This window comes from Oncorhynchus nerka, linkage group LG11, assembly GCF_034236695.1.
Source record: "Oncorhynchus nerka isolate Pitt River linkage group LG11, Oner_Uvic_2.0, whole genome shotgun sequence".
Lineage (NCBI taxonomy): Eukaryota > Metazoa > Chordata > Actinopteri > Salmoniformes > Salmonidae > Oncorhynchus > Oncorhynchus nerka.
In genome coordinates this window covers 66,463,515-66,727,468 of record NC_088406.1, presented here as the reverse complement: position 1 = coordinate 66,727,468, position 263,954 = coordinate 66,463,515, and the positions used below count along the sequence as shown (strand labels likewise).

The 263,954-nt window shown below is 43.1% G+C and overlaps 13 protein-coding genes, 3 long non-coding RNA genes, 1 other non-coding gene and 1 pseudogene across 30 annotated transcripts; 4 read left to right on the top strand and 14 right to left on the bottom strand.

Moving 5' to 3' along the window:
- Positions 1–4,456: 4,456 nt before the first annotated feature.
- On the bottom strand, positions 4,457–18,159 carry LOC115137451 (zinc finger and SCAN domain-containing protein 2-like). The gene is made up of 8 exons (XM_065024824.1): positions 17,670–18,159; positions 16,478–16,608; positions 16,117–16,290; positions 9,644–9,808; positions 9,156–9,267; positions 8,826–8,953; positions 6,233–7,254; positions 4,457–5,558 (listed from the first exon to the last, which is right to left on the bottom strand). Exons 1-8 carry the CDS (start codon positions 17,944–17,946, stop codon positions 5,543–5,545), a joined length of 2,025 nt encoding a protein of 674 aa, XP_064880896.1. The 5' UTR covers positions 17,947–18,159; the 3' UTR covers positions 4,457–5,542.
- Positions 18,160–21,653: 3,494 nt separating this feature from the next.
- LOC135574042 (zinc finger protein 316-like) lies at positions 21,654–25,381 on the bottom strand. The gene is made up of 3 exons (XM_065024823.1): positions 24,901–25,381; positions 24,396–24,526; positions 21,654–24,196 (listed from the first exon to the last, which is right to left on the bottom strand). Exons 1-3 carry the CDS (start codon positions 25,187–25,189, stop codon positions 23,006–23,008), a joined length of 1,611 nt encoding a protein of 536 aa, XP_064880895.1. The 5' UTR covers positions 25,190–25,381; the 3' UTR covers positions 21,654–23,005.
- Positions 25,382–31,056: 5,675 nt separating this feature from the next.
- Positions 31,057–39,002, bottom strand: LOC115137452 (zinc finger and SCAN domain-containing protein 12-like). Of its 2 annotated transcripts, XM_065024822.1 has the most exons (6): positions 38,384–39,002; positions 37,888–38,018; positions 33,109–37,686; positions 32,319–32,673; positions 32,039–32,166; positions 31,057–31,927 (listed from the first exon to the last, which is right to left on the bottom strand). In XM_065024822.1, exons 1-3 carry the CDS (start codon positions 38,640–38,642, stop codon positions 36,511–36,513), a joined length of 1,566 nt encoding a protein of 521 aa, XP_064880894.1. In that variant the 5' UTR covers positions 38,643–39,002; the 3' UTR covers positions 31,057–31,927; positions 32,039–32,166; positions 32,319–32,673; positions 33,109–36,510. The 2 variants fall into 2 exon arrangements, with proteins under 2 accessions (XP_064880894.1, XP_064880893.1); XM_065024821.1 differs by having other exon boundaries at positions 31,057–32,166.
- A 1,985-nt stretch (positions 39,003–40,987) lies between these two features.
- Positions 40,988–59,270, bottom strand: LOC115137406 (uncharacterized; annotated as a pseudogene).
- LOC115137413 (protein krueppel-like) lies at positions 55,187–57,762 on the bottom strand. The gene has a single exon (XM_029673732.2). It carries the CDS (start codon positions 57,730–57,732, stop codon positions 56,674–56,676), a length of 1,059 nt encoding a protein of 352 aa, XP_029529592.1. The 5' UTR covers positions 57,733–57,762; the 3' UTR covers positions 55,187–56,673.
- A 3,457-nt stretch (positions 59,271–62,727) lies between the features above and the next one.
- On the bottom strand, positions 62,728–69,963 carry LOC115137552 (zinc finger protein 823-like). 2 transcript variants are annotated; one of them, XM_065024835.1, is made up of 4 exons: positions 69,214–69,963; positions 68,692–68,822; positions 63,468–64,678; positions 62,728–62,811 (listed from the first exon to the last, which is right to left on the bottom strand). In XM_065024835.1, exons 1-3 carry the CDS (start codon positions 69,473–69,475, stop codon positions 63,476–63,478), a joined length of 1,596 nt encoding a protein of 531 aa, XP_064880907.1. In that variant the 5' UTR covers positions 69,476–69,963; the 3' UTR covers positions 62,728–62,811; positions 63,468–63,475. The 2 variants fall into 2 exon arrangements, with proteins under 2 accessions (XP_064880907.1, XP_064880906.1); XM_065024834.1 differs by lacking the exon at positions 62,728–62,811 and having other exon boundaries at positions 63,162–64,678; positions 69,214–69,962.
- A 4,516-nt stretch (positions 69,964–74,479) lies between these two features.
- LOC135574043 (zinc finger protein 212-like) lies at positions 74,480–80,607 on the bottom strand. The gene is given in 7 exon segments (XM_065024830.1): positions 74,480–75,098; positions 75,101–75,958; positions 76,211–76,322; positions 76,694–76,843; positions 78,296–78,454; positions 78,651–78,745; positions 80,325–80,607. Coding segments are annotated over 7 exon segments (1,821 nt in total). The 3' UTR covers positions 74,480–74,934.
- LOC135574046 (uncharacterized) lies at positions 80,592–88,778 on the top strand. The gene is made up of 2 exons (XR_010465151.1): positions 80,592–80,680; positions 82,107–88,778. It is a non-coding gene; the product is annotated as an uncharacterized LOC135574046 (long non-coding RNA).
- On the bottom strand, positions 84,341–86,563 carry LOC115137457 (uncharacterized). The gene is made up of 3 exons (XM_065024838.1): positions 86,308–86,563; positions 85,982–86,091; positions 84,341–85,813 (listed from the first exon to the last, which is right to left on the bottom strand). The coding sequence occupies exons 1-3, from the start codon at positions 86,561–86,563 to the stop codon at positions 85,274–85,276; spliced, it is 906 nt and encodes a 301-aa protein (XP_064880910.1). The 3' UTR covers positions 84,341–85,273.
- A 1,236-nt stretch (positions 88,779–90,014) lies between the features above and the next one.
- LOC115137403 (uncharacterized) lies at positions 90,015–109,564 on the bottom strand. Of its 2 annotated transcripts, XM_029673718.2 has the most exons (7): positions 109,093–109,564; positions 108,583–108,713; positions 104,746–104,904; positions 100,107–100,274; positions 92,648–92,759; positions 91,463–92,420; positions 90,015–91,364 (listed from the first exon to the last, which is right to left on the bottom strand). In XM_029673718.2, coding segments are annotated over exons 1-7 (1,788 nt in total). In that variant the 5' UTR covers positions 109,352–109,564; the 3' UTR covers positions 90,015–91,363. The 2 variants fall into 2 exon arrangements, with proteins under 2 accessions (XP_029529578.2, XP_064880905.1); XM_065024833.1 differs by having other exon boundaries at positions 90,015–92,420.
- A 595-nt stretch (positions 109,565–110,159) lies between these two features.
- Positions 110,160–110,233, top strand: trnaa-ugc (transfer RNA alanine (anticodon UGC)). Its single transcript has one exon. It is a non-coding gene; the product is annotated as a tRNA-Ala (tRNA).
- Positions 110,234–123,456: 13,223 nt separating this feature from the next.
- On the bottom strand, positions 123,457–126,251 carry LOC135574044 (zinc finger protein 460-like). The gene is made up of 3 exons (XM_065024836.1): positions 125,748–126,251; positions 125,159–125,289; positions 123,457–124,962 (listed from the first exon to the last, which is right to left on the bottom strand). Exons 1-3 carry the CDS (start codon positions 126,019–126,021, stop codon positions 123,778–123,780), a joined length of 1,590 nt encoding a protein of 529 aa, XP_064880908.1. The 5' UTR covers positions 126,022–126,251; the 3' UTR covers positions 123,457–123,777.
- A 3,069-nt stretch (positions 126,252–129,320) lies between these two features.
- LOC115137551 (early growth response protein 1-like) lies at positions 129,321–153,314 on the bottom strand. Of its 5 annotated transcripts, XM_065024820.1 has the most exons (9): positions 152,707–153,143; positions 145,294–145,360; positions 138,526–138,656; positions 138,180–138,326; positions 136,275–136,287; positions 132,630–132,781; positions 132,194–132,305; positions 131,846–131,973; positions 129,321–130,634 (listed from the first exon to the last, which is right to left on the bottom strand). In XM_065024820.1, exons 1-9 carry the CDS (start codon positions 152,917–152,919, stop codon positions 129,702–129,704), a joined length of 1,896 nt encoding a protein of 631 aa, XP_064880892.1. In that variant the 5' UTR covers positions 152,920–153,143; the 3' UTR covers positions 129,321–129,701. The 5 variants fall into 5 exon arrangements, with proteins under 5 accessions (XP_064880892.1, XP_064880888.1, XP_064880889.1 ...); XM_065024816.1 differs by lacking the exons at positions 136,275–136,287; positions 152,707–153,143 and having other exon boundaries at positions 132,630–132,836; positions 145,294–145,873; XM_065024817.1 differs by lacking the exons at positions 132,630–132,781; positions 136,275–136,287; positions 152,707–153,143 and having other exon boundaries at positions 145,294–145,869.
- Positions 153,315–153,379: 65 nt separating this feature from the next.
- LOC135574041 (uncharacterized) lies at positions 153,380–155,458 on the top strand. Its single transcript, XR_010465150.1, has 2 exons — positions 153,380–154,715; positions 155,248–155,458. It is a non-coding gene; the product is annotated as an uncharacterized LOC135574041 (long non-coding RNA).
- Positions 155,459–171,565: 16,107 nt separating this feature from the next.
- On the bottom strand, positions 171,566–220,319 carry LOC115137415 (zinc finger protein 69 homolog). Of its 4 annotated transcripts, XM_065024815.1 has the most exons (8): positions 218,407–220,319; positions 217,916–218,046; positions 217,544–217,708; positions 205,721–205,885; positions 205,351–205,462; positions 205,059–205,156; positions 190,770–191,582; positions 171,566–172,839 (listed from the first exon to the last, which is right to left on the bottom strand). In XM_065024815.1, exons 1-8 carry the CDS (start codon positions 218,693–218,695, stop codon positions 172,480–172,482), a joined length of 2,133 nt encoding a protein of 710 aa, XP_064880887.1. In that variant the 5' UTR covers positions 218,696–220,319; the 3' UTR covers positions 171,566–172,479. The 4 variants fall into 4 exon arrangements, with proteins under 4 accessions (XP_064880887.1, XP_064880885.1, XP_064880886.1 ...); XM_029673734.2 differs by lacking the exons at positions 171,566–172,839; positions 217,544–217,708; positions 217,916–218,046; positions 218,407–220,319 and adding exons at positions 210,147–210,277; positions 210,714–211,232 and having other exon boundaries at positions 190,410–191,582; XM_065024813.1 differs by lacking the exons at positions 190,770–191,582; positions 205,059–205,156; positions 205,351–205,462; ... (2 more) ...; positions 217,916–218,046; positions 218,407–220,319 and adding exons at positions 173,880–174,016; positions 174,389–174,888 and having other exon boundaries at positions 171,566–173,790.
- Positions 220,320–229,155: 8,836 nt separating this feature from the next.
- Positions 229,156–235,219, top strand: LOC135574040 (uncharacterized). Its single transcript, XR_010465149.1, has 2 exons — positions 229,156–229,254; positions 232,515–235,219. It is a non-coding gene; the product is annotated as an uncharacterized LOC135574040 (long non-coding RNA).
- On the bottom strand, positions 229,651–243,159 carry LOC135574039 (uncharacterized). Its single transcript, XM_065024807.1, has 7 exons — positions 242,362–243,159; positions 241,431–241,561; positions 238,489–238,665; positions 233,257–233,421; positions 232,899–233,010; positions 232,549–232,676; positions 229,651–231,892 (listed from the first exon to the last, which is right to left on the bottom strand). The coding sequence occupies exons 1-7, from the start codon at positions 242,627–242,629 to the stop codon at positions 230,951–230,953; spliced, it is 1,923 nt and encodes a 640-aa protein (XP_064880879.1). The 5' UTR covers positions 242,630–243,159; the 3' UTR covers positions 229,651–230,950.
- A 2,570-nt stretch (positions 243,160–245,729) lies between these two features.
- Positions 245,730–262,844, bottom strand: LOC115137550 (neurotrophin receptor-interacting factor homolog). 4 transcript variants are annotated; one of them, XR_010465148.1, is made up of 7 exons: positions 262,349–262,844; positions 253,629–253,759; positions 253,278–253,454; positions 250,214–250,378; positions 249,785–249,896; positions 248,634–249,627; positions 245,730–246,521 (listed from the first exon to the last, which is right to left on the bottom strand). XR_010465148.1 is itself a non-coding variant. In XM_065024811.1 (7 exons), exons 1-7 carry the CDS (start codon positions 262,593–262,595, stop codon positions 246,462–246,464), a joined length of 1,020 nt encoding a protein of 339 aa, XP_064880883.1. In that variant the 5' UTR covers positions 262,596–262,844; the 3' UTR covers positions 245,730–246,461. The 4 variants fall into 4 exon arrangements, 3 of the variants coding, with proteins under 3 accessions (XP_064880883.1, XP_064880882.1, XP_064880881.1); XM_065024811.1 differs by having other exon boundaries at positions 249,500–249,627; XM_065024810.1 differs by adding an exon at positions 258,547–258,721 and having other exon boundaries at positions 245,730–249,627; positions 262,349–262,438.
- Positions 262,845–263,954: the final 1,110 nt, after the last annotated feature.

The window sequence follows — 263,954 nt, the reverse complement described above, 5'->3', positions numbered from 1 at the left end:
GGGCATATCTAACACAGCACATCACTGAGTACCACCTCTTCATATTTTCAAGCATGGTGGTGGCTGCATCATGCTATGGATATGCTTGTCATCGGCAAGGACTAGGGATAAAAATAAATGGAATAGAGCAATACAGGTATGCAATGCTCTGAGACTTACCCATAAAGACTCACATTTCCCATTCCCATTACAAACATTTATTAATTGCTTTTTTTCTGGCTACTCTTCCATAAAGTCCAGCTCTTTGGAGTGTATGGCTTAAAGTGGTCCTATGGACAGATACTCCAATCTCCGCTGTGGAGCTATGCAGCTCCTTCAGGGTTATCTTTGGTCTCTTTGTTGCCTCTCTGATTAATGCCTTCCTTGCCTGGTCCGTGAATTTTGTTGGGTGGCCCTCTCTTGGCAGGTTTGTTTTTAATAATGGATTTAATGGTGATGTTCAAAGTTTCTGATATTTTTTTATAACCCAACCCTGATCTGTACTTCTCCACAACTTTGTCCCTGACCTGTTTGGAGAGATCCTTGGTCTTTATGGTGCTTAGTGGTGTTGCAGACTCTGGGGCCTTTCAGAACAGTTGTGTATACATACTGAGATCATGTGACAGATCATGTGACAGTTAGATTGCACACAGGTGGACTTTATTTAACTCATTATGTGACTTCTGAAGGTAATTGGTTGCACCAGATCTTATTTAGGGACTTCATAGCAAAGGAGGTGAATACATATGCACAAACCACTTTTCCATTTTTTTTTCTTCGATTGATCGCCCTAACATTTGTCACCTCAATCTCCATGACCCTTATAGGACACTCCAGGAACTCGGGATCATGATTCCCACCACAATTGCAACACCGTCATCCTTCTACATACCGTTCTTCAGTATACTCCATCTGTCTGCACACACTTGAAACATGGCCAAATCCTTTACAATTCTTGCACTGCAAAGGTTTGGGGACGAAAGCTCTTACAGCGTGTCCTACATAACCGAGCTTCACGTGCGTCGGTATTTGCTCTGAATCAAAAAACAACAGGACCGACAGACGATGTTTCTACATTCACCCAGTGGGTCAGACGCCAGGCACCATGTACTGCCATGTTGTGTTGTCATGTTGTGTTGCTACCATGCTGTGTTGTTGTCTTAGGTCTTTCTTTGTGTAGTGTTGTGGTTGCTCTCTTGTCATGTGTTTTTTTTCCTACATTTTGTCCACACAGAAGACCTTTTTGCCTTTTGGTAGGCCGTCATTGTAAATAAGAATTTGTTCTTAACAGACTTTCCTAGTTAAACAAATAAAATATGACTCCTTTGACAGGTGCTCTACTCCGAAGTTCAAAACAAAAAAAACTTGTGTCCGGATTCTTGTGAGGCTCACTGCAATCTTCCTCTGTTCTTCAGATATTCAATTAATCAAAGTAAGACCACTCCTGCTTGCTCTGACAGACTTTTCCCAAGAGCATACTTCAACATTTTCGACACCTTAGATGGGTCTCCCACATATACTGTACATCCTTACTCAACAAATGCATCCCAACAAGAAGCGATTCATTATCATTCATACACGTATCCTCCACTCCAATTTTAGACAATTCACTTTTTGTTCCAGTTTTCAATACTACTTGTCTATTTAGAACATTAGTCTTCACCAACTTCGCTTGACGCTCTGCTTGATTTCAACTCAGCATCCACTTACACCATCTTTCGTGCCCAACAAAAAACATCCCACCATTTTCTCCCACTGTTTACTTCCGTTTACACTGAAGAGAAGGATGTTATTGGTTGGCATCATAGCTCAAAGTGTGAAATGAAAAAGGTATGCTGTTCTTTGAAATACATTACTGCTTACTACATTACACATCAAATCTCCTATGATCAGTATCTTTCAAGTTGAGAGCAGATTTGTTTAGAAAGAACATTGTGTTAGCAAGAATAGAGTAGAAAATAATAAAATGGCTTTATTCCATCTACATCACCTCAGTAAGGTAAATATTAAACTGTCCTTGTGTTAGCCTAGGTTTACTGTCTCTCTAAAAACATGTATTTACTCAAGTCTGTTTCAAATGACAAGTTAATGAGGAGTATGTGGTTAAAAACATTCTTACCCCAAGGTACTAAACATAACTAAACTAAACTCAGCAAAAAAAGAAACGTCCTCTCACTGTCAATTGCGTTTATTTTCAGCAAACTTACAAATATTTACACATGTTACGAACATGACAGGATTCAACAACTGAGACATAAACTGAACCAGTTCCACAGACATGTGACTAATAGAAATGGAATAATGTGTCTCTGAACAAAGGGGGGGTCAAAATCAAAAGTAACAGTCAGTATCTGGTGTGGCCACCAGCTGCATTAAGTACTGCAGTGCATCTCCTCTTCATGGACTGCACCAGATTTGCCCGTTCTTGCTGTGAGATGTTACCCCACTCTTCCACCAAGGCACCTGCAAGTTCCCAGACATTTCTGGGGGGAATGGCCCTAGCCCTCACCCTCCGATCTAACAGGTCCCAGATGTGCTCAATGGGATTGTGTTAAGGGGTTTTTATGAATAATGACTAAATGATGTATACATTTAAATCAGAACTATAACTAAACATAATACTAATATGTTACTGTATGGATGTATGAGTCTTATTATAATCATAATACTGACTGTAATGTGTGTAGTTTTCGTCAAGAATTAGAACAAGGACTTTCTGTTCCTTGTTAGAAACGAATGGAGCTATCGTCAGACTGGTTGGAATGCTGTGTTCCTTACATGACATCCTGTCTCTACCCAGGGAGGGGAGAGACCTTGGGCTAGTAGTAGATTGTTTAACAGGTGGCAGACAATGTGGGAAGGCTTGTGAACTATATTGCCATTGTATCGGAGAGAAGGAGGAGCAGCATTCAAAACGCTATAACGAAATGTGATGTATATAAACCAATGTACATTGTATTATATTCAGTACTCTCGAGAATAAACGCTATTGATTGATTTTGAGACTGGTCTCTGTCCATTTTATGCAAATGAGTATCTTACAAATTCTTAGAAATGGGCAGAGTGTTTTAATGGAATTGGTTGATGAACATATAGGAATGAAATTCCTTTAAAAGATTGAGATCCGGGCTCTTCGCTGGCCATGGCAGAACACTGACATTCCTGTCTTGCAGGAAATCACACACAGAACGAGCAGTATGGCTGATGGCATTGTCATGCTGGAGGGTCATGTCAGGATGAGCCTGCAGGAAGGGTACCAGATGAGGGAGAAGGATGTCTTCCTTGTAACGCACAGCGTTGAGATTGCCTGCAATGACAACAAGCTCAGTCCGATGATGCTGTGACACACCGTTCCAGACCATGACGGACCCTCCACCTCCAAATCGATCTCGCTTCAGAGTACAGGCCTCAGTGTAATGCTCATTCCTTCGACGATAAACGTGAATCCGACCATCACCCCTGGTGAGACATCGTTAAAAGAGCATTTTTTTGCCAGTCCTGTCTGGTCCAGCGGGTTTGTGCCCATAGGCGACGTTGTTGCCGGTGATGTCTGATGAGAACCAGCCTTACAACAGGCCTACAAGTCCTCAGTCCAGCCTCTCTCAGCCTATTGTGGAGAGTCTGAGCACTGATGGGGGGGATTGTGCGTTCCTGGTGTAACTCAGGCAGTTGCTGTTGCCATCCTGTACCTGTCCCGCAGGTGTGATGTTTGGATGTACTGATCCTGTGCAGGTGTTGTTACACGTGGTCTGCCACTGTGAGGACGATCAGCCAGCTGTCCGTCCTGTCTCCCTGTAGCGCCGTCTTAGGCGTCTCACAGTATGGACATCGCAATTTATTGCCCTGGTCACATCTGCAATCCTCATGCCTCCTTGCAGCATGCCCAAGGCATGTTCACACAGATGAGTAGGGACACTGGGCATCTTTCTTTTGGTGTTTTTCAGAGTCAGTAGAAAGGCCTCTTTAGTGTCCCAAGTTTTCATAACTGTGACCTTAATTGCCTACCGTGTAAGCAGTTAGTGTCCTAATGACCGTTCCACAGGTGCATGTTCATTAATTGTTTATGGTTCATTTGAACAAGCATGGGAAACAGTGTTTAAACCCTTCACAATGATCTGTGAGGTTATTTGGATTTTTACAAATGATCTTTGAAAGACATGGTCCTGAAAAAGGGACATTTCTTTTTTTGAGGAGTTGATAATATGTCAGCTAAAGAATGGTTCTCAGATATTCCCAGTGTGCATCTCAAGCTACACTGCTAACATTTCTCCCCGTTGTGGACACTCCTATGTCAGGTAAGGTTACTCTGGAAAGAGAAGATATTGTAACATAGTTTGCACTTAAGTGCCTCTCCTTAGTGTGAATGGTCTGGTGCTCCTTCAAATAGTTTGCCCTAGCAAAGCGCTTCCTACATGTGGGGCAGGAGTACCGCTTGATGCTCGGCCTCCCACGTAGATAAACTGCATTTATTTTCTCATTAAAAGTCTCTTGGGATTTTTTTTTATTTGATTGGAAGTAATGAAACAGGCATTTGTAAACATCATATAACCTACACAGTACAAACACAAAATGCAACATACTTTTTTTGTTACAGCCTGAATTTAAAATAGTTCAATTCAGATTTTGTCACCGGCCTACACACAATAACCCATAATGTCAAAGTGGAATTATGTTTTTCGACATGTTTACAAATGAATGAAAAATGAAAATCAAATGTCTTGAGTCTGTATTCAACCCATTTGCTATGGAAAGCCTAAATAAGTTCAGGAGTGAAAATGTGCTTAATAAGTCACATAAGCTGCATGGACTCATCACTCTGTGTGCAATAATAGTGTTTAACATGATTTTTGAATGACTACCTCATCTCTGTACCCCAAAAATATCTAATTATCTTTAAGCACCCTCAGTCGAGCAGTGAATTTCAAACACAGATTCAAACACAAAGACCAGGGAGGTTTTCCAATGCCTCGCAAAGAAGGGAACCTTTTGGTAGATGGGGGGGGGGGAAAAAGCAGACATTAAATGCCCCTTTGAACATGAAGTTAATAATTACACTTTGGCTGGTGTAGCAATACACCCAGTCACTACAAAAATACAGACATCTTTCCTAACTCAGTTGCCAGAGAGGAAGGAAACCGCTCAGGGAGTTTAATGGCTCTGATAGGATGAATCAACAACATTGTAATTACTCCACAATAACCTAATTGACAGAGTGAAAAGAAGGAAGCCTGTACAGAATACAAATATTTCAAAACATGCATCATGTTTGCAATAAGGTACCAAAGTAAAACTGCAAAAAATGTGCCGATGAAATTAACTTTTTGTCCTGAATACAAAGCGTTATATTTGGGCCAAATCCAACAACACATCACTGAGTACCACTCTTCATATTTTCAAGCATGGTGGTGGCTGCATCATGTTATGAGTATTATTGTCATCAGCAAGGACTAAGGATACGTTTTAGGATAAACAGAAACGGAATAGAGCTACGCACAGGCAAAATCCTAGCAGAAAACCTGGTTCAGTCTGCTTTCCATCAGACACTGGGAGACAACTTCACCTTTCAGCAGGACAATAACCTAAAACACAAGGCAAAAATTATAATGGAGTTGCTTACCAAGACAAAATTGAATGTTCCTGAGTGGCCTAGATACAGTTTTGACTTAAATATGGCAAGACTTAAATGTCTATCTAGCAATGATCAACAACCAACTTGACAGAGCTTGAAGAATTTGTAAAATAATGTGCAAATATTGTACATTCCAGGTGTCATGCTCTTAGAGACATACTCAGAAAGACTCACAGCTGTAATCACTGCCTAAGGTGATTCTAACATGTATTGAGTCAGGGGTGTGAATACTGAAGTAAATTTGGCTAGTTATATATTTAATCTTTAATACATTTCTAAAAACATGTTCACTTTGTCTTTATGGGGTATTGTGTGTAGACTGAGATTTAAAAAAAATATTTAATACATTTTTAATTCAGGCTGTATTAAACTAAATGTGGAATAAGTAAAGGGGTATGAATAGTTTATGAAGGCACTGTATGCGCCTTATACCGTGTATATCAAATGTCTGGATGCAATATTCAACACTGAAATCTGTTACTCAGGGTTTGATCTAAACATCAGAAGCTATCGAGTAGAATTGTAATTTTCTATGTTATAGAATGGAATGTTTTTTCTGCTGGTGTATGCTGGGATAGCTCCTCTCTGAGAACCTCTTCTCGCAGTGCGTGCAGGCGAACAAACCGCTTTTCTCCCACGTGGACCTTCAGGTGCACATTTAGCTGGTACTGGCGTGAGAACCTCTTCTCACACTGGGGACAGCTGTAGGGTTTCTCCCCTGTGTGGACCCTCATGTGCCTCCTCAGGTCACCAGCCTGGGCGAAGCGCATGTGACACTGGGTACAGCTGAACGGTTTCACCCCTGTGTGGACCCTCTGGTGTTTCTTCACATAGTTCACCTCAGCAAAGCGCTTCCCACACGTGGGGCAGGCATATAGCTTGTCTGGGTCCGTCCTCATGCTCGGCCTCCCACATTGTGATCCAATGACAGCAGAGGAGGTAGAGGCAGGCGCCACCACCATCAGGTGGTTAGTCTTTGAGCTCCTTCCTTGACCTCTAGCCATTGTTTGGCTGTTGTTGGAATTGTGTGCTGTGTTATAGCATAAGTACCTCTTGTGGAGAACACCCATCCTGACCCGGTCTGTATTGGTGGGGTAACCATGAGGTAACTGAGGAAGGCTAGACCCAGGTCCAGGCTTTCTATGAACCCATTCACCAGTCATTAGACAAGACCCTGAAGGAGAAGACCGACTTGCTGATAGACTACCACCAGGGAGGGCTCCTGTCACTCTCTGTGAAGGCTGAAGCCCAGGGTGACCTGCTCTGTTCATCATGGATGCTGTGCTGTTTGTATCATAGGAACAGGAGGGTCTCTCTCTATCAGCCGCAGGCCCTGCTTCATCCCTGCACTGAGACTGTGAAGAGAAGGGTCTGGGCTGCAGACTGGATCCCTGACTGGAGCCTCTGTCTCTCTGATGACCACCAGGACTAAAGTTGTTCAGTCCACATGTCCACTGGTTGTGTTCTACGTGATGGTTGAGTCTTTGTTCCTCGTGGTTCCGTCTTGAATCTGAATCAGGAAGGAATAGTGACGGCTCTTGATCCACTGTCCTGATCCGGGGCCAGGGTTTGTGACCAGCCGCCTCAGAGGTCCAGTCTCTCCTACCAGCAACACCTGATATCAGCAGGTCCTCATGGACTGCAGACTGTAAACACAAATTGAACAGAAGATAATATAAAGGTTTATATAAGGAACGCTTTGCTGTACACACAGAAACATGACATTATAAAATGTTAACCAGTCAACCCTCTCTCTAACACTGTGATTAACATACTTAACAATACAGACCCCTTGGAGTTTATTATAAATAACAAATGTCCATATCTGTTGACTCAAGAATGAAGTATAATGTTTTGGTTCCACTGAGATAAGGGAAACTCAGACCCTGCAATGATACAAAAATAACCAAATCAGTCAGTACAGTTTTTATTTACTTTCAACAAAATGGTCATACAGTCATAACATGAAGTACAGTACTTTTATTGCACAAAACGATACATGACAAGTAGAATAACTTTTCTCACTATGGTAACACTTGACCTTTTCTGTAAATATGGTACCCTCGCTTTGATAAAATTACATTTTAGAATACTTTGGAAAAGGTTCAACATTACGTTACACGGATCTAATCTATTTTGTCAAGTAAATTAAGGCACTATCATTATCCCACTATAAAACACCAGTATCAACCTATAGGGACATAGTTGTCACTTCAACGGTGAAGCATTTTTACAGACACAATCACACCAACCATCACCATATCATATATTTTGCCTTATCACACTCATTCCCTCAATTCACCTCATCCAGTTCCCTGCTACATCCCAAACCAACAGAGTGAACTACAAACACACTAACTAGTAATTTATGATATGTTACAATACTCTATACATGGGCTGTGTGTATTTTCTGTTGGTGTATCCTGAGGTTGCTCCTCTCTGAGAACCTCTTCCCGCAATGCGTACAGGCGAATGGCCTCTCTCCCGTGTGGACCTTCAGGTGCCTCTTCAGCTGGTGCTGGTGGGAGAACCTCCTCTCACACTGGGGACAGCTGTAGGGTTTCTCCCCTGTGTGGACCATATGGTGCCTCTTTAGGTTGAACGAGTGTGAGAAACTGGCCTGGCACAGATGGCAGCTGAATGATTTCTCTCCCGTGTGCATCCTCTGGTGGATCTCCACCTCTATGGGGAAACTGAAGGACTTCTCACAGAACGAGCACGGGAAGCGCTTCTCTTTGGCGCTGTCACCTTTACTGATTCCGTCTCTACTACTGGCATTTGTCAATGGGCTTGTGTAGGTATTTAGTGTTGAGGCACTGGCATTGTCTGAGGTCTGGTTTAACAGGAGAGTGTGAGGAGGATGAAGGCCAGGGAGTGTCTGAGTTGTCGCAGGGTCCATGTTCCAGTTGATAGATCCTATAGAAGGCAGGCTGAAGGCTGCACCTGTTAGGGGGTTAACCTGAGGCGCCATCAGTCTCTCTGAATCACAACTATAGGAGCAGGATGGAGCATCGCTAGCCGAGTCTGTTCTCTCCCTCCACATACGGTCACCTCCCTGTCCCTGCAGAACAAATCTACGCCTCGGCCTGGTCTCAGACAGTTTGCGGTCATGGAGACTAAGATCGGATGTTGTTTTGTGTTTGACTGTCTGTTTCTGTTTGTGGTTAACAGTATTGTACCGCAGCTCAGAGTTGAGGACGCTGTCCCATCCACTGACCTCCACTATGTCGCCTATGGTCCTGGCTTGCTCAGTGATGTCGTCCCCAGGGCCTTTGGCTGCACCTGTCTGGGTCTGGGAATCCAAGTTGACCACCCAGTCTCCTCTGTTAGCCTCCAGCCAACCACCTGCAGGAAGAGGTTAGAAAATAGACTTTACAAACATGGCAGAGAACTCTAGTTTCAAGTTTATACATTATAATGTGTGTTTTTGGATGGAAACATAGGTTGTATTAATTTCATTTTATGAATGATAAAAATTCAGACACCAATTCCCAGGTGAAACACTATTCCCATTGAAGATCTATTACTTTATGTATTTCTTCCTTACCTTGCTCCCCCATCGTTAGTCCACTCAGCAGATCAATGCTCTCTGGTCCGTCCTCTATTGTCTCCTCTTTGACTAGCAGCAGATCAGGCTTCCATTCCTCCATGTCAACTGACTTTAAGAGATAGAGAGAGAGCATGTTGCATCCAGAAATCTGATATGAGCACCCTGCTATGAAGCATCTTCTGATTGGGCAATGAGTGATTGCTATGAATACTATGCAACTGTATTAGTTTATTTGATTCCTTGACAGTCTTTAATGGTTTGATAATTCAAAAGTTATGGTCCCACACAAATTTAATCAAGACCTGGGCCCGTATCTATAAAGAGTCTCAGAGTAGGATTGCTGATCTAGGATCTTTCCAAATAATTATATTCGTTATGATCTAAAAGGCAAAACTGATCCTAGATCAGCACTCCTACTCTGAGAGGCTTTGTGGATACAGATCCTGACCTAATATCATTCAGACAGTAGTTCACAGTGGGCTCACCTCAGTGAGACTGTGTGTGGTCCTGTGCTGCTCAGCTGGTTCCTCTGCGGGTTCAGGAGGAGGTGTAGTCTGGTTGTCCTCCATGACCATGTTCCCCTCAGGCTTCCACAGACCTTCCTCACACCCCTCCCCCTTCACCAGCAGCACCTCTGGACCCTCCTCCTCCTGGAAGAGACAGGTGATACAGATTACACAGACATACACTCCCTCAGGTACATACACACATGTAATAAATACACTTTCAACATGTGAGGAGCCATACTTGTGAACATGGATTATTTCCTGTAACAATTTCCGTATCAGCCTAATAAAAATCATAAAGAGCAACTGCCAATAAAAAGCAACTAATCCCATTGAAAATGGACTATGTGGCATTTAAGTCACAAACATGTACTATTGTGTCAAAATTAACTACAAAGTGAAAATAGGACAATCAGCCTAGTCAAAAACGGAGTTTGGAACCCAGTGCTTCACAACGAGTGAATGAAGTTTGGTTTTGGATTACAATTATGTCAACAAATCATCCCCAATTTTGCCAAGCACCACGTGCAAATCGCCGTTTCTGACTGAAAAGCCCTAACGTTATATGGGTTGACCATGGCTCCACACAGTTATACGGTTTACATGGCCTGTCGAAGGAACCTAGTATGCGGAAAGGCGGTTGGAGTTCGCCAGTCCCCTCTGCACCACCAGTATAGTAACGCTAGATTGGTGTGCAACGTTCGGTGGTGGTGATTATAACCAGATACTGTAATATGACCTCTGGCATAATTTCGCTAACGCCGTTATTGGTTAGCTATCTTTTGATAAAGCGAAGTAGTCTAGTTAGCGTTTTAGCATAGCTAGCTAGATAACTATTCTCATTTCAATGTAGTTAGGTGGTAGCTCATACTGCTGGTTATATAACGTTATCATTTGACAAATCGGATTTGTAAGTTAGTTAGTAGCTCATACAAGTGTATTCTGTACGTTATTTAAGGGCAAAACAAAATAATGAATGCAACTATGGTGGTCGTTAACTCATGCCTGAGTCTAATACGATTAACTTGGAGCAACAACCCGCAATGGCGTCCCTGGCCTGAATCCAATATAGAGATACAGTCAGTCTACATCTATACAGCATATCATTAGGGTTTCCACAGCCACAATCGATTATATCGTTATTAAAAAAGGTCGTTATTAATTTAAGGTGACGTTTAAAATCACATCTTAATAAGTTAAATTGTAGAAATCGGCATGGTTTATGACTTTGTGGCAACTAGTGACGACCTAGAATTAGCTTGACCATAGTTACTGCCCTGATGACAGACGGCTTCATCGACAACGGTAATGTGTGTTATATGAAAAGTTGTATAAAAATTTAAAAACACGGTTTGTTAAACTAGTAGGTGAATTACACAGTCAAGTAGTACAGTCATTTTGGTTGTGAAGTGCATTATCAAAAATATTTGTACTTTCTTTATAAAAAAATGCAATTTACCACTTGGCTTTCTATTGTATAACGCTGTCACAGGCCCTCCCAGTCAACACCACCTCATAAAATAAGGAAGTCCATTTTTTGAGGATCGCTTGCAGCAGTTGTTACAGAGATGTTCCGTTTGCTGCCAAACATGCAACATAGAGAAGACCAACAAGGGGACCCTTAACATCACGCAGACATGCCCTCGCTGTGAGCATTCCTATAAATTGAACAGGGAGGACGCTTGAATCAGGTTGGTGACATTTGACCTGGTCAAAGGTCTAAACAGATGAGTTTTGTTCCAATTCACCTTCATAACCAAGCCTGGTGGAACCAGCCTGATCGCTGCGTTGCCATTCTATTGCAGCGAGCAGTTTGGTTCCACCATGCAAGTCATAACCATAATGTGATCAGTGCTTTGTGTGTGTGTGTTACCGGCCAAACACAAACAGGGTCCATTCCCATCAACACCATACAACACCACCATACACGCAGTCTATCACAGTGCCATCCATTTTGTCACCAAAGCCCCATATACTACCCACCACTGTGACCTGTATGCTCTCGTTGGCTGGCCCTTGCTACATATTCGTCGCCTAACCCACGGGCTCCAGGTCATCTATAAGTCTTTGCTAGGTAAAGCTCCGCCTTATCTCAGCTCACTGGTCACCAAAGCAACACCCAACCATAGCACGCGCTCCAGCAGGTACAGTTGAAGTCGGAAGTTTACATACACCATAGCCAAATACATTTAAACTCAGTTTCACAATTCCTGACATTTAATCCTAGTAAAAATTCCCTGTCTTAGGTCAGTTAGAATCACCACTTTATTTTATAAATGTGAAATGTCAGAATAATAGTGATTTATTTCAGCTTTTATTTATTTCATCACATTCCCAGTGGGTCAGAAGTTTACATACACTCAATTAGTATTTGGTAGCATTTCCTTTAAATTGTTTAACTTGGGTCAAACGTTTTGAGTAGCCTTCCACAAGCTTCCTACAATAAGTTGGGTGAATTTTGGCCCATTCCTCCTGACAGAGCTGGTGTAACTGAGTCAGGTTTGTAGGCCTCCTTGCTCGCACGTGCTTTTTCAGTTCTGCCCACAAATTTTCTATGGGATTGAGGTCAGGGCTTTGTGATGGCCACTCTAATGCCTTGACTTTGTTGTCCTTAAGCCATTTTGCCACAACATTGGAAGTATGCTTGGTGTCATTGTCCATTTGGAAGACCCATTTGCGACCAAGCTTTAACTTCCTGACTGATGTCTTGATGTTGCTTCAATATATCCACATAATTTCCTGACTCATGATGCCATCTATTTTGTGAAGTGCACCAGTCCCTCATGCAGCAAAGCACCCCCACAACATGATGCTGCCACCCCCGTGATTCACGGTTGGGATGGTGTTCTTCGGTTTGCAAGCCTCCCCATCTTTCCTCCAAACATAACGATGGTCAAACAGTTCCATTTTTGTTTCATCAGACCAGAGGACATTTCTCCAACAAGTACGATCTTTGTCCCCATGTGCAGTTGCAAACCGTAGTCTGGCTTTTTTATGGTGGGTATGGAGCAGTGGCTTCTTCCTTGCTGAGCGGCCTTTCAGGTTATGTCGATTATAGGACTTGTTTTTACTGTGGATATAGATCCTTTCGTACCTGTTCCTTCCAGCATCTTCACAAGGTTATTTGCTGCTGTTCTGGGATTGATTTGCACTTTTCGCACCAAAGTACGTTCATCTGTAGGAGACAGAACGCTTCTCCTTCCTGAGCGGTATGACGACTGCGTGGTCCCAAGTATACTTGCATACTATTTGTTTGTACAGATGAACGTAGTACCTTCAGGCGTTTGGAAATTCCTCCCAAGGATGAACCAGAGTTGTGAAGGTCCACAATTTGTTTTCTGAGGTCTTGGCTGATTTCATTTGATTTTCCCATGATGTCAAGCAAAGAGGCACTGAGTTTGAAGGTAGGCCTTGAAATACATCCACAGGTACAAATGTCAATTAGCCTATCAGAAGCTTCTAAAGCCAAGACATAATTTTCTGGAATTTTCCAAGCTGTTTAAAGGCACAGTCAACTTCTGACCCACTGGAATTGTGTCTGTAAACAATTGTTGAAAAAATGACTTGTGTCATGCACAAAGTAGATTTCCTAACCGACTTGCCAAAACTATAGTTTGTTAACAAGACATTTGTGGAGTGGTTGAAAAACGAGTTTTAATGACTCCAACCTAAGTGTATGTAAACTTCCGACTTCAACTGTATATTTCACTGGCCATCCCCAAAGCCAACACCTCCTTTGGCTGCCTTTCCTTCCAGTTCTCTGAAGCCAATGACTGGAACAAATTCCAAAAATCACTGAAGTTGGAGACTTATATCCCTCTCACTAACTTTTAAGCGTCAGCTGTCAGAGCAGCTTACCGATCGCTGCAGCTGTACACAGCCCAATCAACTACCTACCTAATCCCCATATTTGTTTTTGTTTTTCTGCTCTTTTGCACATCCTCATCTGCACATATCACTCCAGTGTAAATTGATCAATTGTAATTACTTCGCCACTATTGGCCTATTTATTGCATTACCTCCTTACTTCATTTGCACACACTGTATACAGACTTTTATATTGTGTTACTGACTGTACATTTGTTTATCCCATGTGTAACTCTTTTGTCGCACTGCTTTGCTTTATCTTGGCCAGGTTACAGTTGTAAATGAGAACTTGTTCTCAACTGGCCTACCTAGTTAAATAAAGGTGAAATAAAAAATTCCAGGGTTTTTTAAGCTATGAAAAAACACATGGAATTGTGTAGTAACCCCCCCCCGCTCCACAAAAACCCACAAAAAAAAAACCAACAAGTGTTAAACAAATCAAAACCGATATTATATTTGAGATTCTTCAAAGTAGCCACCCTTTGCCTTGACAACTTTGCACACTCTTGGCATTCTCTCAACCATTCTCTCATGAGGTAGCCACCTGGAATGCTTTTCAATTAACAGGTGTGTCTTGTTCAAAGGTAATGTGTGGAATTTCAATCCTTCTTAATGAATTTGAGAATATCAGTTGTATTGTGACAAGGTAGGGGTGGTATACAGAAGATAGCGCTATTTGGTAAAAGACCTTAAGAACGTTTCTTCATATGCAGTCGCAAAACCCATCAGGCGCTATGATGAAACTGGCTCTCATGTGGACCGCCATAGGAAAGGAAGACCGATAGTTACCTCTGCTGCAGAGGATAAATTCATTAGAATTAACTGCACCTCAAATAAATGCTTCATACAGTTAAAGTAACAGACACATCTCAACACATCAACTGTTCAGAGGAGACTGTGTGAATCAGGCCATCATGAACTCTGCATGTGTAGTTCCCACCGTGAAGTATGGAGGAGATTTGATGGTGTGGGGGTGCTTTGCTGGTGAAACTGTCTGATTTATTTAGAATTCAAAGCACACTTAACCAGCATGGCTACCACAGCATTCTGCAGCGATATGCTATCCCATCTGGTTTGCGCTTAGTCCCACCATCATTTGTTTTTTAACAGGACAATGACCCAACACACCTCCAGGCTGTGTAAGGGCTATTTGAACAAGGAGGAGAGTGGATGGAGTGCTGCATCAGATGACATGGCATCCACAATCACCCGACCTCAACCCAATTGAGATGGTTTGGGATGAGTTGGATGGCAGAGTGAAGGAAAAGCAGCCAACAAGTGCTCAGCATATGTGGGAACTCCTTCCAGACTGTTGGAAAAGCATTCTCATGAAGCTGGTTGAGAGAATGCCAAGAGTGTGCAAAGCTGTCATCAAGGCTACTTTGAGGTTAAACACAAAATGGGACTTTTCATTCTATTGAACATAAAAACGTTTTAAATACACCATTAAAAATGAAATGGGCATTTGTTATCATGTAGCCTACTCAGTACAAACACTATGTAACAACAGACTTTTTAGGCTTATATGTGACATACTGTATCATGCAATATTCTAACCAGGAAAATTCAACACTGAAATCTGTTCATCTCATTATTCCAAATGCATCTGTGGACAACAATGAAAATTAATCTGTCTTTTTAACGCAGGGTTTGATCTAAACGTAATAAGCTATAAAGTAGAATGGTTTCCATTTTATAGAGTGGAATGTTTTTTCTGCTGGTGTATCCCGAGGTAGGTCCTCTCTGAGAACCTCTTCCCACAATACATATAGGCAAACGGCCTTTCTCCCGTGTGGACCTTCAGGTGCCTCTTCAGGCTGCCAATCTGGGTGAAGCACATGTGACACTGTAGGGTTTCTCCCCTGTGTGGAACCTCTGGTGGATCTCCACCTTCTGGGAGCAGCTGAAGCCTTTGTTACAGAACATGCAGAGGAACCGTTTCTCTCTACTATTGCCTGATGTGGCTCCCCCTCCAGGAGGCTGGCCTCTAGCCCTTTCGTTTGAGTTTAATACTTGATTGAAAAGGATGCTGCCTTTTGAATCGGAAGGCCCCATTGACGTGGACTCTGGGTCGTGATCCCTAAACAAGTGTAAAGGGGAGTGGGTTGCGACAATTGGATTTGTCTCTAAGCTTCCCCTGTAATCTAAGAAATCTCTTCCCTGTGAGTGTCCGTCTCCTAGGTGACTATCTGGATTCCATGTGGGAGGAACGTCGCCCTCCACTTTCACATCTACGACCAGACCCTCCCCTTTCTTATCTAGGCACCCTTCAGAGTATACACTACTACTGTACTGGTTCCAGTCCCCTCTGTGGACAGATCAGTCTTTCTCTCTAAACCCATGGGCATGTTGCCAGGGTCCATCTCTGTAGTGTAAGAACAAGACGGATCATCACCACCAGTGTCTAACACGTCACTATCACCATGGAAATTAACCATCCTCTGGCTATGGTGAAATAGCGGTATATACTCTGAGCAGGAGGACAGCCCTGGGTCTGACCTGTCATCAGATCCTGTGTGTAAAAGCCTGTGTGTTACAGTTAGTCTTGGTGTCTGTCTCTGACTTGAGGATGGCGTTCCACTGACCTCCGTGATACTGCATTGGGTCCTGAGCTGCGCTGGGGTGTTGGTGGGGTCCTCCGTGGCTACAAGGGGCGCTCCATCTGCCCCAGTCTGGATGTCTCTGCTGTGTCGTTGGTCCTCCTCTCCTTCAGACCTCTCCTGTTTGACCCCAGGACCTGCAGGCTCTGCATCTGCAGACTGACAAGACGAGGTTATTACCGGTCCATTAGTTGAGTTGTCGTAGGGTCTCTCAAGCTCCCCTAAGGCAGATAAATTAGGATGTACATGTAAGCAAGTGAATAGCTGAGGGGAGCCTTTCTGAAATAAACTGGCCACATTTGATTTACAAAAGGAACTGTAATTCAATGTTAAACTTAACACTAACCTCTATCATGATAACGTGCTGGGTTGAGGTTCCACTCCCCTCATCAACAGTGATTGGTTGGTCATCTCTCCATGTATTGTGTCCTGCTGGTTTCACAGAGATCCTGTGGCCTCCAGTGAGATGTCCTTCACCTGAGAGTGATTGAGGGTTAAAGAGGTGGTTAGGTTAACTACTGTCAATGCTCAACGGTATATTGTACATTATTTACACTGTCTAGAATTGGCCAGGAAGTAAGGTAACACTTCTCATAACTTCTTGAATACTATTTATTGATTGATGTATTATGTTCCATGCATCACATTGTTTTCATTTAGCAAATAATAAGAAATGCAGTAAATCAAGAATTGGGTTAGAATATGATAGTGTCTTTGTGCTAGATAGCTAAGTAATTAGGGGAATTATTGCATACTATCCAAAAACTGACCAAGATCCAATTTTGGATAAAACACCTGAACACATGTGCAGGGGAGCTACAGACTAACACCGGATAATGTGATTTAACCAAAACATTTAGCTATCTATTGTACTAGTAGTTACAGGTGTGGCTAAACAAACTAGTATCTGCCAATACCTATCTTCATCCTCAATTTGTGGAAACATGAGTCTCATAAAATGTCTGTCCAGTTGCAGGGGGTCTGTTTGAATTTAGAAAATGCTCTGTTTAGTAATATCATTTTTGGGGTCCATAAAATAATCCAACAATGTTCAATCCTGTCTTTTTCAAATATTCTCACTGGTCAGTTTGTTTTGAATGACCCAGCGGAGTTTGGGACCTTTCCATTGGTCCTTAAATTAATCTCCACATACCAGGGGCACCTGCCAAGTAAAATTAACTCCACCATTGATTGAGACAGATGAGTCTACCCCAAACGGTCTATCATAATGACAGACACCGGTCTCGGTTACTTAATGGACCAAACATTTGATTGAATTTGGAAAATGTAGAGTTTTTAAAATAAAACGGACCCCCTTCAACTGGACACATTTTATTACTCATTTTTCCCCAAATCGAGGACGAAGATAACCTCACCTGGTATTGGCGATTCTAATGGTCCTAAAATCTTTGGTCAAATCACATTCATTATCTGGTGTTACAATCTGTAGCTAGTGCAGATGGTGAACGGGGAGCTAGGCACTGTGCTATATACTAGGGGCGACAGGCAGCGCACCTTCGTCCTCCTTCAAAATGTACCTCTTGTTATTCCTCTGTATCGATCGAGGATCTTGACACCACTGGGACGACTGGCGAGGGCGCGCTCTCGGATTGTCCTCTCTGCGCGCTCCCGTGCCACCTTCAGTTCCAGTAGTTTCCTCCGCAATGACCTGTTTTCTTTCTGGCTTTGAGTTATTTCCAAACGAAACACTGCATAGTCATCGTCTACGAGTTTACAGATCTCTGCCACGGCTGCATTCGCTAGCACCTCCATGACGGAGGCTATTTGAGTGTGAAAAACCATACAGTTAGCCATTGTTAGCAGCTAGCTAGCGTTATCTAGATAACATCTATCAACCACTCCGTCGCCAACGCGAATTAAAGATGACCTGGGATACGTATGTGATGCGGTGCAGTTAAATATGTCATATTTTGAGTTCCAGGGTGTTAACAATCGTCTAAATCACAACAATAAAAACGTTAATGTGGACGTTATTTTTACCACTGTGAAGCAGGCAATAAGAACTAGCTAAATACTTCCAGGTCACAGATTTTTGGAATCCTTCAGAATAAGAGTATTTTCCTGTTACTTTGTAAATTAATAATTAGGGCGAAAATAACATTGTGCAGAAATGTTCATATTTTATACTAGTTATCATACAACCTGATTGTATTTTTTATGTTTTCAATCTTAAATGGGCACCAATGTTTTTTGTGTGTGTACTCCTATATTTTATTGCACCTTACATCATTTTCTGTATGCATTTAAAGGGGGATCATTTTGGCACTTTAGTTTCAAATCCACGGGAGTTTACACCCAGAGGAATTTGCTGCTCATTTTGAGGCCAATCAGCTTAAATCCATTTTTTTTTCCCGTATTGGACATATTACACAATTGTTGGTCCCGCTTTAAATGATCGGCTTCTTAAAGCCCTACATGTTAAAAAAGCATCTATAACCATATGCCATTCTTTATAAAGGGTTCAAAAATGTGGCATAACCGTGTGATAATCACCAATGTCAAATATGATATAAACATGTGCTTTATGAAGGGTGACATGTTGTGCTGAAGGAGGGCATATGCTCTAATGTGATGTCATGTTACACCTAATCTCGTTCCAGGCACTTCTGCCCTAATGTGTGGAAGGTCTGGTGGACCAACGCATCAAACTTGACCTTCATTAGTTAGGGTTAGGTTTAAAATCACATTTTAAGAAAATCTATTCTGGAAATGGGTAGGGTTTAGCCATAATTATGACTGACTGTTTAGTGATGATGACAAACTTTATACTCAGGTCACTCCTATAGAATTCTATGGTCACGCCCACTAAGGCGAACTTTGAATGGTTGATATAGTACGTGCAATAGCCTGGGGACAACGTTACACCAAGAAACACTTACCTTGACAAAAGCCCCCAGCATAAAGACATTAAGTGTCTTTCTTCTGGAACCAAGTTACATGTTCCTCAATACAGAAATCTGCACACAACAAAAACGAGCCATACAGCGCGGTGCTGGGCCCAGTCAGGTCTTTGACACATTCACCCACTCCCCCACTGAAAGATCAGTCACAAAATGTTGGCAACATTGTAACAGGTTGTAATCAAGCCCTGGTCTCCAGCATGGGAACAGAAAATGAATACATGGTGCAGTAGTCTCAGGTTGGACTACTCCAAATCTTCTTGGTTCTGACACGCACACAAACTTTGCAGGTCCATCAACCCATTTTAAATTCCTCTCACACTATACAATAACCCGTGGCTCATGAGAGAACCTTCGTAAAATCAGCAGAGTGTAAATAACCTACTTCCTGACACTTACAGTGCCTTGCGAAAGTATTCGGCCCCCTTGAACTTTGCGACCTTTTGCCACATTTCAGGCTTCAAACATAAAGATATAAAACTATTTTTTTGTGAAGAATCAACAACAAGTGGGACACAATCATGAAGTGGAACGACATTTATTGGATATTTCAAACTTTTTTAACAAATCAAAAACTGAAAAATTGGGCGTGCAAAATTATTCAGCCCCCTTAAGTTAATACTTTGTAGCGCCACCTTTTGCTGCGATTACAGCTGTAAGTCGCTTGGGGTATGTCTCTATCCGTTTTGCACATCGAGAGACTGACATTTTTTCAGACAAAGCAAAAACAGCTTTAGCATATTTTATTTTAAATAAACTGATCACATTTACATAAGTATTCAGACCCTTTACTCAGTACTTTGTTGAAGCACCTTTGGCAGCGATTACAGCCTCGAGTCTTCTTGGCTATGACACTACAAGCTTGGCACACCTGTATTTGGGGAGTTTCTCCCATTCTCTGCATATCCTCTCAAGCTCTCAGGTTGGATGGGGAGTGTTGCCGCACAGCTATTTTCAGGTTTCCAGAGATGTTCGAACGGGTTCAAATCTGTGCTCTTGCTTGGCCACTCAAGGACATTCAGAGACTTGTCCCGAAGCCACTCATGTGTTGTCTTGGCTGTGGGCTTAGGGTCATTGTCCTGTTGGAAGGTAAACCTTTTCCCAAATCTGAGGTCCTGAGAGCTCTGGAGCAGGGTTTCATCAAGGAACTCTCTGTACTTTGCTCCGTTTATTTTTCCCTTGATCCTGACTACTCTCCCAGTCCCTGAAGCTGAAAAACATCTCCACAGGATGATGCTGCCACCACCATTCTTCACCGTAGAGATGGTGCCAGGTTTCCTCCAGACACAACGCTTGGCATTCAGGCCAAAGAGTTCAATCTTGGTTTCATCAGACCAGAGAATTTTCTTACTCATGGTTTGAGAGTCCTTTAGGTGTCTTTTGGCAAAATACAAGTGGGCTGTCATGTGCTTCTTTACTGGGGCGTGTCTTCCGTCTGGCCACTCTACCATAAAAGCCTGACTGGTGGAGGGCTGCAGAGATGGTTGTCTTTCTGGAAGGTTCTCCCATCTCCACAGAGGAATTCTGGAGCTCTGTCAGAGTGACTATCAGGGTTCTTGGTCACCTCCCTGACCAAGGCCCTTCTCCACCGATTTCTCAGTTTGGCTGAACGGCCAGCTCTAGGAAGAGCCTTGGTGGTTCCATACTTCTTCCATTTAAGAATGATGGAGGCCACCTTCAATGATGTAGACATTTTTGGTACCCTTCTCCAGATCTGTGCCTTGACATAATCCTGTCTAGTAGCTCTACGGACAATTCCTTCGACCTCATGGCTTGGTTTTTGCTCTGACATGTATTGTCAACTGTGGGATCTTATATAGACAGGTGTGTGCCCTTTTCAAATCCTGAACAATCAATTGAATTTGCCACAGGTGGACTCCAAGTTGAAGAAGCATCTCAAAGATGTTCAATGGAAACAGGATAAACCTGAGCTCATAGCAAAGGGGCTGAATACTTTTGTAAATAAGGTATCTGGTTTATATTTGTAATAACTTAGCAAAAATGTATTAACCTGTTTTTGCTTTGTCATTATGGGGTATTGTGTGTAGATTGAGGAAACATTTATTTAATCCATTTTAGAATAAGGCTGTAACGTAGCAAAATGTGGGAAAAGTCTCAAGAAAGAGGTTGGGCCATCCTAGAAAAGTTTTAGTGTAATATAGTGTGTCAAATTTAGCAGATACTTTTATCCAAAGCGACTTAGTCATGCATGAATACATTTCTACATATGGGTGGTGCCAGGAATCGAACCCAATATCCTGCCGTTGCAGTGCACTAGCAAGATGCATGACAGGGTTATAAATGCTTTGTGAAGCCTCTATGATTTAAGGCATTTATTAAGCACATGTTAGTGGGTTATGTCAAATTTATAAAGCATGACATAGGGTAATAGATTTGTAGTACATTTATGTAGGCTTTATAAGCTGAAAGTCATTTAAAGCGGGGGCCAATTTTCTGTACGTGTTGTCAGAGTATTTTATTTAACCTTTTTTTGCATGGAGGACATAGAGACCTAGGTCTCCTTTTCAAATGCGCCCTGTATAATACAACAAATATACACATTTATTTATTTACAGGACCAGTCAAAAGTTTGGACACACCTTCTCATTCCAGGGTTTTTCTTTATTTTTACTACTTTCTACATTGTAGAATAGTGAAGACAAACTATGGAATCATTTAGTAACCAAAAAAAAGTGTTAAACAAATCAAAATATATTTTGTATTTGAGATTCTTCAAAGTAGCCACCCTTTGCCTTGACAGCTTTTCACACTCTTGGCATTCTCTCGACCAGCTTCATGATGTAGTCACCTGGAATGCATTTAAATTAACAGGTATGCCTTGTTAAAAGTTCATTTGTGACATTTCTTTCCTTAATGCGTTTGAGCTAATCAGTTGTGTTGTGACAAGGTAGGGGTGGTATACAGAAGATGGACTTGGTATTTTACCAAATAGGGCTATCTCAAATAAGCAAAGAGAAACAGTCTGTCATTACTTTAAAATAAAGGTCAGTCAAACCTGGAAAATTTCAAGAACTTTGAACGTTTTCAAGACCCAGTGTTACCTCTGTTGCAGAGTGTGCTGCCATCCTGTTAGAAGGTAACTCAAGGGCAGAATACAGAGGATAAGTTCATTAGTTACCAGCCTCAGAAATTCCAGCCCAAATAAATGCTTCAGAGTTCAAGTAACAGACACCTTTCAACATCAACTGTTCAGAGGAGACTGTGTGAATCAGGCCTTCATGGTCGAATTGCTGAAAATAAACCACTACTAAAGGACACCAATAAGAAGACTTGCATGGGCCAAGAAACACGAGCAATGGACATTAGACTGGTGGTCCAAATTTGAGATTATTGGCTCCTACCGCCGTGTCTGTGAACGGATGATCTCTGCATGTGTAGTTCCCACTGGAGCATGGAGGAAGTGGTGTGATTTATTTAGAATTCAAACCACCCTTAACCAGCATGGCTACCACAGCATTCTGCTACGATACGCCATCCCATCTGGTTTGTGCTTAGGAGGGACTATCATTTATTTTTCAACAGGACAATGACCCAACACACCTCCAGGCTGTGTAAGGGCTATTTGACCAAGGAGGAGAGTGGATGGAGTACTGCATCAGATGACCTGGCCTCCACAATCACCTGACCTCTAACCAATTGAGATGGTTTGGGATGAGCTGGACCGTAGAGTGAAGGAAAAGCAGCCAACAAGTGCTCAGCTTATGTGGGAAGTCCTTCAAGACTGTTGGAAAAGCATTCTAGGTGAAGCTGGTTGAAAGAATGCCAAAGCTGTCATCAAGGCAGAGGGCAGCTACTTTGATTTGTTTACCACTTTCTGGGTTACTGTGTGTGTGTGTGTGTGTGTGTGTGTGTGTGTGTGTGCCTTATATCACACAATGTCTGGATGAATTATTCTACCCAGCAATATTCAACACGGAAATCTATATATGCCTTCAGGAGAATGGCCTCTCTCCCGTGTGGATCTTCAGGTGCATCTTCAGCTGGTGCTGGCGGGAGAACCTCTTCTCACACAGCTGGCAGCAGAAGGGTTTCTCCCCTGTGTGGACCCTCTGGTGCCTCTTCAAGTCACCAGCCTGGGCAAAGCGCATTTGACACTGGGTACAGCTGAAGGGTTTCACCCCTGTGTGGACCCTCTGGTGCCTCTTCAGGTGGCCAGCCTGGGCAAAGCGCATGTGACACTGGGTACAGCTAAAGGGTTTCACCCCTGTGTGGATCCTCTGGTGGATCTCTACCTTCTGGGAGCAACTGAAGCCTTTGTTACAGAACATGCAGAGGAACCGTTTCTCTTTACTACTGCCTGATGTGGCTCCCTTTCCCTGAGTCTGGACTCTAGCCCTGTCGTTTGAGTTCAATACCTGATCGAAAAGGACGCGGCCTTGTAAATCGGAAGGCGCCATCGACGTGGACACTGGGCCACGATCCCTGAGCGCGTGTAAAGGGGAGTGGGTCGGGACATTTAGATTGGTCTTTAAACTGTAATCTAAGAAATCTCTGCCCTGTGAGAATCCATCTCCTAGGTGACAAGCTGCATTCCATGTGGGAGGAAAGTCGCCCTCCACTTTTACAGTCACTTCATCTTCGACCAGACCTTCCCCTTTCTTATCTAGGCACCCCTCAGAGTATACACTACTACTGTATCGGTTCCAGTCCCCTCTAGACGGATCAGCCTGTCTCTCTAAACCCATGGATATGTTGCCAGGATCCATCTCTGTAGGGTAAGAGAAAGATAGATAATTGCCAGTTTCTAACGCGTCACCTGAGACCCGATGGGAATGAACCAGGCTTCGGTTACCATAAAGTAAATACTCTGAGCCGGGAGCAGGAGGACAGCCCAGTCTCCCCAGTCCCAGACTCTCTGGGTCTGACCTGTCGTCAGATCCTGTGTGTAAAGGCCTGTGTGTTACAGTTAAAGTCTTGGTGTCCGTCTCTGACTTGAGGACGGCGTTCAGCGTTCCACTGACCTCCGTCATGCTGCGTCGGGAGCTGGGCTGCACTAGGGTGGTGGCGGGGTCCTCCATGGCTACAGCTGCACCCGACTGAATGTCTCTGCTGTGCCGTGGGTCCTCCTCTCCTTCAGTCCTCTCCTGCTTGACCCCAGGACCTGCAGCCGTGGCATCTGCAGACTGACACAAGAAGAGAGGAAGTTATTACCGGCACAGGAGTTGAATTGGATAACAATGGAAGGAAGTCTCACAAGCTCAACTATGGCAGAATAATATGTATGTACACGTAAGCAAGTGAGTAGCTGAGGGGAGCCTTTCTGAAATAAACAGTCCACATTTGATGTACTGTAATACTGTAATACTGTAATACTACACTAACCTCTATCACGATAACATGCTCAGTTGAGGTTCCACTCCCCTCATCAACAGTGATTGGTTGATCATCGCTCCATGTATTGTGTCCTGCTGGCTTCACAAAGCTCCTGTGGCCTCCAGTGAGATGTCCTTCACCTGAAAGAGCGATTGGGGGGGAAAGAGGTGGTTAGGTACTGTCAAGTCTCAATGCTATATATTGCACACACTATTGACAGTTTTGATACTGTCTAGAATTGGCAAGGATGGAAGGTAACACTTTGCATAACTTATTGATATACTATGTATTGATCGATTTATATTGCATGCATCATTATTTTCAATTAGTAAATAATAGTAAATGCAGTAAATCAATATGTTTAGAATATGATTGTGTTTTTGTGCAAGATGGCTAAGTAATTAGGGGAATTATTGCATACTATCCAAAAACAGACCAAGACCCATTTCTGGTTAACGCCTTTAAAGTCACACATGCGCAGAGGAGAGTAGTCTCGGCCTAATGCTAAATGTACCTCTTGCCATTCCTCTATATCGGTCGAGGATCTTGACACTTCTGGGACGACTGGCGACGACGCGCTGTTGCATTGTCCTCTCTGCGCGCTCCCGTGCCACCTTCAGTTCCAGTAGCTGTAGTTTTCTCCTCAATGTCCTGTTTTCTTTTCGGCTTTGAGTTATTTCCAAACGAAACACTGCATAGTCGTCGTCTACAAGTTTACATATATCTGCCACGGCTGCACTCGCTAACACCTCCATAATGGAGGCTATTTGAGTGTGAAAAACCATAACGTTACAGTTAGCCATTGTTAGCTAACGTTAGCAGCTAGCTATCGTTTCCTAGATAGGTCCTGACTCCAACGCGAATTATGTGATTATGTGCCTTTAAATTAGTCATATTTTGATTTCCAGTGTGTTAATAAACGACTAAAAACACTAACGTGGAAACTGTCCTTTGTCACGTCCGTTTACGTCTTATTCTTTGGTGTCATGGCGTTCACACATTTTGTTTGTGCATCCCGCCACCTACTGTGCGGTAGTGTGTTGTCGATCACCTAACATTTTGTGATACAAAAATAAAAAGGAAAACATTGCACCACCAACTAATCCTACACCTATATACCAATATTTAATTTTAAAAATCCCATTCCACTATTTTGACCCTAACTGATCCTACACTAGGCCAGCGGCCTGGGAGGACAGGAGGGATTCTCATTCAACACACCTAACTCTTCTGCTGTAAAACAGTACAACCAAGTATTTCAATGCAGCTGCCACCACAGCATCTATTCTTTTATGTTCCAATTCTGCGGTACAGTTGATAACCGTGGCAATGAATGCTAAGAAGCCAACCTCATTGAAGCACATTCATATCACTCTGTATTGGCCAAGGCCTACTACTCACCCTTGACCCATCATCCTCGACTCTCTTCCCTGCCTCAACATATGACACTTTCTGTCCTACTTTGACCCTGGCAACCTCAACCGGTCTTTCTTGCACCAGGCACTTCTGATTTACAGCAACATGGGCACCCCCACAATTGACCGCTTCTTTTCCCACCAATACTACATATTTGTTTCGCCCATGACCACCTGCACACTTCACATCTCGGTATCTCCATTCTACACACCGCTGCAACCATAAGCTTAGCATCTGAAACACCTTAGTGGGTTCCAGTGGTGCTACCCTACAGAGTGCTGTTGAGGCTACTGTAACATTCATTGCAAAACAGCATTTGAATCAGTTCTTTGGTGATATGAATATATTTAGTATAGTTTAATCTAAAAACTTTTTAAATGTTTCAATATTTACATTTTTAAGAATTTCACTGAATTTAATTAGGACATTCACAGCCCTGATGGACATTCCTGCAGTAAGCATGCCAATTGCACGCTCCCTCAAAACATGACATTATTGTGTTGTGTGACAAAACACATTTTATTGTCCCTAGCACAATGTACACTTGTGTAATTGATCACGCTTTTTAATCAGCTTCTTGATCTGCCACACCTGTCAGGTGGCTGGATTACGTTGGCAAATGAGTTGTAAACACATTTGTTCGTCAACATGTTGCGTTTAGATTTTTGTTCAGTATACAGTACCAGTCAAAAGTTTGGACACACATACTCATTCGATTTTCTACATTGTATAATAATAGTTGAGACATCAAAACTATGAAATAACACATGGAATCATGTAGTAACCAAAAAGTGTTTAACAAATCAAAATATATTATATTTTTGAGTTTCTTCAAAGTAGTCACCCTTTGCCTTGATGACAGCTTTGCACACTCTTGGCGTTCTCTCAACCAGCTTCACCTGAAATGCTTTTCCAACCGTCTTTGAAGGAGTTCCCACATATGCTGAGCACTTGTTGGCTGCTTTTCCTTAACTCTGCGCTCGAACTCATCCCAAACCATCTCAATTGGGTTGAGGTCGGGTGATTGTGGAGGCCAGTTCATCTGATGCAGCACTCCATCAATCTCCTCCTTGGTCAAATAGCCCTTACACAGCCTGGAGGTGGTGTGTCATTGTCCTGTTGGGGGGTAAAAAATTATAGTCCCACTAAGCACAAACCAGATGGGATGGCGTATCGCTGCAGAATGCTGAGGTAGCCATGCTGGTTAAGTGTGCCTTGAATTCTAAATAAATCACTGACCGTACCACCAGCAAAGCACCCCCACACATGATTCCATACGTGTTATTTCATAGTTTTGAGGTCTTCACTGTTCATCTACAATGAGGAAAATAGTAAAAATAAAGAAAAACCCTGGAATGATTAGGTGTCCAAACTTTTGACATACATATACAGTTGAAGTCAGAAGTTTACATACACTTAGATTGGAGTCATTAAAACTTGTTTTTCAACCACTCCACAAAATTGTTAACAAACTATAGTTTTGGCAAGTCGGTTAGGCCATCTACTTTGTGCATGACAAGTAATTTTTCCAACAATTGTTCACAGACAAATTATTTTATGGATTGTAAACTGACTCAAATGATGTCAATTAGCCCATCAGAAGCTTCTGAAGCCATGACATAATTTTCTGGAATTTTCCAAGCTGTTTAAAGGCACAGTCAACTTAGTGTATGTAAACTTCTGACCCACTTGAATTGTGAAACAATTGTTGGAAAAATTACTTGTGTCATGCACAAAGTAGATGTCCTAACCAACTTGCCAAAACTATAGTTAGTTATCAAGAAATGGTTGAAAAAGTGGTTTTAATGACTCCAACCTAAGTGGATGTCAATTCCAACTTCAACTGTATTATACATGAAGTGTGAAACATTACGTGAGGATTATATAGAGATGCAATCAATGTGATGTGAGGGGAGATTCTCCATATAATCAATAAAAGGTTGCAAAATTCTGTAAAATGTCTCCAAATTATTCCTCAAGCATTAAGTCATTTTCTTCAGTGGGATACAACTGTTAACTTCCGATAGCCACATTGCAACTGGTTTCTTGGCATTCGCTAGCAATTTTTCTGTTAGCTTTATAGTATGGCTTTGCCTAAGATTGGTGTTAGTAAAGTTACCCAGTAGACAGACCTCAGGGTCTAAAGGGAATACAGTCCTATGAATTGAGGATATGGTATCGCATAGCCCCTGCCAGAAACTGTGTAGTTTTGAACACTGCCAAGTGGAATGGAGGAATGTTCCTTCATCTGAGCCACATCTAAAACACAGGGAGGAGCTATCAGGGAGCTGATGGAGGAAATTCAACTGGATCAGTCTGTACCTGGAGTTCAATGTGGATGTAACACCACCCCTGCATAGGTCACTCCATTGTCCCTCACCAAGATTAATATCCAGATCTTTTTCCCATCTAAAATCGCGGTTTATCTAGGTCAGGCAGTGGTAGTCCTGACATAAGAGCATCGTAAACACGGGAAATGGTCTTAAACAATGGTTGGTCTGCTTGGCAGAGTAGTTCAATAGGTAGTTGTCGGTAACTAAAGAAGTCCTTGTTAGACAGGTGGTATATCTGTTTCAGCTGTTCGAAGGACATAAGAATTCCCTCCTCATAACAATGTTCCAGAAGAGTGATACCCTTATCAGACCATGGTCTAAAGTTACTATTCTGTAAAAACATAGGAATCTATCGATTGCTCCATAGAGAGGTTTTAGGGGAAAGAAATCCCTTGTCTGAATGTGTATTTAAAGGGTTGTCTGTGATAATCTTTACAAACTATGTCCCATTTGTAAAACAATCCTGCCCCAGTGTCCTCGTGTCCTCAAACTGTTCAACGTTCAACCATGAGGGAGAAGGACCATTGTCAAACCTCTGAGCCAGAAATCTAGACTGCGCAGCCCAGTAATATATTCTGAAATTGGGGAGGTTTAAGCCCCCCTTGACCGTAATCAAGGGCCAGTTTGTCCAGGCTAACCCTCTGGGTTTTGCCGTGCCAGATAAACCATCTGGTCAGCTTGTCGAGAGAGGAAAATAATGCTGCGGGCACAGGGATAGGGAGAGATTGAAACAAGTATAGAAATCTGGGCAGGACATTCATTTTAATTACATTAATTCTACCCAGTAGAGTGAGAGGTAAATCCATCCATTTACACAGGTCACCCTCCACCTTTTGCAACAAGCTGGCCAGATTGAGTTTATATAGGTTGTTCAGGTTACCATCCACCATTATGCACAAATATATGAAGCCCATAGGCGAGCATCTAAAAGGAAACTTATGCTTGATGGTATGGAGATCAAAGACAGACAACGGTAAGATTTCGCTTTTATCAAAATTGACCTTATATCCAGAGAAATAACTATAAAGGGTTCTGTAAGTGAGAGAGGGAATGTTCTGGGTTTGTTAGAAATAAGATGAGGTCGTCCGCAAAAAGTGATAATTTATGGGTATGGGGGCCCACCTCAAAGTCATGTATGTCAGGGCACGTTCTAATGGCCTCAGCCAACGGTTCGATGGCGAGGGTGAAGAGGTGGGGGCTAATTGGGCAATCTTGTCTGTTCCCCCTATAGAGAGGTAAAGAGGAGGAAGTAATCCCATTGATGCAATCCTGGCTTTAGGATATTTGTAGAGTGATTTGATCAAATTTACAAACACGGTGCCGAAACCAAACTTTTCCAAGACGCGAAAGAGATATGGCCATTCGACCCGATCAAAAGCCTTTTCCGGCGTCAAGGAAGACTGCGACAGTAGGTATTTTTGTTTTTGTCAGCAGGGTGAATTATATTTTAAAAACAGGATCATCTTAATTATGAAGCCAGTCTGATCTGGGTTGACCAACAGGGGGAGACATGACTCCCATCTCTTAGATATCATCTTGGTGACCAGGTTACAATCTGTATTAAAGGAGAGAGATTGGTCTTTAGGAGGCGTACTTTAGCAGGTTTTTCCTATTTCTTGTGAATTACTGTAATCACAGATTGAGAGAAAGTTGTCCTCCCAGGCTTTTATAAGTACCTCCATAAGGTAGGGTACCAACAGCTCCCTAAATTCGTTATATAACTCTGGAGGGAAGCCATCCTCCCCAGGAGATTTATTAGAAGGTAAATATTTAATGGCCTCCAACAATTCAGACTGAGAACTGTTCACTCAGGCTCTCTCGGTCTTCCTCTGACAGGCATGTGAGGTTGAGAGAGGAGAGAAGAGAGTTGATCTCTGAAAGATCATAGCTTGATTGGGACGTGTCGAGGTCCTCGTCATATTTCTTAAGTATCATTAATTTCAGTAGGGTCGAATGATATCTCATTAGTAAGAGTTTCTATTGCATTAATTGTCCTCTTACTTTCCTCTGCTCTCAGTTGCCATGCCAATACTTGGTGTGCTTTCTCTCCAAACTCGTAGTAATGCTGTTTTGATTTAGTGATGGCCCTCTCAGCTTGATATGTGTTCAGAGTATTATATCTAAATTTTTAATTGACCAAAAGCCTGTATAGATCTTTAGTCGGGCCTCTTTGGTAGGTTCTCTCTAGCGCAGAGATTTCAGATAAAAGGACATTCAGTTCCGCACCGTGTTTTCTCTTCGACCCTTTAGTATAGGAAATGATTTGTCCCCTCAGATAGGCTTTCAATGCATCCCAAAGACTGAAACTGTCAGGAGTGGAGGGTTTGTTTTTCAAAGTAAAAATATTGATCTGCTCTTTGCTGAATGCACAAACTTCAGGAGTGTAGAATATAGTCTCCATCTATATGCTCCATTTACCTTGGTGGGAATGGAGATTGATAATACCAGAGGAGAAGGGTCACGAAGCAATCTAGGGAGATAATCGGTATCTAACACTATGAAACAGTTGGGTTGATAGCGAAAAGTTGTGTGTGTGTGTGAATAAAAACAATAGTCCCTATCCTGTGGGTGCATCGGTCTCCAGATGACTAGTAAATTGAGATCCTTCATGAATGACCAGGTGAGCTTGGTGGCTTTGATAAGAGGTGAGGGTTTATCAGATGACCTGTCAAGAACTGTATCTAAACAAAAATGTAAATCTCCTCCAGCCAGTAGCCATCCTGGTGGTGCTTGAGCAACCTGAAGGAAGACATTCTGAATAAACATATGGTCATCGAAGTCAGGAGCATAAATATTCAATAGACTGAATACATATGCACCAAAACAAACCTGCCTGAGGGATCAGATATGGTGTTGCTGCGTTTACTTATCAAAATTGCAGTTCCTCTTCCTGCTTTGGAGTTAAAAGACGACGCAAAAACTTGTCCTACCCAATCCCTCTTTCATTTATTGTGTAAAAGCAGCAGACTCAAACTAACATTGAAAAACAAGTCACATTATTAAACAAAACAATGTAAATAACCAAGAAACACAAGGAAAAAGTCTCACTTTGTAGACTTTATGTAAATTAGACAAACTTTTATGCCTGTGCGCAGCGCCTCCAAAAATGAATCTATCAGAGTAGTGCACAAAGCTCCCCAGCCAGGCAGTGTTGCATCGCGAGGTGGGATATAGATTCGCATTTCTTTTAGCAGATATGAAACAAAACGACAAAAGTACTTTGAAAACAGCCACCGCAGCATTTTTCTGCTATAAAGCAACTCACATTTGCTCATACTTGACTTTTGACCTATTTTTATTTGCAAATGAGAATGTAATGCTGAATGTAGAGCCCTGCAGATTGACCACCCGCCCAAGTGGCTAGTGAAATAGACATTCGGCTGGTATTAATTGTATGCCCTGCCCAAGACACTTCACGTGATAACTAATAATATGTCAGATAAAGAATGGTTGCAAGATATCCCCTGTGTACATCTCAAGTCACACTGCTATGATTTCTCCCAATTGGGGACAATCCTGTCTGATAAGGTTAGTCAGGAAGTAAAAGCTCTTGTAACATAGTTTGCACATGAAGGGCTTCTCCTTGGTGTGAACGGTCTGGTGCATCTTTACATACAGTGGGGCAAAAAAATATTTAGTCAGCCACCAATTGTGCAAGTTCTACCACTTAAAAAGATGAGGCCTGTAATTTATCATCCGTAGCCGAATCTGTGTCTGTTCTCTCCTGCCGCATCTGGACACCTCCCCGTCCCCCGCAGACCAAATCTATGCCTCTCCCAGGTCTCAGCCAGTCTGTTGTCATAGAGACCAGTCCAGGTGTTGATTCTTGCACAACTGTGTTTCTGGTTATTTAAAATTGTTGTTCCCTAGCCCAGTGTTGAGGACGCTGTCCCATCAACTGACCTCCACTATGTCGCCTCTGATCCTGGCCTGCTCAGTGATGATGTCCAGTGGGACCTTGGCTCCACTGGTTTGGGTCTGGGAATCCAAGATGGCCGCCCAGTCTCCTCTGTTAGCCTCCAGCCAACCACCTGTAGGAGGAGGTTACAAAATAGACTTTACAAACATGGCAGAGAAAACTCTACATATGGAACTTGTGAGTCAATTACCTGGTCAAGTTCATACATTATAAATTGAGGGACTACTATGAGTACTATGCAAACTTGTTAGTTGATTTGATTACCTGACACTTTTTAATGGTTTGAAAATTCAAAAGGCATGGTCCCACACTTCAGACAAAATGAATAAAGACCAGGCGCCGTATCCACAAAGAGTCTCAAAGTAGGAAATTGCCAGCAGCCCTGCATAGGGCTACCAGCCATAACATCATCTGGCTCAGAGGATCTTCCCTTGGCGACGAGACCATTCCCCAAACAATTTAATGAAATGTCATATTGCATTCTGTCGCTGTTGTTCATTCAGCCTGTACTTGATTGAAGTCTTGTTGACCTCCATGACCATGTTCCCCAAGACCCTCCTCACACCCGCATCTGCTCTGGACCCTCCTTCACCAGCAGCACCTCTGGACCCTCCTCCTCCTGGAAGAGAGGTGACACAGATTACACAGACATACACTCCCTCAGATAATAAAACACACTTTCAACATGGAGTGTTTACCCATCCCCACTACTTTTCAGTCCTATACTGTTACAGAACTTTGTTGTTGTTAAACCCATCATGATGGACATAAATATATATATATATATATATATATTTATCTGCTATGATGTCATCATCAGACAAACCTGGCTAAACTATTTTGACGTGTACAGTGGGTGTTTGTTAGTGTGTGGGTATGTGTAGGTATATTTAGTAAGTGTATATTGGTTATGAAGAGCTGTTGTATGTATGCAGAACAGGGTGAGATCAGATGTGATGTATACTAAAGTCTTAGAATAAAAATTACCATTTTGTTTTTAAACATAAACAAGAGTTAATTGCACCATATGAAAACCACATGTCTCTCTGCGTACCTGGCAAACATCTCAGCTTGTATGTTGGCCCACAACCTCGACAAGACGGAGCTGCTCTTCCTCTCTGGGAAAGCCTGCCTGCTCCAAGACCTCTCCATCATGGATGATAACTCCACGGTGTCCCCTCCCAGAGTGCAAAGAACCTTGGCGTGACCCTGGACAACACCCTGTCATTCTCTGCAAACATCAAAGCAGTGACTCGCTCCTACAGGTTCATGCTCTACAACAACCCTACCTCACACAGGAAGTGTCGCAGGTCCTAATCCAGGCTCTTTTCATCTCCCATCTAGACTACTGCAACTCTCTGTTGGGGCGGCAGGGTAGCCTAAAGGTTAGAGCGTTGGACTAGTAACCGGAAGGTTGCAAGTTCAAATCCCCGAGCTGACAAAGTACAAATTAAAGCTGACGGCTGTTCCTAGGCAGTCAATGAAAATAAGAATTGGTTCTTAATTGACTTGCCTAGTTAAATAAAGGTAAAATAAAAAAAATATTAAAAAAGCCCTGCAACTTATCTAGAACGCTGCCCGTTTGGTGTTCAACCTTCCTAAATTCTCCCATTTCACCCCCTCCTCCACACACTCCACTGGCTTCAAATCAAAGCTCACATCCACTATAAGACCAAGGTGCTTGCCTACGGAGCAGCACGGGGATTTGCCCCTCCCTACCTTCAGGCTATGCTCAAACCCTACACCCCAACCAGAGTACTGCCACCTTTGGCCTCTTGGCAGTCCCACGCCTACAGGTAGGTCAACTCTAGCTCAGCCCAGTGAAAGCTCTTCTCGGTCCTGGCAACCCAGGACTTAAATGTATCCCACGTCTTTTCTTACTAGCACTGACTTTGCGGATACCTACTTTATTGAGGGAAAATGTACCCATTACAATGAGTGTCTACTAAATTACTAAAATGTCAAATGTACTATCTCAACTAAACATCTGGATGAATTTGATTAACTATAAAATATTTTTCAGTTTATCAGAAGTAATGAAATAGGAATTTGTGAACATTATATAACCTACACAGTTAAGCATAATATGTAACATACTTTTTAGGCTTAAATATGCCTTATACACGGAGTATTACAAACATTAGGAACACCTTCCTAATATTGAGTTGCAACTAGAGGTCGACCGATTAATCGGAATGGCCGATTAATTAGGGCCGATTTCAAGTTTTCATAACAATCGGAAATCGGTATTCGGTGGGTTAACTGCCTCGTTCAGAGGCAGAACGACAGATTTTTACCTTGGCAGCTCGGGGGATTCAATCTTGCAACCTTACAGTTAACTAGTCCAACGCTCAAACCACCTGCCTCTCACTGCACTCCACGAGGAGACTGCCTATTACGCGAATGCAGTAAGCCAAGGTAAGTTGCTAGCTAGCATTAAACTTATCTTATAAAAAACAATCAATCAATCATAATCACTAGTTAACTACACATGGTTGATGATATTACTAGTTTATCTAGCGTGTCCTGCGTTGCATATAATCAATGCGGTGTGTATCGTTGCTTCAATGTGTACCTAACCATAAACATCAATACCTTTCTTAAAATTAATACACAGAAGTATATATTTTTAAACGTGCATATTTAGCTAAAAGAACACCAGGTTAGCAGGCAATATAAACCAGGTGAAATTGTGTCAATTCTCTTGCATTCATTGCACGCAGAGTCAGTGTATATGCAACAGTTTGGGCCGCCTAATTTGCCAGAATTTTGCGAAATTATGACATAACATTATTTAGATTTATGGATGCCACCCGTTAGATAAAATACAGAACGGTTCCGCATTTCAATAAACGTCTTGTTTTCGAGATGATAGTTTCCGGATTCGACCATATTAATGACCTAAGGCTCGTATTTCTGTGTGTTATCATGTTATAACTAAGTCTATGATTTGATAGAGCAGTCTGACTGAGCGATGGTAGGCACCAGCAGGCTCGTAAGCATTCATTCAAACAGCACTTTAGTGCATTTGCCAGCAGCTGTTTATGACTTCAAGCCTATCAACTCCCGAGATTAGGCTGGTGTAACCGATGTGAAATGGCTAGCTAGTTAGCGGGGTGCGCGCTAATAGCGTTTCAAACGTCACTCGCTCTGAGACTTGGAGTGGTTGTTCCCCTTGCTCTGCATGGGCCGCGGCTTTTGTGGAGCGATGGGTAACGCTGCTTCGGGGGTGGCTGTTGTCATTGTGTTCCTGGTTCCTCGAGCCCAGGTAGGAGCGAGGAGAGGGACGGAAGCTATACTGTTACACTGGCAATACTGAAGTGCCTATAAGAACATCCAATAGTCAAAGGTTAATGAAATACAAATGGTATAGAGAGAAATAGTCCTATAATTCCTATAATAACTACAACCTAAAACTTCTTACCTGGGAATATTGAAGACTCATGTTAAAAGGAACCACCAGCTTTCATTTGTTCTCATGTTCTGCGCAAGGAACTTAAACGTTAGCTTTTTTACATGGCACATATTGCACTTTTACTTTCTTCTCCAACACTTTGTTTTTGCATTATTTAAACCAAATTGAACATGTTTCATTATTTTGTTGAGGCTAAATAGATTTTATTGATGTATTATATTAAGTTAAAATAAGTGTTCATTCAGTATTGTTGTAATTCATTATTACAAATACATTTTTTTATTTTTTTTATTTTAAATCGTCCGATTAATTGGTATTGGCTTTTTTTGGTCCTCCAATAATCGGTATCGGTGTTGAAAAATCATAATCGGTCGACCTCTAGTTGCAACCCCCCCTTTGCCTTCAGAACAGCCTCAATTAATCAGGGCATGGACACTACAAGGTATCAATATTATTTAAAAGGGATGCTGGCCCATGTTGACTACAATGCTTCCCACAGTTGTGTCAAGTTGGTTGGATGTCCTTTTGGTGTCTGACCATTATTAATACGCACTGGAAATTGTTGATCGTGAAAAACCCAACAGTGGTGCAATTCTCAACATAAACCGGTGCGCCTGTCACCTACTACCATAACCCGTTCAAAGGCTCTTAAATGTTGCCCATTCACCCTCTGAATGGCCCACATACACAATCCATGTCTCAATTGTCCCAAGGTTTAAAAATCCTTGTTTAACCCGTCTCCTCCCCTTCATCTACACTGATTGAAGTGGATTTAATAAGTGACATCAATAAGGGATCAAAGTCTTCAGCTAGTCAGTCTGTCACGGAAGAGCAGAGGTTCTTAATGTTTTGTATACTCCGTGTATATCACACTGGATGCAATATTCTACCCAGGAATATTGAACACTGAAATCGGTTACTCTCGTTATTCCAAATGAATCTGTGGGTCTTTTCTGTTGACAACAATTACAATTCATCTGTATTTAATGCAGGGTTTGATCTAAAGTCAGATGGTATCGAGTGGAATGGTGACTTTCTATGTTATAGAGTAGAATGGTTTTTCTCCTGGTGTATCCTGAGGTAGCTTCTCTCTGAGAACCTCTTCCTGCAGTGTGCACAGGCGAACGGCCTTTCTCCCGTGTGGACCTTCAGGTGCCTCTTCAGCTGGTGCTGGCGGGAGAACCTCTTCTCACACTGGGGGCAGCTGTATGGTTTCTCCCCTGTGTGGACCATCTGGTGCCTCTTCAGATCACCAGCCTGGGCGAAGCACATGTAACACTGGGTACAGCTGAAGGGTTTCTCCCCTGTGTGGACCCTCTGGTGGATCTCCACCTTCTGGGGGCAGCTGAAGCCTTTGTTACAGAACATGCAGAGGAACCGTTTCTCTTTACTATTGCCTGATGTTGCTCCCCCTCCCTGAGCCTGGCCTCTAACCCTGTCGATTGAGTTCAAAACCTGATCGAAAAGGACGTGGCCATGTGAATCAGGAGGCCCCATCGACGTAGATACTGGGTCGCGATCCCTGAGCGTGTGTAAAGGTGAGTGGGTGACAAAATGTTGATTTGTCTCTGAACTTCCCCTGTAATCTAAGAAATCTCTGCCCTGTGAGTGTCCGACTCCTAGGCGACTATCTGCATTCCATGTGGGAGGAGCGTGGCCCTCCACTTTCACCTCATCTACCACTATAACCTCCCCTTTCTTATCTAGGCACCCTTCAGAGTATACAGTACTACTGTACTGGTTCCAGTCCCCTCTAGACAGATCAGTCTGTGTCTCTAAACCCAAGGTCATGTCGTCAGGGTCCATCTCTGTAGCGTAAGAACAAGACAGATCAACCCCAGTGTCTAAAGCGTCATCATCACCATGGGAATGAACCGTCCTCTGGCTCTGATGAAATACCGGTAAGTACTCTGAGCCGGGAGCGGGAGCAGGAGGACAGATCAGTGGCACCAGTCTCTCTGGGTCAGATCCTGGGTGTAAGAGCCTGTGTGTTACAGTTGAAGTCTCTGTGTCTGTTTCTGACTTCAGGGTGGCTTTCGGCGGTCCACTGACCTCTGTGATGCTGCGTCGTGTCCTGGGCGGCGCTGGGGCGATGGTGGGGTCCTTTGTGGCTACAGGATGAGCTCCAGTCTGGATGTCGCTTCTTTGCCGTGTTTCCACCTCTCCTTCAGTCTTCTCCAGCTTGACCCCAGGACCTGTAGCCTCTGCATCTGCAGACTGACCAAAATATAGGAGGTTATTACCGTTACATGAGTAGAATTGGATAACAATGTCGTAGGGAAGTCTCACAACACAAGCTCCCCTATGTCAGATAAATTAGGATGCAAGTGAATAGCTGAGTGGAGCCTTTCTGAATTAAACAGGAAACATTTGATTACAAAGTAACTGTAATTTTTTATGCAACACTATTAAACTAACCTCTATCACGATAACGTGCTGGGTTGAGGTTCCACTACCCTCATCAACAGTGATCGGTTGGTCATCTCTCCATGTATGGTGTACCGCTGGCTTCACAAAGCTCCTGTGGCCTCCAGTGAGATTTCCTTCACCTGAGAGTGTGATTGGGGGAAAATAGGTCTTTAGCTACTGTCAATGCTCAACTGTATATTATACACTATTTACAGTTTTAATACTGTCTAGAATTGGCATGGATGTAAGGTAACACTTCTCATTACTTATTGATATACTATTTACAGGTCACTAGATTGTGCCATGCATCACATTGTTTTCACTACGTGAACAGGAAATGCAGCAAAAAAAAAGTTGTTAGAATAAGATAACTAAGTAATCAGGGGAATTATTGTATACTATTCAAAAACTGACCAAGACCCAGTTCTGGGTAACATCTGAACAAATGTGCAGAGGTGAACGGGGCGACAGGCACTGAGCTACATATTTGAATGGAAAAATGTACCTCTTGACATTCCTCTGTATCCGTCGACGATCTTGACACTACTGGGACGACTGACGAGGACGCGCTCTCGTGCCACCTTCAGTTCCAAAAGATGCAGTTTCCTCCGCAATGCCCCGTTTTCTTTCTGGCTTTGAGAAATTTCCAAACGAAACACTGCATAGTCGTCTTCTACGAGTTTACAGATATCTGCCACGGCTGCATTCGCTAGCACCTCCAAGATCGAGGCAATTTGAGTGTGAAAAACCATACAGTTATCCATTGTTAGCACCTAGCTAGCTAGGGTTACCTAGATAACATCTGTCAACCAAGTCCTGTCTCCAACGCGAATTAAACAATACCCGGGGTACGTATGCGATGCTGTGCAGTTAAACGTCATATTTTGAGTCCTATGATGTTAAGAAAAGGTCTAAATAAAAACCGTAAAAACGCTAACGTGGAAATTGTTGTTGGCCACTGTTCATTTCCGTTTAAACTATGATGCCAACCAATAACACCCTCTCTCTTCAGTGTAAAGGGTGTGGCTAAATGAAAAGTTTGTGCGCGCTGCTCTTTGAAATACGGTACTGTTTATGTAAACTACCAGTGTTTCCCAAACCTGGTCCTCGAGTACCCCAACTGTACACATTTTTATTGTAGCCCCGGACAAACACACCCCGTTCAATTTATTGAGGGTTTGATGATTAGTTGACAAGTTGAATCAGGTGTGCTTGTCCAGGGGTACTCGAGGAACAGGGTTGGGAAACACTGCAACAGTAGGAGATACATAACAATAACAGATATAGATGAACGTTTATAGAGGAGCACAAACAAATATCTGATTAGCGGTAACTCCCTACTTACTACCCAGTGACATTGGAAGGGCTATAGGGAAAAGGGCCACAGTAGGGGTTGTTGACAGTTACTGTAGGTCCAACAGAGGAAAGTGGAGGGTGCAATTTGTTTATCATAAAACAAGCAGTCTTTTTTTTTTTAAAGTTGACGTTCCTAAACAGACTTCCCACAGTCACTGACACCTGTCATTCAATGGGCATCACACGTAATGAGTCCAAACTTTTCACAGAAACGGGACATAACTTCCAATATATACAGAAAACGGGAGAACGTCTTAACAGTTTCGCTGCTCTCAAAAGTGATATTTCATAAAACATTATATGCCGCTGGCGAAATCGATACCATAGCCAACATGAGTTACCACTGCTGGGCGATTTTGGAAGTTTGGCGCACATTATTATTCTTTATAATTCATCCACTTGACAGGTGTGGCATATCAAGAAGCGGAGTAGTATTTCTTCCTTCTACGAACTGTCACTCAGTAAAAATCTTAGACATTTTTGCATGTTGCGTTTATATTTTTAGGATATACTGAACAAAAACATAAACGCAACATGCAACAATTTCAAATATTCTACTGAGTTACAGTTTATATTAAATAGATTCATTAGGTCATGTGAAATCTATGGATTTCACATGATATATATATTGGTGACATATTGGTGAATGCCGAATCCTTAAAGACAAACTTATTTAAAAACTTCGTTGGGCCTTATGAAAAGCCTACATTATTTAATAATTTACTTAGGCATTTTTGGCAATAGGATAAGCTTTCAAATGATGCCCACCTGACCCAGATTGCGATCTATAATGAACTGTTTTTGGATTGCGTAAACAGTGATGTGGTAGTGGGGATTTAGGGGATGTGTTCCAAGCTTCAGTTACTCAATGGCAAAGCAAAAATAAATAAATGCATTTAATAATTGAAAGCTCTTTCCTTTAGTCATAAGATTTCATTAGACAGATGCTGCAGAAAGTACAGTCAATGTAAAATGCACATAAAATCCAGTGTAATGTTTGGATTCAGTCAGGTATACCGCGGTGTCCTCACCTTTGGTCTGCATTTCCCCATAATCTTCAGTGTTCCCTTTCAATTACTACCATGGTTATGCATATGCGTCTAATATATCTTCTGCTAGAAATAGTTCCATTTATCGCCAAACATTTACATGCGCACTACTATCCCGTTATTTTTCGAAGATACTCAATTATTCTGTTTTTGAGTTGAGGCATATAAATATCACGTCCCGTTTACAATATCCCGGATAAACTCGTATCCCGATTATGAGAAATCCGGCTATGGTTTATGTTGATGCTAGACGGGATACAGTGGCATGTAAAATCTTATGCCGTTTAATGTTTTTTTTCGCGGTCTGCCAGGCCGAGTTTCACATAGTAGGCTGTCATGGGTGTTGTGTGATTTTTTCATCTGCTTGTCTACAGTTAGATACATGAAGCTTCCCTTGCCATGACTTGTTACCTTAGAAGACTAAATAAAACTATACTCACCAGAATAATGGCATAAATCGAATGAATGCATCACTGTTAGCCTAGGTTAATATAGTTGACACCGGTAAAGTTGTCTTTTCGACTTCAGCTTCGCTCGCGGAGCAAGGGGGTTTAGGGACCTGTGGAGAAAACTCAATTCCAAAATAGTGGAAAGATTGTGCCTGTGCAAAATGTCATCAGTAAAGTGGTTTTGTTTTGAGCCCCACATTTTTTTGCTAAAAATAAACAGGGTTGAATGTTATTTTGGCATTAATTCATGTCACATATCAGTTCATTTTTTATTTTACATTGTTTGCAAGAAGAAAAAAAAAGAGTTAATAAAGCCCACATACAAACATGGTCTCTTTTTTTTGCTTTCTTGAGCAAGGCAGCTCCAAAATGCAGGTGTTTCAGCCTAGCTCAGTACTTTCTGTGGTGGTGGGGCAGCCAGCTGAAAATATGGAGCGTAGGGGTTGGTAATGTTCTCTAGTTGCGCCATGATTGGCTCGTGTTCTGTCACTCATGGACACTACATCACGGGCAAATCTTAGGGTGGAGCTCGAAAATTCAATCCCCTTAGGTGCTGCCATAGAGTTACATTAGAAGTGCCCAGTTACATGACAATGCCCCTCTGCTTTGTGCAGAGGGGCATTGTCATGCTGAAACAGGAATGGGCCTTCCCCAAACTGTTGCCACAAAGTTGGAAGCACAGAATCATCAGCACCAGACAATTATTCCTCCTCCACCAAACTTTACAGTTTGAACTATGCATTTGGGCAGGTAGCATTCTCCCTGCATCCACCAAACCCAGATTCATCCATTGGACTGCCAAGCGTTTCCACTGCTCCAAGAGTCCAATGGCGGCGAGCTTTACACCACTCCAGCTGACGCTTGGCATTGCGCATAGTGATCTTAGGCTTGTGTGCAGCTGCTCAGCCATGGAATCTCATTTCATGGCGCTCCCGATGAACAGTATTTGTGCTGACATTCCTTCCAGAGGCAGTTTGGAACTCGTGGTGATTGTTGCAACCAAGGACTGACAATTTAAGCGCTACGGGCTTCAGCACTCGCCGCTCCTGTTTTCTGAGCTTGTGTGGCCTACCACGTCGTGGCTGAGCCGTTGTTGCTCGTGGCTGAAATTTGATGAACTGACTTGTTGGAAAGGCATCCTATGATGGTGCCACGTTGAAAGTTCCTGAGCTCTTCAGTACGGGCCATTCTACTGCCAATGTTTGTCTATGGAGATTGCATGGCTGTGTGCTCGATTGTATACAATTGGCTGAAATAGCTGAATCCACTAGTTTGAAGGGGTGTCCACATAGCTTTGGTCATGTAGTGTTTGTCAACTAAAGAATGGTTCCCAGATATCCCCTGCGTACATCTCACACACTTCTATGATTTCTTCCCATTGTGGACACTCCTATGTCTGATAAGGTTATTCTGGAAGGAGAAGCTCTTGTAACACAGCTTACACTTGAAGGGCCTCTCCTTAGTGTGAACAGTCTGGTGCTTCTTCACATAGTTCGCCTCAGCAAAGCGCTTCCCACACGTGAGGCAGGCGTACGGCTTGTCGGCGTCTGTCCTAATGCTCGGCCTTACACGTTGTGACCCAATGACACCAGAGGAGGTAGAAGCAGGAGCCACCACCCTCAGGTGGTTAGTCTTTGAGCTCCCTCCTTGACCTCTAGCCATTGTTTGGGTGTTGTTGGGATTGTGTGCTGTGTTATAGGCTAGGTACTTCTCGTGGTGAACGTCCATCCTGACCCTGTCTGTATTGGTGGGGTAACCATGAGGTAACTGAGGAAGGCTAGACCCAGATCCAGAACTTCTATGAACCCAGTCACCAGGCATTAGACGAGACTCTGAAGACAGACTTCCTGAAAGACTACCACAAGGAGCATCTCCCACCACGCTCTGAGAAGGCTGAAGCCCAGGGTGACCGGATCTTTTCATCATGGATACTGTGGTGTTTGTATCATAGGAACAGGAGGGTCTATCTCTATCAGCACCAGGCCCTGCTCCATCCCTGCACTGAGACTGTGAAGAGAAGGGTCTGGGCTGCAGACTGGAGTCTCTGCCTCTCTGATGACCACCAGGACTGGGGTTGTTCAGTCCACCTGTCCACTGGTTGTGTTCTGTGTGGTGGTGGAGTCTCTGTCCCTCACGGTTGGGTCCTAGTTGCGACTCGGGAAGGAAGAGCAACGGCTCCTGATCCAGGGTTCTGATCCGTGGCCAGGGTTTGTGACCAGCCGCTGCAGAGGTCCAGCCTTCCCGTCAGCAACATCGGACATCAGCTGGTCTTCATGGAATGCAGACTGTGAAGACAAATTGAACAGAAAAGCATAAAGGTTTATATAAGAAACTATTTGCTGTACACACAAACATGACATGATATTATAAAATGTTAACCACAGTCAAGCCCATCTCGAACACTGTGATTCAAGTACCTAACAATATGGAGTCATTGGAGTAAAAAAAAAAAAAAAAAAAAAAATTTTTTAAAATGTAATGTCAACGTGTTGATTCAATAATTAAGTATAATGTTTTGGTTCGATTGAGATAAGGGAAACTCAGCCCCTGCAATGATACAAAAATAACCAAGTCAGTCAGTACAGAGTCCATTTTGTATTTAACTTCAACAAAATGGTCATACACAAAAAATGTTACAGCACTTTTATTACACAAAACGATATGTGAAGTAGAATAACTATTCTCACTATGGCAACACTTCTGTAAATCTGCTACCTTCACTTTGATAAAGTTAATTTTAGAATACCTTGGAAAAGGTTCAACATGACATTACCCACAGCTTCACTACTTTATGTAAAGTAAACATGAATTAAAGAGCCAATGCAGCTGTTTTTATCTCCGTATCTAATCATTTCTGAGTAACAATTAAGCACCTTACTGACTTTTTTCAATTCAACTGGTAAAAAGAAACAAAAATAGCTTCTTAGCAAAGAGCAATTTCTCAAGGAAGAATTTAGCTGGGACTGTCTGGGAGTGGTCTGAGTGGGGACAAACTAACTGTTATTGGCAGAGAGGTTTGGAACTATCTTATTGGTCTATTAACTAGTTTGCCACCAGGCAGGGACAAAACTCTACCCCAACAAAACAGGCAGAAATTTCAGGTGGGCTTTTCAAACAGCTCTTACACTAAAAGGGTATTATAATTTTTACAATTTCACAGTATTGTTCTAACATCAATGAGAAAATACATCTACATCTCTCATGTTTTTGATTGCACTGAGCCTTTAAGGCAGGATCATTTCCCCATTATAAAATATAAACCTATAGGGACACAGATTGTCACCTTTCATCAGTGAAGCATTTTTACAGGCATCACACCAACCATCACCATACCTTCTACTCTGCTTCATGATACTAATTCTTTCCTCAGTTCACCTCATCCAGTTCCCCACTACATCTAAAACAACAGAATTAACTACAAACAAACGAGTACTACATTACATGTCACTATACTCTAGGCCGTGTTAATTTTCTTGTGGTGTATCCTGAGTAGGGTTGCAAAGGGTCGGGAAACTTTCCGTTAAATTTCCTGAAATTTTCCATGGATAGTTAAGCCCTGGAATTTGGGAAATGTTGCTTAAATTCATCAAATAAGTTAGCTTATAACAGTGAACCTTTTGTTGTGGGATACACAAGGTAATTCTAGGTCTTGTGGCATATTTTGGTTAAACAATCCCCAATTCAATGGAATTGCAACCCTCTGCATGCCCAGTGCATTCTTCCATCACATGTACAGCTGATTCTCAAGATCTTGCACACTAATGAGACACTATTGAGTCCACTCTACTACACTGTCTGAGCCAAGGACTACATGCTTTCTGGTAAGTTTCGAATACAATACTGGGTGGAGTGAAATATATTTTACATGACATACATGACCTTTTGTTAACTAGTAAATAGTAGCCTACAGCAAAGTGTGTTTAAATCATTTCTAACTTGTTAACAATTTCTGCTAGTTATTGGGGTGGTGTTGTCATCATGTTTGACAGTCTCCTGGAGGGGAAGGAGTCTCTTCAAGAAATGTCCATATCACAGTCTGCCGATATTGGACATGGTTCACTGACTTTTGGGTTCGGAAACCGACTTCCTATTATCAAAGATGGCAAATGGACATAACATCCTGATTTGGTACTTTCAATACTTATGTATGGCAGTTGGACATTTCTTATGCCATTTGGACATGGTTTACTGACTTTTGACTTCCTATGATTATATAATGCAAATGGACAAAACATAGGCGTTATGGATAAACTCAATAAAATAAGACAAAGGTATGTTTCACACGGTTGTTATATATGTATAATTGACAAAAGAATTTAACATTTTTCTGAAAAAAGGTCCAGAAAGGAATTATTATTTTTTTTTTTTAGAGGTGGTTGTACTTTAGATTTTTTGCTTACATTTTCAAAATTTGACCTGTGGGTCTTGACTTTGTGTCCATTTTCAATTTGAAAATCTACGGTGGAGCGCACTCGCCATCTTTGGGATTTTTGTTGTATAACACTAGGCATTTGCCATATGCCACTTGCCATAAGGTTTGGATGATCTGCCGTCTATTTCAGTGGTATTTGCGATTGTGTATATGTTTCGTCCATTACCAATATGTTGCCATTCATTTTTGTCCATTTCATGGGGGGTTTCCCTTACTATAGTAAAATAACTGTAGTATATACTATAGTAATGAATGTAGTGCTTTTGCAGACTGTAGTATGCTGTAGTATTTACGGAAGTGTTTTTGCGGATATTACTGTAGCATTTACTATAGTGTTTTTGTTTTATTATCTTTGACATAAACCTGTCGGTAGGTAGAACTGGGGTCTGAACTGATAGTTAAACGCTTCTGCTCTTTTCGATAACCTTTAGGGAACACAGTGCCTTCGGAAAGTAGTCATATCCCTTGACTTTTTTCAATTTTTTTTCAGGTTACAGCCTTTTTCTGACATTTATTAAATAGTTTTTTCCTCCTCATCAATCTACACAACAATTCCCCATAATGAGAAAGCAAAAACTGTTTTTTTACATTCTCTATTTTTTTTGCATATGCTTAGCTCGATTCTGTTTATTTTTATCCCAAAAAACTCCCTAGTCTTTGCGGATGACAAGCAAATCTATAACATGATGCAGCTACCACCATGCTTGAAAATATTTAGAGTGATACTCAGTAATGTGTTGTGTTACATTTGCATCAAACATAACACTTTGTATTGAGGACATAAAATGAATTTCTTTGCCACATTTTTTGCAGTTTTACTTTAGTGCCTTATTGCAAACAGGATGCATGTTTTGGAATATTTTTTATTCTGTACAGGGTTCCTTCTTTTCACTCTGTCATTTAAGTTAGTATTGTGGAGTAACTACAATCTTGTTGATACATCCTCAGTTTTCTCCTATCATAGCCATTAAAATCATTAACTGTTTTGAAGTCACCATTGGCCTAATGGTGAAATCCCTAAGCAGTTTCCTTCCTATCCTGCAACTGAGTCTGTATCTTTGTCGTGACTGGGTGTATTGATACACCATCCAAAGGGATATTAATTGTCTGCTTTTGTTATTTTTTACCCATCTACCAATAGGAGCCCTTCTTTGCAAGGCATTGGAAAACCTCCCTGGTCTTTGTGGATGACTTTGTGTTTGAAATCCACTGCTCGACTAAGGGACCTTACAGATAATTGTATGTGTGGAGTACAGATGAAGTAGTCATTCAAAAATCATGTTAAACACTATTATTGCACACAGAGTGAGTCCATGCAACTTATTATGTGACTTGTTAAGCAAATGTTTACTCCTGAACTTATTTAGACTTGCCATAACAAAGGGGTTGAATACATACTGATTTAAAACATTTCAGCTTTTAAATTAGATTTCTTTTGTGTGTGGGGGGGGTACTTTTTACCCCTTTTCTCCCTAATTTTCATCATATCCAATTGATAGTTACAGTGTTGTCCCATCGCTGCAACTCCCGTGTGGAGTCTGGAGAGGCAAAAGTAGAGAGCCACGTGTCCGCGAAACACGACCCCGCCAAGCCGCACTGCTTCTTGACACACTGCTCGCTAATTCCAGAAGCCAGCTGCACCAATGTGTCGGAGGAAACACCATACAGCTGGCGACCGAGGTGACTGTGAATGCACCCGGCCGCCACATGGAGGAGTCGCTTGAGCGTGATTGGACAAAGACATCCCAGCCGGCCAAACCCTCCCCTTACCCAGACGACGCTGGGCCGGGATCGATCCTGGATCTGCAGTGCCTTAGACTGCTGCGCCACTCGGGAGGCCCTTTAATTTTGTATCAATTTCTAAACATTTCTAAAAACATAATTCCACTTTGACATTATGGGGTATTGTGGGTAGATCAGTGAATGAATCTAAATGAATCAATTTTAAATTCAAGCTATAACAACAAAATATGGAAAATGTCAAGGGGTGTGAATACTTTCTGAAGGCACTCTACTAGAATTATAAAACTGTAGTGTTTTTGCAGGCATTAGTGGTTTTTGGGTGGGAAAGTATGTACTACAGTATACTACAACATTCTATAGTAAAGCACCTCACGATTGAGGAAACTACAGTGTGTAGTATAGTATTCTACAGTATACTACAGTTTAATACAGAAATCTATACTAAGTATTTTAGTATTCTATAACTGTAGTCTTTTTTCATTTGGGGCTCAGTCAGTCTGTTGACTAAATTCAGTTGTTGTTTTGTGTTCGACTGTCTGTTTCTGATTGTGGCTAACAGTGTTGTTCTCCAGCCCAGAGTTGAGGAATCTGTCCCATCCACTGACCTCCACTATCTCGCCCTGCTCAGTGATATGGTCCCCTGAGCCTTTGGCTGCGCCCGGCTGGGAATCCAAGATGTCCGCCCAGTCTCCCTTGTTAGGCTCCAGCCAACCAACTGCAGGAAGAGGTTACAAAATAGACATTTACAAACATGGCAGAGAACTCTAAATATGGCGTTTAAGTCGATTACCTGTACAACTCTGGTTCATCCTTGGGAGCAATTTTCAAAAGCCTGAAGGTACCACATTAATCTGTACAAACAATATTATGCAAGTATAAACACCATGCTCCAAAACCAGCGTAAAAAAGCCAGACTACGGTTTGCAACTGCACATGGGGACAAAGATTGTACTTTTTGGAGAAATGTCCTCTGGTCTGATGAAACAATAATAGAACTGTATGGCCATAATGACCATCGTTTTGTTTCGAGGAAAAAGAGTAAGGCTTGCAAGCCGAAGAACACCATCCTAACCGTGAAGCATGGGTGTAGCAGCATCATGTTGTGGGGGTGCTGGGATGCAGGAGGGACTGGTGCAATTCACAAAATGGATGGCATCAAGAGGAAGGAAAATGATGTGGATATATTGAAGCAAAATCTCAAGATATCAGTCAGGAAGTTAAAACTTGGTCACAAATGGGTCTTCCAAATGGACAATGACCCCAAGCATACTTCCAAAGTTGTGGCAAAATGGCTTAAGGAAAACAAGGTCAAGGTATTGGAGTGGCCATCCCAAAGCCCTGACCTCAATCCTATAGAACATTTGTGGGCAAAACTGAAAAAGCATGTGCGAGCAAGGAGGCCTACAAACCTGACTCAGTTACACCAGCTCTGTCAGGAGGAATGGGCCAAAATTCACCCAACTTATTGTGGGAAGCTTGTGGAAGGCTACCCAAAATGTTTGTCCCAAGTGAAACAATTTAAAGGCAATGCTACCAAATACGAATTGAGTGTATGTAAACTTCTGACCCACTGGGAATGTGATGAAAGAAATAAAAGCTGAAATGAATCACTCTCTCCACTATTATTCTGACATTTCAGATTCTTAAAATAAAGTGGTGATCCTAACTGACCTAAAACAGGGAATTAGGATTAAATGTCAGGAATTGTAAAAAACTGAGTTTAAATGCATTTGGCTAATGTGTATGTAAACTTCCGACTTCAACTTTATGTGTGTTTTGTATGTAAACATAAGATGTATTGATTTTATTTTATGAATGAAGAAAACATAGCCAGGCGCATCACTATTTCCACTCAAGATCTATTACTGTATGTAGGCTATATGTAGAGAGGCGAGTGTAGAGAGTATAGAGATATTGTTATCCACGTAGGCACCAACAATGTTAGGATGAAACAGTCAGAGGTCACCAAGTGCAACATAGCTTCAGCGTGTAAATCAGCTTTAAAGATGTGTCGGCATCGAGTAATTGTCTCTGGCCCCCTCCCAGTTAGGGGGAGTGATGAGCTCTACAGCAGTCTCACAACTCAATCGCTGGTTGAAAACTGTTTTCTGCCCCTCCCAAAAGATAGAATTTGTAGATAATTGGCCCTCTTTCTGGGACTCGCCCACAAACAGGACCAAGCCCGACCTGCTGAGGAGTGACGGACTCCATCCTAGCTGGAGGGGTGCTCTCATCTTATCTACCAACATAGACAGGGCTCTAACTCCTCTAGCTCCACAATGAAATAGGGTGCAGGCCAGGCAGCAGGCTGTTAGCCAGCCTGCCAGCTTAGTGGAGTCTGCCACTAGCACAGTCAGTGTAGTCAGCTCAGCTATCCCCATTGAGACTGTGTCTGTGCCTCGACCTGGGGTGGGCAAAACTAAACATGGCGGTGTTCGCTTCAGCAATCTCACTAGGATAAAGACCTCCTCCATTCCTGCCATTATTGAAAGAGATCGTGATACCTCACATCTCAAAATAGGGCTACTTAATGTTAGATCCCTTACTTCAAAGGCAATTATAATCAATGAACTAATCACTGATCATAATCTTGATGTGATTGGCCTGACTGAAACATGGCTTAAGCCTGATGAATTTACTGTGTTAAATGAGGCCTCGCCTCCTGGTTACATTAGTGACCATCTCCCCCGTGCATCCCGCAAAGGCGGAGGTGTTGCTAACATTTACCATAGCAAATTTCAATTTACAAAAAAAAAAAGAAGAAATTTTCGTCTTTTGAGCTTCTAGTCATGAAATCCATGCAGCCTACTCAATCACTTTTTATAGCTACTGGTTAAAGGCCTCCTGGGCCATATACAGCATTCCTCATTGAGTTCCCTGAATTCCTATCGGACCTTGTAGTCATAGCAGATAATATTCTAATTTTTGGTGACTTTAATATTCACATGGAAAAGTCCACAGACCCACTCCAAAAGGCTTTCGGAGCCATCATCGACTTGGGTTTTCAACATGTCTCTGGACCTACTCACTGTCACAGTCATACTCTGGACCTAGTTTTGTCCCATGGAATAAATGTTGTGGATCTGAATGTTTTTTCTCATAATCCTGGACTATCGGACCACCATTTTATTACGTTTGCAATTGTAACAAATAATCTACTCAGACCCCAACCAAGGAGCATCAAAAGTAGTGCTATAAATTCACAGACAACACAAAGATTCCTTGATGCCCTTCCAGACTCCCTCTGCCTACCCAAGGCAGTCAGATGACAAAAATCAGTTAACCACCTAACTGAGGAACTCAATTTAACCTTGCGCAATACCCTAGATGCAGTTGCACCCTAAAAACTAGAAACATTTGTCATAAGAAACTAGCTCCCTGGTATATAGAAAATACCCGAGCTCTGAAGCAAGCTTCCAGAAAATTGTAACGGAAATGGCGCCACACCAAACTGGAAGTCTTCCGACTAGCTTGGAAAGACAGTACCGTGCAGTATCGAAGAGCCCTTACTGTTGCTCAATCATCCTATTTTTCCAACTTAATTGAGGAAAATAAGAACAATCCGAAATGTATTTTTGATACGGTCGCAAAGCTAACTAAAATGCAGCATTCCCCAAGTGAGGATGGCTTTCACTTCAGCAGTAATAAACTCATGAACTTCTTTGAGGAAAAGATTATTAGAAAGAAAATTACGGACTCCTCTTTAAACCTGCGTATTCCTTTAAAGCTCAGTTGTTCTGAGTTTGCACAACTCTGCCAGGACCTAGGATCAAGAGAGACACTCAAGTGTTTTAGTACTATATCTCTTGACACAATGATGAAAAAAATAATGGCCTCTAAACCTTCAAGCTGCATACTGGACTCTATTCCAAATAAACTACTGAAAGAGCTGCTTCCTGTGCTTGGCCCTCCTATGTTGAACATAATAAACGTCTCTCCATCCACCGGATGTGAACCAAACGCACTAAAAGTGGCAGTAATAAAGCCTCTCTTGAAAAAGCCAAACCTTGACCCAGAAAATATAAAAAACTATTGGCCTATATCAATTCTTCCATTCCTCTCAAAAATTTTAGAAAAGGCTGTTGCGCAGCAACTCACTGCCTTCCTGAAGAAAAACAATGTATACGAAATGCTTCAGTCTGGTTTTAGACCCCATCATAGCACTGAGACTGCACTTGTGAAGGTAGTCAATGACCTTTTAATGGCATCAGACCGAGGCTCTGCATCTGTCCTCGTGCTCCTAGACCTTAGTGCTGCTTTGGATACCATCGATCACCACATTCTTTTGGAGAGATTGGAAACCCAAATTGGTCTCCACGGACAAGTTCTGGTCTGGTTTAGATCTTATCTGTCGGAAAGATATCAGTTTGTCTCTGAATGGTTTGTCCTCTGACAAATCAACTGTAAATTTCGGTGTTCCTCAAGGTTCCGTTTTAGGACCACTATTGTTTTCACTATATATTTTACCTCTTGGGGATGTCATTCGAGAACATAATGTTAACTTTCACTGCTATGCGGATGACACACAGCTGTACATATCAATGAAACATTGTGAAGCCCCAAAATTGCCCTCGCTAGAAGCCTGTGTTTCAGACATAAGGAAGTGGATGACTGCAAACTTTCTACTTTTAAACTCGGACAAAACAGAGATGCTTGTTCTAGGTCCCAAGAAACAAAGAGATCTTCTGTTGAATCTGACAATTACTCTTAATGGTTGTACAGTTGTCTCAAATAAAACTGTGAAGGAACTCGGCGTTACTCTGGTCCCTGATCTATAATTTTGACGAACATATCAAGACTGTTTCAAGGACAGCTTTTTTCCATCTACGTAACATTGCAAAAATCTGAAACTTTCTGTCCAAAAATTAATCCATGCTTTTGTTACTTCTTGGTTAGACTACTGCAATGCTCTACTTTCCGGCTACACGATAAAGCACTAAATAAACTTCAGTTAGTGCTAAATACGGCTGCTAGAATCCTGACTAGAACCAAACAAAATGGATCATATTACTCCAGTGCTAGCCTCTCTACACTGGTCGGTCACACGCTACGGTCACAAGACGCAGGCCTCCTAATTGTCCCTAGAATTTCTAAGCAAACAGCTGGAGGAAGGTTTTTATCATACAGAGCTCCATTTTTATGGTATGGTCTGCCTACCCATGTGAGAGATGCAGACTCGGTCTCAACCTTTAAGTCTTTACTGAAGACTCATCTCTTCAAATAAACTACTCTCATTGGGTCATATGATTTGAGTGTAGTCTGGCCCAGGAGTGTGAAAGTGAACGGAAAGGCTCTGGAGCAACGAACCGCCCTTGCCCTCTCTGCCTGGCCGGTTCCCCTCTTTCCACTGGGATTCTCTGCCTCAAACCCTATTACAGGGGCTGAGTCACTGGCTTACTGGTGCTCTTTCATGCCGTCCCTAGGAGGGGTGCGTCACTTGAGTGGGTTGAGTCACTGATGTGATCTTCCTGTCTGGGTTGGCGACCCCCCTTGGGTTGTGCCGTGGCGGAGATCTTTGTGGGCCATACTCGGCCTTGCCTCAGGATGGTAAGTTGGTGGTTGAAGATATCCCTCTAGTGGTGTGGGGGCTGTGCTTTGGCAAAGTGGGTGGGGTTATAACCTTCCTGTTTGGCCCTGTCCGGCAGTATCATCGGATGGGGCCACATTGTCTCCTGACCCCTCCTGTCTCAACCTCCAGTATTTATGCTGCATTAGTTTATGTGTCGGGGGGCTAGGGTCAGTTTGTTATATCTGGAGTACTTCTGTCTTCTCCGGTGTCCTGTGTGAATTTAAGTATGCTCTCTCTAATTCTCTCTTTCTCTCTCGGAGGACCTGAGCCGTAGGACCATGCCTCAGGACTACCTGGCATGATGACTCCTTGCTGTCCCCAGTCCACCTGGCCGTGCTGCTGCTCCAGTTTCAACTGTTCTGCCTGCGGCTATGGCATCCTGACCTGTTCACCGGACGTGCTACCTGTCCCAGACCTATTATTTGACCATGCTGGTCATTTACGAACATTTGAACATCTTGGCCATGTTCTGTTATAATCTCCACCCGGCACAGCCAGAAGAGGACTGTCCACCCCTCATAGCCTGGTTCCTCTCTAGGTTTCTTCCTAGGTTTTGGCCTTTCTAGGGAGTTTTTACTAGCCAACGTACTTCAACACCTGCATTGCTTGCTGTTTGGGGTTTTAGGCTGAGTTTCTGTACAGCACTTTGAGATATCAGCTGATGTACGATGGGCTATATAAGTAAATTTGATTTGGATATGCATTTCTCCCTTACCTTGCTCCCCCATTTTTAGTCCACTCAGCAGGTCAATGCTCTCTGGTTCATCTTCTATTGTCTCCACTTTGACTATCAGCAGATCAGGCTTCCCATCCTCCATGTCTACTGACTGTAAGAGATACAGAGTGAGAGGATGTTGGATCAAGAAATCTGATATGAGCACCCTGCTATAGAGCATCTTCTGAATGGGCAATGAGGGACTGCTATGAGTACAATGCAAACATGTTAGTTGATTTGATAATGTGACACTCTTTAAAGAGATGAATCAGATGAACTTGTGGATACCATTATTGTCTCTGTGTCCAGTATGCAGGCAGTTAAGAGGTCATTTGGCGAACCAAAGCTAACTAGCTTGCTAGCTGTGCCCGAAGACTTCCAGTGTTTGCCTTTAATTAAGCTAGTTAGCACTCGTTCACAAAATTACCTCTGATTTATCAAAACCTTAAAGGGAAGTTAAAGGCATGGTCCCACACTTAAAACAAAATGAATCAAGACCTGGGCCCTTATTCACAAATAGTAGGAGTGTTGATCTAGGATCTTTCCAAATAGTCTTATTCATTATGATCTAAAAGGCTAAACGGATCCTAGATCAGCACTCCTACTCTGAGGTTTTGTGGATACAGGCCCTGACATAATACCATTCAGACAGTAGTTCATAGTGGACTCACCTCAGTGAGACTGTGTGTGGTCCTGTGCTGCTCAGTTGGTTCCTCTGTGGGTTCAGGGGGAGGTGTAGTCTGGTTGTCCTCCATGACCATGGTCCTCTCAGGGTTCACCAGACCCTCCTCCTTCACCAGAAGCACTTCCTCCTCCTGGAAGAGACAGGTGATACAGATTACACAGACATACACTCCCTCAGGTATGTACACACAGATAACAAACACACTTTCAACATGGAGTGTTTACCCATCCCCACTACGTTTGAGTCCTATACTGTAGTTACAGAATGACTTTGTTGTTAACCCCATCATGGTGGACATAAATATGATGTGGGTAAATATGAGTCAGCTATGATAAGTCAAGTCAGATAGACCTGACTAAACCATTTTGACGTGTACAGTAGAGGTTTGTTAGTGTGTGAGTACATAGTAATATTTAGTAAGTCTATAATGGTTATAAAGCACTGTTTGGTGTATGCAGAATAGGGTGAGATCAGATGTGATGTACACTAAAGAGTCCAACTTGTCTCCTCCATCTACACTGATTGAAGTGTATTTAACATGTGACGTCAATAAGGGATCATAGCTTTCACCTGGTCAAGTCTGATCCCTTATTGATGTCACTTGTTTCAATCAGTGTAGATGAAGGGGAGGAGACAGCATAGGCAGCATTTTATGCTCTGAGACAACTGACATATGGATTGTGTTTATGTGCCATTCAGAAGGTGAATGGGCAAGACAAAAGATTGAAGTGCCTTTGAACAGGGTATGATAATAGGTGGCAGGCGCACCAGTTTGTGTGAAGAACTGCAACGCTGCTCGGTTTGTCACGCTCCAGTTTCCCGTATGAATAAAAAAATGCAGGTACGTACACACAGAAACACTTTCAACATGGAGTGTTTACCCATCCCCACTACGTTTGAGTCCTGTACTGTAGTTACAGATTGACTTCATTGTTGTTAAACCAATCATGGTGGACATAAATATGTTGTGGGTAAAAATAAGTCAGCTATGATAAGTCAAACAAACTTGACTAAACTATTTTGACATGTACAGTAGGTGTTAGTGTAGGTATATTTAGTAAGTGTATATTGGTAGCCAAGAGTTAAGTCACAATTGCCCATAAAAATTTATGAAAAATAAACTTTAAATAAATAAATTTAACGTTAGCATTAGGTTTAAAATCACATTTTAAGAGAAATTGTAGAAATAGGTGGGGTTTAGCCATAACTCTGACTTTGACTTAACCAAAAATAAACATTTCATCACCAGTTATGAAGCAGAATAGGGTGATATCAGATCTGATGTATATTAAAGAGTCTCATTGACAGTCTTAGAATGAAAAGTCCCATTTTGTGTTTATTAAACAAACAAGTTTTAAATACACCATGTGAAAACCACATATACCTCAACTAAAAATCTGCATGAACTTGATGAACTGCATCCATTTTCTCATTCAAAGAGTCTTGGGATAAAAATTAAGCAGTTGAATTTAAGTAATGAAATATGCATTTGTGAACATCATATAGCCTATACAGTACAAACACAATTTGTAACAGACTTTAGGCTTACAGTGCATTCAAAAAGTATTCAGACCCCTTTACTTTTTCCACTTTGTTACAGCCTTCTAAAATTAATGAAATAGTTTAGTTTCTCATCAATCTACACACAATACCCTATAACAACAAATAAAAAAAACAGAAATGTTTGCAAATGTATATTTAAAAAACAAAATCACATTTACATTAGTATTCAGACCCTTTACTCAGTAGATTGTTGAAGCACCTTTGGCAGTGATTACAGCCTCGAGTCTTCTTGGGTATGACGATACAAGCCTGGCACACGTGTATTTGAGGAGTTTCTCCCATTCTTCTCTGCTGATCCTCTCAAGCTCTGTCAGGTTGGATGGGGATTGTTGCTGCACAGCTATTTTCAGGTCTCTCCAGAGATGTTAGATCAGATTCAAGTCCGGGCTCTGGCTGTTCCACTCCGATACATTCAGACTTGTCCCGAAGCCACTGCATTGTCTTGGCTGTGGGCTTAGGATCCTTGTCCTGTTGGAAGGTGCACCTTCGCCTGAGTCTAAGCACTCTGTAGCAGGTTTTCATCAAGGATCTCTCTGTACTCGGCTCCGTTCATCTTTCCCACAATCCTGACTAGTCTCCCAGTTTCTGCCGCTGAAAAACTACCCCACACCACCAGGCTTCACCATAGGGGTGGTGCCAGGTTTCCTCCAGACGTGACGCTTGGCATTCAGGCCAGAGTTCAATCTTGGTTTCATCGGACCGGAGAATCTTGTTTCTCATGGTCAGAGTCCTTTAGGTGCCTTTTTGGCAAACTCCAAACGGGTTGTCATGTGCCTTTTTTACTGAGGAGTGGCTTCGGTCTGGCCACTCAACCATAAAGGCCTGATGGGTGGAGAGCTCAATTTCGAGTCTCATTGCAAAGGGTCTGAATACTTTTGTAAATAAGGTTTCTGTTATTTATTTTTAATACATTTGCTAAAAATTCTTAACCTGTTTTTGCTTTGTCATTATGCGTTTGTGTGTAGATTGATTTGTTCTTATTTAATCAATTTTAGGAAAAGCTGTAAAGTAACAAAATGTAGAAAAAGTCAAGGGTCTGAATACTTTCCGAATGCACTGTATATGCCTTTTATTTTACAATGTCTGGAAGCAATATATACTGAAATCTGTTACCCTTGTTATTACAAATGCATCTGTGGGTCTTTTTAGCTGACAATGAAAACTAATCTTTGTGTTTAATGCTTGGTTTGACATAAACATCAGAAGCTGTTGAATGGAATGGTTACTTTCTATGTCATTGAGTGGAATGTTTTTTCTGGTGGTGTATCCGGAGGTAGCTCCTCTCTGAGAAACTCTTCCTGCAGTGCGTACAGGCGAACAACCTCTCTCCCGTGTGGACCTTCAGGTGAATCTTCAGCTGGTGCTGGCGTGAGAACCTCTTCTCACACTGGGGGCAGCTGAAGGGTTTCTCCCCTGTGTGGACCCTCTGGTGCCTCTTCAGGTCACCAGCCTGAGCGAAGTGCATTTGACAATGCGTACAGCTGAAGGGTTTCACCCCTGTGTGGACCCTCTGGTGCCTCTTCAGGTTGCCAGCCACGGAAAAGTGCATATGACACTGGGTACAGCTGAAGGGTTTTACCCCTGTATGGACCCTCTGGTGGATCTCCACCTTCTGGAGGCAGCTGAAGCCTTTGTTACAGAACATGCAGAGGAACCGTTTCTCTTTAACATTGCCGGATGAGGCTCCCCCTCCCTGAGCCTGGGCTCTAGCCCGGTCATTTGAGTTCAACAGCTGATTGGAAAGGACATGGCTGTGTGATGCGGAAGGTGCCATCGACGTGGACCATGGATTGCGATCCCTGAACGTGTGTAAAGGGGAGAGGGTGGCAACATTTACAGTTGTCTCTAAGCTTCCCCTATAATCTAAGAAATCTCTGCCATGTGAGTGTCCGTCTCCTAGGTGACTATCTGCATTCAATAGGGGAGAAGCGTAGCCCTCCACTTTTACAGTCACCTCATCTACCACTATGACCTCCCCTTTCTTATCTAGGCACCCTTCAGAGTATACACTACTAGTGTACTGGTTCCAGTCCCCTCTAGACAGATCAGTTTGTGTCTCTAAACCCAAGGATATGTTGCCAGGGTCCATCTCTGTTGCGTAAGAACAACATGGAACATCCCTGTCAGTGTCTAACGAGTCACCATCACCACGAGAATTAATCTGGCACTGGTGAAATACCGGTAAATAGTCTGAGCCGGGAGCAGGAGGACAGCCCAGTCTCTCTGGGTCTGATCTGTGGTCAGATCCTTTGTGTAAGAACCTTTGTGTTACTGTTAATATCTCGGTGTCCATCTCTGACTTGAGGATGGGCTTCGGCGTTCCACTGACCTCTGTGATGCTGCGTTGGGTCCAGGCCTGGGGTGAGGCAGTGGTGGCGAGGTCCTCGGTGGCTACAAGGTGCTTTCCAGCCGCACCAGTCTGGATGTCTCTGCTGTGCCTTGGGTCCTCCTCTCCTTCAGACCTCTCCTGCTTGACCCCAGGACCTGCAGCCTCTGCAGACTGACATAAAAAGAAGGGAGGTTATTACACAAGTAGAATTGGATAACAATGTCATTGGGAAGTCTCCAAGCTCCCCTATGACAGATAAATATGGATGTACATGTAAGCAAGTGAATAGATGAGGGGTGCCTTTCTGAAATAAACTGGCCACATTTGATGTACTGTAATGTTGATGTAATACTATTACACTAACCTCTATCACGATAACGTGCTGGGTTGAGGTTCCACTCCCCTCATCAACAGTGATTGGTTGGTCATCGCTCCATGTATTGTGTCCCACTTGCTTCACAAAGCTCCTGTGGCCTCCAGTGAGATCTGAGAGAGTGATTGGGGGGGAAAAATGTGGTTAGTGTAGGTACTGTCAATGCTCATCTGTATATTGTACATTATTGACAATTTTGTCTAGAAAATGGAGGATCTCAAGGATGTAAGGTAAGACTTCACATAACTACTTGATATACTATTTATAGAATGATTTTGTTCCATGCATTATATCGTTTAGAATATGATAGTGTCTATCTGCAAGTTACCTATGTAATCAGAATGATTGCCTACTATCCAAATAATGATCAAGACCGAATTCCGGTTAACACATTTTGGGGCTCCCGAGTGGCGCACAGGTCGAAGGCACTGCATCTCAGTGCATGAAGCGTCACTGCAGACACCCTGGTTAGAGCATTTGTTCATAACTGACTTGCCTAGCTAAATAAAGGTAAAAAAAAAAATTAAACATCGAAAGTTACACATGCCCAGATGTGAACGATGAGACCGGTCCACAGCCCCCGCCTTCTACAAAATGTACCTCTTGCCATTCCTCTGTATCGGTCGAGGATCTTGGGACGACTCGTGAGGACGCGGTCCCGTGCCACCTTAAGTTCCAGTAGCTGTAGTTTTCTCCTCAATGTCCTGTTTTCTTTCTGGCTTTGAGTTATTTCCAAACGAAACACTGCATAGTCGTCGTCTACGAGTTTACAGACCTCTGCCACGGCTGCATTCGCTAGCACCTCCATGATGGAGGCTATTTGAGTGTGAACAGCAATACAGTTAGCCATTGTTACCAGCTAGCTAGTTAACGTCCGCGTTACCTAGATAACATCTGTCAACCAAGTCCTGTCTCAAACGCGAATTAAACACTATATGCGGTAAGTGGGTGATGCCGTGGAGTTCAATGGGGCATATTGAGTTCCAGGGTGTTAATAAACGTCTAAATAACAACAAAAACCGCTAACGTGTACATTTTTCCTGTTCACTTCCGTTTACGCTTCTTCTTCAGTGGTCTTTAAATGTCGGTTGGCAACCAACTTTACAGATGCATCTCCGCCACCGACTGGAGTGTTGACAGGGAAGGTCTGAAGTTTAACCCCACCCAATTAAACCCTTCTACCTAAGGAAACGGAATATATAATTTAATACAATATATCACCTTAAGGTTCTTAAATTCAATTAAACTTGACTCCTCAATACCATTATTCCGGGGCGGCAGCGTAGCCTAGTGGTTAGAGCGTTGGACTAGTAACCGGAAGGTTGCAAGTTCAAACCCCCGAGCTGACAAGGTACAAATCTGTCGTTCTGCCCCTGAACAGGCAGTTAACCCACTGTTCCTAGGCCGCCATTGAAAATAAGAATTTGTTCTTAACTGACTTGCCTAGTTAAATAAAGGTAAAAAATATATATATTTTAAAAAAATACTAATAACAAACTGTCCATTTCCCTCTCATTTCGCTGGCTTTGAAATAGAACGTGTTCTACTGTCTCCATCTCCCTCTGCCTGTGAACTAACTTCCCAGTTGGATGTTTCCCGACTAATTTCAAAGTGCTGTTGAGCCTGATGAGTCTCAGCCTTGTGATTACATCTTCATCCCTTCTCTCTGGACCTGAGGACCTCCCTGCCTCCACCTTTTCCTGGATCCTGACAGGTGTCTTTCCCTTCCTTTTCCACAACCCTTACCATGTATCTATTTATTTTTACCACTGTTATTATTAATCCCTTAGTCTCTGTTTTACTTAAGAGAGCAGATCTTATTGGTTGGTGTCATAGCTCAAAGGGTGTGGTTAAATTAAAAAGGTATGCACAATGTTTTTTTTTTTTAAATATAGTACTACTTATAGTATTACATTACACATCAAATCTCCTATGATCAGTATCTTTCAAACTGACAGCAGATTTGTTTAAAAAGAAGTGTGTTAGCAAGAATAGAGTAGAAAATAATACAATGATTTTATTCCATCAACATCACATCAGTAAGGTAAATATTAAACTGTCCTTGTTCTAGCCAAGATACGGACTCTCTAAAAACAGGTACTTACACAAGCCTGTTTTAAATGACAAGTTAATGAGTGTGTGGGTAATTACCATACTATAAATGATAGGCCTTCTGTGCTCTTTTTCTACATGCCTCTAGTGCGCATCCCTCATTTCTGAAGGGATTACCGTTCACACAATTTCTGAGACTGAAGTGCATTCGTACTAGTAAAACATATGTTGAAAATTAGGCTATGAAAATGTAGACGGCTTGAGGCCTGTCCATACCCTAAAGAATGGCTTGATGATGCTCTCAGTAGAGTACATATCCTTGATGAGACCTCAACCAGAAGGGATAAAAGATAGATGCATTTAAAAAAATCTTTACCACTACATATTATCCTTTTAATGACATCACATCGAGGGAGCCATTAAGTAACATTGGAATGTCCTCATGTCTGATCCTGTTTGCCAAAAGATTTTCTCTGATCCTCTCTTCTCACTGGACTATCAGGGACTTCATTGTTCGGGCTGACACTTAGGCACTCTTTTATTTATTTCCTCTTTTTTGACAGGGTTCCACTGGTGTACAGCAATCTTTAAGTCATACCACAGATTCTCAATTGGATTGAGTTCTGGGCTTCGACTAGGCCATTCTAAGACATTTAAATGTTTCCCCTTAAACCACTCGAGTGTTGCTTTAGCAGTATGCTTAGAGTCATTGTCCTGCTAGAAGGTGAACCTCGGTCCCAGTCTCAAATCTCTGGAACATTTAAAACAGGTTTCCCTCAAGAATGTCCCTGTATTTAGCGCCATACTTCAATTCTGACCAGTTTCCCAGTCCCTGCCGATGGAAAAACATCCCCACAGCATGATGCTGCCACCTCCATGCTTCCCTGGGATGGTGTTCTCGGGGTGATGAGAAGTGTTGGGACATAGCGTTTTCCTTGCTGGCCAAAAAGCTACATTTTAGTCTCATCTGACCAGAGTACCTTCGTCCATATGTTTGGGGAGTCTCCCACATGCCTTTTGGCGAACGCCAAACGTTTGCTTATTTTCTTCTGGCCACTCTCCGGTAGCTCTGTGGAGTGTACGGATTAAAGTGGTCCTATGGACAGATACTCCAATCTCAGCTGTGGAGCTATGCAGTTCCTTCAGGGTTATCTTTGGTCTCTTTGTTGCCTCTCTGATTAATGCCCTCCTTGCCTGGTCTGTGGGTTTTGGTGGGCGGCCCTCTCTTGGCAGGTTTGTTGTGGTGCCCTATTCTTTCCATTTTTTAATAATGGATTTAATGGTGCTCTGTGGGATGTTCAAAGTTTCTGATATTTTTTTATAACCCAAGAGCTCCTTGGTCTTCATAGTACCGCTTGCTTGGTGTTGCCCCTTGCTGAGTGGTGTTGCAGACTCTGGGGCCTTTCAGAACAGGTGTATGCATGTATGTATGTATGTATGTATGTATGTATGTATATATATATACACATACATACAGATATTGCACAGAGGTGGACTTTATTTAACTTATGTTAAATAAATTATGTGACTTCTGAAGGTAAATTGGTTGCACCAGATCTTAATTAGGGATAGATAGCAAAGGGGGTGAATACATATGCACGCACCACTTTTCAGTTTTCATTTTTCAGATAAAAAAAAAAAAAAGTTATTTTTTAAATTTCACTTCACCAATTTGGCCTATTTTGTGTATGTCCATTACATGAAATCCAAATAAAAATACATTTAAATTACAGGTTGTAATGCAACAAAATAGGAAAAACACCAAGGGGGTTGAATACTTTTGCAAGGCACTGTATAGTCTCGCTATTGTTAATTTACTGCTGCTCTTTAATTATTTGTTACTTTTAATTCAAACTGCATTGTTGGTTAGTTGCTCGTAAGTAAGCGTTTAACTGTAAGGTCTACACCGGTTGTATTCGGCACATGCCGTTTTTCGTCTACAGATGAAATAAGTAATGATGAACTTCACAGGGTGGTGAAAGTGCACGGTGATGAGCTCGACGCTCCTTCCAATTAAATATCGACGTCGTATTCTAGTGAAATGCTGATCGACGCTTGGCTTCTGTTTGAAAAATAAAAAGAATCTCCCTATTATGCATAATAATCCTACCTGCACTGTATCTGCCAGCTGTTGGCTAGAGCTCATGTGCCAAGAGCACAGTGGGGACATTCGCAATAACGCTACATTTGTTGTGATAAAACCATCATTAGAGTTGAACATGCAATAAGAAACCCATTTAATTGAAGACAAAATTAATCAAGTCCTGGTTCTGTATCCACAAAGCGATTCAGAGTAAGAGTGCTGATTGAGGACCAGGTCCCCACCTGTCTACATAGTCTTATTCGTGATTATCTAAAAGGCAAAACTGATCCAAGAACAGCACTCCTACTCTGAGAGGCTTTGTAGATACGGGCCCTGAAATAATACCATTCAGACAGTAGTTTAGTGGGCTCACCTCAGTGAGACTGTGTGTGGTCCTGTGCTGCTCAGTTGGTTCCTCTGTGGGTTCAGGAGGAGGTGTAGTCTGGTTGTCCTCCATGACCATGGTCCTCTCAGGGTTCCCCAGACCCTCCTCACACCCCTCCTCATTCACCAGCAGCACCTCCTGACCCTCCTCCTGGAAGAGACAGGTGATACAGATTACACAGACATGCACTCACTCAGGTACATACACAGACAATAATCACACTTTCAACATGGAGTGTTTACCCATCCCCACTATGTTTGAGTCCTATACTGTAGTTACAGAATTACTTCATTGTTGTTAAACCCATTGTGGTGGACATAAATATGATTCAGCTATGAGTCAAAAGTCAAAAGTTAGACAAACCTGACAACTATTTTAACGTGTACAATAGGTGTTAGTGTGTGGGTAGGTGTAGGTATATTTAGTAAGTGTATATTGATTCGAAAGCGTGAGATCAGATGTGATGTGTACTAAAGAGAGTCTCAATGAAAGCCTTAGAATGAAAATTCCCATTTTGTGTTTATACACCATATGAAAACCAGACATACACATATCTCAACTACAAATCTGCATTAAGTGTCTTGGGAAAATGTGTGAACATCATATAGCCTACACAGTACAAACACTATGTTACGCCATAGATATATTATGCAATAATCTACCCAGAAATATTCAACACAAATCTGTTACTCTCTTATGCTCAGATGTATCTGTTGATCTTTTCTGCTGACAACAATGAACATTCATCTTAGTCTTTAATGCAGAGTTTGATCTAAACGTCAGAAGCTATTGAGTGGAATGGTTACTTTCTATGTTATAGAGTGGCATGGTGTTTCTGCTGGTGCATCCTGAGGTAGGTCCTCTCTGAAAACCTCTTCCCACAGTGAGTACAGGCAAATGGCTTCTCTCCCGTGTGGACCTTCAGGTGCATCTTCAGCTGATCCTGACGGGAGAACCTCTTCTCACACTGGGGACAGCTGTAGGGTTTCTCCCCTGTGTGGACCCTCTCGTGCCTCTTCAGGTCACCAGCCTGGGTGAAGCGCATGTGACACTGGGTACATTTGAAGGGTTTTACACCTGTGTGGAACCGCTGGTGCCTCTTCAGGTTGCCAGCATGGGCGAAGCGCATGTGACACTGGGTACAGATGAAGGGTTTCACCCCTGTGTGGACCCTCTGATGGATCTCCACCTTCTGTGGGCAGCTAAAGCCTTTGTTACAGAACATGCAGAAGAACTGCTTCTCTTTACCGCCCGTTGTTGCTCCCTCTCCCCACGGCTTGGCCCTTTGGTCGTTTGAGTTCAATACCGGATCGAAAAGGATGCAGCCTTGTGAATCGGAAGGTGCCATCGACATGGACACTGGGTGTAAAGGGGAGTGGGTTGGGACATTTAGATTTGTCTCTAAGCTTTCCCTGTAGTCTAAGAAATCACTGGAGTTGCCCTGCGAGTGTCCTTCTCTGAAGTGAGTCTCGTCTGCATTCCATGTCAGAGGAGCCTCGCCCTCCACTTTCACAGTCATCTCATCTATGACCAGACCCTCTCCTTTCTTATCTAGGCACCCTTCAGAGTGTGCACTACTACTGTACCGGTTCCAGGCCCCTCTCATTGGATTAGTCTGTGTATCTAAGCCAACTGGCATGTCACCAGGTATCTCTGTAGTGTATGAACAGGACGGATCATTGCCAGTCTGTAACGTGTCACCCGAGTTCTGATGGGACAGAACAGTCCTCGGGTTACCGTAATGGAAATATTCTGAGCGGGGAGCAGGACAGCCCAGCCCTGTTTTAGTCTTGGTGTCCGTCTCGGACTTGAGGACGGCGTTCGGCGTTCCACTGACCTCCGTGATGCTGCGTCTAGTCATGGGTAGCACTGTGGCAGTGGTGGGGTACTCCATGGCTACAGGGTGAGCTCCAGTCTGGATGTCTCTGCTGTGCCATGGTTCCTCCTCTGCTTCAGTCTTCTCCTGCTTGACCCCAGGACTTGCAGCCTCTGCATCTGCAGACTCTGCATCTGCTGACTGACAAGAGAGGTTATTAACGGTACAGGAGTAGAATTGGATAACAATGTCATAGGGAAGTACATTTTTTTTTTACCAAGTTTGTATTTGCTTTGTCTTTTTTTTGGAGGGGGGGGTACAATATTCATTTAAATTTACACAGTTTATACAACATGTATCTGTAGGCAAAAACAGAGAAATTATCATATTGATCACACAGATTTTGTAATAATAAAATTGGTGTAAAGAAGAGAGTAAGAGTAACATAAGAGAGTAAGAGTAACATAAGAGGTGGTCCTACACCCCCAACTCATCATCCCATTTAGACATCTTCACGGGTCCAAAATGTTATGAAATGGACCTGGGACTTTCTTGCTGAGCAGCCTTCCAGGTTATTTTTCTATTTCACCTTTATTTAACCAGGTAGGCAAGTTGAGAACAAGTTCTCATTTACAATTGCCACCTGGCAAAGATAAAGCAAAACAGTTCGACACATACAACAACACAGAGTTTACACATGGAGTAAAACAAACACACAGTTAATAATACAGTAGAAAAATAAGTCTATATACAATGTGAGCAAATGAGGTGAGATAAGGGAGGTAAAGGCAAAAAAAAAGGCCATGGTGGAGAAGTAAATACAATATAGCAAGTAAAACACTGGAATGGTAGATATGCAGTGGAAGAATGTGCAAAGTAGAGATAGAAACAATGGGGTGAAAAGGAACTAAATAAATAAATACAGTAGAGGAAGAGGTAGCTGTTTGGGATAAATTATAGATGGGCTATATACAGGTGCAGTAATATGTGAGCTGCTCTGACAGCTGGTGCTTAAAGCTAGTGAGGGAGATAAGTGTTTCCAGTTTCAGAGATTTGTGTAGTTCGTTCCAGTCATTGGCAGCAGAGAACTGGAAGGAGAGGCGGCCAAAGGAGGAATTGGTTTTGGGGGTGACCAGAGAGATATACCTGCTGGAGCGCGTGCTAAAGGTGGGTGCTGCTATGGTGACCAGCGAGCTCAGATAAGGGGGGACTTTACCTAGCAGGGTCTTGTAGAAGACCTGGAGCCAGTGGGTTTGTGACGAGTATGAAGCAAGGGCAGGTCGCAGTGGTGGGTAGTATATGGGGCTTTGGTGACAAAACGGATGGCACTGTGACAGACTGCATCCAATTTATTGAGTAGGGTATTGGAGGCTATTTTGTAAATGACATCGCTGAAGTCGAGGATCGGTAGGATGGTCAGTTTTACAAGGGTATGTTTGGCAGCATGAGTGAAGGATGCTTTGTTGTGAAATAGGAAGCCAATTCTAGATTGAACTTTGGATTGGAGATGTTTGATGTGAGTCTGGAAGGAGAGTTTACAGTCTAACCAGACTGTCAAACCAGACCAGATGTTGGACGGGTGGGTAGGTTGTCGATATAGGACTCGTTTTTACTGTGGATATAGATACTTTTGTACCTGTTTCCTCCAGCATCTTCAAAAGGTCCTTTGCTGTTGTTCTGGGATTGCTTTGCAATTTTCACACCAAGTTATGTTAATCTCTAGGAGACAGAACGCGTCTCCTTCCTGAGCGGTATGACGGCCGCATGGTCCGATGGTGTTGAAACTTGCGTGATATTGTTTGTACAGATGACCGTGGTACCTTCAGGCGTTTGAAAATTGCTCCCAAGGATGAACCAGAGTTGTGGAGGTCTACAATTTGTTCCTGAGGTCTTGGCTGATTTCATTTGATTTTCCCATAACTTCAAGCAAAGAGGCACTGCGTTTGAAGGTAGGCCTTGAAATACATCCACAAGCACACCTCCAATTGACTCAAATGATGTCAATAAGCCCATCAGAAGCTTCCATGACATCATTTGTGGAATTTTCCAAGCTGTTTAAAGGCACAGTCAGCGTAGTGTGTGTAATCTTCTGACCCACTGTAATTGTGATACAGTGAATTAATTATGTACAAGTGAAATAATTTATGTAAATAATTGTTGGAAAAATTACTTGTGTCATGCACAAAGTAGATGTCCTAACCGACTTGCCAAAACTATAGTTTGTTAACAAGAAATTTGTGGAGTGGTTGAAAAACAAGTTAATGACTCCAACCTATTCTGACTTCAACTAAACATACAACTGTACAAATTACCCCAAACATTTGAACAGCAGTTCTATATATACATACACACACACACACACATACATATATACACTGCTCAAAAAAATAAAGGGAACACTAAAATAACACATCCTAGATCTGAATGAATGAAATATTCTTATTAAATACTTTTTTCTTTACATAGTTGAATGTGATGACAACAAAATCACACAAAAATTATCAATGGAAATCAAATTTATCAACCCATGGAGGTCTGGATTTGGAGTCACACTCAAAATTAAAGTGGAAGACCACACTACAGGCTGATCCAACTGATGTAATGTCCTTAAAACAAGTCAAAATGAGGCTCAGTAGTGTGTGTGGCCTCCACGTGCCTGTATGACCTCCCTACAACGCCTGGGCATGCTCCTGATGAGGTGGTGGATGGTCTCCTGAGGGATCTCCTCCCAGACCTGGACTAAAGCATCCGCCAACTCCTGGACAGTCTGTGGTGCAACGTTGGTGGATGGAGCGAGACATGATGTCCCAGATGTGCTCAATTGGATTCAGGTCTGGGGAAAGGGCGGGCCAGTCCATAGCATCAATGCCTTCCTCTTCCAGGAACTGCTGACACACTCCAGCCACATGAGGTCTAGCATTGTCTTGCATTAGGAGGAACCCAGGGCCAACCGCACCAGCATATGGTCTCACAAGGGGTCTGAGGATCTCATCTCGGTACCTAATGGCAGTCAGGCTATCTCTGGCGAGCACATGGAGGGCTGTGCGGCCCCCCAAAGAAATGCCACCCAACACCATGACTGACTGACCCACCGCCAAACCGGTCATGCTGGAGGATGTTGCAGGCAGCAGAACGTTCTCCACGGCGTCTCCAGACTCTGTCACGTCTGTCATGTGCTCAGTGTGAACCTGCTTTCATCTGTGAAGAGCACAGGGCGCCAGTGGCGAATTTGCCAATCTTGGTGTTCTCTGGCAAATGCCAAATGTCTTGCACGGTGTTGGGCTGTAAGCACAACCCCCACCTGTGGACGTCGGGCCCTCATGCCACCCTCATGGAGTCTGTTTCTGACCGTTTGAGCAGACACATGCACATTTGTGGCCTGCTGGAGGTCATTTTGCAGGGCTCTGGCAGTGCTCCTCCTCCTGCTCCTCCTTGCACAAAGGCAGAGGTAGCGGTCCTGCTGCTGGGTTGTTGCCCTCCTACGGCCTCCTCCACGTCTCCTGATGTACTGGCCTTTCTCCTGGTATCGCCTCCATGCTCTGGACACTACGCTGACAGACACAGCATTGATGTGCCATCCTGGATGAGCTGCACTACCTGAGTCACTTGTGTGGGTTGTAGACTCCGTCTCATGCTACCACTAGAGTGAAAGCACCGCCAGCATTCAAAAGTGACCAAAACATCAGCCAGGAAGCATAGGAACTGAGAAGTGGTCACCCCCTGCAGAACCACTCCTTTATTGGGGGTGTCTTGCTAATTGCCTATAATTTCCACCGGTTGTCTATTCCATTTGCACAACAGCATGTGAAATTTGTCAATCAGTGTTGCTTCCTAAGTGGACAGTTTGATTTCACAGAAGTATGATTGACTTGGGAGTTATATTGTGTTGTTTAAGTGTTCCCTTTATTTTTTTGAGCAGTGTATATATAAAATGTGTTTTTTAATACATTTTCCTTTATTCTATTTTGCAGCAGCACTGCCTGCCAGCAGTAATAGTCTCTTATTGATTGAGAGATTCAAGGAGCTATCATCGTTAAGTAATATAGTAGATTCAACGCATTTAATATTTACATTCATGAACTTTATCCCAGAAGCATTTAACTGCAGGGTACTCCCACATCATATGGAGGATGAGGGGAGCCTTTCTGAAATAAACAGGCAACATTTGATTTACAAAGTAACTGTAATGTGTTATGCAACACTATTAAACTAACCTTGATCACAATAACTTGCTGGGTTGAGGTTCCACTCCCCTCATCAACAGTGATTGGTTGGTCTTCTCTCCATGTATTGTGACCTGTTAGCTTCACAAAGCTCCTGTGGCCTGCAGTGAGATGTCCTTCACCTGAGAGAGTGGTTAGGGGTAAAGAGGTGGTTAGGTTAAGTACTGTCAATGTTCAACACTATATTATACACTATTGACACGGTCTAGAATTGGCTAGGGTGTAAGGTAACACTTTTCATCACGTCATACTATTTATTGATTGACATGTTATATGCATCAAATTGTTTTCATTGAGTAAATAATATGAAATGCAGTACATCAAGGATCTGATATTGTGTCTTTATGCAAGATAGCTAAGTAATCAGGGGAATTATTGCAAACTATCAATCTGACCAAGGCTCAATTCTGGGTAACACATCTCAACACATGTGCAGAACGGAACGGGTGACAGGTACTGAACTATACATGAAAACCAACAAACCGCGCAGCATCGGCCTTCTCCAAACTGTACCTCTTTCCACTCCTCTGTATCGGTCGAGGATCTTTACACTACTGGGACTAGCGAGGCCGCGCTCCCGTGACACTTTCAGTTCCAGCAGCTGTAGTTTCCTCCGCAATGCCCTGTTTTCTCTCTGGCTTTGAGTTATTTCCAAACGAAACACTGCATAGTCGTCGTCTACGACTTTACAGATCTCTGCCACGGCTGCATTCGCTAGAACCTCCACGATGGAGGCTATCTGAGTGTGAAAAACCATACTGTTCACGTTAGCCATTTTCAGCGAACCTTAGTTAGCAGCTAACTTAGCTAGCTATCAACCAAGGCCCGTCTCCAACGTGAATTAAACACTACCTTAGGCAAGTATGTGATACTGTCCAGGTAAATGAGTCATATTGAGTTCCACGGTGTTAATAAAAGTATAAATAACAACAATAAAAACGCCAACGGGGAAATCGTCACTGTTCGCTTCCGTTTACACTGAAGAGAAAGGATCTTATTTGTTGGCGTCATACTGTATTTCAAAGGGTTTGGTTAAATGGAAAGGAATGCGCGCTGTTGTTTGAAACACGGTAATTCTTATTACATTATATTACACATAACATATCCTATGAACATTATCTTTCAAGCTGAGAGCAGACGTGTTTATAAAGAACACTACAGTGTCCGAATACCCGTACGTAGTATACGAAAAAAACAACGTTTAATAGTATGTGAAATTTCGAAAATATACCGCGTTCATATTCTATTCGGAACAAGGAAAATCTTGTTCCGAATGTCCGATCTTCTGATTTGATGAACGCCTAGAAAAACAACCGGTTAGCAATTCGGAAATATCCGAGATTTGTAGTTCCGACTAAGACATGAACGCAGCATTAGTAAACTAAACGTTTCACCTAATGCGTGATTTAACTCCCGCAAATCGTTCATTTTGGTACAGGTGTCAATTTATCTGATTATCAGTTGTTGTCAAACACGTGAGTGAAAAATATCAGTGAATTATACTAGATCAAACGCTGAAATTGGTATGCAGTAGAAGTATTTTATACTAGTATGGGTATTCGTACAACGCCACTGTGTTAGCATTAATAATAGAGTACAGAAGAATAGAATGACTGACTTAATTCCATTTATACTGAACAAAAATATAAACGCAACATGTAAAGTATTGGTTTCATGAGCATATATATTGTATATTGTATATATAAGTATTTGTTTCATGAGCATGAGGTTTCATGAGATAAAAGATCCCAGAAATGTTCTTTCTGCACAAAAAGCTTAATTTGAGAGACATTTGTGCACAAATGTGTTTACATCCCTGTTAGTAAGCATGTCGCCTTTTCCAAGATAATCCATCCATTTTACAGGTGTGGCATATCAAGAAGCTGATTAAACAGCATGATCATTACACAGTTTCACCTTGTGCTGGGGACAATAAAGGACCACTCTAAATTGTACAGTTTTGTCACACAACACAATGCCACAGATGTCTCAAGTTTTGAAGGAGCATGCAATTGGCATGCTGACTGCAGGAAGGTCCACCAGAGCTGTTGCCAGAAAATGTCATGTTAATTTCTCTACCATTAGCCACCTCCAACGGAGTTTTAGAGAATTTGGCAGTACGTCCAACCCCACCTCACAACCGCAGACCATGTGTAAACGTGACGGTGCAGCCAGCTGGTTTCTTCATGCATCATGCCGACAGAAACAAGCATCTTTCTGGTAAGAAAGGGTATGGGTATGAGGGTATGCCTTATGATTAACGAGATGTGGTGTGATCATAACAACATACAGAACCTCAAGTCCTTCTGTTCACCTGACTTAGAATTCCTCACAATTTTTTTGTTGACCGCATTATCTACCAAGGGAATTCTCTTCGATTATAATCACAGCCGTATATATTCCCCCCCAAGCAGACACATCGATGAATGAACTTTATTTGACTGTATGTAAACTGGAAACCACATATCCTGAGGCTGCATTCATTGTAGCTGGGGATTTTAACAAGGCTAATCTGAAAACAAGACTCCCTAAATTCTATCAGCATATCGATTGCGCAACCAGGGCTGGTAAAACCCTGGATCATTGTTATTTTAACTTCCGCGACGCAAAAAAGGCCCTCCCCCGCCCTCCTTTCAGAAAAGCTGACCACGACTCCATTTGGTTGCCTCCAGCCTACAGACAGAGACTAAAACAAGAAGTTCCCGCGCTCAGGTCTGTTCAACGCTGGTCCGACCAATCTGATTCCACGCTTCAAGACTGCTTCGATCACGTGGATTGGGATATGTTCCGCATTGCGTCCAACAACAACATTGACGAAAACGCTGATTCGGTGAGCGAGTTCATTAGAAAGTGCATTGAAGATGTTATACCCACAGCAACTATTAAAACATTCCCAAACCAGAAACCGTGGATTGATGGCAGCATTCGCTCGAAAATGAAAGCGCAAACCACTGCTTTTAACCATGGCAAGGTGACCAGAAACATGACCGAAACAAGCTAAGGTAACTGAGCTAAACGACTACCGCCCGACTTCCGTCATCATGAAGTGCCTTGAGAGGTGTTAGGGAGGTGTTCAGTCCCAGCAACACTGGATATCAGCAGTTCCTCATCAACTGCAGTCCGTGAACACAAATTTAAAGAAGAGCATATAAAGGTTTATTTAATCAAATCTAAGTTTAATGGTGGCTGACACAGTTTATTGGATGTTATAGTTACTAGCTAAATGCTTGTTACCAGCTCCTAACAGCTCAGTACAATGTCAAACAGATCATCTGTACAAACAATAGTACACAAGTATAAACACCATGGGACCATGCAGCCGTCATACCGCTCAGGAAGGAGACGCGTTCTGTCTCCTAGAGATGAAAATACTTTGGATCGAAAAGTGCAAATCAATCTCAGAACAACAACAAAGGACCATGTGAAGATGCTGGAGGAAACAGGTACAAAAGTATCTATATCCACAGTAAAACGAGTCCTATAGCGACATAACCTGAAAGGCCGCTCAGCAAGGAAGAAGCAACTGCTCCAAAACCGCCATTAAAAAAAGCCAGACTATGGTTTGCAACTGCACATGGGGACAAATATTGTACTTTTTGGAGAAATGTCCTCTGGTCTGATGAAATAAAAATGGAACTGTATGGCCATAATGACCATCGTTATGTTTGGAGGAAAAAGGGGGCGGCTTGCAAGCCGAAGAACACCATCCCAACCGTGAATCACGGGGGTGGCAGCATCATGTTGTGGGGCGCTTTGCTGCAGGAGGGACTGGTGCACTTCACAATATAGATGGCATCACGAGGAGGTAAAGTAATGTGGATATATTGAAGCAACATCCCAAGGCATCAGTCAGGAAGTTAAAGCTTGGTCGCAAATGGGTTTTCCAAATGGACAATGACCCCAAGCATACTTCCAAAGTTGTGGCAAAATGGCTTAAGGCCAACAAAGTCAAGGTATTGGAGTGGCCATCACAAAGCCCTGACCTCAATCCTCTAGAAAATGTATGGGCAGAACTGAAAATGTCTGTGCGAGCAAGGAGGCCTACAAACCTGACTCAGTTACACCAGCTCTGTCAGGAGGAATGGGCCAAAATTCACCCAAATTATTGTGGAAAGCTTCTGGAAGGCTACCCAAAACATTTGACCCAAGTGAAACAATTTAAAAACAATGCTACCAAATGCTAATTGAGTGTATGTAAACTACTGACCCACTGGGAATGTGATGAAAGAAATAAAAGCTTACATAAATCATTCTCTCCACTATTATTCTGACATTTCACATTCTTAAAATAAAGTGGTGATCCTAACTGACCTAAGACAGGGAATGTTTACAAGGATTAAATGTCAGGAATTGTGAAAAACTGAGTTTAAATGTATTTGGCTAAGGTGTATGTAAACCTCCGACTTCAACTGTACATGGGACAACAGCGTTGACTGTGTTTGTGAGTATGGGTGTATGAATGTGTGCAGAGTCTGTGTGTGTGTGTGTGTGTGTGAGAGAGAAAAAGAGCTTGTGTGTGTGTATTTTATGTGAGTGATTGGGAGTATGTGTGCAAAAAAGTTTATTCGGTGCAGGACAGAGTACTGGACAGGCAGACTGCTAGTGACGGCTGTTCAACAGCTTGGTGTTAGAAGCCATCACGGAGCCTATTGGTTCTGGCTCTGATGCCCCTGTACCATCTGCCAGACGGTAGTAGAGTGAACAGTCCATGGCTCGGTTGGCTGAGGTCCCTAATGATCTTCTTGGCCTTCCATCGACACAGAGTGGTATAAATGACCTGGAGGGCCAGAGGCGTGCGTTGGGCTGACCACACCACTCTCTGAAGAGTCATGTGGTTGAGGGTGGTGCAGTTACTGTACCAGGTGGTCCTCACCAACTGCGGTCAGCCTGTCAGGAAGTCCAGGACCAAGTTACACAGGGATGAGTTCAAGGTGACGAGCTTTGAGGGCACTACAGTGTTGAAAGCTGAGCTGTAGTCAGTATTCCTCTTGTTCAGGTGGGATAGGGCAGTTTTTCTAGTGCGATGGCGATTGCGTCATCTGTGAATCTGTTGGGGCAGTAAGGTTGTGGTGATATGGCCCTTGACTAGCCTCTCTAAGCACTTCATGGTGACAGAAGTGAATGCTATGGGGCGATAGTCATTTAGTTCAGTTACCTTGGCTTGCTTGGGTACAAGAATAATGGTGGAATAATTGAAGCATGTGGGGACGGCAGACAAGGATAGAGACAGATTGAATATGTCTGTTAAACTCCAGCCAGCTGGTCTGCACATGCTCTGAGGACGCGGCTTGGGATGCCGTCTGGCTGTCAGCCATTTAAGAGTTAACAGTCCCTGCCACGTGCTTCTTGTGTCCTAGCCGATGAATTGCAACTACACTTTGTCCCTGTTCTGACTTTTTGCTTCTTTGATTGCTATACGGAGTTTGAAGCTGGTCTGTTTGTACTCATCCATGTTCCGGGTCACCTTACTGGGGTTGAATGTGGTGGTTCGCGGTTTCAGTTTTGCGCAAATACTGCCATCTATCCCTGGTTTTTGGTATGTTAGAAACTCTTTGCTGTACACACAGAAACATGACATGATATTAAAAAAAATGTTAACAACGGTCAAGCTATCTCTAACACTGAATCAAGTACCTAACATTTTAGCACCATCTGAGTTTATTATTTAAAAAATTAGCATATGTGTTGATTCAATAATTACGTATTACGTTTTTTGTTCGACTGAGACAAGGGAAACTCAGTCCCTGCAATGATACAAAAATAACTAAGTCAGTCAGCACAGAGTCAATTTTGTATTTAATGTCAACAAGATGGTCATACACTCACATAACGTGACGTTCAGTACTTGTATTGCACAAAACGATACATGATACGTTTCACTAACACTTGACCTTAATGTAAATCTGGTAGCCTCACTTTAATAGAATACATGTTTGAATACTTTGGAAAAGGTTCAACATTACACACATCTTCACTACTTTATGTCAAGTAAATGTGAATTAAGGCACTCATTATCTCGCAATAAAACACAAGTATCAACCTAATGGGACATGCAGTCAGGGTTGGACCCATCAATTAAGCAATTTTACAGACACCAAAACACCAACCATCACCATATCTACTCTGCCTCATCACACTCATTCTTTCCTCAGTTCACCTCATCCAGTTCCCTATACATCCAAAACCAACAGAATTAACTACAAACTAGCTAGTACTACTACATGTTACTATAAACTATTCATAGGCCGTGTGCATTTCCTGTTGGTGTATCCTGAGGTAGCTTCTCTCTGAGAACCTCTTCCCACAGTGCGTACAGGCGAATGGTCTTTCTCCCATGTGGACCTTCAGGTACATCTTCAGCTGGTGCTGGTGGGAGAACCTCTTCTCACACTGGGGAAGCTGTAGGATTTCTCCCCTGTGTGGACCCTCTGGTGCCTTTTCAGGTTGAATGAGTGTGAGAAACTAGCCTGGCACACATGGCAGCTGAACGGTTTCTCCCCCGTGTGCATCCTCTGGTGCCTCTTCAGGTTGGAAGAGTCGGAGAAACTAGCCTGGCACAGGTGGCAGCTGAATGGTTTCTCCCCCGTGTGCATCCTCTGGTGGATTTCCACCTGTTTGGGGAAACTGAAGGCTTTCCCACAGAATGAGCACGGAAAGCGCTTCTCTTTTCCACCGGATCTACTGATAGAGTTACTACTGCTGTCATTTGTCAATGGGCTTCTGTAGCCATTTAGTGTTGAGGCACTGGCATTGTCTGAGGTCTGGTTTAACATTAGGAGAGTGTGAGGAGGATGAAGGCCAGGAAGTGTCTCTGTTGTCGGAGGGTCCATGTTCCAGTTGATAGATCCTATAGAAGGCAGGCTGAAGGTAGCACCTGGCGCCATCGGTATCTCTGAATCACAACTATAGGAGCAGGACGGAGCATCGCTAGCCGAGTCTGTTCTCTCCCGCCGCATACTGACACCTCCCCGTCCCTGCGGACCAAATCTACGCCTCGCCCTTGTCTCAACCAGTCTGTTGTCATGGAGATTAAGTTTGTTTGTTGTTTTGTGTTCAACTGTCTGTTTCTGGTTGTGGTTAACAGCGTTGTTCCCCAGCCCAGAGTTGAAGACGCTGTCCCATCCACTGACCTCCACTATGTCGCCTCTGGTCCTGGCCTGCTCAGTGATGTCGTCCCCTGGGCCTTTGGCTGCACCAGTCTGGGTCTGGAAATCTAAGATGGTTGCCCAGTCTCCTCTGTTAGCCTCCAGCCAACCACCTGCAGGAAGAGGTTACAAAATAGACTTCACAAACAGGGCAGAGAATTCTACCATTCTCCATATCTAGAGTTTTGAGTCAATTACCTGGTGAAGTTCATACATTATAATGTGTGTGTTTTGGTAACTAAAAATACATTGTATTGATTTAATTTTATGAATGAAGAAAAAAAAGAAAGAATAGTAACCAGGTGCATCACTATTCCCATTGAAGCTCTATTACTGTATGTAGGTTATATGTATTTCTCCCTTACCTTGATCCCCCATCTTTAGTCCACTCAGCAGATCAATACTCACTGGTCCGTCTTCTATTGTCTCCTCTTTGACTATCAGCAGATCAGGCTTCCCATCCTCCATGTCTACTGACTGTAAGAGATACAGAGTGAGAGGATGTTGGATCAAGAAATCTGATATGAGAACCCTGCTATGGAGCATCTTCTGATTGGGCAATGATGGATTGCTATGAGTATTATGCAAACATGTTAGTTGATTTTATTACTTGACACTCTAATGATTTGATCATTCAAGAGGCATGGTCCCGCACTTAAGACAACGAATCAAGACCTGGGCCAGTATCCACAAAGAGTCTGAGTAGAAGTGCTGATCTAGGATCAGTTTAGCCTTTTAGATCATAATGAATAAAATTATATCTTAGATCAGCACTCCTGCTCCGAGACACTTTGTGGATACAGGCTCTGACCTAATACCATTCGGACAGTAGTTCACAGTGGGCTCACCTCATTGAGACTCTGTGTGGTCCTGTGCTGCTCAGCTGGTTCCTCTGTGGGTTCAGGAGGTGTAGTCTGGTTGTCCTCCATGACCATGGTCCTCTCAGGGTTCCCCAGACCCTCCTCCTTCACCAGCAGCACCTCTAGACCCTCCTCCTCCTGGAAGAGACAGGTGATACAGTTTACACAGACTTACACTCCCTCAGCTACGTACACACAGATAATAAACAGACTTTCAACATGGAGTGTTTACCCATCCCCACTATGTTTGAGTCCTATACAATTTCACAAAGTCAAATTCCTGTACATGCAAATGTAACTGCAAAATTATTGGCACCCTTGATAAATATCAGGGAAAATACTATAGTTTATCAAGAGTGTCAATAATTTAGGACCCCATTCTATATGCCTTATATACAGTATATATAATGAAGTAGTTGAATGGAAGTAATGAAACACATCATACACAGTACAAACTCAATATGTAACAGACTTTTTAGGCTTATATATCACACAATGTCTGGATGCAATATTCTACCCAGGAACATTCAACACTGATTCTGTTACTGTCTTTATTACAAATGAATGTCAATTTTTTTCTGCTGACACCAATTAACATTTATCTTTGTCTTTAATGCAGGGTTTGATCTAAACGTCAGAAGCTATCGAGTGGAATGGTTACTTTCTATAGCTAGGTATCCATTCAATTGATGACAGATTTTCAAGAAAATATGTGGATGTTCCCACCAATGGTATGTTTCCAGACTTGTTGCAGATAAAATTCAGTGCTTGATGACGTAGTGCACACAAAACATACTTTTTCGCTTAAGTTTTCATGTACAGAATAAACATCAAAAGTTCAATATTTCCATTCAATGTTTCCATCACCTTTTCAACTCTACCGTTTTGTCACAAACTATTGCGTTAAATAGCAAATGTACCTACTCTGGTCTTGGTACCTGCGCTCTAGCCAACAGCTCGCAGATACAGTGGAGGTAGGCTATCCACATTATGAGATTATTATGGCAACGAACAAGAATATTTATATTTGTCCATCACAGCTGCCATGATTTTCATCTGTGGATGGAAACGTGTTTAATGCTATAGAGTGGAATGGTTTTTATGGTGGTGTATCCTGAGGTAACACCTCTCTGAGAACCTCTTCCCGCAGTGCGTACCACCGAATGGCCTTTCTCCTGTGTGGACCATCTGGTGCCTCTTCAGGTGGTGCTGGTGGGAGAACATCTTCTCACACTGGGGGCAGCTGTAGGATTTCTCCTGTGTGGACCATCTGGTGCCTCTTCAGATGGCCAGCTTGGGTAAAGCGCATATGACACTGGGTACAGATGAAGGATTTCACCACTGTTTGGTTCCTATACACTACCAGTCCTCTCTTGACAGGTCAGTCTGTGTCTCTAAACCCAAGGGCATGTTGTCAGGGTCCCAATGGGATTGAATCGTCCTCATGCTCGGGTTACCGTAAAGTAAATACTCTGAGCCAGGAACAGGAAAGCCCAGTCTCTGTGGTCAGACCCTGTGTGCAAGAGCCTTTGTGTTTAAAGTCTCTGTGTCTGTCTCTGACTTGAAGACTGTGTTCTGAATTCTACTGACCTCTGTGATGCTGCGGCAGGGCCTGGGTTGGGGCGTGGCGGCGCGGTTCTCCGTGGCAACAGGGGGCACTCCAATCTCGATGTCTCTTCTGTGTTGTGGGACCTCTCCTTCAGACCTCTCCTGCTTGACCCCAGGACCTGCAGCTTCTCCATCTGCAGACTGAGACAAGAGAGGAGGTTAATATCGTTACATGAGGTGAATTGGATAACAATGTCATAGGGAAGTCTCACAAACTCCCCTATGGCAGATAAATGAGGATGTACATGACTGAATAGCTGAGGGGAGCTTTTCTGAAATTAATTAATGGGCCACATTTGACGTACTGTAATTTTTCATGTTACACTATGCCACTAACCTCTATCATGATAACATGCTGGGTGGAGGTTCCACTTCCCTCATCTATAGCTGGCTTCACAAAGCTCCTGTGGCCTCTAGTGAGATGTCCTTCACCTGAGAGAGTGATTGGGGGAAAAGAGATGGTTAGGTTAGGTACTGTCAATGCTCAACTCTATATTGTACACTATTGACATTCTCTACAACTATGTAAAGTTCATGATGCCGTTGACCTTAAAGGGCTCCAGGACCAAAGATCCACCACCATACTTTACAGTAGGGCATGGGGTTATTTTCTGCTCATGCATTCTCATTTCAATGACAAACCCACCACATTCTCATTTCAATGACAAACCCACCACATTCTCATTTCGATGACAAACCCACCACATTCTCATTTCAATGACAAACCCACCACATTCTCATTTCAATGACAAACCCACCACATTCTCATTTCGATGACAAACCCACCACATTCTCATTTCAATGACAAACCCACCACATTCTCATTTCAATGACAAACCCACCACATTCTAATTTCAATGACAAACCCACCACATTCTCATTTCGATGACAAACCCGCCACTGGTGTGCGTGGCCATAGAACTCTATTTCATGTTATTCAACAAATGATTCTGATTAATAATCCTGTAATACACAATTAATTGGCATTTACAGCCTGAAACAAATTCTTGCAAAATTGTGTAAATGTACCTACTATACATTTAAACTTACTCTAGCAGCTGTGAAATTTGAGACAAAATATAGACTGGAAAGTATTGTTTACCCAACTTTTCAGAGAGCTGGTAGGTATATGGTTCAGTTTGGCACTGAGGTAAAATTAGTTTTATACTGGATATTTGTTTTTCATCGTCAATAGCTATTGAACCAAGCATGCCAGGACAATGAAAATGGTATATTCTGAATCAGGGGAGGATTGAGAACAATCCAGTTACTACCAGTTGATATTACAGTTTCAATAAATGAATCTTAAATGGAGCTTGCTTTTTAAATGACTGAATATATACGGGGCAATTTAGCAATTCGGACTTCATCTCTAATGGTTATGATAAATTAGGCATTGTTGCAATCTGTTGGCATATAGATAAATGCACACATTTTTTCCAGTGCGGGCCTTGTGTCCCCCATTGGACTACTCTGAAAAAAAGCATGCGAGTACTCCAACAGTCAAAAAATGTCAATGCCCATCCCATTTAGTTTCAGGCTGTATATATCAATTCATTGTGTATTACAGCCTGAGTAAAATGACAAGCAACAAATGTAAATGCCTGGAGTTTGCTACATTGCATTGGCACTTGGAATGGAACCGGTGCTTTGGTCAGGTGAAATTAAAATAGAGCCTATTAATGCCTATTCGGTAATCTGGCCCTGGATGTAAGGTAACACTTCGCATAACTTGTTAATACACTATTTATTGATTGATTGATTATGTTCCATGCATCACTTTTTAAAAATCGAGTATGAGGAAATTCAATAAAGAATCTTTGTGCAATTAGAATTTGTTCTTAATTGACCTGGCTGGTTAAATAAAAATATATGTGAAAGATAGCCTTGTAATCAGGGGAAGTATGGTATACTATCCAAAAACTGATAAAGACCCAATTCTGTAACACATCTGAACACATGCGCAGAGGGGAATGGGGCGACAGGGCCCGCAGCCTTCTGCAGAATGTACCTCTTGTCATTCCTCTGTATCGGTCGAGGATCTTGACACTACTGGGACGACTGGCGAGGACGCGCTCTCTCGTTGTCATCTCTTCCCGCTCCCGTGCCACCTTCAGATCCAGTAGCTCTAGTTTCCTCCGCAATGCCCTGTTTTCCTTCTGGCTTTGAGTTATTTCCAAACGAAACACTGCATAGTCGTCGTCTACGAGTTTACAGATATCTGCCACGGCTGCATTGGCTAGCTCCTCCATGATGGAGGCTATTTGAGTGTGAAAAACCATATAGTCAGCCATTGTTAGCAGTTAGCTAGATAACACCATATATGAACCAATTCCTGTCTCCAGCGCGAATTAAAGACTACCTGGGGTAAGTGTGTGATGCTGTAAAGTTAATTAATCATATTTTGTGTTCCAGGGTGTTAATAAACGTCTAGATCACAATAACAACGATAACAACGAAATCGTTCTAGGTCCTTGTTCCCTTCCGTTTACTTAAGAGAAATGATCTTATTGGTTGGCGTCATAGCTAGAAGGGTGTAGTTAAATGAAAAAGGCATGCGTGCTGTTCTTTGAAATACGGTATTGCTTATTACATTACATCAAATCTCCTATGATCAGTTTAAAAAAAAGCTGTGAGCAGACGTGTTTATAAAGAACATTATTGTGTTAGCAAGAATAGAGTAGAAAATAAGTAAAACATATGTTGAAAAACACATGTTGAAAATTAGGCTATGAAAATGTAGACAGCTTGAGGCCCGTCCATACCCTAAAGAATGGCTTGATGATGCTCTCAGTAGAGTACATATCCTTGATGAGACCTCAACCAGAAGGGATAAAAGATAAAGATGTTTAAAAATGCATCTTTACACTACATATCACATCAAGGGAGCCATTAAGTAACATTGGAATGTCCTCATGTCTGATCCTGTTTGCCAAAATATTTCCTCTGACCTACCTCTCTTCTCACTGCAGGGCAGGGACTATCAGGGACTTCATTGTTCGGGCTGACACTTAGGGGGCCCCCCCCATTAAAAAAATAATAAAATAACGAACGACTGAACAAGGTTAACCGTTTCTACCACTGCCGTAGGTGTGCGACATATAGGGACTGTCCTTGTTATAGTCTGATCAACTCAGTGGCCTTATGGTTAGTGTCTGCCCTGAGATTGGAAGGTTGTGAGTTCAATCCCTGGCCGAGTCATACCAAAGACTGTAAAACGGGCCCTGATGCGTCTCCGCTTGGCACTCAGCATTAAGGAGCTAGATTTGGGCTAGGGCCCTGCAATAGGGGGTGTACTTGTACATCAGAAACAGGAGATGAGCCAAGGTTTGTGAAAGGCTACTTACTTGTTATAGCCTGTGTTTACCATCTCTCTAAAAGTATTCACAGTATTCAGACCCTTAGCTCAGGTATATCCCGTTTCCATTTATTACGGATCCCCATTAGTTCCTGCCAAGACAGCAGCTACTCTTCCTGGGGTCTGGAAAAATTAAGGAGGTTATATAATTTTACATTACAATACATTCATTACAGAATTCACAATACACTGTGTGTCCTCGGGCCCGTGTAGCTATTACTCTGTAGTACTGTGCGCCTCCCAGTCTGTTCTGGACTTGGGGACTGTGAAGAGACCTCTGGTGGCATGTCTTGTGGGGTATGCATGGGTGTCCGAGCTGTGCACTTGTATTTTAAAACAGACAAAAACAAGGAAGGAAGTCAATCTCTCTTTCACTTTGAGCCCTGAAAGATTGACATGCATGTCATTAATGTTAGCTCTCTGTGTACTTTTAAGGGCCAGCCGTGCTGCCCTGTTCTGAGCCAACTGCAAAAGTCATTCTGTGGAACCTGATTGGCTGTTTTTTGGAGTCTTTTAAATGCTAAAATCAGTTTTCAGATGTTCCAAGCTAGCCCTCCTGATGTCGTTTGACCCCACATGGACTACGACAGTGTCAGCTACCGGCATCTGTAGTAGAACATTCGGAAGCAGCCTTGTGATGTTCTGTACTCGTGCTCCTGGGTTGCACAGGGTTTTTGCCTTGGGAACCGAGATGTTTCCCATCATAGAGCTGCTTATGATGACAGCTGGCGATGTCAAATGGGCAGGTCTCTCAGGCATCCTCACGGTTTGATGAGGGTGGGAGCCCCCGAGGATCTGAACCCGAGGTAGATGCCACCGGAGAGGGAGACAGAACAGAGGACAAAGACATAGGTACCTCCGGATCCGATCTTGAATGGCAAACCCCCAAAGAAGGCGTCGCTGGAACCTCTGGATCCAGGGCGGCAAAGCTGTGTCGTGTCCGGGATCAACATCTCAAAGGAGACCCATTTCTAGAGGATGCTGTCTTTGACTTCCACGGCAAGTAACGTATCTCCATGGCTGGTTGGTTGGGTCGAGAACAGTTCCGTTCTCCAGGGAAGGGGGAGAACCCTTCAGGATGGAACCCCGCTGAGCACCGGCCAGTCGGTTGGGGAGAGCCAACAGGAATTGTCCGTAGTGCTCCGAGACAGGATTGTGTCGAGGCACAGATCTGGGAAGGGTACCAAAAAATGTCTGCAGCATTGAAGGTCCCCAAGAACAGTGGCCTCCATAATTCTTAAATGGGAGAAGTTTGGAACCACCAAGACTCTTCCTAGAGCTGGCCACCTGGCCAAACAGAGTAATCAGTGGAGAACCTGAGGTGACCAAGAACCTGATGGTCACTCTGACAGAGCTCCAGAGTTCCTCTGTGGAGATGGGAGAAACTTCCAGAAGGACAACCATCTCTGCAGCACTCCACCAATCAGGCCTTTATGGTAGAGTGGCCAGACGGATGCCACTCCTCAGTAAAAGTCACAGAACAGCCCGCTTGGAGTTTACCAAAAAACACCTAAGACCATGAGAAACAAGATTCTCTGGTCAGATGAAACCAAGATTGAACTCTTTGACCTGAATGCCAAGCGTCACGTCTGGGCGAAACCTGGCACCATCCCCACTGTGAAGAATGGTGGCGGCAGCATCATGCTGTGGGAATGTGTTTCAGGGACTGGGAGACTAGTCAGGAGAGGGAAAGATGAACGGAGCAAAGTACAGAGATCCTTGATGAAAACCTGCTCCAGAGCGCTCAGGACCTCCGACTGGGGCGAAGGTTCACCTTCCAGCAGGACAACGATCCTAAGTACACAGCCAAGACAACGCAGGAGTGGCTTCGGGACAAGTTTCTGAATGTCCTTGTGGCCCAGCCAGAGCCCAGATTTGAACCCGATCGAACATCTCTGGTGAGACCTGAAAATAGCTGTGCAGCGACGCTCCCCATCCAACCTGACAGCGCTTGAGAGGATCTACAGAGAAGAATGGGAGAGACTCCCCAAATACAGATGTGCCAAGCTTGCAGCGTCATACCCAAGAAGACTCGAGGCTGTAATCGCTGCCAAAGATGCTTCAACAAAGTACTGAGTAAAGGGTCTGAATACTTATCACATTTACATATTTCTGTTTTTTATTCTTAATAAACGTGCAAAAATGCAAAAACCTGTTTTTGCTTTGTCATTATGGGGTATTGTGTGTAGATTGAGAGGGAAAAAACATTTAATCAATTTTAGAATAAAGCTGTAACTCAACAAAATGTGTAAAGTCAAGGGGTCTGAATATTTTCTGAATGCACTGTAAATGTAAATCAATTATAATTTTTACAGTTTCGATTTGGTTTGTCATTTTAATGTATTTGGAATTTGTTTACCCTCCACCCCCAAAAAAATATATAGAAGAAAGTGATATAACAAATGACAACTCTTTCCTCCTGATCTCTTCTCTCTTACGGGGCAGGTCCCAGCTGGGGAGGGTGGTCACTATCTGACCAATCGTTGACTGTGTGATGAGAGAGGTGTGTAAGGCCTCGCTGCTCATTTTCTGGGACTCGACAGCTTCGTCCGTGTGTTGTGGGTGGTGACAACAGCCTCATATGGCTTAGGAGGGCAGGGTAACTCATCTGAGCAACATTTGAGCAGATGTGATATATACTAAAGAGTCTCAATTAATGAAAAGCCGCATTTTGTGAATATTAAACATACATTTTAAATACACCATATAAAACCACACATACGTCTCAACTAAAAATCAGAATGAACATGATAAACTGCATTCATTTTCTCATTAAAAGTGTCTTGGGAAAAACATTAGGTAGTTGAACATCATATCCTACACAGTACAAACACCATGAAACCGACTTTTTAGGCTTATATCATGTCTGGATGCAATGTTCTACCCAGGAGTATTCAACACTGAAATCTGTTATTCCAAATGTATGTGTGGAGCTTTTCTGCTGACACCAATTAACATTTCTCTTTGTCTTTAATGCAGGGTTTGATCTAAACGTCAGAAGCTATCGAGTGGAATGGTTCATTTCTAGGTCAATCCGTGGAATGTTTTTTCTGCTGGTGTATCCTCGGAGTACCTCTTCCCGTAGTGCATACAGGCAAATGGCCTTTCCCCCGTGTGGACTTAAGTGCATGTTCAGTTGGTGCTGGTGGGAGAACCTCTTCTCACACTTGAGGGTTGCTGTAGGATTTCTCCCCTGTGTGGACCCTCTGGTGCCTCTTCAGGTTGCCAGCCTGGGTGAAGCGCATATGACACTGGGTACAGCTGCATGATTTCTCCCCTGTGTGGACCCTCTGGTGGATCTCCACCTTCTGGGAGCTGTTGAAGCCTTTGTTACAGAACATGCAGAGGAACCGTTTCTCTTTGCTATTGCCTGATGTGGCTCCCCATCCCCGAGCCTGGACTCTAGCCCTGTCGTTTGAGTTCAATACCTGATCGAAAAGGTATTGTGAATCGGAAGGTGACATCGGCGTGGACAGTGGGTCGTGATCCCTGAGCGTGTGTAAAGGGGAGTGGGTTGCAACAGTTAGATTTGTCTCTAAGCTTTCCCTGCAGTCTAAGAAGTCACTGGTGTTGCCCTGTGAATGGCCTTCTCCTAAGTGAGTCTAGTCTGCATTCCATGTCAGAGGAGGGTCGCTCTCCACTTTCACAGTCACCTCATCTATCACTATAACCTCCCCTTTCTTATCTAGGCACCCTTCAGGGTATACACTACTACTGTACCGGTTCCAGTCCCCTCTCATTGGATTAGTCTGTGTATCTAAGATGACTGGCATGTCACCAGGTATCATCTCTGTAGCGTATGAACAGGACGGATCATTGCCAGTCTGTAATGTGTCACTTAAGTCCTGATGGGACAGATCCATCCTCGGGCTTAGGTTACCATCAAGTAAATATTCTGAGCGGAGAGCAGGAGGACAGCCCAATCGCCCCAGACCTGTTAAATTCTTGGTGTCTGTCTCTGACTTGAGGGTGGCATCCAGTGTTCCACCAACCTCCGTGATGCTGCGTCGGGTCCTGGGTGCGGCTGGGGAAGTGGTGGGGTCCTCCATGGCTACAGGAGGCACTCCAGTTTGGATGTGCCGTGGGTCATCCTTTCCTTCAGAACTCTCCTGCTTGACCCCAGGACCTGCAGCATCTGCAGCCTAACACAAGAGGGGAGGTTATTGACAGTATTGAGTAGAATTGGGTGACAATGCCGTAGAGAAGTCACACAAGCTCCGCTATGGCAGATAAATGATGTACATGTAAGCAAGTGAATAGCTGAGTGGAGCCTTTCTGAAATGTACTGTTATTTTGACTATTACACTAACCTCTATCACAATAACATGCTGGGTTGAGGTTCCACTCCCCTCATCAACAGTGATTGGTTGGTCATCTCTCCATGTATTGTGTCCTGCTGGCTTCACAAAGCTCACGTGGCCTCCAGTGAGATGTAAGTCACCCGAGAGAGTTATTGGTGGAAAAGAAGTGGTTAGGTTAGCTACTGTCAATGCTCAACGTTATATTGCAAGACAGATAAGTAATCAGGTGAATTAGGCTATCCAAAAACTAACCAAGACCCAATTCTGGCTAACACAAAGGCACATGTGCAGAGGGTAACGGGGCAACAGGCCACGCAGCCTCATGCAAAATGTACCTCTTGTCACTCCTCTGTATCGGTCGAGGATCTTGACACTACTGGGACGACTGGCGAGGACGCGCTCTCGCGCCACCTTCTTCAGTTCCAGTAACTGTAGTTTCCTCCGTAATGCCCCGTTTTCTTTCTGGCTTTGAGTTATTTCCAAACGAAACACTGCATAGTCGTCGTCTACGAGTTTACAAATCTCTGCCACGGCTGCATTCGCTAGCACCTCCATAATGGAGGCTATTTGAGTGTGAAAAACCACAGCCATCGTTAGGTTAACTTTCGCAACTAGCTAGCGTTACCTAGATAACATATCAACCAAGTCCTGTCTCCAATGCGAATAAAATAATATCTGGGGGTAAGTGTGCGATGCTGTGTAGATAAATTAATAATATTTTGAGTTACAGGGTGTTAATAAAACGTCTAAATGACAACAAAATCGCAAACGTGGAAATAGTTTTTGGTCACGGCTCGCTTCGGTTTACGTTTGAGGTTTTTGTCGGCGAACTACACCAAAATCGTGTATTACGGCCACCTACTGTGTGGGGTCATAACTGGGAGTTAAAGGAATAGTATATGCAAATTATATTTGGTTCAAATTACCCTTAGCTATCTTGAGTTGTGTCTTAAGGCTCATGGTGACAGAATCCACAATAATCACATGTTTTACATATGGCTAGAGCCTGGAGTTAGCATATTATAGGGTGTACACCCACTAAACGCTCTCTGGTTTTGAAATTTCACTTATGTTATAAAATACGTTTTACCAATACTTATGATTCTTCATGTTCTAACTTGCTCAGTGGGGTCTCTAACGTATCATTAACATTATATCCAAAAAGTAATATTTCGTAACCTAATTACGTCCAATAATAAGCAGCGCGCTCTGTTGATAGAGCAGTGCAGCTTATTTTTACCGCGGGTCGTAAAAAACTAAATTAACATGACACGAGCTGAATTAAATGTAAAACGCTTTGAAAATAAAATGCTTGCGGTATGCTCAGTGCTCTGTTGACATTTCAGAGTAATGCTGGTTGTTCTGAGCAATCTTTCAAAATTACACACTTCACAATAAGAAAAGCGTATACTAAAATATGAAAATACTACATGTCATGTCTCAAAATCAATCTATCTTACCTCTATATTATTTTATGTCCTCCGGATTCGAAAAGAAAGATAAGTTCGACAGGTGAGCCTGTCAGTTTGTCACAATTCTCGCACAGCATCATAGCTGGCACAATACTATTTCAAATATATTTTTAGCACTTTTTTCTCTGGCCGCAAAACACTTCAAGTTGGTGGAGTTAGCAGGGATTTTTTTGTAACGTGCATACTGTTGGAATTTGGTTAATCAGAACTGGAGCTATTTCCTTATCGAGCCACAGCACAGAGCTTCTCGATCTACCAGTGAGGACGTCATCTACCTTGGGCAGGCACTCCGGCGCGGACTACTTTCCAGATGTCACAAAACTGACAGGTAAACGCAGGAAGTATCAGGGCATTCTACAATTATACTTTTATTGCATAAAATAACTACCTTACGGTTTTATCGCTATCAAACCCTATTTTGAAGTGTTAGAAATTGCGACTTGCAGTGTAGCTTTGCGAACATCGGTTTGGCTGTTTCTAAACTGAAATGTGTGTGTGTGTGCATCATCGTAAGAGGTCTGCCTACGGGTCCCGACAGAGATCATTGCGGCGCGGTCGGCATTTTTCATACTGCGGGTGGGAGCCGGTGGTCATAAAACAACTTTGGGATGAAAATATTTCTGTCGTATTTCTGCTTTGCAATGCGTTAGCCTAGTCCTACCTATTGTATTAAAAGTACATATTTGTCACATTATTCACACTCGGAATTCGCTGCTTCAATTTCAATAGCCTACCTGTCCTAGTTGGGCTTGCCTCGTATACTGGACACAAATATGCACGCAACATGTCGGTCCCATGTTTAATGAGCTGAAATAAAACGTCCCAGACATTTTCCATATGCTAAAATGTAGTGCACAAATTTGTTTACATCCCTATTTGTAAGCATTTCTCCTTTGCCACGCACCTGACTGTGGCATATCAATAAACTGATTAAACAGCGTGATCATTACACAGGTGCAACTTGTGCTGGGGAAAATAAAAGTCGACCTTAAAATGTGCAGTTGTCACTCCACACAATGCCACTGATTTATCAAGTTTTGAGGGAGTGTGCAATTGGTATGCTGACTGCAGGAATGTCCAACAGAGCTGTTGCCAGAGAATGTAATGTTAATTTCTCGAGCATAAGCCGCCTCCAACATCATTTTAGAGAATTCGGCCGTATGCCCAACCGGCCTCACAACCGCAGACCACGTGTATCCAGGCTCCCCAGTGGGTGGGCCAAAGCCCGCCCATGGCTGCGCCAATGTAAAATCCATAGATTAAGGCATAATTCATTTATTTCAATCGACTGATTTTCTTCTATGAACTGTAACTCAATAAAATATTTGAAATTGTTGCATGTTGCGTTTATATTTTTGTGTGGTCTCATTGACATAGAGTAGGCTGCCTATGCATAGAGGGAGAATCACGTGGTATTTATATTTCCAAGGAAAGTAATTTAAATATGATTAGACTATAGTTTACTACAGTGTCTGTAAATAAATATTGATCATGGAAAGCCCTCAACCAACGTGAGTCGAGGTGCAATCAAAAAATGTGATAACAATTGAAAAGGAAAAGGCGCGCACAGGCTACCATGGGGAGTGAGCGTTGTACCTTTTCGTTTTCAATAAATATTGATTAGGCTACCAATGTATCTGTCTGCCTGCACATCGTCGTCCTAAAATGTAGACTATATGCAAAACCTAGCTCAAGAGAAAGTGCAAGTGTCCGCTGCCATCATTCTTGCTGCTGCTTCAAGTTCAGTAGCCATACGTGTGAGATCAGGTACACGTGTAATACAATAGAGCAGATGTACTTTTTAAATATGATTAGGCTATAGTTTACTACATTGCGTATAAATCAATATTGATTACCCATATTTGTCTCCGACTGAAATCCGTCCCACTCCTAAAAAGTATGCTATAAAACGTATCTCAAGAGAAATTGCAAGTCTCTCCAACTCTGCTCTCTTAAAAACTACGTTTGGATGGAAGTTTAATAAGTAGGGTAATGTTAACTAGCTGGCCTAGTGCATCGTCTCCCATGAAAGGAAGTTAGGCTAGTTAGCAAGTATTTTAGCCAGGTAGCCTAGGACAACAGAAACGTAAAGTGTGTACTGTATAACAGTCATAGACCGTTTAGGCAACATTAAAGAAGATGGCGGCATTGGCGATTCTTTTCAAGTAGGGTGAGTCAAGGCACGCACGCACAGAAAACGGTAATTTTCCGTGATTCTAAATCAATAGTTGTTTAGAAGTCCGACAATGTCGGAAACATTTACTTGCTTGACCAGCATGGTCATGTGTTTTAACTTCACCGGATATATGTTACTCTCCAGTTTTGTGATGAAACAAAGGTGTGGTTGAATTTATTCTGCCACTGTGTCTTCTTATTGTCTCGGCCTTATGCCTTGACACTGTGATATATAGGCCTATGAACTAACAGGTTATAGAGCAGACAACGCAATCATCACACGGGTTGTAATATGGCTCCCCCCCCCTGGATTGGCTTCCCTGTTGATTTTACCCAAGCACAGCTACTGCAATTCAGGAAGTGATTCGATTTTGAAAAAAACATTTAACTTTGACTTAACTTATCCATTTGAGTTTATTAAGAAGTATATAAAAGGCTCTCACAGAATAGTACACATATCCCAGCTGCACTCGGGTAGGGAGACACTCCACATAAAAATCCCAATAACAGACTAAATCTTCTCCTTCATGCCATTTACCACAAGATTCATTCTTCAGTAGAGCAATGTCGACTTCTTCCAAGACTCCAAAAATGACTCCTTTGACAGGTAACACATCAATGCAAGATAGACTATATTCATATTTTCTGATCAGTAGAAACACACTAAATGGAAACGGATTCACCAAGTCTGGCATATATTGTTTTTCCAAAAACCGCAGTCTTACCAGATACAATGGGGATATGATCAAAACTAGACATTTTCAAACAAAAGTTTTTCTCCTAATCCAATTCTTTTGGACAAAAGTCCAGTCATCTTTTTCTCCACCGCCATTCGATTTCAGTTCCACATCTGCTTCCGCCATGTCGCCTAGCCACACCCACTTCCGTTACACCGAAGAGAAAGTATCTTATTGGTTGGCGTCATAGCTCAAAGGGTGTGGTTAAATGAAAGTGATGTATGCTGTTCTTTGAAATGCGGTACTGCTTATTACGCTACACATCAAATCTCCTATGATCAGTATCTTTCAAGCAGAGAGCAGACTAGTTTAGAAAAAAGTGTGTGAGAATATATAATAATATCACTTTATTCCATCTACATCACCTCAGTAAGGTAAAAATTAAACTGTCCTTATTCTAACCTAGTCTCTCTAAAAACAGGCACACAAGCCTATTTTAAATGACAAGTTAACAAAGTGTAATGAATGTTATATGGTTAATTACCCTCTTAGCCCAAGACACTTCACATGATGACTATAATATAACAGCTAAAGAATAGTTTCAAGATATCCCTTGTATATATCTCAAGCCACACTGCTACAATTTCTCCCCATAATAAGGCTACTCAGGAATGAGAAGATCTTGTAATATAGCTTGCACTTGAAAGGCCTCCTTAGTGTGAATGTTCTGGTGCTGCTTCATATATTTAGTCTTAGCGAAGTGCTTCCCACACCTGGGGCAGGCGTATGTCTTGTCAGCATCTGTCCTCATGCTCGGCCTCGCGCGTTGTAATCCAATGACACCAGAGGAGGCACGAGCCACCACCCTCAGATGGTTAGTCTTTGAGCTCCCTCCTTGACCTCTAGCCATTGTTTGGGTATTGTTGGGATTGTGTGCTGTGTTACAGGCTAGGTACCTCTTGTGAACACCAATCCTGACCCAGTCTATTAGTGGGGTAACCATGAGGTAACTGAGGAAGGCTAGACCCAGGTCCAGGCTTTCTATGAGCCCAGGCATTAGACAGGACCCTGAAGGAGAAGACACACTTTTTGTTTTTGTCTGTTTTTTAAAAGTGAGATATTGTATGAAAAGCGCTAAATAAAATAATTATTCCTTTAACACTCACTATATGTTGTCCGTGTGCATTTTCTGCTGGTGTATCCTGAGATAACTCCTCTCCGAGAACACTCTTTCCCCAGTGCGTACAGACCTTTCTCCCATGTGGACCTTCAGGTGTATCTTCAGATGGTGCTGGTGGGAGAACCTCTTCTCACACTGGGGGCAGCTGTAAGGCTTCTCCCCAGTGTGAACCCTCTGGTGCCTCTTCAGGTTGGACAACTGGGAGAAACTGGCCCGGCAAAGATGACAGCTGAATGGTTTCTCCCCCGTGTGCCTCCTCTGGTGGATCTCCACCTGTTTGGGGAAACTGAAGGCTTTCCCACAGAATGAACACGGGAAGCGCTTCTCTTTGCCACCAGATCTGCTGATAGCGTTACTACTACTGTCATTTGTCAATGGGCTTGTGTAGCCATTTAGTGTTGAGCCACTGGCATTGTCTGAGGTCTGGTTTAACATTAGGAGACTGTGAGGAGGACAAATGCCAGGGAGTGTCTGTGTTGTCGCAAGGTCCATGTTCCAGTTGATAGATCCTACAGAAGGCAGACTGAAGGCTGCACCTGTTAGGGGGTTAACCTGAGGCACCATTAGTCTCTCTGAATCACAACTATAGGAGCAGGACGGAGCATCGCTAGCCGAGTCTGTGTCTGTTCTGTCCCGCCGCATAAGGACACCTCCCGGTCCCTCCAGACCAAATCTACACCTTGCCCTGGTCTCAGCCAGTCTATTGTCATGGAGACTGAGTTTGGTTGTTGTTTTGTGTTCGACTGTCTGTTTCTGGTTTTGGTTCAAGGTGTTGTTCCCCACTCCAGAGTTGAGGACACTGTCCCATCCACTGATCTCCACTATGTCGCCTCTGGTCCTGGCCTGCTCAGTGATGTTGTCCCCTGAGCCCTTGGGTGCACCAGTCTGGGTCTGGGAATCCAAGATGGCAGCCCAGTCTCCTCTGTTAGCCTCCAGCCAACCACCTGCAGGAAGAGGTTACAAAATAGACTTTACAAACATGGCAGAGAGAACTCTACATTTTGTCAATTACCTGGTGAAGTTCATACATTATAATGTGTGTTTTTGTATGTAAACATAAGTTGTATTGATTTCATTTTATGAATGAAGAAAAATCTAAAATAGGCAGGTGCATAACTATTCCCATTGAAGATCTATTACTGTATGTAGGTTTTATGTATTTCTCCCTTACCTTGCGCCCCCATCTTTAGTCCACTCAGCAGATCAATGATCTCTGGTCCTTCTTCTATTGTCTCCTCTTTGACCAGCAGCAGGTCAGGCTTCCCATCCTCCATGTCTACTGACTGTAAGAGATACAGAGTGAGAGGATGTTGGATCAAGAAATCTGATATGAGCACCCTGCTATGAAGCATCTTCTGATTGGGCAATGAGGGATTACTATGAGTACTATGCAAGCATGTTAGTTGATGTGACTACCTGACACTCTTTAATGGTTTGATACTTCAAAGGCATGATCCCTCACTTAAAACAAAATTAATAAAGACCAGGGGCCATATCAACAAAGTCTCAGAGTAAAAAATTGGTCATAAGTGCTGAGAATAGATACATTTTACTCTTATGGGTAAAAATAAAAGCTATGCTTGAAGCCTCTTTAGTCATCTAGATGCCCGATATTTAGGAAACCTCTTGAGCTGTCCTAACCAGTTAAGAGTTACCAGCAGGTGTCTTGATTATAGAAAAAGGCAGCGAGTCAGTGGTTCTGGTGCCATAGACAGGAAATTGCTTTAGAGTTGTTGAAATAATGTTTTGATATTTCTAAATGATCAATCCAGAAATAATCTAGACCTACATGCATAGTATTTCTTACGCGTTTGACAATGATTTCACAAGGTCTAAATCACATATGTCTAAATACTAACACTTGCTCTTTCCATGACAGACTGACCAAGTGAAAGATATGACCGTTATTGACGTCACTTCTTAAATCCACTTCAATCATTGTAGTTGAAGGGGAGGAGACAGGTAAAACAAAAATTAAGCCATGGATTGTGTGCCATTCAGAGGGTGAATGGGCAAGACAAAATATTGAAGTGCCTTTTGAAGGGGTATAATTTGATAAATACAGTTTCCTGTCTGTATCAAGAATGGTCCACCACCAAAAGGACATCCAGCCAACTTGACACAACTGAGGGAAGCATTGGAGTCAACATGGGCCAGCATCCCTATGGAACACTTTTGATACCTTGTAGTCCAGGCCCTAACAAATTGAGGATGTTCTGAAGGAAAAACTCAATATTAGGGAGTTGTTCTTAATGTTTTGTACACTCAGTGTATTTTTTTTACATTCGATTATTTCATGAATCGACTTCATGTTATTTCAAGGGAATAACACATTGTTGTTAAAATGCCTAAATTGGTCATGCCTATAAATTGAGCAATTGAAAGCATCTAGGGGCTATGTTAACTTTTTAATTGTGTAAAGATTAAACCTTTCAACGTTTTATGCAACATCGGCAAGTATCTTGATGCCTATTCCTTTGCGGTAACTCAAACTTTCGTGATTTCCACCTGAGAAACTTTTATGAGTTGATTTTACTCCTGGCCCAGAGTTTGTCTGAGCAGTGTCATCCTAAAACCTTCTCTGAGCTGGGAGCTTTTTATTGTCTGAAAACAGGTTGACAGAGGAATCCTAAGACCCTTTCTGAGACACTTTGTGGATAAGGGTCCAGAGTCTCAGAGTGGAAGTGCTAATCGAGGATCAGGGGCCGTAGTTATCAAGCGTCTCAGAATTACTCATAGGAATCGACTGTGACCTAATTTACACACTGCTCAGAATAGGACCTAAAAAGGTAGTTATTACGTCTCTCCCCTCCCCTCTCAGCGATGAGTAGGGGTTAATTTTATGAGTTGATCTCAGCACGTTTTTACGACATGAGAAGAGCCGTTAAGTGAAAGTGTGATGACGTTTTGTATTTTTGGGGTTCGAAAAAGGGCACACTGAGGATATTCCACATTTCCAAAAACAAGACTGATACAATTAAGCAACATTAATATCAAACCAATTGCAGGGCTAGCAACATTGTTTGTTTTGTAGGCTATTAGATATCTTGTTATTGCCAAACGTAAATACTCATAAAATATAATCATAATGGTGTCGGCTAATTGTAACATTGGCTATTAGTCCTATTTAGGTTAAATATTACGCACAGGCACACCGACGCATGACATTTTGCCACTGTGGTGAGAGAAAGAGGCTCATCTAACTCATCCAATTAGTTTGATAGAAAATGATTAACATCTGTCTCACATTACCCTCTTTACATAGAACTACCAATCCCTTTGACATTTTCTAGCTTTTTTTCTAGCATGTTTTTAAACATGTCATTATGCGGCATGCGATCATGGAAATAAAACTGGCGGGATGAGGAAAGTATTTTACTTGCAGAGCAAGATGAGAAATACAAAATTATTATCAAGGGCCATATCTGAAACAAACAGCACATTTCATTTTTCTATAAGGACTCCTGACGAATGTGAACAAGGCTGGTATACCATCCTATCAAAATGTAGGTTGGAGATTTCCATTTCCCTTCACCTAAATTCAGTTGCTATGTTATGCACGCTGTAAAGTAGACTATTTTGTTGTCTAATGGGTATTGTCTGCATTCAGGAGGTGGCCCTCCACGTAAACACCTCAGTGCCCTAGCGGAATGTGTTTAACTACCTGAAGGGCTCAAAAGTGAACATCTCGAGCATTGGCGATTAGCAAAACGCTGCGCTGTTGAGGGTCACCGATCAGCACAATAGGATTTAAGCTTACTGTTGAATTTCAAAACACTTTTCACATTTATATTTTGAACAAATTGTTTGCGGAAAAACTTATCACACACTAAATGTGTTTGATGGATCGATCGCAGGAAAAGCGCAGTGTAACGAGTGCGCTGAGAATCGGAACGCAAGTTCAGGGAGTGAGTGTTTTAATAAATAAAACCAACACAAACAACGCACGGACATGAAAACAGAGTCAATAACACCCGAAGAAAGAACCAAGGGAGGTGATAGATATAGGGAAGATAATCAAGGAGGTGATGGAGTCCAGGTGAGTGTCATGAGCCGCAGGTGCGCGAGACGATTGTGACAGGTGTGCGGAATAATCAGCAGCCTGATGACCTAGAGGCCGGAGAGGGAGTATATGTGACAAGCAGGAATAGGCATTTTGTAGGCTACAGTCCAAGCTATAGCTTGTAATGGTGCGACTGCTGTCGCCACCCAAAGATGATCCAATTTGAATAAACGCTTGCGCATTGATGTGAATCTCATTTAGCTATTTGCCACTTATGGATTGTGGTTGTTGTGGATGGCTGTTCACAGATCTGTGTATTTGAACCCAATAATGGTTGAATTCAAGACGTTTAAGCTGCCTATCAATCATTGTTTTTGAAACCAGTAGACAGCCAGTGAGAAAATGCGCTCTTGCAACAGCTGCAAAGTGTGGATCCCAGCCTATGGAATACAATTGGGGCATATATTGCTCAATCTAATTCATGCTGATGAAATAAATAAATCCATAGGCCTAATGGACATATGCTCAAACTTGCACACTTTTGATAGACTTAAAGGGGCAATCTGTAGTTGCTACGTCATTTTTTGAACTTTCAATTGATATATATAGATATCCATTTATTCTTAAAGATTATCACTTATAAATGCCTCATGAGCTTGGTTCAACTGTCAGACTCCATGAAAAGCCCAAATATAAGCTTGTTTTTCTCCAATGTTTGCAAACATTGTAAATGTAAACAAACACTATAGCCTCATAACATGGTTAAAACAATTTTGATATCATCGATGGTCAGTCCTTGCATCTGTAGCTCTGTCTATTATTCTGACAGTGGTTATATTTCTCCAGGCCCATCCCGCAGCTTTTTTTTTTACCAAACCAGAGGCGGGGCACCCATTTTGTCATTGTTCTGTGGATTTGCCCTTTAAACAGCTGCATATTATCAAGGAATCAAAGTGTCACCAACAAAAATTTAAACAATAGGCCAATAGCAAATGCAGCATAAGGCATTAATTTTTCACATGTAAATATAACTTTTCAGTAGGGCTCAAAGCATAACATTCCATGAGCACAGCTTTTAATTTTTCAACTCAAATCAATGAGCCCAATCAGTCCTCCATGACAACAAAATCAAACATAGTAGGGCTGGCTAATAAGTCCTTATTTTTGGGGTTATGCTCAGGTAAAACAATTTGGCAAATCTATACTTCCATATTTCAAGTCCTATTCTTGAAGATTAAGGGGTATAACATTTATTGGAATGACTGTAATTCTGATAGACTTTGGTTTTTAATGTAAAGATATCATTTAATTGTATTATTATATGTAGTAGTAGAAAGCGGTGGGTTAGAAGAAGCCTACATAACCAATCCGTAAAGTAAAATTTCACATCCATATATGGCCAGATATGTAAACTTTAACATTGATTTATCCTGCAATAGATGTGGTTCAATTGCTAACATACATTGTTGTCTTCATCTATTAACTCTTAAGGGGAAAGTAATCTAAAAGTAACTGTGTGTAATCAGATTACGTTACTGAGTTTGGGTAATCCAAAAATTACGTTACTGATTACAATTTTGGACAGGTAACTAGTAACTAACGGATTACATTTAGAAAGTAACCTACCCAACCCTGCATATCTGTATGATGCTCTCCCATTCCAATAGCTTAATGTTCTGTAGCTAGATATTGGGTTCTACGAGACCATTCTCCTGCGCTGACAAAACGGCAAAACGAAGTGTGGAGATTGTTATGCGAGCCTACTTAAAGTGAAGGTTGGTAAAGTGCTGGTGGAAAAGCGTTCCCTGTCCACCTATGGCACTGGGGCTTGCATCATCATCGCCATAGTCACTGTTGTCATCGTCAGTTTCAGATTGTCCATCGTTGGGAGGTAGATGGATGAGCCGTAGTTTGCAGATGTCGTGACGGCCGGCCGCCCTACAACCTGCCCGCTTGACCCTATCCCCTCCTCTCTTCTCCAGACCATTTCCGGAGACCTCCTCCCTTACCTCACCTCGCTCATCAACTCATCCCTGACCGCTGGCTACGTCCCTTCCGTCTTCAAGAGAGCGAGAGTTGCACCCCTTCTGAAAAAACCTACACTCGATCCCTCCGATGTCAACAACTACAGACCAGTATCCCTTCTTTCTTTTCTCTCCAAAACTCTTGAACGTGCCGTCCTTGGCCAGCTCTCCCGCTATCTCTCTCAGAATGACCTTCTTGATCCAAATCAGTCAGGTTTCAAGACTAGTCATTCAACTGAGACTGCTCTTCTCTTCACGGAGGCGCTCCGCACTGCTAAAGCTAACTCTCTCTCCTCTGCTCTCATCCTTCTAGACCTATCGGCTGCCTTCGATACTGTGAACCATCAGATCCTCCTCTCCACCCTCTCCGAGTTGGGCATCTCCCGGCGCGGCCCACGCTTGGATTGCGTCCTACCTGACAGGTCGCTCCTACCAGGTGGCGTGGCGAGAATCCGTCTCCACACCACGTGCTCTCACCACTGGTGTCCCCCAGGGCTCTGTTCTAGGCCCTCTCCTATTCTCGCTATACACCAAGTCACTTGGCTCTGTCATAACCTCATGGTCTCTCCTATCATTGCTATGCAGACGACACACAATTAATCTTCTCCTTTCCCCCTTCTGATGACCAGGTGGCGAATCGCATCTCTGCATGTCTGGCAGACATATCCGTGTGGATGACGGATCACCACCTCAAGCTGAACCTCGGCAAGACGGAGCTGCTCTTCCTCCCGGGGAAGGACTGCCCGTTCCATGATCTCGCCATCACGGTTGACAACTCCATTGTGTCCTCCTCCCAGAGCGCTAAGAACCTTGGCGTGATCCTGGACAACACCCTGTCGTTCTCAACTAACATCAAGGCGGTGGCCCGTTCCTGTAGGTTCATGCTCTACAACATCCGCAGAGTACGACCCTGCCTCACACAGGAAGCGGCGCAGGTCCTAATCCAGGCACTTGTCATCTCCCGTCTGGATTACTGCAACTCGCTGTTGGCTGGGCTCCCTGCCTGTGCCATTAAACCCCTACAACTCATCCAGAACGCCGCAGCCCGTCTGGTGTTCAACCTTCCCAAGTTCTCTCACGTCACCCCGCTCCTCCGCTCCCTCCACTGGCTTCCAGTTGAAGCTCGCATCCGCTAAAGACCATGGTGCTTGCCTACGGAGCTGTGAGGGGAACGGCACCTCAGTACCTCCAGGCTCTGATCAGGCCCTACACCCAAACAAGGGCACTGCGTTCATCCACCTCTGGCCTGCTCGCCTCCCTACCACTGAGGAAGTACAGTTCCCGCTCAGCCCAGTCAAAACTGTTCGCTGCTCTGGCCCCCCAATGGTGGAACAAACTCCCTCACGACGCCAGGACAGCGGAGTCAATCACCACCTTCCGGAGACACCTGAAACCCCACCTCTTTAAGGAATACCTAGGATAGGATAAAGTAATCCCTCTCACCCCCCCTCCCCCTGAAAAGATTTAGATGCACTACTGTTCCACTGGAGGTCATAAGGTGAATGCACCAATTTGTAAGTCGCTCTGGATAAGAGCGTCTGCTAAATGACTTAAATGTAAATGTAAATGTAAGAAGACATTATTATGCGACAGACCATCCTTGCTTGGGCTGTGACGCACCTCTCCATGCAGAACATGAAATCTCCTCTTCCACTGGCCTATTCCCCTTTCTACCAGGCTCCGTGTGATCCCTCAGATAAAACAATATTTACATGTCATTTTAGGTGGATTAATATTTTAATTACACTGAGATAAAGCCCACTGTATTATGTAGCCCATAAATTAAATGTTTGGCCTATTGCCTCACCTGTTATAATTGAGCTGAGCCCCGGGGAGAGGACGTAGAAAAGGGGTTTAGCAGCCACCTTATCTGGGGGTACCCCTTGTCACCAAGAAAGTGACATCCAAGGGAACAACATTGCGCTCAAACAGCATGTTGAGGCCGCTCTCACTGAGCACTCTGGAGTCGTGAAGACCCAGGCCAGTTGGCTACAACATCAAGAATCTTATAGTCTGCATTAAAAAAAACACTTTGGTGTTAATACTGTGGTACCGCTTTCGATTGATGAATGTGTCCTCATCCATGGAGGGCAATGGTTTTGATGTGGGCATAATCAATGACGCCAAAAACTCCCGGGAAACCAGTGAATTGGATGACGGCAGCATGTTTTTTTTAATAATCTGGCGTAGAGTGGTGGGAAAATGAACCTTTGATTTGAGGTGCTTTAAGTGCCATCTGGGTTTGACGGTCTGTGATGGACCCAAATCATCACTGTTACACTGTTGCCAAGAAGGGTAAGGTGGCAACTTCTGGCAACTCCTAACCGGTTAAGACCCCTATTGAGCTCTCTTAAATACACCCTGAGATATGAGTACTTTTAAGTCATAGGAATGTTGATAACATGCGTAAAAGTAGGACCAAATTTGTGTCACAGAATTTTCAGGCAGTTAGATAACTACGGGCCCTTGTCCCCACCTGTCTACATAGTGTTATTATGATCTCAAAGGCAAAACTGATCCTAGATCGGCACTCCTACTCAGAGGCTTTGTGGATACGGGCCCTGACCTAACACCATTCAGACAGTAGTTTACAGTTGGCTCACCTCAGTGAGACTGTATGTGGTCCTGTGCTGCTCAGTTGGTTCCTCTGTGGTTTCAGGAGGAGGTGTAGTCTGGTTGTCCTCCATGACCATGGTCCCCTCAGGGTTCCCCAGACTCTCCTCACACCCCTCCTCCTTCACCAGCTGCACCTCTGGACCCTCCTCCTCCTCCTGGAAGTGACAGGTGATACAGATTACACCGACAAAGTCTCCCTCAGGAGACACACAGTCGCACACACGTATAATAAACACACACACTTTCAACATGTTGGGGCCATACTTACGAACATTAGAAAAGGTTTAAGTTCAAGGTTAAGTTTAAGCAACAGCCAATTAAAATCATTGACGTAGTGGCACGTGAGCAAAGGCTACATGTTATCTGTTCCCATTACAGTGGGGCAAAAAAGTATTTAGTCAGCCACCAATTGTGCAAGTTCTCCCACTTAAAAAGATGAGAGAGACCTGTAATTTTCATCATAGGTACACTTCAACTATGACAGACAAAATGAGAGAAAAAATCCAGAAAATCACATTGTAGGATGTTTTATGAATTTATGGTGGAAAATAAGTATTTTGGTCAATAACAAAAGTTTCTCAATACTTTGTTATATACCCTTTGTTGGCAATGACAGAGGTCAAACATTTTCTGTAAGTCTTCACAAGGTTTTCACACACTGCTGCTGGTATTTTGGCCCATTCCTCCATGCAGATCTCCTCTAGAGCAGTGATGTTTTGGGGCTGTTGCTGGGCAACACGGACTTTCAACTCCCTCCAAAGATTTTCTATGGGGTTGAGATCTGGAGACTGGCTAGGCCACTCCAGGACCTTGAAATGCTTCTTACGAAACCACTCCTTCATTGCCCGTGTGGTGTGTTTGGGATCATTGTCATGCTGAAAGACCCAGCCACGTTTCATCTTCAATGCCCTTGCTGATGGAAGGAGGTTTTCACTCAAAATCTCACGATACATGGCCCTTCATTCATTCTTCAGATCAGTTGTCCTGGTCCCTTTGCAGAAAAACAGCCCCAAAGCATGATGTTTCCACCCCCATGCTTCACAGTAGGTATGGTGTTCTTTGGATGCAACTCAGCATTCTTTGTCCTCCAAACACGACGAGTTGAGTTTTTACCAAAAAGTTATTTGGTTTCATCTGACCATATGACATTCTCCCAATCTTCTTCTGGGCCATCCAAATGCTCTCTAGCAAACTTCAGACGGGCCTGGACATGTACTGGCTTAAGCAGGGGGACACGTCTGGCACTGCAGGATTTGAGTCCCTGGCGCCATAGTGTGTTACTGATGGTAGGCTTTTTTACTTTGGTCCCAGCTCTCTGCAGGTCATTCACTAGGTCCCCCCGTGTGGTTCTGGGATTTTTGCTAACCATTCTTGTGATCATTTTGACCCCACGGGGTGAGATCTTGCGTGGAGCCCCAGATCGAGGGAGATTGTCAGTGGTCTTGTGTGGTTCTGGGATTTTTGCTAACCATTCTTGTGATCATTTTGACCCCACGGGGTGAGATCTTGCGTGGAGCCCCAGATCGAGGGAGATTGTCAGTGGTCTTGTAGGTCTTCCATTTCCTAATAATTGCTCCCACAGTTGATTTCTTCAAACCAAGCTGCTTACCTATTGCAGATTCAGTCTTCCCAGCCTGGTGCAGGTCTACAATTTTTTTTTCTGGTGTCCTTTGACAGCTCTTTGGTCTTGGCCATAGTGGAGTTTGGAGTGTGACTGTTTGAGGTTGTGGACAGGTGTCTTTTATACTGATAACAAGTTCAAACAGGTGCCATTAATACACGTAACGAGTGGAGGACAGAGGAGCCTCTTAAAGAAGAAGTTACAGGTCTGTGAGAGCCAGAAATCTTGCTTGTTTGTAGGTGACCAAATACTTATTTTCCACAATAATTTGCTAATTTTGTCTGTCATAGTTGAAGTGTATCTATGATGAAAATTACAGGCCTCTCGTCTTTTTAAGTGGGAGAACTTGCACAATTGGTGGCTGACTAAATGCTTTTTTGCCCCACTGTACATAAGCTTGCAGATTTAGCCCTATGATAACCTACTAACCTCATCAGGTGGTCGTTTAAACTTAACCTTGAACTTTTCTCATTTTTGAAAGTATGGCCCGGAGAGTTACCCATCCCAACTACGTTTGAGTCCTATACTGTAGTTACAGAATGACTTCATTGTTGTTACAGAATGACTTCATTGTTGTTAAACCCATCATGGTGGACATAAATAGGATAATGTGGGTAAAATAATAAGTCAACTATGATTAGTTAAGTCAGCATCAGTAGGTGTTTGTTAGTGTAATAGACTACAGGGTGTTTGTTGTTTAATAGACTACAGATCGTTTGTTAGACTAACAAACATCCTGAAGTCTGTTACACTAACAGACTACATGGTGTGTTAGTCTAATAGATTACAGGGTGTTTGTTAGTCTAATAGACTGCAGGGTGTTTGTTGGTCTAATAGACTACAGGGTGTTTGTTGGTCTAATAGACTGCAGGGTGTTTGTTGGTCTAATAGACTACAGGGTGTTTGTTGGTCTAATAGACTATGGGGTGTTTGTTGGTCTAATAGACTACGGGGTGTTGGTTGGTCTATTAGACTACGGGGTGTTTGTTGGTCTAATAGACTACGGGGTGTTTGTTGGTCTAATAGACTACGGGGTGTTTGTTGGTCTAATAGACTACGGGGTGTTTGTTGGTCTAATAGACTACGGGGTGTTTGTTGGTCTAATAGATTACAGGGTGTTTGTTGGTCTAATAGACTGCAGGATGTTTGTTGGTCTAATAGACTACGGAGTGTTTGTTGGTCTAATAGACTACGGAGTGTTTGTTGGTCTAATAGACTGCAGGGTGTTTGTTGGTCTAATAGACTGCAGGATGTTTGTTGGTCTAATAGACTACAGGGTGTTTGTTGGTCTAATAGACTGCAGGATGTTTGTTGGTCTAATAGACTACGGAGTGTTTGTTGGTCTAATAGACTACGGGGTGTTTGTTGGTCTAATGGACTACGGGGTGTTTGTTGGTCTAATGGACTACGGGGTGTTTGTTGGTCTAATGGACTACGGGGTGTTTGTTGGTCTAATGGACTACGGGGTGTTTGTTAGTGTGTAGGTATATTTAGTAAGTGTATAATGGTTATAAAGCACTGTTGGGTGTATGCAGAATAGGGTGTGATCAGATGTGATGTATATTAAAGAGAGTCTCAATGAAAGTCTTAGAATGAAAAGTCCCATTTTGTGTTTACTAAATATAAACAAGGTTTAAATACACCATATGAAAACCACACGCCTCAACAAAAGATCTGCATGAAGTTGATAAACTGCATACATTTTTCTAATTAATTACTTTTTAAAAAAGTAGTTGAATGGAAGTAATGAAATGGGCATTTGTGAACATCATATAGCCTACAAAGTACAAACACAATATGTTACAGACTTTTTAGGCTCATATCACACAATGTCTGGATGCAATATTCTATTCAGGAATATTCAACACTGAAATCTGTTACTCTCATTCTTCCAAATACATCAGTGGATATTTTCTGCGGACAATACATCTTTGTCTTTAATGCAGGGTTTGATCTAAACTTAAACTATACATTGGAATGGTTTATTTTGTGGAATGGTTTTTCTGCTGGTGTATCCTGAGGATGCTCCTCTCTGAGAACCTCTTCCCGCAGTGTGTACAGGTGAACAGCCTTTCTCCTGTGTGGACCTTCAGGTGCCTCTTCAGGCTGCTAGCCTGGGTGAAGTGGATGTGACACTGTGGGCAGCTGTAGGGTTTCTCCCCTGTGTGGACCCTGTGGTGCCTCTTCAGGTCACCAGCCTGTGTGAAGCGCATGGGACACTGGGTACAGCTGTAGGGTTTCTCCCCTGTGTGGACCCTCTGGTGGATCTCCACTGTCTGGGGGCAGCTGAAGCCTTTCTTACAGAACATGCAGAGGAACCGTTTCTCTTTACTACTGCCTGATGTGGCTTCCCCTCTCTGAGCCTGAGCTCTAGCCTTGTCGTTTGAGTTCAATACCTGATCGAAAAGGATGCGGCTGTGTAAATCAGAATGCCCCATCAACGTGGACACTGGGTTGTGATCCCTAAACGCAGGTAAAGGGGAGTGGGTTGTGACATTTGGATTTGTCTCTAAGCTTTCTCTGTAATCTATGAAACCTCTCCCCTGTGAGTTTTTGTCTCCTAGGTGACTATCTGCATTCCATGTGGGAGGAATGTCGCCCTCCACTTTCACAGTCACTTCATCTACGACCAGACCCTCCCCTTTTTTATCTAGGCACCCTTCAGAAAATACACTATTACTGTACCGGTTCCAGTCCCCTGTAGACAGATCAGTCTGTGTCTCTAAACCCAAGGATATGTTGCCAGGGTCCATCTCTGTAGTGTAAGAACAAGATGGATCATTACCAGTCTCTAACACGTCACCTGAGTCCGGATGGGAATGAACCATCCTCATGCTCGAGTTACCGTGAAGTAAATACTCTGAGCCGGGAGCAGGACAGCCCAGTGGCCCCAGTCTCTCTGGGTCTGATCTGTGGTCAGATCCTGTGTGTAAGAGCCTTTGTGTTACAGTTAAAGTCTCTGTGTCGGTCTCTGACTTGAGGACGGCGTTCGGCGTTCCACTGACCTCCGTGATGCTGCATCGGGTCCTGGGCTGGGGCACGGCAGTGGTAAGGCCCTCAGTGTCTACAGGGGGCGTCACTCCAACCGCTGCTACAGTCTGGATGTCTCTGCTGTGTTGTGGCTCTCGTTCAGACCTCTCATGCTTGACCCCAGGACCTGCAGACTGATACAAGAACAGAGGTTATAATTCATGAGTAGAATCGGTAGGGATGTAACTATTCAACCAAAATGCATCGGTCCCAATTAAAATGTTTCAGATACAATTGCATTGGTCCGCACCCATTGGTCGGTCAACGCGTCGGTCAGAAAGTCCATTCAAACATTACAAATCGCAGATTCACTAACATGTTACTGTCTTTCTACCTTACCATACCTCCTCTTTTGTCACAACCGATGCGTCCTCTCTTCAGTGTCGAACTAAGAATGTACCCGTGTTGGCAGTCATTGGTCTACAAGTCAGCTTGCATGCCGAACAACCCCAGGAAATATCAGTAGCCTAGTTAAGCTGCTGAACGGGGGCTTACAATAGATCTGCGTTTCGATTGTTCAGGTTCACCATCAGCAATAGTTTTGGTAGTTTTGCTTCAAACAATCAGTGTATATGGTCATTTTTAGATATACTGGGTGAAGTTAACCATTTCAGAACGAGGACAGCAATCTGGCACACTGCATTTGTTTTTGAGATGGGGGGTGAAAGCCAATTAATTTATAGCACAACTTTGGATATGTCATAGCTAATTTGTAAACGATCAATATTGATACATTACGAGCTCAAACACTTAATCTGCAAACATGACAAGTTCATTAGTGGGTGATGGTAATTTCAGAACCAAAGTGGGGAGACAAAAACAGGCTACATTGACCCCCCCCCAATCTGATAGTGGTAAATACCTAGTCTCCCTTATGGCTCAGATCAGGTGCCTAGGACATAGATAATAGACATACATCCTTTACATACACTAGTGATGCAGGGGTTGGCTCATTACCCGTAGTCCCCACGGGTGTATCCGTGTGGATGAAGAGAGGGTGGGTGGTGGTCGGGTTAAATACTTTTATATCTGTAGGCTGCATCAGCCTGGTCTCACAGACTAGACGAAACATGGTAAACGTAAATCCGGGACACTCAAATTAGAATGGTATGTTACGTTTGGTATGGTTACATGAGAGACTGCAAATGCACAGTTAGGGACCGTCAGCATCATAAAAGCTGATAGTATTTCAACCACATAAAATATGCATCCAAGCCAAACTGAAATCTTATCAGAAACATGTTGGATCGTTTTCACAGCTTTCTATTTCCTTACAAACTGTCATATGAAAGATTGTGCAAAATTTCCATTTTTATTTTATACATTGCACTTTCTCCCAGAAAGCAGCAGAGATGACAGAAAGCAGTCCACATTCTATTATTTATTGACATTATGCTGGTGAGCAAGGGTTTATTCAGTCTTCTAGGGTAGCATATGTTGACAGAAGAGAAGCTGCATGTATCTAATTATAGACAAGTTGATTAACAAAATAGCCAAAATGTCGGAAATTATAAGCAGAAACATATTTAAATGAGTCAAAAGATTCCTGCACCACCTGTCCAAAAATCTTTTTAAATATATTTTTTTTACCTCTTTCTCCCCCAATTTCGTGGTATCCAATTGTTAGAAGCTACTATCTTGTCTCATCGCTACAACTCCCGTACGGGCTCGGGAGAGACGAAGGTTGAAAGTCATGCGTCCTCCAATACTTAACCCAACCTACCCACACTGCTTCTTAACACAGCGCACATGCAACCTGGACGCCAGCCTCACCAATGTGTCGGAGGAAACACTGTGCACCTGGCTACCCCGGTTAGCGAGCCACAGGAGTCGCTGGTGCGCGATGAGACAAGGACATCCCTACCGGCCAAGCCCTCCCTAACTCGGACGACGCTAGGCCAATTGTGCGTCACCCCACGGACCTCCAGGTCGCGGGCGGTTACGACAGAGCCTGGGCGCGAACCCAGAGTCTCTGGTGGCACAGCTGGCGCTGCAGTACAGCGCCCTTAACCACTGCGCCACCCGGGAGGCCCCTGTCCAAAAATCTTCCCGCCATCTTTGACTGTAGACTACAGCGCATTTTCTATATTAGCGGGTTAGGGTCGGGTCTCAGAATTGAACTTTATCACATATAGTTGGGCAGTTGCAGATGGGTTATTAGCAATTGTGGATGGGTGAACCACTAACACACCATAGACATACATAATGTAGACACACACACAGTCAGCTCCAGCTCATGAGCTCCATCAGCAGCAGATTTGAATTTAGAATGGAAAATGAATGTGTTTATGCAACAAATGTTTGTGCATCGAACCGAATCACATCGAATTGTTCTCTAATCAAACCGATTCGCATCGATTATTTTTAAGCTAAAACTAGGGCCGGGACAATACTGGAATCGCGATACTCGTTAGTATCATGGCAAGGAAACAAAACATGAAGCGGATTTAACTTCTTTAGGAAGACAGACCTAATGTTGGAAACGAACCTCATTATGTTGTCATCCAGAGTCACATGTATTGATTTGCCAAGTTATAGCACATAAAATGTTATATAAAACAGGTTTTTAAAGGACAATTTATTTGCCTAATTCGTGTTTTCATTTTTGTCCGTCCCAGCTCTAAAACATATCTTTCCTGTATCGTAACAGAGCGTGTATTTACAGTGCCTTTGAAAAATGATTTGCCCCTTTGTGATACTCTATTTTTGCATATTTTTGATACTTAATTATCAGATCTTCAACCAAAACCTAATATTAGATAAAGGGAACCTGAGTTTATAAATAAATATTTTTTTATTAAACCTATTTTATTGCTTTTAAAATGTTATGCAACACCCAATTCCCCTATGTGAAACAGTTATTGCCTCCTTACATTCAATAACTGGTTGTGCCACCTTTAGCTGCAATGACCAACCAAATTCTTCCTGTAGTTGTTGATCAACCTCTCACTCGCTGTGGAGGAATTTTGGCCAACTCTTGTACGCTTTAACTCAGCGACATTTGTGGGTTTTCAAGCATGAACTGCTCGTTTCAAGTCCTGCCACCACATCTCAATTGGGATTAGGTCTGGACTTTGACTAGGCCATTCCAAAACTTTAAATGTGTTGCTTTTTAACCATTTTCATGTAGACTTTATTGTGTGTTTTGGATCATTGTCTTGCTGCATGACCCAGCTGCACTTCAGCTTCAGCTCACAGACGGCTGGCCTGACATTCTCCTGTAGAATTCTCTGATACAGATCAGAATTCATGGTTCCTTCTATTAAGGCATGTCGTCCAGGTCCTGAGGCAGCAAAGTATCCCCACCTCACAAGGCTTTCTCTCTCTCCAAATTGAGACCTTGAAACTGAGATACCTCGGTGGTTCCCATATTCTGGGCGTATTGCCAAGTTGAGGAACAGTGATAGTGATGATTCCTCCATACATGATCAGCCAGTCATCTGCATGAACCTTTCCAATTAGTTAGTAGAAAGTAGCCTTGATTCGATACTTTGTAGCATTGATTTGATGCATAAACATAACACTTCCCTCACAGTGTAATGACCTGTCCCAAAATTAATATAGTTGGTTCACTTTGATATTTCAAACTGCATGTCCTGATCGCGTCTGGTGTGGATGGACAAAATCAACATGCGCGCGAAGGCTCACACGTGTGGCCGGTGTAGTCAGCATGTAAGAATTGGATAACAATGTCATAGGGAAGTCTCACAAACTCTGCATTGGCAGATAAATAAGGATGTACATGCAAGTGAATAGCTGAGGGGAGCCTTTCTGAAATAAACGGGACACATTTGCAAGACTATTACACTAACCTCTATCATGATAGGGTGCTGGGTTGAGATTCCACTCCCCTCATCAACAGTGATTGATTGGTCATCTCTCCATGTATTGTGTCCCGCTGGTTTAACAAAGCTCCTGTGGCCTCCAGTGAGATGTCCTTCACCTGAGAGAGTGATTGGAGGAAAAGAGGTGGTTAGGTTAGTGGTATATTGTACACTATTGATGCTGTCAACAATTGGCAAGGATGTACGGTAACACTTCTTATAACTTCTTGATATACTATGTATTGATTATGTTCCATGCATCACATTGTTTTCAATGAGTATATAACAGGAAATGTAGTACATTAAGAATCTGGTTAGGATATGATAGTGTCTTTGCGTAAGATATCTAGTTAAGTAATCTGGGGAATTATTATATACTATCCAACACCCAATTCTGGTTAACCATATACAGTATGTGGTTAACAAATCTAAAGTCACACATGCGTAGAGCGGAACCGGGCGACAGGCCTCGCAGCTTCGGCATTCTGCAAAATGTACCTCTTCCCATTCCTCTGTATCGGTCGAGGATCTTGACACTTCTGGGACGACTTGCGAGGATGCGCTCCCGTGACCCCTTTAGTTCCAGTAGCTGTAGTTTCCTCCGCAGAGCCCGGTTTTCTTTCTGGCTTTGAGTTATTTCCAAACGAAACACTGTATAGTCGTCGTCTACGAGTTTACAGATCTCTGACACGGCTGCATTCGCTAGCACCTCCATAATGGAGGCTATTTGAGTGTGAAAAACCATACAGTTAGCCATTGTTAGCTAAGCAGCTAGCTAGCGTTACCTTGATAACATATCAAGCAAGTCCTGTCTCAAACGCGAATTAAACACTACATGGGGTATATATATACTGTTATACAGTTAAATTATTCATATTTTGAATTCCAGGGTGTCAATAAACGTCTAAAGTAAAACTCTAACGATGAAATTGATATTGGTAACTGTTTACACCAGCACCTTGTCGCAACACCAAAAAGTACTTCCGGGTCACAGGTTTTCGGCAAATTTCCCAAATAAATTTTCCCCATGTAATAGAAAAGTATCAATAACCTATATTTATTCATGATATGTGAAACGTAATTGTCTAAACATTAACAATGATTCATATTTGATCATATTTAAGTGATATTTGAATGTTTTATTGGGGTTTTAAACATGTTCCAAGGTCAAATAAGTCCCCCCAATGCAATACAATATACATTAAATACATATTGGCTTTTAGAGAGAACTATTCTAGGTGCTGAAGTAAAAGTGGGGTTGAGATTACTCACCAGGGTCTGTAGAAGCTATATGGTGTTATTTCATGTCCAGCAACACTTTCTACTCCACCCACACAATTGGTCCCAATGCAATGCACTATAGGCCTTCAATTACATATTGGCATAAAGAGACAACTTCTAGGTGTTGAAGTAAAAGTGGGGTTGGGATTACTCACTAAAGTCTGTAGAGTCTATATATGGTGTTATTTCATGGAGGGCTGAGGTCTATATGCCAGCAACACTCTACTCCACCCACTCCATTGGTCCCAATGCAATACAATATAGGCACACACTTTCAACATGGCGTCCCGTGTGGCTCAGTTGGTAGAGCATGGTGCTTGCAACGCCAGGGTTGTGGGTTCGATTCCCACGGGGGACCAGTATAAAAAAGGTATGAAAATGTATGCACTCACTACTGTAAGTCACTCTGGATAAGAGCGTCTGCCAAATGGCTACAAAAAAACACTGTTTACCCATCCCCACCTTGTTTCAAATCAAGTTGTATTTGATGCTCACTTACAAGTCCTTAACCAACAATGAAAAGTTAAGAAATATATTTTCCAAGTAAAAAAGAAAAGAGCAAAAACAAGAGAGGCTATATACAAGGGGTACTGGTACCAAGTCAATGTGCATGGGTACAGTTTTGTCACGGTAATTGAGGTAAATATGTACTTGTAGGTAGGTGTATATTGACTGCATAAATAATAACCACTGAGTATCAGCAGAATCGTAAAAAGGGGGGCGGGGTCAATGCAAATAGTCCGAGTAGCCATTTTGATTAGCTGTTCAGCAGGCTTATGGCTTGGGGGTAGAAGCTGTTAAGAAGCCTTTTGGACTGAGACTTGGCACTCCGGTACCGCTTGCTGTGTGTTAGCATAGAGAACAGTCTATGACTAGGGTGGCTGGAGTACTTTGAATTTTTTAGGGCCTTCATCTGACACCGCCTGGTATAGAGGTCCTGGCCCCAGTGATGTACTGGGCTGTACGCAATCCCCTCTGTAGAGCCTTGCAGTTGCCATACCAGGCGGTGATGCAACCAGTTAGGACGCTTTCGATGGTACAGCTTGTAACTCCCTTCAGTAACCACGAGCACAACCGTTCCTTGATTTTAACTGGCGGCTTTATTCTGTAGTTTTAGTCAGAATTATCACCTTCCGTGAGAACTATAAAGTAAATGAAAAATACAGTTAAGCACACTCTTACAACCTTATCTTACGAGTGACTTATTAGCTTGGTATAACTCTGAAGTGCTTACATACATAACAGTTTAACCGGCGTTATAACGGGTTCAGATTAAACACATGAATAAAGGAACAAATACCTCATTGGCTGCTTATTACAGAAGGGAGGAAATCAAACTTCACACTTATTATTCCTGGCATGAATTCACACTTCATCCTAACATACACTCTTCAACCTTTATGAACTACACCCGATGACATGAAAACTTAGCTAACGCAGCGCAGGATTGCCTTCCCTCCAAAAGTGCGTTGCTACAATAAGGATCCCCGTTACAACAGTATTAGCTACGTAGTTCCGCTTGTATTATCATTTCCCCCGCACAGCGGAAACATAAACAATTCAAACAAAAGACAACGACATAACCTGTAAGTCTAACTGTCAGTTACACTCCCACCAATCACCGGTGATTTCTGTGAAAGGTGTCTGCAGGTTTCTTGATCGGCTTCCAGGAGGGTGACTGTCTTATGGATGGGCCTCTCCAGATAGGTGGGTTTGGTGATGCGTTTACCTCTCTCATCTAGGGTTGAGTCGCTGATCAGTAACTTGAATCTTCTCACCCGGCCATCCTGTCCCGGGTACACTTCTGTAACCTTTGCCAATTTCCACTGGTTGCGTGGTGCAGTATCATCTTGCAAAATGACAATGTCATTAATCCTTGCGTTTCTTCTGTCTTTACTCCATTTCTGTCTGTGTTGGAGGTTTAATTCGTTGAATATGGTTAGCTACAAAGACGTGGAATCTTCTGGCTTCATTGTTGATGTAGCCAAGAACTACCTTCGAGTCTGTCCAGAAGTATTCCTGTAGACCTTGTATCTCTAGCTCCTTTTGAGCATGTCACTTGTTCGAACAGCTACCACCGCTGCTGAAAGTTCCAGTCGTGGTATGATCGTAACCTTGGAAGGGGCGACTCTCGACTTCGCCATAACTAGGGAGCAATGAACTTCTCCTGTGGTGCTGATTGTTCTGAGGTATGAGCACTCTCCATAACCTGAGGTACTAGCGTCGGAGAAGTGATGGAGCTCATAACTCTGCACCTCCTTGAAACTTGATGGCAAATAGCTTCGTTGGATCCTTACTTCAGACAAGTTGTGTAGACCTTGGAGCCAGAATTCCCACTGGGAACGTAGGTCATCTGGAAGGGGGTCATCCCAGTCGATTTTGTCACGACACATCCGCTGCAAGATCTGCTTCCCCGCCAGGACAAAGGGTGCCACAAACCCAAGCGGATCATATACAGAGGCTACTGTAGACAACACTCCTCTTCTTGTGAGTGGGCGTTCCTTGACAACTACTCTAAACTGGAACTCGTCTGATGCGACACACCACAGTACACCAAGCGCTCTCTCCATGTGTGGTTCACCCAGAGCCATATCCAGGTCTTTGGCACCCTTGGCACGTTCTTCCTTGGGAATTGTGGCTATAACTTCCTTGCTGTTAGAGATAAACTTGTGCAACCGAAGTTTGCCGATGCTGCAAAGCTCTCTTGCTTCTTTCACCAGCTGGGCCGCTTCAGCTTCAGACGATACGCTCGTCAACCCATCATCAACATAAAAGTTCCTTTCTATGAACTGGATAGACTTCTCGCTGAAGCTTCCTCGTCCTTCGGCAGCAAGATGCCAGCTAGCCTACCTCAGCAGTACTGTATCATTTTAATCATTTTAGTCAATTAGATTCTTGCTACGTAAGCTTAACTTTCTGAACATTCGAGACGTGTAGTCCACTTGTCATTCCAATCTCCTTTGCATTAGCGTAGCCTCTTCTCTAGCCTGTCAACTATGTGTCTGTCTATCCCTGTTCTCTCCTCTCTGCACAGACCATACAAACGCTCCACACCGCGTGGCCGCGGCCACCCTAATCTGGTGGTCCCAGCGCGCACGACCCACGTGGAGTTCCAGGTCTCCGGTAGCCTCTGGAACTGCCGATCTGCGGCCAACAAGGCAGAGTTCATCTCAGCCTATGCCTCCCTCCAGTCCCTCGACTTCTTGGCACTGACGGAAACATGGATCACCACAGACAACACCGCTACTCCTACTGCTCTCTCTTCGTCCGCCCACGTGTTCTCGCACACCCCGAGAGCTTCTGGTCAGCGGGGTGGTGGCACCGGGATCCTCATCTCTCCCAAGTGGTCATTCTCTCTTTCTCCCCTTACCCATCTGTCTATCGCCTCCTTTGAAATCCATGCTGTCACAGTTACCAGCCCTTTCAAGCTTAACATCCTTATCATTTATCGCCCTCCAGGTTCCCTCGGAGAGTTCATCAATGAGCTTGATGCCTTGATAAGCTCCTTTCCTGAGGACGGCTCACCTCTCACAGTTCTGGGCGACTTTAACCTCCCCACGTCTACCTTTGACTCATTCCTCTCTGCCTCCTTCTTTCCACTCCTCTCCTCTTTTGACCTCACCCTCTCACCTTCCCCCCCTACTCACAAGGCAGGCAATACGCTCGACCTCATCTTTACTAGATGCTGTTCTTCCACTAACCTCATTGCAACTCCCCTCCAAGTCTCCGACCACTACCTTGTATCCTTTTCAAATCAAATCAAATCAAATTTATTTATATAGCCCTTCGTACATCAGCTGATATCTCAAAGTGCTGTACAGAAACCCAGCCTAAAACCCCAAACAGCAAACAATGCAGGTGTAAAAGCACGGTGGCTAGGAAAAACTCCCTAGAAAGGCCAAAACCTAGGAAGAAACCTAGAGAGGAACCAGGCTATGTGGGGTGGCCAGTCCTCTTCTGGCTGTGCCGGGTAGAGATTATAACAGAACATGACCAAGATGTTCATAAATGACCAGCATGGTCGAATAATAATAAGGCAGAACAGTTGAAACTGGAGCAGCAGCACAGTCAGGTGGACTGGGGACAGCAAGGAGTCATCATGTCAGGTAGTCCTGGGGCACGGTCCTAGGGCTCAGGTCCTCCGAGAGAGAGAGAAAGAAAGAGAGAATTAGAGAGAGCATATGTGGGGTGGCCAGTCCTCTTCTGGCTGTGCCGGGTGGAGATTATAACAGAACGTGGCCAAGATGTTCAAATGTTCATAAATGACCAGCATGGTTGAATAATAGTAAGGCAGAACAGTTTAAACTGGAGCAGCAGCATGGCCAGGTGGACTGGGGACAGCAAGGAGTCATCATGTCAGGTAGTCCTGGGGCATGGTCCTAGGGCTCAGGTCCTCCGAGAGAGAGAAAGAAAGAGAGAAGGAGAGAATTAGAGAACGCACACTTAGATTCACACAGGACACCGAATAGGACAGGAGAAGTACTCCAGATATAACAAACTGACCCTAGCCCCGACACATAAACTAATGCAGCATAAATACTGGAGGCTGAGACAGGAGGGGTCAGGAGACACTGTGGCCCCATCCGAGGACACCCCACTGGACAGGGCCAAACAGGAAGGATATAACCCCACCCACTTTGCCAAAGCACAGCCCCCACACCACTAGAGGGATATCTTCAACCACCAACTTACCATCCTGAGACAAGGCCGAGTATAGCCCACAAAGATCTCCGCCACGGCACAACCCAAGGGGGGCGCCAACCCAGACAGGCCGACCACAACAGTGAATCAACCCACCCAGGTGACCTGAGAGAGCCCCAGTAAGCCAGTGACTCAGCCCCCGTAACAGGGTAGAGGCAGAGAATCCCAGTGGAAAGAGGGGAATCGGCCAGGCAGAGACAGCAAGGGCGGTTCTTGCTCCAGAGCCTTTCCGTTCACCTTCCCACTCCTGGGCCAGACTACACTCAATCATATGACCCACTGAAGAGATGAGTCTTCAGTAAAGACTTAAAGGTTGAGACCGAGTTTGCGTCTCTGACATGGGTAGGCAGACCGTTCCATAAAAATGGAGCTCTATCCCTGCCTCCAGCTGTTTGCTTAGAAATTCTAGGACAATTAGGAGGCCTCTCTTGTGACCCGTACGTGTAGGTATGTACCTCAGAGAGATAGGTAGGAGCAAGCCCATGTAATGCTTTGTAGGTTAGCAGTAAAACCTTGAAATCAGCCCTTGCTTTGACAGGAAGCCAGTGTAGAGAGGCTAGCACTGGAGTAATATGATCAAATTTTTGGTTCTAGTCAGGATTCTAGCAGCCTATTCAGCACTAACTGAAGTTTATTTAGTGCTTTATCCGGGGTAGCCGGAAAATAGAGCATTGCTGTCTAACCTAGAAGTGACAAAAGCATGGATTAATTTTTCTCCATCATTTTTGGACAGAAAGTTTCTGATTTTTGCAATGTTACGTAGATGGAAAAAAAGCTGTCCTCGAAATGGTCTTGATATGTTCTTCAAAAGAGAGATCAGGGTCCAGAGTAACCAAGGTCCTTCACAGTTTTATTTGAGACGACTGTACAACCATTAAGATTAATTGTCAGATTCAACAGAAGATCTCTTTGTTTCTTGGGACCTAGAACAAGCATCTCTGTTTTGTCCGAGTTTAATAGTAGAAAGTTTGCAGCCATCCACTTCCTTATGTCTGAAACACATGCTCTAGCGAGGGCAATTTTGGGGCACCATGTTTCATTGAAATGTACTGTGTGTCATCACATAGCAGTGAAAGTTTACATTATGTTTTCGAATAACATCCCCAAGAGGTAAAATATATAGTGAAAACAATAGTGGTCCTAAAACAGAACCTTGAGGAACACCGAAATTTACAGTTGATTTGTCAGAGGACAAACCATTCACAGAGACAAACTGATATCTTTCCGACAGATATCTTTCCGATTTTCCCTCTCGCTCTCATCCAACACTTCCCACACTGCCCTTACTCGGATGGTATCGCGCCGTCCCAACCTTCGCTCTCTCTCCCCCGCTACTCTCTCCTCTTCCATCCTATCATCTCTTCCCTCTGCTCAAACCTTCTCCAACCTATCTCCTGATTCTGCCTCCTCAACCCTCCTCTCCTCCCTTTCTGCATCCTTTGACTCTCTATGTCCCCTATCCTCCAGGCCGGCTCGGTCCTCCCTCCCGCTCCGTAGGCTCGACGACTCATTGCGAGCTCACAGAACAGGGCTCCGGGCAGCCGAGCGGAAATGGAGAAAACTTCGCCTCCCTGCGGACCTGGCATCCTTTCACTCCCTCCTCTCTACATTTTCCTCCTCTGTCTCTGCTGCTAAAGCCACTTTCTACCACTCTAAATTCCAAGCATCTGCCTCTAACCCTAGGAAGCTCTTTGCCACCTTCTCCTCCCTCCTGAATCCTCCTCCCCCTCCCCCTCCTCCCTCTCTGCAGATGACTTCGTCAACCATTTTGAAAAGAAGGTCAACGACATCCGATCCTCGTTTGCTAAGTCAAACGACACCGCTGGTTCTGCTCACTGCCCTACCCTGTGCTCTGACCTCTTTCTCCCCTCTCTCTCCAGATGACATCTCGCGTCTTGTGACGGCCGGCCGCCCAACAACCTGCCCGCTTGACCCTATCCCTCCTCTCTTCTCAGACCATTTCCGGTGACCTTCTCCCTTACCTCACCTCGCTCATCAACTCATCCCTGACCGCTGGCTACGTCCCTCCCGTCTTCAAGAGAGCGAGAGTTGCACCCCTTCTGAAAAAAACCTACACTCGATCCCTCCGATGTCAACAACTACAGACCAGTATCCCTTCTTTCTTTTCTCTCCAAAACTCTTGAACGTGCCGTCCTTGGCCAGCTCTCCCGCTATCTCTCTCAGAATGACCTTCTTGATCCAAATCAGTCAGGTTTCAAGACTAGTCATTCAACTGAGACTGCTCTTCTCTGTATCACGGAGGCACTCCGCACTGCTAAAGCTAACTCTCTCTCCTCTGCTCTCATCCTTCTAGACCTATCGGCTGCCTTCGATACTGTGAACCAGCAGATCATCCTCTCCACCCTCTCTGAGTTGGGCATCTCCGGCGCGGCCCATGCTTGGATTGCGTCCTACCTGACAGGTCGCTCCTACCAGGTGGCGTGGCGAGAATCTGTCTCCTCACCACGCGCTCTCACCACTGGTGTCCCCCAGGGCTCTGTTCTAGGCCCTCTCCTATTCTCGCTATACACCAAGTCACTTGGCTCTGTCATAACCTCACATGGTCTCTCCTATCATTGCTATGCAGACGACACACAATTAATCTTCTCCTTTCCCCCCTCAGATGACCAGGTGGCGAATCGCATCTCTGCATGTCTGGCAGACATATCAGTGTGGATGACGGATCACCACCTCAAGCTGAACCTCGGCAAGACGGAGCTGCTCTTCCTCCCGGGGAAGGACTGCCCGTTCCATGATCTCGCCATCACGGTTGACAACTCCATCGTGTCCTCCTCCCAGAGCGCTAAGAACCTTGGCGTGATCCTGGACAACACCCTGTCGTTCTCAACTAACATCAAGGCGGTGGCCCGTTCCTGTAGGTTCATGCTCTACAACATCCGCAGAGTACGACCCTGCCTCACACAGGAAGCGGCGCAGGTCCTAATCCAGGCACTTGTCATCTCCCGTCTGGATTACTGCAACTCGCTGTTGGCTGGGCTCCCTGCCTGTGCCATTAAACCCCTACAACTCATCCAGAACGCCGCAGCCCGTCTGGTGTTCAACCTTCCCAAGTTCTCTCACGTCACCCCGCTCCTCCGCTCTCTCCACTGGCTTCCAGTTGAAGCTCGCATCCGCTACAAGACCATGGTGCTTGCCTACGGAGCTATGAGGGGAACGGCACCTCAGTACCTCCAGGCTCTGATCAGGCCCTACACCCAAACAAGGGCACTGCGTTCATCCACCTCTGGCCTGCTCGCCTCCCTACCACTGAGGAAGTACAGTTCCCGCTCAGCCCAGTCAAAACTGTTCGCTGCTCTGGCCCCCCAATGGTGGAACAAACTCCCTCACGACGCCAGGACAGCGGAGTCAATCACCACCTTCCGGAGACACCTGAAACCCCACCTCTTTAAGGAATACCTAGGATAGGATAAAGTAATCCTTCTTACCCTCCCCCCCCTAAAAGATTTAGATGCACTATTGTAAAGTGGCTGTTCCACTGGATGTCATAAGGTGAAAGCACCAATTTGTAAGTCGCTCTGGATAAGAGCGTCTGCTAAATGACTTAAATGTAAATGTAAATGTTTGAGACCATAGTTGGCGCAACCAGGAGATGAAGCTGCGCCGAACAAGTGGACCTTCATACGATACACTGAGGGTTGAGACTCTAGATCTCCGTTCTCCCACCAAAGGAACCATAGATAATCTTGGTCTTCTGCTTTCACATGAAACTGGTGGAACATGCACTCTACGTCACACATGATTGCAACTGGACCCTTACGAAAACGACAAAGGATGCCCAGCAATGTGTTTGTCAACTCTGGACCGGTAAGGAGATGGTCATTCAAGGACGTCTCTCGAAACTTAGCTGAGCAGTCAAAGACGACTCGTATTTTCCCAGGCTTTTGTGGGTGATAAACCCCATGGTGCGGGATGTACCATGCTAGATGCTTGTTAATTTCCTCTTTAGAGACCTTCTCAGCATCTCCACAAGCTATAGACTCTTCCATGAATGCTGTGTAGTCCTTGTAGTACTGCTTGTCTCTCCTTAGCCTCCTTTCCAGGCACTTGAGTCGGTGAACTGCACATGTTTTATTGTTCGGCAGATTGGGTCTTTCTTCCTTAAACGGCAGCGGCATCTCATAATGTCCATAGTCCTTACGTCTGATGCCCTCTTTCATTTTCTTCAGGAACCGGATATCCTCTTGAGATATGAGGTCCTCTTCTGCAGCTCTCTTGTTGAAGTCAGATTCAAGCGTCTTGATAATGTCCAGTGTTGTGATTACCTCTCTTACATGTGTTCTACAAACATAGTGTACTTGATTTGTGAGGTTGGAAGAAGATTGAAGGCTTGGCATCACCTGTCTAAAGATAACCCGATGACTCACTCCAATAGGGTCGCCATAGTCGATACGTGGATTTCCATAGCCGACTATGCTCCAGCCAAGATCTGTTCTCTGAGCAAAAGGCTGATTTCCCTTACCAGACACAATTTCTCTTGGAAGGAGAGCCTGGGAGCAGTTGTAGCCAATTAAGAGACCGACATCACAGCTCTGTTGAGGAGCAATCTCCTCTGCAATGTGTTCAAGATGAGACCATGCTCTTGCAGTCTCTGGAGTAGGAATATGATCTCTGTTTGCAGGAATAAACTCTCTCGAGTAGGTTGTTGGCAGAGGGATTTTCTTCTCCAAGTAAAACCCTCTAACCTGCAAACCAGACAGCTTCTGGCAGGGCACAATAGTATTTCTTGAAGCCATTGTAGAGAGTTTCAGTTGGACTGGCTCCTTCCTTGTATTGAGAGCCTTTGTTGTCTCTTCAAGGATAAAAGTGGTGTCGCTCTGGGTGTCAAGAAGTGCATACACAAGAACTTCACGATCTGGCTCACTTGTGGTTGACACCCATACTGGAATGATTGTGGAGGTGTGAGTGTTAATGTCCCTTACGACTCTGTTAGATATGGCCTCACTTGATGCTCTTGTCCCCTTATCTCGTGGGGGCTCTGTCTTCCTATCCCTTAACCTTTCTTTAGTACGATCTTCGTGCAGGCAGGATGGATGCCTCCTCTGACACGTGTCACAGGTGTTCCTGTTATCACAATCTTTCGATCGATGCCCAGGCCTTAAACAGCCAAAGCACAATTTATTCTCTTGAACAAACTTCTGTCGCTCTGCGGTGGGCTTATCCATGAACTTCCAGCATTTGTGGAGACTGTGACCTGACTTCTCACAGAATACACAACTAGTAACAGTATCTTTCTCATCAGAGTTAGTTGCTAATACCCTTGCTCCGGGGTTTTGAATCCTTGGCGTCTTAAGTTTCCCATCTTCACTTGGGATCAAAGCATGAAGGGATGTTACAGGATTGCAAGCAATCTTGGCTTCTCTCGTGAGAAACTTCACAAACTGACTGAAGCTAGGAAAGATCTCCGTTTCTTCTAAGATGTCTGTGACCTTTCTATTCCATCTTGAAGTTAGCCAATCTGGAAGTTTAGCGAGGATCTTTTGGTTTTCATTACAGTCATTAAGCACCTCCAGGCCCTTATTCTGAGACATAGCAGCTTCACAGCTGCGAAGAAAGTCTACAAGGTCTCTAAGTTCAAGACTGTCCTTGGATCCTATCTTAGGCCATGCATTGAGCTTATCTCTGAAAGACTTGGCGATGAAGAATTTGTTTCCGTACCTTTCTTCAAGAATGGTCCAAGCAGCATGGTAGGCTGATTCTGTTCCTAACATAAAGTAACTTTCGATGGCTTTCTTGGCAGGCCCACCGACATATTTTCTTAAGTAATATATCTTCTCAGTTGTTCGTATGTTCTTCCTGTCTATCAGAGTCTGAAAAGAGACCTTCCAGTCAGTGTACGAGAGAGGCTCTCCATTGAATGTTACTGGTTCTGGTATGGGAGGCGGCTTTCACTGATTGATTCCGCTAGTAACCTGAACATGGTCTTGGTGCCATCTTCTTGCTGTGTGCTTGTCACAACATGTTGTGGTGAGAGACTGTGAAATGAGCCACTTCTGTGCATGACTTCTTTCACAGATTTGCAGTTAGAGAGTAGTTCTCTCTTCTCGTCCTCTGAGTTTTCATCTTGCTCATACACTTGCATTCGCGCCTTGGCAGCATTTAGTTTCTTGAGCACTTCTAGGCGCTCTAACTCTCTACGCTTGTCTTCTAGTGTCCTTCGTCTGGCAGCATTTTCTACCTCTAACTTGACTCGCAGCCTAGCTTCTTCTAAGCTGCGTTTCACAGCCTCAGCTTCTTGCTCCGCTGTCCTCTTCTTATCTTCATCTTCGAGTCGCTGAAGCTCTTCTAGTTGGCGTTCTTGCTTAACCATTACTTCTAAAGCTGCTTGGTTAGCAGCAACTTCCGCCGCAGCCTCTTGTCTCTTGACAGATGACACGCTTGAGCGTCTGGAGTTGACCTTTGAGTTGCTTTGAGACTGGGAGGAAGCACTTGAGGGCTGATAGTTGAGACTTGACTTATGTGAGAGTTCGGACATGCACAAGGAATTGCTGTCCTTCCAGTGCAACTCTATCTGGTTACTTTGACCTTCTTCCCTGCCTTTTAAATGACACCTTACAGTCTTGATAATAGACATTGTAACTGCTTCACAAGTATCAACTCTGCGTCGTATATCGTTGTCGGGAATGTCGATTTGACGCAAATTTACATAGACAAGGTTTAGCTCTGTAGAGGTATGGCTAATCTTGTTTAAGAGGTCTTCTAGTAGGTCTTCAGAGCAACAGCCTGTCAGTGACAGTTTTGCTTCCTTTACCAGAGCCTTCCACTTCTCATAGCTGACCCTGAAACGATGTTCGAGCTGTCTCCACCTTTCGTCGCGCAGTTCTCTGCCCTTTTCAGTTAACCTGCGGACCCTCTCACCTTTTCGTGGCTCTTGTTGTGCTATCTCATTAGCAGCCTCTGTATCATCATTCACTGGCCGAAGTGACTCCACACCAGTCTGGGCCTCTTCCTGCTGTTCTGTTTGTTCTGATGAAGGCTCGAAGTTTGCGAGGTGATGCTGCAGCTGCTCAACTTGACCCACCCCATCTCTATCACCTTTAGTGAAACTACCTCTTTCTGACATTCTAAATCAAGTCAAATCAATTCTAGCTAAGGTTTGGATAAGTGAGTAGGTAATTTAAAGCTCAGTACGTGGTATAAACATGTATAATGCTGGTAACAAAGGCTTGAACAAACACCTTACCAAACAATTACACTATTAACTTACAGGTGAAAATATAATTAATAGGTGTACGCTGACCCTTAATGTTTGTGACTATATATTTTTAGTAAGTATCAAATAATATTTTTCAATAATACACATACCAGCGATACATTAAGATAGAAAGAGCAAATGCATAATACAAGAGTCTTTATGAAATAGACAACTATCTCCAGTCCTTACGAATTGTAATCTTAAAGTCTCTTATTAGCTGTTCACAAGGCTAGGACCACCGTCAAACACCTTGACTTGTACTTGTGTGTCTGACTTTCCTGTTAGTCTTGACCTTATGTTGCCTCACGATGCTTCCTTATGTGGAGATGTTCTTCTTAGTTTGCAGGTAGGTGCAAAACTCTTATCTGGCAGATGACAGAGTCTACCAGGATTTGGGAATCTTGTAGACGTTTTACAGCTGGATGAGATTCTTCTTTCTCTCTTGCTCGTGAAGAGCATTGAGTTCTCACTGTAACTCCCTTCAGTAACCACGAGCACAACCGTTCCTTGATTTTAACTGGCGGCTTTATTCTGTAGTTTTAGTCAGAATTATCACCTTCCGTGAGAACTATAAAGTAAATGAAAAATACAGTCAAGCACACTCTTACAACCTTATCTTACGAGTGACTTATTAGCTTGGTATAACTCTGAAGTGCTTACATACATAACAGTTTAACCGGCGTTATAACGGGTTCAGATTAAACACATGAATAAAGGAACAAATACCTCATTGGCTGCTTATTACAGAAGGGAGGAAATCAAACTTCACACTTATTATTCCTGGCATGAATTCACACTTCATCCTAACATACACTCTTCAACCTTTATGAACTACACCCGATGACATGAAAACTTAGCTAACGCAGCGCAGGATTGCCTTCCCTCCAAAAGTGCGTTGCTACAATAAGGATCCCCGTTACAACAGTATTAGCTACGTAGTTCCGCTTGTATTATCATTTCCCCCGCACAGCGGACACATAAACAATTCAAACAAAAGACAACGACATAACCTGTAAGTTTAACTGTCAGTTACACAGCTGTAGACATTTTTGAGGATCTGAGGACCCATGCCAAATATTTTCAGTCTCCTGAGGAGGAATAGGTTTTGTTGTGCCCTCTTCACGACTGTCTTGGAATGTTTGGACCATGATAGTTTGTTGATGTGGACACCAAGGAACTTGAAGCTCTCTCCATGACAGCCCCGTCGATGAGAATGGGGGCATGCTCGGCCCTCCTTTTCCTGTAGTCCAAGATCATGTCCACAATCCCTGCCAGGTCTCTGACCTCCTCCCTTTTGAGTCCTTTACTGTAGTTACAGAATTACTTAAATGGTTGTTAAACCCATCATGGTGGACAAAAACAAGTCAGCAATGATAAGTCAAATCATCTGACAAACCTGACCTAAGGTATTTTGATATGTATAGTAGCTGCTTTTTAATGTGTGGGTCGTTAAAAATAAAAAACTTTTATTTAACTAGGCAAGTCCGTTAAGAACAAATGATTATTTACAATGACGACCTACCCCGGGCAAACCCGGACGACACTGGGCCAATTGTGCGCTGCCCTATGGGACTCCCAATCACAGCCGGATGTGATCCAGCCTGGATTCAAACCAGGTACTGCAGTGACGCCTCTTGCACTAAAGAGTCTCAATGAAAGTCTCAGAATGAAAAGTCCCATTTTGTGTTTATTAAACAAGCAAGTGTTAAATACACCATATGAAAACCACACATACACATGTCTCAACTAAAACACAGCATGAACTTGAACTGAATACATATTTCTTGGGAAAATTTGTGAACACCATATAGCACAAACAAAATGAAATACATTTTAGGCTTATATATATATATATATAAATAAATAACACGTCTGGATGCAATATTCTACCCAGGTATATTCAACACTGAAATGTGTTACTCTCTCTTAAATTTCTGCTGACAACAATGAAAATTAATCTTTGTCTTTAATACAGGGTAACTTTCTATTTATAGAGTGGAATGTTTTTTCTGCTGGTGTATCCTGAGGTAGCTCCTCTCTGTGAACCTCTTCCCGCAGTGCGTACAGGCAAACTGCCTTTCTCCCGTGTGGACCTTCAGGTGCATCTTCAGGTGACCAGCCTGGGCAAAGCGCATGTGACACTGGGTACAGCTGAACGGTTTCTCCCCTGTGTGGACCCTCTGGTGCCTTTTCAGGTGGTCCTGGCGGGAGAACCTCTTCTCACACTGGGTACAGCTGAAGGGTTTCTCCCCTGTGTGGACCCTCTGGTGGATCTCCACCTTTTGGAGGCAGCTGAATCCTTTGTGACAGAACATGCAGAGGAACCGTTTCTCTTTAATATTGCCTGATGTGGCTCCCCCTCCCTGAGCCTGGGCTCCAGCCCTGTTGTTTGAGTTCAATACCTGATCGAAAAGGATGTGGCCGTGTGAATCGGAAGGTCCCATCGACGTGGACACCAGGTCGCAATCCATGAGTGCGTGTAAAGGGGAGTGGGTCGTGACATTTGGATTAGTCTCTAAGCTTTCCCTGTAATCTAAGAAATCTCTGCCCTGTGAGTGTCCGTCTCCTTGGTGACTAACTGCATTCCATGTGGGTGGAACATCCCCCTCGACTTTCACAGTCACTTCATCTACCACTATAACCTCCCCTTTCTTATCTAGGCACCCTTCAGAGCATGCACTACTACTGTACTGGTTCCAGTCCCATTTCGACTGATCAGTCGGTCTCTTTAAACCCAAGGGTATGTTGCCAGGGTCCATCTCTGTAGCGTAAGAACAAGACGGATCATCAACTTCAGTGTCTAATGTGTCACCATCTCCACGGGAATTAACCATCTTCTGGATTTGGTGAAATACCGGTAAATACTCTGAGCCGGGAACAGGAGGACAGCCCAGTCTCCTCAGCCCCAGTGTCTCTGGGTCTGACCTGTGGTCAGATCCTGTGTGTACAGTTAAAGTCTTGGTCTCTGACTTGAGGACAGCGTTCGGCATTCCACTGACCTCCGTGATGCTGCATCGGGTCCTGGGCTGTGCTGGGGCAGTGGTGGGGTCATCTGTGGCTACAGGGGGCGCTCCAGCTACTCTAGTCTGGATGTCTTTACCGTGCCATGGGTCCTCCACTCCTTCAGAGCTCTCCCGCTTGACCCCAGGACCTGCAGCCTCTGCAACTGCAGACTGACACAAGAAGAGGGGGTTATTACCAGTACATGAGTAGAATTTGATAAATATGTTGTAAGGAAGTCTCACAAGCTCCCCTATGGCAGATAAATTAGGATTTAAGAAAGTGAAAGCGGAGGAGAGCCTTTCTGAAATAAATTGACATATTTCATCTACAAAGTAACACATTTTTATGCAACACTATTACACTAACCTCTATCACAATAACTTGCTGGGTTGAGGTTCCACTCCCGTCATCAATAGTGATTGGTTGGTCATCTCTCCATGTATTGTGTGCTGCTGGCTTCACAAAGCTCCTGTGGCCTCCAGTGAGATGTCCTTCACCTGAGAGTGATTGCGGGTTAACTCAGTCCTCAAGACCCCAAGGGGTGCACGTTTTGGGTTTTGCCCTAACACTACACAGTAAATTCAAATAATAAACTAATCATCAAGCTTTGATCATTGTGTAGTATTAGGGCAAAACCCAAAACGTGCACCCCGAGGACTGAGTTTGGGAAACCCTGGGTTAGCTACAGTTAATGCGCAATGGTATATTATACACCATTGACAGTCTACAATTGGTAAGGATGTAAGGATGCATCAATGTTTTCATTGACTAAATAATAGGCAATTCAGTAAGTCAATAATTGTTAGAATATGATAGTGTATTTGCACAAGATAGCTAAGTAATCAGGGGAATTATTGCATACAATCCAAAAACTGACCAAGACCCAATTCTGGGTAACACATCTGAATAAATGTGCATAGGGCAACGGGGCTCCGCAGCCTTCTGCAAAATGTACCTCTTGCCATTCCTCTGTATCGGTCGAGGATCTTGACACTACTGGCGAGGACGCGCTCTCGTGCTGTCCTCTCTGCGCGCTCCCGTGCCACCTTCAGTTCCAGTAGTTTCTTCCGTAATGACCTGTTTTCTTTCTGGCTTTGAGTTATTTCCAAACGAAACACTGCATAGTCGTCGTCTACGAGTTTACAGATCTCTGCCACGGCTGCATTCGCTAGCACCTCCATGATGGAGGCTATTTGTGTGTGAAAAACCATACCGTTAGAGTTAGCCATTGTTAGCAGCTAGCTAGCGTTATCTAGACAACATCTATCAACCAAGTCCGGTTTCTAACGCGAATCAAAAACTACATGGGTTAAGTATGTGAGGCTGTGCAGTTAAGTCATATTTTGAGTTCCAGGGTGGTAATACACATCTAAATATTAACAATAAAAACGCTAATGTGGAAATTGTTCTTGGTCACTGTTCACTTCCGTCCGTCTTAGTCTTCTATGATATCATGGCGGTCCGCAAACAAACGTTTAATGTAAATGCCGCCACCTACTGTGCAGGAGTGTGCGATCAATCATGGTCAACCTAATTCTGCCCTACTAAGAAAAAAATAACTGGGGGAAAAATGGCCTACTAACCCTCCCAGGCCATTAAACTGTATCTATATCATGCTGAAACAATCCACCCGTAGAATAATTCAGCATGTCTACAACCATTTCAACAGTAACATCTGTTAACCACAACTATTTTGCCGTATCCACAATAATATTCAGCCTGTCATTTCTGCTTTCCACAACCGGATTCGTGTTTTAAATTCATAGCTTTAATTGGTAAGGACAACTTTTTTTCAATGCCAAAACGTCCGTTGACAGAGAACATTCATGAGCGCAAGATTTCTGAACAGGTCTCGAAAACATGCCAGGACCAGCCCCGACATCAAGTCCACTTACTGTAGTACAGGAGCAGCCTTGGGAGCTCCATCATTCCGCACTGAAGTCACACCAATCTGTTTTACATCCTCTGCATACGAACCATCATGACTGATTCTGAGCCTCTCGCTGCATCTGGCATCCACCAAATGGGAGGGAGGGGGCGACATCATAACAAGATAAATAAATCAAAAACCCATCCGACTCCTTCAATCCTAGTCCAAATCACATCTTTACACAGGCTCCGGGGTTTGAAAGCGGAACGTTCACCGACAGGATTACTTGTAATGTCTCTGCTGTAAAATACCGGAGTCCCAAAAAACGTTAGGCAGCACTCAATGATCCCTATTTTCTCCGATTTTCTTTGTTTGCTGCGCTGTGCAGTTTATAACCATTGCAAGTCACCGTTTTTAACATGCATCGTGTAAGGATCTCTCTGTTGGCGAGGAACATTCACTGGTGTCTCTAATCGAACTACCATTGTTTCTTCAACGTTACTACCTTATCTTATATTTTCCACATTGTAGAATAATAGTGAAGACATTAAAACTATGAAACAACACATATGGAATCATATCGTTACCAAAAGTGTTAACCAAATCAAAATATATTTGAGATTCTTCAACTAGCCACATTTAGCCTTTGACAGCTTTGCACACTCTTGGCATTCTCTCAATAAGCTTCATGAGGTAGTCACCTGGAATGCATTTCAATTAACAGGTGTGCCTTCTTAAAAGTGAATTGTTGGATGTTCTTTCCTTTCTAATGCGTTTGAGCCAATCAGTTGTGTTGTGACAAGGTAGGGGTGGTATACAGAAGATAGCCCTATTTGGTAAAAGACCAAGTCCATATTATGGCAAGAACAGCTCAAATAAGCAGAGAATCATCATTACTCTAAGACACGAAGGTCAGTCAATACAGAAAATGTAAGAACTTTGAAAGTTTCTTCAAGTACAGTCACAAAAACCAAGCGCTAAGATGAAACTGGCTCTCATGAGTGAACCACAGGAATGGAAGACTAAGTTCATTAGTTACCAACCTCAGAAATTGTAGTCCAAATAAATGCTTCACAGAGTTCACGTAACAGACATCTCAATATCAGCTGTTCAGAGGATACTGTGAATCAGGCCTTCATGGTCAAATTGCTGCAAAGTAACCACTGCTAAAGGACACCAATAAGAAGAAGAGACTTGCTTGGGCCAAGAAACACGAGCAATGGACATTAGACAAGTGGAAATATTTCCTTTGGTCTGGAGTCCAAATTTGAGATTTTTGGACCCAACCGCCATGTCTTTGTGAGAAGCGGTGTGGGTGAACGGATGATCTCTGCATGTGTATTTCCCACCGTAAAGCATGGAGGAGGTGGTGTAATGGCGTGGGGGTGCTTTGCTGGTGACACTGTCAGTGATTTATTTAGAATTCAAGGCACACTTAACCAGCATGGCTACCATAGCATTCTGCAGCAATACACCATCCCATCTGGTTTGGGCTTAGTGGGGCTATCATTTGTTTTTCAACAGGACAATGACCCAAAACACACCTCCGGGCTGTGTAAGAGCTATTTGACCAAGAAGGAGAGTGATGGAGTGCTGCATCAGATGATTTGGCCTCCACAATCACCCGACCTCAACCCAATTGAGATGGTTTGGGATGAGTTGGACCGCAGAGTGAAGGAGAAGCAGCCAACAAGTGCTCAGCATATGTGGGAACTCCTTCCAGACTGTTGGAAAAGCATTCCAGATGAATCTGGTTGAGAGAATGCCAAGAGTGTGCAAAGCTGTCAAGGCAAAGGGTGGCTGCTTTGAAGAATCTAAAATATATTTAGATTTGTTAAACTTTTTTTGGTTACTACATGATTCCATAGGTGTTATTTTGATGTCTTCACTATTATTAAGAAAAAAAATCCATGAATGGGTAGGTGTCCAAACTTTTGACTGATAGTGTACTTCAGTCTCTACCTCACACTTCCCATCTGGGTGTTTCCTCACTAACAATAACCCATTTCCCTATCCACAATGACCCAACCTCAGCCTTGTCAACAGCACCCCACCCCTCATTTCACTCCCCAGATACCCACTGACCTTCCTCACAGAATTCTAGATGAATGGTACCACCATATCTACCTCCTCCCTCTTCAGAGCTGCTTTCGCTACCTTATCCGCTGCCTTATTTCTCCCTACTCCAACATGAGCTGGAACCACAGAAAACCAACCTTAATCTCTTTCTGCCCCACCCTATAAAGTGGCAACAGCTCTATTATCAGGTCTGGGTGTTCCTTTGACTTACTTCCTTCCCTTCTCTCAGCGCAACCAGGCTAGTAGTAGAGTCTGAACACACAATTACCCGTTTAGGCCCCACTTCTTCCTCCCATCCCAATCCCCACACGTCAAACCTCCTATTCATGATCTTTCAAGCGGCCGTCACCAGTTTCCACAGTCATAATTATGGCTAAACCCCTATTTCTACAATTTATCTTAACCCCAATGCTAACTTTCTGCCTATCCCTAAAGTTAAATTAGAAAATAAATTTGTTTTCAGGAATTTTTACAATATAGCACTTTCTTTTTACTTTAACTGTGGAACCTAGTGGAAACCCTTTAAAGCTCGGTCCTTGCCCTATAGGTTCGTAGGAAGCCAACGAAACTAAGGTCATGTTTAATTCTTAATGATAAGTTAATTTTATTTGCTTTTTTTTAAATCAAAAGGACAACATGATATCTCATTTATTAAAATATTTGATCACCTATTTTTCTGTTGTTGTACATAAATGAACAGATCCCACCTGACTATGCCAAATAATGTGTTTTAAAAAGGGGTTATAAAACATATTGTTATGAATAGAACATAGGCAAAACCAAGTTCAGAGGTGAAATAGTGATACACTTCAATGTCAGTGTTTCGGCTAGCACACCAAAACAACAAGTCTGTATCATGTGAGTGTACCCAGATGCTCAACTAAGGGACCTAGTAATCCCCAAAAGTCTTACCCCCAGTACACTTCACATTATAAATAAAATATTTCAGCTAAAGAATAGCTACAATTTCTCCCCATTGTGGGCACAGCTATGTCTGATGAGGTAACTCAGGAAGGAGAAGCTCTTGTAACATAGTTTGCACTTGAAAGGCCTCTCCTTGGTGTGAATGTTCTGATGCTGTTTCATATATTTAGTCTTAGCAAAGCGCTTCCCACACGTGGGGCAGGCGTACGGCTTGTCGGCATCCGTCCTAATGCCCGGCCTTCCACATTGTGACCCAATGACAGAGGAGGTAGAAGCAGGCGCCACCGCCGTCAGGTGGTTAGTCTTTGAGCTCCCTCCTTGACCTCTAGTCATTGTTTGGGTGTTGCTGGGATTGTGTGCTGTGCTATAGGCTAGGTGCTTCTTGTGGTAAACGCCCATCCTGAACCTGTCTGCATTGGTGGGGTAACCTTGAGGTAACTGAGGAAAGCTAGACCCAGGCTTTCTATGAACCCAGTCACCAGACATTAAATGAGATCCTGAAGGAGAAGACAGACTTGCTGATAGACTACCACCAGGGGGGTCTCCCACCACTCTCTGTGAAGGCTGAAGTCCAGGGTGACCATCTCTGTTCATCATGGATACTGTGGTGTTTGTATCATAGGAATAGGAGGGTCTATCTCTATCAGCCCCAGGCCCTGCTTCATCTCTGCACTGAGACTGTGAAGAGAAGGGTCTGGGCTGCAGACTGGATCCCTGACTGGAGCCTCTGTCTCTCTGATGACCACCAGGACTGAGGTTGTTCAGTCCATCTGTCCACTGGTTGTGTTCTGTGTGGTGGTGGAGTCTCTGTCTCTTGCAGTTGGGTCCTGGTTCCGATTCAGGAAGGAATAGTGACGGCTCCTGATCCATGGTTCTCATCCGGGGCCAGGGTTTGTGACCAGCCGCTTTGGAGGTCCAGTCTCTCCCACCAGTAACACTGGATATCAGCAGGTCTTCATGGACTGCAGACTGCAAACATAAATTGTACAGAAGAGCATGTGAAGGTTTATATAAGAAACTTTACTGTACACACAGAAACATGACACAATATTATAAAATGTTAAACACAGTCAAGCCTCTCTAAAAAACTGTGATTCAAGTACCTAACAATATGGAGCCATTGGAATGATTAAAAAAATAACCAAATTCAACAAAATAGCATTAGTCACATCTATTCCACAAAAGGACACGTGACAAGTAGAATAACTTTTCTCACTATGGTAACACTTTACATTTTCTTTAAATTTGATAAAATGTATTTTAGAAAACTCTGGAAAAGGTTCAAAATTACATTATGTAAACATGACACTTTTTAGGACACCAGCCATCAACATATCATCTACTCTCTCTCATCATTCTTAACTCAATTCATCTCATCCAGTTCCCTATGCATCCATAACCAACATAATTAACTGCAAACTAGCTAGTACTACATTACATCTCACTATACTCTATACATGGGCCGTGTGCATTTTCTTCTGGTGTATCATGAGGTAGCTCCTCTCTGAGAACCTCTACCTCCAGTGAGTACAGGTGAACAGCATTTCTCCCGTGAGGACCTTCAGGTGCATCTTCAGCTGGTCCTGACGGGAGAACCTCTTCTCACACTGGGGGCAGTTGAAGGGTATTCTCCCTTGTGTGCATCCTCTGGTGGATCTGCAGGCTTTCCCCAGAACGAACACTGGAAGAGCTTCTCTTTGCCACCAGATCTACTGATAGCATTACTACTACTGTCATTTGTCAATAGGCTTGTGTAGCTTTTTAGTGTTGAGGCTCTGGTATTGTCTGAGGTCTGGTTTAACATTAGGAGAGTGTGAGTAGGATGAAGGCCAGGTAGTGTCTGTGTTGTCACAGGGTCCATGTTCCAGTTGATAGATCCTATAGAAGGCAGGCTGAAGGCAGAACCTGTTAGGGGTTAACCTGAGGCACCATTAGTCTCCCTGAATCACAACTATAGGAGCAGGACGGAGCATCGCTAGCAGTCTGTGTCTGTTCTCTCCTGTTCTCATACGGACACCTCCCCGTCCCCGCAGACCAAATCTACGCCTCGCCCTGGTCTCAGCCAGTCTGTTGTCATGGATACTAAGTTTGGTTGTTTTGTGTTCGACTGTCTGTTTCTGGTTGTGGTTAACAGTGTTGTTCCCCAGCCCATAGTTGAGGACGCTGTACCATCCACTGACCTCCACTATGTCGCCTCTGGTCCTGTCCTGCTCAGTGATGTCGTCCCCTGGGCCCTTGGCTGCACCAGTCTGGGTCTGGGAATCCAAGACGGCTCCCCAGTCTCCTCTGTTAGCCTCCAGCCAATCACCTACAGGAAGAGGTTACAAAATATAATTTTTAACATGGCAGAGAAAAATCTACATATGTTTTCGTCAATTACCAGGTCAAGTTCATACATTATAACGTGTGGTTTTGTATGTAAACATAAGTTGTATTGATTTTATGAATTAAGAAATAATAGCCAGGTGCATCACTATTCCCATTAAAGATCTATTACTGTATGTAGGCTATATGTATTTCCCTCTTACCTTGCTCCCCCATCTTTAGTCCACTCAGCAGGTCAATGCTCTTTGGTACATCTTCTATTGTCTCCTCTTTGACCAACAGCAGATCAGGCTTTCCATCCTCCATGTCTACTGACTGTAAGAGATACAGAGTGAGAGGATGTTGGATCAAGAAATCTGATATGAGGACCCTGCTATGGAGCATCTTCTGATGTATTGATATGAGCACCATGCAAACATGATAGTTGATTTGATTACTTGACACTCTAATGGTTTGATCATTCAAAAGGCATGGTCCCACACTTACGACAAATTTAATCAAGACCTGGGCCCGTAGCCACAAAGAGTCATTGATCTAAAAGGCTAAACTGATCCTAGTTCAGCACTCCTACTCTGAGAGGCTTTGTGGATACGGGCCCTGACCTAATACCATTCAGACAGTAGTTCACAGTGGGCTCACCTCAGTGAGACTGTGTGTGGTCCTGTGCTGTTCAGCTGGTTCCTCTGTGGGTTCAGGAGGAGGTGTAGTCTGGTTGTCCTCCATGACCATGGTCCCCTCAGGGTTTCCCAGACCCTCCTCACACCCCTCCTCCTTCACCAGCAGAACCTCTGTGCTGTACTTCCGGCGCCGACAGAGATGGCCGCCTCGCTTCGCGTTCCTAGGAAACTATGCAGTTTTTTGTTTTTTTTACGTGTTATTTCTTACATTAGTACCCCAGGTCATCTTAGGTTTCATTACATACAGTCGAGAAGAACTACTGAATATAAGATCAGCGTCAACTCACCATCAGTACGACCAAGAATATGTTTTTCGCGACGCGGATCCTGTGTTCTGCCTTTCAAACAGGACAACGGAATGGATCCCATGCAGCGACCCAAAAAAACGACTCCGAAAAAGAGGGAAACGAGGCGGTCTTCTGGTCAGACTCCGGAGACGGGCACATCGTGCACCACTCCCTAGTATTCTTCTCGCCAATGTCCAGTCTCTTGACAACAAGGTTGATGAAATCCGAGCAAGGGTAGCATTCCAGAGGGACATCAGAGACTGTAACGTTCTTTGCTTCACGGAAACATGGCTCACTGGAGAGACGCTATCGGAGGCGGTGCAGCCAGCGGGTTTCTCCAAGCATCGCGCCGACAGGAACAAACATCTTTCTGGTAAGAAGAGGGGCGGGGCGTATGCCTTATGGCTAATGAGACATGGTGTGATGAAAGAAACATACAGGAACTCAAATCCTTCTGTTCACCTGATTTAGAATTCCTCACAATCAAATGTAGACCGCATTATCTACCAAGAGAATTCTCTTCGATTATAATCACAGCCGTATATATCCCCCCCAAGCAGGCACATCGATGGCTCTGAACGAACTTTATTTGACTCTTTGCAAACTGGAATCCATTTATCCGGAGGCTGCATTCATTGTAGCTGGGGATTTTAACAAGGTTAATCTGAAAACAAGACTCCCTAAATTTGATCAGCATATCGATTGCGCAACCAGGGGTGGAAAAACCTTGGATAATTGTCACTCTAACTTCCGCGACGCATATAAGGCCCCGCCCCGCCCCCCTTTCGGAAAAGCTGACCACGACTCCATTTTGTTGATCCCTGCCTACAGACAGAAACTAAAACAAGAGGCTCCCACGCTGAGGTCTGTCCAACGCTGGTCCGACCAAGCTGACTCCACACTCCAAGACTGCTTCCATCACGTGGACTGGGATATGTTTCGTATTGCGTCAGATAACAATATTGACGAATACGCTGATTCGGTGTGCGAGTTCATTAGAACGTGCGTTGAAGATGTCGTTCCCATAGCAACGATTAAAACATTCCCTAACCAGAAACCGTGGATTGATGGCAGCATTCGCGTGAAACTGAAAGTGCGAACCACTGCTTTTAATCAGGGCAAGGTGACTGGTAACATGACCGAATACAAACAGTGCAGCTATTCCCTCCGCAAGGCTATCAAACAAGCTAAGCGTCAGTACAGAGACAAAGTAGAATCTCAATTCAACGGCTCAGACACAAGAGGCATGTGGCAGGGTCTACAGTCAATCACGGACTACAAGAAGAAATCCAGCCCAGTCACGGACCAGGATGTCTTGCTCCCAGGCAGACTAAATAACTTTTTTGCCCGCTTTGAGGACAATACAGTGCCACTGACACGGCCTGCAATGAAAACATGCGGACTCTCCTTCACTGCAGCCGAGGTGTGTAAGACATTTAAACGTGTTAACCCTCGCAAGGCTGCAGGCCCAGACGGCATCCCCAGCCGCACCCTCAGAGCATGCGCAGTCCAGCTGGCCGGTGTGTTTACGGACATATTCAATCAATCCCTATACCAGTCTGCTGTTCCCACATGCTTCAAGAGGGCCACCATTGTTCCTGTTCCCAAGAAAGCTAAGGTAACTGAGCTAAATGACTACCGCCCCGTAGCACTCACTTCCGTCATCATGAAGTGCTTTGAGAGACTAGTCAAGGACCATATCACCTCCACCCTACCTGACACCCTAGACCCACTCCAATTTGCTTACCGCCCAAATAGGTCCACAGACGATGCAATCTCAACCACACTGCACACTGCCCTAACCCATCTGGACAAGAGGAATACCTATGTGAGAATGCTGTTCATCGACTACAGCTCGGCATTCAACACCATAGTACCCTCCAAGATCGTCATCAAGCTCGAGACCCTGGGTCTCGACCCCGCCCTGTGCAACTGGGTACTGGACTTCCTGACGGGCCGCCCCCAGGTGGTGAGGGTAGGCAACAACATCTCCTCCCCGCTGATCCTCAACACTGGGGCCCCACAAGGGTGCGTTCTGAGCCCTCTCCTGTACTCCCTGTTCACCCACGACTGCGTGGCCACGCACGCCTCCAACTCAATCATCAAGTTTGCGGACGACACAACAGTGGTAGGCTTGATTACCAACAACGACGAGGCGGCCTACAGGGAGGAGGTGAGGGCCCTCGGAGTGTGGTGTCAGGAAAATAACCTCACACTCAACGTCAACAAAACTAAGGAGATGATTGTGGACTTCAGGAAACAGCAGAGGGAACACCCCTATCCACATCGATGGAACAGTAGTGGAGAGGGTAGCAAGTTTAAGTTCCTCGGCATACACATCACAGACAAACTGAATTGGTCCACTCACACAGACAGCATCGTGAAGAAGGCGCAGCAGCGCCTCTTCAACCTCAGGAGGCTGAAGAAATTCGGCTTGTCACCAAAAGCACTCACAAACTTCTACAGATGCACAATGGAGAGCATCCTGGCGGGCTGTATCACCGCCTGGTACGGCAACTGCTCCGCCCTCAACCGTAAGGCTCTCCAGAGGGTAGTGAGGTCTGCACAACGCATCACCGGGGGCAAACTACCTGCCCTCCAGGACACCTACACCACCCGATGTCACAGGAAGGCCATAAAGATCATCAAGGACAACAACCACCCGAGCCACTGCCTGTTCACCCCGCTATCATCCAGAAGGCGAGGTCAGTACAGGTGCATCAAAGCTGGGACCGAGAGACTGAAAAACAGCTTCTATCTCAAGGCCATCAGACTGTTAAACAGCCACCACTAACATTGAGTGGCTGCTGCCAACACACTGACACTGACAATGACTCAACTCCAGCCACTTTAATAATGGGAATTGATGGGAAGTGATGTAAATATATCACTAGCCACTTTAAACAATGCTACCTTATATAATGTTACTTACCCTACATTATTCATCTCATATGCATACGTATATACTGTACTCTATATCATCGACTGCATCCTTATGTAATACATGTATCACTAGCCACTTTAACTATGCCACTTTGTTTACATACTCATCTCATATGTATATACTGTACTCGATACCATCTACTGTATCTTGCCTATGCTGCTCTGTACCATCACTCATTCATATATCCTTATGTACATATTCTTTATCCCCTTACACTGTGTATAAGACAGTAGTTTTGGAATTGTTAGTTAGATTACTTGTTGGTTATTACTGCATTGTCGGAACTAGAAGCACAAGCATTTCGCTACACACACATTAACATCTGCTAACCATGTGTATGTGACAAATACAATTTGATTTGATTTAATTTGATTTGGACCCTCCTCCTCCTGGAAGAGACGGGTGATACAGACATGTACTCCCTCAGGTACGTAAACACAGGTAATGAAAACACTTTCAACGTGGAGTGTTTAACCATCCCCACTACATTTGAGTCCTATACTGTAGTTACAGAATGATTTCACTGTTGTTAAACCCATCATGGTGGACATACATAGAAATATGTTGTGGGTAAAAATAAGTCCCCTATGATAAGTCAAGACAAACCTGACTATTTTGACATGTACAGTAGGTGTCTGTGTGTAGGTAGGTATATTTAGTAAGTGTATAATGGTTATAAAGCGCTATCAGAATATGCAGAATATCGTGATATTAGATGTGATGTATACTAAAGAGAGTCTCAATGAAAGTCTTAGAATGAAAAGTCCCATTTAGGTGTTTATTGAACATAAACAAGTTTTAAACACACCATATGAAAACCACACGTCTCAACTGAAAAACTGCATTTTCTCATTAAAAATATCTTGGGGGAAAGAATATAGTAGTTGAATGGAAGTAATAAAATAGGCATTTATGAACATCATATCCTACAACGGTGTTTCCCAACTCAAGTCCCCCAACAGAACCCATTTTTATTGTAGCACTGGACAATGAGGTGTGTTCGTCCGCGGCTACAACGAAAATGTGTACTTTTGGGAGACTTGAGGACTGGAGTTGGTAAACACTGGCCTATACAGTACAAACACTATATGTAATTGACTTTAGGCTTATATATCCTACAATGTCTGGGCCTTGCACTTCAACACTCTTAGTTGTTATGGAAATTGACCCGCTGTTTACTTTTTGCATCTACATCATCTCGCTGAGTCTATCTAAGCCTCAGAAGCTATCGAGTGAAATGGTTACTTTGTTATAGAGTGGAATGGTTTTTCTGCTGGTGTATGCTGAGGCATCTCCTCTCTGAGAACCTCTTCCTGCAGTGCGTACAGGTGAACGGTTTCTCTCCCGTGTGGACCCTCTGGTGCCTCTTCAGGTGACCAGCCTGGGTGAAGCGCATGTGACACTGGGTACAGCTGTAGGGTTTCTCCCCTGTGTGGACTCTCTGATGCCTCTTTAGGGCGCCAGACTGGGTGAAGCACATGTGACACTGGGTACAGCTGTAGGGTTTCACCCCTGTGTGGACCCTCTGGTGGATCTCCACATTCTGGGAGCAGCTGAATCGTTTGTTACAAAACATGCAGAGGAACCGTTTCTCTTTACTATATCCTGATGTGGCTCCCCCTCCCTGAGTCTGGGCTGTAGCCCTGTCATTTGAGTTCAATACCTGATCGAAAAGGACGCGGCCGTGTGACTCGGAAGGCCCCATTGACGTGGACACTGGGTCACGATCCCTGAACGCGGGTAAAGAGGAGTGGGTTGGGACATTTAGATTTGTCTCTAAGCTTTCCCTGTAGTCTAAGAAGTCACTGGTGCTGCCCTGAGAGTGTCCTCCTAAGTGAGTCTTATCTACATTCCATGTCAGAGGAGCGTCGCCCTCCACTTTCACAGTGACCTCATTTACAACCAGACACTCTCCTTTCTTATCTAGGCACCCTTCAGAGTATAGATTACTACTGTACCGGTTCCAGTCCCCTCTAGACAGATCAGTCTGTCTCTCTAAACTCAAGGGCATGTTGCCAGAGTCTATCTCTGTAGCGTAAGAACAAGACGGATCATTGCCTCCAGTGTCTAACGAGTCACCATCACCAAGGGAATGAACAGTCCTCTGGTGAAATAGCGGGAAATACTCTGAGCCAGGAGCAGGAGGACAGCCCAGTCTCCTCAGACAAAGTCTCTCTGGGTCTGATCTGTCGTCAGATCCTGTGTGTAAGAGGCTGTGTGTTACAGTTAAAGTCTCAGTGTCTGTCTCGGACTTGAGGACGGCGTTCGGCATTCCACTGACCTCCGTGATGCTGCGTCGGGTCCTGGGCTGCGGTGCGGCGGCAGTGAGGTCCTCCGTGGCTTCAGGCAGTGCTGCAGTCTGGAGGTCCTCCTCTCCTACAGACCTCTCCTGCTTGACCCCAGGACCTGCAGCCTCTATATCTGCAGCCTGACACAAGAAGTGAGGTTATTATTACCGGTGTCCAGTTGAATTGTATAACAATGTCATAGGGAAGTCTCACAAGCTCCCTTATGGCAGATAAATACGGATGTACATGTAAGCAAGTGAATAGCTGAGGGGGGCCTTTTTGAAATAAACTGGCCACATTTGATGTACTGTAATTTTGATGTAATACTATTACACTAACCTCTATCACAATAATGTGCTCGGTTGAGGTTCCACTCCCCTCATCAACAGTGATTGTTTGGTCATCTCTCCATGTATTGTGTCCCGCTGGCTTCACAAAGCTCCTGTGGCCTCCAGTGAGATGTCCTTCACCTGAGAGAGTGATTGAGGGAAAGAGGTACGTACTGGTTAGGTACGGTCAACCCTATATTGTACACTTTTGACATTGTCTACAATTGGTAAGGATGTAAAGTAACACTTCTCATAACTTCATGATATACTATTTATAGATTGATATGTTTCATGCATCACATTGTTTTCCTTGAGTAAATCAATAATCTGGTTAGAATATGATAGTGCGTCTTTGACAGCTAAATAATCAGCGGAATTATTTCATACTATCCAGAAACTGACCAAGACCCAATTCTGGTTAACACATCTAAAGTTACACATGCTGAGGAGAACAGGGCTATAGGCCCCACAGCCTCTGTCATATAGTCCAATCAATATGTGCCAAACTTTAGGTGATATGTTCACTTTTTCATAAAAGCATGTAACTTGGTACATTTTGGGGCCCTGAATATGTTCAGATATGGAGCCATCGCAAAAACGACAATTTGTCATTCAGCCGTAACTAAATGTATTTTGCATCATATCTTCTGAATCAAACATGATAAACACAGAAAAGGTGACGTCTACACCTATGTTACAATGACGCCCAGTACAACATCATAAATAGTTCAGTTTATTATCTAATGGAGGATTACCATGGTAAGCCATGGGAAGAAATCCACTGAAAATTGCAGATTCTGACAACATACACAATATAATATTTCCGTGGCATACAGAGCCATAGTTGTCTGCTGCAGTGTTCTTGCCCCTGGTTGTGAATGTGGATACTGTGTGACCCCTGTGAATTCACGGAACACAAGAAGATCCTTTGATTTGTCTGGGCCCAGGGATTTCATGGGCACGTATGCATCTCAATTGCTTGGCGGTTCCAAATGCCACCCACCACTCAAATTATTACTTCAGAAAATAACATTTCCATTTAGGAGCACTTCACAATTCTCCTTAACGACTAACATTAAAGATATCAATCAAGTTCATTTTGAGACGTTCAAGAAGAACGAAACAGAACATTTGAAAATCTCCCAATAAATTCTGCTTTGTATTTGTTGATTGACGTCCAGCCCCAGACTCATTTATATAGCCCTTTTCACAACAACTACTGTCAGAGTGCTTCACAACAGCCTGACACAATGTGGCAAGAGGAGAAAAAAGTTAAGATGGAAGGAACTTCCTTTAGATGTACCGGGTTGAAGGTTGGAGTGCAAGTGTCCATCTAGGTCAAACCAGTTGTCAATTTAGACGAGAGTATACAGTATGTGTCCATTTATACAGTTGTTAATTTAGGCAAGATTCATGGCATGGATGACGCACTTACTCAATCCACTTCCTCCTCACTGGGACATAAGCCCATAATGAGTCAAAACTGGGCATTCTGAGAATGTCTCTTGAAGTGTTGTGTGAAATTTTGGCAACTGGTCTTCTTGTATAACGTACTGTTGTGTATTTTATTCGGGGCCAGAAGATGCAGCAGATTCTCGAGACAACCACTGCTGAAAGACTACATCCGTTTTCAAGTGGTTCTTGACAACATGGGAACATTCCAAACCATACAACAGAACAAATTTGACATTGCTGTTGTATTATAGGTGGAAATTTGTTTTGAGGCAGTTCTGCTCAGACCTACAAATGTGATGAGTTGGACAAATGCACAATGAGAGGTTATTGTCTAGACCAGTGTTTCCCAACCCTATTCCTTGAGTACCCCAACAGTACACATTTGTTTTGTAACCCTGGACAAGCCACCTGATTCAAGTTGTCAACTGTTATATAAATAATCCAATATCAAGCATTACTAGCAGACCAACGCTCTGGTTAAACCGGGTGCCCTCAGTTAACTCTGGGCGCAGTGCCCTCAGTCAAGTCTAGAGCCTGTGTGCAATAACATAATTATCCTCGCACAAAACAGTTCAAGGGAAGGACACACAGCTGCCATCACGCAAATATACTCCCCTGTAAAACTACAAAGAGCATCCTGCAACACTAACGAGTTTAGAGTGCCAAACTATCTCACTGACATTGAACCCTTCATGCACTCCTGCATAAACAGGAAACACCTGCGCCTAAAGCAGACACTGCCAGTTTCCCCTATCTTACGTTCCTTGACACACAAACATCTCATGAAACAACGCACACTCACACTCCACCCCCCCTACTGGTCGGGTGACGTGAGCAGAGGACTCTGCTATGCACCAATGGGGCGCCTGCTCTGGCTAGAGCAGGCCCGCCTCCAACTCTTCAGGACCAGTCAGAAGACCAACACGACGAGACTCCACCTACATTATTCTGTGTATACATTCTGTTGTAAACTCTGGCGAGGCAGCCTAATTATTCTGACTCCTCACAGAGTCGCATTGCTTAGGTCCGTGCACGATAAACGGCAGGACAGCGTCGTTGTTTTGCATTCCCTCTCCAGTATGAAACACCAACACAACTAATCATCAAGCCCTAAAATGAGCTGAATGTGTGTTTGTCCAGGGCAACTACAACTAAAAGTTAAACAGATTATAGTACTAATTTTCAAATGGCTTATTTTTTCACTTAAATTAACTAGGCTACTTTTCACTTTGCTAGTCAGAAAAAAAGTTGCCGAGCCCTCTCCCGGTAGAATAAACTATATGCAACTTCTAGCTTTCTATTGATTGGACAGGCACCTGTCAGTCAAAGTAAGCAATGACAAGGAAACACTGCCGGTTTGACAGTCTGCTGTCTGTCCCTCCTTCCGGTTCCCGAGTCTGTGGGTTGCGTGCGCTGTTGTTGCAGTCAGAGCCGAAGTGAGAGGATTTACTCCTTCCAAAATCTTTTCGCTTGAGATGAGCCCTTTTTTTGTATGGAGATCGATGAGTGTCGAATTATATGAGGCTTATTTGATCGATTAGAAGTTTCGTAATGTTTAGGCTGTTACAAAATGTACTGATAAGTGGATGCTCATGGCATTCCGGCAACTTTGACGAAAAACAACTTCATTATGCCTGTTGGTCACACGTATCTGCCCTCTCATTGGCTAGAATGGTCCCACCTGACCTCGCCTACCTTCCATCATTGAGGACATGTATTTCCATTATTAGAGCGGCCACTCAAATATCTTGTCAGTATAATAGATCATCTTTGACGTAGTCCAATTTATTTACACGAAGGGAGAGAGCGTGATGCTCCTTCCTCGTCGCTGTGAGTGCATTTGCACGTCCCATACGTGGTAATGATGAGTCGAGATCCACTTAACCCATTGTTTTCTGGCACATTTTTAAATATTTGTTATATAACTCATACAACGTCTTTTTGTCCATGATATCGCATCTGGACAAATAAACTAAAGATCGTGTTCGTATTGTCGATATGAAGTCCATCAGGACATGCCAGACAGTGACGTTAAACAATTTTTAAATGTTTACATTTATAATATTTTTGACCAGAGTGAGGCTCTCTCTCTGATTGTTCCTGTAGTGATGAGGATTCTTCATTGAATGTTTTCATAATTTATCTGCAAATAATCGCCAAAATGCCGACCAGTATGCAAATTAGGGAGCCATATGAACGGCTCTGACCGATACGATTCGGTAAGCTACCGACAAGCCAGAATTTAATTGAGCATCTGTTCTGTTTATTTTAGGGACCCATTTTGTAATTTGAAAAAAAGTGCCCATCACACAATTTGTTTGATTTTAAATGGAACCTTTAATTTAAGATAATTTGGGCTATTTACTTCATTGGCTGACTACTTTTTCTATTTTGGCTGACTACTCCATGTGCTTGTGGAAAACACTGCTAGAGATTTTCCAGCTGGGAGAAGAGGGTCCACTCCATATTTCTGGATTTGTATGATGTGGTTTTGGTCATGATCCGGTCAAGGGTAATAAGGAATAGAACAGGAGATTAGAGTGAGCTCTGTCTCACTCCAAACTGCACAGGAAATGGCTGTAGAAAGTCTACACCTCATGGATTTCTTCACATTTTGTGTTACAAAGTGGGATTCAAATTGATTTGTATTTTTTTGGGGTCAACAATCTACACAATACTTTTTTTTAAATGAATGAAAAATAAACACTAATATACCTTGATTAGATAATTATTCCTCCCGAGTCAGCTGTGGGTCTTCTTTGGTTTGCACACCTGTATTGTACAATATTTGTTCATTCTTCTTTCTTTCATATATCTTTTTTAATCAAGCTCAGTCTTGCCATAGATTTTCAAGCAGATTTAAGTAATTCACTGTATTCTCGGTAAGCAACTCCCATGTAGATTTGGCATTCTGTTTTTGGTTATTGTCCTGCAGAAAGGTGAATTCCTCTCCCAGTGTCTGGTCTTTGCCGATGTCAAGCATATCCATACTATGATGCAGCCACCACAATGCTTGAAAATAAGGAGGCAATTACTCAGTGATGTGTTGTTGGATTTGCCCCAAACATAAGGCTATGCAATTAGGCCTAAAAGTGCATTCCTTTGCAGTATTACTTTAGTGCCTTGTTGCATGTTTATAAATATTTTTATTCTGTATATTTCTATTCTTTTCACTCATTATTTAGGTCATTATTGTGGTCACTACAATGTTGATCCATCCTGTTCTCCAATCATAGCCATTTAACTCAGTAGCTGTTTTAAAAAAAATCACCAATGGCTTCATGGTGACATCTCTAAGCAGTTTTCTTTCTGTCCTGCAGCTCAGGTCAGAAGGATGACTGCACCTTTGTCTGGAGGATTTAATATATAATCCACAGCCTACATTATTAACTTGACCATGCTTAATTAAGGACATATTCAATGTCTGATTTGTCATTGTTACCCATCTACCAATCCCTGTCCTCCTTTATGAGGCTTTCGAAAAGCTACCTGGTCTTTGTAGTTGAATCTGTGCTTGAAAGTCAATGCTTGACTGAGGGACCTTACATATGTTGTATGTTTATTTGTACTATTTTCTACATTGTAGAATAACAGTGAAGACATCAAAACTATGAAATAACACATGGAATCGTGTAGTAACCAAAAAGGTGTTAAACAAATCTTTGCCTTTCACAGCTTTGCACACTCCCGGCATTCTCTCAACCAGCATCAGGTAGTCACCTGGAATGCATTTCAATTAACAGGTGTGCCTTGTTAATTTGTGGAGTTTCTTTACACCTTAAGTTTGAGCCAATTAGTTTTTCTGTGATAAGGTAGGGGTGGTATACAGAAGATGGTCTTTTACCAAATAGGTCCATATTATGCCAAGAACAGCTCAAATAAACAAAGAGAAAGGACAGTCCATTATTACTTTAAGACATGAAGGTCAGTCAAACCGGACATTTCAAGAACTTTGAAATTTCTTCAATCCATCCCATCTGGTTTGCGCTTAGTGGGACTATCATTTGTTTTTCAACAGGACAATGACCCAAAACACACCTCCAGGCTGTGTAAGAGCTATTTGCCCAAGGAGGAGAGTGATGGAGTGCTGCATCAGATGATCTGGCCTCCACAATCACCCGACCTCAACCCAATTAAGATGGTTTGGGATGAGTTGGACAGTTGAATGAAGGAAAAGCATCCAACAAGTGCTCAGCATATGTAGAGCATTGGAAAAGCATTTCTCATGAAGCTGGTTGAGAGAAAGCCAAGAGTGTGCAAAAGTTCTCATCAAAGGGTGGCTACTTTGAAGAATATAAAATATAATTTATTTGTTTAACACTTTTTTGGTTACTACATGATTCCATATGTGTTGTTTCATAGTTTTGAGGTCCTCCCTATTATTCTAGAAAATAGTCAAAATAAAAACCTTTGAATGAGCAGGTATCCAAACTTTTGGCTGGTACTGTGTGTGTGTATATATATATAAACTCAGGAAAAAAATACACATCCCTTTTTCAGGACCCTGTCTTTCAAAGATAATTAGTAAAAATCTAAATAACTTCACTGTAAAGGGTTTTAACACTCTTTCCCATGCTTGTTCAATGAACCATAAACAATTAACGACCATGCACCTGTGGAACGGTCGTTAAGACACTAACAGTTTACAGATGGAATAGCAAAAATGAGGTTTGAGGTTGTGCATGGCATCCTTGTAGTCATTGACCATCAAAACATAAGGGTGGGTATACATAAACTTTTCTGTAGTATTATGTTTGATATTGTAGATGACACAAAACACATTATTTGGTTATGGCGGAATGGAAAAAAAGCCTCCATGTTGAGTTTTTTTTGTTTTACGATGGTTCCATGTGTTCAGGGCCACAAACTGTACTTGTGTGCCAACGGTGTGTTTGTAAAGCTCTGGCGGAGGAGCTGGGTTCATCAGAGCGTTCTGACCTCACAACTGCAGTCAAGCACCTAATCTAACTGTCTAAAGTTGGCTAGTTACTTCCAGACACGAGAGAACACCTCACTCTGACCATTTTACTCGCCCTATCAGAGCTGGCTGTTTTCATGTTATGTATAGCGTTGGTGACAAACTGCGCACGCAACAATTTAATTACGTTTTTTTTGCCGACGTTTACTGACACCGGTCATATTTAACAGGTGTTTCGCGTTCGTAAATTAAGCAGTTATTTGGGCTCTCTGGCACAGACGAAAGTGCTCTGAAATCGGAGTAGATAGGCAGCGTGAATTTAGGAACGCACCCTTGTAAGTGTAACGTTCTCATGAAAAAGTAACAATTTCTACATATTGCCAGGGCTATTCTGCAAAAATGTACCTTTTGCTGTTACTCTGTATCGGTCGAGTATCTTGACACTTCTGGGGCTGGCGAGGACGCGTTCCCGTGACACCTTCATTTCCAGTAGCTGTAGTTTCCTCTTCAATGCCCTGTTTTCTTTCTGACTTTGAGTTATTTCCAAACGAAACACTTCATAATCGTCGTCTACGACTTTACAGATCTCCGCCACGGCTGCATTCGCTAGAACCTCCATGATTGAGGCTATTTGAGTGTGAAAAACCACACAGTTCGAGTTAGCCATTGTTAGCAGCAGGCTAACATGAACGTTACCTAGATAGCATTGTTGGTGTTCACATACTGGAGAGGGAGTGCAAAACAACGACGCTGGACAGAGTGGAATCAGGTGTAGCAAAAAGGCAGTTTATTTAAAGTCAGAGATATCTTGTCCTGCAGTTAAGCGTGCACGGACCTAAGCATATGGCTCTGTGAGGAGTCAGCTAATTAGGCTGCTTAGACAAGAGTTTTGCAGCAGAATGTATACACAGAATAATGTAGGTGGAGTCTCGTCGTGTTGGTCTTCTGACTGGTCTTGAAGAGTTGGAGGCGGGCCTGCTCTAGCCAGAGCAGGAGCCCCATTGGTGCACAGCAGAGTCCCCTGCTCTTGGCACCCGACCAGTAGAGGGGGATGGAGTGTGAGTATGCGTGCTCATGAAATGTCAAGGAAGCGTGAGATAAGGGGAACTGGCAGTTTCTGCGTTAGGCTAAGGTGTTTCCTGTTTTTGCAGGAGTGCATGCAGGGATCAATGTCAGTGAAATAGTTTGGCACTCTAAGCTCGTTAGTGTTGCAGGATGTTCTTTGTAGTTTGCAGGGGAGTATATTTTGAGTGATGGTAGCCATGTGTCCTTCCCTTGAGCTGTTTTGTGCGAGGATAATCATGTTATTGCACGTAGGCTCTGAACTTGACTGAGGACACTGGGCCCAGAGTTATCTGAGGACATCCGGTTTAACCAGAGCGTTGGCCAGCTAGTAATGCTTAATATTATGAATACTGTTATATACAGCATCTATCAGTCAAGTCCTATCTCCAAATCGACTACATGGGATAAGTATGTTATGCTGTACAATTAAAAGAGTCATATTACGAGTTCCATTGTTGTATAAATAAAAACGCTAACGTGTTCTTGATTCCTGTTTACTTCTTCTTCTTTGGAGTTGGCGGTTGGCATCCAGTATGTTGCATTACCTCCCCCAACTGGACTATAATATAAATCCATTATACTTTGTGATATAAAATAAATTGGGGAAGACAAAGAAAAAGACAAACAATAAATATATATAAAAAGAAACACCCAACTAACCCTACATTCATTAAAAACCCACTACCACATTCCACTACTTTGACGCTATCTGCTCCTGATACACCAAAGTGTAATGAATAACTTCACCATGGTCAAAGGGATATTAAATGTCTGCTTTAAAAAATATACACTGCTCAAAAAAATAAAGGGAACACTTAAACAACACAATGTAACTCCAAGTCAATCACACTTCTGTGAAATCAAACTGTCCATTTAGGAAGCAACACTGATTGACAATACATTTCACATGCTGTTGTGCAAATGGAATAGACAACATGTGGAAATTATAGGAAATTAGCAAGACACCCCCAATAAAGGAGTGGTTCTGCAGGGGGTGACCACAGACCACTTCTCAGTTCCTATGCTTCCTGGCTGATGTTTTGGTCACTTTTGAATGCTGGCGGTGCTTTCACTCTAGTGGTAGCATGAGACGGAGTCTACAACCCACACAAGTGGCTCAGGCAGTGCAGCTCATCCAGGATGGCACATCAATGCGAGCTGTGGCAAGGTTTGCTGTGTCTGTCAACGTAGTGTCCAGAGCATGGAGTCGCTACCAGGAGACAGGCCAGTACACCAGGAGACGTGGAGGAGGCCGTAGGAGGGCAACAACCCAGCAGCAGGACCGCTACCTCTGCCTTTGTGCAAGGAGGAGCAGGAGGAGCACTGCCAGAGCCCTGCAAAATGACCTCCAGCAGGCCACAAATGTGCATGTGTCTGCTCAAACGGTCAGAAACAGCCTCCATGAGGGCCCGACATCCACAGGTGGGGGTTGTGCTTACAGCCCAACACCGTGCAGGACATTTGGCATTTTCCAGAGAACACCAAGATTGGCAAATTCGCCACTGGTGCCCTGTGCTCTTCACAGGTGAAAGCAGGTTCACGCTTAGCACATGACAGACGTGACATAGTCTGGAGACGCGTGGAGAACGTTCTGCTGCCTGCAACATCCTCCAGCATGACCGGTTTGGCGGTGGGTCAGTCATGGTGTGGGGTGGCATTTCTTTGGGGGGCTGCACAGCCCTCCATGTGCTCGCCAGAGGTAGCCTGACTGCCATTAGGTACCAAGATGAGATCCTCAGACCCCTTGTGAGACCAAATGCTGGTTCGGTTGGCCCTGGGTTCCTCCTAATGCAAGACAATGCTAGACCTCATGTGGCTGGAGTGTGTCAGCAGTTCCTGCAAGAGGAAGGCATTGATGCTATGGACTGGCCCACCCGTTCCCCAGACCTGAATCCAATTGAGCACATCTGGGACATCATGTCTCGCTCCATCCACCAACGCCACGTTGCACCACAGACTGTCCAGGAGTTGGCGGATGCTTTAGTCCAGGTCTGGGAGGAGATCCCTCATGAGACCATCCGCCACCTCATCAGGAGCATGCCCAGGCGTTGTAGGGAGGTCATACAGGCACGTGGAGGCCACACACACTACTGAGCCTCATTTGGACCTGTTTTAAGGATATTACATCAAAGTTGGATCAGCCTTTAGTGTGGTTTTCCACTTTAATTTTGAGTGTGACTCAAAATCCAGACCTCCATGGGTTGATAGATTTGATTTCCATTGATAATTTTTGTGTGATTTTGTTGTCAGCACATTCAACTATGTAAAGAAAAAAGTATTTCATAAGAATATTTCATTCATTCAGATCTAGGATGTGTTATTTTAGTGTTCCCTTTACCTATAGATGCCCTTCTTTGCGAGGCATTGGAAACCCTCCCTTGTCTTTGTGGTTGAATCTGTGTTTGAAATTCACTGTTAAATGCAGCAAGAGGGAGAAACGGTCTAGAATACTTTTGGGCTCCTGAGTGGTGCAGCGGTCTACGGCACTGCATCTCAGTGCTAGAGGCGTCACTACAGACCCTGGTTCGATTCCAGGCTGTATCCCAACCGGACGTGATTGGGAGTCCCATAGGGCGGCGCACAATTGGCACAGGGTCTAATTTTCTGAAGTCAGATTTGGCTGTAAAGGCTAGCATAAGGGACAAGAAATAGCTAGCTACAATCAAACAATCAAATGTATTTAAAAAGCCCTTTTTACATCAGCAAATGTCAGTGCTATACAGAAACCCAGCCTGAAAACCCCAAATAACAAGCAATGCAGATGTAGAAGCACAATGAGGTTCATTTTGAGAAAAGACAGCTAACCTTGTTAGCTACCTAGGTATAACTAACTAGCTAGCTAATAACTAGTTTAATTTATCTCACGATTATAAAGCAAACAAAATGTTGATTAAAAACAGCATATTATTGACCTAAAAAGTTAGCTTTGTTAGCCCAGTCTCTATAATATCTAGAGTCAGGGTCCAGGATTGCCTATAGAAAGTATTCGCACCCCTTGACTTTTTCCACATTTTGTTGTTACAGCCTGAATTGAAAATGCATTAAATATAGTGTTTTTGTCACTGGCCTACACACAATACCCCATAATGTCAAAGTGGAATTATGTTTGACATTTTTACTAATTAATTAGTAATTAGTATTCTACCCCTTTGTTATGGCAAGTCTAAATAAGTTCAGCAATAGAGTTTAACATGATTTTTTTATGACTCTGTACCACACACATGCAATTATCTATAAAGGTCCATCAGTGAATTTCAAACACAGATTCAACCACAAAGACCAGGGAGGTATTCCAATGCCTCGCAAAGAAAGTCACCTATAGCCGTTTCAATTGTTGTCGTTTTCAATTGTTGTCGCAGACACTGAATATCCCTTTGAGTATTAAGTTATTCATTACATTTTGGATGGTGTATCAATACACACTCACTACAAAGATACTGGCGTCCTTCCTAACTCAGTTGCCAGAGAGGAAGGAAACCGCTCAGGGATTCAATAATGAGGCCAGTCGTGACTTTAATAGTTAGAGTTTAATGGCTGTGACAGGAGAAAATTGAGGATGGCTCAAGAAAGTTGTAGATACTCCACAATACTAACCTAATTGACAGAGTGAAAATAAGGAAGCCTCTACAGAATAACACAATTCCAATACATGCATCCTGTTTGCAACAAGGCACTAAAGTAATACTGTAAAAAATGTGGTAAAGAAATTAACTTTTTGCCCTGAATACAAAGTGTTATGTTTGGGGCAAATCCAATACAACACATTACTGAGTACCACTCACCATATTTTCAAGCATAATGGTGGCTGCATCATGTTATGGGTATGCTTGTAATGGTTAAGGACTGTGGTGTTTTTCAGGATAAAAGAGAAATGGAAGTTAAGAGTTAAGTACAGGCAAAATCCTAGAGGAAAACCTGGTACAGTATGCTTTCCTCCAGACACCGGGAAATTAATTCACCTTTCAGCAGGACAATAACCTAAATCACAAGGCAAAATATACACTTACCAAGACAACAAATGTTAAATCAGCTTGAAAATCTATGGCAAGAGATGAAAATGGCTGTCTAGCAATAATCAACAACCAACTTGACAGAGCTTGAAGAATTTTTAAAATAATAATGTGCAAATATTGTACAATCCATGTACACAAAGCTCTTAGAGAATTACCCAGAAAGACTCACAGATGTAAACACTGCCAAATGTGATTATAACATGTATTGACTCAGGATTGTGAATTGTTCGTAAATTAGATAACTGTATTCCATTTTCAACAAATTTGCAAACATTTCTAAAAACATGTTGCGATGGGTGAGAGACATTTTTTTTAATCAAGTTTGAATTCAGGCTGTAACACAACAAAATGTGGAACAAGCCAAGGGGTATGAATCATTTCTGAAGACACTGTATTTCCAGCCTCCAAACATGGAAATGGAAAGAGACATTTATACTACTGTCCACACAAGTCTCTGTGTCAGCCATTCATCTCTGCCTTGGAAAAATATCAGTGCTCTCGTCGAACCACATTGCATTTTGTTATACCACTTGTTTTCAAGTCCATTCGCAAATTGTTCATGCCTCTGATATGTGGTAGCCTAATGAAAAATAAAGGTATAATAGTCAAAAGTTTTTTTTACATTTTGTTTTAATTATTGTGATAGGTTCATGTTTTACAGGTACGGCGTAACCTCACTATTTATTTTGCTGGGACGCCGTCAGGACCGCCTTACTTTCAATCCTGATTACATGTCACTATACAAGGGCCGCGTGCATTTTCTGCTGGTGTATCCTGAGGTAGCTCCTCTCTGAGAACCTCTTCCCGCAGTGTGTACAGACAAACGGCCTTTCTCCCGTGTGGACCTTCAGGTGCATCTTCAGCTGGTCCTGGCGGGAGAACCTCTTCTCGCACTGGGGGCAGCTGAACGGTTTCTCCCCTGTATGGACCATCTGGTGCCTCTTCAGGTGGTCCTGGCGGGAGAACCTCTTCTCACACTGGGTACAGCTGAAGGGGTTCTCCCCTGTGTGGACCCTCTGGTGGATCTCCACCTTCTGCAGGCACCTGAAGCCTTTGTTACAGAACATGCAGAAGAATCGTTTCTCTTTACTATTGCCTGATGTGACTCCTCCTCCCTGAGCCTGGGCTCTAGCCCTGTTGTTTGAGTTCAATACCTGATCGAAATGGACACGGCCGTGTGAATCTGAAGGCCCCATCGACGTGGACACTGGATTGCGATCCCTGAACGCGTGTAAAGGAGAATTGGTTGTGACATTTAGATTTGTCTCTAAGCTTCCCCTGTAATCTAAGAAATCTCTGCCCTGCGAGTGTCCGTCTCCAAGGTGACTATCTGCATTCCATGTGGGAGGAGCATCGCCCTCTACTTTCACAGTCACCTCATCTACCACTATAACCTCCCCTTTCTTATCTAGGCACCCTTCGGAGTATATACTACTACTGTACCGGTTCCAGTCCCCTCTAGACAGATCAGTCTGGGTCTCTAAACCTAAGGATATGTTGCCAGGGACCATCTCTGTATCATAAGAACAAGACAGATCATCAACCCCAGTGTCTAACACGTCACCATCTCCACGGGAATGAACCGTCCTCTGGCTCTGATGAAATACTGGTAAGTAATCTGAGCCAGGAGCAGGAGGACAGACAAGTGGCCCCAGCACCAGTCTCTCTGGGTCTGATCTGTGGTCTGATCTGTGGTCAGACCCTGTGTGTAAGAGCCGGTGTGTTACAGTTAAAGTCTCGGCATCCGTCTCTGACTTGAGGGTGGCGTTCAGCATTCCACTGACCCCCGGGATGCTGCAACGGGTCCTAGACTGGGGCGCGGCGGTCAGGTCCTCTGTGGTTACAGGGGGCGCCACTCCAGCCGCTGCTCCAATCTGGATGTCTCTGCTGTGCTGTGGGTCCACCTCTCCTTCAGACCTCTCCTGCTTGACCCCAGGACCTGCAGCCTCCGCATCTACAGACTGACACAAGAACAGAGGAGGTTATAATCGGTACAATGGTTGAATTGGATGACAATGTCGTAGGGAAGTCTCACAAACTTCCCTAGGGCAGATACATATTGTTGTGAGCCAGTGAATAGCTGAGGGGAGCATTTCTGAAATGAACAAGTCACATTTGATGTACTGTAATTTTTTGTTACACTACTACACTAACCTCTATCACGATAACATGCTGGGTTGAGGTTCCACTCCCCTCATCTATAGATATGGGTTGGTCATTTCTCCATCCATTGTGTCCCGCTGGCTTTACAACATTCCTGTGGCCTCCAGTGAGATGTCCTTCACCTAAGAGAGTGATTGGGGGAAAGGGGTGGTTAAATTAAATCATGTGAATGCTCAAAGCTATATTATACGCTATTTACAGTCTACAATTGGCAGGAATGTAAGGTAACACTTCTCATAACTTGTTGACATACTATTTATTGATTATGTTCCATCCGTCACATTATTTTTAAAAGTAAGATAATAGTACATTCAGTAAATCAAGAATCTGGTTATAATATGAGTGTCTTTGTGCAATAAGAATTTGTTCTGAATTTGCCTGCCTCGTGAAATAAAAGTAAAATACAACAATGCGTAAGATAGCCAAGTAATCAGGGGAAGTATTGCATACTATCAAAAACTGAGCAAGACACAATTCCAGGTAACACTTATAAACGCATGCGAACCGGGTTCGAGAGCCCCCGCAGCCTTGGCCTTCTGCAAAATATACCTCTTGCAATTCCTCTGTATCGCTCTCGCATTGTCCTCTCTGCGCGCTCCCGTGCTACCTTCAGTTCCAGTAGCTGTAGTTTCCTCCTCAATGTCCTGTTTTCTTTCTGGCTTTGCGTTATTTCCAAACGAAACACTGCATAGTCGTCGTCTACGAGTTTACTGATCTCTGCCACGGCTGAATTCGCTAGAACCTCCATGATGGAGGCTATTTGAGTGTGAAAAACCATACAGTTAGCCATTGTTAGTTACCGTTAGCAGCTAACTAGCGTTGCCTAGATAACGTCAATCAACCAAGTCCTGTCTCCAACGCGAATTAAAGACTACATGGGGTAAATATGTGATGCTGTGCAGTTAAATTAGTAGTACTTTTAATTCACTTGGTGTTAATAAACGTAAAAATAGCAACAATAAAAACGCTAACGTAGAAATTGTTCTTGGTCATTGTTTCCTGTAGAGAAAGGATGTTATTGGTTAGGGTCATAGTGCAAATGGTGTGGCTAAATAAAAAGGTATGCGCTCTGTTCTTTGCAATACGGTACCAGAGATACTGGATATAATGACGAGATGCTTGTATCCCCGTCCTAACAGTGGGATTCGTTGTCCACAGAGCTGAACGGCAGACCGTCAAGCACCAGCCTTAACACGGAACCCAAACCGGCTGCGCGCGTGCACCATCGTGCATAAATGTATTTTGTCCCCCCACCAAACGCAATCACGACATGCAGGTTCAAATATCAAAACGAACTCGGAACCAATTACATTAATTTGGGGACAGGTGGAAAAGCTTTAAACATGTATGGCATTTAGCTAGCTAGCTTGCACATGCTAGCTAATTTGTCCTATTTAGCTAGCTTGCTGTTGCTAGCTAATTTGTCCTGGGATATAAACATTGAGTTGTTATTTTACCTGAAATGCACAAGGTCCTCTACTCTGACAATTAATACACACATAAAACGGTCATCCAAATCGTTTCTAGTCATCTCTCCTCCTTCCAGGGTTTTTCATCTTTGAACTTATATGGTGATTGGCATCTAAACCTTCATAGGATTACCACGATGACCGGCAAAACAGTTAGTCTTTCAATCATCCACGTGGGTATAACCAATGAGGAGATGGCATGTGGGTACCTGCTTCTATAAACCAATGAGGAGTTGGGAGAGGCAGGACTTGCAGTGCGATCTGTGTCAGAAATGTAATTTTAGCCCTTAGCAACATAGTTGCTTGTTGGCACGCGCGAGCAGTGGGGGTGCAATAATTGAATAACATGGATTTCTAAATGTATTTTGCAACGCGACGTGTCCGGTCTGGTCAGCATGTAATACCCTGACTACATCACTCACGCACGTGTTGCAAAATAAATAAGATAAGGCGAAGCTTTACCTAACAAAGACTTATAGATGACCTGGAGCCAATGGGTCTGGCGACTAATATGTAGCGAGGGCCAGCCGATTGGAGCATACAGGTCACAGTGGTGGGTGGTATATAGGGCTTTGGTGACAACGGATGGCACTGTGATAGACTGCATCCAGTTTGCTGAGTAGTGTTGAAGGCTATTTTGTAAATGACATCGCTGAAGTCGAGGATGGGTAGGATAGTCAGTTTCCATCCCAGAGCTAGCGCATCTAATTCAACTTGTCAACTAATCATCAAGCCCTTGACTAGGTGAATCATTTGAAATAGTTCATGGCTAAAACATTGAAACATCTGGGGTAGAGGTCGACCGATTAATCGGAATGGCCCGATTAATTAGGGCCAATTTCAAGTTTTCATAACAATCGGAAATCTGTATTTTTGGGCGCCGATTTTTTTTAAATGTTTTTTTTTTTACACCTTTATTTAACTAGGCAAGTCAGTTAAGAACACATTCTTATTTTCAATAACGGCCTAGGAACGGGGCAGAACGACAGATTTTTACCTCGTCAGCTTGGGGGATCCAATCTTGCAACCTTACAGTTAACTAGACCAACGCTCTAACCACCTGATTACATTGTACTCCACGAGGAGCCTGGCTGTTACGCGAATGCAGTAAGCCAAGGTAAGTTGCTAGCTAGCATTAAACTTATCTTATATGGTTTAGAGAGAAATAGTCGACGCGTTATCCCGTGTAAATCTCACTAGGATAAGGTAACGTTTGTCAACATACTTTCATCTTAATCCACTCTACAAAAAATGATCTTCGCTTATATTTAGCCAATATTGATCAGAGTTACCTTGTCCTATGGATATCTACACAGTTATAAAATTGGCAAGGTGGTGTAAACCTACACAAAACACAGACCTTATTTTAAGGGAATCTAAAAATATCCTATGGAATAAATTAATGAAGGAACCGCTTTTCAGATTTTGAAGGTGTCATGGGAATTATGACTTTCACTTTGGTAGTCAATTCTTACCATGCCCATTATTAAAATAGTATTTCCTGCGTATAGAAATTACAGTTTTTGTTTTCAACATTCATCACAGGTAACTTAAACTCTATTTTTATTCAAACAGTTGAGAGTATTTGTCTCCTAAGCAGACTCTTCAGTATCATTGTCACTTCAGAGCTGTGTGTGTGTGTTTTACAGATGGCAGAGAAAAGCAGAGCACCAGTGTGGGACTATTACATGGAATTGGCACCTGGGAAAGCAAGGTGTCTTATTTGTGATAAAGATGTAAGCATGGGGTCAGCAACGGTTAATCAAAAAATACCACCAACCTGTGGAATCACCTTAAGAACACCCATCCAAAAGCCCATAATATGTATTATATTAAGTTAAAATAAAAGTGTTCATTCAGTATTGTTGCAATTGTAATTATTACAAAAATGTGTGTGTGTATATATATATATATATATAAAAAGAGCATTTTTTTTAAATGGCCGATTAATCGGTAGCGGCCTTTTTTTTGTCCTCCAATAATCGGTATCGGCGTTGAAAAATCATAATCGGTCGACCTCTAATCTGGGGCTCCCTGAGAGGTTTGAGAACCACTGGGCTAACCTAACCAGGTAAATCTTCAGACCCTAGTTGGAGGGTAGTAATAAATCAGCTGTAAAACGGTTTTATATGAGCTATGATGGGACCAGATTGTTTCTAATCAAGTCATATGGTTTAAAAAAAATAGGCATCTGCGATTGGACAATAGAAGTAACAGGGCTGAGTTTGCTTTAAGCAGTGTGGCATTGTGTCGGCATTTGCATCTGTAGTTAAAAAGTTACTCACACAGTATGTCATCACTATTGTGTTGATTGATTCCAGGCAATAACTTTGGATTGATAAGGTCTAGACAATTCACCCGAAGTTTGAATATAAACTAAATTTGATCACATTCACATTTTTTCTTAACACAAATAAATAGGCCTATTTTAGGCTAGAAATTCATAGCTTAAGATATAAATACACATTATCGCTTTGTTTCCCCTGGCAGGAGGGGATCAGAGCCTATAGGCTTCTCTAGGCTACCTGAAGCTGTGGCTGTTATCAGTAGGCTACAGTTGATCAGACTGAAACACAGATTAATTGTGCACAAGTTGTCAAATCATGAAGCATATCAGTGTAAACAACAGTACTTTGTCCCTATTTTCAATGCTTTTCTGTCTATTTTTTATCACACTGAATCAAAAGTGTTGTGGCATATGCCAGCTCACCACACGTTTGCAGACTATGCCTATTTTTGCAACACGGATAGATGCTACAAATGAATAAACATATTCAATATATATGTTCTATACTATCTCGAGATGTAGAGTTAATATCTTGACATTTTGAGACAGTATACATTTGGTATTTTTTGGGGGTGGCGGGAATGGGCTTCCAAACCTTTCTGCCACTCGATGAGTCATGTACAATTGGCAGCATCATGTTTTACTGGACTTACACTGCCGTTCAAAAGTTTGGAGTCACTTAAAAATGTCCTTGTTTTTTAAGAAAAGCACATTTTTGGTCCCTTAAAAGAACATCAAATTGATCAGAAATACTGTGTAGGCATTGCTAATGTTGTAAATCACTATTGTAGCTGGAAATGGCAGATTTTTAATGGAATATCTACATACAGTTGAGGTTAGAAGTTTACATACACTTAGGTTGGAGTGATTAAAACTTGTTTTTCAACCACCACAAATTTCTTGTTAAAATTTGTTAGGGCTAGGGGTTCTGCTAGATATTTTCTAGAAATATTTAACTTTCATACATTCACAAGTGCAATAAACCAAATTAAAGCTTAACTTCCTGTTAATCTACCCATCGTGTCCGATTTCAAAAAGGCTTTACAGCGAAAGCACACCATATGATTATGTTAGGTCAGAGCCTAGTCACAAAAACACATACAGCAAAATTCCAGCCAAAGAGAGGAGTCACAAAAAGCAGAAATATAGATAAAATTAATCACTAACCTTTGATGATCTTCATCAGATGATACTCATAGGACTTCATGTTACACAATACATGTATGTTCTGTTCGATAAAGTTCATATTTATTTCCAAAAATCTCAGTTTACATTGGCGCGTTATGTTTAGTAATGTTGTGCCTCGAAAACATCCGGCGAATTTGCAGAGAGCCACGTCAATTTACAGAAATACTCATAACAGCAATGCCAACTGAATATGTTTGTGTGTGTATATGCATGTGTACAAACACCTGCACGGCATCATTTTCAGGCAAACCGGCATTAGCTGTAAAAACACTGCCCCTCAGTGTCATTCAAACATACTTTTTATTATGTTTTATTTGGACTTTATTTTTTACTTTTATCTTTGACCATCATTCTATCTCCCGCACAGAAACTCCCACTTGTCCCCAATTCCACATCCCAACCCTCAGCCCATCGCACCTATCTCTGATGGCCACCCTCTTCGGATTTCTACGCAACATATATCTTTCAACTGTGCTGTAATGTTTAACGTACAATTTCAATCTATCTAACCGAATAGAATCCACAGATTGCGAGTTGAAGATAAATACTTCAATTGACCGACCCAGTATTAGTAATTGACCGACCCGGTCTCTCCAGATCTCCTAACAGTTCTATTTCTAGGGTCAATTTTAGATCGATGTTATGCATTTTCAGCCATTCCTGAACCTGAGACCAGAAACAGGCTACCTGAGGGCAATACCAAAATAAATGGTCAATTGATTATGTATCCTCATAACAAAATCTGCAGAACTTTGATGATTTTATGCCCTAAATATTCAACATTTTGTTGGTGGCAAGAATTCTATATAATAATTTTACCTGAAAAACATGAAGTCTTGAATCTTCTGCTGTTTTCTATAACAACTCATACACCCTGTACCATGGAATCGGTACATCAAACATCTCAAACTATTTTGCAATCTGTATGGCACAATTATCAACATCCTGGTCCTCAAATGAAACTGGTATACTTTCCTATTTATGCTATTTTTATTCCTCTGCCAGTTTTGAATCTTTATATTGGGCAGACAGACCAGTTCCCTACCTCCTCCTGCTGCCACCCGCCTCCTCCGTTTTTGGGCTAATGCTGTAATCAATTGGTAGTACTCGTGGATTGAGTAGACCTTCCCGTACAATTCTGATAACTCCATGAAGGACATAACTCTACCATTCCAATTTACAATATCACTTAAGAACAAAATACCCTTTTCAAACATCTTTCCCATAAATACAGGTATTTTATCAACCAGCACATTTGAGTTCAGCCATAATATTTGTTCTATCTTTTCAGGGGGATGAAAATGACATTGTAGCCAGCTCTGCAATGCTTGTTTGAATAGGAGAGATACTTTGAAAAAAGTATCATTTTCATTTAATAGAAAATGAAACATGGCAATCTGCACAAAGGCAAAAAGGCGATTTTTAAACAATGGATGAGCTTTTCTTAGTAATCTACTTGAGAACCATTTAGGCTTCAAGTAAAACTTTTGAATAGGTGAAGCTTTTGGAGAGGTTTAGTGCTTTTATATTTAATCATCTCAACCCACCCAATTCATATTCATTATATAGACAGGCATGCTTTATTTTGTCTAGTTTAGCGTCCCAGATAAAGCTAAATATATTTTGTTCATATGATTTGAAAAACTAATCCTCAGGAGTAGGCAGCTACATAAGTAAGTGAGTAAAATGAGACATGACAAAGGAGTTAAACAGGGCAATTTTTCCATAGACAGGTATTTACCTCTCCATGGTTGCAGGATCTTGTCTATTTTTACAAGTTTTCAATTGAAATTCATTGTGGAGAGCTTATTTATATATTTTGTGATATGACTACCAAGTATGTCTACTTCACCATCAGCCCATTTTATAGGTAAAGGGTAATGTAACAGTTGTATTTTTTAAAGATCCAATACATAATATTGTACACTTATCATAATTAGGTTTTAGTACAGAAAAAGAGTACAGAAAAGTTATCTAGCTCTTCAACGAGACATTGCAGGGATCTAGCTTGCGGACTTAATATAAAACTTGAGTAATCTTTTTTTTTTAAACCTTGGATTTCCTCTAATGTTGTTATTGGATTTGATTTTAATAGCTAGCATTTCGATGGTCATGACGAGTAGATATGGTGATAGCAGACACTCTTGTTTAACTCCTCTTGACAATTCAAAACTCTGAGAAGTAGCCCATATTTACTATTTTACACCTGGGGTGCTATACATAATTTTTACACATTTTATAAGAGAATCACCAAATTGAAAAATATCCAGGCATTTATAAATAAAATCCAGTCTTTATCAAATGCCTTTTCAAAATCCGCTATAAATACCAGGCCTGGTTTCTTAGATGTTTCATGATGCTCTATTATTTCTAGTAGTTGTCGTATATTATCTCCAATGTATCATCCATGTAAAAAACCTGTCTGATCAGGATGAACAATACCTGGTAAAAAAAACAAGTTTAATTCTGAGTGCTATGCATTTCGCTAGTATTTTTGCATCACAACATTGAAGTGTAAGGGGCCTCCAGTTTTCTAGATAGACTGGGTCTTTATATTTGCCATCTGGGTCTTGTTTTAATAATAGAGAAATCAGACCTTCCTGCTGAGTACCTGACAGACTACCATTTCTATAGGAGTAGTTAAAACAATCTAACAATGGAGCTTTTAGTATATCAAAAAAGGCTTGATATACCTCTACCGGTATGCCATCAAGCCCTGGGGTTTTTCCAGACTGAAAGGATTTAATAGCCTCAAAAAGTTCTTCCTCTGTAATTTGGCCTTCGCAGGGATTTTTCTGTACATTTGTTCATTTTCCATTTTTTATATTATTTGGAAAGATTTCCTTTCCGTAATCTTCATTTAGTGGGATAGGGTGGGACGGAAAAGAGAACATCTGCCTAAAATAATTAGCTTCCTCTTTTAAAATATCATTTGAAGAATCACAATGACTCAGTCTTCAGTAACGAGTTTCTGCAAATGATTTTTGTTAGCATTCCTGTATTGGAGATTCAAGAAGAAATGTGTGCATTTTTCTCCATATTCCATCCAGTTTGCTTTATTTTTGTAATAGATCACATTAGATCATTCTTGAATAAGTTCCTCGAGTTCATTTTGTTTTTCCTCCAACTTAGTTTGTATCTCTGTAGTATTGTTTTTATTGCTATCTACCTGTACTATTAGTTCATGGATTTCCCTTGTTAGTCTTGTCTTGTTAGTCCAGAAACGTATTTTTTTTATTATTGATGAATATTGAATTGAATGACTCCTGAAGGTACATTTAAAGGTATCCCAAACAATAAGGGGATTTGCTGAACCTATATTATACTGGAAAAATTCAGTTATAAATTATTTTGTCTTAGTTAAAAAATAAGTTGTCCTCCAGTAAACTTTGATTAAATTTCCAATATCCCCGTCCAAGTGGAAAATATATTAGAGTTGTGTGAATGCCAATTAGATGATGATCCGATCGCATTCTATCTCCTATTAACACTTTTTAAACTTTTGATGCAAGAGAGAAAGATACAAGAATGTAGTCAAGATGACTAGCTTGATTAAGTCTCCTCCATCGGGGTTTTTTAGTCTCCAAATATCCACTATTTCTAATGTGTCCATGGTATGTGGGATTTCCTTAAGGGCATGGCGGTGATAGTTTTGTAGAGTGATCACCTTTACGGTCCATTTAGGTACTTAACACTGTGTTATAGTCTCCTACCATATGCTTGTTTTTATTGTTCCCCTCTAATCAGAGACCGATTTAGCACACCAAGTGGGTCCAATTAAGTATCCGGTAGAACAAAACCAGCAGACTCCTGACCTCGTAGGGTAAGAGTTGAATACCCCTGATCTACAGCCTCCACAATCATCATCGTTGCCACGTTTCTATAGAGGGAGAATTGACTGGTACATCGTGGTAGGAACTGAACTGAGATAATTGAGTGCGCTCAAATGTTATTTTCTATTCATTTTTTACTAACCTAATTGGCACAGTGAAAAGAAGGATGCCTGTACAGAATAAAAAAACATGCATCCTGTTTGCAACAAGGCACTAAAGTAATACTGCAAAAGATATGGCAAACCAATTCACTTTTTTCCTTTTAAAACAGAGGTATGTTTGGGGAAAATCCAATACAATACATTACTGGGTACCACTGTCCATATTTTCAAGCATAGTGGTGGCTGCATCATGTTATGGGTATGCTTGTAATTGATAAGGACTAAAAGAGAAACGGAAGTTAAGAGTTAAGTACAGGCTGCATCATGTTCTAGATATATTTATTTGATCATTTAAAACACAATACAACCACATGTGGATAATGCATTTAAAATCATTGAGGATGACACAAAAAAGTTTGAAAATGTATTTCCATTGTCGTCCTCTTAAATAAATGTCTCAAACAATTTTACTAACATAACATGGCCTACACAGTAGACCTAGCCTACTAGGAATACTTGGGTTACAGATTTAATAATGAATACATTTTTTGAACTTTTGCAGTGCTTTTCGAAGACTCTCAAAGCGTATAAAAAGTAAAACAAACAAAAAATGTAAATGATGGAGATTAAAAGCCTCAGGCAGCATGGGATGAAGTTGAGGCAGTTTGGGCTTTAGTGTCAGTGGAAAGGCAGTGGAGGGGGCATCGATGGGACAGACACGGTGAAACAAAGACAGTCTGAAGAAACAGGCCCAGAGCTCTTCAACAGCCTACCGCACCTCACCTCACCTCTGGTCAATCATTCCATTGGAGCGGCTTCTCTGGTACTCCATTGCCAGGAATGTAGCACCCACCTGGTTGATGCCACGGCTGCTGAAAAGCACACAAAAAGCCACCGCATCTTGGCAGTGGTTAGGAGCATTCCCTGAACTTCCTCTGTTACTTCTGGACACAGCATACAGTCCTTGTTGTAATATTTCCGAACAGATTAAACAAAAAGTCACATTATTTGAATCCAAACAGCCAGCTAGCTAGCTATCAAGCCAAAATACTTTTCATCGCGATCCTGCAACTCTGAGAGTCAAGACCATATGATATAGTGATCAAACCCTAGAACAGCCAAAACAAAAATAAATATAAAAATGAAGAAAAAAAATATGTACAATATTCACAGAACTCTCTTCCTAGGCTTATGGGTATGCTTGTAATTGTCAAGGACTGGGGAGTTTATCAGGAGAAAAAATAACAGAATGTTGTCTAGCTATGATCAACAACCAACTTGACAGATCTTGAAGAATTTTGAGAAGAATAAATGGGCAAATGTTGCACAATCCAGGTGTGGCATGCGCTTAGAGACTTACCCATAACTATAATTGCTGCCAAAGGTGATTCTAACATGTATTGACTCAGGAGGTTGAATACTAATCTAATAAAGATAGTGTTATTTTTCTTTTTTTAAAACAAATTTTAGTAAAAAAAAAATCACTTTAACATGTTTTTTTGTGTAGATCATTGACAAAAAAATCACAATTAAATTAATTTTAATCCCACTTTGTAACAACAAAATGTGTAAAAAGCCAAGGGTTGTGTATACTGTATTTATGGCACTGTATATATATATATATATATATATATGGGTATGCTTATATATATATATATATCTTATACTGTATATTACACAATGCCTGGATGCAAAATTCTACCCAGGAATATTAAACGCTGAAATCTGTTACTCTCGTGATTCTCAATGCATCTGTGGGTCTTTTTTGTTGACAGCAATGAAAATTCAAGTTTGTCTTTAAAACAGGGTTTGATCTAAACTATCGAGTGGAATGGTTACTTTCTTTGTTATACAGTGGAACGGTTTTTCTGCTGGTGTATCGTGAGGCAGCTCCTCTCTGAGAACCTCTTCCCGCAGTGCGTACAGGTAAAGGGTCTCTCTCCTGTGTAGACCTTCAGGTCCATCTTAAGCTGGTGCTGGCGTGAGAACCTCTTCGCACAGCTAAATGGTTTCTCCCCTGTGTGGACCCTCTGGTGCCTCTTCAAGCTGCCAGCCTGGGCAAAGTGCATGATGACTCCTTGCTGTCCCCAGTCCATCTGACTGTGCTGCTGCTCCAGTTTCAACTGTTCTGCCTTATTATTATTCGACCATGCTGGTCATTTATGAACATTTGAACATCTTGGCCATGTTCTGTTATAATCTCTACCCGGCACAGCCAGAAGAGGACTGGCCACCCCACATAGCCTGGTTCCTCTCTAGGTTTCTTCCTAGGTTTTGGCCTTTCTAGGGAGTTTTTCCTAGCCACCGTGCTTTTACACCTGCATTGCTTGCTGTTTGGGGTTTTAGGCTTGGTTTCTGTACAGCACTTTGAGATATCAGCTGATGTACGAAGGGCTATATAAATAAATTTGATTTGATTTGACACTGGATACAGCTAAAGGCTTTCACCCCTGTGTGGACCCTCTGGTGCCTCTTCAGGTTGCCAGCCATGGCAAAGTCCATGTGACACTGGGTACAGCTGAAGGATTTCTCCCCTGTGTGAACTCCTTGGTGGATCTCCACCTTCTGCGAGCAACTGAAGCCTTTGTTACAGAACATGCAGAGCATCCGTTTCTCTTTAATATTGCCTGATGTTGCTCCCCCTCCCTGAGCCTGCTCTCTAGCCCTGTAATTTGAGTTCAATACCTGATCGAAAAGGACGTGGCCATGTGAATCAGAAGGCCCCATCGACGTAGACACTGGGTCGCGATCCCTGGACGTGTGTAAAATATATTTCGATTTGTCTATGCGCATTCCATGTGGAAGGAACGTCACCCTCCACTTTCACAGTCACATCATCTACGATCAGACCCTCCCCTTTCTTATCTAGGCACCCTTCAGAGTATACACTACTACTGTACCGGTTCAAGTCACCTCTAGATGGATCAGTGTGTGTCTTTAAACCCAAGGGCATGCCAGGGTCCATCTCTGTGGTATAAGAACAAGACGGATCATTGCCAGTCTCGTCACCGAAATCTCGATGGGAATGAACTTTCCTCAGGCTTGTGCTATTGTAAAGTAAATACTCTGAGCTGGGAGCAGGACAGCCCAGTTGGTGAGTAAATACCTTCGTGTTACAGTTAAAGTTTTTGTGTCTGTCTCTAGAGGGGGTAGTCCATCCTCTCCAGTCTGGATGTCTCTGCTGTGCCGTGGGTCCTCTTCTCCTTCAGACCTCTTCTGCTTGACCCCAGGACCTGCAGCCTCTGCATATGCATACTGACATAAGAAGAGAGGAGGTTATTACCAGTACATGAGTTGAATTGGATAACAATGTCGTAGGGAAGTCTCACAAGCTCCACTATGGCAGATAAGAGGATGTACATGTAAGACAGTGAATAGCTGAGGGGAGCCTTCCTGAAATAAACTGGCCACATTTGATTTACAAAGTAACACATTTTAATGTAACACTATTCCACTAACCTCTATCACAATAATGTGCTGGGTTGAGGTTCCACTCCCCTCATCAACAGTGATTGGTTGGTCATCTCTCCATGTATTGTGTTCCACTGGCTTCACAAAGCTCCTGTGGCCTCCAGTGAGATGTCTTTCACCTGAGAAAATTATTGGGGAAAAAGAGATGGTTAGGTCAGCTACTGTCAATGGTACATTTTACACTGTTTACAGTTTTGACACTGTCTAGAAATTGCAAGGATGTAAGGTAACACTTCTTATAACTTATTGATATACTATTTATTGATTGATGTATTATGTTCCATTGCATCACTTTGTTTTCATTCAGTAAATAATAGGAAATGCCATAAATCAAGAATCTGATTCAAATATGCTAATGTCTTTGTGCAAGATATTAATCAGGCGAATTATTGCATATATTCCTAAAACTGACCAAGACTCAATTCTGGTTAACACATCTGATCACATGCTAAGTTGAACGGGGCGACAGGCCGTGCAGCCTCCGCCTTCTTCAAAATGTACCTCTTGCCATTCCTCTGTATCGGTCGAGGATCTTGACACTACTGGCGAGGACGCGCTCCCGTGCCACCTTCAGTTCCAGGTGTTTCCTCCGCAATGCCCTGTTTTCTTTCTGGCTTTGAGTTATTTCGAAACGAAACACTACATAGTCGTCGTCTACGAGTTTACAGATCTCTTCCACTGCAGCATTTGCTAGCACCTTCATGATGGAGGATATTTGAGTGTGAAAAACCATACAGTCAGCCATTGTTAGCTAACGTTAGCAGTTAGCTAGGGTTACATAGATAACATCATCAACCAAGTCCTTAACCCGAATTAGACACGATATGTGTTAAGTATGTGACGCTGTGCAGTTAAATTGGTCATTTTAAGTTTCAGGGTTTAAATAAACGTCTAAATAACAACAAAAACACTAACGTAGAAATTGTTCTTGGTCACTTCACTTCCGTTTATTTATTTTTCTTCATGCAAGTTTCCAGCAGACTAGACGGTGTACTGCGAATTGCTGTTTCTCTCAGGTCGTAATGCGAATTAATAAGAGCCTCACACCAGTAGGTGCAGGCCGGTGGAATAGAGAAACGACAACAGCTTCCTTGTTATTTCGCTGTGCCTATCATTTGAGCTCAAAATTGTTATAAGCGAAAATGCGGTTACCCAACTCAGTCAGCTCACAGAAAAATGTCCTCCTATCCTCAGCATACCACCAACAATATAACAGGACATACTTCAATCTCTACCTTGCCACATTCCCATCTGGGTGTTTCCTCACTAACAATAACCCATTTCCCAATCCACAATGACCCAACCTCAGCCTTGTCAACAAAACTGCATCCCTCCTTTCACTCCCCAGATACCTATTGACCTTCCTCACAGAATTCTGGATAGAGAAAAACTGCCTTCCTCTCTCTCCCACTCACCTTGCCACTCCTGGGTCAATCCCTCTGCTGTGATGCTCCTACACCCCCCCTAATGGGACCACCACTTCTACCTCCTCCCTCTTCAGAGCTGCCTTCGCTACCTTATCTCCTGCCTCATTTCCCCCAACCCCAACATGAGCTGGGACCACTGTTCCCTTAATTTCTGGGGGGCACTGAAGACATTTCAGTTCGTGGGGATGGAAACTTGAATGTTGTGAGAATTTAGTGCATTTGCAGTGAACATCAATGCCGTACCTGCTTTAAGTTGCAGTTTTAGACTATTAAATCGGCTGTTGTGGCTATTTGAACATAATGTGCTCCTATCAGTGGCCTTCCAACAAAACCAATGTTGCAATAACATTTTCACATGGAAATAGCTTTTGATTTTTATGATATTTGAATTTATTATGGATCCCAATTAGCTGCTGCCTCTTCCTAGGGTCCAGCAAAATGAAGGCAGTTATACAATTAAAAAAACATTATAATACATTCATAACAGATTTCACAACACACTAAGTGTGTGCCCTCAGGCCTCTACTCCACTACCACATATCTACAACACAAAATCCATGTGTACGTGTGTGTGTAGTGCGTATGTTATCATGTGTGTATGTGTTTATGGCGGCAGGTAGCCTAGTGGTTAGCGCGTTGGGCTTGTAACCGAAAGGTTGCAAGATCAAGTCCCAGAGCTGACAAGGATCTGTTGTTCTGCCTTTGAACAAGGCAGTTATTAACCCACTGTTCCTAGGCCCCCCCCCAAAAAACATGTGTGCCCATGTCTCTTCGCTGTCCCATAAGGTGTATTCCTATCTGTTTTTTTAAATCAAATTTTACTTTTCGCATCAGTTCCTTGATGTAGACAGAGTTCAGTAGTCATGGCTCTATGTAGTACTGTGTGCCTCCCATAGTCTGTTCTGGACTTGGGGATTGTGAAGAAATCTCTGGTGGCATGTCTTGTGAGGTAGGCATGGGTGTCCGAGCTGTGTGCCAGTAGTTCAAACAGACAGCTCGATGCATTCAACATGTGTAACGGTTTTCTTGTGTCGAAGGAGAGGCGGACCAAAACGCAGTTTTGTTATTATTCATGGTTCTTTAATAAAGAAACTATACATGAATAGACTAACAAAACCAAGAAATGTGAAAAACCAAAACAGCCCTATCTGGTACAAACACAGAGACAGGAACAATCACCCACCAAAACCCAACACCAAACAGGCTACCTAAATATGGTTCCCAATCAGAGACAATGACTAACACCTGCCTCTGATTGAGAACCATATCAGGCCAAACATAGAAATAGACAAACTAGACATGTAACATAGAATGCCCACTCAGATCACACCCTGACCAAACAAAACATAGAAACATACAAAGCAAACTATGGTCAGGGTGTGACAGTACCCCTCCCCCAAGGTGCGGACTCCGGCCGCAAAACCTGAACCTATTGGGGAGGGTCTGGGTGGGCATCTGTCCGCGGTGGCGGCTCTGGTGCTGGACGTGGCCCCCACTTCACCATAGTCTTAGTCCACCCCATTGTCCGCTTCCGTGGCCTCCTAACCACGGCGACCCTTCTAAATGACCCCACTGGACAGAGGGGCAGCTCGGGACAGACTGGCGGCACTGGCAGCTCCTTGCAGACTGGCGGCACTGGCGGCTCCTTGCAGACTGGCGGCTCCTTGCAGACTGGCGGCACTGGTGGTGCTGGGCAGACTGGCGACTCTGATGGCGCTGGGCAGACGGGAAGCTCCGGCAACGCTGGAGAGGAAGGCTCTGGCAGCGCTGGACTGAGTAGCTCTGGCGCCTCTGGAATGAGGGGCTCTAGCGCCTCTGGACTGAGGGGCGGGAGCTCTGGCAGTGCCAAACAGGCGGGAGACTCCGGCTGCGCTGGAGAGGAGGAATGCTCCGGCAGCGCTGAACAGGCGGGAGACTCCGGCAGCGCTGGAGAGGAGGAAGGCTGCGGTAGCGCTGGACAGGCGGGGCGCACTGGTGGTACTGGGCCGAGGACACGCACAGGAAGCCTGGTGCGGGGAGCTGCCACCGGAGGGCTGGTGTGTGGAGGTGGCACAGGATGGACCGGACCGTGAAGGCGTACTGGAGATCTTGAAAGCAGGGCTGGCACCAACCGCCCTGGCTGGATCTTCACCCTAGCCCGGCAGATGTGGGAAGCTGGAATGTAGCGCACCGGGCTAAGCACGCGTACTGGGGACAACGTGCGAACCACCGCATAACACGGTGCCTGACAAGTGCCACGCCCGCCACGGTTAGCACTGCTAGGAGCACTGTAGTGCTGAGATGGCACAGGACGTGCAAGGCTAGGGAGATGCACAGGAGGCCTGGTGCGTGAGGCTGGCACAGTCTTCACCAGACAACTAGCACGCACCTCAGAATGAGTATGGAGAGCTGACCCAGGTGCCATTAAATCCCTGACACGCTCCGTCGGGCGAAAGTCGTGCCTCACGCACCAAACCAGCAACTCCCTCATAGCTCTCTCCTCCAATTTCCCCATTAACTCCTTCACAGTCTCTGCTTCGCTCACCTCCAACACCAGCTCTGATTCTGATCTCCTCCTTGGCTCCTAACGATAAACAGGGGGAGTTGGCTCAGGTCTGACTCCTGACTCTGCCACACTCTCCCTGTGCCCCCTCCCCAATACATTTTTGGGGCTGACTCTCGGGCTTCCGTCCGCGCCGCCGTGCTTGTCTCTCCAACTCCATTCTCCTATACCCCTCTTCGCACTGCTCCAGCGAATCCCAGGCGGGCTCCGGCACTCTCCCTGGGTCGACCGCCCACCTGTCTATTTCCTCCCAAGTCGTATAATCCAGACTTTGTTGCTCCTGCTGCCGCTGCCTGTCACCCCGCCACTTGGTCCTATTGTGGTGGGTGATTCTGTAACGGTTTTCTTGTGTCGAAGGAGAGGCGGACCAAAACGCAGCGTGGTTATTATTCATGGTTCTTTAATAAAGAAACTATACATGAATAGACTAACAAAACCAAGAAATGTGAAAAACCAAAACAGCCCTATCTGGTGCAAACACAGAGACAGGAATAATCACCCACCAAAACCCAACACCAAACAGGCTACCTAAATATGGTTCCCAATCAGAGACAATGACTAACACCTGCCTCTGATTGAGAACCATATCAGGCCAAACATAGAAATAGTCAAACTAGACATGTAACATAGAATGCCCACTCAGATCACACCCTGACCAAACAAAACATAGAAACATACAAAGCAAACTATGGTCAGGGTGTGACAACATGTCAATACCTCTCACAAATACAAGTAGTGAATGAAGTCAATCTCTCCTCCACTTTGAGTGAGATTGACATGCATATTATTAATGTTAGCTCTCTGTGTACATGCAAGGGCCCGCCATGCTGCAATGTTCTGAGCCAATATAGCCTACATTAGCCTATGTGGTGTTTTTTTTTTTTAACTAGACCTACAAGGACATTTTATTGATCTGACAGTATTTTTAATGTAGAGATTCCGGTAAAAATCTTTGTTTCCTACCAATTATTATTGGATTATTCACCATGGTAACCAGTTAGTATAAAAACAGAATTAGCAGTTATTTCTCGGTTTTCAGTCAGCTTTCGTGGAGACCAGACTGTTTTTCCTTTGCAGGGATATTTGTACGTTTTTGACCAAATGTAAGTCAGAACAAATACTTATTTCACTTTTATAATATTCCTGTTGTTATATGTAAAAACAAGTCATTTGTGTGTAGTGGGGGAACTTTCTTCACCAGTTCTCTTGCCATTTTGTACTATTATGTGATTAGCCTATTCAAGTTGGTTTAGCTCATGTTAATTCTCCTGTGAGGGATTATGGTGTGTTATTTTTCTCTTATTGTAAATTGTGTCTAGAGATTGCTGACACTACTGAATACACAATATGTTTGGTTATTGAAAAGGTATTTCACAGCGGTTTAGATGGTACAATGATTCTCTACACTATACATTGCTTGTTTTGTCACCGAAACTGAAACTAGGAGAACTATTAGAATTTTAGCAACCAGTAAATGGCAGTGCGATTTCTGCATATTGCATTGTAACATTGTTTATTGAATTTACATTGTAGTAATTTTATATTTTATCCTGTTTCCCCCCCACAGACCACATGTATACACGGTTTCATCATTAAAACACCTTGACTAGGCTTCTGTGTCTCATCACTCTTTGACCAGAGTGCAGTCCGGTATTCGTTTACTCTGTGCCTAACCACACATTAGACTTATTTATCTCAGCCTCATGGCAAAATGTGAACAAAAACATGAGATGAGCTATAAAACAGCAACAACATTTTTTTGTATCTATGCCTCATGACAAAATGTGTAGAATAGCATTATAAAACTGCACATTTTTCTCTCTGCACCATGACAAAATGTGTTAAAATGGAGTAAGTTAACTGATTCTCCCCAATCCCCCCGAGGTTTGTGTCCCTGGGCCCCAAATGCATAGTCCGGTCCTATGCTTGTGGGCTACCAATCAATAGAATTCTACTCCTATGTGCTCTGCCAACAATACAATCACAGACTCAATCTGGCAAAGTTATATTTGTTTTGTTGCATTGAAAGGGCTCTGATATTATGTTGAAGATATCCCTCTAGTGGTGTGGGGGCTGTGCTTTGGCAAAGTGGGTGGGGTTGTATCCTGCCTGTTTGGCCCCGTCCGGGGGTATCGTCGGACGGGGCGGGGCCACAGTGTCTCCCGACCCCTCCAGTCTCAGCCTCCAGTATTTATGCTGCAGTAGTTTGTGTCGGGGGTCTAGGGTCAGTCTGTTATATCTGGAGTATTTATCCTGTCTTATCTGGTGTCCTGTGTGAATTTAAGTATGCTCCCTCTAATTCTAATTCTCTCTCTTTCTCTTTTCTCCCTGAGGACCTGAGCCCCAGTACCATGCCTTAGGACTACCTGGCCCGATGACTCTTTGCTGTCCCCAGTCCACCTGGTCGTGCTGCTGCTCCAGTTTCAACTGTTCTGCCTGCGGCTATGGAACCTTGACCCGTTCACTGGACGTGCTACCTGTCCCACACCTGCTGTTTTCGACTCTCTCTCTACCGTACCTGCTGACTCTAGCGCTGACTAATCGGCTATGAAAAGCCAACTAACATTTACTCCTGAGGTGCTGACCTGTTGCACCCTCTACAACCACTGTGATTATTATTATTATTTGACCCTGCTGGTCATCTATGAATATTTGAACATCTTGGACCTCTCAAAGCCTGGTTTCTTCCTAGGTTCCTGCCTTTCTAGAGTTTTTCCTAGCCACCGTGCTTCTACATCTGCATTGTTTGCTGTTTGGGGTTTTAGGCTGGGTTTCTGTATAGCACTTTGTGACATCGGTTGATGTTAAAAGGGCTTTATAAATACATTTGATTGATTGATCTGTAAGGTCCCTCAATCGAGTAGTGAATTTCAAGCACAGATTCAACCATGAAGACCAGGGAGGTTTTTTCAATGCCTTGCAAAGAAGGGCACCTATTGGTAGAATTGTAAAATAAAAAAGCAGTCGCTGAATATCTCTTTGAGCACGATGAAGTTATTAACTACACTTTGGATGGTGCATCAATACACCCAGACACGACAATGAAACAGGCGTCCTTCCTAACTCAGGTGCCGGAGAGGAAGGAAACTGCCCTGGGATTTAACCATGAGGCCAATGGTGATTTTAAAACAGTTAAGAGTTTAATGGTTGTGATAGGAGAAAACAGAGGATGGATCAACAACATTGTAGTTACTCCATAATATTAACCTAAATGACAGAGCGAAAAGAAGAAAGCTTGTACAGAAAAATATATATATTCCAAAACATGCACCCTGTTTGCAACATGGCACTTCAGTAATAAACTTTGCCCTGAATACAAAGCGTTTTGTTTGGGGCAAATCAAACACAACATATCACTGAGTACCACTATTTTCAAGCATAGTGGTGGCTGCATCATGTTATGGGTATGCTTGTCATTGGCAAGGACTAGGGAGTTTTTTGGGTGGAAAATAAAGTAGTTGAATGGAAGTAATGAAATAGGCATTTGTGATCCCTTATTGATGTAACTTGTTAAATCTACATCAATCAGTGTAGATGAAGGGAAGGAAAACAGTTAAAGAAGAAATTTTAAGCCTCGAGGCAATTGAGACAGGGAATGAGCAAGACAAAATATTTAGGTGCCTTTAAATGGGGTATGTAGGTGCACTGGTTTGTGTCAAGAACGGCAACGCTGATGTGTTTGTCTGTGTGTATCAAGAATGGTCCACCACAAAAAAACTTGACACAAATGTGGGCCAGCATCCCTGTGAAATGCTTTCGACATCTTGTAAAGTCCATGTCCCGACGAATTGTGTCTGTGCTGAGGGCAAAAGGGGTTGGTACAACTCATTATTAGGAAGGTGTTCTTAAAGTTTCATACACTCAGTGTATATCACACAATGCCTGGATGCAATATTCAACACTGAAATCTGTTACACTCATCATTCCAAAAGAATCTGTGGATCTTTTCCACTGACAACAATACCAATTTCTCTTTGCGCAGGGTTTCATCTAAACTTCAGAGGATATCGAGTGGAATAGTTACTTTCTATGTTAAAGAGTGGAATGGTTTTTCTGCTGGTGTATACTGAGGTAGCTCCTCTCTGAGAAGCTCTTCCCGCAGTGTGTACAGGCAAACTGCTTTTCTCCCGTGTGGACCTTCAGGTGCATCTTCAGGTTGCCAGCCAGGGCGAAGCGCATGTCACACTGGGTACAGCTGAAGGGTTTCTCCCCTGTGTGGACCCTCTGGTGCCTCTTCAGGTCACCAGCCTGGGAGAACCTCTTCTCACACTGGGGGCAGCTGAATGGTTTCTCCCCTGTGTGGACCCTCTGATGTCTCTTCAGGTTGCCAGCCAGGGCGAAGCGCATGTGACACTGGGTACAGCTGAAGGGTTTCTCCCCAGTGTGGACCCTCTGGTGAATTTCCACCTTCTGAGGGCAGCTGAAGCCTTTGTTACAGAACATGCAACGGAACCGTTTCTCTTTACTATTGCTTGATGTTGTTCCCCCTCCCTGAGCCTGGGCTCTAGCCGTGTCGTTTGAGTTCAAAACCTGATCGAAAAAGACGCTGCCGTGTGAATCGGAAGGCCCCATCGAAGTGGACACTGGGTCGCGATCCCTGAACGTGTGTAAAGGGGAGTGGGTGGCGACATTTAGATTTGTCTTTAAGCTTCCCCTGTAATCTAAGAAATCTCTGCCCTGTGAGTTTCCTTCTCCTAAGTGAGTCTCGTCTACATTCCATGCCAGAAGAGCGTCCCCCTCCACTTTCACAGTCACCTCATCTACGACCAGACACTCCCCTTTCTCATCTTGGCACCCTTTAGAGTATACACTACTACTGTACTGGTTCCAGTCTCCTCTAGACAGATCAGTCTGTGTCTCTAAACCCAAGGGCATGTTGCCAGGGTCCATCTCTGTAGAGTAAGAACAAGACGGATCATTGCCAGTCTCTAACGTGTTACCAGAGTCCCGATGGGAATGAACCGTCCTCGGTCTCGGGTTACCGCAAAGTAAATACTCTGATCCAGGAGCAAGTGGACAGCCCAGTCTCCCCAGCTCCTGTCTCTCTGGGTCTAGCCTGTGGTCAGATCTTGTGTGTAAAAGCCTTTGTGTTACAGTTAAAGTCTTGGTGTCTGTCTCTGACTTGAGGGTGGCGTTCGGCGTTCCACTGACCTCCGTGATGCTGCATTGCGTCCTGGGCTGGGGCACGGTGGTGGATAAGTGATCCGTGGCTACAGGGGGCACTAGTACAGCCGCTGCTCCAGTCTGGATGTCTCTGCTGTGTTGTGGGTCCTCCTCTCCTTCAAACCTCTCCTGCTTGACCAGTGATGATCCTCCAGGAGCTGCAGCCTCTACATCTGCAGACTGACACATGAAGAGATGAGGTTATTACCGGCACATGAGTTGAATTGGATAACAAGTAACTGTAATTATTTGTAATGCAGCACAATTACATTAACCTCTATCAAGAGTAGGTGCTGGGTTGAGGTTCCGCTCCCATCATCAACAGTGATTGGTTGGTCATCTCTCCATGTGTTGTGTCCCGCTGGCTTCACAAAGCTCCTGTGGCCTCCAGTGAGATGCCCTTCACCTGAGAGAGTGATTGGAGGAAAATAAAAGAGGTGGTTAGGTTAGCTACTGTCAATGCTCAACACTATATTGTAACACTATTAATACTGTCTACCATTGGCAAGGATGTAAGGTAACACTCATAACTTCTTGATATACTATTTATTGATCGCTGTATTATGTTCGATGCATCACATTGTTTTCATTGAGTAAATAATAGTAAATCAAGAATCTTGTTAGAACATGATAGTATGCAAAAATTCCTCTTATTATCTATCTAAAAACTGACCAAGACCCAATTCTGGGTAATACATCTACACAGGTGCATAGCGGAACGGGGCGAAAGGCAATGCGCTACAAATGAAGGGCAGCCTCGGCCTTCTGCAAAATGTACCTCTTGCCATTCCTCTGTATCGGTCGAGGATCTTGACACTACTGGGACGACTGGCGAGGACGCGCTCTCGTAATGTCTTCTCTGCGCGCTCCCGTGCCACCTTAACTTCCAGTAGTTTCCTCCGCAATGCCCTGTTTTCTTTCTGGCTTTGAGTTATTTCTAAACGAAACACTGCATAGTCGTCGTCTACGATTTTACAGATCTCTGCCACGGCTGAATTCGCTAGCACCTCCATGATGGAGGCTATTTGAGTGTGAAAAATCATACAGTTAGAGTTAGCCATTGTTAGCAGTTAACTAGCGTCACCTAGATAACATCTATCAACCAAGTCCTGTAACCAACGCAAATTAAACACAACATGCGGTAAACATGTGATACTTTGCAGTTAAATTAGTCAGACTTTGAGTTCCAGGGTGTTAATAAACGTTTAAATAACAACAATAAAAAGGCTAACGTGTTAATTATTCTTGGTCACTGTTCGTGTCCATTAACTTCTTCGTGTGTGTTTCCCACAGACTAGACACTGTATTGGGGTTTGCTGCATTCCACAGGTCGGGGTGTGAATTGCACATTTTGTTATAAAAACAAATACAAATGGGAAAAGGGAAATGGAAAAATAGATTTCAACACCATCTAACCTTACACATTAGAGGTCTTCTCATATCCTGAAATTGAGATCTGAACCGAATTGGATCTGTGAAATTCCCATCCAACACCTACAGGACCCAGTAACTTTTTGAAAATCAATTCCAATTTGAATCCGAGGTGGGTCGACCCAAACTATGTCAGAGATGAGGGTGAATCAGAATGGGTCTGGTCTGTATCGGACCCAAATGGTATCGCACCCAAATGGATGCAAAATATATATTTAAAAATCAGTTGTATTGCTATGCAAGCCAGCAGAGTCGTTTTGACTGAACACCTGTGTGTAATCTAACTCGGGAAGTGTAGTTTGGTCTGATGGAGGCCCCCATAGCTGTATGGATCTGTGCTAGAGTAAGTGAACCTTTCTTGCTTGTGAAAGGTAAGGACCATGTTTTTCGAAAGCCATATCACAAGTGATGATGTTGAAACAGCGTCAGCAGGATTGTAGTTCACATGAGGCAGTCCATGCCTGAAAACTGTAGGGAGAAGATTGAATGCGGCCTTGAGTTTTCGAGAGCTAGTAGACAGTGAAAGTTAGCGTTTCACAAGTATTTGGGGGGCGTCAGAGTCAATTATATAATTACAGGCTATAGGTTATAGGCATCCTTGAAGAGGATTTTGAATGAGAATGTTGTATATGTCTGGATGTTCTATATGTGGGGGGAGTGCATTCTAGAGGCTGGGTGCACAGCAGCCCGGGCACCCATAGTGGAGAGGTAAATCGGGGGGGGTGAGCGGGGGCATAGGCTAGGAGAAGGTCAGAGAGGTGGGTGGGTGCCAGGTTGTGGGTGGGGAGGAGTGTCTTAAAGTTAATATGGAATTACACAGGAGTCAGTGTGGATTGGTGTGATGTGTTCTGTTGATCTGGTGCAGCAGAGTTCTGGACCAGTGGAAGTCTGTTGGTGAGTTTGGGTGGGAGGGTGTTGTAATAGTGATGAGGGTTTTGGTGCTGGAGTGTGACAGTGAGGAGAGGAGCCTGGAGATATTGCGGAGGTGAAAGAATGCTGTCCTGGCGATGGTTTTTATCTGGGGTTGAATGAGAGGGAACTGTCCAGGAGGCGTTTGACTTGTGTTGGCAGAGCCCCAGGAAACCATCTATAGCGGAAGTTGTGCTGTTTTGGAGAGAGTGGATTTGTAGCAGATGAGCTTGACCTCTGTCTTGTTACTGGTAAGTTTTAGGTTCATAATCATCCAGCTCCCAATGTCTTGAAGGCAGCTGATGTAGGAGGGAGGGGAGTGGGGGGTTTGGTGGAGAGGTAGAGTTGGGTGTCATCAGCATAGCAGAAGTGAACTTGATCTGTGATATTTCAGTTGCACAAACTGGTGAGGTAGGAGAAAAAACAACCAACACCCATGACACCAAGACCAGCCAGACATTCCATGAGGAGTGGACGGGAGAGGGACGGGAGAGGGTATCGAAGGCTGTACTCTGGTGGATGAGAATCAGGATGGATAGCAGTCCTGAGTCAGCTGCACGAAGGAGGTCGTTGGTGATTTTTGACCAGGGCTGTTTCAGTGCTGTGTTTGGAGCGGAAACCGTAATGGAATGGTTTGTGAAGGTTATTGAAGTTGAGTGGCCACAATAAGGTTTGAGATGGGAACAAAGTTGTTCAGGACATCGGGGTCAGCGGTCAGCTTTTTGAGGATGGAGGGTATGATGCCAGTGGTGAAGGAGGAGTTTATTATGCCAGTGAGGACGGGAGGGAAGTACTGAACTTGTGCCGCTGTTCGGGGGAGGGGTCTGCAGGGAAGTTTTCAGGAGGCTGAAGTAGGTGGTTCACTGTGGAGAAGATACATTTTTTGTTTTTACCAGAGTTGATGATGTCGGAGTAGTAAGATGTTCTTGCAGCTGAGAGGGCGTTCTTTTATGTTTTAACAGGTGATCTGTGTATGCTTGAGAAGGACGTACCAGACCAGTCCTCTTGCAGCCGTCCACTGGCTTTTAACTGGCGTAGCTTGGCGGCGTACCAGGGAGCAGTGGGTGAAGGAGACTGAGCAGGTTTTGAGGGGAGCGAGGGAATCCAGGGAGGAGGAAAGGCAGTCATTGCAGTTAGTGATGAAGGGACTGGGAATAAGGACTGGGGTATGTATTAATAGCAGCGCTATGTTGGTTGATTTAGTGGTCTCAAACCAGTCAGCTTATTAACATTATGGACAAATATAGACCCATTGCAATTATTGACAATGAAAGAGGTAGGAATGTTGTTCCTTTGTCATATAATTGCTACATTTACTATCAATATAGCATTAAATATAATTTTCCAGATTGTATTTTGGCAATTATTTTTCACAATGTGAATATTTGGTCACGACTGAGACAACCTGGTTCGATTTGGATTTGGCAAAACCCGTGGCCTACACGGTACAAACACAATATGTAACAGGCTTTTTTAGGCTTATACAATGCCTTGCAAAAGTATTCATACCACAAGGATTTCTTCACATTGTTTTGTGTTACAAAGTGTGATTAAAATGGATTTAATTGTCATTTTTTGTCAACAATCAGCAATAAAATCCTTCCCCAGTCTCTGGTGTAAAGACTGAAGCAGTATTTTGCCAGTGCTTAACTGTATCCGTTTCTTTTTATCCTGAAAAACTTTTAGCCAATGTCAAGCATTCCCATACCATGATGCAGCCACCACCTTTTTGAAAATAAGGAGGCAGTTACTCAGTGATGGGTTGTGTGGATTTGCCCCAAACATAAGGCTTTGCGTTCATGCCAAAAAGTATATTCCTTTTTTGCAGCCTTGTTGCATACAAGATGCATGTTTTGGAATAATCCTATTCTGTATATTTGTGTTCTTCTTTTCACACTATCATTTAATTGATTGTGGAGTCATTACAATGTTGTTGAACCATCCTCAGTTTTCTCCCATCACATTCATTGAACTCTGTTTTAAAATGACCAATTGCCTAATGGTGAAATCCCTGAGCAGTTTCATGTCCTGCAGTTACCTCTGTCCCCCAGTCCTCAGTTCAGCAGGACGGCTGTATCTTTAATGTGTCTGGGTGGTTTAATACATAATCCACAGCATCATGACTAATTTAACCATGATATTCAATGTCTGATTTGTTATTATCTACCAATCACTGCCCTTCCTTACGAGCCTTTCGAAAAGCTCTGTGGTCTTTGTAGTCAAATCTGTGCTTGAAATTCAATATTTGCCTGGGAGACAGAGGAAAGGTTTGTCATTCTTAAATCATGTCAACCCCTAATATTTCACACAGAGTGAGTCAATGCATCTTATTATGTGATTTGTTAAGCCAAATTTGACTCCTGAACTAATTTAGGCTTGCCTGAAAAAAGGGTCTGAATACTTATGCAACAACTATATTTTTGATATTTTTATTGATCTTGTAAAAGTCTTTGACAGAGTATTTTGAGTAGATTGTTGACACAAATTATATTTGAATCAATTTTAATCCCACTTTGTAACACAATAAAATGTGAAGAAATCCAAGGGGTCTGAATACATTTGCAAGGCACTGTATACCGTGCATTCGGAAAGTATTCAGACCCCTTGACTTTTCCACATTTTGATACGTTACAGCCTTTTTCTAAAATTGATTTAAATAGTTGTTTCCCCTCATCAATCGACACACAATACCCCACAATGACAAAGCGGAAACAGGTTTTACATTTTACAGTTGGCATGTATTGCCACGGTGGAGGCACTACAGGAGTCTTGGTGGTGGAGGGGCTATGTACTGGCAGGGGAAGACTTACATGCAGTGCCTTTGGAAAGTATTCAGACCCCTTGACTTTTCCACATTTTGTTACGTTACAGCTTTATTCTAAAATGCATAAAATAAAATAAATCCTCAGCAATCTACACACAATAACCCATAATGACAAAGCGAGAACAGGTTTTTATTAATGTTAGCAAAAAACAGACTCCTTATTTCCGTATTCAGACCCTTTGCTATGAGACTTGAAATTGAGCTCTGGTGCATCTTGTTTCCATTTATCATCTTAGAGATGTTTCTACAACTTGATTGGAGTTCACCTGTGGCGAATTCAACTGATTGGACATGATTTGGAAAGGCACACACCTGTCTATGTAAGGTCCCACAGTTGACAGGGCATGTCAGAGCAAAAACCAAGACATGAGGTCATAGGAATTGTCTGTAAAGCTTTGAGTCAGGATTGTGTCAAAGCACACATCTAGGAAAGGGTACCAAAAAAAAAGTTTGGAACCACCAAGACACTAACTAGAGCTGGCTGCACAGACAATCTAAGCAAACGGGGGAGAAGGGCCTTGGTCAGGGAGGTGACCAAGAACCCGATGGTCACTCTGACAGCTCTAGAGTTCCTCCTGTGAAGATGGGAAAACATTCCAGAAGGACAACCATCTCTGCAGCACTCCACCACTCAGGCCTTTATGGTAGAGTGGCCAGACGGAAGCCACTCCTCAGTAAAAGGCACATGACACTCCGCTTGGAATTTGCCAAAAGGCACCTAAAGACTCAGACGATGAGAAACAAGATTCTCTGGTCTGATGAAACTAAGATTGAACTCTGGCCTGAATGCCAAGCGTCACGTCTGGGGGAAACCTGGCACCATCCCTACGGTGAAGCATGGTTGCGGCAGCATCATGCTGTGGGGATGCTTTTCAGCGGCAGGGGCTGGGAGACTAGTCAGGATCGAGGAAAAGATGAACAGAGCAAAGCACAGAAAGATGCTTGATGATAACCTGCTCCAGAGCGCTCAGGACCTCAGACTGGGGCGAAGGTTCACCTTCCAACAAGACAACGAACCTAAGCACACAGCCAAGACAACGCAGGAGTGGGTTCGGGACAAGTCTCTGAATGTCCTTGAGTGGAACAGCCAGAGCCCAGACTTGAATGAAATCGAACATCTCTGGAGAGACCTGAAAATAGCTGTGGAGCAACGTGCCCCATCCAACCTGACAGAGCTTGAGAGGATCTGCAGAGAAGAAGAAACTCCCCAAATACAGGTGTGCCAAGCTTGTAGTGTCATACTCGATGCTGTAATCGCTGCCAAAGGTGCTTCAACAAAGTACTGAGTAAAGGGTCTGAATACTTTTGTAAATGTGATATTTCCGTTTTTTATTTGATTTAAAGTAGCAAAAATGTCTAAACCTGGTTTTGCTTTGTGATTATGAGGTATTGTGTGTAGATTGACGAGGAAAAAAAACAATTTAATCAATTTTAGGATAAGGCTGTAATGTAACAAAATGTGGAACAAGTCAAGAGGTCTGAATATTTTCTCAAAACGGCCTTTCTCTGTTCTTCTTTGATGTCAGAAAATAAATACCAGTTGCGGTCTCACTCCGATTTACTTTAAATGATTCCTAAAATCAGAACAGATCACTCCGTGGTCTTGGAATTCTCTCCAGACCAGCTTGAAACTACACAATCTTGTTTCCTTGGAGTTTAAACGTTTGGTTGACTCACATGTTACTGAGGAATGCGATTGTCATTAGGACTTGATACGGTGGTACATATGATTGATTTAAAAAAAGAAATATGACGTTTGTATGTTTCTGAAATTGAAATGTATGTTTGTGATTTTAAAACTTTTTTTTTTAAATGATGTCTAAGTTCTTATCTGATATTTGTCTCAAACACTGTTCCCCCCTGCTGCTGTCTTGGTTGGACCAGGTCTCTCTTAAAAAATAGATTTTTACCTCAATGAGAATAACCTGGATAAATAAAGGTTGAAAACAATATATGCAGTACCAGTCAAAAGTGTGGACACCGCCTCAATCTGGCCTCCACAATCACCCGACCTCAACCCAATTGAGATGGTTTGGGATGAGTTGGACCGCAGAGTGAAGGAAAAGCAGCCAACAAGTGCTCAGTATATGTGGGAACTCCTTCAAGACTGTTGGAACAGCATTCCAGGTGAAGCTGGTTGAGCGAATACCAATAGTGTGCAAAGCTGTCAAAGGCAAAGGGTGGCTACTTTGAAGAATCTTAAATATATTTTGATTTGTTTAACACTTTTGGTTACTCCATGATTCCATGTGTGTTATTTAATCGTTTGTCTAAACTATTATTCTACAATGTAGAAAATAGTACAAATAAAGAAAAACCCTGGAATGAGTAGGTGTGTCCAAACTTTTGACTGGTACTGTATATATCGTTTTTATTTTCTAGAATCGTAACATTACTTGCTACAATGATGATGGTGGGATATTTTCTCCCAGCAGTTTCAATTCAGCTAACGTTAGCTAGCTACATGTTGACAGCTAGCTAATGGCATTTATATTAACTTCATCAGATGGTTAACTATCGAATATATTTGTTTTCCCCATCTAAAGCGGTCTTATGAAGCTAGCCAGTTGATAAGTTGGTATGAATGACAGAGGCCAGCTTGCAGCTGTCAAATTAGTTTGAAATGTACCATTGTTAAACGGTCATGCCTTTTCACAAAAAAAATCTATCTACATGAATAAAATACATGACTACCTTCAAGTAGTTTTATTGTAGTACTTCAGGCAGAGTAAAGTTACTTTGCAGAAATGAATTATCTTTTAACTACTTCCTGAGATGTGATTGATAGAACAATTCAGCCAATGGTTGCAGCAATAGGCGGCTGTGGTTTTGGTTGATTGGTCAGGAGTAAAAGGTCCTGCCCCCAAAGCTGCGCAAACCAGTTTTATTTTGTATTATGAATCTCTCTACAAATGTACTAAACGTTCTACAAGCTCAAGACTCTCCTGGTAATGTGACAACAGTGACAGAACTCTGCATGCGTGCAGATAAACAATCTGCAAGTGTATTTTGATTCACACAGAATATTCATAGTCGTAGTAAATGGACTTGTAATAATTCTGAAAATAAATGATGCTTGCAAATCTTATTGAATGTATTCAAGTTACATTGACATTTCATGCATTATGATACAAGCTTTAGAAATTAAATGACATATTTCTGAATGTACTTGCAATTACGAATTTCCTGCGACAACGACATTTAAAATAGAAAATCACAGGGTTCTGTAAGTATTATCTCATTCTCTTATAGGAATGTGCGACAGGGAATGTGCGACAGGGATTGCGCAATATAATAACGACGGCCTTCTGCAAAATGTACTTCTTGCCCTTCCTCTGTATCAGTCGAGGATCTGGGCCTGGGACGACTGGCTAGGACACTCTCGCATTGTCCTCTCTGCACGCTCCCCCTGCGACCTTTAGTTCTAGTAGCTATCGTTTCCTCCGCGATGCCCCGTTTTCTTTCTGGCATTGATTATTTCCAAACGAAACACTCCATTGTCATCGTCTACGAGTTTACAGATCTGTCATGGCTGCATTCGCTAGCAATTCCATAATGGAGGCTATTTGAGTGTGAAAAACCATACAGTTAACCATTGTTAATTAACCATTACTTGTTGTAAGAGGAGACGGGCTCTCACACTCACTATTACTATGTATATACACAGAAGACGGAGGCTTAAGCTTTGTCTTTTCTCTATTAGATTTGATCAACTCCTGCATCCTCTCTCCTCAGTCCTCTCTGGCCTCCTTTTGAAAAAGGTCAAAGGTAATCGAGGAGAGGCAGTGAGGAGAGGACAGGGAAAGTGGACATCACACTTTAATAGAAAAACAACATTGGATGTTCTAAGTCCATAACAATGCTTAAACCACATGAGACCACTTCTGAGGTCTGGGAAAATCTATGAAATGTTGGTTTTTGAGTGTAGTTACCCTTTAATTGAAGCGCACAGGCACCTAGCACTGTTTGATTAGTGGCATTTCTGTAGCACATGAGAGGAGTTTGCAAAACAAATGTCCACTGAATTGAAGCACATAATCATTCTGCCAGGTAGTGTCACGAACTGGCTCGAAGTCCATAACAAAAAGGGAGATGGTAGAGATTAGGAAAAACAAAAATATATTTATTAACTGAAGTAACGTAAATACAATTAACAACGGTGTGTGTAGTCAGTAATCAGTAGTGTAAGTGAGTGGTTGCGTGCATTAATGTGATAATGAGGGGTGTTGAAAGGTGCCAAAGCGAACAAACAAAACGGCCACAAAATGCCACAACCAAAATCTAACAGTGTGTCTCCATGGAGAGCGTCTCCTCAATGAATGTGGAAGAGGTGTATTTATCCCGGGACACAACCCAGCCCAGGTGTCCCATTTTGCTGACGACTCTCCCGGCTCCGCCCACCGACATCCTATTAAGAAAAACGAGAACAAAGAGAAAGAATTCGGCAGACAGAGTGGAAGGGTCGTCACAGTAGGCATAGGCTACTTTGTAGCTAGTTAACATTCGGCAGACAGAGTGGAAGGGTCGTCACAGTAGGCATAGGCTACTTTGTAGCTAGTTAACATTTGGTTGTACTCTTGGATTGAGCAGACCTTCCCATACAATTCTGATTACTCCATGAAGGACATAACTCTACCATTCCAATTTACAATATAATTTAAGAACAAAACACCCTTTTCAATCATCTTTCCCATAAATACAGGTATTTTATCAACCAGCACATTTGAGTTCAGCCATAATATTTGTTGTAATATTTGTTCTATCCTTTTAGGGGGATGCAATTGACATTGTAGCCAATTAATTAAGAAAAACAAAAGCAAAGAGAAAGAATTCGGCAGACAGAATGGGGGGGGGGTCGTCACAAATGAGACATGGCAATCTGCACAAAGGCAAAAAGGCGATTTTTAAACAATGGATGAGCTTTTCTTAGTAATCTACTTGAGAACCATTTAGGGTTCAAATAAAACTTTTGAATAAGTGAAACTTTGAGAGGTTTAGTGCTTTTATATTTAATCATCTCAACCAACCCAATTCATATTCATTATATAGATAGGCACATTTTATTTTGTCTGCTTTAACATCCCAGATAAAGCGAAATATTTTTTGCTCATATGATTTGAAAAACGAATCATCAGGAGTAGACAGCGTCATAAGTAAGTGAGTAAACTGAGATATGACTAAGGAGTTAAACAGGGAAATTGCTCCATAAATAGACAGGTATTTACCTCTCCATGGTTGCAGGATCTTGTCTATTTTTTCTAAGTTTTCAATTGAAATTCATTGTGGAGAGCTTATTTATATATTTTCTGATATGAATACCCAGTATGTCTACTTCACTATCAGCCCATTTTATAGGTAAAATGCAGGGGCATGTAAAAGTTGTATTTTTTAAAGATTCAATACGTAATATTGTACACTTATCATAATTTGGTTTTAGTACAGAAAAAGAGTACAGAAAAGTTATCTAGCTCTTCAATGAGACATTGCAGGGATCTAGCTTGCAGACTTAATATAAAACTTGAGTCATTGGCATACATGGACACCTTTGTGTTTAAGCCTTGGATTTCTAATCCTCTAATGTTGTTATTGTATCTGATTTCAATAGCTAGCATTTCAATGGCCATAACGAATAGATATGGTGACAGCGGACACCCTTGTTTTACTCCTCTTGACAATTCAAAACTCTAAGAAGTAGCCGTTATTTACTATTTTACACCTGCAGTTGCTACACATTTTTTTTTACCCATTTTACAGGAGAATTACCAAAATTGAAAAAATATAGGCATTTATAAATAAATCCAGTCTTTATCAAATAACTTTTCAAAATCCTCTATAAATACTATCCCTGGCTTTTGTTTCATGATGTTCTATTATTTCTAGTAGTTGTCATATTGTATTTATTGTCCATGTAGAAAACCTGTCCGATCAGGATGAACAATACTTGGTAAAACCATTTTAATTCTGAGTGCTATGCATTTCGCTACTATTTTTGCATCACAACATTGAAGTGTCAGGGGCCTCCAGTTTTTTAGATCGACTGGGTCTTGTTTTAATAATAGAGAAATCAGACCTTCCGGCTGAGTACCTGACAGACTACCATTTCTATAGGAGTAGTTAAAAATCGAACAATGGTGCTATGATTAGATTAAAAAAACACATGATATACTTCTACCGGTATGCCATCAAGCCCTGGGGTTTTCCAAGACTGAAAGGATTTAATAGCCTCAAAGTTCTCCCTCTGTAATTTGGCCTTCGCACTGATCTTTCTGTACATTTGTTCATTTTCCATTTTTTAAATATTATTTGGAAAGAATTCCTTACCATAATCTTAATTCAGTGGGATAGGGTGGGATGGAAAAGAGAACATCTGCCTAAAATAATTAGCTTCCTCTTTTAAAATATAATTCGGAGAATCATATATGACTTCGTCTTCAGTAACGAGTTTCTGAAAATTATTTTTGTTAGCGTTCCTGTATTGGAGATTCAGGAAGAATTTTGTGCATTTTTCTCCATATTCCATCCAGTTTGCTTTATTTTTGTAATAGATCATATTAGATCAATCTTGAATAAGGTTCTCAAGTTCTTTTTGTTTTTCCCCTAACTTATTTTGTATCTCTGTACTATTGCTTTTATTGCTATCTACCTGAAATTTTAGTTCATGGAATTCCCTTGTCTTGTTTCTTTAGACAGAAACCTCTTATTTTTATTGATGAATATTGAATTGAATGACCTCTGAATGTACATTTAAAGGTATCCCAAACAATAAGGGGAGTTGCTGAACCTATATTATACTAGAAAAAAATTGGTTATAAATGATTTTGTCTTAGTTAAAAATAAGTTGTCCTCCAGTAAACTTTGATTAAATTTCCAATATCCCCGTCCACATGGAAAATTATGTGAATGTTATGTGAATGCCAATTAGATGATCCAATCGCATTCTGTCTCCTATTAAAACTTTTTAAACCTTTGATGAAAGAGACAAAGTAGTCAGGATGACTAGCTTGATTAAGTCTCCTCCATGTATATCTCACTAGATCAGGGTTTTTTAGTCTCCAAATATCCACTATTTCTAATGTGCCCATAATATTTGTGATTTCCTTAAGGGCACGGTGATGGTAGTTTGTAGAGTGATTACCTTTACGGTCCATTGAGGTACTTAACACTGTGTTATAGTCTCCTACCATAATGATTAGATAATTTATTGCCTGTAAATTCAATAAATTGGTATTCATGTTTTCGAAGAAGTATGGATCATCCTGATTTGGACCATATAGATTAATGAGCCAAATCTCTTTTTTGTCCACTTTCATATTCAAAAGGATCCACCTTCCTTGCGAATGATTCCCGACTATTTGCACATTCAGATTGAAATGTTTGTTAATTAATATCATCACACCCTTCAAGTTCCTTTGTCCATGACAGAAAATTATTTCACCACCCCATTCCTTTTTCCACGCAACTTCATCTAAGGATGTAGAGTGAGTTTCCTGTAAACAGTATATGTTATATTCCTTTTCTTTTTGCCATGTAAAGACGGATCTTTTTTAAATAATCTGCTAAACTACAGTGCCTTGCGAAAGTATTCGGCCCCCTTGAACTTTGAGACCTTTTGCCACATTCCAGGCTTCAAACATAAAGATACAAAACTGTATTTTTTTGTGAAGAATCAACAACAAGTGGGACACAATCATGAAGTGCGACATTTATTGGATATTTCAAACTTTTTTAACAAATCAAAAACTGAAAAATTGGGCGTGCAAAATTATTCAGCCCCCTTAAGTTAATACTTTGTAGCGCCACCTTTTGCTGCGATTACAGCTGTAAGTCGCTTGGGGTATGTCTCTATCAGTTTTGCACATCGAGAGACTGAAATTTTTTCCCATTCCTCCTTGCAAAACAGCTCGAGCTCAGTGAGGTTGGATGGAGAGCATTTGTGAACAGCAGTTTTCAGTTCTTTCCACAGATTCTCGATTGGATTCAGGTCTGGACTTTGACTTGGCCATTCTAACACCTGGATATGTTTATTTTTTAACCATTCCATTGTAGATTTTGCTTTATGTTTTGGATCATTGTCTTGTTGGAAGACAAATCTCCATCCCAGTCTCATGTCTTTTGCAGACTCCATCAGGTTTTCTTCCAGAATGGTCCTGTATTTGGCTCCATCCATCTTCCCATCAATTTTAACCATCTTCCCTGTCCCTGCTGAAGAAAAGCAGGCCCAAACCATGATGCTGCCACCACCATGTTTGACAGTGGGGATGGTGTGTTCAGGGAGATGAGCTGTGTTGCTTTTACACCAAACATAACGTTTAGCATTGTTGCCAAAAAGTTCCATTTTGGTTTCATCTGACCAGAGCACCTTCTTCCACATGTTTGGTGTGTCTCCCAGGTGGCTTGTGGCAAACTTTAAACGACACTTTTTATGGATATCTTTAATAAATGGCTTTCTTCTTGCCACTCTTCCATAAAGGCCAGATTTGTGCAATATACGACTGATTGTTGTCCTATGGACAGTCTCCCACCTCAGCTGTAGATCTCTGCAGTTCATCCAGAGTGATCATGGGCCTCTTTTCTGCATCTTTGATCAGTCTTCTCCTTGTATGAGCTGAAAGTTTAGAGGGACGGCCAGGTCTTGGTAGATTTGCAGTGGTCTGATACTCCTTCCATTTCAATATTATCGCTTGCACCGTGCTCCTTGGGATGTTTAAAGCTTGGGAAATCTTTTTGTATCCAAATCCGGCTTTAAACTTCTTCACAACAGTATCTCGGACCTGCCTGGTGTGTTCCTTGTTCTTCGTGATGCTCTCTGCGCTTTTAACGGACCTCTGAGTCTATCACAGTGCAGGTGCATTTATACGGAGACTTGATTACACACAGGTGGATTGTATTTATCATCATTAGTCATTTAGGTCAACATTGGATTATTCAGAGATCCTCACTGAACTTCTGGAGAGAGTTTGCTGCACTGAAAGTAAAGGGGCTGAATAATTTTACACGCCCAATTTTTCAGTTTTTGATGTTAAAAAAGTTTGAAATATCCAATAAATGTCGTTCCACTTCATGATTGTGTCCCACTTGTTGTTGATTCTTCACAAAAAAATACAGTTTTATATCTTTATGTTTGAAGCCTGAAATGTGGCAAAAGGTCGCAAAGTTCAAGGGGGGCGAATACTTTCGCAAGGCACTGTATTACAATTATAACTGGCTATACTTATTTTACCTCTTACCATAACTAGATACTATTCTCAGTCTAAATTGACCATAATTAGTGCTTGTAAAGTTACTGCCATCAGAGGTATTATGACGGTCAAAACTAGAGCTTTCATATGTCTGATATTTAGAATTCAAGAAATAGGTTCTAGCAATATTTATTTTATTCCCTTGCCTGTTTGCCTGTGAGCCAATACCACAGATGTTAGAAAATTGAAACAAGATATTATGTGTGTAGTAAATCTGAGTAGGTTGATGTGTATGATATTGGATGTAATTTATGATGTGTGTACAATGTCTGTATAAGAGTAAGACTATAATGTGTGAAGTCCAAATAAATAATAACTCTGCCAATTTGCATGGTTGAGTGTCTGTGTGTAACATGTAGTGTGTATAGCCTTAATATTAATGATGATAATTGTAATCCATATCACCATCATAGTTGCATCATAATTACCTTTAACATGACTGAAAAACACATCCCAGCATTTACATAGCAATTGACATCTCTTTCATGATCATGTGAAACCTTGCATTACTCTAGAGACGGCTTCACTACAGTACAAATGTATTTCGTACAATAAGCTATTATTCCCCAATGCCCCAATTCTGATATCTTCCCCTTGCTTGTTGTAAACATCTATAAACTTGTAGACAAATACATTTAAAAAATATACAAAGAATAAACACATTAAATTATAAAACAGTTTGACAAGAGGGAGAAGAGAAAAGAGGGTGAGAAGTGAGCGAGATTAGGTGTGTGTGTATGTATGTATGTATGTATAAGTCCATATGTGTAAGCAAGCTTGTAATTGAGTACGTGTGTGTTCATATCCACTTCATAATGTTCAGATATTTTTACAGTTCCCATACCTTCTTTTCTTTCGTAACCTGAAGTCCCTGTAGAATTTAGTACAGCCATGGTGTTATGGAGCTGTCTCGGAATAGCTGTCCATCTATAAAGAGTTTGTCCATAATGATAAAGACACACTTACCCTTCTCCCTTTGTTGTTTTTGTACTGGATGCAGTCTCTTACGAGATTCGTTTATCTCCCTTGGAAATTGGTCATTGAGACCGAATTTGGTCCCTTTAAGCTCCCTTCCCCTGCTTTTGATCAGCTCCTTTTGTTGGTAGTGTTCAAATTATGCGATGATTGGTCGGGGACCCATGGTCTTGTCGCTCTAAGCTCCAAGTCTGTGTACTCGGTGGAAGGCCACCTTGTTTACAGTCTCTATAGGAAGTTTCAAGGCGGATTGCATGAATTCTCTGGATTATTCGATGGGTCCTCAGGAATCCTAGAAAAAAAAAATTCACGCATGCTACGACTTTGTTTGTCTAGTAGCGACTCCATCACCCTGTTTTCCCTGAATCGACAATCCTTGTTGGAATCGTGGATTTTTACCTTGGCTGTGAGTGTCTTGTTTTCTCTTTGGAGCGTAATAATTTCACTCTGGCTAAACTACAAACTCCCCCTCAGCCCTGCTACCTCCTCACACAACCTTTCCAGGGTTGCATGGATTCCAGCCAGAGCACTAGCCTCTATTTCAACGGTAAGCAAATCGTCCGTGTCTGTAGATTAATCTGTTTTTCTTTTTTGTTGTTGTTATTTTGTGAGGTAGTCGGACCTTTCCATGATGGAGTATGTTGTTCCTCCATTGCGTAAAGCTGTTGGTAATTGTCGATTTCCCTCAGGATCTCCTTAGTATCCAGGTTGGCTCTTTACTGCAACCAGTTGATTTACATAAAGATAACAAGTATTTCCCACAACGACGACTGGTGTCTGTAGTACAGCCACCTAGCACTCGCGGAACACACGCAAAGGAACACAAACTTGCAGTCCCAGCCTTAACGGCTAACCGCATCGTGGAATCCTTAGCAACAAAACTTTAGTTCTGGTTAAAATTTGTTTAATTAAAATGTTTTAACATAAACAACGAACCGAGTGTAGACAGTACAATGTTCTGTTGCGCGCTCTGATGACGTATCTGATTACGAACAGTACTGTTCCTATTTTCCTATCCCCTAATTGTTTGAAACATGGACGTTTTGTCATATGAGGCATGTCTTACCTTGATTTAAAGTAACACAGCCAACATCCCACCATATAAACAGGGAGTCAATGCACACTGAAAAACAAGTGGGTATAGGTGTATAACTGCATATACCCTACACTACTGCAAAGGACGGACTTTTGCCCAAATAAGAAAAGCCCACGGAGAACTAGACAAATCAAGACACACCACTTCCGTTTAACACTGAAAAGAAAGGATCTCATTGGTTGCCGTCAAAGCTCAAAGGGTGTGGCTAAATTAAAAAGGTACGCTGTTCTTTGTTCTTATAATACATGTCAAATCTGCTATGATCAGTATCTTTCAAGCTGTGAGCAATTTGTTTAGAAAGAACAGTGTTAACAAGAATAGAGTAGAAAGTTATAGAACAACTTTATTCCATCATCACCTCAGCAAGGTACATTTTCAACTGTTCTTGTTTTAGCCTAGGTTTATGGTCCTCTAAAAACATGTATTTACGCAAGCCTGTTTCAAATGACAAGTTAACAAAGGGTTAATAAGGGGTATGTGGTTAATTACCCTCTTACCCCAAGACACTTCACAATATAACCATGTCAGCTAAAGAATGGTTTCCTGACATCCCCTGTGTACATCTCAAGCCACACTGCTACGATTTCTCCCCATTGTGGACACTCCTATGTCTGATGAGGTTACTCCGGAAGGGGAAGCTCTTGTAACATAGTTTGCACTTGAAAGGCCTCTCCTTGGTGTGAACGGTCTGATGCTCCTTCAAATAGTTTGCCCTAGTAAAGTGCTTCCCACATGTGGCGCAGCTGTACGGCTTGTCGCAGTCAGTCCTAATATTCGGCCTCCCACGTTGTGACCCAATGACACCAGAGGAGGTAGAAGCAGGAGTTTTTGAGCTCCCTCCTTGACCACTTGCCATTGTTTGGGTGTTGCTGGGATTGTGTGCTATGTTATAGGCTAAATACTTCTCGTGGTGAATGCCCATCCTGACCCGGTCTGTATTGGTGGGGTAACCATGAGGTAACTGAGGAAGGCTAGACCCAGGTCCAGGATTTCTATGAACCCAGTCACTAGGCAATAGACAAGACCCTGAAGGAGAAGACAAACTTGCTGATAGACTACCACCAGGGGGGTCTCCCACCACTCTCTGTGAAGACTGAAGCCCAGGGTGACCTGCTCTGTTCATCATGGATACTGTGGTGTTTTTATCATAGGAACAGGAGGGTCTATCTCTATCAGCCCCAGGCCCTGCTTCATCCTTGCACTGAGACTGTGAAGAGAAGGGTCGGGGCTGCAGACTGGATCCCTGACTGGAGCCTCCGTCTCTCTGATGACCACCAGGACTGAGGTTGTTCAGTCCACCTGTCCACTGGTTGTGTTCTGTGTGGTGGTGGAGTCTCTGTCCCTCGCGGTTCGGTTCTGGTTCTGACTCGGGGAGGAAGAGCGACGGCTCCTGATCCAGGATCCTGATCAGGGGCCAGGTTTTGTGACACGCCGCTTCAGAGGTCCAGTCTCTCCCGTCAGCAACACTGGGCATCAGCAGGTCCTCATGGACCGCAGACTGTAAACACAAATTGTACAGAAGAGCAAATAAAGGTTATATAAAATAAACTCTTTATTGTAGACACAGAAACATGACATGATATTACAAAATATTAACCACAGTCAAGCCCATCTCTAAACACTGTGATTCAAGTACCCAACAATATGGAGCCAGTGGAGTTTATTATAAAAAATTGCCATATTAAGTATAATGGAAACTCAGTCCCTGCAATGATACAAAAATAACCAAGTCAGTCAACACATTGTTAACTTTGACCATTTTGTTGAAATTAAATACAAACACTCACATAAGTACTTTGCATGTGTGTGATGCGTCTAGTGCCGTAGTGTAGTGGTAGTTAGTGATTGCCGCCTGCCTGCTTGTTGCTTGCTACTTTATGCTTTCAGCTACTGCCGCTGGCTAACCCCAAGCAACTCTGTGTAGCAAAAGGAGGAGCCATGTGCAGTGCATTCAAAAAGTATTCAGACCCCTTTCCTTTCTCCACATTTAGTTATTTTACAGCCTTATTTTAAATGGATTAAATAAATAAAAGTCCTCATCAGTCTATACACACTACGCCATGATGACGAAGCCAAAACAGATTTCTAGAAATGTTTGCACATTTATAAAAAACAAAAACAGAAATACCTTATTTACATAAGTATTCAGACCATTTGCTATGGCACTCAAAATTGAGCTCAGTGGCATCCTGTTTCCATTGATCATCCATGAGATGTTTCTACAACTTAATTTGAGTCCACCTGTGGTAAATTCAATTGCTCGGACATGATTGGGAAAGGCACACATCTGTCTATATAAGGTCCCACAGTTGACAGGGCATGTCAGAACAAAAAAAAAGCCATGAGGTCGAAGAAATTCTCCATAAAGCTCAGAAACAGGATTGTGTCGAGGCACAGATCTGGGCAAGGGTGCTCAAAAAATGTCTGCAGCATTGAAGGTTCTGACTCAGAGCAAAGACCAAACCACAAGAACCCTCTATGCTGATGACTGTGCCCTACTTGCACACACAGAGGCAGACCTCCAGTATTTATCAGACAACTTTGATAAAGCTTGGGAAAAAACTGGAATCATCAACCATCGCCCTGTCCAACTCAGTGGTCTCCAGCATCCACCTAAGTGGAACCGAGCTCCAGAATGTAGCCCACTTCACATATCTGGGGAGCACCATCTCCAAGGACGGCTCACTTGACCAATAAATAACTAGCAGAATTCAGAAAGCAAGCCAGTCATTGGGAAGGCTGAGGAACAGGATAACACCATCACTCTTTCCACAAAAGTGAACATCTACAATGTGGTAGTCATCATAACTCTGTTGTATGGCTGTGAAACTTGAACCCTGTACAGTCGCCACTTCAAACAGTTGGAAATATTCCATACACAATCTCTGAGATCAATTATGGGTATCCGGTGGCAAGTCAAGGTCTCCAACCTGGAGATACTGCAGAAAGCGAACAGCACCAGAATTGAGGCTACCAAAAACACAACCTCAAGTTCTGCAATATCCAGCCCAGCCAACTCACAGACATTTCCTCTACCCGATCCATCTGGCACTCAAACGCTCACCGAGGTAGACAACTTTGAGCGGGACAGAAACAACTATCTGCAGCCAGAGAAAAGCGTCATACTCGCACAACCACGCTCACGACACCACCAAAAGCACGTCTGTCCCTCATGCTTCAGTCTGCTCTTCAAAACTGACTCCTGAGCAACTCAAGAGCCCACAACAGAAATGACATCCACGAGTCGTCATCGTCGAAACCGACGGACTACTAGAGAGATAAGGGAAATTCAGTCCCTGCAATGATACAAAAATAGCCAAGGCAGCCGACATCTAGTTAACGTTGTATTTAACAAAATGGTCACACATACTCACATAACATGAAGTATAGTACTTTTATTGCACAGAATGATATGTGACAAGTAGAATAACTTTTGTCACTATGGTAACACTTGACCTTTTCTGTAAATCTGGTGCCCTCGCTTTGATAAAATTAAATTTTAGAATACTTAGGAAAAGGTTCAACATTACAGTACACACATCTTTACTACTCCATGTCAAGTAAACATTAATTAAGGCACGATCATTATCTGACTATAAAACACCAGTATCAAACTAAGGTTGTCACTATTTTTACAGACACCATCACACCAACCATCACCATATAATCTACTCTGCCTCATCATCATAATAATACATTATATTTGGCAGATGCCTTTCAGGGAAATCTTACATTAAAAGTAGGCCTACATTAAATAAAGTGCTGTACGAAAGATCATAAAATCAAGTGCATCAATCCAATTAATATTTAAATAAAGGACCAGATGAAACAGGTCAGATAAAAAGAGGGAGGAATTGGGTAGAGGATACGAATACGGTTTAGGGTAAGGTTTTATGTTTAAGGGGTAGGATTGGGAATAGGATACGGACCCGGTTTTGGGTGCGGGTTAGGGGGACACATACAGTGCATTAGGAAAGTATTCAGAACTTTTGACATTTTCCACATTTTCTAAAACGTTACAGCCTTATTCTAAAATTGATTCAATTGTTTTTTCCCCTCATCAATCTACACACAATACCCCATAATGACAAAGGCAAAACAGGTTTGTAATTTTTTTGCAAATAAAAAATAAGTAACAGAAATATTCCCTTTACATAAGTATTCAGACCCTTTACTCAGTACTTGGTTGAAGCACCTTTGGCAGCGATTATAGCCTCAAGTCTTGGGTATGACGCTACAAGCTTGGCACACCTGTATTTGGGGAATTTCTCCCATTCTTCTCTGCAGATCTTCGCAAGCTCTGTCAGGTTGGATGGGGAGCGTCACTGCAAAGCTATTTTCAGGTCTCTTTCAGGTCTCTTCAAAGATGTTCGATCAGGTTGAAGTCCGGGCTCTGGCTGGGCCCCTCAAGGACATTCAGAGACTTGTCCCAAAGGCACTCCTGTGTTGTCTTGGCTGTGTGCTTAGGGTCGTTGTCCTGTTGGAAGGTTTACCTTTGCCTCAGTCCTGAGTGCTTTCGATCAGGTTTTCATCTAGGATCTCTCTGTACTTCGCTCTGTTCATATTTCCCCACAGCACGATGCTGACACCACCATGCTTCACCGTAGGGACGGTTCCAGGTTTCCTCCATATGTGACGCTTGGCATTTAGGCCAAAGAGTTTACTCTTGGTTTCATCAGACCAGAGACTCTTGTTTCTCGTGGTCTGAGAGTCCTTTTCGGTGCCTTTTGGCAAACTCCAAGCAGGCTGTCATGTGCCTTTTTACTGAAGATAAGCTCTGGCCAGTCTACCATAAAGGCCTGATTGGTGGAGTGCTGCAGAGATGGTATCCTTCTGTAATGTTCTCCCATCTCCACAGAGGAACTCTGGAGCTCTGTCAGAGTGACCATCAGGTTCTTGGTCACCTCCCTGACCAAGGCTCTTCTCCCCTGATTGCTCAGTTTGCCCTGGCGGCCAGCTCTATGAAGGGTCTTGGTGGTTCCAAACTTCTTCTATTTAAGAACGATGGAGGCCACTGTGTTCTTGGGGAACTTCAATGCTGCAGAAATGTTTTGGTACCCTTCCCCAGATCTGTGCCTGGAAGCAATCTTGTCTACCAACAATTCCTTTGACCTCATGGCTTGGTTTTTGCTCTGACATGCACCGTCAACTGTGGGACCTTACATAGACAGGTGTGTGCCTTTCCAAATCATGTCCAATCAATTGATTTGACGAGGTGGACTCCAATCAAGTTGTGGAAACATGTCAAGGATGATCAATGGAAACAGGATCCACCTGAGCACAATTTCAAGTCTCCTAGCAATGGGTCTGAATACTTATGTAAATGTGTTATTTTTAATTATAATGCACAAAAAAATCTCACCCATCTACACACAATAACCCATAATGACAGTGACAAAAAAGTGACATTTTTGCTAAATGTATTAAAAATGAAGTACAGAAATGTAATTTACATAAGTATTCACACCCCCGAGTCAATGCTTTGTAGAAGCACCTTTGGCAAAGATTACAGCTGTGAGTGTTTCTGGGTAAGTCTTTCAGAGCTTTTCACACCTGGACTGTGCAACATTTGCCAATTATTCTTTTCAAAATACTTCAAACTCTGTCAAATTCAGGGCTTGCCATAGACTTTCAAGTAGGAACATTCATTTTCCACTCAGGAACATTCATTGTCTTCTTGGTAAGTAATGCCAGTGTAGATTTAGCCTTGTTTTAGGTCATTGTCCTGCAGAAAGTTGTCTGGTGGAAAGCAGACTGAACCAGGTTTTCCTCTAGGACTTTGCCTGTGCTTAGCTCTATTCCGTTTATTTTTATCCTGAAACTCCCCGGTCCTTCACGATTACAAGCATACCCATAACATGATGCAGCCACCACAATGCTTGAAAATATGGCGAGTGGTACTCAATAATGTACTGTATTGGATTTGCCCCAAACACAACAGTTTGTATTATGCAGTATTACTTTAATGCTTTGTTGCAAACAGGATGCATGTTATGGAATATTTGGATTCTGTACAGGCTTCCATCTTCTCACTCTGTCTATTAGGTTAGTATTGTGGAGTAACTACAATGTTGTTGATCCATCCTCTGGTTTTTCTTATCACAGCCATTAAACTCTGTAACTGTTATAAAGTCACCATTGGCTTCATGGTGAAATTCCCGAGAGGTATCCTCCCTCTACGGCAACTGAGTTAGGAAGGACGCATGTATCTTTGTAGTGACTGGGTGTATTGATACACCATCCAAAGTGTAATTAATAACTTCCTCATGCTCAAAGGGATATTCAACGTCTACTTTAAAAAAATGTTTTTTTTACCCATCTGTCAATAGCTGCTCTTCTTTGTGAGGCATTGGAAAACCTCCCCACTATTTGTGGTTGAATCTGTGTTTGAAATTCACTGCACGGCTGAAGGACCTTACAATTTTCTGTATGTGTGGAGTACAGAGATGAGCTGGCCATTAAAAAAATCAAGGTATTATGTGACTTGTTAAGCGACTGTTTACTCTTGAACTCACAGTTGAAGTCAGAGGTTTACATACACCTTAGCCAAATACATTTAAACTCAGTTTGTCACAATTCCTGACATTTAATCCTAGTAGGAATTCTTAGGTCTTAGGTCAGTTAGGGTAACCACTATTTTAAGAATGTGAAATGTCAGAATAATAGTAGAGAGTGATTTATTTCAGCTTTTATTTATTTCATCACATTCCCAGTGGGTCAGAAGTTTACATACACTCAATTAGTATTTGGGAGCATTGCCTTTAAATTGTTTAACTTGGGTCAAACATTTCAGGAAGCCTTCCACAAGCTTCCCACAATAAGTTGGGTGAATTTTGGCCCATGCCTCCTGACAGATGGTGTAACTGAGTCAGGTTTGTAGGACTCCTTGCTCGCAAACGCTTTTTCAGTTCTGCCCACAAGTTTTCTAGAGGATGGAGGTCAGGGCTTTGTGATGGCCACTCTAATACCTTGACTGTGTTGTCCTTAAGCCATTTTGCCACAACGTTGAAGTATGCTTGGGGTCATTGTCCATTTGGAAGACCCATTTGTGACCAAGCTTTAACTTCCTGACTGATGTCTTGAGATGTTGCTTCAATATATCTACATAATTTTCCTTCCTCATGATGCCATCTATTTTGTGAAGTGCACCAGTCCCTCCTGCAGCAAAGCACCCCACAACATGATGCTGCCACCAGAGCCCCAGAGTGAATGAGAGGAGGAGGAGGGCGGCGGAGGGAAGTAGCATGATGAGCGAGTGCCTGTTTTTTCTAAATGTTTTCCATGTGTGATTTTTGTAAATAGTAGATCCTTGTTATGTTAAAGTCTTTAGGAATACACTGTTTGTACATATTTATACCGTGCTTCACGGTTGGGATGGTGTTATTCGGCTTGCAAGCCTCCCCCTTTTTCCTCCAAACATAACGATGGTCATTATGGCCAAAAAGTTATATTTTTGTTTCATCAGGCCTGAGGACAAAAAGTACAATCTTTGTCCCCATGTGCAGTTGCAAACCTAGTCTGTTTTTTTTATGGCGGTTTTGGAGCAGTGGTTTCTTCCTTGCTGAGCGGCCTTTCAGGTTATGTCGATATAGGACTCGTTTTACTGTGGATATAGATACTTTGTACCTGTTTCCTCCAGCATCTTCACAAGATCCTTTGCTGTTGTTTTGGGATTGATTTGCAATTTCCCCACCGAAGTACGTTCATCTCTAGGAGACAGAACACGTCTCCTTCCGGGTTGGAGCGAGCGGTCGCATCCGCACTTCGGTCCGCAGGTAGTATAACTTTTCATTACATTTCATTATAGTACAACGGTTTGATTTGTCTAATCTTAGCAATTTCTTCTTAGCTAGCTACATAGCCGTTATTGTATCAAAGATAATTGCGTAATTATCGTATTTCGTCGTCCTAACGTAGTCTACACTGCTATCTGCCCAGCAGCTAGCCAGCTAGCAAACGTCCACCGTCTACCGAATAGCAGCACTGTAGAAACTATTACACTCAACTGAACGACTTGATTAGTGTAGTGTTAGCTAGCTACATAGTTGTTTTTGCTGTCTTCGTATCCAAGATAATTGTGTAGTTTAGAGTGTGTAGTTTTAGAGTGATTATCTTAATTTATCGAGGTTAGCTAGCCAGCTATTTGTCGTCCTTAACGTAGGAGACACTGCTAGCTAGCCAACAGCTAGCCAACGTCTACCGAATAGAACTTCCGCACTCAACAACCCGGTCGCATTCCGCTTCGCTCCACAGGTAGTATCACATTTTCATTTCATTTCATTACAGTACAACGGTTTGATTTGTTTGATCGTAGCTAGCTACATAGCCGTCTTTGTATCAAAGATAATTGTGTAGTCTAGAGCGATTTTCTAGGTTAGCTAGCCAGCTATTGTCGTTCTTTTAACGCAACGTAATCAACACTGCTAGCTAGCCAGCTAGCCCCCGAATAGCAGCACTGTAGAAACTATTACACTCAACGGAACGACTTGATTAGTGTAGTGTCAACAACGCAGCCACTGCCAGCTAGCCTACAAAGTCAACAACGCAGCCACTGCCAGCTAGCCTACTTCAGCAGTACTGTATCATTTTAATCATTTTAGTCAATAAGATTCTTGCTACGTAAGCTTAACTTTCTGAACATTCGAGACGTGTAGTCCACTTGTCATTCCAATCTCCTTTGCATTAGCGTAGCCTCTTCTGTAGCCTGTCAACTATGTGTCTGTCTATCCCTGTTCTCTCCTCTCTGCACAGACCATACAAACGCTCCACACCGCGTGGCCGCGGCCACCCTAATCTGGTGGTCCCAGCGCGCACGACCCACGTGGAGTTCCAGGTCTCCGGTAGCCTCTGGAACTGCCGATCTGCAGCCAACAAGGCAGAGTTCATCTCAGCCTATGCCTCCCTCCAGTCCCTCGACTTCTTGGCACTGACGGAAACATGGATCACCACAGATAACACTGCTACTCCTACTGCTCTCTCTTCGTCCGCCCACGTGTTCTCGCACACCCCGAGAGCTTCTGGTCAGCGGGGTGGTGGCACCGGGATCCTCATCTCTCCCAAGTGGTCATTCTCTCTTTCTCCCCTTACCCATCTGTCTATCGCCTCCTTTGAATTCCATGCTGTCACAGTTACCAGCCCATTCAAGCTTAACATCCTTATCATTTATCGCCCTCCAGGTTCCCTCGGAGAGCTCCTTTCCTGAGGACGGCTCACCTCTCACAGTTCTGGGCGACTTTAACCTCCCCACGTCTACCTTTGACTCATTCCTCTCTGCCTCCTTCTTTCCACTCCTCTCCTCTTTTGACCTCACCCTCTCACCTTCCCCCCCTACTCACAAGGCAGGCAATACGCTCGACCTCATCTTTACTAGATGCTGTTCTTCCACTAACCTCATTGCAACTCCCCTCCAAGTCTCCGACCACTACCTTGTATCCTTTTCCCTCTCGCTCTCATCCAACACTTCCCACACTGCCCCTACTCGGATGGTATCGCGCCGTCCCAACCTTCGCTCTCTCTCCCCCGCTACTCTCTCCTCTTCCATCCTATCATCTCTTCCCTCTGCTCAAACCTTCTCCAACCTATCTCCTGATTCTGCCTCCTCAACCCTCCTCTCCTCCCTTTCTGCATCCTTCGACTCTCTATGTCCCCTATCCTCCAGGCCGGCTCGGTCCTCCCCTCCCGCTCCGTGGCTCAACGACTCATTGCGAGCTCACAGAACAGGGCTCCGGTAGCCTCTGGAACTGCCGATCTGCAGCCAACAAGGCAGAGTTCATCTCAGCCTATGCCTCCCTCCAGTCCCTCGACTTCTTGGCACTGACGGAAACATGGATCACCACAGATAACACTGCTACTCCTACTGCTCTCTCTTCGTCCGCCCACGTGTTCTCGCACACCCCGAGAGCTTCTGGTCAGCGGGGTGGTGGCACCGGGATCCTCATCTCTCCCAAGTGGTCATTCTCTCTTTCTCCCTTACCCATCTGTCTATCGCCTCCTTTGAATTCCATGCTGTCACAGTTACCAGCCCATTCAAGCTTAACATCCTTATCATTTATCGCCCTCCAGGTTCCCTCGGAGAGCTCCTTTCCTGAGGACGGCTCACCTCTCACAGTTCTGGGCGACTTTAACCTCCCCACGTCTACCTTTGACTCATTCCTCTCTGCCTCCTTCTTTCCACTCCTCTCCTCTTTGACCTCACCCTCTCACCTTCCCCCTACTCACAAGGCAGGCAATACGCTCGACCTCATCTTTACTAGATGCTGTTCTTCCACTAACCTCATTGCAACTCCCCTCCAAGTCTCCGACCACTACCTTGTATCCTTTTCCCTCTCGCTCTCATCCAACACTTCCCACACTGCCCCTACTCGGATGGTATCGCGCCGTCCCAACCTTCGCTCTCTCTCCCCGCTACTCTCTCCTCTTCCATCCTATCATCTCTTCCCTCTGCTCAAACCTTCTCCAACCTATCTCCTGATTCTGCCTCCTCAACCCTCCTCTCCTCCCTTTCTGCATCCTTCGACTCTCTATGTCCCCTATCCTCCAGGCCGGCTCGGTCCTCCCCTCCCGCTCCGTGGCTCAACGACTCATTGCGAGCTCACAGAACAGGGCTCCGGGCAGCCGAGCGGAAATGGAGGAAAACTCGCCTCCCTGCGGACCTGGCATCCTTTCACTCCCTCCTCTCTACATTTTCCTCTTCTCTCTCTGCTGCTAAAGCCACTTTCTACCACTCTAATATTCCAAGCATCTGCCTCTAACCCTAGGAAGCTCTTTGCCACCTTCTCCTCCCTCCTGAATCCTCCCCCCCCCCTCCCTCTCTGCAGATGACTTCGTCAACCATTTTGAAAAGAAGGTCGACGACATCCGATCCTCGTTTGCTAAGTCAAACGACACCGCTGGTTCTGCTCACACTGCCCTACCCTGTGCTCTGACCTCTTTCTCCCCTCTCTCTCCAGATGAAATCTCGCGTCTTGTGACGGCCGGCCGCCCAACAACCTGCCCGCTTGACCCTATCCCCTCCTCTCTTCTCCAGACCATTTCCGGAGACCTTCACCCTTACCTCACCTCGCTCATCAACTCATCCCTGACCGCTGGCTACGTCCCTTCCGTCTTCAAGAGAGCAAGAGTTGCACCCCTTCTGAAAAAACCTACACTCGATCCCTCCGATGTCAACAACTACAGACCAGTATCCCTCCTTTCTTTTCTCTCAAACTCTTGAACGTGCCGTCCTTGGCCAGCTCTCCCGCTATCTCTCTCAGAATGACCTTCTTGATCCAAATCAGTCAGGTTTCAAGACTAGTCATTCAACTGAGACTGCTCTTCTCTGTATCACGGAGGCGCTCCGCACTGCTAAAGCTAACTCTCTCTCCTCTGCTCTCATCCTTCTAGACCTATCGGCTGCCTTCGATACTGTGAACCATCAGATCCTCCTCTCCACCCTCTCCGAGTTGGTCATCTCCGGCGCGGCCCACGCTTGGATTGCGTCCTACCTGACAGGTCGCTCCTACCAGGTGGCGTGGCGAGAATCTGTCTCCTCACCACGTGCTCTCACCACTGGTGTCCCCCAGGGCTCTGTTCTAGGCCCTCTCCTATTCTCGCTATACACCAAGTCACTTGGCTCTGTCATAACCTCACATGGTCTCTCCTATCATTGCTATGCAGACGACACACAATTAATCTTCTCCTTTCCCCCTTCTGATGACCAGGTGGCGAATCGCATCTCTGCATGTCTGGCAGACATATCAGTGTGGATGACGGATCACCACCTCAAGCTGAACCTCGGCAAGACGGAGCTGCTCTTCCTCCCGGGGAAGGACTGCCCGTTCCATGATCTCGCCATCACGGTTGACAACTCCATTGTGTCCTCCTCCCAGAGCGCTAAGAACCTTGGCGTGATCCTGGACAACACCCTGTCGTTCTCAAATAACATCAAGGCGGTGGCCCGTTCCTGTAGGTTCATGCTCTACAAAATCCGCAGAGTACGACCCTGCCTCACACAGGAAGCGGCGCAGGTCCTAATCCAGGCACTTGTCATCTCCCGTCTGGATTACTGCAACTCGCTGTTGGCTGGGCTCCCTGCCTGTGCCATTAAACCCCTACAACTCATCCAGAACGCCGCAGCCCGTCTGGTGTTCAACCTTCCCAAGTTCTCTCACGTCACCCCGCTCCTCCGCTCTCTCCACTGGCTTCCAGTTGAAGCTCGCATCCGCTACAAGACCATGGTGCTTGCCTACGGAGCTGTGAGGGGAACGGCACCTCAGTACCTCCAGGCTCTGATCAGGCCCTACACCCAAACAAGGGCACTGCGTTCATCCACCTCTGGCCTGCTCGCCTCCCTACCACTGAGGAAGTACAGTTCTCGCTCAGCCCAGTCAAAACTGTTCGCTGCTCTGGCCCCCCAATGGTGGAACAAACTCCCTCACGACGCCAGGACAGCGGAGTCAATCACCACCTTCCGGAGACACCTGAAACCCCACCTCTTTAAGGAATACCTAGGATAGGATAAAGTAATCCTTCTCACCCCCCTTAAAAGATTTAGATGCACTATTGTAAAGTGGCTGTTCCACTGGATGTCATAAGGTGAATGCACCAATTTGTAAGTCGCTCTGGATAAGAGCGTCTGCTAAATGACTTAAATGTAATGTAAATGTAATGACGGCTGTGTGGTCGTGGTTTGTACAGATGAACGTGGTACCTTCAGGCATTTAGAAATTGCTCCCAAGGATGAACCAGACTTGTGGAGGTCGACAATTTTTTTCTGAGGTCTTGGCTGATTTCTTTTGATTTTCCCATGATGTCGAGCAAAGAGGCACTGAGTTTGAAGGTAGGCCTTGAAATACAAATTATGTCAATTAGCCTATCAGAAGCTTCTAAAGCCATGACATCCTTTTCTGGAATTTTCCAATCTGTTTAAAGGCAGTCAACTTAGTGTATGTAAACTTCTGACCCACTGGTATTGTGATACAGTGAATTATAAGTGAAATAGTCTGTCTGTAAACAATTGTTGGAAAAATGACTTGTGTCATGCACAAAGTAGATGTCCTAACTGACTTGCCAAAACTATAGTTTGTTAACAAGAAATTTGTGGAGTGGTTGAAAAACGAGTTAATGACTCCAACCGAAGTGTATGTAAACTTCCGACTTCAACTGTATTTAGGCTTGACATAACAAAGGGGTTGAATACTTAATTCCACTTTGACATTATGGGGTATTGTATCTGGAGGCCAATGTAATTGTGTAACACAACAAAAATGTGGAAAAAGTCAAGGGGTGTTAACTGAATACTTTCAAGGCACTGTAGCTATACTTAGAGGACACGGGGGTCGGGGGGTTAAGTAGGACAGAGTCAATGACAGACCACAGGTAATAGGTTATAGGCATCCTTGAAGAGATGTGTTTTTAGGAGGTTTTTGAATGAGAATACTGTGTCTGCATATTGTATGTGTGGGGGGGGGGAGTGCATTCCAGAGCCTGAGGCAGAGCAGTTGAAGGTTCAGGCAACCATGGTGGAGAGGCGGCAGGTAGCCTAGCGTTTAAGAGTATTGGGCCATTAACCGAAAATGTCGTTGGTTCGAATCCTTCAGCAGACTAGTTGAAAAATCTGTCTATGAGCGAGGAACTTAACCCTAATTGCTCCAGTATTGCCGTCAATAATGGCTGATCCCTGGCTGTGACCTCACTCTCCCAGGGTGTCTCAGATATATAAAAAAAAAAACATATTTCCATTTCACATCTAACACTCACACTGGTTAACCACTAATACATGCAGTGTAACAGGACAAATATAAGCACCCCCTATTTGACCTGTGAATGGGGGGTGACATGGAAACCAGCAGAGGAGGAGCAGAAGGGGCACGTGCTGGGTGAAGGTCAGAGAGGTAGGTGGGTGCCAGGTTGTGGGGTGCTTTGTAGGTGTCGGTCTTAAAGGTAATACGGGATTGCACAGGGAGCCAGTGTGGATTGATGAGGATTGGTGTGATGTGATCGGTTGATCTGGTGCAGGTGAGGATTCTGGCAGCAGAGTTCTGGACCAGTTGAAGTCGGTTGGTGAGTTTGGGAGGCAGAGTGTTGCAATAGTCCAAACGGGAAGTGATGAGGGCATGGATGAGGGTTTCGGTCCAGAGTGACACTGAGGCTTTTGACTTGTGTTGACAGAGGGACCGGGAAACTATCTATGGGGATGCGGAGGTTATACTGGTGTAAGTAGGTGGTGGTGGATGTCATGGATTTTCAGGAACTTGTTGCACTGTTCAGGGGAGGAGTCTGCAGGGAAGCTGTCAGGAGGCTGAAGTAGGCGGTTCGCTGTGGAGAAGGGGACTTTTTGGTTGTTTTTACCAGAGTTGATGAGGTCGGAGTAGTAAGATGTTCTTGCAGCGAGCGGGAGAAACTGGCATGGCACAGATAGCAGCCGAATGATTTCTCCCCCATGTGTAGCCTTTGGTGGAGCTCCACCTGTTTAGGGAAACTGAAGACTTTCCCACGGGAACCGCTTCTCTTTTCCACCAGATCTACTGACAGTGTTACTACTACTGTCATTTGTCAATGGACTTGTGTATCCATTTTGTGTTGAGGCACTGGCATTGTCTGAGGTCTGGTTTAACATTAGGTGTGTGAGGAGAACGAAGGCCAGGTAGTGTCTGTGATGTCACAGGGTCCATGTTCCAGTTGATAGATCCTATAGAAGGCAGGCTGAAGGCAGCACCTGTTAGGGGGTTAACCTGAGACACCATCAGTCTCTCTGAATCACAACTATAGGAGCAGGATGGAACATCGCTAGCAGAGTCTGTGTCTGTTCTCTCCTGCCGCATATGGACACCTCCCCGTCCCTGCAGACCAAATCTAAACCTCGTCCTGGTCTCAGCCAGTCTGTTTCATGGAGACTAAGTTCAGACGTGGTTTTGTGTTCTACTGTCTGTTTCTGGTTGTGGTTAACAGTGTTGTTCCCCAGCCCAAAGTTGAGGACGCTGTCCCATCCACTGACCTCCACTATGTTGTCCCGCGGGACCTTGGCTGCACCTGTCTGGGTCTGGGAATCCAAGATGGCCGCCCAGTCTCCTCTGTCATCCTCCAACCAACCACCTGCAGAAAGAGGTTATAAAATAAACATGACAGAGAAAACTTTACATGTTTTTTTTGTTAATTACCTGGTCAAGTTCATACATTGTGTTTTTTTTATGTAAACATAAAATTGTATTGATTTCATTTTATGTAAGTGCACCACTATTCCCATTTAAGTATATCTATTATGTTCTGTATACGTATGTCTCTCTTACCTTGCTCCCCCATCTTTATTCCACTCAGCAGGTCAATGCTCTCTGGTCCATCTTCTATTGTCTCCTCTTTGACCAGCAGCAGATCAGGCTTCCCATCCTCCATGTCTACTGACTGTAAGAGATACAGAGTGAGAGGATGTTGGATCAAGAATTAGGGATTGCTATGAGTACTATGCAAACGTGTTAGTTGATTTGATTATTTGACACACTTTAATGGTTTGATAATTCAAAGACATGGTCCCACACTTAAGACAAAATGAATCAAGACCTGGGCCCGTATCTACTGTTGGGTTTTGAGAATGTGAAATATACTTATTCATGTCACTGATGTCACTGATACCATTCAGACAGTAGTTTACAGTGGGCTCACCTCAGTGAGACTGTATGTGGTCCTGTGCTGCTCAGCTGGTGCCTCTGTGGGTTCAGGAGGAGGTGTCGTCTGGTTGTCCTCCATGACCATGGTCCCCTCAGGGTTCCCCAGACCCTCCTCACACCCCTCCTCCTTCACCAGCAGCACCTCTGGACTCTCCTCCTCCTGGAAGAGACAGGTGATACAGACATACTCTCCCTCAGGTACACACACACAGATAATAAACAGACTTTCAACATGGAGTGTTTACCCATCCCCACTATGTTTGAGTCCTATACTGTAGTTACATAATGACTTCATTGTTAAACCCATCATGGTGGACATAAGATGTTGTGGTGTACATTTTGACGTGTACAGTAGGTGTTTGTTAGTGTGTGGATATATTTTTTTATTTTTAAGTGTATATTGGTTATATAGCGCTGTCATGTATATGCAGACTGAGATCAGATGTGATGCATACTAAATAGAGTCTCAATGAAAGTCTGAATAAAACATCCCATTTTGTGTTCATTAAACAAAAAAGTTTTAAATGACACCATATGAAAACCACACATACCCGTCTCAACAAAAAATGTGCATGAACTTGATAAACTGTAGGGGCTGTGGTATATGGAGGGGGTGGTATATGGCCAATATACCACGGCTAAGGGCTGTTCTTAGGCACGATGCAACGCGGAATGCTAGGACACATATATGCTTACGAGCCTGCTGGTGCCTACCAAAGCTCAGTCAGACTGCTCTATCAAATCATAGACTAAATTATAACATGATAACACACAGAAATACGAGCCTTAGGTCATTAATATGGTCGAATCCGGAAACGATCATCTCGAAAACAAGACGTTTATTCTTTCAGTGAAATACGGAACCGTTCCGTATTTTATCTAACGGGTGGCATTCATAAATCTAAATATTCCTGTTACATTGTACAACCTTCAATGTTATGTCATAATTACGTAAAATTCTGGCAAATTAGGCGGCCCAAACTGTTGCTTATACACTGACTCTGCGTGCAATGAACGCAAGAGAAGTGACACAATTTCACCTGGTTAATATTGCCTGCTAACCTGAATTTCTTTTAGCAAAATATGCAGGTTTAAAAATATATACTTCTGTGGATTGATTTTAAGAAAGGCATTGATGTTTATGGTTAGGTACATATTGGAGCAACGATACGCACCACATCGATTATATGCAATGCAGGACACGCTAGATAAACTACTAATATCATCAACCATGTGTAGTTAATTTGTGATTATGATTGATTGTTTTTTTATAAGATAAGTTTGATGCTAGCTAGCAACTTACTTTGGCTTACTGCATTTGCGTAACAGGCAGTCTCCTCGTGGAGTGCAATGAGAGGCAGGTGGTTAGATTGTTGGACTAGTTAACTGTAAGGTTGCAAGATTGAATCCCCCGAGCTGACAAGGTAAAAATCTGTCGTTCTGCCCCTGAACGAGGCAGTTTAACCCACCGTTCCTAGGCCGTCATTGAAAATAAGAATGTGTTCTTAACTGACTTGCCTAGTTAAATAAAGATGAAATAAAGGTGTAAAAAAACAAACATTCGGTGGCCAAATCGGTGTCCAAAAATAACGATTTCCGATTGTTATGAAAACTTGAAATCAGCCCTAATTAATCGGCCATTCCGATTAATCGGTCGACCTCTAGACTGTACTGATAAATGCATAGATCTGAATATCTTGACACAACAGATGAGAAATGAAAATAATGCTGTTGAACCACCAAATCTGAAACAAATTGTATGGGGGTGGCAGGGATGTTGGGGAGGACCAGAAAGTTAATCATAATTCTTTTTTTTAAATACATTTTTTGGTTACCATGCTATTTCAACGGCAATACATTCTGTTATGCAGCATAATGAAACATTTCATTTCCAATTTTGGGAGGAAGTTGCGAAAACTTTGCAATGGCGGATTGGAAAACTGTTTGTCACTAAACGTAGTGTCAAATCTTAGTCATATTTGGGACAAGAATAGAGGTCATATTTATACATTCTATTGCTAGTGACAAGGTGAAATTACACAAAATGGTAGAAACAGTGAATGTATATGAGGCCCAGCTACAAAACCTACTGTCTGTAGAGAGTTTAAATGAGGGAATGTCAACTGCTCAGAGAAGACCCTCAGGCTGCCAACTTAATTTGCAAAATGTACACACTTTTGAGGATAAAGAGGTCTCCAAGAGTGTCAGTGGTGCAGCCACCCAAGACACCCAAGATATTGGGAAAGAATACTACCACAGAGACAAAGTTGTAGTAGAGGTTTATCAGATGAGGAAATCGTAGTGGTGGGCACCAATATCGATAATTTTATATAATATCAATACCATTTGATATTTATTTGAGTGAGGCATATCGTGATATTTGTTTATTCTTCCTTTGAACCTACACTGTTCTCTAAAGAAAGCACACGTGACTGTTCCTGCATGAACAAAACCCTCTCACTGCTTAGCATACTTTTAAAAAAACTAACACTGAAACAGGCTGCCTAGCATACTTAATTGCCTGCTGATGGACCGTCAATTGTGGATGTCAGTGTGTGAACAGGCTGTGGCTCGGGTAGTAGTTGTCCTTTTTGGCATTCCTGTGACATCGGGTGCTGTAGGTGTCATGGAGGGCAGGTAGTTTGCCCCCGGTGATGCGTTGTGCAGACCGCACCACCCTCTGGAGAGCCTTGCGGTTGAGGGCGGTGCCGTTTCCAGTACCAGGGTGTGATACAGCCCGACAGGATGCTCTCAATTGTGCATCTGTAAAAGTTGTTGAGTGTTTTAGGTGACAAGCCAAATTTCTTTAGCCTCCTGAGGTTGAAGAGGTGCTGTTGCGCCTTCTTCACCACACTGTCTGTGTGAGTGGACCATTTCAGTTTGTCTGTGATGTGTACGCTGAGGAACTTAAAACGTTCCACCTTTCCACTGCTGTTCCTTCAATGTGGATAGGGGGGTGCTCCCTCTGCTGTTTCCTGAAGTCCACGATCACCTCCTGTGTTTTGTTGACGTTGAGTAAGAGTTGTTTTCCTGACACCACACTCCCGAGTGCACTCACCTCCTCCATGTAGGCTGTCTCTTCTTTGTTGGTAATCAAGCCCACTACTATTGTGTCGTCTGCAAACTTGGTGATTAAGTTGGAGGCGTGCATGGCCATGCAGTTACCTTGTCCTTGTACTGGCATTTCACATGTTTGATTGTCTTGCGGAGGGAATAGCTACACTGTTTATATTCAGACATATTCCCAGACCTCTTTCCATGGTTAAATGCAGTGGATCGCGCTTTCAGTTTTGTGCAATGCCACCATCAATCCACAGTTTCTGTTTAGGGTAGGTTTTAATAGTCACAGTGGGTACCACATCTCCAATGCACCTTTTTATAAACGCACTCACTGAGTCAGCGTATAGGTCGATGTTGTTCTCGGAGGCTGACCAGAACATATTCCAGTCTGCGTGATCAAAACAAACTTGAAGCGTTGCTTCCAATTGGTCGGACCAGCGTTGAATGGTTCTCGTCACTGGTACATCCTGTTTGAGTTTCTGCCTATAAGACGGAAGGAGCAAGATGGTGCCGTGGTCAGATTTGCCAAAGGGACGGCGTGGGAGGGCTTTGTATGCATCACGGAAACTAGAATAGCAGTGGTCGAGGGTATTGAGCATGCGTGTAGCACAGTCAATATGCTGGAAGAATTTAGGTAGACTTGTTCTCAAATTTGCTTTGATAAAATCCCCAGCTACAATAAATGCAGCCTTAGGATGTATGGTTTCCAGTTTGCATTTTGTCCAGTGAAGTTCCTTGATGGCCATCTTGGCGTCTGCTTGAGGGTGAATGTACACAGCTGTGACTATAACTGACGAGAATTCTCTTGGTAGGTAAAATGGCCGGCACTTGATTGTACGGAATTCTGGATCGGGTGAACAGAAGGACTTGGGGCATCGGAAGGTGGTTTCTACAGAACATACTGAGTACTCCCAACCTGAATTTTACCTCTGCACATAGAATAGTTTATTTCTCTATAAGCCAATATGTAATTTATAGGCCTACAGTGTATTGCATTGGGACCAATAGAGTAGGTGGAGGAGGAAGTGTTCCTGTATATAGACCTCAGTCCCCCATGAAATAACACCATATATAGATTCTGTTTTAAATCCACATTTAATATCACTTAAATATGCACAAATATGAATCATTGTTAATGTTAAGACAATTATTTTTCATATCATCATTTAGAAAAATGTTGAAGTACTTTTTAGTGTTCCTGATGAGACGCTAATAGACGAGAGGAGGTTTAACAAGCTCCCCTATGGCAGATACATTAGGATGTACATGTATGCAAATTAATAGCTATGTGGAGCCTTTCTGAAATAAAACGGGCCAAATTTGATGTACTGTAACTTTTAATGCAACACTATTACACTAACCTCTATCACAATAACATGCTGGGTTGAGGTTCCACTCCCCTCATCAACAGTGATTGGTTGGTCATCTCTCCATGTATTGTGTCCCGCTGGCTTCGCAAAGCTCCTGTGGCCTCCAGTGAGATGTCCTTCACCTGAGAAAATGATTGGGTAAAAGGGGTGGTTAAATTATGTACTGTCAATGCTCAATTGTATGGTGTACATTATTGACACTGTCTACAATTGGCAAGGATGTAAAGTAACACTTCTTATGACTTCTTGATATACTATTTATTGATTGATTATGTTCCATGCATCACATTCTTTTTGAGTATGATAATAGGACATTCAGTAAATCAATAATCTACTTGGAATATGATCTTGTCTTTGTGCAAGAATAATTTGTTCATAATTGGCCTGCCTAGTAAAACAAACAAAGCTCAAATAAAAAAGTTGTGGATGATAGGTAAGTAATAAGGGGAAGTATTGCATACTATCCAAGACCAAATTCTGGACAACACATCTGAACACACACGCGCAGAGGAGAACCGGGCGACAGGCTCCGAAGCATCGGCCTTCTGCAAAATGTACCTCTTGCCATTCCTCTGTATCGATCGAGGATCTTGACACTACTGGGACGACTGGCGAGGGCGCGCTCTCGAATTGTCCTTTCTGCGCGCTCCCGTGCCACCTTCAGTTCCATTAGCTGAAGTTTCCTCCGCAATGCCCTGTTTTCTTTCTGGCTTTGAGTTATTTCCAAACGAAACACTGCATAGTCGTCGTCTACGAGTTTACAGATATCTGCCACGGCTGAATTCGCTAGCACCTCCATGATGGAGGCTATTTGAGAGTGAAAAACCATACAGTTAGCCATTGTTATTTTTTAGCTAACGTTAGCTGGCTAGCGTTACCTATATAACGTCTGTCAACCAAGTCCTGTAACCAACGCGAATTAAATACAACATCGGGTAAGCATGTGATGCTGTGCAGTTAAATTAGTCATATTTTGAGTTCCCTCGTGTTAATAAACGTCTAAAATAACAATAAAAACGCTGACGTGGAAGTGCTTCTTGGTCATTGTTTACTTCCGTTTACGCTCTTCTTTATTTGCGTTTCCAGCAGACTAGATGCTGTATTGCTGCCTTTCTCAGGTCAGAGTGCGAATTACACATTTCAATACACTACATGACCAAAAGTATTTGGACACCTGCTCGTGGAACATCTCATTCCAAAACTTTGGGCATTAATATGGAGTTGGTCCCCAGTTGTATCTATAACAGCCTCCACTTTTCTGTGAAGGCTTTCCACTAGATGTTGGAACATTGCTGCAGGGAATTGCTTCCATTCAGCCAGAAGTGCATTAGTGAAGTCAGGCACTGATGTTGGACAATTAGGCCTCCAATTCATCCCTAAGGTGTTTGATGGGGTTGAGGTCAGGGCTCTGCAGGCCAGTCAAGTTCCTCCACACCGATCTCGACAAACCATTTCTGTATCGACCTCGCTTTGTGCATGGGGGCATTATCATGCCGAAACAGGAAAAGGCCTTCCCAAAAACTGTTGCCACAAAGTTGGAAGCACAGAATTGTCTAGTATGCTGTAGCGTTAAGATTTCCCTTCACTGGAACTAAGGGGCCTAGCCCAAACCATTAAAATCATCCCCAGACCATTATTCCCACCTCCACCAAATTTTACAGTTAGCACTATGCATTGGAACAGGTAGCATTCTCCTGGCATCTGCCAAACCCATATTGACACTAGAAATGATGGTTGTTTTTAAATGGCCTGAGGGGCAGTTGACTTTTAACAAATCACATACTCAGTTACATAGACTCACTTGGTTAAATAACAGGGGTTGACATGATTTTTGAATGACTACACCTTCCGCTGTCCCCCATACATACAACATCTGCAAGGTCCCTCAGTCAAGTAAAGCACAGATTCAACTACAAAGACCAGGGAGCTTTTCAAAAGCCTTAAAGAAAGGCTGTGGTTTGTAGATGGGTAACAATAACAAATCAGACATTGAACATCTATTTAATTAAGCATGCTTAAGTTAATTTCCGTACAAAAAAAGATTTGCAGTTTTGAAACTACAGTAAAAGTGCAATTACTGCAGTTGACTGGTATTTTGGACACAGTAATTGAAGAATAACTTAATTATATTAAGTTATACTGCACTCTAACAGCAGTTGCATTGCAAAATTACTGCAGTAAAAAAACAAGTATTTTGGTCGCAGTATTTGCAGCATACTGCAGTTATACTGCACTCTGACTGCAATATTTTTTTGTAAGGGTTATGCTGTGGATGATGTATTAAACCACTCAAACATATCAAAGATGCAGTTGTCCTTCTCCACTGATCTGCAGGAAAGGAAGGAAACTGCTCCGGGATGTCACCATGAGGCCATTGGTGATTTTAAAACAGCTACGGAGTTCAATGGCTGTGATAGAAGAAAACTTAGGATGGATCAACAACATTGTAGTGACTCCACAATAATGACCTAAATGACAGAGTGAAAAGAATACAAATATATATATTTTTCTCCAAAACATGCATCCTGTATGCAACAAGGCACAACAGTAATAGTGCTCTTTTTGCTTACAAATCCAACACATCACTGAGTAACCGCCTCCTTATTTTCAAGCGTTGTGGTGACTGCATCATGGTATGGGTATGCTGGACATAGGCAAAAACAGGGTTTTTCAGGATGAAAAGAAACGGGATGGAGCTAGGCACAGGAATTTTGGGGGGGTGGCCTGCTTGTCACCAGACACTGGGAGAGGAATTTACCTTTCAGCAGGACAATAATCTACAACACAAGGCCAAATCTACATTGGAGTTGGTTACCATGAAGACAGGGAATGTTCCTGAGTGGCAAGTTACAGTTTTGAATGAAATCTGCTTGGAAATGTACAGTAAGACTTAAATGGCGGTCTAGCCATGATCCTCTACTCCTTGACAGAGCTTGCAGAACTTAGAAAATAATAATGGGCAAATATTGCACAATCCAGGTGTGCAAAGCCCTTACAGGCTTACCCAATAAGACTCACAGCTGTAATCACTGACTCGGGGGGGGGGGGGGGGGGGATACTTATCTAATCAAGGTATATTTGTTTTTTTATTTTTCACTAAACTTTCAAAAGTGTTAGAATTATTCTACCACTTTGACAGCATACGTCGTGTAGATCATTGACTAAAAAAGTACAATTCAGCCTCCCGAGTGGCGCAGTGGTCTAAGGCACTGCATCACAGTGCTAGCTGTGCAACTAGAGATTCTGGGTTTGTGTCCAGGCTGTCGCAGCCGGCCGCAACCGGGAGACCCATGGGGCGGCGCACAATTGGCCCAGCGTCGTCCAGGTTAGGGGAGGATTTGGCCGGCAGGGATATCCTTGTCCCATCGCGCACTACTGACTCCTGTGGTGGGCCCGAGAGCAGTGCACGCTGACACGGTTGCCAGGTGTATGGTGTTTCCTCCGACATATTGGTGCGGCTGGCTTCCGGGTTAAGTGGGCATTGTGTCAAGAATGCCCACTTGGTTGGGTTGTGTTTCGGAGGACACATGGCTCTCGACCTTCGTCTCACCTGAGTCCGTACGGGAGTTGCAGAGATGAGACAAGACTAACTACTACCAATTGGATACCACGAAAAAAAAAAAAAAAAAAAAGACAATTCAATCCATTTTAATCATACTTTATTAGAAAATTTGAAGAAGAAATCAAAGGGGTGAATAAAAGTCTTCATGAAAAGTCCCATTATATGTTTATTAAACATAAACATGATTTAAATACAGAATATGAAAACCACATAAACACGTCACAACTAAAAGTCTGCATGAACTTGATATTGCATTCATTTTCTCAAAGTGTTTTTGGGAAAAAATTTGGTGGTTGAAGATATCCCTCTAGTGGTGTGGGGGCTGTGCTTTGGCAAAGTGGGTGGGGTTATATCCTTCCTGTTTGGCCCTGTCCGGGGGTGTCCTCGGATGGGGCCACAGTGTCTCCTGTCTCAGCCTCCAGTATTTATGCTGCAGTAGTTTATGTGTCGGGGGGCTAGGGTCAGTTTGTTATATCTGGAGTACTTCTCCTGTCCTATTCGGTGTCCTGTGTGAATCTAAGTGTGCGTTCTCTAATTCTCTCCTTCTTTCTCTCGGAGGACCTGAGCCCTAGGACCGTGCCCCAGGACTACCTGTCATGATGACTCCTTGCTGTCCCCAGTCCACCTGACTGTGCTGCTGCTCCAGTTTCAACTGTTCTGCCTTATTATTATTCGACCATGCTGGCCATTTATGAACATTTGAACATCTTGGCCATGTTCTGTTATAATCTCCACCCGGCACAGCCAGAAGAGGACTGGCCACCCCACATAGCCTGGTTCCTCTCTAGGTTTCTTCCTAGGTTTTGGCCTTTCTAGGGAGTTTTTCCTAGCCACCGTGCTTCTACACCTGCATTGCTTGCTGTTTGGGGTTTTAGGCTGGGTTTCTGTACAGCACTTTGAGATATCAGCTGATGTACGAAGGGCTATATAAATAAATGTGATTTGATTTGAAAAAATTAAGTAGTTGAATGGAAATAATGAAATAGGCATTTATGAACATTATATATCCTCCACAGTACAAACCCACTATGTAACAGACTTTTTAGGCTTGTATATATTGTGATATACATTGTCACATTGTGATATACACTGCTCAAAAAAATAAAGGGAACACTTAAACAACACAATGTAACTCCAAGTCAATCACACTTCTGTGAAATCAAACTGTCCACTTAGGAAGCAACACTGATGGACAATAAATTTCACATGCCGTTGTGCAAATGGAATAGACAACAGGTGAAAATTATAGGCATTTAGCAAGACACCCCCAATAAAGGAGTGGTTCTACAGGTGGGGACCACAGACCACTTCTCAGTTCCTATGCTTCCTGGCTGATGTTTTGGTTACTTTTTTTTTTTTTTTTTTTTGAATGCTGGCGGTGCTCTCACTCTAGTGGTAGCATGAGACGGAGTCTACAACCCACACAAGTGGCTCAGGTAGTGCAGCTCATCCAGGATGGCACATCAATGCGAGATGTGGCAAGAAGGTTTGCTGTGTCTGTCAACGTAGTGTCCAGAGCATGGAGGCGCTACCAGGAGACAGGCCAGTACATCAGGAGACGTGGAGGAGGCCGTAGGAGGGCAACAACCCAGCAGCAGGACCGCTACCTCCGCCTTTGTGCAAGGAGGAGCAGTGCCAGAGCCCTGCAAAATGACCTCCAGCAGGCCACAAATGTGCATGTGTCTGCTCAAACGGTCAGAAACAGCCTCCATGAGGGTGGTATGAGGGCCCGAAATCCACAGGTGGGGGTTGTGCTTACAGCCCAACACCGTGCAGGACGTTTGGCATTTGCCAGAGAACACCAAGATTGGCAAATTCGCCACTGGCGCCCTGTGCTCTTCACAGATGAAAGCAGGTTCACACTGAGCACAAGTGACAGACGTGACAGTCTGGAGATGCTGTGGAGAACGTTCTGCTGCCTGCAACATCCTCCAGCATGACCGGTTTGGCGGTGGGTCAGTCATGGTGTGGGGTGGCATTTCTTTGGGGGGCCGCACAGCCCTCCATGTGCTCACCAGAGGTAGCCTGACTGCCATCAGGTACCGAGATGAGATCCTCAGACCCCTTGTGAGACCATATGCTGGTGCGGTTGGCCCTGGGTTCCTCCTAATGCAAGACAATGCTAGACCTCATGTGGCTGGAGTGTGTCAGCAGTTCCTGCAAGAGGAAGGCATTGATGCTATGGACTGGCCCGCCCGTTTCCCAGACCTGAATCCAATTGAGCACATCTGGGACATCATGTCTCGCTCCATCCACCAACAGACTGTCCAGGAGTTGGCGGATGCTTTAGTCCAGGTCTGGGAGGAGATCCCTCGGGAGACCATCCGCCACCTCATCAGGAGCATGTCCAGGCGTTGTAGGGAGGTCATACAGGCACGTGGAGGCCAAACACACTACTGAGCCTCATTTTGACTTGTTTTAAGGACATAACATCAAAGTTGGATCCGCCTGTAGTGTGGTTTTCCACTTTAATTTTGAGTGTGACTCCAAATCCAGACCTCCATGGGTTGATAAATTTGATTTCCATTGATAATTTTTGTGTGATTTTGTTGTCAGCACATTCAACTATGTGAAGAAAAAAGTATTTAATAAAAATATTTAATTCATTCAGATCTAGGATGTGTTATTTTAGTGTTCCCTTTATTTTTTTGAGCAGTGTATATATCACAATGTCTGGATGCAATATTCTACCGAGGAACATTCAACACTGAAATCTGTTACTCTTGTTATTCCAAATGCATCTGTGAATCTTTTCTGATGGCGACAATGAAAATTAATCTTTGTCTTTAATGCAGGGTTTGATCTAAATGTCAGAAGCTATCAAGTGGAATGGTTATTTTCTATGTTATAGAGTGGAATGGTTTTTCTGCTGGTGTGTCCTAAGGTAGCTCCTCTCTGAGAACCTTTTCCCGCAGTGTGTACAGGCGAATGGCCTTTCTCCCGTGTGGACCTTCAGGTGCATCTTCAGCTGGTCCTGGCGGGAGAACCTCTTCTCACACTGGGGGCAGCTATAGGGTTTCTCCCCTGTGTGGACCCTCTGGTGCCTCTTCAGGTGGTGCTGGTGGGAGAACCTCTTCTCACACTGGGTACAGCTGAAGGATTTCTCCCCTGTGTGGACCCTCTGGTGACTCTCCACCTTCTGGAGGCAACTGAAGCCTTTGTGACAGAACATGCAGAGGAACCGTTTCTCTTTACTATTGCCCGATGTGGCTCGCCCTCCCTGAGCCTGGGCTCTAGCCCTGTCGTTTGAGTTCAATACCTGATCGAAAAGGACGCGGCCATGTGAATTGGAAGGCCCCATTGACGTAGACACTGTGTCGTGATCCCTGAACGCATGTAAAGGGGAGTGGGTTGCGACATTTGAATTAGTCTCTAAGCTTTCCCTGTAGTCTAAGAAGTCACTGGTGTTGCCCTGCGAGTGTCCTCCTAAGTGAGTTTCGTTTGCATTCCATGTCAGAGGAGTGTCGTTCTCCACTTTCACAATCATGTCATCTAAGACTATAACCTCCCGTTTCTTATTTAGGCACCCTTCAGAGAATACACTACTACTGTACCGGTTCCAGTCACCTCTCATTGGATTAGTCGGTGTATCTAAGTCCACAGATGTGTCACCAGGTATCATCTCCGTCTCTGTCGCGTATGAACAGGACGGATCATTGCCAGTCTGTAATGCATCACCTGAGTCCTGATGGGATAGAACCGGGCTCGGGTTACCGTAAAGTAAATTCTCAGAGCTGGGAGCAGGAGGACAGCCCAGTTGCCCCAGCCCCATTAACGTCTCTGTGTCGGTCTCTGACTTGAGTACGGTGTTCGGCGTTCCACTGACCTCCGTGATGCTACGTCGGGTCCTGTGCTGCGCTGGGGAAATGGTGGAATCATCCGTGGCTACAGGGGGCGCTCCAGTCTGGATGTCTCTGCTGTGTCGCGGGTCATCCTCTCCTTCAGACCTCTCCAGCTTGACCCCAGGACCAGCAGCTTCTGCATCTGCAGACTGATAAGAAGCGAGGAGGTTATTACCAGTACATGAGTAGAATTTTATAAATATGTTGTGAGGAAGTCTCACAAGCTCCACTATGGCAGATAAATGATGATGTACAAGTAAGCAAGTGAATTCCTGAGGGAAGCCTTTCTGAAATAAATTAGCCACATTTGACTTACAAAGTAACTGTAATTTGTAATGCAACACTATTACACTGACCTCTATCATGATAACATGCTGGGTTGAGATTCCACTCCCCTCATCAACAGTGATTGGTTGGTCATCTCTCCATGTATTGTGTCCTGCTGGCTTCACAGAGATCCTGTGGCCTCCAGTGAGATGTCCTTCACCTGAGAGTGATTGGAGGAAAAGAGGTGGTTATTTGAGCTACTGTCAATGCTATTCACAGTTTTGACACTGTCTACAATTGGCAAGGATGTAAGGTAACACTTCTCATAACATCATGATATACTATTTATTGACTGATGTATTATGTTACATGCATCATACTGTTTTCATTGAGTAAATAATAGGAAATGCAGTTAATCAAGAATATGGTTAGAATATGAAATTGTGTCTATCGTAAGGTAGCTAAATAAATAATCAGGGGAATTATTGCATTCAAGCCAAAAAACTGATCAAGACGCATCTGAACACATGTGCAGAGGGGAACGTGGCGACAGGTACTGAACATGTTATGCTAAATGTACCTCTTGCCATTCCTCTGTATCGGTCCAAGATCTTGACACTACTCGTAGTACTCCCTGGGACGATGCGCTCTCGCATCATTGTCCTCTCTGCGCGCTCCCGTGCCACCTTCATTTCCAGTAACTGTAGTTTCCTCCTCAGTGCCCCGTTTTCTTTCTGGCTTTGAGTTATTTCCAAACGAAACACTGCATAGTCGTCGTCTACGAGTTTACAGATGTCTGCCACGGCTGCATTCGCTAGCACCTCCATAATGGAGGCTATTTGAGTGTGAAAAACCATACAGTTAGCCATTGTTAGCGTTAACCGCTAGCTAGCTTTACTTATATAAAACCTATAATTTAAGTCCTGTTTCCAACGCAATTAAACACTAACTTGGGTAAGGATGTGATGCTGTGCAGTTAATTTAGTCATATGTTGAGTTCTAGGGTGTTAATAAACGTCTAAATACAACAATAAAACGCTAACTTGGAAATTATTGTTCACTTCCGTTTACGATTTTTTCTTGGTGTGGTTTTCCGGCAGACAACATCTTTTTAATTCCGGTTGGCATCCAATATTAACGTTGCATTACCGCCATCAACTGGACTGGAGTATAAATGGGAAAAGTTCAAAGGAAAAACCTTGCCAACTAACCCAACATTCATTAAAAACCCACCTCCCATTCCACTATGTTGACCCTATCTGATCCTACACCACGCCGACAGCCTGAGAGGACAGAACACTACCATTCAACACACCGTGTAACTCTTCTGTAGTAAATTATCCTAATCCCAAGCACTTCTCTGCAGCTGCCACCACAACACCTATTTTCTGTCATTTACATTCCATTCCTGCGGTACAGTTGATAACCATGGAATTGAACATTGAAAAGCCAACCGTACCTTTCATTCGTAGGCCTATTGCTCTGTTCTGGCAAAAGTCTACTACTCAACGGGAGCCTCTTAGGATCCCTCACGCTTGACCCATCTTCACTGCCTCAGCAAACAACACCTTCTGACTGGATACTTTGTTGCCTTATGCTGCCCTTCACAGGTCGGAGTGTTAAATACACATTTTGTTCACGGGCCTGGGTGGATGGAACCTTTTCTCTCAAAATTCCCTGAAGTTCTTCTGCACTAACATCTCTGACACCCAAAATCTTCCCTGCAGCTGCTACTACAAAATCAATCTTCAGGGATTTCCGTTACGTCTTTGCTGTACAATTAATGACCATAGCAATAAACACCAAGAAGCCAACTTTACTAAAGCACAAACTGTTGGGGTCACTCTGTACTGGCTTACTACTCACAGGAATCCTCTCAGGCTCCCTCACCCTTAGCCCTCCATCCTCTACTTTCCTCACTGCCTCAGCATATGACACTTTCTTCACTGCTCTATACCTGGCAACCTCAACCTGTCTCACTCGCACAGGACATTTCTGATCCCCATCAACATGGGCACCCCAACAATTGACACACACTCCTTTATCCCACTGTAGGGGGTTCAGGACAAAAGCTCTCACCGGATAACTTACATATCCTAACATTACTTTATCAGGTAATAACTCTGTATCAGAACTAAGTACCAACAGGGTCACTTCAGCCATGCGTTCTCCACCCGGTCTGCATCACACCAAATGGTGCGCCCCTTTACACTGAAGAGAAAGAATCTTATTGGTTGGCATCATAAGGTACATTTGAGTCATTTAGCAGATAATCTTATACAGAGAGACCTACAGTGAGTACATTCATCTTCAGATAGCTAGGTAGGACAACCACATATCTCAGTCATAGTAAGTCCATTTTTCCTCAACAAAGAAGCTATCAGTAAATTCAATAGGTACTGCTTATTACATTCACATAACATCTCCTATGATCAGTATCTTTCAAGTTGAATGCAGACTTGTTTAGAAAGAACAGTGTGTTAGCAAGAATAGAGTAGAAATTAATGGCGGGCCGTTCCATTTGATTTCAATGACTTTTTTGGTATGGTGGGATATGCAAAATGGATCAACTTTAAGCACCTCTATCACCTCTATCAAATGTTTTGGCAATCAGGTCCAAAAAGTCCCTTTCTGACCACTTCTACCATGTGTAAAGATGTATAGAAAGCTTCATTCAAATCAAAAAGGGGTGCAGTTAAAAAGTGATTGAAATCAGATGGAACGACCCACGAATGACTGTTCCATCTACATCACCTCAGTAAGGTAAGTATTCAACTGTCCTTGTTCTAGCCGAAGTTGACCGTCTCTCTAAAAACATTTACTCAAGCCTGTTTCAAATGACATGTTAGCAAAGGGTTAATGAGGGGTATGTGGTTAATTACCCTTTTTTACCCCAAGACACTTCACATGATAACTATAATATGTCAGCTAAAGAATATCAGATATCCCCTTTGTAAATCAAATCAAATGTATGGGTCACATACACATGGTAAGCAGATGATATTGCGAGTGTAGTGAAATACTTGTGCTTCTAGTTCCGACTGCAGCAATATCTAACAAGTAATGTCTAACAATTCCACAACAAATACCTAATACACACAAAGTAAAGGAATGGAATAAGAATATATAGATATATGGACGAGCAATATCAGAGCGCATAGGCTAAGATGCAATAGATAGTGTAGAATACAGTATATACACTACCGTTCAAAAGTTTGGTGTCACTTAGAAATGTCCTTGTTTTCCATGAAAACATACATGAAATGAGTTGCACAATGAATAGGAAATATAGTCAAGACGTTAACAAGGTTATAAATAATGATTTTTAATTGAAATAATAATTGTGTCCTTCAAACTTTGCTTTCGTCAAAGAATCCTCCATTTGCAGCAATTACAGCCCTGCAGACCTTTGCCATTCCAGTTGTCAATTTGTTAAGGTAATCTGAAGAGATTTCATCCCATGCTTCCTGAAGCACCTCCCACAAATTGGATTGGCTTGATGGCACTTCTTACGTACCATACAGTCAAGCTGCTCCCACAACAGCTCAATAGGGTTGAGATCCGGGACTGTGCTGGCCACTCCATTATAGACAGAATACCAGCTGGCTGCTTCTTCCCTAAATAGTTATTGCATAGTTTGGAGCTGTGCTTTGGATCATTGTCCTGTTGCAGAAGGAAATTGGCTCCAATTAAGCACCATCCACAGGGTATGGCATGGTGTTGCAAAATGGAGTGGTAGCCTTCCTTCTTCAAGATCCCTTTTACCCTGTACAAATCTCCCACTTTACTACCACCAAAGCACCCCCAGACCATCACATTGCCTCCACCATGCTTGACAGATGGTGTCAAGCACTCCTCCAGCATCTTTTCATTTTTTCTGCATCTCACAAATGGTCTTTGTGATATGAACACCTCAAACATAGATTAGTCTGTCCATAACACTTTTTTTCAATCTTCCTCTGTCCAGTGTCTGTGTTATTTTGCCCATCTTAATCTTTTCTTTTTATTGGCCAGTCTGAGATATGACTTTTTCTTTGCAACTCTGCCTAGAAGGCCAGCATCCCGGAGTCGCCTCTTCACTGTTGACGTTGAGGCTGGTGTTTTGCGGGTACTATTTCATGATTCTGCCAGTTGAGGACTTGTGAGGCATCTGTTTCTCAAACTAGACACTCTAATGTACTTGTCCTCTTGCTCAGTTGTACTCCGGGGCCTCCCACTCCTCTTTCTATTCTATTTAGAGCCAGTTTGTGCTGTTCTGTGAAGAGAGTAGTACACAGCATTGTACAAGATCTTCAGTTTCTTGGCAATTTCTCGCATGGAATTTCTCAGAACAAGAATAGACTGACACGTTTCAGAAGAAAGCTCTTTGTTTCTGACTAATTTGAGTCTGTATAATCGAACCCACAAATGCTGATACTCCAGATACTCAACTAGTCTAAAGAAGGCCAGTTTTATTGCTTCTTTAATCAGGACAACAGTTTTCAGCTGTGCTAACATAATTGCAAGAGGTTTTTCTAATAATCAATTAGTCTTTTAAAATGATAAACTTGGATTAGCTAACACAACATGCCATTGGAACACAGGAGTGATGTTTGCTGAGAATGGGCCTCTGTACGCATATGTAGATATTCCATAAAAAATCTGCCATTTCCAGCTACAATAGTCATTTACAACATTAACAATGTCTACACTGTATTTCTGACCAATTTGATGTTATTTTAATGGGCATTTTTAAAAAACATTTTCTTTCAAACAAGGACATTTCTAAGTGACCGCAAACTTTTGAACAGTAGTAATGCAAGATACGTAAACATTATTAAAGTAACTAGTGTTCCATTTATTAATGTGGGCAATGGTTTCAAGTATGTATGTAGGCAGCAGCATCTCAAAGCTCAAACCACACTGCTATGATTTCTCCCCATTGTGGAGACTCCTGAAGGGATCTTCCTTTCCTGTAGCGGTCCTCATGAGAGCCAGTTTCATCATGGTGCCTTTATGGTTTTTGCGACTGCACTTGAAGAAACTTTTAAAGTTCTTGAAATGTTCCTGATTGACTGACTTCATGTCTAAAAGTAATGATTAACTGTCATTGCTCTTTACTTATTTGAGCTGTTCTTGCCATAATATGGACTTGGTCTTTTACCAAATAGGGCTATCTTATCTATACCAACCCTACCTTGTCAAAACACAACGGATTGGCTCAAAAGCATTAAGAAGGAAAGAAATTCAAAAAATTAACAAGGAACACCTGTTAATTGAAATGCATCCCAGGTGACTACCTCATGAAGCTGGTTGAGAGAATGCCAAGAGTGTGCAAAGCTGCCATCAAGGCAAAGGGTAGCTACTTTGAAGAATCTCAAATATATTTTGATTTGTTTAACACTTTTCTGTTTGCTACATGTTTCCATATGTGTTATTTCATAGTTTTGATGTCTTCACTGTTATTCTACAATGTAGAAAACAGTACAAATAAAGAAAAACCCTTGAATGAGTAGGTTTTTTCAAACTTTCGACTGGTACTGTGTATATATACACTGTTCAAAAAAATAAAGGGAACACTTAAACAACACAATGTAACTACAAGTCAATCACACTTCTGTGAAATCAAACTGTCCACTTAGGAAGCAACACTGATTGACAGTAAATTTCACATGCTGTTGTGCAAATGGAATAGACAACAGGTGGAAATTATAGGCAATTAGCAAGACACCCCCAATAAAGGAGTGGTTCTGCAGGTGGTAACCACAGACCACTTCTCAGTTCCTATGCTTCCTGGCTGATGTTTTGGTCACTTTTGAATGCTGGCGGTGCTTTCACTCTAGTGGTAGCATGAGACGGAGTCTACAACCCACACAAGTGGCTCAGGCAGTGCAGCTCATCCAGGATGGCACATCAATGAGAGCTGTGGCAAGGTTTGCTGTGTCTGTCAGCGTAGTGTCCAGAGCATGGAAGCGCTACCAGGAGACAGGCTAGTACATCAGGAGACGTGGAGGAGGCCGTAGGAGGGCAACAACCCAGCAGCAGGACCGCTACCTCCGCCTTTGTGCAAGGAGGAGCAGGAGGAGCACTGCCAGAGCCCTGCAAAATGACCTCCAGCAGGCCACAAATGTACATGTGTCTGCTCAAACGGTCAGAAACAGACTCCATGAGGGTGGTATGAGGGCCCGACGTCCACAGGTGGGGGTTGTGCTTACAGCCCAACACCGTGCAGGACGTTTGGCATTTGCCAGAGAACACCAAGATTGGCAAATTCGCCACTGGTGCCCTGTGCTCTTCACGGATGAAAGCAGGTTCACACTGAGCACGTGACAGACGTGACAGTCTGGAGACGCTGTGGAGAACTTTCTGCTGCCTGCAACATCCTCCAGCATGACCGGTTTGGCGGTGGGTCAGTCATGGTGTGGGGTGGCATTTCTTTGGGGGGCCGCACAGCCCTCCATGTGCTCACCAGAGGTAGCCTGACTGCCATCAGGTACCGAGATGAGATCCTCAGACCCCTTGTGAGACCATATGCTGGTGCGGTTGGCCCTGGGTTCCTCCTAATGCAAGACAATGCTAGACCTCATGTGGCTGGAGTGTGTCAGCAGTTCCTGCAAGAGGAAGGCATTGATGCTATGGACTGGCCCACCCGTTCCCCAGACCTGAATCCAATTGAGCACATCTGGGACATCATGTCTCGCTCCATCCACCAACGCCACGTTGCACCACAGACTGTCCAGGAGTTGGCGGATGCTTTAGTCCAGGTCTGGGAGGAGAGCCCTCAGGAGACCATCCGCCACCTCATCAGGAGCATGCCCAGGCATTGTAGGGAGGTCATACAGGCACGTGGAGGCCACACACACTACTGAGCCTCATTTTGACTTGTTTTAAGGACATTACATCAAAGTTGGATCCGCCTGTAGTGTGGTTTTCCACTTTAATTTTGAGTGTGACTCCAAATCCAGACCTCCATGGGTTGATAAATTTGATTTCCATTGATAATTTTTGTGTGATTTTGTTGTCAGCACATTCAACTATGTAAAGAAAAAAGTATTTAATAAAATAATATTTCTGCTAAATGACTTAAATGTAAATGTAAATGTTCATTCATTCAGATCTAGGATGTGTTATTTTAGTGTTCCCTTTATTTTTTTGAGCAGTGTATATATATATATATATATACACACAGTGGGGCAAAAACGTATTTAGTCAGCCACCAATTGTGCAAGTTCTCCCACTTAAAAAGATGAGAGAGGCCTGTAATTTTCATCATAGTACACTTCAACTATGACAACTATAAAATTAGAAAAAAAATCCAGAAAATCACATAGTAGGATTTTTTATGAATTTATTTGCAAATTATGGTGGAAAATAAGTATTTGGTCAATAACAAAAGTTTATCTCAATACTTTGTTATATACCCTTTGTTGGCAATGACAGAGGTCAAACGTTTTCTGTAAGTCTTCACAAGGTTTTCACACACTGTTTCTGGTATTTTGGCCCATTCCCCCATGCAGATCTCCTCTAGAGCAGTGATGTTTTGGGGCTGTTGCTGGGCAACACAGACTTTCAACTCCCTCCAAAGATTTTCTATGGGGTTGAGATCTGGAGACTGGCTAGGCCACTCCAGGACCTTGAAATGCTTCTTACGAAGCCACTCCTTCGTTGCCCGGGCGGTGTGTTTGGGATCATTGTCATGCTGAAAGACCCAGCCACATTTCATCTTCAATGCCCTTGCTGATGGTAGGCTTTGTTACTTTGGTCCCAGCTCTCTGCAGGTCATTCACTAGGTCCCCCCGTGTGGTTCTGGGATTTTTGCTCACTGTTCTTTGTGATCATTTTGACCCCACGTTGTGAGATCTTGCGTGGAGCCCCAGATCGAGGGAGATTATCAGTGGTCTTGTATGTCTTCCATTTCCTAATAATTGCTCCCACAGTTGATTTCTTCAAACCAAGCTGCTTACCTATTGCAGATTCAGTCTTCCAAGCCTGGTGCAGGTCTACAATTTTGTTTCTGGTGTCCTTTGACAGCTCTTTGGTCTTGGCCATAGTGGAGTTTGGAGTGTGACTGTTTGAGGTTGTGGACAGGTGTCTTTTATACTGATAACAAGTTAAAACAGGTGCCATTAATACAGGTAACGAGTGGAGGACAGAGGAGACTCTTAAAGAAGAAGTTACAGGTCTGTGAGAGCCAGAAATCTTGCTTGTTTGTAGGTGACCAAATACTTATTTTCCACCATAATTTGCAAATTAATTAATTAAAAATCCTACAATGTGATTTTCTGGATTTTTTTCCCTCATTTTGTCCGTCATAGTTGAAGTGTACCTATGATGAAAATTACAGGCCTCTCTCATGTTTTTAAGTGGGAGAACTTGCACAATTGGTGGCTGACTAAATACTTTTTTGCCCCACTGTATATACAGTTGAAGTCGAAAGATTACATACACTTATGTTGGAGTCTTTAAACTCGTTTTTCAACCACTCCACAAGTTTCTTCTCAACAAACTATAATTTTGGCAAGTCGGTTAGGGCATCTACTTTTTGCACGACACAAGTCATTTTCCAACAATTGTTTACAGACAGATTATTTCACTTATAATTCACTGTATCACAATTCCAGTGGGTTTACATACATTAAGTTGACGGTGCCTTTAAACAGCTTGGAAATATCCAGAAAATGTCATGGCTTTAGAAGCTTCTGATAGGCTAATTGACATAATTTGAGTCAATTGGAGGTGTACCTGTGGATGTATTTCAAGGCCTACCTTCAAACGCAGGGCCGCTTTGCTTGACAACATGGGAAAATCAAAATAAATCAGCCAAAAAATTGTAGACCACCACAAGCCTGGTTCATCCTTGGGAGCAATTTCCAAACGCCTGAAGGTACCACGTTCATCTGTACAAACAATAGTACGCAAGTATAAACACCATGGGACCACACAGCCGTGACGTGTTTCGTCTCCTAGAGATGAACGTACTTTGGTGCGAAAAGCGAAAATCAATCCCAGAACAATAGCAAAGGACCTTGTGAAGATGCTGGAGGAAACAGGTACAAAAGTATCTATATCCACAGTAAAACGAGTCCTATATCGACATAACCTGAAAGGTCGCCCAGCAAGGAAGAAGACACTCCTCCAAAACCGCCATAAAAAAGCCAGACTAGGTTTGCAACTGCACACGGGGACAAAGATTGTACTTTTTGGAGAAATGTCCTCTGGTCTGATGAAAAAAAAAAAGAACTGTTTGGCCATAATGACCATTGTTATGTTTGGAGGAAAAAGGGGGAGGCTTGCAAGCCAAAGAACACCATCCCAACTGTGAAGCATGGGGATGGAAGCATCATGCTGTGAGGGTGCTTTGCTGCAGGAGGGACTGGTGCACTTCACAAAATAGATGGCATCATGAGGGAAGGAAAATTACGTGGATATATCGAAGCAACATCTCAAGGCATCAGTCCCGAAGTTAAAGCTTGGTCGCACATGCGTTTTCCAAATGGACAATGACCCCAAGCATACTTCCAAAGTTGTGGCAAAATGGCTTAAGGACAACAAAGTCAAGGTATTGGAGTGGCCATCACAAAGCCCTGACCTCAATCCTATAGAAAAATTGTGGGCAGAACTGAAAAAGCTTGTGTGAGCAAGGAGGCCTACAAACCTGACTAAGTTACATAAGCTCTGTCATAAGGAATCTGACAAAATTCACCAAACTTATTGTGGGAAGCTTGTGGAAGGCTACCAGAAATATTTGACCCAAGTTAAACAATTTAAAGGCAATGCTACCAAATATTTATTGACTGTAAGTAAACTTCTGACCCACTGGGAATGTGATGAAAGAAATAAAAGCTGAAATAAATCTGAATGCACAGAGATACCATGACGAGATCGTGAGGTCCATTGTCGTGCCATTCATCCGCTGCTATCACCTCATATTTCAGCATGATAATGCACGGCCCTATGTCGCAAGGATCTGTACACAATTCCTGGAAGCTGGAAATTTCAGTTTTTGCATGGCCTGCATATTCACCAGACATGTCACCCATTGAGCATGTTTGGGATGCTCTGGATCAATGTGTACGGCAGCGTGTTCCAGTTCGTTTGCCGTTAGCTATCTCTTTTAAAATAGTTTTAAAATATTGTTGCATTTAAACTTTAGATCACCTGTTAATGTGATGAACAAGATAAAACATGTTTGCAATGGGAAGTAGGCCTAATAGCAGATTTGTTCATTTCATTTTGGAAATTAAATGGTTGTGCTTCTGTATTGTTATGATTTCATGGCACCTACTGGAGTGAATGGGTTGCTTATTCTTTTAACATTAGGGACTGTACGTTATTTATAAATGAGATTTACCTGGAGAAAATCGGACCTCAAATGAAAATGGATGGCCCTCCCTTCAGTAAAATATATTTTTACCCGACCCACCCTGAATGCCTGAAAAAAAACAAGTGACTCTCCCCTATACCCAAAATAATAATTAAAAGATGAAGTGGGTAGCAGAGAACATGCCTACCGTTTTACCAGGGATTAACACCGGTAACGGGATCCCAGAACTGTGCCGGCACCACTCTTCACATTTCCAGGAAAAAGACCTGGGAAATTACAAGCCAGAATGTGAAATAAAATTATATTTACAGTTACTTTAGTTGTACATGCTTTTGGTAGCTGGAGGTGGAGATAGGGTATACACAAGAAAGTGTTGTTTACCCGACTTTTTGCAATGACGGTAGGTTCTATCGCTTGACGCATTGCACAATATGTTAACAATAGCCGAATGTCGTCAACCGGAGCACCCTTCCTCTCAATAAACTGGAAGTGTTTGCTGTTCGGTCTATAGATCGGTTAGGGTCACCCATATTGTGCAAGTGTTTGTCAGGTGTGAATTGCATCAGTAATGAAAATAAAAACTGGAAATACAAACCGATATAAAGACCAGCGTACTGAATGTCGAGTTGATAATACTGCAATGACCTGACTAGATCATAAAGGAACAATTGTCCAGACAGAGGGTTGAGTTTACGAATTGACGGTTTATTAAACTAACTTTACACAGGCTACTGTTTGGCCGTAGCCCACGCCAAATAAATTAAAGACAACCCACAAGCCAATCGTGACCTTCTCTTGTGAAGCCCAGACGTAAGAGTGAGAACAAAGGCTAAACCTGGGCTTAATTTCCAATGCTCCATCCCCCTGCCCAACCCCCCTCCACGCCACTCCGCCAACCGCCAGGATGCCCGGCATCAGAACATTTCAGGCATTCCCGTGATTGGCAGATAGCAGGTTGATTGGCACGTCGGACTCCGCGAACACTGGGTACTGGTAAGTACAACACAACCACCTACTAGCCTAACACATAACACACAGCTGTCTGTGCGGGTCGATCCAATACTTCCCTGTGGATATTTTGAATCAGATTACCTCCGACATATGGACAAACTCAGCGGACAACAGGTAAAGTAAATTGAAAGGAAGTCTGTACAACATTCCGCCTTGTAATGGGTCTGTTCAGGAATGCTGAGCCTACATGTTAGAGACCAGTGCGTAAGTATTTCACTCTTGGGTTCTAAAAGAGGCAACCATACTGCTAACCTTATGCCTAACTCTAACCTACATTTTTGTTTTCATGAACTTCCACGATATAGGCAATCTTTACTTTGTGGCTGTATCATTTAGTGGAAACCCTTTCCAAGCTCAGCGCAGTCAGTAAGTGACCTAAAAACGAATGACTGGCTAGATCCCATCTGTGGAAAGGACAGAAACCTAGAGGTTAGAAGGAAGCCAGGGAGACTTAGGCCATTTTAATTCTAAATTATAAACAAGCAAATCAAAATCAACACATCAAAAGGACAACATGAATTCTCATTTATTAACAGATTTGATCACCTAATTATAGCACATAAAGGAACAGGTACCACCTGACTATATCAAATCATGTTTTTGGCGGGGGTGTTATAGCCTGAGTACCAGTCTCTTTAACTAACATTCCACTCCTGCCATTTTCAAAAATGAACATTCTATCATGAGCTGGAGGTTAACAGATGAGTGGATCCTGATTAGATAACCCTCACAGCTTTCCTCCAATCACAAATATTATCTAAATATTGGAACTGTCGCTTTTTACCCCCACAGAACACGCTGGTATCCGGTTGCTAAGCAATCGTTATTTGTTTGTCCAGAAGTAACCAGTCTGCTAAATTGTTAGCTCAAATCTAAACTCTCAAACTAAATACATACTGTAATTCCAGCCACAAAGCCTATTGCATAGCGAACAGCAACATTTTAGATTTTGACGTTATATTTCTATTTGAGGCTCCACATGTCGTGGGAAATATTAATTTTATTTCCAACAACCAATGAGCAACTCCGCTGTAAATCCAACTGCATATTATTGAACGTTGAGATTGCAGAAAGGCCAAACTCCTGCCATTTTCAAATATGAAAATTCTACAATGATCTGGAGGTTAATAACAGAGGACTTGATCCTGATTTGTTGAAACGTCAGAAAGGCCAGTCTCTTTGGCAATGACATGGAGTGAAAAGTTAGCTAAAAAGACTGGTACACAGACTAGGCGTGTTATAAAAACGAGGGACATTATATTTGTTATGAATAGAATTTAGACAAAACTAAATTCAGAGGGTGAATATAGGGTGTGTTCGTACGTAAACTCAGAGCATTGGCAAATTGTCCGTTCCTCAATTCTGCTCGCACACTGGGACACGTTGATCCGTGCGTCTGACTTCACAACGGCAGTGGCTGAAGTTGGCTAGCTTGCTAGCTACTTCCAGAAACAAATAAGATAACACCTCACTCTGACCATTTTATTTGCAATAGCAGAGCTGATTAGGCTGTTTTCATGTTATCTGAAGCGTTGGTGACTGTAACTGTGCTGCTGGCAACAATTTAATGACGTTTTTTTTTATGTTTACTGACACCAGTCATTAAATCGGAGTAGATAGCCATAGTGAGTTTACGTACGAACTGATAGTACGAACTGATAGTGTTACAGCTTTATTTACTATGTCAACACACCAAACAAGTATGTATCGTGTGAGCGTACCCAGGACACTTCACATGATAACTGGAATATTTCAGCTAAAGAATAGGTCCCAGACATCCCCTATATAGCCTACATCTCAAGCCACACTACTATGATTTCTCCCCATTGTGGACACTCCTATGTCTGATGAGGTTACTAAGGAAGGAAAACCTCTTGTAACACAGCTTACACATGAAGGGCCTCTCCTTGGTGTGAACAGTCTGGTGCTGCTTCACATAGTTCACCTTAGCAAAACGCTTCCCACACGTGGGACAGGCATACGGCTTGTCAGCGTCTGTCCTAACACTCGGCCTACCACATTGTGACCCAATGACACCAGAGGTAGAAGCAGGAGCCACCACCCCCAGGTGGTTGGTCTTTGAGCTCCTACCTTGACCTCTAGTCATTGTTTGGGTGTTGTTGGGATTGTGTGCTGTGTTATAGGCTAGGTACCTCTTGTGATGAACACCCATTCTGACCCTGTCTGTATTGGTGGGGTAACCATGAGGTAACTGAGGAAGGCTAGACCCAGGTCCAAGCTTTCTATGAACCCAGTCACCAGGCATTAGACAAGACCCTGAAGGAGAAGACACACTTGCTGATAGACTACCACCAGGGGGGTCTCCCACCACTCTCTGTGAAGGCTGAAGCCCAGGGTGACCTGCTCTGTTCATCATGGATACTGTGGTGTTTGTATCATAGGAACAGGAGGGTCTATCTCTATCAGCCCCAGGCCCTGCTTCATCCCTGCACTGAGACTGTGAAGAGAAGGGTCTGGGCTGCAGACTGGATTCCTGACTGGAGCCTATGTCTCTCTGATGACCACCAGGACTGAGGTTGTTCAGTCCACCTGTCCACTGGTTGTGTTCGGTGTGGTGGTGGTGGAGTCTCGGTCCTTCGTGGTTCGGTCCTGGTCCTGACTTGGGAAGGAAGAGAAATGGCTCCTGGTCCAGGGTTCTGATCCGTGGCCAGGGTTTGTGACCAGGTGCTTCAGAGGTCCAGTCTCTCCCGTCAGCAACACCGGATATCAGCAGGTCTTCATGGACTGCAGACTGTAAACACATATTGTACAGAAGAACATAAAGGTTTATATAAGAAGCTCTTTGCTGTACACAGAAAAACATGACATGAAATGATTAAATGTTAAGCACAGTCTAGCCATCTAACACTGTGATTCAAGTACCTAACAATATGGAGCCATTTGAGTTTATTATAAATAAATAATGTGTGTTGATTCAAGAATGAAGTATGAAGTTTTGGTTCCACAGAACAAAAGGAGAAACTAAAGGCGTTCCCTTTCCTACTGTCATTTATCAATGGTCTTGTGAAGCCATTTAGTGTTGAGGCACTGGCATTGTCTGAGGTCTGGTTTAACATTAGGGGAGTGTGAGGAGGATGAAGGCCAGGAAGTGTCTGATGTCACAGGGTCCATGTTCCAGTTGATAGATCCAGCTGAAGGCAGCACCTGTTAGGTGGTTAACCTGAGGTGCCATCAGTGTCTCTGAATCACAACTATAGGAGCAGGACGGAGCATCGCTTGCAGAGTCTGTGTCTGTTCTCTCCCCCTGCATACAGACACACCTAAAATCGACACCTCACCCAGTCTGTTGTCAGTTTGGTTGTTTTGAGTTCGACCGTCTGTTTCTGATTGTGGTTAACAGTGTTGTTCCCCAGCCCAGAGTTGAGGACGCTGTCCCTTCCCACTGACCTCCACTATGTCACCTCTGGTCCTGGCCTGCTCAGTGATGTCATCCCCCGGGCCCTTGGCTGCACCAGTCTGGGTCTGGGAATCCAAGATGGTCACCCAGTCTCCTCTGTTAGCTTCCAGCCAACCACCTGCAGGAAGAGGTTGCAAAATAGACTTTACATATGTTTTTTTTTTGTCAATTACCTGGTCAAGTACACACATTATAATGTGTGTTTTTGTATGTAAACATAAGCTGTATTGATAAAAACATTTGAATGAAGAAAATTAAGAAATAAAACAATAGCCAGGTGCATCACTATTCCCATTGAATATCTATTACTGTATGTAGGCTACATGTATTTCTCTCTTACCTTGCTCCCCCATCTTTAGTCCACTCAGCAGGTTAATGCTCTCTGGTCCATCTTCTACTGTCTCCTCTTTGACCAGCAGCAGATCAGGCTTCCCATCCTCCATGTCTACTGACTGTAAGAGATACAGAGTGAGAGGATGTTGGATCAAGAAATCTGATAGGAGCATCATGCTGTGGAGCATCTTCTGATTGGACAATGAAGGATTGCTATAAATACTATCCAAACATGTTAGTTGATTTGATTAGTTGACACTAATACTTGGATGATTCAAAGGCATGATACCACAGCTCTCCTCTGAGACACTTTGTGGATACAGGCCCTGACTTAATACCATTCAGACAGTTTACAGTGGGCTCACCTCAGTGAGACTGTGTGTGGTCCTGTACTGCTCAGCTGGCTCCTCTGTCGGTCCAGGAGTAGGAGTAGTCTGGTTGTCCTCCATGACCATGGTCCCCTCGGGGTTCCCCAGACCCTCCTCACAACCCTCCTCCTTCACCAGCAGCACCTCTGGACCCTCCTCCTCCTGGAAGAGACAGGTGATACAGATTACACAGACATACACTCCCTCAGGTACGTACACACAGATAACACACTTTCAACATGGAGTGTTTACCCATCCCCACTACGTTTGAGTCCTATACTGTAGTTACAGAATGACTTCATTGTTGTTAAACCCATCATGGTGGACATAAATATAATGCTGTGGGTTAAAATAAGTCAGCTATGTTAAGTCAAAAGACATCAGACAAACCTTACAAAACTATTTTTGTGTACAGTAGGTGTTTGTTAGTGTGTGGGAATGTGTAGGTATATTTACTAAGTGTTTATTGGTTATAAAGTGCTGTTAGTGTATGCAGCATAGGGTGTGTTCAGTCGTTTACTAAAGGGAGTTTCAATGAAAAGTCCCATTTTGTGTTTATTAACCCTTTTACACGGCCTACAGAGCCTCCAGAAAGTAGTCATTTTCCACAATTTGTTGTATTACAGCCTGAATGCAAAATGTATCAAATGTAGATTTTTTTTTGTCACTGGCCTACATACAAATACCCCATAATGTCAAAGTGGAATTATGTTTTTAGAAATTCTTACAGAATTAATAAAGAATGAAAAGCTGAAATGTCTTGAGTAAATAAGTATTTAACCACTTTGTTATGGCAAGCCTAAATAAGTTAATGAGTTCACATTTGCTTAATTAACAAGTCACATAAGTTGCATAGACTCTGTATGTAAACATGATTCTCAGTACCCCACAGGTTTTCCAATGACTCGCAAAGAAGGGCACCTATTGGTAGATAGGTAAAAAAAAGCAGACATTGAATATCCTTTTGAACATGGTGAATTTATTAAATTACACTTTGGATAGTGTATAAATACACCCAGTCACTCCAAAGATACAGGCGTCCTTCCTAACTCAGTTGCCGGGGAGGAAGGAATCCTCTCGGGATTTCACCATGAGGCCAATGGTGCCTTTAAAAACAGTTGGAGTTTAATGGCTGTGATAGGAGAAAACTGAGGATGGATGAACAACATTGTAGTTACTCCACAGTACTAACCTAATTGACAGAGTGAAAAGAAGGAAGTCTGCAAAGAATAAAAAATATTCCAAAACATGCATGCTGTTTGCAACAAGGCAGTAAAGTAATACTGCAAAAAATGTGTCAAAGCAATTTGCTTTTTGTCCTGAATACAAAGTGTTATGTTTGGGGCAAATCCTGTACAACACATTACCAAGTACCACTCTATATTTTCAAGCATAGTGGTGGCTGCATCATGTTGTGGGTATGCTTGCCATCACTAAGGACTGTGGAGCTTAGCACAGGCAAGTGCCTAGTTTCCACCAGATACTGGGAGATTAATTCACCTTTCAACAGGACAACAACCTAAAGCATAATGCCAAATCTACACTGGAGTTCCTTACCAAAAAGACAGTGAATGTTCCCGAGTGCCTGAGTTACAGTTTTGTAAATCTACTTGAAAATCTATGTCAAAGCCTGAAAATGCATGTCTAGCAAAGATCAACAACCAATTTGACAGAGCTTCAAAAATAAAATGGGAAAATGTTGCACGATCCAGTTGTTGAAAGCTCTTAGAAAATGACCCAGAAAGACTCAAAGCTGCAATCACTGCAATCACTTGCTTCCACAAAGTATTGACTCAAGGGTGTGAATACATATGTAAATGAGTTATGTTTGTATTTCATTTAATACATTTGCTAACATTTTGGAAAACATGTCACTTTGTCATTATGGGGTATTGTGTGTAGATGGGTGAGAAAAAAAATATATTTTGAATTCAAGCTGTAACAACAAAATGTGGAATAAGTCGAGGGGTATGAATACTTTCTGAAGGCACTGTATAATGATAGGGCTAAATTGAAATGTTTCTTACAGAAGAAATATGAAATGCATAAGCATGGTAGCAATTGAAAGGGAACAGTTTTGAGATTATGGAAACTGTTGTGTCCAAAGTAGAGGACACAACAGTTCATCTAACACAATACTGAATCGCAACATTCCACTGTTGATTTGATGTGCATTTTACATTTACTGAACTTTTCACCGCATTTGTTGATAACGAAATCAATAAATACTCTTGATTCATTCAGTAACATGACAAGAATATTCCTGGAAAATGTGGGGTAGATGCAACGTAAGGCAGAAAAATGACAAGGGTTTGAGTGAGAGGACTAACTGGTGTCTCCAAGTGGCAATACACCTCTCCAAAGTGTGCACAGTTCCTAAGTAATTTCAATGCATTTGTATGACTCAAAGAACAGTCTCCAACTACAAGGTGATTTTTTTGTTGCTCTCCTAGCTGTGCCGTTGAGGAACTGCAGCAAGCATACTTGTTGTCGCAATCCAAAACCGGACCATTTTAAAATGGCAATCTGGATGAGGTGGGCATCATTTGAAAGCTTGTTCTATTGCCAACATCATTAGCTAAATTATAAAATACGACATTACAGTGTTAGGCTTTCACAAGACAATTCAGAGAAACAGATGGTCATTTTGGTGAGCATAGAAAGGAGTCATGAGTGCATTCAGGCGCGTGTTCCGTGGCTAATAGACTCATTATGTTCAGAACAGGTTCTGACACCATGTCATCTTGTAACTGAACATCAAACGTAGGGATCATAAACATTGACACTGTAAACAGTGTACAAGACATTTGGAAAGCCTTCCTACTGTTGAGTTTGCAACCCCTTTTGCCCTCAGAACAGCCTCAATTCGTCTGTGCATGGACTCTGCAAGGTGCCAAGCGTTCCACAGGGATGCTGGCTCATGTTGACTCCAATGCTCCCCACAGTTGTGTCAAGTTGGTTGGATCTCCTTTGGGTGGTGGACCATTCTTGATACACAAGGGAAACTGTTGAGCGTGAAAAACCCAGCAGCGTTGCAGTTCTTGACACACTCAAACGGGTGCTCCGGGCACCTACCATACACTTGTGTATTTAAATATTTTGTCTTGCCTATTCACCTTCTGAATGACACACAAACATAATCCAAGTCTCAAGGCTTTTCAAATCCTTCTTTAACCTCCTTCATCTACACTGATTGAAGTCGATTTAACAATAAGGAATCAAAGCTTTCACCTGGTCGGTCTGTCATTGACAGTGTTCCTAACGTTTTCACACTGTGTATATGACATGAGTTTTATCATATGGAAATGTGAAGTGCACATTTTGACTTATGAGTGTTTGGTTTGCTTGTATGAAGTCAAAGCTGTATTTATTATAATCCTTAACATCTCATCTTTCAAAATACATAGAGTCCTCTTAATTTTCAGCATTTCCTTCATTCAGACAACAACAAAAAGTTGCACAATTAGTGGGAGGGATGGGTGCAACTTGTCACGTGTTGTGCTCAAGTTCAGAACAGCTGTCAGTCAAAACCCATACAGAGCCTGAGCACTGACGTCATTTATTGTATGTTACTGTACAGACACTGTCGTTACAATTTAGGTGCTTATCAGTGCCCAAATCTGCCACTTTCAACCCGTATGTATACAGGTACATAAACAAGTGTTAAATACACCATATGAAAACCACACATACACATCTCAACAAAGAAAAATCTACATGAATTTTCTCATTAAGTGTCGTGGGAAAAAATGGTAGTAGTTGAATGGAAGTAATGAAACATCATATATCCTACACAGTACAAACACTACATGTAACAGACTTTTAAGGCTTATTTATATATGCCTTAGAAATCACACAATGTTTGGATGCAATATTCTACTAAGGAATATTCAACAGTAAAATCTGTTAGTCTTGTCATTCCAAATGCATCTGTGGATATGTTCTGTTGACAACAATAACAATTCAGCTTTGTCTTTAATGCAGGTTTTTGATCTAAATGTCAGAAGCTACAGTATCAAGTAGAAATGGTTACGGTCTTTGTCAGGGTTGATACAACTAGGCACCACACCTGATCAACTAAGCTAATTGATCAGTGATTGCCTAAATTCAACACACCTGGGCTTCCAGGTCAGTTAAATCAAAAAATGAAGTGCCTATAGCCCTCCAGGACCAGGGTTGCCTACCCCTGTTCTATGTTATAGAGTGGAATGTTTTTTCTGCTGGTGTACCCTGAGGTAGCTACGCAAACAGCCTTTCGTCCATGTGGATCTTCAGGTGCATCTTCAGCTGGTCCTGGCGGGAGAACCTCTTCTCACACTGGGGGCACCTAAAGGGTTTCTCCCCTGTGTGGACCCTCTGGTGCCTCTTCAGGTCACCAGCCTGGGCAAAGCGCATGTGACACTGGGTACATTTGAAGGGTTTCTCCCCTGTGTGGACCCTCAGGTGTCTCTTCAGGGTGCCAGCTTGGGCAAAGTGCATGTGACACTGGGTACAGATGAACGGTTTCTCACCTGTGTGGACCCTCTGATGTATCTCCGACTTCTGGGTGCAGCTGAAGCCTTTGTTACAGAACTTGTAGAGGAACCGTTTATCTTTAATACTGCCTGATGTTGCTCCCCCTCCCGGAGCCTGGGCTCTAGCCCTGTCGTTTGAGTTCAATATCTGATCGAAACGGACACGGTTGTTTGAATCCAAAGGCCCCATCGATGTGGACACTGGGTCGTGACCGCTGAATGCGTGTAAAGGGGAGTGGGTCGCGACATTTGGATTTGTCTCTAAACTTTCCCTGTTTTCTAAGAAATCTCTGCCCTGTGAGTGTCCGTCTCCTATGTGACTATCTGCATTCCATGTGGGAGGAGCGTCGCCCTCCACTTTCACAGTCACTTTATCTACGACCAGACCCTTTACGCACCCTTCAGAGTATACACTACTAGTGTACTGGTTCCAGTCCTCTCTAGACAGATCAGTGTGTGTCTCTAAACCCAAGGGCATGTTGCCAGGGTCCATCCCTGTAGCGTAAGAACAAGACGGATCATTGCCAGTCTCTAACACGTCACCTAAGTGGTTACCGTAAAGTAAATACTCTGAGCCGGGAGCAGGACAGCCCAGTGGCCCCAGTCTCTCTGGGTCTGATCTGTGGTCAGATCCTGTGTGCAAAAGCCTTTGTGTTATAGTTAAAGTCTCTGTGTCGGTCTCTGACTTGAGGACGGCGTTCAGCGTTCCACTGACCTCCGTGATGCTGCGTCGCGTCCTGGGCTGCGCTGGGGCGGTGGTAGAGTCCTCCGTGGCTACAGGGGATGCTACTCCAGCCGCTGCTCCAGTCTGGATGTCTCTGCTGTGTTGTAGCTCCTTTCCTTCGGACCTCTCCTGCTTGACCCCAGGACCTACAGCCTCTGCATCTGCAGACTTGACACAAGAAGGCTGCGTTTAGACAGCAGCCCAATTCTGATCTTTTTTTCCCCTTTAATTGGACTTTTGACCAATGAGATCAGCTAGGAAAAAGATCTGATGTGATTGGTCAAAAGACAACAATGACAATGTCGTAGGGATGTCTCACAAGCTCCCTTATGGGTCGTTCCATTTGATTTCAATTACTTTTTGACCGCACTACCTTTTGATTTGAATGAAACTTTCCATGGTAGAAGTGGTCAGAAAGTGACTTTTTGGACCTGAGTGCCAAAACATTCAGGAGATAGAGGTGCCCAAAGTTGACCCATTTTGCTTTCCCCACCATACCATGAGACATCCATGTCTTAATCACTGGAAAAGATAAACGGTTGAGTTTGATATCATTTAAAAGCTTTACAAACAGGGTTGTCTATTTTTTTAATATCTTGAACATTTTTAATGTTTTCCTTTAACACCAAATATCTAAAAAAACTTTTCTTGCATACGTTGTAGCTTAGACTATTTTACATCATCTAAGATGTTTGTGTTGTGCCTGTCATCAGTTGAGGCACAGCATGCTCTTGAAAACAGGGTGGAGGGTGTCATGTTTTCTGACTGATAAATGTACTAAAATGGAAATACAATTTCAACTTTCAATTGGTACCAAAAAGATGGTTGACGGTCCATAACAATTGGACCGTCAACCATAACAAGAGAATTTTGACTTGAATGGGAATATAAGATGTTTTATATTATACTGTGAATCATCCATAGGAAACCTATTGAAATCATAGAAATATAGATGACAGAATAGATATTCTTACTTAAGTTGACATTCAACTGTGAATCGACCGGCGGCTATCTTTGTGGTAGTAATTGGAGGTTTAAATGCCCACGCCAGTAGAACAACTTTTTAGAGCTGAAAGATGATGGCCACAGCCTACCCATGATTTTGCACAACGATTTAAGTCAATAAGTCATCGTTTTAGTCAAAGTATGATATATTTGGGCTTGTAGTGACATCTGAGCTGCCCACTTTGTGCAAATCCGTGTGAATGCGGTGTGTTTTCCTATGATATGACATACAAATGCTTTTCAAACTACGTTTCATTTCAAGGCTGGTTTTATTTGAATGTTACCACCCACCAGCATGGCATTGTTCCTTAATCAGAAACAGCTGCAAGATTATTCAAATTAATTATTTGCCACTGAGATGAGACAAACAGCCTTGTGTCTGTATTACCATTTTATAAATGGTATAATTGCGTGATATGATAGCATTATGCCAACCCGTCGCCGCAAAATGAATGGTTTTGACCACTAACACGATGGGCCTAAAATGAACACCCGCATAGGCGGGTGGTCAGGCTCAACAGTGGGAGCATTTCACTTGCGTTTGTGAATAAAAACGGTAAAGTATGATCACATTTATAGTAAAATAAATGCTGCAGTAGCTGTTTTCAAATTACTTCCTCTGTTTTGTTTCATAGCTGGTACATTAAAATCGCACAAAGTCAAAGAACTACAAATGCTATATAGCCTATTCCACCTCGTCCTTCCTGGCTGGAAGCTGTGCCCACGTTTAGAGCTGAGTGAAATTTACATTTTTAGAAAAGCTGTAGACAAAAGTCAACTGAAATGAGACTTTGTCCTTGTGTTTCTTGGCTATTTAAATTATTTTGTTCACAAGCTAGTTTGTCAATGAACAAAGTCATTGTAGCCTATACTTTCACTTCCCATGAGAACCATGAGCACGAGCTGACTTGGCTTTGCTATAGCAGCAGCCGAAGCATACCAGCAGCCTACCTAGCTACCAAAGGTTGCAACGTGTCCATAACAATGTAGAAAAACGCATAACAGCTATCGTTCAATAGTTATTCATATTACCAGAGTTTCATCTTATTATTTCTAACTATTTCTATAGCGGATTTGTGGCCACAATTTATGGAAGATGACAAAACTTTGGAGATGACAAAGTCAAAGATAGGCCAGTGGTTTCCATCTGTGGCAATATTTTCCCTAATTCAGCTCCAGAACCAGACACAGAGCCAGCTGGCTAATATTTTGAATATGGTGTAGTAAGAAAACAAAAAACAGCATCAACAAATAACATTAGCTAGCTAGATAAGTTTAGCATGCTAGGTAGCTACACTGACAGTGCCCTATTTGTCAGTGCCCCAGCCTGTCATTTTAATGAAGTAGCCTTTGTAATTTTTCGGAGGTGGAACTTAAATGTGCATTTCCTCTTTAGGACAGGAAATTACGTCAAAATAGTGGTAGCAACTTCTAATTAAAATGTCAAGGGTGTACCAGCTAAATTGCAGTGGTCTGAATGGATAGGTCAATTCTATTAATTATATTTCTAGAATTCAAATGACACCTGCCATGTTTTCAAGAGTATGCTGTGTCTCAACTGATGGCGTGCACAACACAAACACAGCCAATTATGTAAATTAGGGTCTAAATTGAATTACCACCCTGCATGTAAAGCTTTAAAATTATATCATACTCCACTGTCATTTTTTCCCCAGTAGTAAAGACATGGATGTCCCATGGTATGGTGGGGTATGCAAAATGGGTCAACTTTGGGTCAACTATCTCCTGAATGTGTATGGAAAGTGCTGTTCAAATCAAAAAGGGGTGCAGTCAGAAAGTGATTGAAATCAAATGGAACGATGTAAGCAAGTGAATAGCCGAGGGGAGTGTTTCTGAAGAAGAAAGGAAATCAGGACACATTTGATTTACAAAGTAACTAATTGTTAATGCAACACTATTCCACTAACCTCTATCACAATAATATGCTGGGTTGAGGTTCCACTCCCCTCATCAACAGTGATTGGTTGGTCATCTCTCCATGTATTGTGTCCCGCTGGCTTCGCCAAGCCCCTGTGGCCTCCAGTGAGATGTCCTTCACCTGAGACAGTGATTGAGGGAAAAGAGGTGGTTAGGTTAGCTACTTTCAATGCTATATTGTACACTGTGGACACGGTCTAGAATTGGCAAGGATGTAAGGTAACACTTCTCATAACTTCTTGACATACTATTTATAGGTCAACTGATTATGTTCAATGCATCAAATTGAAAATGCAGAAAATCTGGTTAGAATATTATATTGTGTCTTTGGTGTTTCAAGGCAATCAGACTGCTAAACAGGAATCACTAACTCAGAGAGGCTGCTGCCTACATTGAGACCCAATCACTGGCCACTTTAATGAATGGATCACTAATCACTTTATACAATGCCACTCTAAATAATGCCACTTGAATAATGTTTACATATCTTACATTACTCATATCACATGTATATACTGTATTTTATACCATCTATTGCACCTTGCCTTTGCTGCTCATCCATATACTTACATGTACATATTCTCAGTTTAGCCCTTTAGATGTGTGTATTAGGTAGTTGTTGGAGAATTGTTAGATTACTTGTTAGATATTACTGCACTGTCGGAACTAGAAGCACAAGCATTTCGCTACGCTCGCATTAACATCTGCTAACCATGTGTGTGACAAATAAAAATGGATTTGTGCAAAATATTGAAGTTGCATATTATCCAACAAATGACCAAGACCCAATTCTGGTTAACCATAATGTGGTTAATAAAACAGTTAACCATGATGTGGTTAACGCATCTAAAGTCACGCGCGCAAAGGAGGATAGGAGGATGGGGACACGGTCCCGCAGCCTCAGCGTTCTGCTAAATGTACCTTTTGCCATTCCTCTGTATCGGTCGAGGATCTTGACACTACTGGGACGACTGGCGAGGACGCGCTCTGCGCGCTCCCGTGCCATCTTCAGTTCCAGTAGCTGTAGTTTCCTCCGCATTGCCCTGTTTTCTTTCTGGCTTTGAGACATTTCCAAACGGATCACTGCATAGTCATCGTCTACGAGTTTACAGATCTCCGCCACGGCTGCATTCGCTAGCACCTCCATGATGGAGGCTATTTGAGTGTGATAAACCATACAGTTAGCCATTGTTAGCTCCTTGCTAGCGTTAACTAGATAACATATATTAAGTCCTGTCTCCAACGTGAATTAAACACCACCTGGGGGGTAAGTATGTTATGCCGTGCAGTTAAATTAGTAATATTTTGAGTTACATGGTGTTGATGAATGTCTAAATAACAAAAATAAAAACGTTGAAGTGGAACTTGTACTCCGTCAGTGTTCACTTCCGTTTACATTGAAGAGAAAGGATCTTATTGGCGTGGGTCATAGCTCAAAGGGTGTGGTTAAATGAAACGGGTATGATGGCAGCGCGCTGTTCTTTGAAATGCGGTACTGTATTAAGTTAGCTACACATTCAGGGCTTTATTTTCGGCTGGCGCAAACACAGCTTTTTGACCAAAACCGGCTCCAAAAGATTGGCTGCTTCGTGGGCAAAGGGGTGAACCTATCAAAATAAGTACATCCATTTTTACATACCGTTAGTCAAATATCACATCACTAAGTGTAACCGATGTGAAATGGCTAGCTAGTTAGCGCTGGTGCGCGCTAATAGCGTTTCAATCGGTGACGTCACTTGCTCTGAGACCGTGAAGTAATCGTTCCCCTTGCTCTGCAAGGGCCCCTGCTTTTGTGGAGCGATGGGTAACGATGCTTCGAGGGTGGCTGGTTCGAGCCCAGGTTATACTGTTACATAAGGAATTAACATGGTCCACACACACCAACAGTGGTGTTGACAATACAACGCCTCTTCCCCTTCAGGAACCTGAATAGATTTGGCAGATTCTCAAAGTTCTACAGCTGCACCAGTGAAAGCAACTTAACTGCCAGCAACTAATTGGTCTCCGACTGCAAGGCCATGACACACAATTTATCTGGTTCAAGTCCGGCTGGGCCACTCAAGGACATTGAGACTTGTTCCGAACCACTCCTGCGTTGTGGCTAAGTAAAGACGTGTTCCGAGGCCTCTCCACTAAGGGCCAATATTTGGGGCGGCAGGGTAGCCTAGTGGTTAGAGTGTTGGACTAGTAACCGAAAGGTTGCAAGTTCAAATCCCCGAGCTGACAAGGTACAAATCTGTCGTTCTGCCCCTGAACAGGCAGTTAACCCACTGTTCCTAGGCCGTCATTGAAAATAAGAATTTGTTCTTAACTGACTTGCCTAGTTAAATAAAGGTAAAAAAATACAAGAATTTTCACTCAACTCGATCCTTTTCGGCATCGAGAGAGACAATGAGTGCATGGTCATTAATTCTGCCACGGTGGTTTATGATATTCAGAGCATGTCTCACATTGTCCGTTCCAAATCTGCAAGCAAGTGTCTTGGTGACTATTTTAACATCAACTCCTAGAAAACTGATACTGTTGAAATCGGAGGTTTACATACACTTAGGTTGGAGTCATTAAAACTTGTTCTTCAACCACTCCCCAAATTTCTTGATAACAAACTAGTTTTGGCAAGTCGGTTAGGACATCTACTTTATGCATGACGCAAGTAATTTTTACAATTGTTTAAGGCATTGCCTTAATAGTTTCCCTAACTAGTTCCCGAACTAGTTTCCCTCATCTGATCTAGTGGGCAAGGTTATCTTATTCAGTCATTTTGTTGTTCGATCTTGTACATTGTGAAGTATAAAGAGATTTATAGAAGTCGCAAAACGTATTCTTGATAAGAAATAGAGCCATTTGCCATTCTTAGAATTAATAGAGCTTTCATTTTGTTAATTTTTAAGTTGGTGTGCAAGTAGATGGCTCGGACGGTTACCAAACTCATATTTTTGCTTGGTACATTTTTATTTTATTTATTTGACATGTTTTGTATGCTCTACATAGTTTGGCCTCAGCACAAGCTAGTGAATTCTAGTTTGCCTGGGTTGGTTGTTAATGAAGAAGTTCTAAATGCTTTACTTCAGCCTCCATTTTTTCCCTATTTTCAATTCTAAGCTTCTTGATCAGAGAGGCTTGGGAAATGATATGACCCATTTTGGTTGCTTTAACAGCTTCCCAGATAGTTGCAGCTGAGACAGGAGAGAGTTGGTTGTTGAGCCAGTGATGTGATAATTTATCACAGAGCAGAATCCTTCATTGTTAAACAGAGACGTATGAAGTCTCCAATATCTCATTTTGGGAATTGTTTTGCCAATTTCAATATCTATATACACTGGGGCATGGTCGGAAATTACTATAGAATCAATAGCACATGACTGGACAACAAGAGGGCATGAAAAATAGTCCAATCTAGAATATGAATGATGGGGTCTCGAGTAGAAAGTATAGTCTCTGACATTAGGATTTAGCTCTCTCCATACGTCTACTAAACCACATAAATCACAAATGTTTGGAGATTGGAGCAGTTGATGATTTATCCAATTTACCCAAAGTACAATTAAAATACATACACCCGGCTGCCAAACTCTTTTTGGCAGGATTAATGTCCTTCCTCGGCTAAATTATTTATTCCAAAATATCCCCTGCCATCTAAGTCATTTTTTCAGGAGAATCTGGATACAGGGCAATCGGTGACCAGAGTGATGTTTGGAATCTACAGGTACCTCCTTGCATCCTTCCAAGTTAAGAGTGTATTGTAAAATTGTCAGATAAGGAGTATTGGACTTCTGGACTGGAAGTTGAAGAGTATTGCTGACCTCATGCCTTTTTATTTACTCAGGACACTCTTAAATTGTTCCCACCAATAAAAACTGAGTTTGACTTACACAACAAATATTTTTTTAAGTACCTACAACTGAGACACTTCAGAGGGTCAGAAGAAAGTCGAACTACATTTTCAAATGACTGAAGTTGAAAAACTATTTACAAATCCTACTATTCGGAGAGGTTTAATCTCTGACATATTCTATTTTATCGAACAGAAGTGCCTCATTGAGACATGTTTGGGAGAGACATTGGACATGCATTTGGTGAGGAAGAATGGGCTTCTATCTGCGAAAGGGTTTACCCCAAATGCACCTCCATAAGCATACGAGATACATTTCTGCCTTTTTGTATAAGATTTTGCTCTTTATTCATGTTATTGTACTTAGTCTGTGTGGTGCACTCTTGTCTGTGTAACCCCTGTTAAAAGAAAATAACATTCTAATAGAAAGATGATTACAAAACAATAACCAAGTCAGTCAGCGTGAAGTACAGTACTTTAATTACATAAAATAGTTAATGGTATTGAAAAAAACATTCCATGCCCATTTCCAAATGCCCCAGTATACCGCCCAAGCCTACACTTAGGTACTTGACATTGAGATAAAGGCCCAATGCAGCCGTTTAAGATGAATACACTAATTGTAAGTAACTCTGGATAAGAGTGTCTGTATAATTACTTTCTCACTAAACCCTACCTTTTCTATAATATGGTACCCTCGCTTGGATAAAATGAATTTTAGAATACCTTGGAAATTCTTACATCTTCACTACTTTGTCAAGTAAATTAAGGCATTATCTCACTATAAAACACCAACCTAAAGAAACAGGTACTCATATGCTTAATTTAGAGTTATTTAAGTAAATGTGATATACATTAAGGCTGCATGGTGCAACTAATGAGGGTTTGAAAAGGAATGTGCATGAAAGGCATGAGCTCTGCTTTAATTTTTTGTGTGCAGGATGTACACATTTTAGCTGCCTCAATTACAATTTGGCAAGCACTTGATAATGCCTCGAATTTCCCAGGGGCATACCCTTTGTGTTGCTGTAATGCCTCCTGAAAAAAAAACATGCCTTCAGCCATTGGCCGTTGTGCCCTTGGGCTGGAAATAATTCCCTTCTCCTGGTTGGGTGCTGTGGCGGATGAATCAGAATGTATCCCTTTGGACTCTGGTGTTGGCAGTTGCACTTCTTACCTCAGCTGGGGCTCAGTCACTTGGGGCCCAGAGAGGGGAGAGGTCAGGCTTGTCTTTTACACGTTTCTGGTGCTATGCAGAATATCAGAAAGGGAAGAGGACAGGATGGAACATTGTCTTCATATGTGAATGTGTCTTCCTATTCTTAAACCATGTGAAGGGATGGCGTGATTAATGGGGTACCAATTACTTGTCTCCAATGTCTGTGCGCCCTCCTTTGGCATTGGGGGGAGGTGTATGGAACCATTGTATGTCCTCTCTGATGTTGTACTTATCCTGGGATAATATATGACCTAGAGACTCACTCCCCTCAGTGAGCTTGTCCAGGAGTGGTGTCAAGGGGTTTTACTTGAGATGGGAGTATCTAGAGTTGACAATTGAGTTATGCCATTGGATGAGTTGGTGTTTTTGTTCTATACCGTACCAGGAAGATACCGTTCCAGTTTGGAGTAGGAGGACCAGACACTGGTCTGTACAATAAACTGTTGACACAGCAGTTGCTGTCTGCTATGTATTATAGATACCTTTCACATAAATCTTAACCTTGTGACCATTCTATGTATCGGTTGTGCGTCATGTAGGTCGAGAGGGGTGTATCTTGGCTATAAAAGATCTTTGTACTTTTGTGTTGTCACTCAATGGTTCATTAGAAATAGGGATTCATTGAAAGTCAATGCTATTGCAAAGCTCTTATTATTAAAGATGTAGTTTAAGTATAACTCTGTGTGAAGTTTGTTTCTCCTCATTTGGTAATACAGAAATTAACAACCACAGTGCTCTGAAGTGGCTCTCAGTCACGTGATCGGGTCTTTCTCACAGGCTACAAGTGGAGACCGACACATCGGGGACGCAACTGTGCATGTCCTTATTCAATTTCAAGGCGCATATTGAAGATATTGGAAGAACTGTCTACATTTACTTTGTCAGCCAACGAACAGCAAAAGCACTGGCCTATGTAAATCTACTATTCCCCCATAGTACAAAAGTTGACCCATTCTATTCTGCGAAAAATAAATATTCCAAACAGTCTGGGACAGTTGTGGGATGCAATAGATCCCAAATTAATATAGCTACTAGTGTCAATTTTATTTTATTTTTTTAAGCAATGTGGCTGACAAAAAAGATCAGAACAATTAGCTTAAAATGTTGATAACCTAAGGCCTTTTCTTCACATTATAAGCGCAGAAATGCACACACAGCAGTTGGCTAAGCGTGAATACTCCATTAGCGGGAAAACATTCTCATAGCAAATGCGATTATGCACCTTTTATTAACGGTGCATTTTAGAATCTTGACACTCACGCGCTGTGTATGTATGCCAGTTAGGCTCTACACCCCTTGTAACGTGGATTAATATGCATAATTTTAAGAAGTTATTTTGCCACTTTAGTTGTGAATCAAACCTTATCCAAGCCTATGGGCTAGGCTACATGAGGTGTGACTATGATTCGAAAAAGTCGCAAAAAAAAGGAATACGCATCATTCACAAGTCAAACACTATCCATCAGTCTATTCTTGATTTAATCAGATTTTTACATATGCTAAATAATGTGTGTGAAATTAGTTTTGATTTGGAATGGACCATTATCATGCACCCGTCTTAAAACAGGAGCAAAAGAATAGCTAATGGTAGCTGCTTTTCCCGTGGTTCATTTTCATGCCAGCCAGGTAGGCTATACTCCTGTTGTAAAGAGAAGCAATGTGCTTAATATTAGGAAAGTTAAGAAATATAGTAGGCCTAGCCTATAGAAAGCTGATGGCATCCTCTTTTTAATAGAGGCCATCACACTCTCATGCAATTGCATAGCCTATAGAAATGTTGCGCAACATAAGCTCATGAAGTGTTTGATTCGATTTTCAATGACATTCGCATTGCTGTCCGAGTGATAAGAGGGACAATCGAATGCTGAGCACCAGGCAGTTTAGCAAGTTTGGTAGGCTACTAATGATCAGAAGCCAAATTACCATGACAAAATGGTCACTTGGAATTTGACTGCTGTAATGACTCGTGACTGCAACTAACAGCCCTACACCCACCTGGTGTCCCAGGTCTAAATCAGTGCCTGATTAGAGGAGAACAAGTAAAAAATGCAATGGAACTGGGTTCCAGGTCAAGAGTTGAGTTTGAGGGCTATACACTATACATGGGCCGTGTGCATTTTCTGCTGGTGTATCCTGAAGTACCTTCTCTCTGAGAACTTCTTCCTTCCCACAGTGCGTACAGGTGAATGGCCTCTCTCTCGTGTGGATCTTCAGATGAATCTTCAGCTGATGCTGGTGGGAGAACCTCTTCTCACACTGGGGAAGCTGTAGGATTTCTCCCCTCTGTGGACTCTCTGGTGTCTCTTCAGGTTGGACGAGTGTGAAAAACTGGCCCGGCACATGTGGCAGCCGAATGGTTTCTCCCCTGTGTGGACCCTCTGGTGCCTCTTCAGGCTGGACAAATGTGAAAAACTGGCCCGGCACTGGTGGCAGCCAAAAGGTTTCTCTCCCGTGTGAATCCTCTGGTGGATCTCCACCTGTTTGGGGAAACTGAAGGCTTTCCCACAGAACGAACACGGGAAGCGCTTCTCTTTGCCACTAGATCTACTGATAGCGTTACTACTACTGTCATTTGTCAATGGGCTTCTGTAGCCATTTAGTGTTGAGCCACTGGCATTGTCTGAGGTCTGGTTTAACAGGAGAGTGTGAGGAGGATGAAGGCCAGGTAGTGTCTGTGTTGTGGCAGGTTCCATGTTCCAGTTGATAGATCCTATAGAAGGCAGGCTGAAGGCAGCACCTGTTAGGGGGTTAATCTGAGACACCATCAGTCTCTCTGAATCACAACTATAGGAGCAGGACGGAGCATCGCTAGCAGAGTCTGTGTCTGTTCTCTCCTGCCGCATACGGACACTTCCTCGTCCCCGCGGACCAAATCTACGCCTCACCCTGGTCTCAGCCAGTCTGTTGTCACGGAGACTAAGTTCGGATGTTGTTTTGTGTTCGACTGCCTGTTTCTGGTTTACAGTGTTCCTCAGCCCAGAGTTGAGGACGTTGTCCAATCCACTGACCTCCACTATGTTGTCTCTGGTCCTGGCCTGCTCGGTGATGTTGTCCCCTGGGTCCTTGGCTGCACTCATCTGAGTCTGGGAATCCAAGATGGCCACCCAGTCACCTCTGTTAGCCTCCAGCCAACCACCTGTTAGAAGAGGTTAGAAAATAGACTTTACAAACATGGCAGAGAAGTCAACATTTTGGAGATGTTCAGTTTATGCGTTTCAAATTGTATCCAGGTGCATCACTATTCCCATTGAAGATCTATTACTGTATGTAGGCTATATGTATTTCTCCCTTACCTTGCTCCCCCATCTTTAGTCCACTCAGCAGATCAATGATCTCTGGTCCGTCTTCTATTGTCTCCTCTTTGACCAGTAGCAGATCAGGCTTCCCATCCTCCATGTCTTCTGACTGTAAGAGATACAGAGTGAGAGGATGTTGGATCAAGAAATCTGATATGAGCACCTTGCTATGGGGCATCTTCTGATTGGGCATTGAGGGATTTCTATGAGTACTATGCAAATGTGTTAATTTGATTACTTGACACAAGACCGTATCCACAAAGCGTCTCAGCGTAAGAGTGCTGATCTAATATCAGGTCCCCATCTGTCTACATAGCTTTATTCATTATAATAAAAATGCTCCTAGATCAGCTCTCCTGCTCTGAGAGGCTTTGTGGATACGGGCCCCGACCTAATACCATTCAGACAGTAGTTCAGTGGGCTCACCTCAGTGAGACTGTGTGTGGTCCTGTGCTGCTCAGCTAGTTTCTCTGTGGGTTCAGGAGGTGGTGTAGTCTGGTTGTCCTCCATGACCATGGTCCCCTCAGGGTTCCCCAGACCCTCCTCACACCCCTCCTCCTTCACCAGCAGCACCTCTGGACCCTCCTCCTCCTGAAAGAGACAGGTAATACAGATAACACAGACGGACATACACTCCCTCAGGTATGTACACACAGATAAATCACACTTTCAACATGGAGTGTTTACCCATCTCCACTATGTTTGAATCCTATACTGTAGTTACAGAATTACTTCATTGTTGTTAAGGGTTCGTACCCTTTTTAAAAATATATATATTTTCCTTAAATGACATACCAAAATCTAGCTGCCTGTAGCTCAGGACATGCATATTGTTGATACCATTTGAAAGGAAACACTGAAGTTTGTGGAAATGTGAAATTAATGTAGGAGAACATAACATTAAATCTAGTAAAAAAATGTTTTTGTTCCATCTTTGAAATGCAAGAGAACGTCCATACTTTCAGTTAGGAGTCTAGGTGTAATTTAGATTTTGGTCACCAGATGACAGCAGTATGTACAAAGTTTCAGACTGATCCAGTGAAGAATTCAATTACCGCACCAGGTCTGCCAGGAGTTTGTCCAAATGTACCAAATAGGTCAATTGATACATTTAAGTACATCACTATAGAGAACATACAAAATGCAAAAAGTATGTTTACACAGGAATGTCATAAATGATGGATCATTAACTTTCACTCATCTAGATGACCGGGCAGGGTGGGTGTGGAGCCAGAGACAGCAGTTGGGTCAAACTGTAGACCAAGTTCCTACGTTAACATAAAAATTAATTTTATCAAACAAAACTGCTACATTTTCTCTGGGACCCTCGGGATGAAAAATCAGAGCAAGATTACAAAATGTAATTACCTTCATAGGTGAATATCAAACCAGTTGCCATGATAAGTGTTTTGTTGTGCACTCGCCTCAAAAAATAGCATGGTATTTTTTCACTAATAGCTACTGTTAATTGGAAACAGCAGTTAGATTAACAAGAATTTAAGCTTTCTGCCCATATAAGACATGTCTATGTCCCCGGAGAGTTGGCTGTTGTATACAACGTAATTGTAGTCACATTAACGCACTTTGGGGACACCGATTCCGTATAGGTTAAACCCATCATGGTGGACGTAAATATGAGTCAGCAATGATAAGTCATCAGACAAACCTGACTAAACTACTTGTGTACTCTAGGTGTTTAGCTTCATAGTTTGTTCTCCATATAATTAAAAAAAATAGGGAGCCAAATTTGTTTTCACCACTTATTTCCATGACTGATCAAAATAAGTGTTCTCTCTTGTCCCTCTGCAACGACTTATGGTGAGATCTGTTTGGACCATGGAATCGCAATAAAAATCTATATTTAATCATATCGGCACATTGTATCATGAGGTCCCTGGCTATTCCCAGCCCTAATTGGTTATAAAGTGCGTTTGTGTGTATGCAGAATAGGGTGAGAGCAGATGTGATGTATACTAAACAATCTCACTGAAAAGTCCCATTTTGTGTTTATTCAACATAAACAAGTTTTAAATACACGGGTACACACACACGGGTCTCTCTGCATACCTGGCAGACATCTCAGCTTGGATGTCGGCCCACCACCTCAAGCTCAACAAGATGGAGCTGCTCTTCCTCCCAGGGAAGACCTGCCAGCTCCAAGACCACATCACGGTTGATTGACAACTCCATGGAGTGCAAAGAACATCAAAGCAGGGACCTGCTGCAACTATGATATGTGGTTGTCTCACCCAGCGATCTTAAGATGAATGCACTGCTTTTAAGTCGCTCTGGATAAGATCTGCTAAATAACTTAATGTAAAATCTGCATGAACTTGATAAACTGCATTCATTTTCTCATTAAAAGTGTCTTAGGAAAAAATAAAGTAGTTGAATGGAAGTAATGAAATAGGCATTTGTGAATCAAATAGCCTACACAGTAGAATCACTAGGTAACATACTTTTTAGGCTTATATATCATATCGGGTTGCAATATTCTATTCAGGAATATTCAACACTGAAATCTGTTACACTCATTATTGCAAATGCGTCTGGATATTTTCTGCTGTCAATAAATTAATCTTTATATTTAATGCAGTGTTTGATCTAAACAGCAGAAGCTATTGAGTAGAATGGTTACTTTCTATGTTAGAGTGGAATGGTTTTTCTGCTGGTGTATTCTGAGGCTCCTCTGAGAATCTCCCATGTGGACCTTCAGGTGCATCTTCAGGTCACCAGCCTGGGAAAACCTCTTCTCACACTGAGGGCAGCTGAAGGGTTTCTCCCCTGTGTGGACCCTCTGGTGGATCTCCACATTCTGGAGGCAGCTGAAGCCTTTGTTACAGAACATGCAGAGGAACCGTTTCTCTTTACGATTGCCTGATGTTGCTCCCCGAGCCTTGGGCCTTTGGTCCTTTGAATTCAATACCTGATCGAAAAGGACGCGGCCGTGTGAATCCGAAGGTGACATTGACGTGGATACTGGGTTGTGATCCCCGAACGTCTGTAAAGGGGAGTGGGTGGCGACATTTGTCTTTAAGCTTCCCCTGTAATCTAAGAAATCTTTGCCTTGTGAGTGTCCTTCTCCTAAATGAGTGTTGTCTACATTCCATGTCAGATGAGCGTTGCCCTCCACTTTCACATCATTGACAACAACTTCCCCTTTCTTATCTAGACACCCTTCAGAGTATACACTACTACTGTACTGGTTCCAGTCCCCTCTAGACAGATCAGTGTGTGTCTCTAAACCCAAGGTCATGTTGTCAGGGTCCATCTCTGTAGCGTAAGAACAAGACTGATCACTGCCAATCTCTAATGCGCCACCGGAGTCCCGATGGGAATGAACCATCCTCGGACTTGGGTTACCATAAAGTAAATACTCTGAACTGGGAGCAGGGGAACAGCCCAGTGGCTCCAGTCTGTCTGTGTGTGTTACAGTTAAAGTCTCGGTGTCTGTCTCCGACTTGAGGACGGCGTTTGCCGGTCCACTGACCTCCATGATGCTGCGTCGTGTCCTAGGCTTGGGCGCAGCAGCGGTGTGTAGGTCTTCCGTGGCTACAGGGGGCGCTTTTCCAGTGGTTTCTACTGTCTGGATGTCTCTGCTGTGTCGTGGGTCCTCCACTCCTTCAGACCTCTCCTGCTTGACCCCAGGACCTCTAGCCTCTGCAGCCTGACGAGAGGTTTATTACCGGCATATGAGTTGAATTAGTTAATGTCGTAGTGAACTCACAAGCTCTCATGACAGAAAAATAAGGATGAACATGAATAGCTGAGGAGAGCCTTTCTGAAATAAACTGGCCACATTTGATGTACTGTAATTTTGATGTAATACTATTACACTAACCTCTATCACGATAACGTGCTGGGTTGAGGTTCTACTCCCCTCATCAATAGTGATTGGTTGGTCATCTCTCCATGTATTGTGTCCCACTGGCTTCACAGAGCTCCTGTGGCCTCCAGTGAGATGTCCATCACCTGAGACAATGATTGAGGGAAAAGTGGTTGTTAGGTTAGCTACTCTCAATGCTCAACAGTATATTGTACACTAATGACAGTATACATTTGGCAAGGATGTAAGGTAGCACTTCTAAAAACTTCATACACTATTGATTATGTTCCATGCATCATATTATTTTGAAAGTATGACAATAGGAAATGTGGTTAGAATATGATATTGTCTTCATTGACCTGCCTAGTAAAATAAAACAAATTGTGCAAGATAGCTAAGTAAATCAGGGTAAGTATTGCACACTATCCAAACATTAACCATAGACTTAGATAGACGTCCCATTATGGGTCAGTGAGAGCATGGGAAATGCCATTGTAGTACAGACTGAGATATGTTCCCGGATTCATCCAATAGCATTGAGGAGATTACCAATAAGTGCATAGATGACGTCGTCCCCAAAGTGACCATATGAACGTATCCAAACCAAAACCAATGGATTTCCAGCAATAGCAGCACTGTGCTCAAGTTAGAGCTAAAGTATCTATATCCACAGTAAAACGAGTCCTATATTGACATAACCTGAAAGGCCGCTCAGCACGGAAGAGGCCGCTGCTCCAAAACCGCCATAAAATGTCAGACTACGGTTTGCAACTGCACATGGGGACAAAGATGGTACTTTTTTCTTATTAAACAAAAATATAACTGTTTGGCTATATTGACCATTGTTATGTTTGGAGGAAAAGGGGGAGGGTTGCAAGCAAAATAACACCATCCCAACCGTGAATCACGGGGGTGGCAGACTGTTGTGGGGGTGCTTTGCTGCAGGAGGGACTGGTGCACTCACAAAATAGATGGCATCATGAGGTAAGAAAATTGTGTGGATATATTGAAGTAGCATCTCAAGACATCAGTTAGGAAATTAAAGCTTGATCGCAAATGGGTCTTCCAAATGGACAATGACCCCAAGCATACTCTAAAGTTGTGGCAAAATGGCTTGAGGAAGCTTGTGGAAGGCTACCCAGAACATTTGACCCAAGTTAAACCATTTAAAGGCAATGCTACCAAATACTAATTGAATGTATGTAAACTTCTGACCCCCTGGGAATGTGATGAAAGAAATAAAAGCTGAAATCGCTCTACTATTATTCTGACATTTCACATTCTTAAAATAAAGTGGTGATCCTAACTGGCCTAATACAGGGCATTTTTACTGGGATTAAATGTCAGGAATTGTGAAACTGAGTATTTGGCTAAGGTGTATGAACTTCCAACTTCAACTGTATGTAAGAATGCTGTTCATTGACTACAGCTCAGCCTTCAACACCATAGTACCCTCCAAGCTCATCATGTAGCTCGGGGCCCTGGATCTGAAACCCGCCCTGTGTAACTGGTTCCTAGTGTTAGATGGGCTGCCCCCAGGTGGTGAAGGTAGGCAACAACACCACCACTACGCTGATCCTCAACAGAGGGGCCCCACAAGGGTGCATGCTGTGCCCCCTCCTGTACTCCCTGTTTACCCATAACTGCATGGCCACTCAAGCCTCCAACTCAATCATCAAGTTTGCAGATGACAAACCAGCAGTAGGCCTGATCACCAACAACAACGAGACAGCCTACAGGGAGGAGGTGAGGGCCCTGGCGTAGAGGTGCCAAGAAAATAACCTCTCCCTCAACAAAACTAAGGACCTTATCGTGGACTTCAGGAGACAGCAGAGGGAGCATGCCCCCATCGACATCCATGGGGCCGCAGTGGAGAAGGTGAAAAGCTTCAAGTTCCTCGGCGTACATGTCACTGACAAACTGAAATGGTCTACCCACACAGACAGTGTGGTGAAGAAGGTGCAACAGCGCCTCTTCAACCTCAGGAGGCTGAAGAAATTTGGCTTGGCTAAGATCCTCAAACTTTTACGAAAGCACAAATGAGAGCATCCTGTTGGGGTGTATCACAGCCTGGTACAGCAACTGCACTGCCCGCAACCGCAGGGCTCTCCAGAGGATGGTGTGGTCAGCCCAACGTATCACCGGGAGCACACTACCTGCCCTTCAGGACATCTACAGCACCCGGTGTCACAGAAGGCCAAGAATTTCATCAAGGACATCAGCCACTCGAACAACGGCTTGTTCACCCACTATCATCCAGACTGCGAGGTCAGTACAGGTGCATCAAAGCTTGGACCAAGAGACAGAAGCAGTTTCAATCTCAAGGCCATCAGACTACTAAATAGCCATCACTAGCCAGCCTCCATGTAGTACCCTGCCCTGAACTTAGTCACGGTCACTAGCCGGCTACCACCCGGTTACTCATCCCTACATCTTAGAGGCTGCTGCCCTATGTACACAGACATGGAACACTGGTCACTTTAAATGTTTACATACTGTTTTTCATATCTATAGTGTATTCTAGTCAAGTTCATCCTATTCAACTATTGCTGTACATGTACTATTCTAGCCACGTATTCTTCAGATATTCTATCCACATACTGTCCATAATATCTATACATCTCATCACATACATACATATATACACTGAACAAAAATATAAAAACGCAACATATGAAAGTGTTGGTCATGTTTCATGAGCTGAAAAAAACTAAAACAAATGTTCCATACACACCAAAAGCTTATTTCTCTCAATGCTGTTTACATCCCTGTTACTATCTCTTTTGCAAAAACAATCCATCCACCTGACAGGTGTGGCAAATCAAGAAGCTGATGAAACAGCATGATTACACAGGTGCACCTTGTGCTGGGGACAATTAAAAGGCCCCTCTAAAATGTGCAGTTTTGAATCCAGCCCAGGATTCCACATCCGGCCTCTTTACCCGGACAGCTGATGAAACCCTTGCCTTGATGACAGCTTTGCACACTCTTGGCATTTTCTCAAATCAGCTTCACCTGGAATGCTTTTCCAACAGTCTTGAAGGAGTTCCCACATATGCTGAGCACTTGTTGGCTACTTTTCCTTCACTTAACTCATCCGTAAACATTTCAATTGGGTTGAGGTCGGGTGATTGTGGAAGCCAAGTCATCTGATGCAGCACTCCATCACTCTCCTTCTTGGTCAAATAGCGCTTTCACAGCCTGGAGGTGTGTTTTGGATCATTGTCCTGTTGAAAAGCAAAATGATAGTCCCACTAAGCGCAAACCAGGTAGGATGGTGTATCACTGCAGAATGCTATAGTAGCCATGCTGGTTAAGTGTGCCTTGAATTCTAAATTTTAAAAAAATCAGACTGTCACCAGCAAAGCACCCCCAAACCACCTCCTCCGTGCTTCACGGTGGGAACCACACATGCTGAGAATCTGTTCACCTACTCTCCGCATCACAAAGGCACTTAGGTTGGAACAAAAAAATCTAATTTGGACTCAGACTAAAGGACAGCTTTCTTCAGGTATAATGTCCATTGCTGGTGTTTTCCTTGGGCCAAGCAAGTCTCTTCCTGTTATTGGTGTCCTCTAGTAATGGCGTCTTTGCAGAAATGTGACCACGAAAGCCGGATTCAGTGTCTCCTCTGAACAGTTGATGTTGAGATGTGTTTGTTACTTGAACTCTGAAGCATTTATTTGGGCTGCCATTTCTGAGGCTGGTAACTCTAATGAGCTTATGAGCTTATGAGCTTATGAGCTTATGAGCTCTAATGAGCTTATGAGCTTAAGTAACTCTGGGTCTTTCTTTCCTGTGGCGGTCCTCATGAGAGCCAGTTTCATCATAGTGCTTGATGCTTTTTGTGACTGCATTTGAATAAACCTTAAGTTCTTAATTTTCCGTATTGGCTGACCTTCATGTCTTAAAGTAATAATGGACTGTTTCTATTTGCTTATTTGAGCTGTTCTTGCCACAATATGGACTTGGTATTTTACCAAATAGGGCTATTTTCTGTATACCACACCTACCTTGTCACAACACATCTGATTGGCTCAAAACACATTAAGAAGCAAAGAAATTCCACAAATTAACTTAACAAGGAACACCTGTTAATTGAAATGCATTCCAGGTGACTACCTCATGAAGCTGGTTGAGAGAATGCCAAGAGTGTGAAAAGCTGTCAATGCAAAAAAGGTGGCTACTTTGAAGAAAATCAAATTAAAATATTTTGATTTAGCTTTTTTGGTTACTACATGATTCCATGTGTTATTTCATAGTTTTGATGTCTTCACTGTTATTCTACAATAGTACAAATAAAGAAAAACCCTGGAATGAGGTGTCCAAAATTTTTACTGGTACTGTATAAATCAAATCAAATTTTATTTGTCACACACACATGGTTAGCAGATGTTAATGCGAGTGTAGCGAAATGCTTGTGCTTCTAGTTCCGACAATGCAGTAATAACCAACAAGTAATCTAGCTAACAATTCCAAAACTACTACCTTATAGACACAAGTGTAAGGGGATAAAGAATATGTACATAAAGATATATGAATGAGTGATGGTACAGAGCGGCATAGGCAAGATACAGTAGATGGTATTGAGTGCAGTATATACATATGAGATGAGTATGTAAACAAAGTGGCATAGATAAAGTGGCTAGTGATACATGTATTACATAAAGATGCAGTAGATGATAGAGTACAGTATATACGTTACATATGAGATGAATAATGTAGGGTATGTAAACATTATATTAGGTAGCATTGTTTAAAGTGGCTAGTGATATATTTTACATCATTTCCCATTATTAAAGTGGCTGGAGTTGAGTCAGTGTGTTGGCAGCAGCCACTCAATGTTAGTGGTGGCTGTTTAACAGTCTGATGGCCTTGAGATAGAAGCTGTTTTTCAGTCTCTCGGTCCCAGCTTTGATGCACCTGTACTGACCTCGCCTTCTGGATGATAGCGGGGTGAACAGGCAGTGGCTCGGGTGGTTGTTGTCCTTGATGATCTTTATGGCCTTCCTGTGACATCGGGTGGTGTAAGTGTCCTGGAGGGCAGGTAGTTTGCCCCCGGTATATATATTCATACTCCGGACTCCAACATTGCACGTCCTTATACACTGCTCAAAAAAATAAAAGGGAACACTTAAACAACACAATGTAACTACAAGTCAATCACACTTCTGTGAAATCAAACTTTCCACTTAGGAAGCAACACTGATTGACAAATTTCACATGCTGTTGTGCAAATGAAATAGACAACAGGTGGAAATTATAGGCAATTAGCAAGACACCCCCAATAAAGGAGTGGTTCTGCAGGTGGGGACCACAGACCACTTCTCAGTTCCTATGCGTCCTGGCTGATGTTTTGGTTACTTTTGAATGCTGGCAGTGCTTTCACTCTAGTGGTAGCATGAGACGGAGTCTACAACCCACACAAGTGGCTCAGGTAGTGCAGCTCATCCAGGATGGCACATCAATGTGAGCTGTGGCAAGAAGGTTTGCTGTGTCTGTCAGCATAGTGTCCAGAGCATGTAGGCGCTACCAGGAGACAGGCCAGTACATCAGGAGACGTGGAGGCCGCCATAGGAGGGCAACAACCCAGCCGCAGGACCGCTACCTCCGCCTTTGTGCAAGGAGGAGCACTGCCAGAGCCCTGCAAAATGACCTCCAGCAGGCCACAAATGTGCATGTGTCTGCTCAAACGGTCAGAAACAGACTCCATGAGGGTGGTATGAGGGCCCGACGTCCACAGGTGGGGGTTGTGCTTACAGCCCAACACCGTGCAGGACGTTTGGCATTTGCCAGAGAACACCAAGATTGGCAAATTCGCCACTGGTGCCCTGTGCTCTTCACAGATGAAAGCAGGTTCACACTGAGCACGTGAGTCTGGAGACGCCGTGGAGAACGTTCTGCTGCCTGCAACATCCTCCAGCATGACCGGTTTGGCGGTGGGTCAGTCATGGTGTGGGGTGGCATTTCTTTTGGGGGCCGCACAGCCCTCCATGTGCTCGCCAGAGGTAGCCTGACTGCCATTAGGTACCGAATTGAGATCCTCAGACCCCTTGTGAGACCATATGCTGGTGCGGTTGGCCCTGGGTTCCTCCTAATGCAAGACAATGCTAGACCTCATGTGGCTGGAGTGTGTCAGCAGCTCCTGCAAGAGGAAGCCATTGATGCTATGGACTGGTCCACCCGTTCCCCAGACCTGAATCCAATTGAGCACATCTGGGACATCATGTCTCGCTCCATCCACCAACGCCACGTTGCACCACAGACTGTCCAGGAGTTGGCGGATGCTTTAGTCCAGGACTGGGAGGAGATCCCTCAGGAGACCATCCGCCACCTCATCAGGAGCATGCCCAGGCATTGTAGGGAGGTCATACATGCACGTGGAGGCCACACACACTACTGAGCCTCATTTTGACTTGTTTGAAGGACATTACATCAAAGTTGGATCAGCCTGTAGTGTGGTTTTCCACTTTAATTTTGAGTGTGACTCCAAATCCAGACCTCCATGGGTTGATAAATTTGATTTCCATTGATAATTTGTGTGATTTTGTTGTCAGCACATTCAACTATGTAATGAAAAAAGTATTCAATAAGAATATTTCCTTCATTCAGATCTAGGATGTGTTATTTTAGTGTTCCCTTTCTTTTTTTGAGCAGTGTATTTCTTAATTCCATTATTTTACTTTTAGATTAGTATGTATTGTTAGATATTACTGTTGGAGCTAGGAATACAAGCCTGCAATAACATCTGCTAAACCTGTGTATGTGATCAATAAGATTTGATCTCAACGTTTCAAACCGACCACAATTGTCCCTGTTCCCAAGAACTCCAAGGTAACCTGCCTAAATGACTATGGTCCCGCGGCACTCACATCTGTAATTATGAGTGCTTTGAAAGGCTGGACATGACATATCAACACCATCAACCCAGATACCCTGGACACACTCCAATTCGCATACCGCCCCAACAGATCCACAGATGACGCAATCTCAATTGCACTTCACACTGCTCTCTCCCAAGAGGGGAAATAACAATGTGAGAATGCTGTTCATAGACTACAGCTCAGTGTTCAATGACAAAGTCCTCTCCAAGCTCGGGACCCTGCGACTGAACACCCCTCTCTGAAACTGGATCCTAGACTGCCTGGCCGGCCCTTGGTGGTGAGGGTAGGCAACAACACCTTCGCCACGCTGACCCTCAACATGGGGGCCACCCAGGTGTGTGCTTAGTCCCTTCCTTTAAACCCTGTTCACGTACAACTGCACGGCCACGCACAACTCCAATACCAACTTCACATTTGCTGACGACGCGACAGTGGTAGGCCGGCGATGAGACAGCTTACAGGGTGGAGATCAAAGACCTCGCACACATTCACATACACTACAAACCCACACATTATATACTGCTGCTAATCTGTAATTTATTTTACGCTTATTATCTATCCTGATACCTAGTCACATTACCCTGCCTTTATGTACATAACTACCTCAAATACCTCGTAGCCCTGCACAGTGATACCCAGACAGGTTACAGGGGCTATAAAGCTGAAGCATCCGTTTAGAACGTTTTCCCACCACCAAATATGGTAGTGAGAGGAAGTCCAGTCGCGGGTAGTGGGAAAGGATGAAACTAGGTGAAACTGGGCTGACATTCTGCACATTTTCTCATAGATGAAATGTCTTCTCTCAATTTTCTGTACCCAAAACTACAATATTTTACAAACACAGTGCACTAAGTTTTATAGACTTGATTCTTTGCTAAAGTTTTTTAAAAAAGCATTGTTTAGAAGGAGTGCAACGTCATTGAGTTTGTGCACATGCACATTTTAGAGGAGGCGCAGCGGTCTAAGGCACAAGAGGCAATTGTGCGCCACCCTATGAGAGTCCCATAGGGTGGCGCACAATTGGCCCAGCGTCGTCCGGGTTTGGCCGTCATTGTAAATAAAAATGTGTTCTTAACTGGCTTGCCTAGTTAAATAAAGGTTAAATAAAAACAAAAAATATACATACTACAACGTGCCAATAGTATCTTGCTAGGTATTGCTTGGCCCACCTCCTTGCTTGTTCTGCCCACTATGCTTCACTTGTTCCCACTGTAAAACGACATCTTATCTTTGGTTAGTTATAAATATGTTTGGTGATATGGTACTGATACTCTATGTACATAGCGTCAATCTTGTATTTTATTCCTCGTGTTACAATTTGTATTTTGCTTCTTCTTTTTTTACTCTGTCATTGGGAAGCACTTGTAAGCATGTATTTCACAGTAAAGTCTACACCTGTTGTATTCGGTGCATGTGACAAATACAATTTGATTGAAGGCCATCTCCATTTTGAAATAGTCAATTTTTTCCCCTACTACTTCTATGAATTGGCAAACAAACTGAAAGCTTGCATACTGCCACCTGTATTGTGTTGTTTGAACAGGTATAAAGCCAAAGTTGGCGATTTACTGGCACCTGCAGTTATGGAATTTTTACTCATGAGTATAATTCATTGGCTAGTCAAAGATACCTGAATGGAATAATGTGATCCTTCCTTAACTCATGAAGTCCCACCCAGTTTACTGCTTCAAAACGGTGAAAGTACTCAATGGCGCTGCTCATGCTAACAAGCTTTTGAGTCCACTATCATTCTCTAGGACCAAGACACAATTGTGGGTAACACATCTGAACACATGCGTAGAGGGGAACGGGGCGATGGGCCCCGCAGCCTCTGCCTTCTGCAAAATGTACCTCTTGCCATTCCTCTGTATCGATCGAGGATCTTGACACTACTGGGACGACGCTCCCGTGCCACCTTCAGTTCCAGCATCTGTAGTTTCCTCCGCAATCCCCGGTTTTCTTTTTGGCTCTGAGTTATTTCCAAACGAAACACTGCATAGTCGTCGTCTATGAGTTTACAGACCTCTGCCACGGCTGCATTCGCTAACACCTCCATAATGGAGGCTATTTGAGTGTGAAAAACTACACAGTTAGCCATGTTAGCTAACGTTAACTACGAAGTTAGCCAGCTAGCGTTACCTAGAAAAATAACATCGAGTACTGTCTCCAACGTGAATTAAAGACTCCCTGAGGTAAATATGTGACGCTGTGCAGTTAAACGAGTTTGAGTTCCAGGGTGTTAATAAACCTCAAAATAACAACAAACACGCTAACGTGGAAATTGTTATCACTTAACTTCCCTTTACACAGAAGATAAATTATATTATTGGTTGTCGTCATAGCTCTAAAGGCGTGGTTAAATGTAACATTCATGCGCACTGTTCTCTGAAATACGGTACTACTTATTACATTACACATCAACTCTCCTATGATCATGTCCGAATACCAACACAAGCGTACTATATACTTAATTAAACTGCATACTAATTTCGGCATTTGATTTAGTAGAATTCACTCTTTTCCGACCGTATTTTTGTATTTTCACCCCCAGACATTATTTCTTAGAGGTCTTAATGATGTATGTTAACGTGTAAATGTGAATATGAATTATGCCCCCATTTCAGATTACTCGTTTTACGTTTTTCTTGCGCTGTACCCAATGATTTATGAAAGCTTGCTTGGTAGGTCGAAGTCCTTATTGTGGTTTTACAGACGTGTTTAATATGTTTTATTTCCACACTTTATTTGAATATTTATGAAATGCACATTGTTATATTTGGTATCGCTAATTTGTTTTCCCTCGACTCCAAACCTATTAGATGCGTGAAACGGATGTGGGTGGGGCTGTGTCTACATAAGGGTGCTAATTTAAACAACTCACAAAAGCTCTGAAGGCCGTGAGGGCGACACTTAAAGCTTATTAAAGAGCAGTGTTACTTTCAAGAGCTGTGTGTGGGTTTCTTCTTTTTCTCATGTTTGGTATAGCCCTTCGTTCACTCCAGATTTGACTGCCCTTGACCAGCACAAAAACACCCTGTGGCGTACTGCACTAGCATTGAATAGCCTCCGCGATATTCAACTTTTCGAGGAAGTCAGGAACCAATACACACAGTCAGTTAGGAAAGCTAAGGCCAGCATTTTCAAACAGAAATGTGCACCTTTGCAGCAATAATTCCCAAATGTTTTGGAACACTAAAGTCCATGGAGAATAAGAGTACCTCCTCCCAGCTGCCCACTGCACTGAGGCTATCCCCACCCTGGCCAACAACTCTGCATCCTGCAGCAACTGGTCCAAGGCCCTTCTCCTTTACCCAAATCCTGACAGCTGATGTTCTGAAAGAGCTGCAAAATCTGGATCCCTACGAATCAGCTGGGCTAGACAATCTGGACCCTCTTTTCCAAAAAATTATCTGTCCGCCATTGTTGCAACCCCTATTAATACTCTGTTCAACCTCTC

Bases quoted from the DNA above. Each gene is read 5' to 3' on its own strand.
- LOC115137452 (XM_065024821.1), bottom strand. From the start codon at position 38,642: ATGGATAACTGTATGGTTTTTCACACTCAAATTGCCTCGATCTTGGAG. The intron at 38,019-38,383 runs GTACATTTTTCC...TCACACTCTCAG, and splicing joins ATACAGAGGAATGTCAAGAG to GTGAAGGAAATCTCACTGGA. The intron at 37,687-37,887 runs GTTAGTTTAATA...TATTTTGGTCAG, and splicing joins AGCACGTTATCGTGATAGAG to TCTGCAGATGCAGAGGCTAC.
- LOC135574039 (XM_065024807.1), bottom strand. From the start codon at position 242,629: ATGGCTAACTGTATGGTTTATCACACTCAAATAGCCTCCATCATGGAG. The intron at 233,422-238,488 runs GTCAGTGGAACG...TGTCTCTTCCAG, and splicing joins CGCGACGCAGCATCACGGAG to GAGGAGGAGGGTCCAGAGGT. The intron at 233,011-233,256 runs GTGAGCCCACTG...TATCTCTTACAG, and splicing joins CCACACACAGTCTCACTGAG to TCAGTAGACATGGAGGATGG.
- LOC135574042 (XM_065024823.1), bottom strand. From the start codon at position 25,189: ATGGCTAACTGTAACGTTATGGTTTTTCACACTCAAATAGCCTCCATT. The intron at 24,527-24,900 runs GTACATTTAGCA...TCGCTCTTTCAG, and splicing joins ATATAGAGGAATGGCAAGAG to GTGAAGGACATCTCACTGGA. The intron at 24,197-24,395 runs GTTAGTGTAGTA...TTCTTGTGTCAG, and splicing joins AGCATGTTATCGTGATAGAG to TCTGCAGATGCCACGGCTGC.
- LOC115137550 (XM_065024809.1), bottom strand. From the start codon at position 262,595: ATGGCTAACTGTGTAGTTTTTCACACTCAAATAGCCTCCATTATGGAG. The intron at 253,455-253,628 runs GTTAGTGTAATA...ACCTCTCGTCAG, and splicing joins AGCACGTTATCGTGATAGAG to GCTGCAGAGGCTAGAGGTCC. The intron at 249,897-250,213 runs GTGAGCCCACTG...TATCTCTTACAG, and splicing joins CCACACACAGTCTCACTGAG to TCAGAAGACATGGAGGATGG.
- LOC115137457 (XM_065024838.1), bottom strand. From the start codon at position 86,563: ATGGCTGTGGTTTTTCACACTCAAATAGCCTCCATTATGGAGGTGCTA. The intron at 86,092-86,307 runs GTACATTTTGCA...ATCTCACTGGAG, and splicing joins ATACAGAGGAGTGACAAGAG to GCCACGTGAGCTTTGTGAAG. The intron at 85,814-85,981 runs GTTAGTGTAATA...CTCTTGTGTTAG, and splicing joins AGCATGTTATTGTGATAGAG to GCTGCAGATGCTGCAGGTCC.
- LOC115137551 (XM_065024816.1), bottom strand. From the start codon at position 145,555: ATGGCTAACTCGAACTGTGTGGTTTTTCACACTCAAATAGCCTCAATC. The intron at 138,327-138,525 runs GTTAGTGTAATA...TTCTTGTGTCAG, and splicing joins AGCACATTATTGTGATAGAG to GCTGCAGATATAGAGGCTGC. The intron at 132,306-132,629 runs GTGAGCCCACTG...TATCTCTTACAG, and splicing joins CCACACACAGTCTCACTGAG to TCAGTAGACATGGAGGATGG.
- LOC115137413 (XM_029673732.2), bottom strand. From the start codon at position 57,732: ATGGACACCGAGATATTAACAGTAACACAAAGGTTCTTACACAAAGGA.
- LOC115137451 (XM_065024824.1), bottom strand. From the start codon at position 17,946: ATGGCTAACTGTATGGTTTTTCACACTCAAATAGCCTCCGTCATGGAG. The intron at 16,291-16,477 runs GTTAGTGTTAAG...TCGTCTTGTCAG, and splicing joins AGCACGTTATCATGATAGAG to TCTGCAGATGCAGAGCCTGC. The intron at 9,809-16,116 runs GTCAGTGGAACG...TGTCTCTTCCAG, and splicing joins CCCAATGCAGTATCACGGAG to GAGGAGGAGGGTCCAGAGGT.
- LOC135574044 (XM_065024836.1), bottom strand. From the start codon at position 126,021: ATGGCTAACTCTAACGGTATGGTTTTTCACACACAAATAGCCTCCATC. The intron at 125,290-125,747 runs GTACATTTTGCA...AATCACTCTCAG, and splicing joins ATACAGAGGAATGGCAAGAG to GTGAAGGACATCTCACTGGA. The intron at 124,963-125,158 runs GTTAGTGTAATA...TTCTTGTGTCAG, and splicing joins AGCAAGTTATTGTGATAGAG to TCTGCAGTTGCAGAGGCTGC.
- LOC115137415 (XM_065024815.1), bottom strand. From the start codon at position 218,695: ATGGCTAACTGTATGGTTTTTCACACTCAAATAGCCTCCATTATGGAG. The intron at 205,886-217,543 runs GTCAGTGGAACG...TGTCTCTTCCAG, and splicing joins CCCGACGTAGCATCACGGAG to GAGGAGGAGAGTCCAGAGGT. The intron at 172,840-190,769 runs GTTCACACCAAG...GAAATTCACCAG, and splicing joins ATTTGAAGGAGCATCAGACC to AGGGTCCACACTGGGGAGAA.
- LOC115137552 (XM_065024835.1), bottom strand. From the start codon at position 69,475: ATGGCTAACGTGAACAGTATGGTTTTTCACACTCAGATAGCCTCCATC. The intron at 68,823-69,213 runs GTACAGTTTGGA...CCACTCTCTCAG, and splicing joins ATACAGAGGAGTGGAAAGAG to GTGAAGGACATCTCACTGCA. The intron at 64,679-68,691 runs GTTAGTTTAATA...CTCTCTTGTCAG, and splicing joins AGCAAGTTATTGTGATCAAG to TCAGCAGATGCAGAGTCTGC.
- LOC115137403 (XM_065024833.1), bottom strand. From the start codon at position 109,351: ATGGCTAACTGTATGGTTTTTCACACTCAAATAGCCTCCATTATGGAG. The intron at 108,714-109,092 runs GTACATTTTGCA...TCACTCTCTCAG, and splicing joins ATACAGAGGAATGGGAAGAG to GTGAAGGACATCTCACTGGA. The intron at 104,905-108,582 runs GTTAGTGTAATA...TTCTTGTATCAG, and splicing joins AGCACCCTATCATGATAGAG to TCTGCAGGTCCTGGGGTCAA.